The following is a 288,358-nucleotide window of genomic DNA, read 5'->3' as shown; positions in this document are numbered from 1 at the left end:
CGGGTCATTTTTGGATCTCATGGCATCTTACCTTACGAATCGCCTTCAGCGCGTCCGCTTGAATAACTGTCTGTCTGATACACTGTCCACTAATGCTGGTGTGCCCCAAGGTTCCATTTTAGGTCCATTGTTATTTCTCGTTTATGTAAATGATATTTCGGCTAATTTAACTTCAAATGTATCACTTTTTGCAGATGACACAGCTTTATACTATTCTTCTAAATGTCCGTTTATACTTCACAAAACTTTAACAACCGATCTCAAAGTTCTTGAGAAATGGGCGTCCATCTGGGCGGTAAATTTTAATCCAATTAAAACATCTGTGCTCACAATATCTAAAAATCAAACTCGCCATCCGAAAATAACTTTCAAAGGTTCCATATTACCTGAAGATGACAGTCACGACTACCTAGGTATTATATTTACTCCTTTGTTATCCTGGCATAAACATATCTTATATACTTGTCATAAAGCACGTACCCGCCTAAACATTCTACGTAAAATTTCCACAACTGATCCGCGCCACATACTCCTTGTCTTCTACAAAGCTCATATTCTTCCAATACTGGAATACGCGGACATCATTTATGACAATTGTAGTAAGTCCGACAGTGACCTACTTGAAAGTGTTCAATACGATTCAGCTAAGTTAATTCTAGGGTATATGAGAACCACATCGCACAGTAAAATTCTTATACTTGACCTTGGTCTGACTCCTCTTCATTTGAGACGAAATGTTCATGCTTTGTCACTATTCTTTAAGTTAATTCATCACATTGGACCATCGTACTTACAATCATACATACCTAAATTTATAAAAGATATTGCTACGAGTTTCGCTACCCATTAACAATGCCCGTAGTCCGCTCGAAAACCCAAATGATGCATAACTCGTTAGTTTGCAAGTCAATTCGACTCTGGAATAGTCTCCCGGCGAAATTGCGGGCTGTATCTTCGGTTTCAATATTTAAAAAAATATTAAACGTCATTTTTTTTATAAATCGACCAATACACACCACCTTTACGGAAAGAATCCTAAAATTACTGCTGTCCTTTGTATGTTGAGATTAGGCCACAGTCCACTGAATATAACATATACGTTTCGTACTTATTTTTGCGGAGCTTCTGAAACTCCAATACATTTGTTTTTTGAGTGTCCACTATTAACCGCCGAAAGGTCCGTTTTAATGAGCGCAATTTGTTCTCTGTTAGTCGATAATTCTGTAATGTCACCGACTGCGTTGTATTCCTTGTCTCATGCTACTTTGTTGAATTACATTCTGTTCGGACATCCTGATTTAATTTGCTCTGAATCTCTCCTTTTATTTAAAGCTGTACATGACTTTTTGTTAGCTTCTCGTAGATTTTGATGCAAATTCTTTCCAGTGTCCAGTATTAATTTATTACGTGTTGTTCCTTAAAATTGTTTGTTACTCGCTGTAATTGGTGTCGCGACAAAAGGTTTTCTTCAGTCGTAAGACTGCCACCTGATTGTCGTTAAATCAAAAAAAAAAGCGCAGGCTTTCGCATAGCGCGAAAAAAATATCTATAGGCAAACTAAACCCAGAATATAGTTTTTTTGGGGTAAATGACTATGTGCTCCCCTCAAGGATCAGCTTCTGAGTACAGTCTGCTTGCTATTGCGCGAGGCTAAAATTCCCGATTAAAATAATCTTACGTTTTGTTAGAACTCTATTGGTGAGAAAATTAACACCTAATCGGTTGTTAATCAAATTAATTTCTTTCGTTTTCCAAGTTTATCAGGCCTGCCACTCTCATATAATATTACTTCAAAAAAATTGGCAGAAATCTAAAATTCAATGGCATTCGCGTTCGCAATACTGTGGGACTATTTATATTTATCTTGCTTTTTGTTATTTGTGCTAAATATAAATCGAAACAAAACGCTCATAATAAACAAAACGGTCGTAAAAACGCATTGGCAAAAAAATATAGATTTGACAAAGCAAAGAAAATAGGATAAAACTAAAAAGAGGTACAAAACAATAAAAACAACCACCTGAAACTAAAATTGAAATGCAAACTGCATAAGTTGAAACGCAAAACCCTGTAACAAAAAAAGCAAATTGCAAAAGTTGAAACGCAAAATGCTGTAACAAGAAAGCAAATTAAATATGTTGAAACGCAAAATGCTGTAACCGAGACAGAAGATCTCATATAGGCCTACGTGCACCTTGAACAGCGAAAAATTCAAATGCAAAACCCTGGAACTAAAAAGCAAATTGCATAAATTGAAACACAAAACGCTGTAACTGAGACAAAATATTTCACATACGACCACCTTAACCAGCCGAAACCCGCGAAAAATTCAAACGCAAAACCCTGGAACTAAAAAGCAAATTGAATATGTTGAAACGCAAAATCCTGTAACAAAAAAAGCAAATTGATAATTTTGAAACGCAAAACCCTCTAACAGAAAAACAAATTGCATAACTTGAAACACAAAACGCTGTAACTGAGACAAATGATTTCACATACGACCACCTTAACCAGCCAAAACCCGCGAAAAATTTCAACGCAAAACCCTACAACCGGGAAAACGTTGACAATCATATAGAGCCGAAACCGGCTGTATCAGTTCCCGGGCTCACTGAAGGCCCAGCACTCGGCCAGGGCATCAGCTCTGCTGTCATCAGGCGTGGATGACGTCACTGGCCTGAAAATAAAGCGCTGAAACCCGCTCATCCCGATCCCGGCCCCTCCCGGTCGACACAACTTCTCAAACCCCCCTGCTTTTGCCTCTTCGCCCTGGCAGGCCAAGGGGGGTTCCGGGCCGTTTGGATCCGGCGGGCCCGGCGGCGTCGCGCTGACAAAGGAGAGCAGCGACGGCTCGACGTCATCCGGAAGCTCGTAAGACGTCATCATCCTACACACCTTGCTCGGCGGCGGGTTAGTGCTCTGTTGTGTGCGAAGTGTTTTGTTTTATTATTAATAGTTTTTGCTTTGTTACTTAAATATAACTATGTTAAGTGTTGTCAATGAAGAGAAATTCGAAACGTTCAAAATGCTATCTTCTTCTATTTGGGATTTGATATTGTTTACTTACGCTTTACTATACAGCCTCAAACCAAAATACAGTTTTGTTATATTGCATAATGTTAAAATCGTAACATAGCTAAAATACTTGTTTTAATTCAACGATTGAAAACAATCATATTAAGTTCCCCAAATGGCCATAACAGGTTATAAATGAGATATTAAGAAGCTTCATTCGGCCAAATAGGGTTTTCAAATCGATCTATGTTCCAGCGAAAAGCAAATGAGAAGCAAAATATGATGTAGAAAAAATAGATTGTAATTACAATAATGTACTATTTGGTTCGGTTCGCGTGAGTAGACAACTATAAAATTTTAACACATTATTTAGACTTTTCTGTCTTATTCAAATTCAGGCATTTATAAGTTCTCAAAAGAAATATATCTCGCCACAAAAAAGAAGGCTTCATCAGCCTTCATTCAAATCGATTGCATGAATTTCTTGTGATACAATTCCTTTTAAAAGAAGATCGAAATTCCAGTGGAATAAAATGAATCCTGTACATTGTAAAATTTGGAGGTTGTAATAATCCAACTTGGTGTGGAATTAAAAAAAATGGTGCTAAGTTCCACCATCATGTGAAAAAGGTGGAAATAAAACACCTAAGGGTGAAATTTTCCACAAACACAAATAGTTTGAGATTTTGAGCGTGGAAATTAAAATCCTTAATGCAGGTGAGGTATGAATGCAATGCATCAGTGGTGAGTATAGGCCAATAAAGAGTTGTATTGCCTCAAATAGTTTTTTTAGTTTGTCGTAAAAATAATTATTGGTAAACTAAAATCCATTTGACAATGTACCGCTCCATATAACTACAACTTGTGAAAGCGTGGTGAAAGTCACACTCACGATTTCGTCTGCAAAGACCTGGCACGCTTGGTCGGGTGAGTCGACCGTACCCGCTTGCTGATAGCATCCCATCAACTCGTCCAATAACGAGTCCACGGAGGCTATCTGCGGCGAACTTGATGAATCATTCGGAGGCGGCGAGTAACTCAGCCCGACGGCGCCCCCCTGCGGTGGCTGCGGATTGGGGTCAAAGGTCAAGTCGGGAGGGGAGCACAGTTTCAGCTCCAGAAAACCGTTCGGGTTGCCGGATGGCGACCTGAAATGAGAAGGAGCATAGGTTGAAGGATATTTAGATAATTAAGGAACTGATAACAATGTATTTAGTCATTGTTTTCAGATAAATTGACTTAAATTATGTCTTTTGGCAAATGAATGGACTCAAGATGAGATCATTGAGCATAAAAAATAAAAAACAACCAGAGTGTTGAAGAAAACCTGTACATTTCATTGTTGGAGATTTGCGTCGGAAGAAATGTATCTTCATTGCCGTCGATCGTCGTTGCGCCCACGTCATTGGGAAATGCGGCGTGGGTATACCACGAGTCCGGGTAGTCTGCCAACAACAGCAAATAATGGAGATAGGAACGTCTGAATTGAGCCGAAACCCGTTACTATATGGGTCGCAATATTAGCGGAAGTCATTCGACTGTGGTGTTGATTAGTGATATCCGATACTTGTCATTTTAATCCAATACGATACTCGATATTTTAAACAAAATGCATCGCGATCCGATCCGATATCAATGACGTCATAACTATGCTTAAACATACAAATAGTCTAAATTATTTGAGAGAAAATTTGCTTTAATTTTGAAAAGATTAAAAATAATTATACCTTTTGAAGTATAGATGTTCCTGCATTGGGTGACAAATCATTGCCTAAATACCTATATTAATGTAGTATCGGATCGGCACCGATACCACCTTGGTATCGGACGTGTATCGATACTACCATTTGGCATCGAGTATCGGCTCCGATCCGATATTATTGGACATCCTTATGGTCGATGCTGATTAAAGTGTGGTATCGTCTCTGATGCAGTAGTAGTATATAATATAGAATGACATTCAACGAAATAAAAATGTTGCATTGAAAAAAAAATACATTTTTGCATTAAGGTTTGTTTAAGTTTAAAAATATGTATACTGTGTAATAGCTGCCTATACTGCAGAATAACTGCCTATACTGCAGTATACAGTTAGCGTATAGGCAGTTACAGAGGCGGATTTGGGACTAGCAGGAGATTATTTAAATTATATACTACTCGTTTTGATGTTTAAAGGAAATTTTTCAGCTGCTTTTTTGGGGGCTGCAAATATAATTTATTCATGTGGTATAGTTGAATTAACTGTATGGTTGAACGATTATATAAACCGGATCATTGTAGAACAGAACGCTTATTAAGATTATTTAACTAGGACGTCATACTATTACCTAACTTGCAATGTCATGTGTGAAAAAAATTATGACCTCACCCCCAAACAAAATCCTAAATTCGCTCCTGGTGGTCAATGAAGTCATTTTTGAACACTCATTTCTCTGAGGCCTACATACATTCCCTACTTCTGAGCGATTTTCCTACTTGGGCTTTATAATTTTGCCTACAAATCAGGGTATAGCGCTGACTGATTAAACAAAATACGGAGTATTAGACAGCCCTAATCATCTCTAAAAATCATTTAGGCATAATAAACTTCATAAATATGCGTTATCAAGTCTGTTTGCTTTTTTGACAATGGTGAGCTGTACTTTACGATGCATCGCACACAAATATCCATCAACTTTTACATTAAACCGATAGCAAGTACCTTGCAGCACGTTTTCGAGCGATGTGTATTCCAATGGATGGTTGCTGTCATTGCTTGATGTTGCGTCGTGCTGGTTATCGAAAGTTTTCAGTAAAGACCTATATTAGTTTGTGAAAAACATGTGTAAATTAACATGGTATACAAGCGATAATGAGTGTACGTTTTTTTGGAAAGTCTTAACAGTAACAAACCTATGAGTTTTAAAATTATTGCACCCGAAATATACAGAGTGTAAAGGCAAACGTGATCATATTCGGAGATCGTACGATGAAAAGTAGGTTCTGATTATCAAAAAATAGCGCGATTATCAAAAAATTCATAACATGACGTCACGAGTGTTTTTATTCCGTGAAACACTGCCAACATAAGGACAACATAACGATTTTGAAAGAGAAACGATCCTTGTCAGATGATGTTTAACAAGTAGAATACCTTGTTAATCTCATTTGGGCAACGTTATTTATGAATAGGTCATTTTTTTCTTTGTGTCACTCAAAGGCTGCCAACCACAAGCTGCATGTTCAAAACGTCATCAGTATTTTAAATGTTCAGATTTGGCAATAGGTTTAATGCAGTGGATCTCGATTTTTTTAAATGGCGCACCAATTTTTCTTTTCTTAAGTAATGGCAGACCCTGAACCCTAAGTTTTGAAAAGAAAAAAATTGTTCACATTGCAACGATTACTCAAACATTTAAACCAATCATAATGGTTGAATATTGCGGTAGTAAGCTGTAGTAACAATGCCAAAGCCCATACAGAAGTAAGTTGCATTTTAAACGTTTCGAATAACCCTTCAGTCATTTTCAACTTTAATATTCTCACTACGATTTAAAACAATATTTCAAACAACAGTGCATGAAAGCTTTCAAATGGTTGATCATTACTATCAATAAAACTCATCAAATAATATATAAGTGAACGCATTGAAATTACGTTACACAGAACCCAGGAAACTTCCTTACGGGCCACAGTTTGAGGACAATTGGTTTAACAATTTAAAGCACTGCTAACCTTTCAAAATGCAAGTCCACCATGCGCTTAGGATGACCGGTGAAGTAGGTGTACAAGTAGCAACCAGGCCTAATGTACTCGACTTCAGGCTGTTCCAGGGAGTCGCATTCCTCCAAAGGACAATGGAAGCATTTGTCGTCTGTTTCTGTGACGTCATGTGGATACAAGTACCTCTCCCTGGAAGTTAAACTGGAAAGTTGAAAAAACGTCGGATCACAAATGGAGCAAACAGTTTAATTATTCTAGTAAAGTCTTTCTGCGAGAATGCGTGATGGGTGAATGAGTAAGTGCGTGAATGCGTGAGTGTGTAATCGCGTGTATGCGTGAGCGCGTGTGTGCGTGAGCGTTTGAGTGCGTCAGTGCGTGAGTGAGGGCGTGAGGGCGTGTGCTGAGTGCGTATGTGCGCGAGTTTGTGAATGCGTGAGTTCGTGAATGCGTGAGTTTGTAATCGCGTGTATACGTGAGCGCGTGAGTGTGTAATTGCGTGTGTGCGTGAGCGTGTGAGTACGTCAGTGCGTGAGTGAGTGTGTGAGGGCGTGAGGGCGTGTGCTGAGTGCGTATGTGCGCGAGTTTGTGAATGCGTGAGTTTGTGAATGCGTGAGTTCGTGAATGCGTGAGTTTGTAATCGCGTGTATACGTGAGCGCGTGAGTGTGTAATTGCGTGTGTGCGTGAGTGTGTAATGGCGTGTGTGCGTGATTATAGGTGAGTGCGTTGCCTCAAAGTACCGCTTGGAAATACCAATATATGTGTAACGCTTGGTTTAAGCTATACCTTTATGACGTATAACACTGTACACCACCGTATTTTGTTCGTATACTGTTAATAAATAACCCCCGGTATAGAGTGGCGATATTGTCCACCCTTCTCAGAACTGCAGCGCTCTTATGTAAATAATGGTCGCGTTTCACCTAGGACCAAGAGACGTGCATTGAACAAAGTATTTGCGGTGCTGTGAACTGAGCAGTGCAGAAAATATCCTTTTCAAATTTTAATTTAAAAATGGCCAAGCAAACGCAAAAAAGGGCTACTTCTCTGGCGTGCTGTCTTCAGCGTCGCGGGCCGACTCCGGCGACGAAATGGCCTCCTCATTGCATTCCAGTGAGTCGGCGTAGGGCGGGCTGGCAAGACTGGGCGAGGAGGGAATAAAGTTGTCGTGCAGATTGGCGCCGGCAGCAGTCGTTGCCTCGCTCTTTTCCTGCTCACCGTCCGAGCAAAGCGCTATGCTGAAGGCGGCACGGAGCACGTCATTTGATTCCTTGTTACCCTGATTTAGAAGTTAACTATTTACATTCATAGCAGGCTGAAGGCAGCGTGGTAAAATTTCGCTACTGTTGCTGCTATAGGTGTTGTTTTTACACAATTAGGTCAAGTTAACGTACACGGCTTCAGTTTGTTTTTCCCGTTTGTAATTTACCGCTGTGTTCATTAATAAAAGTTAGAAAGTGGTTCTTAACCTGTTTATTTTCGTTAGCACTAAGAAGAACTTAATGGGCTTAAAAATGTCCCTTTAAAAACTTAAAGGTAAATTAAGAAATTAAAGGTAAATTATGGAAAACAAGAATAAACTGAAATGACCCAAACACGCATTTAAATTAACATTAATATTTTAATCTAATTTTAGATATAACCAATGATACTATAATATTATAGTATTGTAGCGAACCTACCGATGTACATCCACATTTATCGAAGCGTGCAGATCGCCTTTTCCTATTTTGCCATTGTTCATTAATAAACGCATGTTTGTGCTGAGCTATCCCTTTACCTTGACTTAACCATGTCGCAGCTGAGCAATAAAGCATCAACCGCTTTAGTATCATTGATATAACTTTTGACACTCAGCGAGCAACGAAGCGCATAATATTATTGTTAAACAATTCTAGAATTACTTCTTTGTGCGTTATTGCCTACAGGTCGAGAATCATTTGTATAAAACAAATGGTTTACGGTTAACGAAAATATGTAGCTTTTTTGTTAAATACCTATGAGTGCATTTCTCGGGCCAAATGTTTAGATAGTTAAAAAATAATAAGACGGTAGACAAAAAAGTTATAAAAAACGAATTATTTATTAGGCTCCGTTAGAGGCATGGTCCGTTTTTTGAATGGAATCAATTTGCCTAAGGCTGGTTCTTTAAAAACGAACAGCAACTACAAACTAAAACTTTCACGCGAATATCTGTGCTACCGCAAACTAATACCTTAAAAATTATATAGCAAAAGTTACAAAACCAATACGATTTAGTCTGTAGAAACGGTAAACAAGGCTTTGTGCTTACCTTAAATTCCATTTAACTTCATCGCCTTGCAGCAAAACACCTTGATTACTGCTGCTTAACAAAGCAAATCAAAATTTTCGATGCGGCGTGTTGAACAGAGAGGTCGTACAAAGGTCAGGTAACTTTACTGATTAAAGCGAAAGGGGAAAATGTGAAAACTCTTTAATGTCAAGTGAGTGAGTCAAACTGTGTAAGCATCTGCTGCAAGAAGTTCGACAAGTTGATTTCACTGAAATCGCTCGGAAAAAAGCCGTTGAAATAAGATAACTTTTTTGAACGCTTTCTGTCGGTATTGAAATGTTATTAGGTTAAGATTTTTTTGAGAAGGATAAAATATTGTAAACATTTACCGATATACTGTAACAAGAGTGAATCTTATGTTTTGTTTTTAGAACTACTTAAATTTTTGTTTATGTTGTGAAAAACGCAATTTCTACCTAAAGTATTTAAAACTTTCATTGTGGAGTAAATTAGAGTCTAATCAACAAAATGGAAATATAGGCTAAAATAGTTTGAAGTGTATCTGGTAAGTAAAATTTGCTTATAAGCGACCAAAATGGTGTCATAGTTTAATTTTTGTTATATCTAATTCACTATATTTAATTTACGGTCTTTGTTCAACCTGTTTACCTGTGGCCACGTTTGGCCTGTGATAGATTTTCTCGCTCGGATGGTATTATTGTAATTTTTTTATATTTATAAAACAAACGTCGGCGGCCTAGGCGAATATAACTGAAAATTACTCAATAAACTGTAATTTTGTCATGGAACTACTAAGCTAAATAGTTTTACGGACAGTTAAAGTTTGGTCTGGCTTACAGCTGTTCGATTTATTTCTAAACAAAAACCAAACTGGTACACTTATCAGGTAGCCAATGTTAGTTTCAACATACACAGCTGTTTACACAATTGGAAGTGCAAAAAATTGATACTATTTATTAGCCTAGCGAAAGAACCGCAATAGTTTTCAAAAAAAAAGAAAATCAATTTGCAAGAATGGAACAAATGGTAAAGGCTGTTTTCGCATCCGAAACTTAAATTCCCGAAGCAATAGCGCGATGGATGAAACAACACCACGCAACACGCAAACTAAACCGATTTGACGGCTATTTTTAGCCGGTCTGAAACCGCGTGGTTCTCAACCGCCGGTCTGCGTCAACTTTCCTGACGGTCCGCTAGTTGCGTAATTTGCAGCATTGTGACGTAACATAGAGGCAATAGTCTACTTTGGACTTCATCGTATGTCACAATGCTGCAAGTGTTGTGCCCAACTGTGTAGACTACAACTCGTTGTCTTGAACTTTAAGACCCGAAAGCTAAGAAGACTTTTAATTTAGGTGCGTACTTTTGTCGATTTACATTTTGAGTTGATTTTAATTTTTAAAGGTCCACTGGTCTGCAAAATGTTTTGTAAAATTTTACCGGTCCGTGAGCTAAAAAGTTTGAGAACCACTGCTCTAAATTATTTTAATGCGCCTGCGTTACGCTTCCAAAACAAAAATCAATCGTTTTCGCCAGTTCCGGCATTCGACTCGCATTTCGTCGCCGATTCAGCGTCGTTTGCAGATTCCGAATTTTCGCTTGGTGGCTCCGCCTCTTTGTTGGGGGTTTCCCCTGCGGGTGGGTCTTTGGGTGAAGGGGCGTCTTGCGAATTCGCTTTAGGGTCGTTTTTTCCGTCGCCCCCCTTATCCAGGTAGTTTTCCCACTTTGCGATTCGCTGTTCGCGCTCTTTGTCCGTTTCTTCGATCTGCAACGAGAAAGAAAATCTGGTCGTTTTAACACCGCGCATAAATCGTTATGCGACTGTATCAGATAACATGCAAAGAAACAGCTCCGCTCTTGGTAATAGAGACAAATATATTTGGGAGTACAGCACTTTAAGCACAAACCTTTTTATAGAGCGTTCAAGAAATCATTCTGATTCAAATCGTTGCCAAAAACAAAACCAGTCTTTCGTAAAACAAGGCAAGTCCAAATCAATTAAACGTTAAATTGAACTATTACAATTGGTTAACTCGTCTGCAATACCTCGACTAAAAAAAACACGCGAAATATAGCATGCCTTCATTTCACGTGCACAAATAGGGATAAATTTCCCAATTGAAAAAAAGCTAAATGAAATTGAAAACACTTTATCAACCCAAGTTCTATGCCAAAAAGACTTCGATCAAGTCAGGTCATTCGTCCTAAACATTGAAGTCCAGTCAAGTCATTTTAAAACAGTGACTTGCACGAATCCTAACTTTCAGCAATCTAAGACAACTAAACTCGCGCCACTCGCAAACGACCGCTTCCGGTACGTCACCAGTGATGACATGAAAAATGAGAAAAAATACAAGTGTGACGTCACCTGATAGTTGGTGACGCCGTCCCAGATGATGGCGAGAACACTGCGCCCGGCGAACCATCGGCCGTTCAACGCCTTCCTACACTTAACCGCTGCTTCAGCTTCTTTGAATGCCACAGAACAAACTCCGTCAGGATGCCGCTGCAAAATAAACCGGATAAAGTATAACAAACTGGGGCAGTAGTTACATATTTTTCACCTAGAGCAGTTTTTCTTAACCTGCAAGGGGGTAAATGAGCTATCAATCAAATTATCCACATCAGTTGACGGTGCCAGCTGTAGGTATTGTATTGGTAGCCTACTTTCAGAACAGATATGATAAGATAAAATGCTAATTCGGAGCTAGCCTAATAGCATATTGATTCCTTATGGTCTAGTGTCGGTAAAGTCATGCTTCGCTAATTAATACTCTTTTTTAGTTTATTGACAACATCCTTATATCTTAGGTACTTCATTTGTCGTTGCCAAAAAGCAAGGGCAGCCGTCGCATTGACTATATAACTGGTGTAATTTGGACCTTTAGTTTTTTGTTAAATGAACACTATTTTATATATTAGGGGTAAATCTGATATGATCTTTGTTAAAAGGGTAAAACATACAAGAAAAGTTAAAGACCCCTAGCCTAGAGGAACCATTTTATGCTTTAATAACGGACCTCAGTTTGTACTTAACAACAATCTATAGATAAGCACGCGAAATGCAACAGTTTCTGGGAGTGCCGGTTAAACTTGTGGCGGAGCTCTTGCGATTTTTTCTAACCCCTTGCTTACCTAAACAAATTAATGATTTTAATGAACGGGATACTACAAGTAATCGCGGTGCAATGATTACTCCAAAATTCGAATCGGTACGAATTAGTTAATGTTTACAAAAAAATATTATCACTGAAAATCAATGGAAAGGTTGTACTCATACTGAAGTTATTGATCAGTTAATAAATTCGAATAATTTAGTCACCGTTTGGAAAAAAACTTGGCTTGAAAACAGAGCCTAATTTCGTCCGTAAACGTCATGTATACCGTTCTGAAGCAATGTCAAATAAAATTTATTGCGAGTTTGATATTACTTAAGGCGGTTTACCTAATGTTGGCGAAAAATGCACCATTTTGCGTTTTTGTGGGAAATATTAGGTTGAACAGCGGGACAGTCTGGTGGATTTTGGACGGATACTGTAAACAGCCAAATAGTTAGGGTAAATCTAAACTACTGCTTTGTTTTAAAACAAGGACTCACATCGAAAACAAGAACTTTTTTGACTGCGCCGAATTTCTCGCATTCCTTTTTTAGGTCGTCTCTTATGTCGGTGATAAGAACCGGGTCTTCCTGTGAATAAAAGCATTTCTTGCCGTAAAACCACGGTTTGGAGATTTTTTAAAGTGAAACTTTTTAAATAACAGTGCTGTTCAAATCCTGTTATTTCACAGCTGTGTGAGCTTTCTAGATCAAATGGCTTTAAAAGGCAACATTCTTTTTGTGGTAAACAAAAAATGAAATTTCGGTGCGGTAAAATGCTTTTTTAATTACAAAGCTGTTTCCGCAAACATCAAACATTGAATGATACAGGATTCGCACTTTAAATCCTAAAAAGTACCTCGAATTCGGCTGTGTCGAACATGTGCTTGAGTATGACAACGCGGTCGGTCTTCGTGACTGGGTCCTCGGCTCTGTTCAACTTCCAATCGAGCAGCCTGAAAATACTTTCATTACATTAGGTGCACTGAGGTGGTGAGGCACTTGACGGCAGTCCTATGTGGAATCGATTGTAAAACACTACGTTAACAGAAATTACAGCACTTCCTGGCAAGAAAAATTTAAAATATGTTTAGAGCGGCCTGAAAATATTTTTCGTTACAATTCGGTGCGTGCGTTAAGGTTTTTGAGCGCAGTCCTATGTGGCATCAATTGCAAAACACTACGGCACGAGAAATTACAGCACTTTCTGGCAAGAAAGTTTAAAATATTTTTCGAGGGGCCCTGGACAACGGGCACAACCATGGAAAGTACGATAAGTCTTTTTGAAGTTCACAGAAGGGCGAGAACAACTGGAAGGCCCTATTAAAACACTTCGAAGATTATAAACAGAAGCAAAAGTTTAAAAACACTCGGCTGGATTTTACATTTATTAAAAAAAACTTATTAAGAAAATACCGCAGCAACGAGATTCCAAAATAAATGACCAAAAATGTAGTGAACACAATCTTTTCTATTATTTCATTCCCTTTTTATCATAAACTATTCTGTTTACCTCGTCGTCGTTCTAAATTTTCGCCAAAATTAGAAAAAAAAGTGCTGCCGTTTTCCAAAAACTCGTACTTTTCCTGATCCTTTTGGAATTTTTTCTTCTCTTTTTTGCTCAACATTTTCGGCTTCTTGCTGGCGTCGTACTGGCCCTTGAGCTGAAACTCGGCCTCCTGAATGTGAACCTTGTGGCCGTTTCGCATTTCCATGTCGTCGAGAAGTTGCATGGCAAGCTCAACCGATTCTCTCTGTCCGAGAAAAAAAGAAGCAATTTTTATTCATTTTTTGTTTGTGATGACGTAGTAAGAATATCAAAGCGCATACAAAAGCAGGTATTATTTGAACGTTTCAAATGACTATTCAGTCTACATCAGTTTTTTTTTAAACTTTACCACAGACCCCTAAAAATATTTTTGCTTCGCGTTGACCAATGTAGGCAAGGAATTTTAAAGATGACGCCTAAAATAATGTCATAATACAAATAGGCTTCAAAAATCTGCTGTATTTCCTGTCCAAAAAAATATCAAAGCGAAATGGTATATACTGTGCACAAACGTTTTATTTTTAAGTTAAAACTTTTCTTTGAAAGAATCAAGTATACACTAATATTCTAATTAATGTTTCGTGGACAGTTCAAGAACCCCTGGTCTAAAATAGTCTATGTTGAAAATGAATTAAGAATTAGTCGAAACGTTCAAAATGATACCTACTTCTGTATGGACTTTAATATTTTTACTACTATAACCTCCAACAATTATGCTCCAAAATATTTGTGATGAGTTTTGGCATGCTTGTTACCCCGAGTCATGTAGAAGCAGTTGATTTAAATCGCAATTTATTCTAGTAAGTATGCGAATGATAAATATTTATGTGCTAATACATTTCAGCAAAGCCTATGTTTTTTGGACACTAAAAATCACCTACATGTAGTTCCGACCAAAAAATTATTCATTTCGACTTCCTGTTGGACAAAGTAGATTTTTGGTAAAATCCGAACTATATTTGAACTAGAATTAGAGCACACAAGCAATTAACAAATTAGATTGTTAGAAAAAAAAACTAGAATTATTTTTAGTTGTCCAAGTCTACCTACAAGCAACTACCTTGAGGTAGGAGCACAGGCCGTCGCCTTTCGGGTTGCCGATTTTGTCCAAGTAGAGTTTCAGCTTAGGTTCGCCGGTCTGTGGGTGAGGCATGATGATGCCGCATTTGCTCATCAGCTCTACAAACTCTTGCGGGGTGATGTCGGGCGGCAAGCCTGTTGATAACAAGACGAAAAGACTCGTAAACACATACTGGGCAAAAATTTCAATAAAGCGCCATTTTAATTTGAAACCTTTTTATATTGCACAGCATGGTGGTTGTTAGGAGGGTTTAAAATTAACTATACTTATTACTGTACTCACATTATCACATATACATAGATTTATGTTTATACTTCGTTTTGAATATTTATACACACATAAACCTGTAAAGCAATGAGAATTAAATCATTTAATTGGTTCTCATATGACTTAGTTAGACAACCGTTCTGTTTTATTTTGTGCACAGTACATATCAGAATATTTTAATGGACAAAACTATTTAAATTAATACAACCATATATAATTATATATACTTATACAAGTAAAATATCTTACCAGTTACATATACACTGGTGTTTTTCTCCTTATCCACGTCAAACCATTCTGAAATCAAAGCAGTCAAAATGTCAGTTGTTTGAACTTGATTAGGATTTTTTTAAATACATTATAGGCAAAAACTAAGACTTCTATGGACATCCCACGAAAGACCATACCTGATTTAGATGCAACACGCTTTTGTGGTGGCTTTGACTTCTGTTTCTTTTTGGTCTGCTTTTCAGTAGTTTCCTTCCAAGATTGTGAATCTTTGTCCCAAGTGAAGGTTTTTCCACTCTCCGGATCTGTGTATCTTGACAATAGTGCAATGGTCTGTTTAGGTAGGTTAAATTAAGGATGTAAGTGTTTTTTAATGTAACATTTTGCCGTTAGGTCCCGGCGTCAATACAACTCCTGACATAAAACATTACAAGTTATTTATAAAAACTATTAAATAGTGATAAATGAAAGAAAGCCATGTCATTTAGAACTTCTATTCTCAGCAACTATTGCCTATAAATTCCTATAATAAGGAAAAAAATACAATCAATATGGGATAGTACATCTATAAACATGTTTTTCATCAGAGTTTACTCAGGTTTGCAGGGTTAAACCTAAGCTAACTTAACCATGATAAGTACTTTGATAGTCAAGAGTACAGAAGGAACTTGGTTGGTTTTGCTTTGGTAAGATTTGTGAACCTAGTAACACTACGTAAAACTACCGGAGTCCGACATTCGCTTTAAATTTCGATTTTTAACCAAATTTCAAAACTGATAAGCCAGCAAACTGTAAATTGTAAAAGTGTAATAGCAAATGGTGTAATATTTTCCAACCAAGTATTGTGGGTGGATGAGTTATATGACACCCCAATAAGTGGATTGCTTATTATCCATGTTATTTTAGTTAAATGGTTAAAAAAATATTTACAGAAATGGGTGAAATGCTGGCTGTAGTGTCAGAGCCAGACACAGGACCTGGACTCCGGTTATTTTAAATAAACTACGCACTACGCAGCCCTGATTTAAAAAAGGCAAACTAGCTGTTGTTAGTTTGTAGAGATGCACAAAGCATTTAATTAGCAAACTATCATACGATTCTTGGCTGCTCCAGTCAGTAGCTGGCAGAAGAACTTCACCGTCGTCTGCTTTCCAAACTTGCTCCTTCTCATCCCAAGTGTACTTTACTTTCGTTTCGGTGTGCACATATGTAATCTTGCCTAGAATGCATATTAAGGCATGGTTACAAACTCAGTGAAAGTCGCCACAGGTTAATTTCATCTGTCCTAATTTACTGTCTGGGACATTTTTAATACAGCTTAAATTATAATTCTGAAATTCGTATTTTTGGATAAAATGTAAGTTGTCAAACAATGTACTACAAAAACAGAATACACTTTATTGAAGGGCAATTAATTCTTTAAGAAGTCCAGACATTTTTATTTCTCTGAATAACAAAGGTTGTCAACTGTAGTAGAGAAACAGAATGGAAAATTATTTTTCTGAGAAGGTGAGTTGTACTATTATTAAAAAATATTGTTTTTATCACTTGGTCTGTATAAAATAAATTAAAAAATTTGTTTAAAAGATTTAACCTGCATTTGGTTCACCATCTTCTTGGGTAGAGTTCATAACTTGGCCGTCAGATTGCCAACTCTTGGTCTTAGCCTCCCACCTGTAGACATTACCAGTACTAGGGTCTGTGTATTTAAAGTTGTCTGGGTAGTTATCGGAGTTTAAAGTGCTGTCAGGCTGCCACTGATTTGACTTTTCATCCCAAATGTACTTGGTCTTTGTTAGTGGGTCCATATATGAAGCAGGTGTCGAGCTGCTAGGCTTAGCTTCCTTGTCAGCGTCAGTGCTTTCGTCGTTGGCAGCACTGTAGTTTGATTGGTATTGCAGAATTTGATCCACAGAGAGCTAAAACCAATACATAAATTTGTTTTGGCTAAACAGTTTGTTGGTATGATAACAGTATACACATATCTGCAATGCACTCAATTCAGCTTTAAAATGACTGTTAAAACCAAAAAGGTTGAGTAAATCGACATCATTTCAATAAAGACATTTCAATATGTACTTGTGTCACTGTGTCAATAACTGAAATATATTCAAACCCCACTTAGGTGGAAGCAATTTTTTCGCATAAATTACCACCTTCATGTATTCAACAGGCCTTTTGTATGTAAGGTTTGTATATTTCGGTCACATTACTTAATGATGATACAACTGTGTATTGAAACGTTTTTATTAAGGAGGATGTCGATTTATTCCATTTATTTAGCTTTGACATTCATTTTGATGTTTGTTGCTGTTTTTATTTGTTTAAGTGTACACAAAATCTTTACACTTAAACAACAATGTCTACTGGTTTACCTTTGGAAACCATGCCTTTTTCTCAGCATCCCATTCATATTCCACACCATCTTCATCTTTCTTGGTCAAAGTTTCTGAAATAGATCAATTGTAATTTAGCCTTATATCTAATTACTTTGGGACTTTAAGAAGAAACATGCCTATTTAGTTCAGACTTTATTTTTTGCCAAAGTTGTGAAAAGTATAAGCCTAATTACCTGAATTGTAAGTTAAAACATCAATTATTTGTGATATCCTAGCAAACTTCCTGTCTAAAAAGTATGACAGATCTTGTGGGTGCGAGCTAAAAAACACAGGGTAGCTGGTTACAGTTAAGGTCAAATGTCTGTGCATCTCGCCACTATAATGCATGAGAAAATTACGTTTATATTCAATGTTTGCAGACATGGATCGTGATTATTTTTTCTTTTAAATCCTAAAGTGCATTTGACATACTTTCCATAGTGGCCAAACTTTATTATTTTGCTAACAAGTAGTGAGAAAACGATCATTAAGCAGGGTTGGGTGAAGTGATAAAACGTTTGATTTTGTCTAGTTTTGGCTGTTCATAAACTTTATGCTCCCAACTTGGAAGTCAGTCAATTTAAAATAACTAGTTTAAAACAATGTTATATGATAAATTTTTGTTTCTAGGTGCAATGCTTAGTGCATTTGTGAAGGTTATAGTTTTTACTTGGTTCGGGAGCTTGTTTTTGCAAATCCAGCTGTCTTTGGAATTCTTCATAGTCTTCCGGTTTCATAGACATTATTAACGTTTTTGTTAACTATGAGATCTATTTAACCGCATCTGCAACAGTCAGAATTAGCCAAAACCAATAAAGTAACTAACCTACAATATTAACTGAATGCGAAACAACAAACGCACACATTGCGATATGGTTTTGTTAGGCATGAGTGGCTAAGCATTCATTTCACGCAAAAATAAAGTTGTGTCGCTTTTAGTAAATACCCTAAGTCAATAAAAGTTATGTTTACGTATTTTTATAAACTCCAGTAGGCCTACTGTTTTATATAATTTGTAGGACAAGTATAGTTGCGGTTTTATCTACAATCCGCAAATAAAGAGACTCACTCAATTTTTTTATATTTATGTTTAATGTGTTTCGTCGAGCACCCACTAGCTTTGCGATACGTTTCAGTTTATTTCTACCTTTTGATCCTTTTTTGGGGTTATTTCTCTGTGAACCACGACTGCGGAGTCGAACTCTCGTGAAAACTACTAGAGTCTCGACTGCACGTGCGCACTGCTAAATTGCAAACCGATAATTAAAGCTTTAAATATTAAAAAGTGGGATATTTTCCGAAATTGTGGGCGAATAAGTGGAAATACACAATAATTCCAAAAGAGAAAAAAACTATAAACCAATAACGCCTGGAACTATAGGAGAGGTTATGGGACCATCGGAGCCATGGGTCTGGTGTCGATGTAAGGGCGCCGCTGTTTTGGCTCCGAATTTTTCGACCCTTCCTTGGGTTATTGATGGGTAGGCCAATGGGTTTGGGTTGAAATAGGGGAAATAGCGGGAGTCGAACCGTTTGACTTTTCCGGTTCAGGTTCGGTTCGGGTTCAAGGATTTTTTCGGAATCCAGTTCAGTTTCGGTTCGGAGGAATTTAAAAGTTCCGGTTCAGCTCCGGTTCAACTATCGTTATTTCAAAACCGGTTCAGATACAATATAATTTGGGTTAAATCTCAAAATGTGGGTCGATAAATGTAGAGAATAATCTTTAAATTGTAAGTCATTTAATCTAAGTTACCTAGGTGAGTTTTAAAAAAAACAGCAACTCATTATTGAAATATCTAAAAAATAAAAAATAAAACGATTTTTACATCAATATTCATATTTTTTTCGTAAAATTTCAAACATGGCGTAACTTGACTCTGTAAAATAGAAGATGAGACGTCACGCAGGAGCGAACCGCTTTTATTTACAGCAGGTTCGGGTTCGGTACTTTTAAATTATTCGGTTCAGTTCCGGTTCGGCTCCTTAAAAATCTTATAAAAACCGGTTCAGGTTCGGAAAAAATTGACACAAAACCTGTTCATAAAGTTCCGGTTCGACTCCCTAGGAATTAGTGATGTACTTAAGGGTGGGGGTTGGGACATCTAGGTCTTATTCCGATGGGTTTAGGAGTATACTTTTTAGATGGTACCGTACTACGACTATGAGGTATTAGTCTTATTCCGAACTGTGTGTTTTCCGACGTGACGTGTTCTTATTTCAGTCTGATGGCTGGAGTTCGGATAAGTTATATATCTCTTCTCACTATATATTAACCCTATATTAGTTAGGTGAATGAGTGGAGTACGATTTAAAATGGAGCCGGCAATTTTGTTCGGAATCGGACTCTAACTGAACAACCTGGTCACTTAAAACAACTAATATTTTCTCTTGAGGCGCTATTTAACGTTTGGTGACACAAAGAGCTTAACCGACTTTAAAACACGAGTCGATTATGTTTTTGTTACACATATGCACGCCTTAGATAAAAGGAAAAAATCAACCATTTTTTATTTGCGTTTAGCAATAGAAACTTTAATTACACAACTCCGGAGAAGACAACGAAACTTAGTAGGTCTTTCAAAAGCTGACGTGTTTGTGTTACAAATGTACACGCCTTAGAGAAAAGAAGATAATAAATCATTTTATTTGCCTTTAACAATATAAACTTTAAAAGTAGAAGTGCAATGGCACAACTCCGCAGCAAAGAATGAAACTTAATCGGCCTTTAAAAGCAAACTGCTTGGCAGGTGAACAGACATTACAGTTTTCTAAGTGAGACAAAAGTGTACTAGCGAATTTTGAAGAAACGAATGGCAACTTTTTCACATAAAGGACACCTTTTTGCGTGAGAAACACCTTCGAGGCATGTGTCGCATGTGGCAATATGGGCGCATGGGATTGAGACGTGGGTTGAGGCTTCTTGGTGGCAAATGGAACATTTGAGGCTTTCGAGATGGACACTTTGTTCTTCAGTTAATGTAGAGGCTGCAACATATTAAGAATAAATATTTAAACCAAATTCGTGAGATTTGATTTTTATGTGTTACTGTACGCTATATTAAAGGGAAAAGTACTCTTAAACCCCGATAAAACCCTAGTCGTCCCCAAGCCAGAGTCCAACTCTACGGTCCTGCATTCCACCCGTCCATATTGCATATAAGGTTATTTAGCAATTCACCTAAATGAGTGATCTGTACCTCACTCACCCACAATCTATTGGTGAAAAATAGTTTACTTTAGGTTATCCACTTTTGTGTTTTCATACGCAACTTATTGGTTTTGAACCTGCTAATGTGCAAGCACATCGGACTTGCAGTGTGAGGAGTCTTGTCTTTTCAGAATCTCTTAAATAGTCTTACCCAGCCAACTAAACCAACCACCAAGTGTGGCTCCGCAGCCCTTATAACATGTTCGTTAAAATTATAAAATTATTCCTTTAGGAATGATACTAGTTAGTTATGCCAATCAATCCATAACAACGTCTATTTAATATAAAATGCATTAAACTAGGTTCAATTTACATACCAATAGGTTCATTGTTGTTTGGAAGTCCAAGCAAAAAGTTACAATTTGGAGAATGCCAGTTTTTTAAGTTGGTGTTTCCTTGCATCCAATTCGCAACAACTACCTTGCAACTGTAATTAGGTAAAGATATCATAAAATAATTTGTTTTTTTAGGAAATTAAGGAACAAGTACCAAAAAGGTCACAAACACTTACCAAAAACATTGTAGTAAATTTTGATTTATAAGGTAAAATCCAGCATGGGCAATTGGTAAAACATTGAATGTTGCGTTGCAGAAAGGCAGAAACGAGGCTATCCGATAGCTTTCACGATGCGATTTCAAGTGGGCTAAAAAGATTTACATTTGGTAAAACAACAGATAAGATAACATAAATGATAAGGTCACAGGACATAACATCCTATGTAAAACATGTTTATTTAAAATAGCCGAAACTATTTTTGTAAAACGCCAAGGGAACATACTTTACAAAAACTAAGTGTTTGTAATAGAAAGAAAAAAGATAGGCCATAATTACCCTAAATAAGCTATATACCATAGGATTTTTACTGAGGAGCTAGTTTAGTAAGAAAAGTAGGCCTTACACATACACACCAAATGTAAAAATTACTTAAGCTTTTAATGTTATACATCAGCACTAACCAGGTTGGCCATCAATAATTTTGTGGCACCCAGATTCGTGTACTTGCGGAGATGTAGGACTTAAATCGAAAGTCCAGTCGTCAGTTTTACACTTGCAACTGTACATAATTTACACATTATAGCTTTTGTGAGGGGTAAGAATTATAATTACTAAGGATTGACTGGTATTTTATTTTTTTGTCAGTTTTTCTTTGCTTGACAAAGGCTTAATCTATTTGTTTTTAGATAGCACTACAAATATCGGCTGAACACATAGAACTCAACAACAAAAGTTCAATTACATACCTCATACATTGCACCTTGTCCTTATATCCTTGATATGTGAATCCATGCCTAATAAGCATATCTACATCTGCAGCAGAATCATTAGGAAAATGCAAGTAGCCCAATCGGATATGAAGTGGTATAGCAGGATTTCCAGTAGGGATCAGAATTGTATCAGGCTGAAAAAAAAAAACTTTATTATCGTAATTAAATAATTTTAATTGTTTTACATTTTATATATTAAATGTATTGGATAAACCATTAAACTTGGAATGCATATTCTGTAATGAAGTGGTTCTCAACCTTTTTATCTTACGGACCGGGATAATTTAAAAACAAGTTTTGCGGACCGGTAGACTTTCAAAACTCAAATTCAACCCAAAATTTAATAAAGAAACAGTATGCAACTAAAACACTTCTTAGCTTTCACATATAACTGGTCTTAAAGACTTAAACAAGTTATAGCCTACTTTTAAACAGTTGGCCAAAACACTTGCAGCATTGTAACATACAATGAAGTCCAAAGTACACAATTAACTCTATGTTATGTCACAATGCTGCAAATTATGGAGCTGGTGAAGTTCTAACTTTGATGGATAAGCCTTTGACATCTTGAATTTTGTGTCTGAGATATAAAATTGTAATATATTTGGCGGACCGGCAGAAAAGTTAACACGGATCAGCACCAGCCTGCGGACCGGCGGTTAAGAACCACTGGTCTAATGGATTATTGATTTTTTATAGTATTCTTGATAAATTCCACCTAATAATTACAGTGATGTGCAAAATAAAAGCAATTCACACAAGCATGCTAAACGCCTAAATCAGTGACTCAGGCTGGCAGAAACTTGCCAGCCTTCCTTCTGGTGACAAGCATTTTCGGCCTAAATTTCCCGTTTTTTGGTCGAGACAGTAAATGTAAATGATGTGTTCGCCTAGAAGTAATGTATCAACCTTGCCATGTTTTGGCAATGAAAAAGGCTACAAATAAGTAAATAAGATTACAAAAGGTTGCGTTCCGTAGGGCAAATTTTTGTCATGAACAAATACGTAAAAGTCATGAACAAATACGTAAGGAGCATGCGAAGGTACAGCCTGGGGGACTGGGGGCGCACATGTCTGCTTTTCTTACTCTAAAACTGTTAAATAGATAAGCTGTTTCTAGGCGAACTTGTGTAAAAACATGCAGCTCAAAACCAGATTAAAAAGCACGAAAAAATATTCTTTGGATAAATTTTTTAATCATATTGCTCTTAATTATATTTATAATGCAAATTGTCACCTTCACAGTGCAACATGCCAAATAGTAGACATATTACCTTTGGGATAGCTTTATTTAAAACAAAGACACTTAACCCTAGGAAAATCTGGTTAAAGTTTGCTCAAAGTGCGAAAATTTTTTGCAATTGCTTAAATGAAAAAAACAGCCCAAAATATACTTTAGGCCTTAGTAGGAGAAGCATAGCCTGGTAGATCCTTAATATGCCGATGCGAATGTTATACCTGTACATTTTACATACAGAAATTCTACTCGAGTATTTGCCAAATCAAAGTAAAACTGCAAACACATGACAATTCTATGATCAAAATTGTGCGCTTTTTACAATAATAAACATATACATATGCCTAACACTGGTAATATACGGTATATGTCTAACACTGGCTTTTTTCACTAAACAACATGCTTAACATTTCTGTAAAAAATTTTGAAAAAAAAATCCACTTAAATTTTTTTGTCACCAATTTCTTTGTTTTTTTGGCTCATTCTTTGGCAGACATAGGTTCGCCAAGTCATCAGCATTCTGCCATACTGATCAGTGTTCATTTTGTTTGGGGCGCCGACTGCAATACTTTTACATGATTACATTTATTCAAATAAGTGTTCAGTAGGGCGATTATTTTTTAACCTAAATATTAAGAAATTTTGACCTAAAAATAATTTATTTTGACCTGTTAGAAATACATTGATTTAAATAACCTAGATGTCAATATTCACACGTTTTTTATAACATATATTGGTCTAATGAAGATATAACACAATTGCAATGACTTAACTACATTTTTTTGATAAATTTTAACGATAAATTAAAAAAAAAAAACTATGACCAATTTAAAAAAGCTGACAACAGTTTTTTTTTTTTTTTGTAAACGGTTTATGTGCATTTTTATTTGATTTTTGATAAAAACAAATTTGACAAATTTTGACCTATTGTGTAAATTTTGACAATGTTTTGACTTTTTTTGACAAGCTAATTATCAGTAGGACTTTTCCAAAATTTTCGATAATTGCGGAAGCAATAGAAGACAGGGCCCAAATTTATTAAAATTGAATTTACTAATGCTAGAGTCTATTTGTTTTTTGTTCACTTTAAACTAACAAAAAGTTTAGCAAAGAGCATTGGGTGGGTGCGAAAAACGTTTGAAAAACACTGACCTAAGTTACTTCCTTTAAACATTATTTATTGGAATGTTTTTTTCATTCAGGACTTTTGTTTAGTTAGTAGTTATTACAGACCATTTTTCTATTGTATAATAAAAAAAAAAATTGAAACCTTCTTATCATGCAAACTGGTTTGCCGAAAAGAAAACAAAAACATGGCGAATGATGAATAATAGCCACACAACACCTGGCATTCCAAAGCTATTTTGCCATCACCCAGCAGGTCTATGTAATTTGATAGTTCCAAAATGTTTCCAGAACCGGTGCTTAAATGGCCTGAAACATAAAAAAGACAAACTTTTTACCAGCCCTTAACAAACCTGTGAAAACCAATAATTTATTTGTACTTTTTAGAGGTAGACTAATTTTTATCAACTGATATCAGATACGGATTTGTATACACCTAAATACAGTAACAGATCTCCCTATATAATTTTACTATTCTTAGTTTTGCATATTTCTATGATGTAAGTTTTAACCAAACACTGTGTTTATTTAGTCAGCCATGACAATTTTTTTCAAAAAAATAACTTGGAAACTTGTTTGTTTTTCAGGAGAAATTGTATACAATAGTTTTATAGTAAAATATCTGGCCTGTTAACGATTTATCGGTAAGAGTAGAATAATGGCTTAAGTAAAATTAAACTGATATATTGGGCTATTTCTACGTGGTATGTAGTCTTACTTTTTATCGCATCCTTTATACAGCTTGCCAGGATCTCTGCTTTTCCAGGTAACTCACGTATGTGCCACTTTTGTAATGGAAGCATAGACCTCAACAAGTCTTGATTGGTGTTGAGGAGAAAACAGCAAATTTCAAGCACCATATTACTATTGATTTGCACTTGATTGCCCAACATCAATGGTGACTCACTGAACTCTCTTAGAGTGAGATTAAAAACCATATGAAATGCAGCCAAAAACATTTGCTCAAACTCCGAGTTACCGCCATCGTTTTGCAACTGGTTGGTATATGCCATAAAAAGTTTGGTATAGAGACGCCGAAAAAATACTCGTTTGAAAATTTGCATTTTTGCATTGTTGCCAATTTCGTGTTCTGTTTCTTGTCCAGTGGTGTGCATTATTTTGTCGAAGATGGCAATCAATTTTACACTCATGTTACCATCAAAACAGGATTGCATAATTGGGATTATATAACAAAACTAATTTAAGAAAGGAAAGTAACAAACAGGATTAGAGGATAGCCTGTTTAAACCTAACCAACCAGAACCACTGTTGCTTCAAAATCCTAATTATAACAACCACAAAAAATTTACGTTAGTCACATTTGTTTACTATGCCTTTTATGCTTTGCCAAGTGGATCATAAATAGCACTACTTTTTGCTTTTTACAACTATTCCAAGGGCTCTAGTGCTGTAAGTCACTGTATGCTGGGGCTGTGGAGTTGTCAAAAACAGTCAGAGAAAGCAGGTCGGATATTCAGCAATCCTCTCATAGGGGTGTTATATAGTTTATCCACCCACAACATGTGGTTGGCAAATATTTTACCACATGCTAATTAATCTTTTACAATTTACATTTATTGGCCGTAAGTTTCGAATTTGTGTGCTGCGCATGCGCATGTTGGACTCTGGACATGAGTAGTCTTAGTCGAGTCCCGAGTACAACTCTAGTAAAATAAACTGACTTGGCAGCCCTTGAAAATGCAGGCAATTTTACTTCACTTAAGCCTAAAGGTTGTTGTGCAATATGATTTGAATTGGCTTCAGTTATTTTAATTTGACTTGGTTTGGGTTAATTTTCCAAATAACTTGACTGGGAGTTTGGACTCCAGTCAGTCCAATATAAATTGTCTAAGCAATAACTGTTCTTATCATATCTTTGCCTGCTAAAAATCCATACACCTTACGTAATTAAAGCGATATTTCAATATCAACTCGGCATTCAGTAATACCGAATCAATAACACACCCAACCGCGCCGTACCAGAGAGAATGATGCAGTTTGAATCAGCATTCTAATTATATAGTAACGAGACAACCACTCAACCGTTTAGTGTGGAACAGAAACGACCTATTGGCCACTGATATATGGGCGTGGATGCCATAGGGTTGTGTTGCAACACCCGATCCGACTCGTTTTTTTTTTTTTTTTATTACACAAAGGTAACGATTTCACCCGAGAATGATGCAAAGATGAACTACTTAAGTAATAACGAATAAAAACAGCAAAAATATATTTAGTTTACGAATAACTAGGAAATACGAAAATGTAGAATTTTTTTTAAAACTTATACTCTCGTATAAGGGGACTCCCCATTGTAGCGACCGTAACACTTAAAAACTTCAATTCAGCTTAAAAAGTTGTCTTTCTGTCAGCACGGTTTTAAAAATTATGAAAAAAGGCAAAAAGTAATTACCTGATCAGTTAACATTTCCTGTCAGCTATGTTTTAGTCATGATAAAGTGTATTATATTCGGCCCTGAGGGTGTCATGTAGCCTGCAGAGCCACTGCCTGTACAAGTATAGCTTTCCCTGTTGCAGCAATAATATATTGTTGAAAATGTTAGGCGCAATCTAACCTATAGAAGATGGTTGCTTACTAGTCTTTACTACCGTTTTGGACAGCCTAACGTATAGTAAAGGGCTTTGTTACTCAAATAACGCTATACCTGCAGAACGAGTCTGTGACCCGACTACCGCTAACATTCGGTCACATTTTTATTAGTATTTAACTGTTTTCACTAGTCTGCTATTATGCTATTATATTCATTTTCAAGGGTTGAAGGTCTAGTCCAGTGTTTCTTAACCTTTTGACTTGGTGGCACACCTAAAGACGTATGAAAACGTGGCGGCGCACCTTGTGAGCGAAGCGAGCGAGAATTTTTTTAGGTGTACCCGGTATTTCTCTTACTGCAATTTTTCAAATATTGTTTAATAGTTGCATATCTTTAAAAGGACTCCAGTGTTTAAGACTGAAAACGTTATTTTGTCCATTTAAGTCTTATTCCGATTAATTTTGGACTTATTTTGACATGTTTAGGTCTTATCTAGACTATTTTAGATCTTATTCTGTCGTGGTTATTACTGCGAATATGGCGTTATTTTTTCGGTGGTCTTAATAGGCCAACTATGAAAGCCTGTTATAGATTAATTATATGATTTAGATATTGCTGCTTTGTAGGCTTATTGAGTTTTCCACTTGAAAGCCTTGTGAAGTCAATGAGCTAAGTTAATTGGAAAGTAAAAAATATGTTTTATATAATAGGACCTACATTATTTTTTCTTTTTGTTTGCGGCGCACCTGGCAGCCTTCCATGGCGCACCGGTTGAGAAACGCTGGTCTAGTCTGTTAAAAATAATTGTGGGTGCACTTGTCATACTTTCCATGATGGACTCTTGTGCTATAATATAGTTTAACACGGCTACTGGAAATACACCCAACCATACACAACAATCATATTGCAATACTTGCGAGACATGTTCTTGCTGCACTGTGAACTGTATTTATTAAAAGCAGAGCTATGCTGAATTTTTTAAATTTACATATTTTCAAGAACCTGATTATCGCTACACTGACAATATGCACTTTAAAACACTGAGGCAGTTTCTTCCGTTTTGATCTTTTTTGTGTTGGCTCATGGACTGCCTCCTTAAACGACTCTTGATAACTTTCACATTCACTGTAATGTTTTAAAAAATGGTGTGCTTACACTGTAATGTTTTAAAAAATGGTGTGCTTGTAATGTTTTAAAAAATGGTGTGCTTAGGAGTATTTTTTTACTTTTGCTCATTGTAGCATCATAGTGCCACCGTGCTATACATCCCCCAAAATCTATACTGCATTAAACTGTTTATGCCCCAAATGCTGTGCATACTATCGTATGTTGAGCTGTGTGACTTATAAATGCTACAAAGTAAATTTTTATTAAATGAAACTATAAACTTTTTGCACTAAACGTCTAATTATTAGTATTAAGTGTTTTATGACAAAAACTCTGTGATATAATTCGCTTCATGTGCTGGGCCTTTAAAAGCTCTTAAAAGAGCATTTTGGGCAGCGACAAAAAAGTTTGTAGGCCACTGCTTAAAGAACATTGTACCCAAGTTGGAAAGTTTGCCTTATCTTATGCAGTTGCACTTTGTGCATTTTATGGAAATTTACTGTGGAATCAGATTAACTCCACAATCACAATATAAAACCCCTAGTACAGTTTTCAGTTGAACTTTATCTAAACTAGACAAATTGCATTTGTAAGGTTATTACAGCCTATTCTGTTCTCCAGGACAGGTGCACACCCAAATTAGTAAATTATAGAAAAAGATTTAGTTGTGATTGGATTCCAAACTATAATAAACATTAAACCAGGGGTGTCCAACTCAAACAAGCCGGAGTGCCAATTTTTATCTTATAACTTCTTCCCGTGCCAAAGTATCGTAACCGAACCAATTCTTTTTAATCATAAAAGCGTTTTTTTACCAATAATCAGAATGTTTATTTAAACTTGAAAAATAACTATCTAGTAGAAAGGCGCAGCCCTACATCAAAGTGTCTCTCGGTGAGCTGACTTTTGTTTCTTTACACCAAGCTATATAATATATGTGAATGCTAGCCTCCACACAGTATAATGTTACTATATCAAAAGTAATTGTTGGTTGTCGTGATTGCCGCGATTGTTTTATATTGTGAACAAACAATGGCAATTGGTTGTATAACAAACTTAATATTTTCTGAAAATTGGCTCTATAACAAATTGAGCTTTTTTGTCAATTGGCTAAATAACAATTTTAGTGTTTTTTGGGCAGGGCTTGCGTGTTTTTTTATTAGGTCGCGTGCCAAATGTGGCACCTTGTTGGACACCCCTGCATTAAACCTTGGCCCAACTGAAAATTTGATGCCACTCACCTGAGGTCTTGACCAAATGTGCCATGAAATGCTGACTGAAAACAACACATTTAACGGTTACTAATACTATTTTACCTTGCCAATCCTGTCTTCGACATGTAACTTGGTGTCATTACAATTTTATTTTAATCACATGTGATAACTATGCAGTGCAAAGCGATTTAGTAGAGTCAGAGCTTTATTATTCATGATATACTTTTAAAAAGGCAATACAGCAATCAACCGCAAAACTATTTGCTAACATTTATATTAATATCATGACATTAAAACAAATATTCACCATTATAAACAACTGACATTTCAAAAAGTTGTATAAATTGTAGACCATAACTACCAACAAAAAATATCATAACAGAAACACCTGGTTGTTGCCCAAACTTAATTTTTTGTTTATTTAATGAGTGCGGTGCAGCACAATGAGCTCTTTACAAAGGGGGGGAACTGTTGTATTGTATCTAAGTTTTGCTACAACTGATCTGGTTAATCAGCTGAATATGATTCTGAAAATAACATGTTACTATTTGCCATTAATATCTTATTATCACTACACTGTAAAGTAACCTTTGTTAACCTCGAGTAACCCCACGTAAATATTATTATTAGGCGAAGGTTAACAGCAAATAATTAGAAAAACGCTGGTGTCGCAGTACATGGCTACCTTTATAGCAAGTACAGTAATTGTTTCGCCACTGCTACAGACCTTTATTCAAACTTGCCACTTGCGTATGTACAATTAGGAGCAACTCTTTGCACTCCAAGCAAAAAAACTATATTGGTTCCAACCATCAAATACAGCAAAATTAGATACAATATAAGCTTAAAGATTCTCTATTAAATATTGAATATCCCTATGTTTAACCCACTCTTCAGCTAAGCATAATGGGTGCAACAAATTCAGTCTGCAATTTCATTAATATTTTAAATTGCGTATGTACAATTGAGGCAATTTTTTGCTGTAAAACTTGAACTATATTGGTTTCAACATCCAAAACAGAGAAATTAGATACAATATAAATTTGGATTTGAATCTTAAGACCCTTTATTAAATATTAAATATCCCTATGTTTAACCAACTGTTTAGATAATCGTAATAGGTGCAACAAATGTCCATCAACAATTTCATTAATATTTTAATTACTTTTTGATAAACTGTCCAATACAAATCAGTTATTTTTTCGGGTTTACAAATCTCTTTAATGCATAGGTGATATTTTAGTTATATCTAAATAACAAACAGCTATGAAAATGACTCAGAAAAACAAGACTCTGGTTATTTTAGAAAAATGTTGTTGGAAATATCTCTTATTGCAAGACAGAATCACAATTAGGTTTAATGTTACTTTATACCACTGGATTCTAAATAAAAAATTATATGTAATTTTTTGTACTGACATTATTTGAGACTACTAAATTATTTTCCCTGGATTTTTACACATTATCAGCAAAGATGTACAGTGTAATTTATACTTATGTCTTATCGATAGATAACTTTTAAGTATTTCAACCAGCACTTCTGCTAAACTATATATTGCCCTTCAAACTTCATGAGCATTTTAAGGCATTTTGCTAATAAAGTGTATCTGTACTGGTACAACATTCTCGATTACTAGATAATATTGGTATTTTGGAGTTCTAACAACCTGTTTATATTTGTGTCATTAATTGGAAAATACCAATCAAATTTTAACTACACTTCTGTTTTAATTTTTACATATTTTTAATAAACAAATCCTATTAGAATGTTGACTAAAAAAACAACATGACTAGGCATTTGTTTAAAGAATTGCTTTGCCTGTATTAAAATTGGGGTTTGAAGGCATAGATAGATTTAAACAAAAAAATCAGCTTCCAGACATTTTGTTAGATAACAGGAATCCTAGTTCCTTTTTTCAGCTTTAGGAAAAATTAATTACAAATTGGTCACTTGCTTAAATCCTATAGATGACATGTGGAACAGTTTAACATTAGTTTTTTAATCAGGATTGTTTTTCTTTAATTTGTTTTAATCAAAATGTAAAGTTGCTTTTCTCTGAAGAACTGATACCAAATGATAAACATGATATTATTATGCTACATGTTATGATAAACCAGATGAGATGAATATTGAGGATACATCATTGTAAAATAATTGATCAATCAATACAAACAGGTGTTTAAAATTAAAATGACTAAGTTTCATATTTCATAAAACTGTGAATTTCAGTGTTGAAATTATAATGCCTAAAATAAAGCTAATGATGTTTTTTAACTACCTATTCTGTTTATATATTTGCATATACATTCAATGGGTATCTTACAATCCTACAGTTTGTTGTAACTTAGAAATGGTAAGAGGGATTTTGCTACCAATAGCACTTTCACTATTTCTTTTTCAGTTTTAGTCAGATATTGACGTTAAAGGTTTGCCCACCATATACTTTAATATTTACTGCCAGATAATAACAACTTCTGTATATATGTATGTACAGAGCAACTTGAGGGATTCCAATGTCAGCTTAACAAAGACAACCGATTTCAAGTTAAGCACAACACGCTTTCTCGCAAACTAATGTTGCTTGATTAAAGATTTATTCAAGCGTTTCAAGAATGCTACATAATTCTCTATGGGCTTTGATTTTGTTTAAGCCAACTACAACCTCTAGTTTGTGTTCCAAGCTCGTAGACTAATTTGTTAAAAAACTAATATGTTTCAAAAAAGGAATAGTTTGTCACTCGCATTACAAGTGCATGTATGTTTAGTTTATGCGTTTATTTTTGTACATTATTTTTCATTTTTGCTACATGACGTTAATTAATTAATATTTTCAATAGTGCATGATGTTTTTAAGGGGTTAAATAGCAATTGTACGAATTCGTCAACGGTTTGTTAAGTTGAACAAAGCTTAACTACCACTTATTTACCCAAATTGACATCCCTATTCCAACCCTTAACCTAACCCTTATAATTTTATAAACAAACAGATCAGTGCCCAATCTTCCCATTGCTCTCTAAGCTAAATATTTTGATGTTTTGATTTCAACGTAAGGGTATTTTGGTTGGCCACGGTCTACTCCGTCTTTGGATTATATTTAGGCTTCATAAAAACTCTTTTTATTGCTATTTTTGGGCTAATGGTGCTTGTTCTTGCTTTTCTATTACGCTGTGGAATAAGCTTAACTGCCATATGTATTTCTTCTTCGATTTGTGTCTCTTACTCACTAATTGGCTCACACTTTTGTTAAGAATTGCAACTTTCTCATTGACAATTTAGAACAAACTACTATGCCATGTAAAAAGTATCTGTTTTGTGTTGCTTTTGGGTAATATTGTTTATTTTTTTCCGTATTAATCTGTTTTGTAACGTTCTACTCTGAAACGGTTATCAATTTGGGGCGGCCTTCATTTTAAACGTCATTTTGAATATGCTTCCGTGTAAAAAAACAAATACTTTTCAAGTTATTCACTAACTTGATCGATTAATATTGTCATAAATCGTCATCTCTTGTCGTATAACGTGCCAAGAGTAAAATTTGATTGTGCTTAATAATATGAAATAAACAAAACAGTTGTTAATGAAAGGCGATTTTAATGCTGTTAACAAGTCATTTAGAAATGTAGTCCCAGTCAAATCAAGAAAACCATTACGTGGTAAATAACGTGGTATTACAAAAAAATATTTCAAGAATGTTCTTAAATAAAAAAGTCTGGTATTTTTGACTAAAACGCTAAAATGTCAAGTCTTCAAAAACTAAAACTTGAGTGCATTTTATCATAGGAATACAATGTTGAGGAAAAAACAGCTGTTGTGTTATGTAGTAATCAAGTGACCTTGCGGGCAACAATTAAGTTTTGCGAGCCAAGTTTAAAAACGACTTGGATAACTTATTGTTATCTAATATACTTTTAAGAAAAGCAAAGAATTTAGTGTAAAGCAGGTTTAGTTACGTTATTTTGAAATATAAGGTAAAAATGTAACAAATCATCTATGCTTATTCCTTACATATTTGTGTTGGTGTTTTACCAATTTTTATTAAGAATGGTTTAATCTTGCTTTAAAATAAATCCGTCGTAAGCTTGGTCAGCTGTGTTGTAGTGTTTCAGTGCAGACGACGTTTAATACGCCCTCGCAAATTGTACAAACGACCTTGTTATTGCGGTGAATTCTATCGCTACCTTGCGGATTACATAATTCTGTGATTTTGTCAATTTATATAAAATGTTTAAATCGAATTTTATGCCTAAGCCTCGACAGATATAATTAAGACAGATGTACAACGTGCTAAAATATCAAAATTTTTATCGATTAGGCCTAAATTTTACCTCAGTAAATATTGTAAGGTTTTATAACAACAGGAGCCTAAAATGCATAGCTCTGCTGTATTACTTGGGTTATCTCGACATTTTTTTTAAATAAGATAATCTTAATGGTACAACAGTGAGAAAAATGATTGAGATGAACTTTCACAAGAGATACAAACATTTTGAGACCGAGATAAACACTTAATTAGTATTAACGTATTTGAAAATCGACGCATTATTTTTATGATCAAAATATAGATTCCGAGTTTAAATCATTTACTTCCGAAACAAGGTGAACATTTTAAGATCGACACTGATCAGAAAATAAGTTTGATATCCACCTACTATAACTTCATAATCGAAATACAGATTTCGAGTTTAAATCATTTACTTCACAAGCGAGATGAATATGTCAAGATCGACACTGATCGAAATATAAGTTTTGATGTTGACTTATTAACTCCACAAACGAGATGAATATTTCAAGATCGACACTGATCGAAATATAAGTTTTGATGTCGAATTATTACTTACTCCGCGATCGAAATATAGATTTCGAGTTTGACTTATTTACTTCACAAACGAGACGAATGCTTCAAGATCGTCACTGATCGAAATATAAGTTTTGATATCGACTTATTAACTCCACAAACGAGATGAATATTTCAAGATCGACACTGATCGAAATATAAGTTTTGATGTCGAATTATTATTTACTCCGCGATCGAAATATAGATTTCGAGTTTGACTTATTTACTTCACAAACAAGACGAATGTTTCAAGATCGTCACTGATCGAAATATAAGTTTTGATATCGACCTATTAGCTCCGCGATAGAAATACAGATTTCGTGTTTTACTCATTTACTTCACATACGAGACGAATGTTTCAAGATCGACACTGATCGAAATATAAGATTTGATATCGACTTATTAACGCCGCGATCGAAATACAGATTTCGTGTTTGACTCATTTACTTCACAAACGAGATGAATATTTCAAGATCGACACTTATCGAAATATCAGTTTTGATATCGGCTTATCAACGTTGCAATAGAAAAATATATTTCGAGTTTGCTTCATAATCGAGATAGCAATTTTGAGTTTGACTTATTAGCTCCACGATCGGGACCAACCTTCGAACGATTACATTAAGAATAAAATCAACATGTTTACTTTATGATCGAGATGTTTTAATATCGTCATACATACTGAGTAGCGGTAAATATTAAAGAACAATCTGTTTTTTTCCTGTAAAAATAGTTATATTTTTATAAAAAAATGAAATGTTTAAGATGATTGTTTTAGAAGATGGCACAAACTCGTAATCTGTATTTCGATTATGAAGTTAATAGGTGAATATCAAAACTTATATTCCGATCAGTGTCGATCTTGAAATGTCCATCTAGTTTCGGAAGTAAATAAGTCAAACCCGAAATCTGTATTTTGATCGCGAAGTTACTAAGTCGATATCGAAGCTTATATTCCGATCAGTGTCGATCTTGAAATATCCATCAAGTTTCTGAAGGAAATAAGTCAAACACGAAATCTGTATTTCGATTATGAAGTTAATAGGTGGATATCAAAACTTATATTCCGATCAGTGTCGATCTTGAAATGTTAGTCTCATTTCGGAGTAAATGAGTCAAACACGAAATCTGCATTTCGATCGCGAAGTTCTAAGTCGATATCGAAGCTTATATTCCGATCAGTGTCGATCTTGAAATATCCATCTACTTTCCAAAGGAAATGAGTCAAACACGAAATCTGTATTTTGATCGCGAAGTTACTAAGTCGATATCGAAGCTTATATTCCGATCAGTGTCGATCTTGAAATGTCTATCTAGTTTCTGAAGTAAATAAGTCAAACCCGAAATCTGTATTTTGATCGCGAAGTTACTAAGTCGATATCGAAGCTTATATTCCGATCAGTGTCGATCTTGAAATATCCATCTACTTTCCAAAGGAAATGAGTCAAACACGAAATCTGTTTTCCGATCAATGTCGATATTAAAATGTTCCTCTCGTTTCGGAAGTAAATGATTTAAACTCGGAATCTATATTTCGATCGTGAAAACAATGCGTCGATTTTTAAATGTTTGTCACGTTTGCGAAGTAAATATTCAACCCTTTAATAGTGAATCAAATGAAATGACCTTAATTGTTCGGGCCGTTTTTAATGCAATAAACTAAACTTACAATATGTATCACGATTCAAGAATTGGATATTGAGATTAAAATATTATATGTCCATTGTAAAGCGAACACGTTAATACTAATTAAGTGTTTATCTCGGTCTCAAAATGTTTGTATCTCTTGTGATAGTTCATCTCAATCATTTTTTCCACTAATGTAACACTTAGATTATCTTATTTAAAAAAAATGTCGAGATAAACCAAGCAATACAGCAGAGCTATACATTTTAGGCTCCTGTTGTTATAAAACCTTACAATATTTTTTGTTATAAAACGGAACCTTAGAATATTTTTGAGGTAAAAATAGGCCTAATCGATAAAAACTTCGATATTTTAGGACGTTGTACATCTGTCCTAATTATATCTGTCGGAGCTTAGGCATAAAATTCCACTAAAATATTTTATATAAATTGACGAAATCGCAGAACTATGTAATCCGCAAGGTGGCGATAGAATTCACCGCAATAACAAGGTCGTTTGTACAATTTGCAAAGGCGAATTAAACGTCGTCTGCACTGAAACACAACAACCCAGCTGACCGGATTTGTTTCAAAACAAGATTAAACCATTCTTAATAAAAATTGGTAAAACACCAGTGCAAATATCCAAATTAATAGGCATAGATGTAGAGTGATGAAATTTTTCCATCGTGTACGTTAAACAAAAGCGGAAAAAATATGTGATATGTTAAATTTTTAACACTATATTTTAAAAGAACGTGACTAAACCTGCTTTACACTGAATTCTTTGCTTTTATTAAAAGTGAATTAGATAACAATAAGTTATCGAAGTCGTTTTTAAACTTGCCTCGCACAACTTAATTGTTGCCCACAAGGTCGCAAGATCACTACACTACACAACATGGAGCTGTTTTTTCCTCAACAATGTATTTCTATGATAAAGTGCACTTAAATTTTAGTTTTTTTGTAATAACACGTTATTTAGTAATATTTTGTAATAACACGTTATTTACCACGTAATAGTTTTCTTGATTTAACTAGCACTACATTTCTAAATAACTTGGTAACAGCATTAAAATCGTATTTTATTAACAACTGTTTTGTTTATTTCATATTATTAGGCACAATCAAATTTTACTCTTGGCAAGTTATACTACGCAGGAGATGACGATTTATGACAATATTAATCGATCAAGTTAGTGACTACGGTCAAAAGTATTTGTTTTTTTGCACAGAAGCATATTCAAAACAATGTTAAAAAGAAGGCCGCCCTACATTGATAACTGTTTCTTACCATTTCAGAGTAGAACGTTAAAAACACAGACAAATACGGAAAAAATAAACAATATTACCCAAAAGCAACACAAAACAGATACTTTTTACATGGCATAGTAGTTTGTTCTAAATTGACGAAAAGAAAGTTGCAATTCTTAACAAAAGTGTGAGCCAATTAGTGAGTAAGAGTCACAAATACAAGTAGAAAAACATATACCAATGACAGATGAGCTTATTATTACACAGCGTAATAGAAAAGCGTAACGAGAATAAGCACCATTAGCGCAAAATAGCAATAAAATAACGTTTTTATGAAACCCAAATGTAATCCTACGACGGAGTAGACCGTGGCCAACCGGAATACCCTTACATTGAAATCAAAACATCAAAATATTTAGCTTAGAGAGCAATGGGACGATTGGGCACTGGTCTGTTTGTTTATCAAACTAAGGGTTAGGTTAAAGTGTCGTTTGGAATAGGGATATCGGGGTAAATAAGTGGTGGTTAACCTTTGTTCAACTTAACAAACCGTTAACGAATTCGTACAATTGCTATTTAACCCCTTAAAAACATCATGCACTATTGGAAATTTTAATTAATTAACGTCATGTAGCAAAAATGAAAAACAATGTATAAAAACAAACGCATAACTAAACATACTTGCACTTGTAATAGGAGTGACAAATTATGGAGGTCTTAAACAAATTAGTTTTTTTAACAAATTGGCCAATGAGTTTGGAACACAAACTAGAGGTTGTAGTTGGCTTTAAACAAAATCAAAGCCCATTAGAGAACTATGTAGCATTCTTGGAACGTTTGAGTAAATCTTTAATCAAGCAACATTAGTCTGTTGAAAATCCTGTTGTGTTTAACTTACAAGCAGTTGTCTTTGTGTAGTTGACTTTGGAAAGTAGCTCTGTGTATATATATACATAAGTTGTTAATATCTGACAGTAAATATCAAAGTATATAGTGTGCAAAGGTTTCAATATCTGACTAAAACTGTAAAATAAATAGTTCAAGTGCTAGTCGTAGCAAGATCCCTCTTACCGTTACTAAGTTACAACAAACTGTAGGACTGTAAGATACCCATTGAATGTATATGTAAATTTATAAACAGAATAGGTAGTTTGAAAATACCATTTGCTTTATTTTAGTCAACACTGAAATTCCCTGTTTTATGAAATATGAAATTTGTCATTTTAATTTTAAAATACCTGTTTATATTGATCAATCAATTCTTTTACAATGATGTATCCTCAATATTCATCTCATCTGTTTTTTTATAACATGTAGTATAATAATAGCATGTTCATCATTTGGTATCATTAATCTTTTCAGAGAAAAGCAACTGTACATTTTGATAGACTATTGCTGAAATCTAAAAAACAAATTAAAGAAAAACAATCCTGATTAAAAAACTAATGTTAAACTGTTCCACATGTCATCTATAGGATTTAAGCAAGTAACCAATTTGTAATTAATTTTTCCTAAAGCTAAAAAAATGAACTAGGATTCCTGTTATCTAACAAAATGTCTGGAAGCTGATTTTTTTGTTTAAATCTATGCCTTCAAACCCCAATTTTAATACAGGCAAAGCAATTCTTTAAACAAATGCCTAGTCATGTTGTTTTTTTTAGTCAACATTCTAATAGGATTTGTTTATTAAAAATATGTATAAATTAAAACAGAAGTGTAGTTAAAATTTGATTGGTATTTTCCAATTAATGACACAAATATAAACAGGTTGTTAGAACTCCAAAATACCTATATTATCTAGTAATCGAGAATGTTGTACCAGTACAGATACACTTTATTAGCAAAATGCCTCAAAATGCTCATGAAGTTTGAAGGACAATACATAGTTTAGCAGAAGTGCTGGTTGAAATACTTAAAGTTATCTATCGATAAGAAATAAGTATAAAGTACACTGTACATCTTTGCTGATAATGTGTAAAAATCCAGGGATAACATTTTCAACAATATATTATTGCTGCAATGCAATAACAGGGAAAGCTACTTGTACAGGCAGTGGCTCTGCAGGCTACATGACACCCTCAGGGCCGAATATAATACACTTTATCATGACTAAAACATAGCTGACAGGAAATGTTAACTGATCAGGTAATTACTTTTTGCCTTTTTTCATAATTTTTAAAACCGTGCTGACAGAAAGACAACTTTTTAAGCTGAATTGAAGTTTTTTAGTGTTACGGTCGCTACAATGGGGAGTCCCCTTATACGAGAGTATAAGTTTTAAAAAAAATATTAAAAATTCTACATTTTCGTATTTCCTAGTTATTCGTAAACTAAATATATTTTTGCTGTTTTTATTCGTTATTACTTAAGTAGTTCATCTTTGCATCATTCTCGGGTGAAATCGTTACCTTTGTGTAATAAAAAAGCAAAATATTGCGTTTCTCTATAGCCGCTTGCCAGTAAATCACATTCACGAAGATTCGTGAGTGCTATGAACCGAGTGGAATAAGCTGTTGGCATAAAGCAGGCAAGTTTACCCACCAGTGGGTCAGTGGACATCCACGGGACTGCTTTAAGGCCGAAGAAGTGAAATTATAAGACGGCTTGAAGCGACCCAAACGAGTCGGATCGGGTGGTTGCAAAGTATTGGTCGCGACCTAAAGTAAAAGTTTTTTGGGTCGCAAGTTAAGGTACAAAGAATTCCTTAAACATTGAACACGAAGTTATAAAAAAAAAAATTATTAGCAGTGATAAGAAATTGGTGGCGTCACGCTTGACATAAAGCATTATTATTTTTTATTTTATTATATAGCGACACAACAAAGCGAGTGCGAAAGAAAAAAAGAGGCGAGATAAAACACATGTCAGAAAGCGACGACTTAGCAGGAAGGCATTAAAATACAGTTGGGGATTCGGAGTAGCATGTAGTGAGCGTTAAAATAGCCCTTGCTACTTGCAAAGAAAGTCGTTAATCTTATAATTCCGAATGGCGATAAGATGTTCCGATTTCTGAACAGATTTAACCATATTTAGGAACATATTGAAATTCGGCACGGATTCGGCGTACTTACAGCGGTAAATTACAAAACGCGCACACAACAACAAACAATTCAAAAGGTTTTCAGATTGATCTGCCACAATACCAAACAACATATGAATCGCCGAGATCCAGGCAGTTACTTCTTCCCAGAAAGTTACTACTTTGGTACAAAAATAAAACACGTGCGCTACAGTTTCTAATGCATCGCAGCAGAAAACACATTTATCTGAGTCTTTAATTCAAATGAGCACAGGGCGTCATTGGTAACGATGGCCCTAAGGTTTAATTTTATCTGAAAACTTCTAAGTTTGTTTTCCACAGTACAGTCGTAGTTAATTTGGTAAAGTTTGTCCCAAGGGATTCGGTTTGGTAAAACTTGTAAGATCTGTTCCCACTTGATTTGCTGTTTGACTGGGGGGGACAAGCCAGCATCTTTAATATGTGAATTAGTTTCTTTAATTGTATCAAGTTTTAAGAGAAATTTGACAAGTCTGCAACTTGTTGCCAATCATGAATATGTTACTTGGTTTATTCAAGTCCCATTGTCCAGGGATAGCCGAAATTAGTTTTAGATGTTCTAAATAATCCTTATTGTTGGTGGAAAAGCTGTAATATTGGGCGAGGTTATCGTAAGACATGTAATGATCTGTATTGTCGATAAGATGCGCGTAATCCAATATGCCAGCATTAACCATAGACTTTATAAAAAAGGTTTTTTTACGGTATCGAACCTGGTCGTTAATCCACAACGGTCTACCGTTCCTTAAATTTGTAAACATTATGTTAATCAACTGTTTGCAGTCTGCAATTGTTTTTCTGATAGTTTGCAAAGGAATCAGTTTTCGGGCGTTTTGAGAGAGGGCAGACTGGCTTCCGCGAAGCCAACATTCTATTTCATTGTTGCTTATACTACTTCTTTCCAGTTTTTTCCAAGGCGCCTTATAACTGTCATCGAATAGTTTTGTTACCCATTTCATACTCAGCGCGAGGATGTAGGTATCCACATCGATCATGTTAGCGCCACCTTGAGCAACGCTAGCGCACAATTTTGTTCGTTTTATCCTCTCCCATTTAGAGCCCCAAATAAATTGAAAAAGTTTTGTTTTAAGTTTGCGCAGGAAGTTTTCTGGAAGGTTGATCGGGATCACGCTGACTTTATAAATTAGTGATGGGATAACCAGGCTTTTGAGAATACATATTCGCCCTAAAAGGGTGAGCCCTCGTGACGACCATACATTAAGTATTGTACCTATATTGCTTAAGAAGTTACCGAAATTTAGTTTAAAAAGATCATCTCGTGACATGATTGGAAATTCTATTCCTAAATACCTAAAAGATTCTGCAGGCCAGGCTAACCCTTTATCTAAAAAGGGTCGTTCCGTCCTTATCTGTCGCCCGGGCCCGACGTAAAACGCAAGTGATTTATTCATGTTAATTTTACAACCTGACATTAGGCCGTATTCGTCGAGAACATTGAAAACTCTGTCGAAATCTACCTGATCACCCTTAAGGAAAACCAAGGTGTCATCTGCAAGTAGAGATACTTTAAACTCATTATTAAAAAGCTAAATACCAACAAATTCATCAGCGCGTAGTGCTGAGGCCAGGCACTCTATGCACAGTACAAAAAGGATAGGAGAGAGTGGGTCGCCTTGCCTCACACCACGTTCGATTCCGAATGCCCGGGATAGAAAGTTATTGTTTGTGACTTTACATGATGGGTTGTTGTAGCAGCACCGCAGCCAGTGTAAAATGTTGTTTCCAAAACCAAAGCTTTGCATAGCTTCATATATAAAATCCCACTCTACAGTGTCAAACGCCTTATATATGTCTAGGGATAGCACGGCTCCCGGGATCTCGCAAGAGTCAGTTAGATCCATAATATCAAATAAAAGTCTGAGATTATCTCCTATAAACCTACCCGTGATAAAGCCGTTTTGGTCGTGACTTACAAGATGTTGTAAGTTTGCCTTAATGCGATTGTTAATTACCTTTGATACGATTTTATAGTCGGTATTCAGCAGCGTGATTGGTCTGTAGTTGTTTGTAAACAAATGGTCTTTTTTAGGTTTAGGAATCAACGTTACTACGCCCTGAGATTGCGTTGGGCTGAAACGACCCGTTTTTTCGGTATGCGACCAGGAGTCGAGGAATATATCTTTAATCTCAGGCCAAAATGCTTGATAAAACTCTGCCGGAAACCCATCCAGCCCCGGGGATTTGTTTTTTGGCATACAAAGGACCGCTGTATGTGCAGTTATAGGCAGTTCGCTTGCGGCAAACTGTTCCGTGTTTATAAGTTGCGGAAGATTTAATTTAGCTAACCGTGATTTAATCGCAGGCAGTGAGTATTTATTGTTGTTGGTCTTGTAAAGCTGTTCAAAATAACTTGTTAGCTCTTCCATTATCTGCGTTTGATCTGTGCATATTGTGTCTCCCACATTTAAGCGATTTATTGCCTTTTTAGCGGTGTGTCTTTTTTCGAGATTGAGGAAATATTTTGTATTTTTTTCTCCCATCTCTGCCCACTGTACTCTACTCCTTATAATAGCCCCCTTTGTTCTAGTTTCAACTAACATGTCAAGTTCGTTTTTAAGTTTTGTTAGTTCATCATTTTTGTTGAATAGGGGTTGAGTGGATGTCGTTATTTCATGTTCGAGATCTCCGATGGCTTTTTCTAGGTTATATTGTTTGGCCTTAATTTGTTTTTTAAACTCAGAGCTATATTTAATTGACACCCCACGTACAACTGCTTTTAGAGCGTCCCACCTAACATGCGGGTTGACATGACCTTTTGGATTGGTTATGTTATAATCTTTAATTGTTCTACGAATTACAGTAAGGTACTTTTTATCTCCTAATAAGTTATTGTTAAGCTTCCAATAACCAGTTCCGTGTAGGCTTGGAGCTAATTTAATAGAAATTGTCACTATTTTGTGGTCTGACATGATTCCCTGGACAATGTCGGTGGTCAAAACATCACACATAAATGTTTGGGAAACCAGAAAGAAATCTATACGCGTTGCTACCTTTGGATTAATTTGAATCCTGGAATATTTTTGGGTTGTTGGATGCAAGACACTGATCAGAATTGTAGATTTTCAATAGTAAAACTTTTTTAGCTTGAGTTGATCTTAACAAAAATCGAAACAACCTAAATCATTTTGTGCTGTTATATATAGACGAGATAGTTTTATCATATCATTAGACAAGGGTGAATGAAATCTGGAGATCGATGCTAGGGGTGAACAAAACTAAAAAAGTTTAAGAAGCATTGACTTACAGTATAACATAGGAATATTACGTCCAAGTTGAACCACAATTTACCTAAATGCTCGCTTTGGATTAAACCTAATTTCATAAAACTAGACAGCTGTTGCCGAAAATGCCAGACAACCAATTTTCCGAAACATGATCAATACGTCACGTGTCCTCTAAACATAAAGTAGACCTATGGTAGTTTTCATTTACACACGTGTTCGACAGAGGACGCGTATTTCTTAAGTTTACTTGTTTTATGAGTTGAATTTTGTGACGTCCTTTTTACCTCCCAATTAAAAAAATCTTGCATCCGCTACTTACCAGAAGAGCTAGGCTTAGGTGGCGATGATATTTAATGTTTTTTTTCCCTAATTTTGCGTCGCCTTGGGAAATGATCGAGAACTACTGGCATAGGGCGTGGCTCAAACAAACTCTGGCGCAAAAGCAGTTACAAAATGTACGATATATAGCGGTATGTTACAATATTTTAGGCCATTGCCAAAATCTTACAAACACAATAATTTCTATAACACACAAAATGCAAACTTATTATTTATATAGGCCAACATGCATTTATAATTAAGCAAATTTCAACGTAACCTACTGTGAATAGAAGAGCTTTCAGCCAGGGCTGCGGGGTCGGTTAAACGTGACAGTTAATAACCCGTGTCCGGTTGCGACTCTACAGGCTTAATTTCAGACATTTACGTAACCTAACTAAGGTGTAGATATTCAGAAATTCACTCATAGGATTGTCATATAATCCATTCCCCACAATACTTGGTTGGCGAAGATTTTGCCACGTGCTATTTTAGAAATACGAGTTTCAGTTTGCGAACTTATCAGTTTTAAAATTTAGTACTGCGCATTCGCACGTAGGATTCGATCGGGACTCGGTTAACCTTACGTGGTCCTACTCGAGTCCCGAGTCCGGCTTCATCAAAACAAACATACTCCTTCGAGTCCCGAGTCTCGACTCTTGCGATTATAGCCGCATAATAATATTAGGGATGTCTAATACTTTTGTTTATAATCTGATACCGATACTCGATATTTTAAACAAAAAGTATCGTGATCCGGTCCGATAACAAATGACGGTATTAAGCTCAAAAAAGCACAATAGATAAAATTAAAACTTTTAGGTTCATTTTTCCAGGGAGTCGAACCAAACCCGGACCGGAATATTATAAACCGGTTTTGGGCTGATTTTTCCGGAACCGTAAATGAACCAGAACCGTATATTGTAAGATTTCAAGCATTTGGACCGGAACTAAACTGCAAATTTTAAAGGAACCTGAAACCTTAACTGAACTCGTTAACCTGTTAAAGCAGCTGTTCACTTCAGCATGACGTCACAACTTATATTTCAAGTAGTCAATTTATACCACGTTAAAAGTTGGCGCCGTTTGCACAATATTTCTAAAAAATGTCTGGAATTCATGAATGATAAACTGCAGGATTCACTAATAGTGGTTATAGCCTAATCGAAAAATCGTAGTTTTCTGGTAACTGACAAAAAACAGTGAATTTTTTGTTATTTATCTCAATTTTCGCACATAAAACAGTTTGCTTGCTGGTTGCGTTTTTTTGTTTTGTTTAGTTATTGCCCACAATCAGCCAAGTTACCCATTAACTATTATACGTGGTTACAACGGCTAGACATGGGATTGACTTCCTACAAATATGAATTGATGGGAATTGCCTAAATAAAGGTGCGTCCTTTTTTAATATAGTGCGCATATATTGGTATAGGTAACGCGGGCATAGCTTTAACTCCAACTCAAAATGTGCGCCTAGTTTTAAATGCATTTCAAAATGTGCGCACATTTTTCAAGACTTCAAGTTGACCAAACTGGCCAAGACACTATATAGTCGCACAAAGATTGTCACCAGAAAACATACGGAAATATGACCAGGTTTTTTGACGTGGGACGTAGGTATACCTGTGTTTTGTTAAAATGAAGAATAAACCATTACATGTACAAACTTTAATTGAAACATATGGTATTGCAAATCTCTCCTAAGACGAAGTTATGCATACGAACAAGACCAACGGCGCAATGGTTGTTTATCGAATTAATCCCCTCTGAGTCTGTAGTCGTTAGGTAATAGAGCAACGGTCCGGATTTGGCCAAAACTTTATAGGAAATCCTTAACTGACGGCGCAATGGTTGTTTCTCGAATTACTCCCCTCTGAGTCTGTAGTCGTTAGGTAATACAGCAACGGTCCGGATTTGGCCGAAACTTTATAGGAAATCCTTAATTGACTAACTGATTTCAGCTGGCGCCTCTGAAGGTCCTGATAAACAAATTGCACTGTAGATTTGCTTCCAAAAGGAAACAAAACAAATGGTAAACAAGCAACGCAGGCTATCGATATTTACTTCACAGGGGTTTTACAGTCCACATCGTTACGTGTTAAAAATTAAAACGAAATTTATATCAACCAGCAAAATGAAGCCATCCCAAGGTTTCTGACAAGGTACCAAAGAGATCCGCTTTAAAACGCATGGCGAACGCTGCCGAACTAACAGTACAAAATAGCGATACAAAAAAGTTGCATAGATTACGGAGAGAGCGGAAAAGCGTAAGCCACAAAGGAAGGAACTTGGTTTGACTCATGGCCGGAAGTTAAATGTTCTGCTTGGCATATTTGGACGAATTTAGTTTTGCATAAGAGGGTGAAGAGGTTGGGTTCGAAAATATTTTTATGTACAACATGCAATATTTGTTATATATTTTTGTATGAAGGGATTACATTACTAACGAGAACATGCCTGACCAAAACAAGTAAATATTTAAACGGCCATGAAAGCACATTGACCAAACGAAAGACATAGAAGTAGTAAAAAGCACGTTGCTCATAATTGTGACAGATCATCGGCACATTTGTACACTTCTGCAGCCCTTGCGAGAAAATTATCACTGCACCATCGGGACTAGCTACCAAAAACGCGTGTGTGTATTTTCGATTGTGTATATGTGTGTCCACAAAGAAGAAAAAAAAACTTGTGAATTTTCTTGAGCTGGGGTGGCAACTTTAGCAATTCGGCAAAATTACCAATATAGAATGAAAAATAAGTAACATTAGATTGAGAAAGCAAGTTTTTTTGAACTTTTTTAAACGATAAAAGGCCTAACGTTGGTACTGGTTATGCGAGGCGATTTAACACTTAATATTTAAAATAAGAAGAAAAAAAAACAGGCGGTATGTCAAAGTGTTGTCACCCCTACATAAGATCTCATGCAATACGTTTATTACACCTTTACTAAATTTAAAGTGTCGATGATTGTTGAACTCTATGGAAAAACGATTACTGGCCATAAAGCCATTGCAGATCACACGTACAACAAACCTTGTAGCACCCAAATTTAAACGACAATCACCGCATACACATTCACACGATAGCACGTACAAACTATCTAATGTTAATAGGAAACTCTTTCAAATCCAATAACCTTCTGAATTGTTTCTAACATCTCGCACAGGCTCGCAGTGTAACTTAGTATTGTTATATATTTTGCCCAAACTGAAAATATTAAAATATATCTATCGCGCTATCACAGTGTTTAACCTCAAATTCACAGTTCAATATAGAGGAATAAAAAACATTCAATCAAAACTACAAAGCTTCCTCTATGACAAAACAACGCGTACTGGCACACTTGCACAAAAAACATACCCAAAAATTCACATAAACAAATACTTTCGCAGGCAACCTTCAAGATTTATACACATACTTTTTGCATTCCGTCCGTTCGTTCTGCATCACGATTGTCGAAGACGCTGGCGAGAATTTATCCCGCAAGTTATGGGCGCAAACTAGGTTAACAAACAGCAGCATTGTATGAAGTACATAAGATTGCTTTCGCACTGAGCTTTGGCAAGTAAAAAACAGTTATAGAATAGCAAGCAGCCTAGCACCACCGCCGATGGCACTGACGAAGCAGAAAAAATACACAAGAGAAAAAACATAAAATCGGTTCGGCAACATTCGCCAGCGTTTTTACTAGCGGTCCCAAACCTACGGAATATTTTATTGTTACCTCTGAGTACCGCCTCGTATCAAAATATCCGATTTTGACTAAACCCACAGCTAATATATAAAAAGTCGTTTACGGCGCTTGACGCTGAAAGCCAATTACCAGATCACACTGTGATCGATACGACGTTGCGAAATGATAAAACTTTTAACAGCTGATGTTTACACTTACAACTTTGTTCAAACTTAGCTCAAGAGCGGTAAGTGTACGTGTAATATAGGTTTAATTGAAATCAGTTTTGATAACCTGGTCGATTTACCCCTTCACGAAACAACCAAAGATTTGTTCGCGTATCTGTTCGGTCTTTGTCCACTTAGCTCAACGGTGGACAATATTTCCAATGTGTCACTGCCGGTGGACTGCTGGGGACTCCAACAAGAGACTCGCTATAAACTGTTGAATAAATAAGTTCGAAGAGAAGCACAGCGTTCGCAATAGCCCACAGGGACTATGGCTTGAAAGCAGGGCGGGAAACGGCGATTCCGCATCTGGGACATCTGGTCGGGATGTCTGGAGCACCAGCACATCGGGAACAGAAGCATAAGTGACCACAAGGCTGAAAGGCGACAGTGGCACGAAGCCTCAGACAACGTTGGCAGGGCCTTTGGGTCATCGGTCGACTTGGGCTCATGAAAGATTCTGTAGTGTTAAAATACACATAAAAAGACGTTAAAATACACATGAAAAACCATTAAAATATACATAGAAACTTTTAACTGGTGACGATGCAAGTACGGATGGAAATGTCTTTTTATAGAAGACGATGTAGACAAAATCGATCTATTTGAACTTGATTTTCATATTCGAGCTACGTTACAGGTCAGTGAATATAGTGTACCCAAGTAAGTTTTGACAGTTTTGAGAACAATTATTTAGTTGATTTTGGGCAGTTTCCAACAAAATCGCGAGACTTTTGCATTTTATAAGATAATTATTTACGGTATGGCAAAAGTGCATCTTTGTTTTACCGAAGTGTGCTGCTATATACGGGAAGCCCGAAAAACGCAAAAATTGGGTAACTAAAAAAACACCGAGAGTCCAACAAAAACTTAAATTTATAGTTACCAGATTTAAAATTGTATAGCTGATAATTGAAACTGTAAACAAAATTTCGATTTTCCCTACATTTTTGTAGTTTCTTAAAATAAAGGCACGTCCGTTTTTGGCGCCCCTAAAATCTAAACAAGCCCCTGGAAATATTTCAACAAAATGAAAAAAAAGGTTTACCAATGCTCCTGTTAGCGGTCGGCAAGTTCCGGTTGTGTAAGCAAGAAGCAAGATGCCATCGACTCAAACCCAGACGTGAGTTCTGCCAATCAGCAACGACCACGTGACAACTGTACGAGAAGCACTCCGGAATTAAGTAAAGTAATAATATTAAGGTGTCTCAAGTCACTGTATTTTTTGTTTAGTGGTTTATTTTGGACAACATCAAACTTATAACAAGGCCCGAATTACAAGACAGACTTACGTGTGATTGTTTCCGATTAACTATTAATTATCTCCTCGAGTGCAGTAAAATGAAATAAAAGTTTTGATAAATAATCACAGTCAGAAAAAGTCCTATAATTTGTTGTTAGGCAGCAGTGTGCTAAACTTAACATAGGGATTTCCGATCATTTGTGTTACATTTTGGAATGCGATACCTTATGTTTTTAGTTCTTTATTGTGTATCATTGCGTTTTATTGCCAACCCTATCAAATTGGTATTTAGTGTTTAAACTACTCTTTTCTTACAAGTATACCTATATTTATACTTGGTGTTCGGTATGTACTTTGCTCCTACAATATCGGACATTATAAATAATTTGAAAAACTTTTTAGCGTTCAAGGACGTTAAAATGAATACACAAAACAGTTGATCAGGACCACATTTAAACGACACATCAGGCATATTTGGCCAGAAAAGTAGAGAAATATGTTTTAATTTTAACGGTATACCGTTTAATTCGATTTTACCTAAAACAGCGGACTGCATCTGTAAATCCAAGATGGAAGAATCCAGACCTGGCAAGAGGGGCTGCGTTAAACTGAAACGGCTCGAAAGACGAAAGTCTGTAAGTCTCACGACGGGCGTTTTCGTCAACTGTGTAGAATCACCACGAAATAGCATTAGAGTTCAATCAACAAATAGTTAGCATTTCTTTCACAACCTAGTTGATCACGTCCTACAAAACGGCACGTAGGGAACACCGATATCATTAGGCTAAAAGTCAAGGTCGTTGGGATTAGAATTGGTTTAATAGAAATTAGTCAATTTCAGTTTACTGGGGGTTTGATAATGGCGTTAAAGTCCTGTATAATTTTATAGGATAAAACTTTTTCTCAGGATGGTTCGTTGTTTTGATTGAATTCAATTATGACAGAAACGCGGTTAGGCGAAGCGTTGTTATATTTAATTAAACTAAACATCCCTCCCCCTAAATAACAAAAAAAAGCCTCTAAAGATGATAACGAGTTTTATTTAAACAGTAGGTACGCGAAAACAACCCGACAGCTTCTACGATGGCGAAAACTTTTGTTGTATTTCTAACCTGACGTTTCAAAAGTGAGCACAGTGTGGGTTCGAGCGAAGAATAGAGAACTCCTGACAAACTCTGAGGGAACTCGAACGGCGGCACATCTGAAATAAGGAAAACCTTTACTTAGTACCGGGCCAAATTTAGGAAGGTCTTGTCTTTAGGAAGGGTCTTTGTCCCTAGTTTGATATGAAATGTGATCTCACAAGGCGTCATTGATTCGCGTTTTTAAATGTACGTTATTAAAATGCCAAAAAATGTGGGGAATGGCACTTTGCCCAGTTTGTGAAAATTTACCGGGCCGGTACTATACCGTTCCTCCAGTACTACATTTATCACCAGAACTTACATCAATTAATAACCCTTAGTAGATTAGATCATTAGAAGAAAGAGTCACGTATTTGCAACAAGATTCACTATAATGAATCCTTTGGAAATATCGCTAATATTTTAACTTGATAAAACCTACGAAAACATCTTTCTGTCGTCAATGTGGCGCGTTGGAACGCCATTTCGGCCAGTCGTAGAGCTTGCAGCTAAAGTTGAAGCAATATGGAACGAACGTGAAGAAATTGTGGCAACTCGAAAAGATTCTCCTCTGCCACGCCGATCTGTGAGTGATACTTAAGGTTTGTTTTCAAGTTTTATTGGAAAAACTAAAATAATACGAGTGTTTTAGTTACAGGTACGACAGTTAAATATTTTTAAGTAGCTTAAATGCAACTTGTTTTGGAATTTATAAAGTCATCCATTGTTTGCTATTTATTATTTTTTCTTTTTTGACAGTTCTCATAAAAGTTTTCGAAATTGTGACCCAAAGCTGTTCATTAAAATTTTATTAATTACCTAAGTTACACTATGCCTTCGCCTGAAAGTCTTATAAAGGCCCAGTGCGCCAATTCAGTAGCTTTGCAGTATAGTCTTATCTTTTTTGTTACGACGCATTTGGCACATAAAAGAGACTCGCTAAATGCTAGAAATAACGGCATTTATTCTAACTGCTAATGCACCTGGTCGATTTTATGACCATTATGCTTGTATATTTGCTTATAACTGACAAAAGCATGATACATTTTTTTAGTATTTTGTAAAATTGGTTGTTTATCACCCCTCCTGGATGCGCCCTTGCACAAAACAAATCTATCTGTTAGCGTTTAAAGTTACATTTCTTACAATTATATAGTGATGTTACCAAGTCAGTAATTGTTTTTGGCAATTACGCTTAGAGCTACTAGCATTAATGCTATGTATGACTTATGTTCTTCTTAAAACGGGAATATACATACCCGGGCCAAATGGCAAATCTGGGGAATCATGTTGATCACCTGACGAGCACCGACACGCATCGCTAAGTCCGTGGGACACAGTTCCGCATCTGTGGATTTAAAGTATGATGCTTAACTCCTTTGCTTTGAAACAAACATTTTAACAAAGCAGTAATAACTCAAGTTGTAAAAGGATTTAACCTGGCAAACTCATTATTCGTAGCACACAAGTAGTTTTTGTGTTTCACATTAGGTCGATTTGGTTTTACTTAAGTTAAAAGGCCAGCATTTTACGAATGCAGTATAGCAATCACATTCTTTGTTTCAAGGTGCTGAACCTTTTCTTTTAGTTTCTTTAAACAAAGGGCGTGAGCCTTGAAAAGCTAGAAAAGACGTATGCCCTTTTTACAGAGATACCTTTCGAAATTTAGGGTTTTCACCTTATGCAAACAAGGTTGTCATGAAACCGGGAGGGCGTATAGTTGCCAGCGGCGAAAGGTGGTCCGAACCGCATCCTGTTCACAGGTGCTTCTTGGCTTCGCTGAGTTTCGAAGTCTGCTCTGCGCGCCTACATCAGTTGACATACATACATACTCAATGTCGTTGTGCAAAGCAACGTCGTCTTAATATTTTTATCCTGTTGCCGTATAGATTACGGTGTCGGTCAGTTCGCAACTGAGAAACTATACATTTGACTTGTGGCACTTCCAAACACAACCGGAGGTAGTAATGAAAAATTGTCGAGACATTAATGTTTTACGAAAACCCAATAGTTTACTAACAGAACAAGATCGCCGCTAGAATGCAAATTATATAAAAAAGGTTCAGCAATTTTTAATTAGTTCGTCACCTTAAATGAGTGGGAATAATTACACCTTAAAAGTTCCATCAATTTATAGTTTAATATTTAACCTTAATTCTGCCTCTGCATCACAAAGCCGCAGGCATACTTTTAAATAATTTTTATCTGGCATTAAAAAATTACATTTACTTTTTGAAGCATATTTTCCAATTTTCATCTAATACTTGTTATTTTTATTTATTTTGGCTTAAATGAATATAGTAGTTATGCATCACTAATTGTAACGTCTATGTGTAAACATAAAAGTATCGTACTGTTTGGCCACGAGTTGTCCCAGATGCGATGCTTGGGAAACTTGAACCATTCCAGCTACTTGCTGGAAGATCTGTATTTAAAATGATTTTTGCCAAATAGATAAACGCCGACTACTAAGTATATAAACATCACTTGATAAACTTGTGTCTTTGGAGGGATTATTGCGCATTACCTACACAACCAAGGTATCACAAGGTAAAAATCATATTTTGGTCATGCTGCCGCAGCATTGACGGCCTCTGTGGCGAACTTAAGGGCTGAGCTTAGCGAATGTCGGTTTGTTGTCAAATCATTTGAAAAGTTGATCAACAGACGACTAAATGATCAAATGTTTCCTGGACATGTTGTATTTGTCTTTAGTTTCCGTATTGAACCGCTATGGCCGGATTTAGTAAATGTTCAACTTATGTTTCTGTACATTTACCAAACTAATTAAAACCACCATAGAAAGAAGGGTCATATTCACCAATACAACTTCAGTGTATGTTCAGAATTAAAAAGTAATGGGATATAGGACTTCTAAGCACACGTACGTAACAACATATGTTTTTGGGTCAACATGAACGCGGATTTTGCCGTGTAGTAAACGGTAATTTACACTGATAGGCAAAATACTAACCAGGAGAATACATCTGGTTTGGCCCAAAGCGGACGCCTTGCGAAGATTGGCACACATCACACGTCGAATGGTAGGACGCCACACCATATCTGCATATTTAATACAACACGATAACAGTTATTACTCCGCAAAACATTAAGTAGATGTATTTTTGTAACCTATAGGAACCAATACGATTACCCTAAAACCGATAACCTAGAATTTATACTCTCCATCGAACAATATTGTCAATATTGATTTGACAAGCGCTATACACGATTCTGTTACCGAACCAAGCTCAAGCGACCATACAAACTTATAAGCAAAGTTAATACAACTATCCGATCACACTTGGGCAACAAGACGATTCTAGTTGTCAAATTCGATAAATGGACAACAAGATACTTCTAGTTGTCAATTCGACGAGCAATATGAAACTCGTACTATTTTTAATCTAATTACCAGTTTCGAAAAATTTAACTTTGTCTAATGGCATTTTAAGTCTCTCTGTCGGAACAAATTCAGTAATTAGAATTATTTATCTTTTGCCGGTACAAATTGTCATGCAAGTGAATATTAAAGTCGGAAAAAGTAGAGTAAGTAAGAAGGTCAATGCTCAATACTATAAATTGCACTTTAATTTCTAGTTTTCAATATTTTGGTAATTATAATTCTTATATCTATAGTTAAAGAAATATTAAAAAAAAAACTTAATTTCAGTTCTAACCTCATTTTTAAACGCTAAAATTAATTTAGCTGTAAAAGTTTGTATTCGATCGATGAGCTACAAACAAAGCAAACCTTAAGCAAACGTAGCGAAGATTTATACCCTCAAGCATAATAACGGAGATGGTGTCGGCGAAAGGTCTGCTTCCGAGGACATCCTGTCGCCAGCCCGGCATGGACCTTTCATGAAGGAACTGAAATGTAAACGAAGTTAAAGATTTGGTCAGGGTCGATATTATGTTGATGCCGCCATACAGCGCGCATTGCAAAGCGTGTATCAGTAACAGATGCAGATTAGCAACACGCTAAAATATGTTGACAACTTCTAAAGTTTTACGATTTATCAAGAAGATTGATAACCTGAAATGTATAATAGTGATGACTTGATCTTTGCCAAGACTCTTCTCTTGCAAGCACTCCGTTGTAACCCTGGCATAAAATGATGCATCGACGGAGCACGTCGCTGTCACCGAAGTTAATTGCAAGGGTTGCCATTTGACGGAGATCAGCCGCCAATGCCCTTTGGTCAAATGACCGGCGAACAATTTGACGAAGTAAACCTGTTGACATTTTAAACGGAGAGATAAACGAAACGTTGCTTACTCAAAAAAACAAAAAAATATCCCACTATATACACAATCCAAACGCACTCCATCGTTTGGATCCAAAGGCGAATGCAGAATTTATACGGAGCATGAACGCTTGAGGTTATTTACCAAAGTTACGTTGCACGTTGCACGTGACGAAGCGAACTCGTGCACAATATGCAAATGAACTTTGAGAAAAAAATGCACTTGAAGTAAAACATTTTCTTTCTAAAACAGGCTGAAACATATAACCCACAAAAAAACTACAGAGATACGCGCGAGACGCAAATATTTTTGCATTTTAGCTAAACTTGGAAAAAAAATAAAGTTTTACGTTGCGCAAATCTACCATTTGAAAAACGTCTTTTAGGAATATAACAAAAGGTCAAGACTTGACATCCAATTTAGTTTGTACTTACCCTCAAAAAGCTCCGAAATGACTTGAGCCATCTTATCTCTCTTTCCCGGAAGCAACGTTTCCGTATGGTGATAGGTGAACCGTTGGTAGGACCTTAAATATGCCTCGTTTCGCGGATTGAGCAACACGGCGCAAAAGTGAAGCACTCCCCGAGGCTGCAAAGCGTAATTGCCGTTGACGACGAATGGCGAACGGTCGAATTCATGCAGTGATTGGATGAAGATCATATGCAGGGCAGCTGATATAGATTGATTCACGCTCAATGACAACGGATCGTCTAAGGCCAGTTGATAACCCTCGTTCATGTCGATAACAGTGGCAAAGCGGAGTTGCTCTAACACGCTATTTTCCATTGTGATTTTATCGAGTCAGAATAATTAAAAACAATCCTACATTGAATCTAAAACGAAACCTTAATTAAATCATTAAAATAATAAAGAAGATATTATCTCAATCAAAGTTACCACAAGGCAGAGGTATACAAACCAAACACGCATATTCTGGTTCGTATCTAAACTATATTGCGGCCTTAAAATGATTACCAAAAAAAAAAAAAAAAAATAGTAATATTTATATTGCTGGAATGTCACAAATCAATTTTTTCGCTGGAAAAAAATTAAAAACCACTGCTATAAGGTGAAGTAAAAAACATAAATCAAAGACATGTTATGGCTGTTAGCTTTTATGGTTCTTGGTTCCAGTACATAAACCTTTAGTAACCTTAACCACATAATAATATTAAAAAATATGTATTTATCTCATCAGATTAACGACTGTTATTTTTGAACACACTAGATAGCGAGTAGAGATGTCCGATACTTGACATTTTAATCCGATACCGATATCCGATATTTTTTTACCGATATCCGATATTTTAAAGTATCGCGATCTGATCCGATACCAATGACGTCATAACATGCTCAAACAAATAAAATAGCTTAAATTAAAACGTTCAACGATCATTTTTCCCAGGTTGTTAGGTCAAACTTTGTGTAGTTTTAGGAAATGTTATTACGGTCAATTTTTAACCCGACTATTTTGTAATAAATATGCCTTTTAAGGTAGCAATTCCTGCATTGTGTGACAAATCATGGCTAAAATACCTATATTAAATTAGTGGCGGATCGGCACCGATACCGCCCTAGTATCGCAAGAGTACGATACTACCACTTCGGGTTTCGGCGGATATTAGCGGACATCCCTATTAAGTTAAAAAAAGACAAAATTAAGTTCAACCTATTATAGTAAATAAAATATTGGTGCGAACTTGTAACTGGAAGATAACAACGACGAGCTGATGGGGCCAGCAATCGATATCACATATCCCTACTCGGACGCTCAAACAATACAAAAACGATCAAAGACTGATGACATCCACCACGAACCTATATAGTTGACTTGGGCCATAGCGCAAGCCCCCGTCTGATGTCAGATGGCCACCAGACCGAGGTGTGTAGAAAAAATTAGGCAAACGAAATTGTGAGGGGGGAATATTGCCAGATTTATTTATTCGTTATGTATGTGTTTACACCATTGCGCTTTCGTTTAATAAACTTTTCCTACCTATATTTTCAGTCTTGCGGCACCTTACATTTTACCTGTTTTATTCCTGATATTTTCACATTTTACACCGACACCTTTTTATTATTAGTCACCTTCGGCACTCACGCTTTTTTTCATCGCTTAGACTTTTGGGAATGATTGCGTAGTTAAAGACAGTCAGGTTTGGGAAGGCTGGTGAAACCTTTCAGAATTGCAACTACACGTGGACGCATACCGTTTTACGCCTTTATTATTTCGTATGCATGCCAAGCGTGGATCTAGGAATTCTGTTTGGCGGGGGGCGGGGGCATGGCCGAAAGTTTTGGGAACTTTAACCAAGAAATGCAATTTGATTGCTCTTCGCGCAAACGCTTTGCGGACTACTTCCTCAAAGGAACAATGCCCTGTTAAATTTCAAGTGCTGGGTAGTCCTATAGTTGTAAATGCTTACAAACTACACTTTTTATTTTGTAAAAAGTGGTATATAGTAGTTGTACTACAAATGGATTACAAACTCAGAATATACCGGTATTTGATGTCAAAACGACTTCAATAGCCTTACTTTCAATAGGCAGTTTTCGAAAGGTTGAACGTATCCATACCATATTGAGTCATTTGCGGAAGTAATGAAAGATTAACTTTGGTGGTGAACCATATGCCAGACGTTCACTAGGGTTATAACTGTAAGAATGTGGCATGCTCAGCGAACTTTGTAAACTCCAGAAAACATAAACCTGTATTGAGATTTGCGCAGCGCTTAGTAAGACGGGCTAAACTTAAAAGGGTGGTTAAACCAGCCTACAACAATTTTAATTTTTTAGGATCAGGTTACTTCGACGCTTGGCCATCGTAGAAAGACGAGACTCAGGAAATGCTATAATAATGCTGTTGATAGTGATTTGTTCGCAATGGGTAGACAACATAAAAGTCTAGACTTCTCTGCGGAACTGAAACAAGTAAAGGTTGCGAATTGCGTGAGAGGAACTGAAAATCAAATGCAGTTCGATTCAGCGCAAAACTTATGAATCTAGTCAAGTGACAGAAGATTCGTTCCTGTTTAAAAATGATTTCGGATTCCAGCCTACTTAGACATGTTGCCTAGTTCTATTTTGACAGAATTAAGTCAAGCGTGTAGGTATCCTCAAAGGACCTTTGATAAGGGCAAGGTTTTTGTAAAATAACGTCGTCTAGTTGCCTTACACTTTACAAGCTGCGTTGGCTATGTAAACACAAAATGGAATAGCCCAAACCGTTCTGCAACAAGTAACACGCGCGAATGTTTAGGGATAGGGTTATTGCATCTTTAAAACACAATGGGTGCACTTTCCACATTCAGCCTTCTTGTGTAGATTATAAGCAGACCTTTGACAAATACGTTATCTCTAGTCTGACACATGTTCAATGGTATGCCAACAGACTTTAACCATTTATTACAGCAATTGGCAGAAAATTGAAATTTTTTCCGTACGTACAATGCCCAGATAGGCTTGGGTACCGTATCAAATTAACTGGTTACTGTAAAAGTTGCTCAATGATTCAACAAGTGCAGGTCAGTTTTTTCGTTTTTAGTATATTTAAACCCATTTTATCGAAATGTATTCAACTTAACCAAGAGTGTTCACCGTGTGAATTCTATATGCAATTTTGGCCAAATTAAAGACCATTATATCGAGCAACTTACGAATGTATTTTATATACGAAAAACCTAACTTTTCATAATTCACATATTTTTCTTAATTTGTCTGAATTGATTTACAAAAATTAAGAAAAAAATCTTCACACACATAAAAAAGCACTGCCGTATAATTATTTTATTTCCTCGTAATTCCTACAATCGAATAACAACGTGTCATAAAGTCTTAAAATGTGTAACAAGCCACCTAGCTAGAACGACTTACAGTTGCTATAGTAACTTGATCAGTGTACTGTAGGTGTAGGTATAGTTTAGCTTTGTTGTGAGTTCAGGTTGTCTCGACTTTTCGTATTAACCTTGAAACCGAATAAAAACATTTATTTCGACCTTATTCAGTATTGTTTTACTTCGATGAAATGCACTACCTTTGTGATATGGGTCCACTACTTGTGATAATCGCATTTATATTAAAATACACTACCGGTAGTCCAAGTCAAAACCTTCAAGTCAGGTCATATCGGTTCAAAAAAGTCTAATCTAATCCGTTGCAGGATACTTATACTATACTTTATACCAAGTGCAGAAAATATTAATAACAATCCCTCAACATTGAACAAGAGAAAACTAATGATTTTTGGTTAATTCTAGCTTTGTATCTTATTTACGTGATCAATTAATGTAACTGGTACTTTTGCAGAAAAGCTCACTAGGACAATAACTAATCTGCGAATACCTAAATTAGCGTCGGTAAAAATTGCTTTCTAACGTGACACAGTAGCCCAAGTACATCGACTAGTAACTAGTTGGGTAATGTATAAACTCCTTGTATCATAAATTTATAGATTTTTTATCAGAATGGATATAGGCTAAGTTGTGGACCTAAATAGACGTATAGCTTTTCTTGCCAACACGATATTACAATATCACGTTATGCTATGGAACAAAGTTACCAAGACATTTTTTTAACGAATCAGCAAAACGCCCTTAAAGTATACCAAAATATTTATAGTCTTACACTACAGTATTACATGTAAGGAATATAACGTTAAGTTTAATCATTCTAACGCCTCTTTAACGGTGCCCTTTGCCATTATGAACCTAAAGCGTGGATTATTCCTATTTCTCTTTGTAAGTAGCTTAATATTGAGCAATTTGCATTATTTCACACACCTCTACGCACAGCATTGGCGATACACGCCAAAACATTACGTTTAGTAATCTTCTTTGTTAGTCTCCCAGATACCTGACCTTATAATACAAATGGTTTAGTCCTGTCTAGGTTTATTTATTACAAATTTGCAGTCTGTGACTAACTGAGCAACACCTTTTAAAATAATGTTTGTTTACTAGTATGTCCATCGATATCACACAGTCGTGTATTCAAGTCACTAAGGGTCAACCTTCGTGTTTCTAGGTATAAAATTAGGCTTGTAAAAGTTTGACAAACAGTCGTGTCAGTGGCAAACGGTACGTAGTTGGAGGCGAGGTTTTGTTTAATCAAGCCATAGAGTTGTCGCTGCAGGCATAAAGCGTGACGGTTCGCGCTATAATAAAATTTAAATTTAAAAGTGACGGTTTAATTCAGTAGTCAGTATGAGTGTAAATTTGCAAGCGTAGCCTACTGTTGGCTACATGCATTATATAAGAGTAGGCTAATACATGTCTAAGCATTTTTTTTGAAAAGATGCTTTTTGTGTAGACAATGTACTGAAAAATCGTGTTGGTCAGTTCTGAAGCGTGCTGCACAGCGAGGTTGGTTGTTACATTTGGTAGGAAAATGTAAATGTGAAACAATGTAAAGTCATTAGTTTTGTATTATAATAGGATTGGCACAAAAAATTCAAGCAGTTGCAAAATTTTAATTGGATTGGTAGTTAAAATGCGTTATGCTAAGACAGACACAGGTTTTTTGTGTGAATTTCCTGACAAATAAATTAAGTGTAAGGCAACTAAAAATGTTTAGTTGTTCATATGTTGCACAAGCAACATAACATAGCTTATCAGGATTTTCGTCATTTAGAGGTTTAAACCACGGTGAAATTCGTCCAGACAATTTACGACTGCTTTGCCAAACTGTTTCATAACAGTTCTTAAAAAAACGTGAAATGTTAAAGTTTCATTGGGTAGCTGATCCGGTTTAATAGATTTTTATATAAACATTCGGCATTTATGTAGGCCTATATGATCGTTGTTGTCAAGCCGATTGTAAGTTTGTTATAAGGAACACAAATGATTATACTGTAGGTTGCACATGACACAGTTACGCCAAAACGTGACATCACAAAGTTACATCTAAACGCGGCGTCAAAAATAAGTAACCTTCAGAACACCACACAATTTGTTTATTTTATTAGTTTTAGGCTTGGAGAGGTGAGACTTTCAATACTAAATCTAAATTACAATGAATTTATCTATTCACGCAAAACGCCAAAAAAAACGTCTTTATAATGTTAAAATTGGCAAAACTTTTTGTTGATGTGATGAGACGCACGACACTTTTGATCCTAAACGATTTTTTTCAAAAGTCAATTCTTTTGAAATACCTGTTGATTCCTGAGTCGGCACCGTTGTTGTATTGGTCCAGTGATTTGCAAAAAAATACTTTTCGCACGAAGGGCGTTCTTAAGCTATATAGGTAACACCTGAGCGGACTCCATGGATCACTAACTTTCGTTTAGGTGTCTTAAACAAAGTATTTCACCATATTCGCACCAACTCAGAATCAGTTAAAGTTGATGTTGTTTCTTTGCTCTGTTTTTGCCCTTTTTAGTGAAAAATTGGCATAGAGAGATAGTTTGTTTGTAAGGTTCTAATAAAGTTAGCAATTCGACGATTGTTTGATTTCTAAATTTGTGTCAGGGTCAAACTTAATTTTTAAACCCCCAGCTTTTCTCGCAAATCGAGCTTTATCGTTGTATGTTTATCCGTTTTGGTTGTTATATATAAATTTGTAAATTAGGACATTGCTTGACAATTTTGGAAAAACGTGAGATGTTTACCATTTTTTTATTTTATATATCTTCTGTCAACGGAACGTAAGAGAAAGAAAACACCTTACTAAACGGAGCAACTTGTACGTATGCATGAGTTAGGCGCTTATCGGCCTTATTTCGTAAGTCATTTTGTTAGAAGAAGGATAACCCATCGTTTTACGTTTGAATTAGAAGTTCACCTCAGGCTTGAATAAAGCTTTAACAGAAACATTGAACATATATTGGTAAACTGTTAAGCGGAACATATTCTTAAAAAAGCGAAATGATGACAAAAGCACCTACTATAACCAGCGTGTAATTCACTGCTAATCTGTCAAGTAAAAACAGGCTTGTAGAGTTTAAAATCGAATTCTTGCGCTGCACTTACCGAAATAAAATGTTACAACAAATGTTATATGAACTGTATGTATCGTATCACTACTAATATACCATCGGCAAAGTGAAAGGGAACTTTGCTTTGTTCTGCCAGACTCAAATTTAACAACGGAGTAGTATGCCTAAAACGTCTTCACTTTATTTGAGGGCATAAGAGTAGCAAAGAGGGGGGGGGACTGAGGGGCCATGCCCCCCCAAAAAAAATTTTAGAAATATTTCACTCTTAATAATTTTTTTTTGTGTTTATGAGCAGTATCGCAGCAGTCGATCAAAGGCACGCTACACCTTTAGTTGGCATGCACTGTTACGTCACAAACGATGTAGTTAATATTACGTTTGCTATACATTATTGTAGTTTTACTAATTTTAGACAGTTTTTGAACTTGTAATGGTTTTTGAGTTTTGCATTAACACTCAGTCCGTTGCTGCTCGAAACGATTTGCTAACATTGTTATTTGTGTTCGTTACGGCAGTTAATACAAAAGCTAATCCATAAAGTTCAAACTTTTTGCCCCCAAAACAAATTTTTGGCTGGCTACGCCACTGTTTGAGGGGGGCTTCAATACGTTGACAGCCGTTTTGTCGCTATCGCTCAGCGACACATCATATAGGGATAGGAAGATATCCCTTCTGTATAAGTATCACATTAAAATTCTGCCAATAAAGCCCGCCAATACATTTTGCTTGACGGAACTGACTCCACCTTAACACTTTAGCGAAACCAAACGTTGGCGTTTTCAATTACAGAAACGCGATACCAAGTGACGTTTGACAGATATTATTACATGACACACAATGGAAAATATCACGCAGAAAGGGTGTGCTTTATGGAATCTAAAACGATTGTCAGTACGTTTCTGCCTGTCGATCACTGCTCCGCTGACGCGTAAATAAGCAGAACCTAAATTAAAAAAAAAATTCCGAGTAAAGTCGATTTTTAAACGAGTGGCATGATTGTAGCGCTTACCTCCATATCAATATGATGCGATATAATTGCCTTATTCTTTTGCCGCTTAAATCATTCCTCTTTACTATCTTCGGGGCAGACTATTCTGTTCTCCCGTTATTTCTGGTCTCGTTCATTGCCAATTCCACAGCAGGTATGGATAATTATTATTAACAGGGGGCCGCACCAGGAGCACAAAATATTATCGACGACCGGGTCCAAGAGAGTTATGAGTACATAATATGGATTGTATTTTTTTTACCAAGCTGGTAAGAGTTATGGGCGGGTCGAGGATTTTTCATGATTTAAACAAACAGTTGTGATGGTTAAAATAATCGGTTACAATCGCAAAAAGTTTAATTAGGAACAGTGAGCGTTGATCAAGATAAGTACCAGTCAGGTCATTTGTAAAATAACTTAAGTCCAAGTCAAGTCTGTTTGAATAAACAACAAGTCAAGACCCAGTCCAAGTCATCAATTGCGCAAGTCAAGTCCCAGTCCAAGTCATAATTAGAGCAAGTCAACTTCAATGTCCCATTAAAATAAAACGTTAAACTATTAGAATTTTTAAACTCGCATGAATATGAAACATAACTGAACTAAAAAAATAAAAATTGAACAAATACTTAAAGAAATGCTTTATTTCAACCCAAGTCATTTGTTCAAAAATCTTAAGTCAAGTCAAGTCATTTGTCCGAAAGACTTAAGTCAAGTCAAGTCAAGTCATTTAAAAACAGTGACTTAAGTGCACTTAAGTCAATCATTGACTTAAGTCATTACAACACTGGTGTTCGGCACACCCCGTAAATACTTACCAACATTAATCATTTCAAACATTTGAAATTAATTATTAACCATTTTGGCGTGATTTGCAAAAATACTTTAATCGATGGTCACAAAACAGGCAATTAAAGTCATAAACGCAGCTTTGTAAATAGCGGAAGTTTTATAGCCTAATAGTTTTGGGTCATAAATGTACGTGATGCAAAAGTTCTCCAAAATATATGGCACAAGTTTGTAAAGGTATGGGTTAATAGGCAGACCAGCTCGCGACATGTCATAGGCAGATACAGATAAACCTTTAACAAGCTCACGAAATGAAATACATTACGTTGAATAAAAGGATATAAGCAAAAAAATTTCTGCACTTCCTGCACCTCTTTTAACTAATCGTTTGAAATCTATTCAGTCGAAATATTTGTTATTCTGGATGTCTATCGTGTATAACTATATTGTTTCCATAAACAATATAAATAATTTGGGAAAAGGTACGTTTTCTGTACGCTTATTTTCCTTTTATTATGTGAATACTCATTGATAGTTTTTGAGTTAAATTGCATATATGATAGCTATTTCAAACTAGGACAATATGTGTCCGTCCAGTAAAACTAACCACTTCAAGTTGAATTTAAATTTACATCTAACGATTACCTGCGTTACTGTCTAAACTTTATCAACACCACCTAATACCAATTGCTTTTCAGATAACCTATTTTGCTAAGCCTATTAACACAAATCAAACCATTGATAGATTTTCTTTTTCAAATGACAGTCAGCTTCGCGACTGAGTTTTTTTTAATTTTATAGAAACGAAAAGTTATCAACGTTATATCACTGCTTTCGTAACACTATACATATAACGACTGATAACGAGAGATTTAGAAAAAAAACTTGATGAAGTATTAGATGAGGTCCCATGGGAAATACCCTTTGGTACTGTAAGAAAACCGTGCGTCTATTTTGAAGTGACTCTCATATATATCTTTGGTAGTGGTTTAATTTAGTGTTTTTATTTCACGCATGGTGTTGTAAACAATATTTAAAATAACATATATATATATTCCATTTAATTTTTAGGCAAATAGATTAATAAATCTCTTACCTATGTTGGCTTGAAATTGGGATATTAATTTGTTAATAGATTATAAGTAACGTTTTGTCCATAAAGAAATTAACTCCAGTAAACTTAGGTCCTTTCGTCCAAAACACAAATTTATCAATCCAACATTTTAATTACTTACCCAGTCAATTAACAAATTGAATAATTTTTTACTGACAATAGTCAAGTATTAATTTTTGCACACGGAAATTCAACTAAATAAAGACCAAAATATGGTTTGTTCATTTCTACTAAATGCAAAGCGTCGCGTCACCTAATCATTTTAAGGCTAGTTTATGCATTTACTATAGATGTTACATACATATTTTGACAAGTGCAATGGAGTCATGCTCTAAGTCTAAAATCTAAAACATTTTAATTTTACATTATTATGTGTGAATGCCGATGTAATTCATCTGGCCCGCCGCCTCATGACAAATTAGACACGAGTCCATTTCACATGCTTGTTGGCTATTTTAACAAGTACAAAAAAGCTTCGCGCGAATTTTACCTATAGCTCAGCGCTTCATTGCAGTTGCGCCGTGGAAGGCCGCCAGATGCGCAACGGATATCCTGCTATAAATAATGCCCACATCTACATAAAGTGTGCTTGTGTCTCTAGTGACAATTTATAAACGTAATTCTTACTTTTCCAATGGGTTATTGGAATCTTTTGGCAAAAGCAATCTTGTTCGCAATTGAAAGCAGGTGATAATGGCAGGTGAACTGTTTCAGCCTAGTTCAGTCTATTTAATGCTTATCAGACAGCAGTTCACAAATTATGGAAGGGACGATTTAAATATGCCCAAAACATTCTCTCATTCAAGTTCGTTTTATTCTAACAAAGGCTGAATAATTCCATTCCATTATATGCATTTATTTTGCTTTATCTTGTTGAACTAAGTTTGTTCAAGCAGTTTTGCTGGTATCCACTTCTTTCATTAAATCACCTGAATGACACGGAGCGAACCTAGGTGGAAGAGCAGTGTTACAATGACTGACTGTTTTAAAATAAAGCCAATGAGTGTTTTAAAATAAATTGACTCGTAATTTGACTTTAGTCTTTGATACAAATTATTTGACCTGAATTTAAGTCATTGAGTAAAATAAATGTGTTTGAAATCAAGTGTTGTCATTTACCATTTTATTGTAAAACTTAACTTATGAATATCAAGTTTTTCACGTAAAACGATAATATTGGTACATGTTGTTTTTGCCATTTATTGTTGAATTTTTGCTCATAATTGGACGAGTTTTTTTAATAGTTTATCCTTTTATTTGCATGGCATATAGACTTGAATTGGAAGTGACTTGCTCTAATTATGACTTGACTGGGACTTGCTTTGCTATTTGTTGAAAAGACTTTTCTTGGAACTAATTTATTTCACAAATATAGTGACTTGTTTACAACACTAGTACTAGGTCATGCCTCAAAAAAACTATATTTTTGATAGCATCTATTGGGTAAATAAAATTTTTGCGCTTCGCGCAAATATCAGGTTTTTGTCACTACATTTATTTAGCCTTAAAGCCATAAACTCTTGATAAAAGCTAATTCCGTTTACCGGTAATTAAAAAAATGCCGTCATTTTAAGGAAAGTGTAATTGTCTTGAATATGTCTAAGCTTGGTATTGTTTTAACTTTTTACCTTTCAACTTTTTGTATTTTTTACCATGAGCGGATTTTTTCGCGCTTTGCAGGATTAAACCGCATTTCATATACATTTTGCGCATGAGTGAACTAGGTAACTATATAGTCAACGAAATCTCTGAACAGGTCAGTATAGCAAACGCCAATAAAGCATTTTATACTATTTGATCAGAATTAACGGCATTTTTTCGCATTTTTTTTATGACGTCACGCGTCGCTTAATGAAAAGTAAATAAAAACATGGAAAAGCGATATGGTGCTTAAATATGGAATCTCAACTCTTACAACTTTTTGTGTAACATTAGAGTTGAATAAATCGAATTAAAACTTCCTACGTTGTGTAGAGTTAATGTGTGTTGTTCCAGTTTCGTTTATTGTGATATTCTAGTGATTTACCTAGGTAAAAATATTTTAGGGGTGCCGCATTTTTTTTATAATTTCTCAGGGGTGCCCAAGCCATAAAAGGTTAAGAACCACTGCCTCAACTGAACGCGCGGATAAATCCCTTCACATGCCTAACTTTTCAACCTGTGGTATCAACAGAAAGTACACCAAGCGTAATGTGGCGTAATAATAGGGCAAGTCTACTCAGTGACTTTGTATGCCTACTCTAAGCAAACAAGTTTTTGCTTTGTGTACGACACAGATCATGTTTTGTATTTCAATTTGACTTTGCTGGTAACTTAACACAAATGTGCATATAGGGCAGATGTGGGGCACTAGTTTAGTTTGTTGAACTTAAAATAGTTTATTAAACAAAGAGCGTTCTAATTGACCCTTTCGTTTTGACTCCAATTTTAAATGTGCGTATCTAACTCGCGAGTCGCCACAAGACGTTCGGGTTATTAGAACTGTATTAGTTGATGAACGAACAACCAGTTTTAATTATAGAGCGGCAAAACACTCAACGCTGTAAGCAGCACCAGTCGATAACTAAGAACATAAGCGGATAGCGGTCTTAAGTAGCTACAGACAATCCCAATGCTGACCGCAGTGATAATGGCAAAACAAGCCATTTAGCATTTAACACTTTGGGGTGAGGTAGCGTTGCTTGGCATGGGCAATGATACTGTCACATGCAGAAATATCATAAAACATATACGGTAAACACAAAAGCTCTTAGTCGGTAATAATTCATGCCCCTACACAGGCACTTTGCTAACTTATCGAAACTGATCCCTTACATTCAGTTGAAATTTTCGTTTATATGAAAAACAAGTAGTTTGTTTCAAACCTTTTCAAATGGTGGGGGATGCCTACTTGCATGGCATAAGGGAAAAAAACAATAATGCCATTCCTCCAAAAACATACAATAATGCTATTTCCAGAAAAATCCCAATAACAATGGGCTAGAGGCCGGACGTGGTCTTATTCTGAGATATATAGAATCCGTTCGAAGAACATGCATTGTCACAGAAATCCTCTCACTGAGACTTGTATTCGAAGCATTAGATAGGTTACCTTTTTGGCGAAGCGAGGTCCATGATGTTAAACCTGTGTCGCAATGTTTTCATAGTGATCCTTTATCATCAGGTTTTGTGAGGTGCAATGGTGCCATCCAGCCTAGCTTTGGAATTGGGACGGGTTTCGGTGGAGCGAGACGTACTTTACCAAACAGTACAACATAGGCAAAGGTTATTTTTTCGACAACGATAACTATATTTATCTTATCCAATGTGTCACGTCTACTTGTTTTCCGAATAAACGGAAATTTTAACCGAATGTGAGGGGTAAGTTTCGATCAGTCAACACAGTGCCTATATGCACATTTGTGTTAAGTTACCAGCAAAGTCAAATTGAAATGAAGAACAGGTTACACAAACACACAAAGCAAACACTTGTTCGGATACAAAGCGACTAAGTAAACTTGCCCTATTATTACGCCACATTACGCTTGGTGTACTTTTTGTTTGTACCCCAGGTTGAAAAGTTAGGCGAAGAGATTTATCCGCGCATGCAGTTTTACACTCATCCGCTGCCGCCGTAGCCCCGCATTTCGTGGAAAAACGCCCTAAAATAGTTTAGCCGCGCAAAGTTGTCAGCAAACGCAAAAAAACTAACGCCGTGCTTAAAGAGTTTTAACTTAAAGCAGTAGTTTACTAAGAGGAGCCCCACAACTTTTAGTGTGGTGCGAAACTTGCGGCTGTGCGGCCGCCGGCCGTTAACTTTTGCCGCCGTGCAAGTGTTCAGGAAAATACAAGAATTGGCGGTAGTACGTTGATATAAACTTGAGTCGACCTAATTCGCAAATTGGAATTTTCAAACAGGTATAAAATTAAGCAGGAGAGTTTTACTTTTAGGAAGTTTTACTGCGTACAACTTGCATTTTTTACCGTAACTAATGCACTTTAATTAGCTGTAAGACAACTGACCAACCCATGCTATGTTAACATCAGTTATGATGAAAAGCCTTCTTCAACAACTAAGCTAACCCGACCGCCAAATTAGTTTTGGCCAGCAAACGATGACACTTTATTTTTCTAGGAAAAAGATAGACGGTCCTGAACCTTTTGTTTTGTCTTTTAGATGAGAACTTGGTTTAAATATTTTTACCTTTTCCAGATTTTTAATATGCATATAAAAATGTTGTAGAATATATGTTACTTAATTTTGTTTTTGCCTGTGCTGAAATCGCTGAATTACACTGACATTATCCTAACAAAAATGTAAGTATAATTTTCTTTAAATTGCAATTTACGTTTTTTTAAAAACATCAAATAATTCACAGGTACGTTTGTCAATGGAGTCAACTTTCTGTGATTATTATTGCGTTGATTTGGATAAACAGAGGTAAGAAATTGTCGAAGCTGTTAACTTCCATAACGCTGAATAACAAGTTTTAAGTAGCTTAATCTAAACCTTGTGTCTACCTCTTTATCGCCATCTGTTTGTGACTATACTTAACTTCTCTCGGCAAGAGAGACTGTGACGTTAGCGCGATGTCCTTTCTCCTTGGGCTGGTTTAAAATGTCTGCTCTCTCGTCAAAGTGTACTGTCACTCCAGGCACTTCTATAGTGGTCGATTTAGAATGCAGCACACCTTTACTTGTGCCAGGTTGTTAGGACAAAACATGCTCATGCGTCAAATAGTTTAATTACCTTCTGTTTATAAACTACTACATTGTAACAATATCTCTGCGTTTGATCTCAAATCATAGCTCAAATACCTGTTATAATTTCTTATTCGTTCACTGCCGATACCACCCTATAACATCGGATATTAAACGATACTTATTTTGGTATTGGGCCGTTGTTATCGGACTTCCAAGCTACATTGTTATCTATAATTGCCTATTGATGTGTAGCCTGTGACGGTTCGGAATGGAATCAAAAGCATGACGTGTATCAACCTTACAACGAGGACATTTCGCAAGAAAACCGTGAAGCGTTTTGTGTCAAAGTAAGGCAAACACGGTATCAGAGTTAGGCTAAAAACTATAAACAACAATAACGCTAGGGATTTTTTCCGAATAGTTTTTTTATAGGATTAGCAGAATCCTATAAATGACTTAAATCCACATGTTTAGTGCAATCCTACAAAATCTGGAAAAAGTACAACAACGACGGAATACATCGGTGATTTGGGATGGTTGCGCGTCAAATTTGTAAACAACACCATTATATTCCATACACCCGATACCCAGGTAAGGCAAAACATTTGTACTAACGGTAGAATGTTTCGATTTTGTCTCGTCCCAATTGGTTATAGCCGTAACTGACATATGGGCTTATGCATATTTTTTAATCAAAAACGCCCACAGAAAAAAAATTGCAAAGTGCGAACTTATAGGTATAATGGTTTAGTTTGTCAGTTTGGTTTGGATCGCTTATGATTTTTGGGTTCTAATGCTATAATGTTGTCACGGAAATGCTATTCGAAATGATCCTTAAAAGCGCTGCTACAATTAAGTTTTTCTTTCTCCCTCAAGACGGTAATAATTATGTATTCGGCTTCACCTTGCTACTACAATCACGTTTAAAAATACAAGAAAAAATTGATATCGCAAAAAACAGTGGATCTCCACCATTGCCTTGCCACGAAATAAACAACTTTAATTTACTCTCCTTAATAGGTTGCTTTGGGTATACTTCTTGTTTGCATTTTGTTTCACTACGCTGGCTGCCCCAACACACGTTGGCAAAATAACGCACTAAACAAACTCTTTTTATGTATATTGAGCACACCTAAACATATGACAAGCATACTCACTATTAAATAAAAGTAATTTCGGTAATCGTGCATTACGTGTTTAAAACTAAACCTTGCGAACAAGATGTAAACAAAACTTGACGGAAATGCAGACTTTTCAAGCTCAGACAATTCTTGCACAAAATTTTAGAACACTACACTAACTCATACATCCTGGCCAGCAATAGCGAAAAATGTAATTATCAAACAGCAAGAAAGGCGATTTCGGCTGCAACGCGCACTTTTCCCTGACTAACGCCTCTCTCTGACTCACGCCGCCTCTTATTACGGAGCCAGTGTGATATCAGTTACTGGTTCATCTTGCTTTTAAAGCAGCGCTCGGGCCCTTGTGACGTATCATAGTAACGTATGAAGCATAGAAGCGCTCCCGACGCCGTTTTGTGCGAGAGAGGGCGCAGGCGCAGACAGTCGAAAGTTCGCCGACTTTGGCGAGCAGGGCTAAATGACGCAAGTATGCCAGAACCACTATTAATGCACACGCGCTGAAATCAATGGTTAACTCGTACAGCGAAGGAAAAAAATGAGCGAGTGTTCCTACCCGGCGGTAATTCAATGTTAACCCGTTTTGTCTGTTACACCACTGCGTTGCCTTACTATTACGTCAATTAGTGCTGCCTTATTATTACGTCAATTAGTGAATGGCTAAAGAATACCTCAACAATGGCTTTAATAATGAAAAGGTTTCTTTCTCTTTTAAGTTTCTGAAAATACTGGGAAAACAAACAATATTTCTGTAAACATGAGCACAGTAGTTTCAAATAACTTTGTATAATTTCTAAAATTCAGGTCTAAAAAACTTTTTAACGATTCACATTTAAATATTTTAATGTCCAGTAATCATTGATGCAGAAACCGCGTTCAAATTTTTCTAAAACATAATTTTACTTTTGATGCGTACCTGTTATTGATTGCTTTCAACAAGTTACAAACGGTGATAACTAAACCTGTTTAGAGCATCATAGTTGAGGTTTTAGTTAAACGTTGTAAGAATATTAAAGCCCATACAGAAGTGCGTAACATTTTGAACGCTTCTAATATCTCTTTATTCATTTTTAACACGGTGAAAAATGCTACCGATTTCTATATGGGCTTTGATATTCTTTGTACGTTTAAACTTATTTACTTTTTGAACTGACTTCATTTGACTTTAGTCTTTCGAATTAATTACTTGACCCTGATTTAACAAAATTGATTAATCCAACATTTATTTTTATTTTGTTAACTTGACTTGGACTTAAAGACTATGAGTTGGATTGGGAATATGTTGTTGCAAAAACTTGTCTTGGGCTTTTATTTTAGTTATTTTACATATAGGACTTGACTAAAATTTAACTCGTTTTAAAACGACTTGTTTACAAAACTGCTATAACCACGTATGTAATGCAGGTGGATGAAAGCTACCATGAAACAAACGATACTACCACAGAAAGTGATATTTCAGATGATCAAGGGATATCTTTCGCGGTAAGTTGTCGAACTGGTTATAAAATATTATCATTTTTTTTTTAAATGAAGATCTGGTTTTCGTGGACTGACAATATGCTCTTTGTTTCAGAGTTTATGTTGCTGTTCGATTCTCTTTGTAGTTCCATGCGTTGTCTGTTTACCAGGTGACGAAACAAAAGGTCAGTTTTTTAGTTAATTAACGCATACTCTTGATAACTTACACCAGCCAATGTAGGGGACGCCTCGCAAGGGTAGTCTCACGGAAGGTGTCACCATTTTTTTAAATGAACTCTTAGACCTTCGGGGGCCGGATATATATATATCGTAAAATTTTATTAACTTTATTATCGTCAAACATAGAAAACACAAAAAAACTATGCAATAAAAACTGTAGTAGGACATTAGGCCCAAGCCTTATTAAATCTTCGTACAGCTTAATAATTTTATCAAAAGTTAGCTTTGAATTGCATGTGCCAACATTTTAACTGTATTTTATTCTCATTAAAGGAAATATGTCGCTGGCCGGATTAATTACACCGACGACTCGTATGTAGCCCGCGGGCCGTTTCGGGGCCCCTGGTCTAAGGGGTCGCCGTGTCCAATTTGCTCAAAAGAAATCTAAGCAAATAATATTAACTTAATTCTTAGCAACTAAACGAGCAAAACGCACACGTCTAACAATTGTGTTTATGCCATTTTCTATGTGCGGTACCCCTCGCTTCAACTAATTACTTAAATACATAGTTAATAGTCTTGTCTATAAAAAAACATTTGCCTCCATTAAGTATTTGTTTAATTAGGTTCAATTCACTTTAGTTAATTTAAAAAGATGTAGCCTAAAGCTCTAAATGACGCGAATGGATGCTTAAATTGCAGGATTCTGGCGTAAATCCTTACATAGTTGGCCAGTGCATGTGGAAACATTTTTTTGTAATTAACTTTATGTCAGTTATAGATTAAAGGTTGGAAACCACTGGCTTTTACAAAAGTGTTCCCACCATTGCACTAACTTAACGTTTCTTATTTTTGTGTATTTAGGTTGTAGCTGTCCACTCGGCGAGAAGGTAATGTATACTGTTTCGTTGACCATCGCTATTGGTAAAAAAGTTTTATGTGTAACCGATGAATATACAGTACGTTTTGGAATGAATCGCTTCTTTAATACTTATTCAGTGGTAGCGGTCTTCTGGACCTTATATATACGCCATGCTCATTGATGTATTTTTTTTTTGCAAATTAGACATTCGAAACGACAAAAAGAAACCAGGCATTAAAGCAAGAACAAATTCCACGTAAGTGTAAAATTCCCAGTTTTACAATTTATTTTTGTCGCAGTTCGCATTACTTTGTTTTCCCCAACAGGGCATACCGAAGCCTTATGGATCAATGATCAAACATCTGTCATCAAAGAAAAAGACATTATGATAGGTACGTCTTTCAATTCTCCCGTTGGTAAAAAAATGTCCAATTGTCTGATTTTATGCTTTTTTGAAAAGCATGTTTTTTAACTTTATTTCAAATTCTTGCTTCAAAATTGTATCTGAAAACTGCCTTTGGTTTTGGAATGGAATGCATATTTAAAGGTTTTGACTGAAATTGTTTGTGCAGAGAATTTCACGACTGAAAGTTATCCACACATATTGGACATCAAACCACCAGCCAACCAGAAATACCAGTTTTGCGAAACACAAAGTCGCAAAGGGTGCCGGACTTCGGTTGTGTACTTTAACAACGCAGCGGCGAAATGCGAAGAATGTGTGGACCGAACGGCTGCGTGTGGTATATAAGTTGCTGCTAACAGAAAGTCTAATTAACACGTTTTCATGTTTAAAATCAAAATCATCGACCATTTTTAAGGGGAAAATAGAACTTAGAAAACCTATAGTTTATTGACATATTTGTTTTTAGCCTTATCCTTAAGTTTTTCTCTGAGTTTAAAAAAGTAGACCGACACAATAACACAGCGGCCACAATGTTAAATTGCTTTTTCTTTTTGCAGTTTCACGTGCCTTTGTCAGTTACGGTCCACCCGCTTCGCTGATGAAGGATTTTAAGGACAACCACCAAACTACCCCAAAGGCAAGTTTATTTACATGTTTATAACAACAACAGAAGTCGTCAATATTACCGCCTTTCTCTGGGTTATTTGTATCTGTACTTAAGTGGGGCTTGAAGTGGTTACCCTACCCGAGTCCCGAGTCTCATGTGCGCATGCGCAGTACGAAATTTCGAAACTGATAGTGCCGCAATCTGTAAATTGTAAAGGTGGAATTGAATTTTTTTCAACCATGTTTTGTGTGTGGATAAATTATTTGACACCCCTATGAGTAGATTGTTGTGATTCACGTTAACGAAGTTACGTGAATAAGTAAAATACAGGCTGCAGATTTGGACTTGACAAAATCGCACATTTGCCGGAGTCGGACTCGGGGCTCGGGAGTTGGACTTGGGTTTATTTTTAACCAACTCCGCAGGCCTTGGGTATTTAAACACATAAATAAGACGGTCAGCTGTAACTTATTTACTAATGCAATATTGACTTTATCTAGAATAAAACAACGGGTAGTAGGCGCGCCACGTTCACAGAAGAAGGCAGGGAGGTTTGCCAACCGTTATCTGACGACGATGGAGACTGCAGAAAACGAAAAAATAAGTTGGCGGCCCCGGGAATTCATTTAAAACAGGTGAATAACTCCTTCATGTTTACGTTTTTGGGTTGAATAGCATCAAAATTCTTAGTTGGATTAACTTGCGTTTATTCTTAGTTTTGCATGTTAAAGCTTTTTAATAATACGAATAAGAATGTATAAGCTGGGATTTGAGATAATCTTCCGCCAGACCTATTTTGCTTTCATCAAATAACAAAGAAACCCAACAAATTTAAGAACAAGGAAAATAAAAACAAAATCACCGCACAAAGAAGCTATAGCCTACTTACTGCGCACAAACTGTTAAACAAGGTATTTATAATAATTATCAATGAAAAAAATATAAGGATGTGGTCCGGCTAAAACATGTGATTAGTCAATGATTTCTTAAGATGTCACGCAGACCCTTATAGAAACTTCTTCACGGACATTTGATTGGCCACCATTGTCTGAAGAATGTAATTATAGCTTTGGCTAAGAGGGACGAAAACAAATACTGTGCTAAAAAAACTTCTTTAGACGTCCTTTAAATTAATTTTTTCAGAAAGTCAACGATCAAATCAATTGGTGCTACAACAACCATCCAATGATGTCACACTCTGCTGGTAAACATGAAATCGTTTTTAATTATACGGGCCGTAAATTTATTTTCAGGACATATCTTGTGTTTGCTGCTGTTTTTTTATGATTTGCTTAGGTATGTCTCAGATCAATTTTTGTCCGAAGCTTTATAGAAAAGTAGATATCGTAGAATTAAAAAATTTCATTATATAGAGTTGTATGTACAGTAGGTGCGATTCAGAGGTTTAGGAGTTTGCCCATCTAGGGGAGTTTAATTTGGGGACAAAACACTAAAATAATGTGACGCCATCGTTTTAGTTCTTTATAGCTATTTTTACTTTTGCTGTAAATAAATGAGCTACGTTACTTAACCTCAACGTAAATTCATCCACCATCGCTAATGCTAAACAATATTTTTTACCACGCTGCTCTTAAAAGAGGGTTGCACTTTCTTGGTTACATTGTTTGCCATACCCAAGTAGATTGTAATGATAATTATGTTTAAAAAGGTGGAAGGTGTTTTGAGGAGCAAAGAGATGACAACAACACACAAGTAAAAGAATTCATTGAGGTTTGTTGGTTTTACTTGAAACAAAATTGAATTACGCCACGAAAATGTGAAACAGTCTAAAGATAGGGCCTAAGCAGATGAAGCTGGTAAATAAGCAAATGAAACTGGTAAAACGTTTGTGAGATGTCGACTTACATTGACAGTACATGCTTCACCAATCGATCCATTAATAAGAACTGTCTTTACGCTTACTTTGATCCGTTGAATCTTTTGAATTGCACATAACAGGACTTACGCCATCAGCTAAGATTTATTAACTAAAGATTCTTTGGGAATTATTTCAGAGTGAAACAACGGATAGTAAATGCGTCACGTTCACAAAAGGAGGTCTCCCGGTTTGCCAACTCTCGTCTGACCATCAGGACGAAAACAAAAAAACACAAAATTGCGATTTGGCGACCCAGGAGTTCTATTCTAAAAAGGTAATCGATTTTTAAACCCGTTTTCGTTTATGTCTATTGATTTATTAAAATTTTCGAGTTTTCATAAACAAATATGACGTCAGGGTAAATATATGAGAGTGATGTTGCCTAAGACAAGTACAAATCAATGTAAATGACATTTTGTTTAAATCAGCGGCGTATAGAGATATGGCATTGGCCGACGTGTTTTATTACATATATATTATTGTCTTAATCAAGCAATCGTTTGGGTCGTTTCGTTTTACCTAATATGGTGTGGCCGGTGTGCTTATCACAGCAACAATATTTTATAAACCTTGTAGCCAACAACAATTGTTATTGGCATATTTCAAGCGTCTTTGTACTCTGTATAAACTATTTGCGACGAACTACTAAAGTTTTACCAAGGAATATTACTGATGGCTAGTTCTAATTTAATGCGCTTTATGAATTTTTTTAACGTTCAGTTCATTACAATCACACAGACTCCATTACGCAAAAATGAATTTCGTGATCAAAGCAGTGACAAAAGCACATCTGTTGTTAAGGTAAGATGAAAATGTGCTTTTGATAGTGATTTTTACTGTACACTAAGTTTTATTGGCGGGTTCAAATTTTTTTGCAAATTGAATTTCAGATTCTATGTCAACTATTACCGGTACCTTGCATTTTAGTGATCCTACTTACATTTCAGCGCTCAATTAAACGTAAGTGCTACAGAGAAGAACTTAATAAAAACACAAGTGATTTATGTTAACCATGAATAAAATTATTTGATGGCATTTAATTGTATTTTTAGGCGTAAATATTTGTTAAAAAATTGTATTTAATCAGCTACAGTTTTTACATTTAAATTACGACCATGTTACATAAGTTTTCTTTTATCATTGTATTAACTGCCGCAACGAACACAAATAACAATGTTAGCAAAACGTTTCGAGCAGCAACTGACTGAACGCAATACTCAAAAAACAGTCAAAGAGCAAAAACTGTCTAAAAGTAGTAAAACTACATTATTCTATAACAAACGTTGTATCAACTTCATCGTTTGTGACGTAACAATGCATGACGATTGAAAGTGTGGCATGCCTGTGATCGACTGTTGTGGTACTTCTCATAAATGCGAAAAAACAAGTTATTAAGAGTAAACTATTTATACATTTTTTTGGGAGGGGCCATGGCCCCTCAGGTCCCCCCGACTACGCCTATGCTGTTAAAGCACCCGGGAACATCAGCAAGACTAACCAAATCATTCAATCAATTGTGAATATCTACGAAATAGTTTAAATTTGCTACAGTTTCAGAGGTAAAGCAGACTTTCACAACAAAGCACAACGTTATCGAAAGTAAAGCAAACCGCTTGATGCACTGTCCAGGCCACAAGGGCTGTGTCAGAGACGGAAAAAGCGACGTACTGGGCTTGATATGTAAGTTTAATTAAAAAATTGTATTGCAAATTCAGGAGCAACTTCAAATGGGTTGACAGTTAAAATACTTTTTAATCAATGGTAAACAAATACCTTCTCAATAGTTTTGATTTGAATTTTTGCAGTATGCGACGGGGTTCTGGAGTTGTCACCAAGGGAACTATCTCAAAATGAAGATGCGTAAGTATCCAAATGTTTTTTTAACTGATAGCAGGGGTGGCCAACCAGTTATATACCAAGAAACACGTTTCGTACTGCAAGGGCCACACACGGAAAGAAAAGAATAGTCTATCACTCGATTTCTTTCTCACTCCAACACAGCCATCGCTAAGCGATGCAAATGTGCCTTTATTTGGTTAAATAGACCAAATGTTTATTTCTCTGTTTTGCCGTCATCTTGTTTCAAACGTGTGTTACTAACTAAACAAGGGTCTGAATACAACGACGGTATCGTTCCACACAGCTTTGACTTCTGGACATCCTAAAAGCTCTCTTTTAGCTTCAAGCATTTTTTAAAATATAAAAACAACAAGAAAGAGCCACGTAAAACTGGTTAAAGTCGCATGCGTTTCGCGTGTTGGCCATATAGAATAGGACTTATAATATTAGGCCTATGTATTTCAACAGCTTTATTGCCAGAGGTGTTTCCTGGTGGACGTATACGTTTGGATTTTGTAAATGTAAAAAGAAACCAGTAGTACCGAATATAAGGCACTGTAGGCTATGACTAATGATAAACAGAAACTGGTTTATTAAGTGCGTGGACAGAATGACAGCCAGGTTATTTTGGTCCAGAACAGTCAAATGGTATAAAACCATATGGCATGTTAAACAGCTTGTAACATAATACGCAGAGACGATTTCCAGTAATTGATGTATAAGAGTCTTTAGTGTTATGTTTGCATCCGCGATAGCAGCAAGGAAGTCTTTTGACGTAAAACCAACGCTAAACAAGATGTAGGACTACAACAAAAAGTATTTTAAACAAACACGTTGCAAGTTTAAGGTAAATTTATAGATCATGAAAGAGTTTGACAATTTTGATACCCTTTATTATATTCCGCTAACAATAGCGAATGTCGCAAAAAACATAGGCTACCGTACATTTGCAAGTTTGGTTAGGGTTGGGGTTTGCGTTTGGGTTCGGGTAGTGTCAAGTTAAGTATTTTCCTATTTTTTTGTTTTCTAGATTAGTATTCTTTTATTGATTTATTCTCAAGAGCAGTGGTTCTCAACCTTTAATGTACCGTACTGTGGCGCTAAACTTTCAACTGTGCGGCTACCGTGTGCCATCTTTTAAGAGAATTTGTCCTGTTTTCTTAAGAAAATAAATGACGTTTCGAGCACACTAAAATTTCGCAAAAGTCGTTTTTTTGCAATAAGGCCTAAGTTACATCAACTGTCGTTTCAGAGAAACATGAGGTCACTTTTTTGACACTTTTCTGGCAAACTAATTTGCCCTGTTTTGTGCCATTTTTGTTGCTTTTGCTGATGCGTGTAGTTATTAAAAATATGTAGGCCTATAGTAAATTCTGCACACTTTACGTAAAATTGTATCTGCATTGTAGGCTACTTGCTTGGAAAGTTGTCCTCTTTTCGGGCGATGAAATTATGCTACTTTTTACACTTGTTCACATTTTTAGAAAAAATCCGTGTTCGCCTTTAAGAAAAAAACACATGAGTGAACGTCACCATAATGGTTTTTTACTGATTAACAATTAAATGATTTATGCTGACCACTAAAGAATACGCAGTGGCCGCCCACTGTTAAGAGATCTGACCTTTTGATTAACCGTGGCAGTATTTGGTCAGTTATTTTGATTCATTTATAGGTTAGTTCAGAGTCTCTCCTTGTGTCTTTTTGTGGCCCCCTTTTATAAAAAGACAAAAAACAATAAAAATGTCAAGGAAAAATAAAACGCACGTTGGTTATTTTAGAAACATTTTGTCGAATCAGGGATTAATCCGCAACCAAAGTCTCTATAGAATTCTATGAACTTTGTCCGCAACTATATGAGGAAAAAACGTTCGAAGGGAATTACCCAAAGTTTTTACAAACCATCACCAAAGGAACTAGAAAAAAAAAATAAAAAAGGGAACTAGATTGGCGGTAACTGACTGTATTTTTTATTTTGAAGCGCAATGTAAAGATGTACCATAAAGTGCAACTTACTTATCGGTTACCCGAACTGAAGTCCCATGACTTTACTAATTGTTCCATATATAGAAAATTCAACGTGTACCGTAGTGAGATATTCGAATTTCGATACCCGGTTGCCGGGCAAATAAGCTTTTTTAACAGTTCGACATTAAAAAATGAGGCCCTGGGCGCTGGTCTATAACCTACCACAAATAATAAATCAATATCAACGTACATAATTTGGATTAGGGTGCGAGTTTGGGTTCGATACTTGACCCACCCTCACCCAAAACGCTAACCTGCACCCTAACCCAATTAATGTGCGTTATGCGCTGGGCCCTGTTCTAGAATCCTACCACAACCAACATTGTTTGTGTTGGGGTGCGGGTTTGGATTTGGGTTTGGCTAGGTTAAGCAATATGGCGCTGGTCTAGAATCCTACCACAACGTTGAAATGATTATTAAGCAATGCATAATATGTGGGTTAGGGTGTCGGTTAGTGTTTGGGTGTGGGTAGGTCAAGTAATATTGTTTAAAACTATTACTGGACTCACCCAAACCCAAACGCTAACCGGCACCCTAACCCAAATAATGTTCGTTGTGGTAGGATTCTAGACGAGCGCCAGCAATATTATTATAAAAAATACTGATGCACCCTCACCCAAACACTAACCGACACCCTATCTCAGACATTGTGCGTTGCATTATTAATTGCTTCAACACTGTGGTGGATTTTAGAACAGCGCCAAAAAATCGTGTAACATAGTTTGTAGATGAAAGAGTGTTCACTGTTCACCGCACCTAACCAGCCCTTATGAATGCGTCAATTTGCACTTTTTTGACCTACAAAATAGCGACAAATAATCTAAAATATTTTTTAACGCTAAAGTGCTTGGTAAAATCTTTCTGTTCAGGGATTTCTATAAATAATTAAAACATTTTAGGCAATGCATTGAAGAAAAAAGTGATCAAGATTCAGGAAATATGGAACAGTCAAATCCAGGTGAATGTGTTTGCAGTCTGTGTCACCCATGTGGTCACTTTAAAGTATTGATCAATCCCCCCCAAAACAAAATTTTCATGTTTACAGAATTGTTAAAATTTTACAGTCAATAAATAACATTGACCTGTGTTAACCTAATAAAGATTAAAATGCTCAACACTACTATTTAACTATCATTTAATGTGTTTTGTGTAATATTTGACATACTATCCTATGGCAGATTAAAATTGGATTTTCTTATTGTTACTTAAACTGAAGATGTAAAGCCATTCTATTTTACTTTCAAAGAACCACTTAATATGCACTGTTTAGAACACTCAAACCAGTTTCCATAAAGCTATTTTTGCACATAGACCAATCCTCTTTGGTCTGATCAACAATTTTCATGTATAGTTACTGATTTGTGTCAATAGAGCAGTGGTTTTCCAAATTTGGGCCCATACAAGCAGTTTAGTCCAATGTCAAAAAATAAAACAACACTTATGAACTGAGTTCAATGCAGAAAATATTAAATTGTTTTACAGAACTAATCAACTATACACACAAATTTGTATGAAAAATTTTGTACAAAGCTAAAATGTAGTTTAAATTGCAATTGACTAATTCAGGTGTGTACACAATTTTTCATAAAACACCAGTTGTTAATCTGCCACAGAATGCAGACTGGTCATTTAACATTGTTGTCCACACCCCGGTTCAAAATCACTTCTCTAAAATACTAAATTCGAATATATATATATATATATATATATATATATATATATATACCTATTGGTAATTTTGTATTTACTTTATTTGTTAGCAGAAGACTCTTCAATACCACACACACCAACAGACAGCAATAAAAATGTAAGGCATAACAACACAAACAATGCAAAAGCTTGGATTGATCAGGTTTCTTCTAGTTCAGCTATGGAAGAAAAAGGTTTGAAAACTTTGTGATTTGTGTATGTAACACATGTATGACAAATGCCAGCTGCTTAACTGATGCCCTATATTACAAGCATCTAAATTTTGTTGCACATATATATACCACTTTTAATATAAAAGTAAAAGGGAGTGACTAATTTTTGTTTTCCTTCTCATTAGCTTTAAATTTTCTATTTGCCAAGTATGATTATATGAAACAAATTACGTGAACTACAAAATATAAACTATTCTGTTAAAAGTAAAAACTAAAAACATTTTATCATTAAAGATGACACTACGCTAATCTTTGAAACCTAGAGTTAATCAGTAAAAATTGAATCTTATGATTTGTTGCATTTGATTAAAAGTTATGATTTGTTCCATATGCATCACTTCTTAGGGTTGATCTTGAAATAAAAATTGCACTCTCCAGTCGAGCGAGTTCCTGCCAAATCAGCAACAACAAAAACACAAAAATCCTGGCACACCGTCTGCAAATTTCCTGCCTTAATATTTTAAACAATAATAGTTCCATATAACTGCATGCAGTTAAAAATCATACTCTGGTTTTTAAAATAGAAAGTAATAAAAGCGGATAGTTAAGAGAGCAATCGTGCTAACAATAAGTAAGCTAGAAACTGATCTTGGCATGTGACTGGTGTGTTTTTATCCACTTTAATCAGTCTTTGTAATTTCGTTATTGGTGAGCTTTTGTTATGTAATTTCCACAAGGCAAAATCTCGTGAAAAATATTATTAAAAAAAAAATAAAACAAATGAGATGCCCTGCAAAGTAATTTCATGCTCCACATGTCCGTTTCGATTGTTCACATAATTACTAGATATGCAAAGCACTTTTTACCATTTGTGATGCGCTTGGTCAATTTCTATTGTAGTTGTGCAAAAGTATACCGTAAAACTAGACAGGGGTGCGGTTGTTGTATATTTGTCAGGGGGTATATTTTCAGGGCTTGATGTTTTTTCTTTTATTTCAAATTTAAATTTTTTTTTTTATTTTATTAATTTTTTCTTATTTATTTTGTATTGTATATTTTATATTATATATTTGATTTTTTTCCCTAACTTGTTTCTGCAAGCAAAAACAGATATGGGCCGAAAACTTCCCCACTTAAAATATGCCTTTGATGCGAAAGGGGTTCAAATATGGCGTCATAGTATTGGGGAAATGATCGAAACATATATTTGATAATTAGAATTTATGTAGATAATGCGTACAAGCATGTTATTACACTTTGGCCAGCTAACATGTTTAAAAAGCAAATATTATCATTCTCTTAAAATGGTTTAATGTCCATGGTTTGCTATACTTTTTCCAACTTTTAATGAGGTAAATTTTTACCATGGCTTGGTCCGAGCAATTATAGATATAACAGACTTTAAATCTATACTTTCAAGCAATATATAAAACAAGTTTATGTGCCTAATAAACCACCTTTTAAATTAAAAGTTTTGCCAATTGAAATCCAATAAACGCAGTGTTCTTAATATTTATTTTAGTATGACGTCATATTATAACGTAGCTTTGTAAAGTCCTCCTTAATAATGCATTCAGCTTAATGTTTTGCTTGCTGCGCACTTGGATTATTTCAAATTGTTAAGGCCTGGTGTTGATATGTTTGATTGGAGTAACATGCGCAACAGGTGCAAATAGACAGGCGTACACTGCCGCCAGATTTCGCATTTATATTTGCGGCAGTAAAATATGCTATTTTGTAAGAGTAGTAGGTTATTTTACTAAGTGAAGCCTCTTTCTTAAATGCAAGTCGCACGTGCCCAGTTTTACTAAGGCAGCCACTTCGAACAATGCTCGTTGCACGCGCGGGACAATGAATCGCAGCATGATGCCAGCAGCCACATAGTCGCTTCACGAGCTGAACCAAGGAAGCGATATGAACGAATTCTGTATTGAATTTTTTCTGCCGCTAGGTAGGAGTAGATAGCTACAAAGAGCTAAAACGATGGCATCACAATATTTTAGGTTTTTTGCCCCCAGTCAGAGGCCCCGAGGGTAACAGCCCCATAAACCTCGGCATCGCACCTTCATACCACTCTACGCCATGTCTGAAAATTTGAAAGTTCTACCATGTCTACTTTTTCTATAAAGCTTCGGACAAAAATCGGTCTGAAACATGCCATAGGAAACCATAAAAGAATAGCGGCAAAAACAAGATATGTCCCGAAAATAAATTTTCGGCCCATATAATAAAAATAGGTCTAACAACAATAACCAATTGTTGCTCAAGGCCTCGCCAGTCTGGCGAGTGGATGTCGATTAGCACTCGCCTGGAGTGAAATGCACTTGAATTGGCAAGCGGGCAAGTGCAAAACACCCCAACCTTGATTGTTTTTTTGTTGTTTTAGCTACAGCTTCAGAAAATTGTGATCAATGCAATCCCAAATCACAACTAGAAGACGGTGTGTTGCCAATTATTGAGCATGATGTACAAAAAGATTTTCATGCACACATCTATCAAACGGTGAATGAATTGATGAAAGATTTTCAAAATGCTTTAGACGGACTGGATGTAGAAGAAATCCGTGAAGAAAGCACAAAGTTCCTGGGTACTATTGAGGAAATTTGCAGGAAGGCTTACCATACAAATTGCCGAAAGCCAGAGGAAATATTAGCATCTGCTTTGCATGTTGTAAATAGTTTATCGCTGTATCAATTTGAGTTGCTAACCACTGAAGAAGAGTTGCTGGAAAATGCTGACACAAGGTTAATTCTTGTGTACACCTGCTTTTTGCTGAAGAATCTGTTCATTCCTAAACTGGTATGCAAGCATAACAATGCTAACGACTGGTACATCACCAAACTTGACATCACAAGAAGCCTTTTACAAACCCAAATCGAAGGTACTGATAAATACATTGAATTAACTTAGTAGTTGATTTTTTCTTTATTGTATGCATTAGAGCAACTAGCACCACTAAAAATTTAATTGTTGTTTTGTGGAGTCAAAATCATTGCATAGTTTGCAAATATCCATTCTACATTTTAAAGGGCCATGGACTCCCCCTTTTTTAGACAAATTATGATACAGAGAATGCTGCCAAGGTTATTAATATTATACTTGTTAAACATATAGATATTTTATAGCAGAACTTTCTAATTTATTGTTTAATATATATAAATACAAATGTCTGTGTTAGTGTTTTAAAAAGTTATTTTAGATTAAATGCTATTAAAAACAATCAAGTGTTAAGTCTTGAGCAAAGATAAAATTTTCATGGTGTAAATATCATCGAATTCCAACCTCAGGGTAAAGCACCAATAGTAAGTAAACTCTTTTATGCGTATAACTAGAAATTTTAAGGTAAGTTCTACAATTTTTCAAAAATACATTTGACTAAAGTATTTGCCAAATTGACTTTTTAAGCCCAAACCACGTCAGGTGTTTATTAGACTTGGCCAAGCCATTTTGTGTGAATATAAGTATTTAAGTCATTACGACACTTACATAAGTTATATGCTAGCTGAGGAATGTTAAAGTTGACATTAAAAACATAAAATATGATTTTAAATTTAAAAATTAAATGTATCCACAAACTTTGTTCTTTTATGGGCTTATTTTAAATGAAAGGCTAAGTTTTAAATTCAACGAAGTAATTTAAGAAAATTATAATAAAGCGAATGCATTTTAGGAATAAGGCGTGGATACAAGCATGAGAAGTTGGATACACTCAAGCAGTGTGTTCAAGAGATTGATGATCCAATGCTGGAAAAATTGCTTTTGCGAAAGCAGCGTTTCTTTACCAGCAGCAGTGCTACAAACCTTGACCATTTAACTGCTACAGAGGTTGCTGCTTAGTATGAATAGTCTGCTGTGTGTTTGAAAATTTTAATGTCAACTAAACTGCCGTTAAATTGTGGCGTTTTTGTAGTTCTGTTTTTCAGCTCTAGTATTAAAGTTTGATTTGTAAAACGATTTGTTAAAATAGAAGAGATTATTTGTAATGTTGTTTGGGATCATTTTACCACCAAGCTAACACAGCCTTTTTGTTGTTCAGGTCACCGTCGCAGATGGAAGTATATATGACAGGTAAGGAAGTTACTTCTACGAATCACGTTTTGTGTTTATTACCAACAAAGACAGAAACAGAGCAGTCAACCTCAGCTTTTATCAAAAGGATTAAAATGATCACATTTTTACTGTTTTAAAATGGCATTTTATTAGGCGTTGGTACAAAATAATTCATACCGAGTGCAGCCCCAGTCATTCAGTCAACTTTAAATAACATTTCTTAGGTTGCGGAAAAACATAAAATAGAAGTGGTATACACGCACAACAACTGTGGAGCTGATACTTGTTCCTGCATTTCCACTTGCCAAAAAGCAAACATAAAACAACAAAGCTTTACTACACTGTGGTGTTAATGCATTTACGTATGCGGAAGGCGTTGGCAGCGCCTATAGCTAGACTCCCGGAAATGTTTTTTGCTGGCTGACTCAAATGTTATTTGGTTCTGCAAGTTGGTAAACAAATGTTTTATCATGCATCGCTAAACCTCGTCTGTCGAAGTTGTTTCTTTTCGTTTTAGCTCTCCTTTGTTTACCTAAGCATAACATTGTAGCAACACCTAAAAAACTACTGGCGCAAAATCAAATAAAAATGCAGTGCGTTGACAATGTTGAAACACGCGAAATTGTCTGTTCTGTGCGCTAACGCTATAACAGTGGGACGCAAACTTTAAAAAATAAAACCCCTCGCAATTCATTGATCATTGACAGTAGGGATGTCAAATACTTCGAACATTTGTCCGAAATTTGGGACAAAAAGTTTGGCGTTTCGATCCGACACCAAATGCGCCTTTAATTAGTCAATTAAGAAATATATGTCGCTAAAATTGTCACTTGTAAACGTGATGTTTTTTCGGCTATGAAGCCAAAATGTCCAGCGTCCCTAACTAAAAAACGTGTAGTTAGCTTCGATCGTTAAAACAACATTTTCCAAAAAATCTACGTTTTAAAAGTGAAAAATCGCCAACTATGACTGAAATGCACGAAATAATTCGAATACAGATTAGTACCGAACCAGATGTATTACTGGACATCTCTAGTTTACAAGGCCCCTATCACAATAAAAACAAATCTATAGCGACTATTAGTGTGATGCACACACTCCGCCTTATTTAATTTCTTTATTCTGTAAAGACAAAAATATTTTAGCTCGTAACTACTTACGGGACCCTACTTTGGGAACCGCTACCTTTAAACCAGGAGTTTCCAACCTTTTAACATATTGGGCCGCATTGTCACTGACGTAAATCACGTCTTATCGTGACATCATAAAACAACTAAAATGATGAACACCCGCTCTTCGTGAGTAAACTCGTGCGCAAACATGGAAATTAAATCTTAGGCTTACGAATTTGGTTTAAATTAAATCCTGTATCATGTCATGGTACGACACCTTTCGGCTGATATATTTTCCCTAATCGGTCCGCAAAAACACACCGTTAAAACTCTCGCTTAACTGTAGGTGCACAAGTGTACTATGGCTGTTGATATGCGGCAGTAGACTCGATTAGAAGCCCACAAGTGACAACCAAAAAGCAATAAAAAAACGTGGTATTTAATAACTGGACGATAAGCATAAAGTACAAAGACTAAATTGCTGACAACCTCTAAAACCAACAAGTTTTTCCGCAGTAGACTCGATTAGAAGCCCACAAGTGACAACCAAAAAGCAATAAAAAAACGTGGTATTTAATAACTGGACGATAAGCATAAAGTACAAAGACTAAATTGCTGACAACCTCTAAAACCAACAAGTTTTTCCGTGCGAGTACAACTTTAAACGGTGACTTGTAACTTTAAGCCAACAAACTCAGCCCGTTAACAAGTGATTCAAAAAACTGTAGGCACAATTAGGCAATATCACAATAAGAACTAGACGGGGTTGCGGTTGTTGTATATTTTTTCAAGGGGTATTTTTCAGGGCTTTATTTTTATGGGTGATTTAATAATTGGTTCATTATAAGTAGGGTTATTTACCAGGTTAATTATTGTAATATTATATACTACCCTTTAGTTTACTCGTTTTACGGTTTATATTAATTTGTACTTTCTTTTGACATGCTTATGCAAGCAAAAACAGATATAAGTCGAAAAATTTCTTGCCTTCACCTATGACTTTATAGATGCAAATAAACTTTTGATGGACATATACACATCTCAAAACTCTTCCTTGACTTGTTTCTGCATGCAAAATTCACTTCTAACTGCATTCACTTCTAACGTAGCAAATATTTTTTCCACAAAAAACGCTTATTGTTTTAACCCCCCCCCTCCCCCTTAAACCAAATATCAAAAACAATTCATTTTCTCCACATAAATAAAAAACATGTTTGATGGCTTCAAAACCATACATAAACGATAAACAAAAAAGCATTCTCCACGCGGGAGTAAATATTTCATTAGCAAAACAATATTTTAATTTTTTTTATTAAATCCCCTTTAAAAAATGCACCCCCATACTTGGGCCCAAACCACAAAAATCGAAAACATTCTTGATTATTTTTTTATCTAAATTCGTATTAAGTACAACCAACAGTTTTCTTATAAATCAACTATTTTCTTATTGTATTAATTTGCCATAAAACCACCCGATTTTGGGGTTGTTCATCCCTGAAAACAGTATCATTTTTATGGTTTACCAGCGATCCATTTACATCAATACGACATTGCCAAACACTCCAAAAGGGAGATATATTGCTAGATATTACTGTCGCTAGGTAGGCGTAGAGAGCTTCAAATAACTTAACGTCACACTATTTTATATCGAAAAAATAGGACCGGCTCATGATTTTCAACCTACAATCCAAATTAGCAGAATAAACATAAATTTTAAAGATGTAAACGGAATATGTTTTTAAGGCGCAATTAACAAAATCCAATTAAAAATACATTTTCGCGCTTTGCGCAAAAAAACTTAACTTTAGCTGCTTGCTCGCGTACTGTTTAGCGTGACAACAGCAAGTTTCTTAAAAATTTAAAAATGTTTTGACGTTTCCGGCCATTTTATTCCACTTAAACCATCATATTGTATATCAGAGATTATGTAAAAATATGGCTACCCTAGTAACTAGTATTTCGCGACAGATTTTGTTTTGTTTACCTAATAATATAAAATTATTTTATCAAAAAAAAAAAAAGTTATATTGACAAAAAACAGTCTGAAACGAACCAAAAAAACCCAGCCATAAAATAATTCGGGCAAAAACAAGATATGTCCCGAAAATAAATTTACGGCCCATATAATGAAACTAAATTTTGCACAAAAACTAAGAATTACTCAGAAAACGTAATTACTAGGGCGATTATTTCTGACCTTAAAAGGAATATTGTTGACCTAAATAATTAAAATGTAACCTAAACATAATTTATTTTGCCGTAATTTGACCTATTAGGAATACAATAGCACAGTATTTTTGCCTGACATTTTTTAATTTTTTTAAAACTATTATTTATATTGAGCGTAAGTGGTAGACCGCACGCAAACATCAGGCTGGCCGCGGTTTTTACATGCCATTAACCTTCCAACATTTGCAGGGCCAGGGATCCGCCTGGTCAAAGGAGTGTCTACATTCCACCGGGAGACCAAGCTCGCGAAACCTACCGTCTGAGCACATTCATCAAATACCCGCAGGAAATACCCGTTAACCCACGGCACCTGGCGTCTGCTGGATTCTTCTATACTGGCTACAAGGACCGTGTCAAATGCTTTAGGTAAGTGTTTGACAGACTTTCGCACAGACAGTATATAGTACCACAAAATACTACACAGATAAAAAAATTAGTTACAATAATTTATATAAAGTTAAAGTTAGTTTGGTTTGAGCTATAGGCAGTTAGGTCCTATTTTCATGCCGTGTAGTGGTAATATTCTATAAATGCAGCAGACTTCACTTGTAAATAATGCTAATTATGTTCTCAGCAGACAAACATTTATCTTAAAACGCAGTTCAAAATACAGTTGGCCCTAAGCATAGTTTTGCAACTATTCAAACAATTGTTGTTATAACTAAGCATGCTTATTTACACATATATTTCAAGTTTTACACCTGCATAGCAATAGCAGATATTTGTTCTTATTTTCCGCGTTGCTTTTTTGCTTGAATTTTAATTGAGTTTTTGTAACCGTAGCTATGTCACTAAGGGTGACATTTTTGTATGTTTCATGTATTACCATATTGTTAGGCCTATTTGCGTTGAATGTGCATCACATGAAAGCAAGAGTATGTTAATACAGTTAAGTTTATTTTTGAGCGAATAGTTTTTGGAAAGTTTGATAAATAGAGCAATCAGGCTGTGATCTATATTTGGCTCTTTGTTTAAGAAAGGTGTCTTGTGAAACGCAACTGTGACTTAAATCAAAACGCAGAAGAAGGATTCACTTTGACACAAAATATCAATTTCACTTCCCTGCTTTCCAGTGTAGTTGGTGAAAGTGGGTCTTGTATTTTGTAGAACGTAAAGTGTTGTGCTGTTCCCCCAGACGCGTTGGGTTGGGTTGGAAAAGCTTGTGCGAAATTTCCGAGATTCTGTGCAAAGCAATACGCGTATATATACAAAAAAAAATGTTTTTGTGTGTTTTTAAGAAAATGAGAATCGAAACATTATTTTCTAAACATCAAGGCAAAACGTAAGGTGTTCAGAAAGAATCCCAGGTTTACTTTCGGCGATTTCAACACAGTTACTGGTTATTTCATTATCTTTTACGCAATACACGTCAGGCGTTTGGAAGAGCATAAAACGCCATGCGACTTAAATGTTAAACGCACGAAAACCGCCTAAACATTAAGGGTGTATTTCATTGCACAACACATTGGTCGTCGTTAGTTTTCATTCCTTTCATCAGGCAAAAGTGAACTCGACCGCGACCAAGCCGGGGGATGGCGGAACAAAATTTATGAGCGTTTGCGTGAATCACTGTATGCACAGATATTGACGGTTTCGAATTAAGGTGACAGAAGTTTCTTTTTTAACAGACGAACGTTTTCTTAGCGGAGCTCATAGCGCTTTGATTAAACACGCACACCCAAAAAAGGATAGTGTCTTTTGACGCTATCGTTTCATGTACGAAAATTGAATGTTGCACCCTGGTAGCCCAAGTACCGGCTTTTCAATTAACTCGTGATACCAATGCTTATAGCGTCAAATAGGGTTCGGTCTCGTTTTTTTACCAGGACTACTAAACTACTTTTAGCAGATCTGTGCACACAAAAACTTTAGTAAAAGTTCCAACAAGCAATTTCACCTTGTTAAGACAGCAGCGTCGGTAATATCGTACATTTGCAATCGCTCGATTTGGAAGCTCAGGTCAGGAGTGACTAAACTTATTGTCTTGACAAGATCTGTCAACTTGCCCTGGTTTTCGCTTAGCATACGTATTTATTGAAAATAAGCCGCGGGCCGGATTAAACTACTTGGCGGGCCGTATGTTGCCCAGGTCTGGTCTAGAACAACTCTAGGCTAAAAAAACTTACCTTAATTTCCGCCCGCGTCTTCAACTCAACGCAAAGTATTGCACAGCCAGTTTCCCTGCTCGACCTGTCGGTAACGCGGTCCCGCCGCAATGTCAACAAAACCGAAGACGTTGCTCTCCTTTTGAAAAAAAGTATATTACGCGCTAGGGCCGCTATTCTCTTTCTCTTTTCAAGTTTTCGCGTTCGCTAACATCGCGCTGCTTTTGTGGTCGCAATGTCGTTGGGGAAGCATAGCAAAGTGTTTTGTCAGATGTCTTAATATGATTGCTGTTAACAAGCATCTGTCGCTGCTTGTCTCGTATTAAAATTGCGCAACGCAACGATGTGCAATGTGTCTGATGAAATCAAACAGATTATGTCCCAAGAACGACGCCGTATCCGCAAACTTGTTCTCTAAGCGAAGCGAAAAATCAGAGTAAGTGTTTTTGCATTTGGAGAAATGTTTGAACGAAACAAAGCGATTATACTAAAGGGTGTTTTCGCTTGGCTGCAATCAATTCCGCTTCACGACGTTACGTACCAACTCTCAAAAGCGCGCGGCTAAATATAGATTCATCGCAGTAGATCTGACACAATGCGTCGTAGATCTGACAAAGGTCCTATCGCCAACGCGGTTCGTCGATCTGTTGTGAAAAAAATGCCAGAACGCCTTATAAGTCAAGTCACATGTGATTAAAAAAAAGGGTGGCTGAAATGGAGCCATGAGTTGTAAGCTGTGAGTTGTTGTATGGTGTTACGGCGCATCAGTTTACTTTGAGCACAGGTGGTGGTTGGCTTACACAGGGTGCTTTTTTTTCCAAAAGGCTGTTTAATCTCGATACACTTACACCACGCGCATCGTTCAATCTCGCATTTTCGTGCCAACAAGCACCATTTGCTGGCTAGAGATGGCTTTTTGAACACAACAAAAAGTTATAATTATGTTTTGCACAATATGATACATTGTTTATTTAAATTACATGACATTGTTCGTTTTCAATTCCCTTAGAAAATATTCTCAACATTAAGCGGAAGCAAAACTCATTAAACTGTTTGCCAAGCAATGGGCGGCGGCGGCGGCAGCAATGGGCGGCGGCGGCTGCGGCAGCAATGGGCGGCGGCGGCGGCCTGTATTTATTGAGTGTTGGCGTGGGTTACTGCGGGCAAACACATCACGGGGTTTCGGGTAAATTCGGATAAAACAGCCAGATTCCCAGAGATTCTCAAATATCTCAAGGCACCCTTGAGCATTGGAAATGGCATCCCAGGGCACCGCGGCATCCCGGTTGAAAACCACTGAGTTAATCCTTAAGTTTCCTTCCCAGGGAGATTCGTTTCCCAGTCTTTCTGTGGCACGCGCAGCCTGTCAATCGTTACTCGACTGAACAGATGAAATTTCCACGCCCAAACGTGTGTCGGCACTATGCACTGTCGAAACCTGATATTTTGGCCCCCTTCCTTCGTTTACTGAAGCACATCGCATTACAAGTAAAAATAAGTTTTTCTTATACTAATTTGTTTCACCCGTCTGGATAGGTAGCCCAAACGTCGGACAAAACACATAAGCATCGGAAGAACGATTTTTATATTTTGTTATTATTTTTTGAGATGCCTGTTAGTAACAGCATATTTATCGCATTGCAATCTATGCTTTATCTAGTGACAGCAATAAATATATCAATACCATGCAGGTTAAGCATGGCGAAACGTATGCGGGCAAACTTTAGCTGTGAGTTGTATTTGTTTCGTCAATGTATTTCCTCACCAACACAAAGATTAAACATTAAAAACTTACTGAATCAAGTATCGCGTAATTTTGTATTGAGGTGTAACCGCACACGGGAGGGAGCTTGCACATGTTGTACAAAGTGTGCTCCCACAAAAATGCGACGTATTAACGAACGCTTGTTCCCTTTTTAATAGTACTTCAGTGGATCTATATGCGGTGCACAGATCTTTCCACTTGAGAATAAATATTGGCCGACATCACGTTTTTAACGCTACCCGTTGATACGAGGGCCTAACGTAATATTATCCTACTAAACTTGGGAGGTTTATCACTTAATGGACATACCACATCACTTAGACTTAGAGAACAATGACTTAACTGATTGTGCAAACAAAGCTATACATTTCTCGTATTTGGTGAGGTTGGAGGTTCGAACTAACGAACTCAACCAAACCGGTTTATGCTTCTGGTACATCAGTAGAACTAGTAATATTTAGTGCAAATTTGAAAAACACCGGGTATCCTCGAAACGCCGTTAAGGCATCCACAGCAACGAAAGACGTTTTATCTATTGCGTCACGGGTCCCTGCAAACTGGTTAACTAGGTGCAACGGAAGGCGAGCAAATATACAGAGGCGAGCAAATATACAGAGGCAGCATGGAATAATTTTTCTTGCCAATTTTGATTATGTACAATTTTACATGCTACTACTCCAATACATTTGGTCCAGTTTACTGAGGGCATTTCGGCCCTGTGTGTCAAGTATCAAGGTTCAATTGTTAGTGACAACGTTGTATTGAAAAGTGAGCGTCGATCTTGGTACAAAAGGCCATAGAATGTAATATTTCAGTGGTTCCCAACCAGGGGAAATTCTCCACTACTTTTTGTATGTGACTGTGCTACATGTTGTTATTGCTGCATTTGCCATATATAAGCTGAGCAAAAAGAAAGTTCTCGTATAGAGGCTATACAGCTTGTAATCTAGAGTTTAATATTTGTTCTAAGAATTACATTGAAATAGTAATGTAAACAATAGTTTAGCAAACTAAATTTGGAAGGGGAAAGATTTGAATATTGACCAAAAGGGTGCACAGGACAAAAATGTTGGGAAGCACTGCTAGAGTCTCAACGCCGCGACTCACTTTCAACAACAGCCTTTTTGTTTTTATTGAGCGGACAAAAATGTTTGACGAGAAACAGTTATAACAAATAACAAATGAATTTTAATTCTATTGCCAAACTGGCAGCGCTTGTGGAATACGAAAAAAAAGCGAAAAAAAATCATAGCAAAATTACCTAAACAAAATAAAATGTGCGTTCCAACAGGTTTATCAACATTGCATCAAAATTTAAATAGCTTAATAAAACAAATTACGACCTACTGGTTGAGAAACGCCGCTGGTATTCATATAACCCTCTTAAAACGTTACTTTTGTTCGCGAGTCCGACCTGTTAGTATGTCGCAACCCCCAGTTAACTGGACAAACAAGCTTTCTTGTACCAAGTGGCAAGCAAGCCTCCGCCCAATTGACCACAATAGCAAAATAATGCACATAGCCTCAAACATCTCGCACGATAAACCCTGCACTACTACTTTCCCAGAAAAGAACTCTACGTTTAGCTAAACAATTCAGCAAGACAAATATGAGTTTACGCTGAGCTTTGTCGACGGCACACAGATTAAGTCAGTTGGAATTCTTTAACAAAGATTACCGACTTATTACTGGAATTAACCTAAAGCTAACTTAACTCTCAGAAGCGCGCGGCTAACTATCGATTCATCACCGACAATGCGCAGTAGATCTCACAAAGGTATCGCCAACGCGGTTCGTCGGTCTGTTGTGAAAAAATGCCAAGTTGCGACGCCTAATAAGTCAAGTCACGTGTGATTTTGAAAAATTCGTATTTTCGTGCCAACAAACACCATTTGCTGGCTAGAGATGGCTTTTTTAACACAACAAAAAGTTATAATTATGTTTTGCACAATATGATACATTGTTTATTTAAATTACATGACATTGTTCGTTTTCAATTCCCTTAGAAAATATTCTCAACATTAAGCGGAAGCAAAACTCATTAAACTGTTTGCCAAGCAATGGGCGGCGGCGGCGGCCTGTATTTATTGAGTGTTGGCGTGGGTTACTGCGCAAACACATCACGGGGTTTCGGGTAAATTCGGATAAAACAGCTTCTACGCCTTTTCCTACCTGTACATCTGCGATTAGTTTTGCACTTAAGCTATAAGTTTTTCTTGTTACTGTTTGAAGTGCAGTGAAGCAAAGCAAATTAAACAAAGGAAACCAATAATAAATTAACAGTTACCACACACAAAAAAGTGCACACCAAGCTTACAATGCAAGTGAGTCAATATGACAACCTAAAATTAAAAATAAAAACCTAAAAAAACAGAAAATAAAAGGTATGCTGTTTAAAGCCCCCTCTTCCCAGGCAAATTTGAATCTGACTCCCATGTTATTAGCAGCCAAGTTACATCCGTGTATAGTTCCTATGGATTTGATGTTATCTTTAACCCTAACAAAGAGTTTCACGGTTTGCTGTAATTTAAGCTCATCCATTTGTGATTTAAACTCCAAAACAGCTCATCCATTTGCTATCGGGTTACCCATGAAAGCAGAAGGGCCAGCTTTCGAAATATTTGAGGGCGCCACCCTTCACGTGTCAACACTTGTTGCTTGTTGCCTTAGATCGGTTGCGGGTTCGGTTTCGACTTTACGATTTTGTTCCCACGCAGCATGAGTTTTGTGTACAGTCGTGCTTGTTTGTGGTTTGAAGTAAATCAACCAAGGCTTAACGACGTATGCCTTTCTTTCGCGCTGCAAGCTAAATAAACACGCGATTTTCTCTTAATAGCCCAGACTTCATGGGGACCTTGTATTTGGCCGTACTGCTTTCAAAAGTAACACAAAAATAAATAGGGAGTGTAACCCTTGTCCTGGACTACATATGTATTACAACAAAGCTACAGACATTGTAATTAGGCGTCGTATTTCGAATGAGCTTGCAAAATTCTGGATACGAGCAAAACACCGCCATACATCCGCATGGACGCCAGCTGATCTATTGCGTCATGCGGCACGACAATAATAACACGATAATAATAGTCTAGAGATGAATGCGCATCCCATATAAGGACTGCCCGGCATGCGGCCCTCGCAAACTTTTAATCCGTGGAATACCAGTTTTAAGTTTGTTGCTTGGTTTTACATAAATATGTACTTGCTGTTGCACTGCATGTCGCTACATTCGTTGTTGCTTATTTGACACATGATTATTTATACGTTTTTTTTTGTACAAGATATATTTGCACAAAGCGCATTGTTCAGTTGTACGCAAGCGCCATCTCCTGTCACCTTTTTTCAGTAAAGGAGGACTTAAGGTGCTTTTGGTGTAATGTACAAAGAATGACACTAAATAATCTATAATTTATCAAATCATGTTTATTGATCGAAAAAACACTGAGATATCCAGAGTCGACGTTAATTCATTCAATCAGCAAAACGTCGGTCAATTCCCTTTCAATTACACGCGGAAGTGCAACGCGTTAAACTTTCAACATAACGACGGGCGAGTGATTGTTTTTGTCTACCGAACCCAGGTTGGAAATCTAATAACTCAACCAACTCGCTCGCGTGACACCAACGCCATTGTTTAAAGATCTCAAATGAAAAAATGCTAGTCATCGTTTAAAAGGGATTCGCAAAACCCCGAAAGTCGCGCGAAATTATGCAAAATATATTGTGCCATGAAGCCACCGCAAGGATTATTGCATCACTGCAACAGACACAAGTAAATGAGCAGACAAGAGTCGGCAACGCCTGTAAAGTCCAACAAGGGCATCAGCTACACGAAATTGTTCCAAGTATTTCCAAAACAACACAACGCAAAACCGAAATGCGCCACTGTGAATAACAAAAACTTTGCGAACGGTTTATTTGGTGCATGTGAGCGCCCTTTTCCACCAGGTCGAGCCAACCGACCAGGCTAGCCTTCAGCTGCCACGTGGCACCCGTGACGTATGAGGCGCGCCAGACCATTGCCTGTAGAATATAACGCCTATCATAAGTCAAAGCCACACTAACAATTTAAAGCAGCTCTTACGACAACACCATCTTTGGCTTTCCTTTGAACTTGTTAAAAGAAATTCGTCGTAATATAAAAAAATCGCGTAAAACAAAATCTGGAATGAAATTTGTCCGAATGCAAAATCTCAATTCGCACAAACCTTTAGAATTCGGTGCTGCCGTGTCTGCAGATAAATTATACGGTCAATGTAACAAGAGAGGTTCTTATGAAAACAGCGTTGGGCGTGTACTGGTGTGTACCTTTATAACAAGCAAATTTTCACATTTTGAAGCAATTTAAGTAAAAACGCTTACGCACAAATGTCAGTCAAATCGTAATTTCCAGTGAAATTTTGCCGCCTGTAAATTTGCAATTAAAAGCGAGAAGGCGCGACAGGTTTTATGCAACGTTGCTCAATCCAAACGTAAATAAGGAAGCTTATTATTTTACAGGTCGGTCGATCAAACGACCCACCATAGATTAGTCACAAGTTGCATTTTGTCACAACATTTCTTGGGCTTAAAAATATGAGTTAGCTTCACCAGGCAACATATTAATAGACCAACCTGACATATCGGAAAGCTTGGCGGGAAAACCGAACGCGAGCCGCCGCCAAAAACATCGCGGCTTTTAGTTCCCTTGCTGCAACACGCTAACGACTTTTGGTAAATTTGCTTGGCGAGAAACTAAACTGGACAACTTTCAGCTCAAGCAAGCTTACCTTAATTTTTCTGCGGATGCGTTTCCATCTATACACAGTAGAATGCAGTGCTGCAGTTGCGGCTGTTTTCACTGAAGTCCTCGACTTTACAAAGCAAAAATCGGCGGTCCTTACGCTAACGCGCTTGTGACGAAATGCCGGGGTGCGACGTTCCGCAACTATATCCAGTAACGCGAACGCGTACGAGAAAAAGGTTATGACGCGTGCTGTGCTCGCCCGGTGTTCCCTTGTTTTGAAGTTTCGCGCGTTACTGAGTCACGTATAGTCTTGTTTGTGAATTCAATCACAAGTGAAAACCCTGACTAAGCACGTTAAGTCCAAAGTAAAACACCGATTAAACATGCAACAACACAAACCGATTGAAAAATGTCGATTTACCATTAAATTCGTTATAAAGTATTTAAAGATTCTGTTTGAGCTTCATAAAATAAAACAAAAATAAAGACGCGTTTTTCGGTAAACCACATACACCTAAAAGCTTTTCAGGATTCAGAGAAATAAACAGGATGTCTAAGTTTAAGTCGGATTTCGGAACAAGTCGTTTAACGCTTGTCAACCGGGATATAACAAATTAATCTATCAAATCATCCCGTATAAAAATCGCGTGTTCTGCTTTTAGAATCTATGCGGGGGTGGGGAAACCTTAGCCCCTGCAAACTTTGTAGTAAACTTGAGTATTCTGATGCCTAATACAAACGAAAAGGTTGCAGTGTTAAGCGTTTTTAAAGGGTAACGTTTGGTGAGCTTTTTGGATAAATTCCATAGCCAAGTGTTTTGATACTTGCGTGAGATATATCGATGAAGACAGTTAAAATTCGTCGGGCATACTACCCTTTGTTAGAATGCCACCACCGGGTCAACGCAACGGTAGGCAAATGCTGATTGTTTTCGGGCCTTTTTCTCATTTAAATCACAGCTATAAATCTACCAGAATGCCGCCACTTAGTTTTTTTATTACTGTAGACGTGTGGGGCCGCTATATTTGAGCATTGCTTTCAAACGGTAAGTTTATTTGCCCTATGCAAATATAGCCAGGGCATATATAACTGTTCCGCGTTCCGTTATTGCACAAAGCTACACATTACGCAAGGTTGTTATACCAGCGTTTGTCTTCAACGCCAAAGAGAGCATAAAAAGATTTGAAAGTGTTTTCAAAGGACCGTTGATGTGCCGTACCACGCGCCACATTGTTGAAGGTTAGGGTCAGAAACTCTAGCCTTGTGATTACCTTTTCTTTTGTCAGGCATGTTGCCGATTTAACTCATCCCTGAATGGACGCGGGCCTGATATAGTGGGCACCGATCGGTAATCTGACCCCAGTAAAGCTTTTTTCGGTACCGGTAGTTCCTGTTGTCAGCAGATTGTGTCAACTAGATTAAAATAGGGAAAGTTTCGGCACGTGTCCTTACACCTATCGATTTTCGTGATTTGACACATGGTATACTAAAAACACCAGGCGTATTCATTGCCTTCCGCGCGTAAAGTTAAATAAAACAAGGCGATCATGTATTGAGCGTAAGAAATTGAGTGGGCTACAGATAGCACGCTTTGTTCTGTCGACTTAACGCACTTGAAAATATAGCAATGTCCGTCGATCTCGACTTTACCTTTGCTCTCACGAACATTTGGTTTAGGCATCGTATGAGTACTGGCTTATGAAATACTGGATAACAAATGCAGACACATGCAAAAACAATCACGGTCAATACGTCTGCGTTGACGCCAGCTGATTTTCTCTAATCGCTTAGTTTTAAGGAAACTTATGGACCAGATATGTAAGCAGACAGTAGCATTGCCGACAGCGCAAGCTAAAAAGTTAAATTCCCAGCGCGGGCAATTCATATTATAATATTCCACTACTGTGAACGAAACCTCTTTATTTTTCACAAAGATTACAGGCTTCAACTAAAATTGGCAATAATCTGACTCCCGATTTATTTCAGTAAAATTTCTTTTGGGTTACAGTCTACACATGGCTCTGCAGAACACCGAGTTAGTAGCTTAAGTGGCGTGATTTTCAAGTCTTTCAGATATAAATAGTAATTTTCTCAATTCGCAGTGATAAAATTTTCATGCAATAAGAAACGGTTACCTTGAACTCACTGTTGGCTTTCGCTTTTTCTCCTAGCTTATTGCAACCTCGCAACTGGCTGCAGATAAAATCAAGCTTTTATGCTCGCCAAAAAACTCTTCAGCAATTTTGCCTTAATTTCACTTCGACTAGCTTTTCAGCTGTGCTGTTTGAACTAGTAAACGGCGTTCGGCTATATAATAATCCAGACGGTTCTATAAATAACGCAGCCACGACGAAATGCCGCCGACGCAGCGCTAGCCTCGCGCGCTGTCGTAAAAAGGAAGTTCTAGCTGTTATCTTTTGACATTATGCGCGTTACTAAATCACTTCTTAAGCGAATGCAAACAAACGTTAGAGACCTAACGAGAAAATGAAGTCATGAGTAAAATACCAGAAAATACAATTAAACAAGTGAATTGATTAAGACCACCGCTTGGTTTAGTAGTTTTGCTTGACGATTCCAATTATTGAGACTTGTTTTACTTTGCATTCTTTTCAAAATAAGAATAAAGTTGCGGTTTACACAGTAAAAAATATAATGATTTAGCGGTTTGAACAGGCGAGGCTACTTTCAGCAAAAGCGAAATTTCCCGCAAAATAGGGGCTGTTTGGTTTCGGAATCAAAAAGGAGGTTTGGGGGTATTTTGTGTCCCCTTTAGATGTTTTCATCACTGTAACGTCTGTACCTGAAGAAATGTTTAAACGAAACGTAGCTATAATACGAAATTGAGTCTTTAATTTGCTTCGCACACTAGACGATTAAAGCCCTTCAGTTTTACGAGAGGCTTATGCTTTAGGATATAATCCATTTCATACCTCTCGCTTTTCTTGTTAGAGGATTCAGATTCCAATTCCAGTTTTCTGTCTTCCATGCTTCGCTTATTATCCGGTCGGATGATGTTTAAACTGTTCTCGACATTGATCGAAGTTTGGTCCCATAACTGGCGACAAAACAGTTAATCAATTAGCGGCGATCGGCATTTCATCCCCATAAAAGGATTTTTGCGATTTCCGGTCGGTGCCGTTAGACACGTGCAGCGTGTGTGCGTTACTTTTAGACGCGCGCAGTTTTTAATCTTTACTAGATTATAAAAGGAGAATTATTACGCATGTCCGGACCATTCCCTATCTGTAATGTGATACAGATACACCAATTACCTCTCTTTATTTTTAGAAAAATACGTGTAATGCCACCAAGAAGATGTGTCCAGAGTATGAAAAACATCGTTTAGCAAATTCTGTGGGAGATTTAAACAAAAACAAAAAACGGTTTACTGACAAACTTTATAAGCTGTAAAGTCTATTCGTTTTTGTCAGTTTATTTTTTTAACTAAACTAAATGAAATTTATTTCTCAGCACATCTGCCTATTTTCGTAAGAGCTTGTTTAACTACGAGACACTTGCAATAATTGTTTATTCTGGTTGCTTAATCAAGTTTTCGCAAATAGCATATCGAGTATGCAGGTGCATTTTCAATTGTACAAAAAAGCTGTAGGTTTAATGCACTAACTTTACAGTGCATTAAACTTGTACGCTGTCGATTTTGGTCGTCGTTGATTACCTTACAGAGAAAAACCAATCCATCTTTATTTATAAAAGCAGACGTAAAACATATTAACCTGTTTGCTGCGAACAAGCCAACGGACGGAGGCGTATTTATTGAGGGATTGTGTGGATTACTGTGCACACATATTAAGGGTGTTGGGTTACGTTAAGTGGTATTTACGAGATAACACGCCTTTTCCTACTGGATTCTACTGCGCTTTATTTTCTCCAAAGTTATAACAACAAAGCAGCTTTTCTTTAAGTTATTATTTCTTAATTGTAAGATTTCAGCTTTTATACAAGACCCCCCCCTTTTCCCTGCGGAGTTTGTTAATCTTTATTTCGCCAAAGGATTAAATTAAGTTCGCCCTGCAGTGCTGGCAACAAAACCAATTTACTACACTATTCCAAATTTTTTTTAATTGTTAGTTACTGCACAATATAGTTGTGAAAAGGCAGACCAGACTGTGTACTTCCTCTAGAAACATCGCAAAAGGCGAGCTATTGTTTAGGCTTAACCTATAAAGTGTAAGGCGCCGATAGCATGCTTTAACCGTGCTGCTTTTAAAAATAACAGTAGAAAAATTAATTAGCGATTGCAACATGAATGTATGGTAGTAATAACCCTTACACTATCCTTAAAGCCTAAACTATTAATTATTTTGGCGAAGGTCTAGACCAGGCTTGGGCAAACTATGGCCCGCGGCTTACTTTTTATAGAACTCTATTAATAGAAACATGCCTGTACGTTATTTTTTTAATTTTGAAATATTTTATTGAATGAATTTTACATGCAAAGTATCCTCACTTGTTTCTGCTCACCATCTTGTCAAAACTAAAAAGTTTATAGCTATATCTTTGGATTCACACTCTAAGTTGTGTGCATTTCAAATCCCCTTTCTCTGGACGTGGCCCATTGTCAAAAAAATGTTGCCCACCCCCTGGTCTAGAATCTCGATCAAACCTGGGCAAAATAAGGCCCGCGAGCCGGATCTGGTCCGTCAAGCAATATAATCCGGATCACGGCTCTGAAACTTTTTAGGCAAACAAAGGGCTTAGCATTTTCAGAATATTTTATTGAATTGATTACTCTTGAAGGCATCCTCACCTGTTCCTACTCTTACCAGCTTGCCAAGACAAGGATATTTAAAAATTCTTAAAATAAATCACTCGTTGTATTACGTGTATTCGAGATCCCCTTTTTTACACGACACTCCAAGACATATTTTTTTATTTGGCCCGCTTTAAAAACAATTGCCCACCACTGCTCTAGATATTGGGATGTGAAATCTTTCGAACGGGATTAGAAAATACTCCTTGCGTCACCTATTTGCCAAATCCAAGTCGCTTAAATGTCTTCGCGTACTTTAAATTGTACATTGCTTCTCATTCGTTTATGGCTTGTGGCGCCCTTACGTAGGCTCTCAGCTAACTATAACATAGCAAATAAGCTTTAGGGTTGTTAAATTGAATAAGTATTGAGTCCAGAGAGTGTTTGAATCCTAATCAAGCGTTTGTATAGGATAATTTAAACCATTGAAATTTTGTTCGCATTATAACGTGCGAGGTGGGTGTTATAATTTTAGGATAAGTACTTACCTTACCCTTCAAACAACTATAGCGGCCTAATAAGCGAATTACCGTTCAGTGATGTGTGGTTTTGAATAGCGTTTTTTCTTAGATAGTCAAATACATGCCTTTAGAGCAGCGGTTCCCAAACTGTGGTACGCGTACCAAAAATATATTGTGCCATGAAGCCACCGCAAGGATTATTGCATCACTGCAACAGACACAAGTAAATGAGCAGACAAGAGTCGGCAACGCCTGTAAAGTCCAACAAGGGCATCAGCTACACGAAATTGTTCCAAGTATTTCCAAAACAACACAACGCAAAACCGAAATGCGCCACTGTGAATAACAAAAACTTTGCGAACGGTTTATTTGGTGCATGTGAGCGCCCTTTTCCACCAGGTCGAGCCAACCGACCAGGCTAGCCTTCAGCTGCCACGTGGCACCCGTGACGTATGAGGCGCGCCAGACCATTGCCTGTAGAATATAACGCCTATCTTAAGTCAAAGCCACACTAACAATTTAAAGCAGCTCTTACGACAACACCATCTTTGGCTTTCCTTTGAACTTGTTAAAAGAAATTCGTCGTAATATAAAAAAATCGCGTAAAACAAAATCTGGAATGAAATTTGTCCGAATGCAAAATCTCAATTCGCACAAACCTTTAGAATTCGGTGCTGCCGTGTCTGCAGATAAATTATACGGTCAATGTAACAAGAGAGGTTCTTATGAAAACAGCGTTGGGCGTGTACTGGTGTGTACCTTTATAACAAGCAAATTTTCACATTTTGAAGCAATTTAAGTAAAAACGCTTACGCACAAACGTCAGTCAAATCGTAATTTCCAGTGAAATTTTGCCGCCTGTAAATTTGCAATTAAAAGCGAGAAGGCGCGACAGGTTTTATGCAACGTTGCTCAATCCAAACGTAAATAAGGAAGCTTATTATTTTACAGGTCGGTCGATCAAACGACCCACCATAGATTAGTCACAAGTTGTATTTTGTCACAACATTTCTTGGGCTTAAAAATAGAGTTAGCTTCACCAGGCAACATATCAATAGACCAACGTGACATATCGGAAAGCTTGGCGGGAAAACCGAACGCGAGCCGCCGCCAAAAACATCGCGGCTTTCAGTTCCCTTGCTGCAACACGCTAACGACTTTCGGTGCGTTTGCTCGGCAAAGAACTCTATACTGGACAACTTTCAGCTCAAGCAAGCTTACCTTAATTTTTCTGCGGATGCGTTTCCATCTACACACAGCAGAATGCAGTGCTGCAGTTGCGGCTGTTTTCACTGAAGTCCTCGACTTTACAAAGCAAAAATCGGCGGTCCTTACGCTGAAGCGCTTGTGACGAAATGCCGGGATGCGACGTTCCGCAGCTATATATAGTAACGCGTACGAGAAAAAGGTTATGACGTGTTTTTTTTCGCGCGTTAGTGAGTCACGTATAGTCTTGTTTGTGAACTCAATCACAAGTGAAAACAATGACTAAGCACGTTAAGTCCAAAGTAAAACACCGATTAAACATGCAACAACACAAACCGATTGAAAAATGTCGATTTACCATTAAATTCGTTATAAAGTATTTAAAGATTCTGTTTGAGCTTCATAAAATAAAACAAAAATAAAGACGCGTTTTTCGATAAACCACATAAACCTAAAAGCTTTTCAGGATTCAGAGAAATAAACAGGATGTCTAAGTTTAAATCAGACTTCGGAACAAGTCGTTTAACGCTTGTCAACCGGGATATAACAAATTAATCTATCAAATCATCCCGTATAAAAATCGCGTGTTCTGCTTTTAGAATCTATGCGGGGGTTGGGAAACCTTAGCCCCTGCAAACTTTGTAGTAAACTTGAGTATTCTGATGCCTAATACAAACGAAAAGGTTGCAGTGTTAAGTGTTTTTAAAGGGTAACGTTTGGTGAGCTTTTTGGATAAATTCCATAACCAAGTGTTTTGATACTTGCGTGAGATATATCGATGAAGACAGTTAAAATTCGTCGGGCATACTACCCTTTGTTAGAATGCCACCACCGGGTCAACGCAACGGTAGGCAAATGCTGATTGTTTTCGGGCCGTTTTCTTATTTAAACCACAGCTATAAATCTACCAGAATGCCGCCACTTAGTTTTTTTATTACTGTAGACGTGTGGGGCCGCTATATTTGAGCATTGCTTTCAAACGGTAAGTTTATTAGCCCTATGCCGATATAGCCAGGGCATATATAACTGTTCCGCGTTCCGTTATTGCACAAAGCTACACATTACGCAAGGTTGTTATACCAGCGTTTGTCTTCAACGCCAAAGGGAGCATAAAACGGTTTTCAAAGGACCGTTGATGTGCCGTACCACGCGCCACATTGTTGAAGGTTTAGGGTCAGAAACTCTAGCCTTGTTATTACCATTTCTTTTGTCAGGCATGTTGCAGTTTAATTCATCCCTGAATTGACGCGGGCCTGATATAGTGGGCACCGATCGGGAATCTGACCCCAGTAAAGCTTTTTTCGGTACCGGTAGTTTCTGTTGTCAGCAGATTGTGCCAACTAGATTAAAATAGGGAAAGTTTCGGCACGTGTCCTTACACCTATCGATTTTCGTTGACACATGGTATACTAAAAACACCAGGCGTATTCATTGCCTTCCGCGCGTAAAGTAAGAAATTGAGTGGGCTACAGATAGCACGCTTTGTTCTGTCGATTTAACGCACTTGGAAATATAGCAATGTCCGTCGATCTCGACTTCACCTTTGCTCTCACAACCATTTGGTTTAGGCATCGTATGAGTGCTGGCTTATGAAATACTGGATAAAAAATGCAGACAAATGCAAAAACAATCACGGCCAATACGTCTTCGTTGACGCCAGCTGATTTTCTCTAATCGCTTAGTTTTAAGGAAACTTATGGACCAGATATGTAAGCAGACAGTAGCATTGCCGACAGCGCAAGCTAAAAAGTTAAATTCCCAGCGCGGGCAATTCATATTATAATATGCCACTACTGTGAACGAAACCTCTTTATTTTTCACAAAGATTACAGGCTTCAGCTAAAATTGGCAATAATCTGACTCCCGATTTATTTCAGTAAAATTTCTTTTGGGTTACAGTCTACACATGGCTCTGCAGAACACCGAGTTAGTAGCTAAAGTGGCGTGATTTTCAAGTCTTTGAAATATAAATAGTAATTTTCTCAATTCACAGTGATAAAATTTTTATGCAATAAGAAACGGTTACCTTGAACTCACTGTTGGCTTTCGCTTTTTCTCCTAGCTTATTGCAACCTCGCAACTGGCTGCAGATAAAATCAAGCTTTTATGCTCGCCAAAAAACTCTTCAGCAATTTTACCTTAATTTCACTTCGACTAGCTTTTCAGCTGTGCTGTTTGAACTAGTAAACGGCGTTCGGCTATATAATAATCCAGACGGTTCTATAAATAACGCAGCCACGACGAAATGCCGCCGACGCAGCGCTAGCCTCGCGCGCTGTCGTAAAAAGGAAGTTCTAGCTGTTATCTTTTGACATTATGCGCGTTACTCAATCACTTCTTAAGCGAATGCAAACAAACGTTAGAGACCTAACGAGAAAATGAAGTCATGAGTAAAATACCAGAAAATACAATTAAACAAGTAAATTGATTAAGACCACCGCTTGGTTTAGTAATTTTGCTTGACGATTCCAATTAAACAAAAAGCTTGTTTTACTTTGCATTCCTTTCAAAAAATAAGAATAAAGTTGCGGTTTACTCACTAAAAGAATATAATGATTTAGCGGTTTGAACAGGTGAGCCTACTTTCAGCAAAAGCAAATTTCCCGCAAAATAAGGGCTGTTTGGTTTCGGAATCAAAAAGAAGGAGGTTTGGGGGTATTTTGTCCCCTTTAGATGTTTTCATCACTGTAACGTCTGTACCTGAAGAAATGTTTAAACGAAACGTAGCTATAATACGAAATTGAGTCTTTAATTTGCTTCGCACACTAGACGATTAAAGCCCTTCAGTTTTACGAGAGGCTTATGCTTTAGGATATAATCCATTTCATACCTCTCGCTTTTCTTGTTAGAGGATTCAGATTCCAATTCCAGTTTTCTGTCTTCCATGCTTCGCTTATTATCCGGTCGGATGATGTTTAAACTGTTCTCGACATTGATCGAAGTTTGGTCCCATAACTGGCGACAAAACAGTTAATCAATTAGCGGCGATCGGCATTTCATCCCCATAAAAGGATTTTTGCGATTTCCGGTCGGTACCGTTAGACACGTGCAGCGTGTGTGCGTTACTTTTAGACGCGCGCAGTTTTTAATCTTTACTAGATTATAAAAGGAGAATTATTACGCATGTCTGTAATGTGATACAGATACACCAATTACCTCTCTTTATTTTTAGAAAAATACGTGTAATGCCACCAATAAGATGTGTCCAGAGTATGGAAAACATCGTTTAGCAAATTCTGTAGGAGATTTAAACAAAAACAAAAAACGGTTTACTGACAAACTTTATAAGCTGTAAAGTCTATTCGTTTTTGTCAGTTTATTTTTTTAACTAAACTAAATGAAATTTATTTCTCAGCACATCTGCCTATTTTCGTAAGAGCTTGTTTAACTACGAGACACTTGCAATAATTGTTTATTCTGGTTGCTTAATCAAGTTTTCGCAAATAGCATATCGAGCATGCAGGTGCATTTTCAATTGTACAAAAAAGCTGTAGGTTTAATGCACTAACTTTACAGTGCAGTAAACTTGTACACTATCGATTTTGGTCGTCGTTGATTACCTTACAGAGAAAAACCAATCCATTTTTATTGATAAAAGCAGACGTAAAACATATTAACCTGTTTGCTGCGAACAAGCCAACGGACGGAGGCGTATTTATTGAGGGATTGTGTGGATTACTGTGCACACATATTAAGGGTGTTGGGTTACGTTAAGTGGTATTTACGAGATAACACGCCTTTTCCTACCGGATTCTACTGCGCTTTATTTTCTCCAAAGTTATAACAACAAAGCAGCTTTTCTTTAAGTTATTATTTCTTAGTTGTAAGATTTCAGCTTTTGAACAAGAACCCCCCCCCCCCAACCCCGATGCTCTTTAAAAAAACAATTCATCAAAATGTAACCTTGTGTGTCGCAACCAATTAAGTAGGTACTGATAGCGAGCTTTCATCTAAATTCTAATTGCTTTATATTACATAAAACAAATCAGACTCAACCCTATTACTTAAAGTAAAAGCAATTTCTTTTCAATTTATATTGCTCAGCCGGACACTGTCGATATTTATAAGTCAACGTACTTTAAATCGTGTTTTACTTATTCGCACTGATACAGTTCGTTTTAAGAAAAAAAATGGTTAGATTTTTCAGTTTGTTTGCGCGTTTGACCTTCCCTTGTTCCAACACTGTAAACGACTGGTGCAGGATTTCTGAAACTCTATATCCTAAAACTTTAAGTTTAGCAACGTTACCTTAATTTTTCTGCGTCTGCTTTACCCTCAGTACGCAACTGGTTGCACGTCTGTAAGCGCCCTTACGATCCACGTCTTTTGCGCCCAAGTCCGTCATCCAGCAGTCAGCACGGTTGTATATCGACAGACCCTACCGCTAACGCGCGCGCTACAAACTGCCCGGCTTTTGCTGCCTGCACCCACGTTTCCTGCGTTCTGGGAAAAAGGGCACTTGTCCGTACACTGTACAGTCGTACACCGGCCGCTGTTCTCTCGTTTGTGACTTTCGCTCCTATCTTGGATCACGTAGCCTTTTTTAAATCCATTCAACGGTAAAAAGCTGACGGAACACGTGGAGTTCAGAGAAAAAAAACAACATAACAAACGCAAGCGAATACAGGGTTGCCAGTTAGGATTTTTTAAAGCCAACTTTTAAAATTTAGGCGTTTTTTTTAACCTCTTTGGATTTTTTTTTAAACCAAATCACTTACACCCAACCGCTTTTTTTGGTTTGACTTATGGAGCCGCTATATTTCGAGCATTGTTGACACACGGTGAGTTTATTTGCAAAACCAGGGCAAGTATGGCTTTACCGCGTACCACTGTCTGTCATCAAGATGAAGTGAAATTTAGAAAACTATTTGCCGCCGAGTGTGCGGAAGCGGCAATCTGTTTTATTGAGTGTTTGCTTGAATTATTACGCACACATATTAAAAGTTTTGGGTAGAGTTGACCGAAGGATGTTCACCAGATTACACGCCTTTTCCCTGCGGAGTTTGTTAATCTTTATTTCGCCAAAGGATTAAATTAAGTTCGCCCTGAAGTGTTGACAACAAAACCAATTTACTACACTATTCAAAAAAATTTTTTAATTGTTAGTTCTGCACAATGTAGCTGTGAAAAGGCAGACCAGACTGTGTACTTCCTCTAGAAACATCGCGAAAGGCGAGCTATTGTTTAGGCTTAACCTATAAAGTGTAAGGCGCCGATAGCGTGCTTTAACCGTGCTGCTTTTAGAAATAACATTAGAAAAATTAGTTAGCGATTGCAACATGAATGTATGGTAGTAATAACCCTTACACTATCCTTAAAGCCTAAACTATTAATTATTTTGGCGAAGGTCTAGACCAGGCTTGGGCAAACTATGGCCCGCGGCTTACTTTTTATAGAACTCTATTAATAGAAACATGCCTTTAGGTTATTTTTTTAATTTTGAAATATTTTATTGAATGAATTTTACATGCAAAGTATCCTCACTTGTTTCTGCTCTTACCATCTTGTCAAAACTAAAAAGTTTATAGCTATATCTTTGGATTCACACTCTAAGTTGTGTGCATTTCAAATCCCCTTTCTCTGGACGTGGCCCATTGTCAAAAACATGTTGCCCACCCCCTGGTCTAGAATCTCGATCAAACCTGGGCAAACTAAGGCCCGCGAGCTGGATCTGGTCCGCCAAGCAATATAATCCGGATCACGGCTCTGAAACTTCTTAGGCAAAAATAAGGCTCAGCATTTTCAGAATATTTTATTGAATAGATTACTCTTGAAGACATCCACACCTGTTCCTACTCTTACCAGCTTGCCAAGACAACGATATTTAAAAATTCTTAAAATAAATTACTCGTTGTATTACGTGTATTGGAGATCCCCTTTTTTACACGACACTCCAGGACATAGTTTTTTATTTGGCCCGCTTTTAAAACAATTGCCCACCACTGCTCTAGATATTGGGATGTGAAATCTTTCGAACGGGATTAGAAAATACTCGATCCGAGCAACCACCGCCAAAACATTCGCTGCGACGCCAGCTGATTTTTTTCTGCTGCGTCATGCGGCACGCAAAAACAATCACCAGGAAAACAGCTGGGGAGATGGATTGGCAGACAGAATGCAGCAGGCCCGCGCTAACTTTTAATGCGGCCGCCGTCCAATAACATTTTTTTGCTTTATCTTCAAATTTAAACTTGCTTTCGTTAGCAATTAAATATTCCTAGTATGCACTTCTTCGAACGTATAGGTTCCATTTACTCTTAAATCGGCGCAATCTCACTTTCGACTGCTGTAAACGAATCGTATACAAGACACAATAGTTGCGCAATGCTAGGATGCGGCCTGAGAAAAATCGTTCAAATTGTTTAGGCCTTTGAACCATCTTTGAGTGAGTTATACAGTGTATAACTGCTAAATGGCCCCCTAAACAGCCTTAGCCGCAGTGCCATCGTAAACACGACACACAGAGCGGAGGTTGTTTTCCAACCCAGCAAACAGGCTAGTCAAGGCAAGCCTGCCACGTGGCAATAAGCCGCCTCTAGGACTCTTTACATTGCATTGATGAAAGCAATATAGTGGCTCGTAGTAATATTCCGCAACTCAGAATTCACAGTTTAACCTATATTGTAATTAAAGATTTGGCGACAGTCATTGAATTACACTTTCAGTTTTATTTGTTAATATACGCGTCAGCGGAACAGTGATCGACAAGCAGAAACCTGTGCCAATGGTTTGGATTCCATAAAAATACGCCCTTTCATTAAATTACAATTGAAAAAAAAAAAATCTTTTCAATTAAAAAGATAGCTGTAATCATTTAATTACTTTGCATTATATATCGAGACACAGTCATTAGCACGATTTGTAATTTGCAGCTACTAAACATTGGCACTTAGTTCTAACATTTCTCAACTGGCCAAAGATAGAAGCACTCTGCAAAACTTGGCTGGACGAAACGCAGATTTGGCGTGGTAAAAAGTGTATAGAGGTATAAATGCCGGTGCATTACGAGAAATAACGAAATATTGCCTCTGAGAAAACTACATGCCTCGTAGAGGTTGCACTGAAATCAACCTGAATGTGTCTAGAATCGATTTGTTCCAGTAAATTTATTTCAGTTCAGAATACCTAGCACTCAATTACACCAAACGCTTAAAGTATTTTCTCAATTCGCACTGCTACAAATTTTCTCAATTCGAATTGCTACAAGTCGAAAAAAGAGAAAAATGTGGCCTTAAGCTAACTGTTTGAGTAATTTCTGTTCCCTTTTTACAATTCGTTTTACGGCTGTCGGCGAATTCACTCATTATGATTAGGCGAGAAACTTTATTTTAAAAATCGTTCAGCCCAAGCAATCTTACCTCAAATTTTTTCTTCGACTTCATAAACATCTCTACACAACGGGATGTGCAGTGCTGTCGGGCTAACTACTCGTCATTTCGCGAATGCAGGCGCGCCCAAATGCCGACAACGCCGGTCCAAACAATCAGCTTCGCGCGCTTGGGGAAAAAGGGGTATGACGCATGTTGGTTGTCAGGTTTCGCGCGTAACCGGCGTCACGTAATCTTTGGACTGCGGCAAAAGACACGGCGGCAATAATACCGCCATTTTGTTGTTGATTTATGCTCCTGTTGCGCAAAATTCGCGCAAAAGAAAATTGCGTTGTCACGCTTCCCAAGAAATATACTCACTGGAGGCCAATACTTAACCTTAACAATGTAAAAACAATTTCAATGCAATAACAAAAAATATAACGTGAGAGTCCAACAAAGCACGTTAAGTTAAGAGTAAAATGCGTTAAATGCAAAAACGGATTGATTCTTAATGCTTCATTAAATCGTGGAAGGCGCTTTAAGGTCCATTTTAACACAATGATTTTTTCCACTTTGATTGGCTTAAAAAATAAGCAATAGCGAAGCGTTTTTTGCACGTAGAACTCAATGCAAAAGTATAAAGTGTAAGGCTCGTAGAGCTCAAAGCAAAAGATAATTCAGCGTAATAAACAGGCCAGTTTGGATTGCAGGAAAACCCTTGTCAACCAGGCTGCGACTAATTAATCATTCCAAATCCTGCCCTTATTTGAATTGCTCTGTTTGCTTTAAATCTATGGAAGGGGAGATAGAATGGGGGTACCTTAGTCCCCTTTAGACGTATTTTTAATCTATGCATTTTGTTGGGCATTCCAAAGCCCCCGATGGACGTATATTCAATCTATACATTTTGCAGGGCATTCCAAAGCCCACTTTAGACGTATTTTTAATCTAGACATTCTGTTGGGCATTCCAAAACAGTTGAATCTCCCTATCGCTAAGTTTGCGAGATTTTGCGTATTTTTCCTCACTGCAGGTTTTTATTTACAAGTATATTTTGATGGGCGGCTAAGGTTAATTTAATTAACAAGGCGCGTCTATCCCAATGCTTTTGTGTTAGAATGTCGCCATCCTACGCAACTGTAAACAAATTCTGATTGCTTCCGGGCCTTTTCTTGTTAAATAAAAGGATTCTCCACCAGAGGTTAGTCGCCCCTTCGCACTGGAACTCCTACTGAACTGATTTGGGCATGTTGCCGGTTAGTGATTAATTTGCCCAAGCCAACAGCACTCGTTCCATTTGGCGCTTTTTTAACTCGTTTTCTTTAACATCATTTTAAGCGTTTGCGATCTTTACTTAAAAAAAAATATTGCGACTATAGACTATAAAATTATATAGGCTACGAATTTTCTTGGGCTTGTCTTGTTGTTGATTTTACTCTTGCAATATAGACTTAGAAGCGACGTTGCATAACCTAAGCGGCAATGAGTCACTCTCTTGGCAGCACAACTGCAATTAAATAATATTGTGTTGCGGCGGCCGAAATAGCGAAAAGGATTTCGCAGTAATGGGGTAATAGGCGTTAGGCATGTTGTAAGAAGGACTTTTCTGAACTTGGATCACTGGCCTTTTCGGCTGTACCGTCTGTATTTGACAACAGTGGTCGCTTTAATCTAGATAGTTTACATTTGTGGAAATTGGGAATACCTTTGATACTATGGATCACGATCAATAACTTATCGTAAAATTCTTCATAAAAGAATGGGTTCGCGCCGACTTCTAGTAAAAATAGAGCTTAAAACTGTTCACTTTTTAAGAATGGTTTGAACCGAATAGCTATATATTGGCGATTGGTTGCTTCGATCGTTGTTATTTTCGCTGTGTTTAACGTCTCAATACATTTGTTGTTCAGTGATGTTTGATGCATGTTCCGTTGCCAACTGTTCGTATTACATTTGCTAAGGCCTGCGAAATTAAGTACATATATTAGATCGAGTTACTGTGATGCAATCTATCAATCTAGATATAGCCTTATGCCTTCAACCAAATGATCATGCCTATACATTAAATCATGAAACCGCAAATAGTACCACAAGCTGTAAAAGTGTAGCTTTACCTATACCGGTTTAAGCAATTTGTCTTTCTTTACCATTCGATCTGCTACAATATTTCTTGCTTTTCAGGTGTTAGTTCCACCCCAATATGAAATAGGCGAATTACATGCCTTATGAGCTTGTTCGTACTTAAATAATAATTTTTATTACGCTTAAAATCTAGAGAATATGCCACTTATCATTCTTAGTGTGTTTTCCTAAAATCACATGCCGCACATTCACAATGTTTACGGTAAGGTTTATCACCCTCGAATTTGCACCGCATCTATTTGATTACGTTGTTGAGCGCAAACTAAAGCCGAATAAACGTCATTCGTGTTAATAGGTAATCGATGTTTTCTACCCAGGCGCAATGTTTCGGCATCTGTTTATAGTTTAAACATTTCTTACGCTGACTTGAGACACGACTGGCTAGAACATCAACTTAAGTGGAAGCATTAATGGCGTTTTATTGGTAACGGCTGGCGGTATGACCCCTTAATTGGCAAACTTAATGGCCCTATAAACGCAGAGGATTAAAATAGACCTAAACTTTAAAAAAGGAGTGACTTTTGAACCCTACTGCTTCCGCCCGGCAAACCGCTTTTTCCAGGTACTATATCAGTGGTTCACAACCATATTTGGCTTTCGGCACTCTACATAAAATACAAGTAGTTCGCGGCACCCTTACTTGTATTAAGTGGTAAAACTGTTATGCGTCACCAAAAACAAAATTAAAACTGCACACATCAGCTTTACACAATGAGAGAAAAACATTTGAGATTGTTGCGCCATCATCGTACACAAAATTGCCTCTAAAGCTTAAGAAAACAGTAAAAACTTGGAACTAAATGAATTTAAAATATGTCAAGGCGCCACAGTGTGCCGCAGCACTCCTGCATTTTTGCAAATAGGTTCACGACAATCACGACTATAAGATCGAAGTAGTATGTTGTTTAATTACCTCATCCCACGCAAGTTAGCCCATACCCTTCAGCTGCGCGTCATCACATTTTACGCCATCGTGTGTTTGTTGCTATAATCTACTACTGTGTATAACAAAACAACTTGGGCCTTTTTGCAAAGGGCTCTTAAAACTTCGCTGGCCGGTCCAATTCGGCGATTTATTTCGCCCTGGCGATTTTTAATGAAGACTACTTTTTAAGTCGGCTTTTGTTTTTGAAATACTGTGATACGTAGAAATCATCTTACACACACTAATAAGACTGGAAGTGCTATAAATCAAATGACCGCTTTTGAGATGCGTTTTAGCTTGGCACAGGAAAACACCCTGCGAACTATTGATTGCAATTCGGGCCAAATTTTAAAACTCGGCTTTCAGGTATGTGACAACAAATGACCGGGTAAACCCTTTTTTGGGGTTTCGAATAAAAGCATTTTTTCTCTCCCAATAATGGACTCGATATGTCCTATGAAAAACCTGCTTTATTAGAGAAACGGTTTGTTTCCAGCGCCGTGCCGACAGGTGCTAAAAGATAACCACTAAATTGTGCGTTGTTTTATCGCTTTCTATTTTGAACGTTGTTTTATCGCTTTCTATTTTGAACGTTGTCTTATCGCTTTCTATTTTGAACGTTGTTTTATCGCTTTGTATTTTGAACGCGTCTCGCACATTTTTATCTCCTTTTTTCTTTGTGTGATTTTACTTTGCGCCCTGTTGGCTTTGTGTGTTAGTCCCTGACGAAGGCTTGCCGGATAGTAAGCCGAAACGTTGATTAAAGAAATATATGCCAGAAGAACCTATTTTAAATATACTATGCCTGGTAGCAACAGAATATTTAATGAGCAGTATATATATAGCATTCCACCTCTTTTCAATGTCATGATAAGCACAAAAGGCTGTAATTGCCTTTCCCTATATTGTATGACTACAGATTTATCACGTGAGGCTGCCGCTGTACAACTAACGAAAAACACCTCGCAGTAAACCGAACAAGCCGAAAAAAAAACGAAAAAAGGCACCAACTATCTATAGGAAACCTTGACAAGGATATGAGCGTCTTCTTGCGCCTTGTCAAATTAAAACGAAATCGGCCCGTGCCGACGTTCTAATGACGTTCTCGCGTATTGTTCTTCAATGCGTGTCGAGATGTGTGCAATGCGAAATGGCGGATCGGCACCTTGGGGTTCTACTTTGATGAAGAGTTACGCGCGTCAAATGGTTTACATGACGACTCAAATTACACCTCGAGCATTACCTTATGCTTTTATTTCCTTGTTTGCCGTGGCATGTTACGTTACCAAGCCACTCCGGCCCAGATCATTGCTGTTTTTTTTGTTTTTTGGGCGGTTTTTCTGGTCTATCGAACGTTCTAGTCTGCAATAATTTTTGCATGTTTTCTCTCAGTTGCCTGGAAAATCCCTACAGGATTTATTGTAAACAGAAAGGTTGAATACATTATAGTAATTCATCAAAGTGTGGGCGCCGCCCTTTCAAAGTTATACCTTTCGTGTACAGTACACGAAATTAAGTCGAAGAGCGTTTTTTTTTTCTATAAAGTACAGTTATACAAGATCAATAAGGCTAAGGTGTCGCAGCAAAACTTGCGGAAAATGCGTCACAGTTATCCGAATCGAGCCGACCGACACACAACGACTTACAGCACCGGGCAAATGAATGATTTCCGATTCTGGCATTAACAAAGCGACAGCGAGCCGGGAGCGCTATTTTGTCACACGGTGTGACGATTTTAGCCTATTGAATGTTATCCTACTGTGCGTCTGCCTGGGCATTCGACGAACAATGCGCAGACAAGAACCGATTTGTAACCGCCTGTAAACGTTAAGAGCTTTCGTACTTTATCGTTAGAAAACACTGGCAGGACACCACCCCACGGGGATCCGGTTAAAGACCCCCGTCATGTGCAGGACGAAAAAGTTTTGTGTGTGCTGATTTTGTGGTCGCGAATTTTGCTGACTAGTGCCGAGTGCAAAGGCGCTGTGTTACTGACTCGCACATTCTTTCCGTTTAAATATACTCAACAATAAGTGAGGCTATATTGTAATCGTACACGACGCATTCTGCATTGGACACACAAGAAACGATTGCGACAACGCTTTGTTGTACGATACGCTCTGCACGCGGCACACAACACTTTCGCGGAATGCACACGGCACATGGGCGGCCGTACAACCTCTTAACCATGGCAACGCCGGCAGATGATTCGTTGTTTGGAATCCTTGGTGTGATTTACACACCACTGTCGGATACTCACCGTTCTTGTAGCGAAATACCCAGGTTTTTAGCAGCGCAACGAAAGAATTGCAAGTGACGCTATTCTTCTGGTTAGCTACACCAGTCTTTCTAAACCTTTTTACTCGGTGACCCAAATACTAAGCCTAAGTACAACAGTGAAGCTTTGGCGACCAAAAAATTTAAAAAATAATCTGAGAAGACGTCACAACGAAGTAACTTTCGAACAAGGGTTTCTTAACCACGGGTGCTGGGTATCGAGAACTGTGTCAAGGGTGCGCGGGAATGCTGAATCATACACAGAAATGTATTACTGTAATTTAAGGTAAATCTGACTCACATTTTGGTTTCGTGTTGCAGTGTTGTCAGTTACTTGTATAGAAATAAAATTACAATGGTTTTGTTGTTTAAGCAATTCTACAAACAGGGTGCGAGAATTGTTTGATGATTTGAAAGGGGTGCGGCATGGCAGAAAGTTTAAGAACCACTACATCAGGCATTCGTTTATTTTGTTAACGTTTATTACGTTGTAGGTTCGTTATAGGACCTTCAATACATATGCTACATCGATTCGCGCACCTTTGGACTGAAACGATTTTATCAAAACGTGCCAAGAAATGTATGAAACAGAAAACGCGGAGAACAAAACATTATTTCATTTTCGTAGGTAAAATAGGCAAAGAATGCAGCTTGGGGACAGTATGGCCACGTTGCCCCTGGATCCGCCCTGGATGCGCTAACACTATTTAACAGTCTCTCCGATTACTGTTAGCGTAAACAGTTTCATGAGGTTCAAAATCCGCGATCGTAAAAAAACACACTAGATACATTAAATTTTACAATATTCGTCAAGGAGCGAATCATCTGGTTGACGCAATTTTTCCGTAATTCGCAAGCCTGATTCGCAAGCCCTTTTAGCCTGATGTATCCGCCCCTTCTCTGGAAACACTATTTAACATGTCAACAGTCTCCTATCCGGTTACTGTTTACGGAAGCTATTTTATGGGGTTCAAATTCCGCAACCGTCAAAGCACACTTGCATTTCACGCCATTGTCCTTGATGCATTGTTTAGCCCAGTGTTTTTTTAGCCCACTGCCCACTGGCCCGCGAGTCAATTTGCGGACAATCAGTGTGTTTTTGTCGTAAAGTCATGGTTCCACTTTTCCGTAAGGCATTTAACTTTACGTTTCTTAGGAACGCATTTGCGTAAACGCAACCCGTGATTTTGCGACAACCCGCTTAAGTTGTTTGAGTTGGTAAAAAACAAATTCATTGCCTACAGAGTGCAACAAAGATCAAACAATGGGTTAAACGTTAATAGTTGTAGAAGCCGGTTACGTGCGCAAGACCGAACCTCAAAACCTACTAGTGATGTAATTGCAACAGTCAAACGCAATCGATAAATTTCCTAATTCCTACCCTAAACTATACCACATCTCGCATATAGGAACTACCGGTCATCAATAAATCTCCATTGTGGTCTTAACTAGTAAACGAACCCGGCAATTGTTTCCATCCGCAAATATAAATAAAAACATAAAAGACGAAATGTGTCCAATTTGTAAAAGCACCGGACTTTTCTTGTTTAAACGGGAACGGGGAAAACTTATAAGGAACCGTCTTGTTATTTTGCAACTAACGATTTTGATCATTTCGTTTTTTAGTTTACATAACTTTTATTGTTGCTGTTCTTTCGGCATTGAAGTCCGTCTGGAAATCATGTTTGTGGGCACTGAGGCGTTGACAATAATTTGGGCGTTGTTCATTACCTTGCACGCCGTGTAGATCAGGTTAAATACACCCCGCAAAAGTCCCGAACGGTTGCTTGCCCCGATAACAAGTCGATGCTGGGCTCCACTCATTTCTGGGCCGCTTTTAATTCTTCGGCTGTCATTTAATATGTGGCTTAGCTTGTTTGAAAACTTTGCTAAAGTAATTTCAATTCGTCAAGTTTAAATTCATTTGGAAAAGTTATGGTTCCATTGTTAAGCGATGCTGTCTATTCAAAGCCAAAATGTCCTAATCATATTATTGTTAAGATGGTAACTAAAAAATCAAAAGGTCATTCGAAATGTTTATGCACGACTAAGTAGCCAGCCTAGACAGGCGCGATCGTGCGGTATGAGTAATCTAATATGAAACAGTAGGACGAAGATTTTCGCGGCGCTCGTTGCATGTTTGTTTAAGAGTCGGGGCCAGAACTGGCAAGCCAAACCACATACAGCGAGGGCCTAAAACGTCGTTATTTCTGGATTGTACATTACTCCTTGCGTCACCTATTTGCCAAATCCAAGTCGCTTAAATGTCTTCGCGTACTTTAAATTGTACATTGCTTCTCATTCGTTTATGGCTTGTGGCGCCCTTACGTAGGCTCTCAGCTAACTATAACAAAGCAAATAAGCTTTGGGGTTGTTAAATTAAAAACGTATTGATTCCAGAGAGTGTTTAAATCCTAATCTGGCGTTTCTATAGGACAATTTGAACCATTCAAATATTGTCCAAATCGCATTATAACGTGCGAGGTGGTGTTCTAATTTTAGGATAAGTACTTACCTTACCCTTCAAACAACTATAGCGGCTTAATAAGCGAATTACCGTTCAGTGATGTGTGGTTTTGAATAGCGTTTTTTCTTAGATAGTCAATTGCATGCCTTTATAGGTTCGCTTCGCTTTAGGTTGATTAAATTATTGCAGTGTCAATACTGGACGTGTGATAACAGGTGCAAAATGTCGTAATTTGTAAGAGCTTTACATAGCAACCTTCCACTGTTAAGCGCATTGGTCTCGAAAGCAAAACGCTGTATCCGTGACTTTGCGGCAATACGCTTTCAGTTGATAAAACAACAAATCTATTACCAACAAAATACCGCAAATAACAAACAATGGACTGAACAAAGCAGTAAGGGGCCGTAAGCTTTGTTTAATAAGTCAGGGTGTGGCAGCGCCCGTATGGTTAGTTTTATTGCGTCGTTTGGCTAAAATTGTCATAACTAAATTCCGGAGAGGATTCCATTGTATTGACCACTTTTTCTGCTTAAGTTGTATCGGGGGTGTGCTTCGTATCTTCCCAAATTTCAAACGTAAATTGAAGTTTTTATTAAATTTTTTGTTGACCTAGACTGAGTATACAAAATAGAAGGAAAACCTAAAAGATCAAATCGAACTAAATTAAAACGACGCTTTCTTGGAGCGCTAACACCATTTTGTCGGACGAAGCAATTCAGTCTCCATGCTATTGAAACTGAATATACAATCCGGTCAGACCTCTTTATAAGCATCCCCGCTTGTTCAACTATTTAAGGAAATTGCTTAATCGCCGCACCTGGCATTTCACGTTGGTTCGTCAAATGTTGTCGCTCGCCCAACAACATTTGACGGAAACTTAAAAATTAGGCGAAGGGTATTGACAAGTAATTGGCTGCCGCCGCACCACTTCACTACATATAAAGCAACACAGTAATTGTTTCGCCACAGCGACAGGCCTTTATCCAAACCTGTCACTCGCGTAACACTTCGCGATAAAACGCAGTAAAAGGATACAATATTCTACGTTAAACTACTGGCCAAAAAATCAAAGAACGTGTCAGAAAAACGAGTTAAAATACGTTACAAGAAAGGTCATAATAAAATCACAAATTTAAATTAACAGGCAAATTTTATAAATAAAGACACTTGTGTAGTTGGGTTTTGCAATAGTACAATCTAGCTAAAGAGATATGCCCGTGGCCCCCCAATGACCTCTCCGTGGCCCCCCAGGGGGGCCAAGGGTCACGGTTGAGAACCCCTGCACAAGAACGATCCACTAAACCTGCGATTTGTCGCCGGCCAAAAAAGTCTTATTTGAACCGCCAATCTGAACTCTCGCAGCTAATTTTAACATTATACTGCTTTCCTTCTATGTCAGGCTTTTTTGTAGAGATGGTTTTGATTGAAAAAAATACGGGACTGTCGCATAATAGCAAAACAGGCAGTCAAACGCTTTTTAAGTACGGAATGAATATTTTGCAACGGATAGAAAGTGGATATTTTTTATAATTATTTTTTGACAAAACCTTAGAGTTATTCTCAGCAATATGACTTAATCAGATTAGCGGCATTTTCTTACTACCAGCTATTGGGGTGGTTCAATACAAATTAGGGTCGTTTAATTGAATGTCATTTTCAAAGTACTGGAATCCCGAAGTGTTTGTATCCTAATCTGCCCTTTGTATGGGCTGATTAGAACCATTATAATTCTGTTTCGCCTAATTGAAACACACCTAAAGGTCTATGAGCGGTTAGTTCTGTTCTATAGGATAACTAGTACTACCGATCAACTGTAGTGTTTGCTTACATCAATTACCGTTAAGAGCGAAGTGTTTGAATAGCGTTTTCTTAGGTGATCAATCACATGCCGATTACAATATGCTTGCACCTTAAAAAGATTGAATTTTGCAGTGTCAATAGTGGTGGTGTATTGACAAGATGTTTTCATAGAAACGTTCCACTTTTAATCGGGTTGGTCTTACGTTCTGAGGGACGAATTACGCTTTGAGGTTACTCAAGGTCAACCGTAGGTCAATGACACCAGATTCAGCGAAGTTACATAGTTTCAGACAATCCAAGTATTGGCTTTTTACCCTTTCAAGCGAACATTTTATCCACTTAGAAGAGCTTGTTTGTATCAGTTCCAAGTCCCACCAACACAAGGCAACATTACGCAAGACATTTAAAAATTGAACTAATGTTTGTTAAGTAACGAATCAACTGGTTGGGAGTAATTTTCCAACTCACATAGTTTACTAGATTTTTAGACGTTAACTTAACTCGACCTAATCGTTTTCTCGGATTTTTTTTACCAGTACAATTTTTTCAGAGATGAAGTCAGAAAGAATCATAACGTGACGTCATAAAACAATTATTCTTAAACATGCTTGTTGTTTTCTAAAGATCTCGCGTAAAAAAAAAACTGAAGTATAGTCTAATCGCGCTAAGCGCGAAAAAATGCGTTTATTGGGTTTTTAAATGTGACACGTGACGCAGCTGAGCGGCTGGTCGTCAAAACGGTGCGCATGCAGTTCCAGGATGGTACCCAGTTGGTTGACCTGGGACCCTGGGCCTACTGTCTGTGGTTTATGATTTAATCTTTTTTGGTTTTTGGTAATTACCGAATTTTTTTGTGTCTTGCCTTTTAATCCTCGATGTATTTTCTCTCAATTTGCTCAATAACAGTTTAAGAATTGCTTACACAATTCGATAATGTAAGGCTTTCTATAATAACCGCCCAACCTGTCGCATAGTTTTGCCTTAATCCCTTTCACAACTCGCATAAAACACGTCTTCATACTCTCAGTCGTTAATTATGCATCAATCACTAATTCCTATTTTATCTTTATGTGACATCACAATTCAGATTGTTACGCATCTTCTATACTGTTTTTGCATCAATCAATCAATGATATCAACTTGTTATAGTGCAGATTGATCTAATTAACTGCACTCCTTAAAGTCGTAAACATTTCTAATCTGCATTTAGCGTATCAACCATTAACGCATGCCAGCAAAGGCACGGCCGCCAACACATACTTGAAACGGTCGCATAATATTATTCATGGACGGCCGCAGGTTGGATACTGTTGACTTAGGTGATCAATCATGCCGATTGCGATATGTTTTAGCTTAGATTGATTGAATTTTACATTGTTGGTGTTTTGACTAGGACTAGGCGTTTCCATAGCAACATTCCACGGTGTTTTGACAAGACGTTTCTATAGCAACATTCCACTTTTAATTGGGTTGATCGTACTCTCTGAGGGACGAATTACGCATTGAGGTTACTCAAAGTCAACCGTAGGCCAATGACACCAGATCCAGGCAACCCAAGTCTAAGCAGTCCCAAGTCCCACCAACACAAAGCAACGTTTCACAAGACATTCAAAAACTTAGCATAATTTTTCAAGTAACATATCAACTAGTTGGAGGTAATTTTCCTACTTCTTAACTCGACCTAATCGTTTTCTCAGCTTTTTTCGACCATTCGGAACCATTTTCTTGCAATCCCAATAAAAAGGTTTAGAAAAAATTGATTCACGCAAAGTAGAACGACATCTAAACTAGGACTCGACCAAAAATATGTCATTTAACTGTGGGATCTTGGCAGATTGCCATTCGCTGTTTACAGTAGCTTTTGAAAAAGTCAGAAAGGGGCGTTTTTTTCGACAAGCCTGTTTTGATTAAATTCTGGTATTGCGTCATAGGCGGGGCCATTGGTCTATGAAGGTTAACAGTGGATCACATAATTATTTTCCCACGCCGCAGACAAACGGCTTGTTTTCGTCTGAATTTGAAATACTTAATCGATTTCAACTACTGCACTGGGGTGTTTCCAGCACACGATTTGTGAGTTTGTACAATGATTTTTAAATGTATAGACTAGAAAATATATATCTAGGGTTTTCCAAATACCCCTTCTTACACAAACAGCATTTCGAATCATAGCAAAACAAATAATTTAGAAATTTCAACTATTGATTTTTTTTTAATTTTGCTACTAAAACTTATTTACTGATTTCTACAGATATAGATTTTCGTCTGAGCAGTTTCACTTATACTGTATTTTGTGGATTAGAAATGTCGCATACGCGAATGTTGTTTGCAACCATAATTTGATTTGCTGCTCTGTTTGGTAAAAATTAGTCCTGAATCAGCTGGGTTATGCCAAGTTTTAGGAGCCTTTAATTTTTATACATAAACTTAAGCAATTTTTAACTGAAAAATAAAATGTGTTGTGACGGCGATGTTTGGACCGTTAATTTAAGAGCCTTTCAATTACCAAGGTGTGCTTTGTTTTCAACAATCAAAACACGTCAGTGGGTTTATACGATCATGCAAAGCCAACTTTAACGAGAACTGTTCATTGCTAAATTGCAACACATACCTTATTGACAAAACGCTTTTACTTTCAAATATAAAGTTGAAACCTGCCCAGGTGCAATTAGAGCTTTTGGAAGTCGTTTCGTTTTGTATCGAGTTACATTCGGTTGCGTTTCTCAGTCGAGTGCCGGGTGAAATTATCGTTAAGTTCTTTAAAAATGCCGCTGATTTTTCGACGACAGTACCGAGTGCATAACTTGGTGGTGGCCACACGTTTGCGCATTCCTGCTGGCTAAATATACTTCCAATACACGTTTCCATATTCTACCATTGTAATAGTACACGCCTGTACTGCAGTACAATGAGCGTCTGGGTCTATCGCGATGTAAACAATACGGAGTTTGATTTCGTCCAACGTTACAATATGCACTGGGCACGTGGCCCCTCGCTAAATGCACACGGCACATGCGCCTACAGGCCCGTAACCAGGACAACACTAGCAAAAGGGAGGTATATCTGTATCGCCGTTTGGCTACATTAATCTACTGTATATGTTGTAGAGCAGGGGTTCTTAAACTTTTTTACCTCGGACCCCTAAAATTTGTTTTTACTTCGTTTGTACCACAATAGGCAACGAAATTTAGGTATAACGTCATGATACAAATAAACTTTAGACATCTGCTGTTTTCGGTCCAAAAAATGTAAAATGTGAAATAGAGTTTAAATATACATTCAGTGGGAAAACGTTTTATTTTTAAATAAAATCTTTTCTTTGAAAAATAATAACTTTTTAATCCTACACTAATTTTTGGATTAGGCCTTAATGGACCTCCTAAAACTAGTTCACGTTCCCCCAAGGGGTCCATGAACCCCAGATAAAAAAAACGCATTGTAGGGCGTTTATTTATTGACGCGCAGCTACGGTGTCCAATTACCACTTGAGTTTGCGGGATGTTAAACCTTTGCTTAGTCGTTTTGGGGCTTTAATTTGTATTTTCCTGACATGTACTGTTATGCCCCTTTAGCGTTTTTTTTTGTTTCAGGCCAGTCGTTGGCAAATTATCCAAAGCCTAATGATATTTACATATCTTTGACATTTGTTATTTTTTGCCTAAAGATTTATAGGAAATTCTTTAAAAATTGTCAAATCGTTCAAGACATAGTTTTTAACGGAGGACTAAACTGGCTCAACAAATCTGTTCACGTTAATCGAAATGCGTATTTTTGCTTGAAAATTTACACTGATACCATTCAAGTATCGGAAGAGCAAGGTTACTACCACTCCACTTAATAGAAACATCAGTTTCGACTTGATAACATCGGGCATCCCTTGTTGATATATTTACCTCTGCGAATTGTTTCATATAATCGTTGTAAAGAACCCAATTTTTTGCCAGTCCAGTATATACCTTTAACGAGAATTGTTCGTTGCTAAATTGCAACACATAACTCATTGACAAAACGCTTTTACTTTCAAATATAAAGTTGAAACCTGCCCAGGTGCAATTACAGCTTTTGGCAGTCGTTTCGTTTTCTATCGAGTTACATTCGGTTGCGTTTCTCAGTCGAGTGCCGGGTGAAATTGTCGTTAAGTTCTTTACGGTTTTGACGACAGTACCGAGTGCATAACTTGGTGGTGGACAAACATTTGCGCATTCCTCTGGCTAAATATACTTCCAATACATGTTTCCATATTCTACCATTGTAATAGTACACGCCTGTAGTGCAGTACAATGGTCCCAATTCCGCGTAAACAATACGGAGTTTGATTTCGTCCAACATTACAATATGCACTGGGCACGTGTCGTGGCCCCCTTGCCAAATATGCGCACGGCACATGCGCCTACAACCCCATAACCAGGGTAACACTAGCATAAGGGAGTTGTATATCCTTATCGCCGTTTGGAAATCACCAATCTACTGTATGCTGCGTAGGGCAGGGGTTCTTAAACTTTTTTTACCTGGGAGCTGTAAAATTTGTTTTTTCTTTGCTTGGACCACGGTAGACGCCATAAATTTACATCATATTACAAATAGAACTTAGAAATCTGCTGATCTGCTGTTTCTTGTCCGAAAAATGTAAGTGAAATGGAGACTAAATCTACATTCAGGGAAAAACTTTTATTTTTAATTAAACTCTTTGAAAACTGATTATTTTGGAACTCCTACACTAATATTTGAATTAGGCCCTAATGCACCCCCTATAACTAGTTCACGTTTCCCCAAGGGGTCCATGGAACCCAGGTAAAGAACCCCTTCTGTAGGGTTTTTGTCTATTGACGCGCAGGCGCAGCTATACGGTGTCGAATTACCACTTAAGTTTCCGGGGATAAAAAAACATTTACTCGGTTGTTTTTAGGCTTGGGACATTTTCATTTGCCTTTTACGGCATGTGCGGTGTTGGTTATGCCATTTAAATAGTTTTCCTTTTCCAAGCCAGTCATTGTAGAATTATCAACAGCCAAATGGTATATACATATCTTGGACATTTGCTAATTTTTGTAATTTTTAAGATTTATTGGAAATTCTTTTAAAAACTTCGCAAATCGATGTTTATTTTATTTTGGACTAAACTGGCAAAACAAATCTGTTCATGTTTATCGAAATGCATATTTTTTGCTTGAAAATTCACACTGAAAACATCCAACTATCAATCGAGCAAAGGTAAATCAATACAATCGGACATCCCTGGTGGATATTGGATATATTTACCTGTGCTAATTGTTTGATATAATCGTTCTGACGGACCCAATTGTTTAGCCAGTCGCGCATATCACAATATCGGCAAAACCCTTTATTTTACTGACCTATAATCCTTTTGAGTCCCAGGTATTGAATTGACTTTTGCAGTTTCTGTCGTTGAGGATTTTATTTTCGAACTGAATGTAGAGAGAGATGTTTAAACAACACACGATTTCTGTATTCTGAACTTCATCTGAAACAAAACACTCTTTTGTAGAAAGGGTCGTCATTTTTCTTTGGTAGAAAGTGTCACCATTTCACCAAAGCGCCAAATTTAAATTGCCGATTTAATTCCTATAGCGGCTTTTTTGTGTAGGGCTAATTTGCAGAATAATTCGTGATTTTGTGGTCAAAGAAACGACCAGTTTAGTCATTTAGTATAACTTGATCCTGACATGTGATAAACCCATAGCTATAGCTATTTCCATTGGAGAACATCCATGATAGTTGTAACATCCATGATAGTTGTACAACATCCTGTTTTTGTTGTTCATTCCGCCCGCTTTGCACGCGATTTGCTTAGGCTAGCCTAGAACCTTCGGGTATATGTTTACGGAGAGTTGTGTGTTGCGCAAGAATCATTCAGGCACCTTGGCGTCATGATCCTCTGATCGCGTGAGAACGAATTGCCGTTATATGGCACATGACGTGTCGTTCGTGGTTTAACCCCAAATATCGGTTACTTTTTTTGACTCTATTAATTCCAACTCCATATAGGGAATAACGCATAGTATTCAACACTTTTTGGGTTGTTACTTAGATTTTTTGGGTTTGTTACTTAGATCCACGTTATACGTTTTGAATTCTTCTTTTTCCTGATTCAATTGTTATTTTCGTTACCGTTTTGCGTATTTCCTTCGTCCACTGCGATGTCGATTAACGTTATTACTGTGATGAAATTAGAAAAATAGATAACAAGTAAAACGTGCGAAGGAATTTTTTGCAAGATTGATAGGCCTTTTTAGCTTGAGCATGAGAATTTTTCCTTTGGTAAAAACGCTAAAATTAGATTGCCGACCAAGCTTGAAATTTTCATAATTTTCATATTTATTAATTATCGGATCGGGTATCGGCCATCTGCTCTGATCTGATATTATCGGTCATCCATTGACACAATGCCCGAGTTTTACTACATAACACAAATTTGTACTTTGTCCCTAATTTTTCGTGCAGTTTATGATTGTATATTTTCCAAAAAAACGCCTAAATTAATTGTCGGCATCGCCTGCGTTGGCTATCAAATCTGTGTATGAAGTTGATAACCTCGGGTATGTCACAGGCTCGTGGCCATATAAAACGGGTGAACCTTATATTAATGAACTGCATCTATATGATTGATAATTTCCTGCAAACTCCCTTTCTTTGCGCGTCGTAAATACATGCCTGTTTTTCCAAACACCCGTAATTAATTAGCTTTCCAAACACCCGTAAGGAAAGCTAATTAATTAAAAAGGCCAATTCAACCGGATACCTAAGTATAGTTTAAATCGAAATATACTCACTGTGCAAGCGTTAAAAAGCGATCAGAGCAATTAACCAATCGGCTCCTCCTGAGGCCATTTACCCAGCTAACGAAGTAATTTAGATCTAGTCCCGAAAAAAATATTAAAATTATGCCAAACTCGAAAATTTAAATGTAATACTACCACCACCCAAAGCCAATCCCAAACGCTAACCCCAACCCTAATCCAAATCAATCAACAGTCACGTATGGGTGCCCAAGCGTAAAAGAGCGATCCGGTCCAACAGTCGCTTCCAATTAATTAAAACACGCGAGTCATTTATAATAATGACACGATGATTCAACAGGTCACGCTTACTTGAAATTAGCAGTATTAAATGGTTATGCGAAAGTTTGGTCGATCGCACGTGATGCTTGTAGTTAAAAAAAATTATCGAGTAGGATTCCCTTGACATCTTCTGAAGTTACAAGACATTTACGTGGATTCCAGTTAGATTTTGAATCTAGTGGTTTAATAACGCGTCGTAACTTTGTTAACGCTTATGGTATTTGGACGCTTTTGAACAGCCTAAAGTATTTCGTCGAGTTTTAGAAAACTTCCAAAATCCCAAACTGTTGTGGATTTCAAAAGCTGTAGAAATCCCCCTAGTTTTTTCCCGTGCATCAACGGCATTACCCATGACTCACGATTAGCTTTGAATCAGTGTTCCCCATAATGTGCACAAGCCAGTTTTTTTGTGTATAAACGTTGCACAAAAACAAGCAGACGTTTTGTGAACAAAAATATTCAATTCCGGTCTCGGTCATTTTTTGTACTAAAGAACAAAGTTATTTTATTAGTTCAGTACTCGACTAACTTGGCTGTAATATATTATTACCCACAAAAACAATTATTTGCGCAGTACATTTTTTTCGAGGAAGTACGGTCCTCGATTAAAGGTGGTTCTACCATATGCAAAAAACGTGGTGCCAGCATAAAATAAAATAGTTGGTAGGTTAATCACTTTTTATCTCTCCTGCAGTAGATTCTACTATAACGAAATTCGTTGTTTAACCTTTAACCCTGTTTCTTGACAAATTAACAAAACAGTCATCGGCAAATTACTTTATAAAGTAAAGGTATGTTTTGCAAAACCGTTTGGTTAGGCCGTGGCTAAATGAATAACACTATACTTACGAAAAGGAAAGCCCCTGAAAATCAATGTATCCGAATGAATACCTCTCGTTGCTATTTTGGTAAACGACGTATTTGCTAAAATTAACATCCTTGTGTATAATGCCACGTTCAAACGGACCCACCACCCACACACTATTGGTGAAAATTTGTTTTAGATGCCAATAAAATCGTTTTGAGTACAGTAAACATTTTAAGTAATTTCGGTTTTACTCAACAGGTTGTTATTTTAAATAACGGCTTTCATACTTTTTTTTGCAGTTATTCAAATACAAACCGTAAGTTAATACAGAAGTATCGGCTAGCGAGCAGTTACGTACCTATATATTTACGTATTTGTTGTGACGGTAAAAATCTTGATTATGACGTAATACTAAACAGTCGAACACATTCGATAAAAATGTAACTGTGTACTGCAGGCAGCTTTTGAGGCATGTTTTGTAAAAACTGTGTAGTTATTAAGCAATGTGGTCGTGAGCCATGGCGGGTGAAAAATGTACAGCTCTTAATCAAATCTGATAGTGAGCAATGGCCGTAAAACTGTTTTATGTGTTAGGGTCAAGTTTAATATTGTAGAACTAGTTGATTGAACCCGAAATAAATCACATCGTAAGGAGCATTACTCACCTTTGTCGCGCTTTTCCACGAGTTCGGAATGCTTGGCATAACAGTCACGAGATAGCGAACCGGTAACGCGATCCAAACAGCATTACTCTCAATATTTTTCGACATTGTTGAAATATATTTGCATTCCTGCACTTTATTTTCATTCCGCTGTCTTAATTCGTGAAACTTAAAGTCGAAAAGAAATAGCAGAGTCGTGTAAGTCCAAATAACTCTCTCTTTTGCTGCATACAATACCTAAAAACCACTATGGGCAACAAACCACGTGGTACAGGCGATTTTTCGATGTAAGTTATAATTTACTCACTTGGCCTGTTTTGCAGCAGAAGTGCATTAAACTTTACCCTTGCCGCTTAAAGTTCGACAACCAAACAACAAGTCCGAAAGTAATCTACTCAAAACCATTCGCAAGTTTAACACCGCCTAAGATAAAGCCTATTTCCTGGCAACACAATATATGTGGCCGTAGATCAAATCAAATGCGACTTTTTTAACTAATTCTTTCGAGCTTCAGCAAGTCTGGTCCCTATTCGGGTATTCCGGTAAGGGACAGATTCCAGAAAGTTATGCGGTCACCGCTCTTAACAATTTTGTGAGTTAACGCTAAATATAACGCTCTTGTTATACCGTACCGCGATCGATGTTTATAATGAAGTCTAACATTTGCATTGTTAAATATGCCATTGTTACGTCATATAGTTTAGAATGCCGGGAGTTGCAGTGAAAGCGACACTTTACTCCAATAATAAAGAAAACTACTTCCCCCCTCTGAAATTTTAAAATGCGATTATTGTTATCTTTTTGAAGTGTAATAAGCTTACTTATGAAGGCTAAAAATAGTACTTCATATTTAGTAACCCAGTTTTACCAAGTTACTAATGGAATGATATTGATTTAAAGTTCTACTAATATAAAATCGTATGTAAATATGATTATTATTGGTACTGAAGTTAAACTATGTCTATCAATATTGCCCCCCATTTATTTTAGCTCTTTGTTCTTTGTACTCCCACTTGCATTTGGTTTTACAGAAAAAGCAAAAGCAAAAATCTGTGACGTAATCGTATACAGTCAAACACAAATGAAAATGAACATAATCATAACATCTGCAGTCGGCATGCAACCTTTTCAGCTTTTGGGTCGTGGGTTAAAAGACACTTGTTCAATAATAAGGCATATTGCAACATTTAGACGTACCTTGTTTAAGTCAGTTAAACTACAGGTTGCGCCTGTCCAGTCGGAAAAATACAGACTGTTTGGAGAATTGCTCTTTTTGTTTGTCATGCTCTTTAACATAGTTGTGAATAGTGCACATCACAGTCGCAAGATAACGAATCGTAAAAAAACGCATTAAGGTTTACCTTGCCTGTAAACGCTGCAACCACAAAAAACTATAACTGACCTTAATTTCGGCTTTATGTCATGTCAACAAAGCAAACTGCCATTGTATAAACAACTATTCGCTATTGTAAGCAGACCTTAAACCATTAACTTTTTACTAAAACACTAAATTATCGAATGGGTTAGATTAATCGTATTCATCCGCTTGGAACTATTTTCATTCCGCTGCCTAACTAATTTAAACTTCCCGTAGCCTCACCAGTAAAAAACAGCGGAGTCGGTTTAAAAGTTACTATTTGCTGCATACAACTTTAAAACCTCAAACACGACTAAACAATAGCTCTACAGCAAGAAAAATGAAATTTTAAGTTAAGACACACCCAAACCTGGCTTGTATTGCAACACAGGCTTACGCTTGGAGCCTAACAACTTCGGAACACCGACACCGCTTTTCTTATAGTTCACCTTTTAAATGCTGCTTCGAATAAAGACAAGTCTTGGTGGCGTCATCACATAATGTTGTGATAGATTGTTTGGTGGGTTCTGTCGCCCTGTTAGGTCCAATATATAGCGGAAAAGTACAGCCGATCAACAGTCAGGCGTTCAAAGGATGAAGCGCCCGCCGCCTTTCGCGTTGAACCCGCTATTGTTTTCTACCAATATTTACCTTGCACCGAATTGACTTACAAAGGAATTTGTCATTTTTGGTAAGGTCTTTACAGGCTATGACTCGGGGTATTTTTATGGTTTTATCAACTGGCTGTAAAAAAATTTCAATAATCAAGCCCTAACAGTTAAATTACACCACACAAAGGATAATGATATGTTTTTTTGACACAAGGCAAACGTGCCCTGCTTTCCGCTTTAAGCCCTGCTTTTCAAGTGACTGTGGAAATAGGGCTTTAATATACAAATAATTTCAACTTATGCTGTTAAGACAAAAACGGATTGTAGTCAGTTGCAATCTCGCTGTTTTCTAAACAACGTGTGTTTTGTGAAGTACACATTTTTTAGCCATTGTCGTATTTTTACGTTAAAACTGGTATCGAAACTCGAAAGGCCAACCTTTAAACACACGTTGGTTCAGTTGAAGTTGGATGAAGACCAGTTAATTCCAGATTGAACCAGTTGGATCGAGACCAAGCGGTTCCAGTTTAAACCAGTTTGTTCAAGACTAATAGCACAGCTTCATCGGTTTAACCTTGAAAAATGATTGGTTTTGTGTGGTTTAGAGAAGAGTGTTGCTGGGTTCCGCTTTGCCGCCGCTGTAAAGCATTGAAAGCATGGCCGTGTGTCAAGTCTCGAATCGTTACAGTTGTTTACATTCCAACTTACCATTGTGGTAACACAAACGGAAGAAAATAAACTGTTCAATAATAAATTTAAAACACCTGTTTTTGTCTATTCAACCGGGGAGCACGCCTTCTTAGTTATAGACGCCAATCAATTCGTTAGGTGCCCTACTACGATGCTTTCATTTTTTGTTGTGAATTTAATGTTTTATGCAATCCCATACTTCATATAAAACCAACCATGACACATTTCTACTCTTTTGTGTTTCGCTATGTATTGTGTCGTTTGTTGACCATATTCACGCTCACTTCAGCTGCACATATATTCAACTGAAATCGTCATTTCTTAGTTTGAAAATTGTAATTTTCTTAGTATATTTTACGGGCAACGAAACGAGTAGAAAATGAGCTTGCAGAAAACATAATAAATTGAAACAAGACTTCAATCATAATTGCATGTGCATAAAGCAACTACACTAAGAGGAAGATTAGAACGTAGAATACAGTGCAGTACAGTATGGTCGTTTCGAAGTAACGTACAGTACAGTACAACATACAGGTTTTTTGTAATGCGCGATTTGCCTTTGGACCACGCCATTCGCGAAGTCGCGCGATACGTATAGGAACGTGGCTGGCGGAGATTAGAAGAAGTTAACGTTGTTTGACCCCGGCGTACGGCGCTGTCCGACGCCTTAAATGGCGCAAGAAATAGACTGTATTTTCAAGTATTTTCATTTCAAAGTACGTTGTAAAATACGCTACAGTAGTCATCACTTAAGTTGCTGTTTCCAAACGTCTTTCGAACAAAATATTATTGACTTGATATTTGACTCTAATGAATTGGCTTGCGCTTAAATCAAAGATATGTTTACAAAACTGCCACATGCTTTAGGTGCCTACTATTATCAAAAGGCAAAATATATTTTTATTTTACAGCTGTGGTCTTTGTGTGGAGAACTGGGCGTTCGGTGACGATGTGAAAAGTAAGGGCTGGCATCGCAGCGACTGTGCTTTCATCCGTGGAGAAGACAGTGGAAATGTTCCCATCGGTAAATAAACCTTTGCAGTTAAGCATGAAACCTACCAAACAGTTATTCTGCTGATTGTGTTTATTGGGTGATTGACTTTGAACGCACTTAGTATAAACTACACGATAAACACACAATCTTTTGCGTTATATTGTGAGTGTTCTACGTAGGAGTATCATATGGCTAGATACGATCATATAGCTAGTTATAGGAAAATACTTCGTCCATAGCGTTAAGCCTATAGTTGAAAAAATATTTAGAATGACATTTAAAATAGCATTTTAATAATACCGTTAAACCGCGACATATATCGAATTTTTTTTTTACCCATGGTAAAAATGAATAAAGAAATATTCAAGACGTTCAAAATAACCCACCTTATACTTCTGTATAGGCTTTTATTTTCATTTTCTAAATACAACCGGGCATAAGTTTTTTGTTTGATTTTCAATATTTAAAGAGTTTAGGCACAGCTCTTTTCATTCCTTCTGTTCACAAAACAAGCAAAAGTAAGGAATAATTTTGCTTGGCACAAACCAGACCACTTTTTCACAGTTGCTTAAAAGAATTTATCACCGGTGTATCACAGGCTGCATGATTATAAGGTTTATTCCTGTTTACAGTAACGCATTGTATATATATATTGTAATACTTCAATTATGAAATTTAAAATTTTGTTTTCTCTGCCGCTCAGGCGGAGGAGGTTATGCCAGATTCATGATGACAAATCAAAGTGGAAGTTCAAGTTCAAATGCAATGGAAACGGCACCCGTGAGTTGGTGTACAGTTACATATGTTAAGTTATATACTGGAATATAAAAATGTTATCTTTACAATTGAGTGCGCGTTTTATCGCCACACTCGTAATGCGCACGGTTTTATTTGTTTTTTGTGTATTTGTTTACATAAAATGACGTATGGCAATGGTGGACAAACTGCGACTTTTTAGTGAGTCGACTATATATTAGGTCATTATAGTGTTGGTTCTTGTCGTTTAACGTTTTTTTATTTATTAATGTGCTTCATTGCAACAAAACCCGCTGTTTATAGTCCCATTTTCCCATGGCTACCCACTGTGATAAAACTTAGATGATATAACAACTATAAACAATCAAAATTAAAACGATTTTTTCCATGCTTTAAAGTGCGATTAATCAGTATGATACGTTAAGATTTTCGAAACAAAACTTAAAAAAATTATCAAAAACTTATCGATAAGTAGTAAGTTATTTACGAAAAACGCTTGGTTTACAGTAACTATGTACAGTATACATACACAGTATATGTATTCAATTAACACTACCGATTTGGCTGGCTAGTGTTTATAGCAGTGTTTTAATGACTCAATAATTTGAATTAAGTGCACTTTTTAATCATTAAACTTTTTTTTAAATGGGTAGATATCTTAATATTTGCACATAAAACAAATTGATCGCCATACGTTGCGTTTATGTTGTCTTTTACTTGAATTATTGCTCATAATCGGACGTGTTTATCAGTTTTATTTTATGACAAGGACTTGACTTGAAGTTGACTTGCTCTCATAATGACTTGACTGGGACTTGACTTGTTATTTATTCGAAAAGACTTGACTTGAACTTAAGTTATTTTACAAATGACTTGACTGGGACTTAAGTCATCTCAAAAGGACTTCTACAACACTGGTTTACAATTTTCCACAGGTGAATCTTTCGTTGAACAAGTTTTTCCACCCCTGGCATACCTGAATGATTTTTTACAATTAATGCCCAAGCCACAACATGCATGCGTTAAGCAAATAGAACATGCGACGACACATGTTTTTTGTGCTTAGCCTGAATCGTCAAACAACAATGCCGCTTCGACCAGCACAGCAACACAAGTAGGGCGCTCCAACCAAACTCCGTCAGCCGGTTCTGTTCTACTGCAACAATCCCAGCCTACACCAGGTAACCACTCTTGTAGATCTCAGTTTGCATTGGTTCAAACTAGTTTTGTCCGATACTTTATATTCTATTACGATAGCGATTCCCGATATTTCGCGTTGGACCGCAAATCATGACTGAAATTCCTATGTTGATTTGCTATCGGACGAGTAGCGATACTATCACATGACATTGGGTCCGATGTTATTAGACATCCCCAATCCAAACCCATTATTTAAGATCAAAGGTAGGTACGTGCGAAATGCAAGATGTTGAAAGCTTGTCCATGAAATGTGAAACTTCGCCAGTTCCGTAATTTGCTGCATTGTGACGTAACATATAGAGTTATTTTCACAATGGTGCAAGTGTTGTAGTAGGCTACAACTCGTTTTAAGTCTTAAGCTTTCAAACCAGTTGTAGGTAAAAAACTTTAATGAACTACGTAAAACACGAATGATATCAAAAAGACACAAGCAAATTGCTTATTAAATTGACGTTAAGTTTCATATACTTTTGTCGTAATTACATTTTGGGTTGATTTTGATTTTTGAAGGTCCACCGGTCCGCAGAACTTGTTTTGAAATTTTACTGGTCCGTAAGCTAAAAAGGTTGAGAACCACTGGTTTGAATTACAATTAAAGACTAAATTTTTGCCAGCTTATTTGGTCAGATTTTGTACTTTTGGTTACCATCAGTTGTTGACCTACTGTTTTTTGAGAATATCCCTTTTAAGGTAGATTGCTGCATTGGGTGATAAATTATAAAATACCTATAATAATTTAGTATCTGATCGGAAATGATACCACCCTAGTATCGGACAAGTAACGATACTACGATATTTTCGAACATGCGTAATGAAAGGCAATGCAAAAAACTAATTAAGAACTTTGCTTTGGGGGTATAAACATACTCACGTGTTTCACAATCATCAATAGGGAATTCTGCAATTTTTGTTTACGAACGGTAGAGCTGGGACTGGTATTTTAGTGACATATTCTTTTATTTTTATTTTGTTCAATAAAATCCGATATCTTTTTAAGGAAATTTAAATTATTATTAATATTAGATTCCGAAAAGCAAACGTTACAATAAATCTGGAACTTTTGATGATTTTGTGCATAATTTCCTTTTTTTATGACTCACAATTTGTGGCAAATTATTTTGATCAGTTTTAATACTTAAGTAAACTTCAGCTAAAACAATGACTCTGTTCACTAACACTGCACCTGAACATCTGTCTGTTCACACAAAGCGACATTTTAGCAGACAAAATACTTAAATGAGAGAAAAAAAATATTAATCCTGTATTTTTGAGAAGTTTTTGTTCTATCACAAGTGTTACTTTAGCTGTTTCATTTTGAATACTTAGTGTCCCACACTCACACTCCACACCAGACAGCAAGACCAATGCCAAGCCAAAATCGGAATGCACCGTTGTTTCAGGTATAATTTATACGAAAATGTGTTGGTTTGTTTATATTCAATAGAATCTTTAGTTATTATAAAAAAAAATACTAATTTTAAGATAAGTTCACTTTTAATTACATTATACACCACTTTGCTTTACTGCACTGTTTTTAACTTGCTGTATTGCACCGTTTTTAACTTACAGCCAATTGATCTACGTGAACGTTTAGTCGGTTTGTAAAGCAGTTCTGAAAAATATGATAACTCCAAATAAGGGAAATGTGTGTTTTCATTGGATGTTTGCTGTTGCTTTACAGACGGTTGAGTTTGCCACCATCGCGTCTGCCTATCACGAGAACTTTGTCAAAAACCTGGATTTGCGAAAAGAAACGGAACGGAAGTAAGTCGAACAGAAATCGTTCTTAAATTTCCTGAAACACTTTTTAGAGACTATTATTACCTTGATCTTATATAGACATACGATCATGGGCGGCGAGTTTAAGGGCCTTAGGCCCTTAGCGTAAACTTGACCACCCACCGCCCGATAAAACAATGACGAAACTTTCTGTAAAATACGAAATATTTCGGTTAATGCGTGCAATTTAGGACCCTATTTCCGCGTAATTCCGGGACCTTGTTTTCGCATCAACCATGCAGCTGTTTAGAGCATTGTTTTCCATGACTACGAATTCAGCAAATACCTGCCTAGTGCCTGGCAAATAAAATATTATCTCTAGCAGTTTGGGTTATTAATGACGAATGTTACAGTTATTTCAAAAATGCCGTATTTTTCATACGAAACCGTTTGCACCATGAATAAGCATTCCCTAAAATACATGTCGCAATTGTTTTTCCGTTTTTTTAGCAAAGGTTAATATATTTTACTCATATGAACTCATCTTTTCAGTGGGCATTTAGTGTCGTAATTTCTATGCATACGATTATATGTTAATTGCATACACTGTGAAATATGTTGTATTTTTAATTCTTATATAGCGGTGTATTCAAATGTTTTCTAAAGAAATATAACAGTTCTGAAATGTTTTCCAAAGAAATATCAATATTACCATTTTTTCGATCCGTATATTCGTATTTCAGGTATAGACGACATTTGCAGCATTTTAAATATTGCGATAGCGATTTGTACAGTTTCTGCATTTTTAACATCTATACTCGAGCTATTTTTGCCCGATGGCAGTAAAACTGCTCCCTATACTTCGTGTTTTGACTGTTTATCGAATAAATTTCCCAGTCGAACATACGAGCACTGGCCAACTGATCGGCTAACAGTGAGACCAAACGACCTCGCCAAGTCCGGGTTCTTCTACCTGGGAAACTTGGATCGCGTCCAGTGCTTTTCCTGCGGCGGCGTACTGAGGAACTGGAACTACGGCGACAGCGTGCAGTCCGAACACAGGAGGCACTTTCCCCATTGCAGGTTAATAAGGACAATTTTTTTGGATTAATTTTAACAACGGATTAAAATTTGTGACGGCATCGCAATTTTGTTGCGCCAAATTGAAGTCATGAAATCATCTTCTAAGAGATTTTTTTATAATATTATGTGCAAAAGAAAAGCCTTTTTTACAAAAAAAGAATAGAATTTTTTCAGAATAAATTAAAGTAGAAGGTAAGTAGAATTATTGGAAAGTAATAAGAATTATCGGAGCATAACGGTTTGATGTTTTAGTAAGACGTAATAAGAACTGGGTATACGTATCATTTGTTTACGTTTCGAATAACACTCTATTCATTTTCAACATAATGAGAAGGCACTGAGAAAGTAATCAGTTTAGGCTTTTTATCGCAAAACCTAGTTTAGCTCAACAACCAGAAGTAAGGGCCCAACGCTACACCGCCAAACGAAACATTTCCAATGTTCCGAAAATAGTTGGCCATTTCTAAACAACACCTTTATCCGCAACGCGAAAGTCGCATTAAAAGCAAGATCCTATGCTTCGCTCTTCTTTACAGGATGGTACAAGGCACGGAAAATCGCAACGTACCACTGACGCCCGAGCAAAGAGCAGCCAACCCCGGTCAACAACCTGTCTTTACCGAACCACCAGATCCGACTGAAGAAGAAACGGTAACTATCGTCGCTTTTTTTCTTTTTAGTTTTTAACCACCGGTTCTGTCCAATTTCGCGCCCTTGGTAAAAGAAACTGTACATTTGACCCTAAATCAACTATAAAATCGTTACGAAAAATCGGATCGGAGCCGATACCCGATACAAAGTGATAGATCTGTCTCGAAGGTGCTATATAGGCTCCGATTCCAAATTCATATAGGAATTTCAGCCCTATAATTTGCGATCTAACACAACGATTTTCCTTAAAACGTAAATTTATTAAACATTATTAGGTTAGCGACTAAAGGTAACAAAAACTTCTTAACACTAAAATAAACCTTGGAAAAAGCAAATCGCCTAACACCCTAGGCAAATTACCTTTAACGTTATCGTCTATTTTATGGTTCGAGCATTGTACTTGCGGCATTTATTATCGGTTCGGATTACGAAACTTTGTCCAAAATATCGGGTATCAGTATCGGGATAAATATAAAATATCGATCATTTACAGTCGGTATAGCATACTTAGCACACAATAGCATTATGCCATTTCAACCGCTTGCAAGCCAATATCGTTTAACACTACAACTTATAATGCAATTTCAAATATAAAGTCTTGCTTGTTTTACCTCCTCCAAATTGCTTCTTATGATTTGCTGGCACCAAATAAAAATAATATATGAAAAAACTTCCACAATAAATGGAATTGCGATGACCAATTGTATTCAGTTCGAACAAGCGGGCTGCAAATGTTGCATTACTCACTGTTGTGGACAGAAATCACTGCGAGCTTATTGCAAAATATGATTCATTAAGTTAGGCCTGTTGTTGAGTGTTACACCACCATGCTATCGTTGGCTTCCTGAACCAAATTACTTGAGAAAAAAGGATGTTGAACTTTCGCATTTTTCCAAGATAATAATTTTTTGAATGTTTTCTTTCCTTTGAAGACACAGAAACTGGCGGGGAAACAGCCCATTGTTAACTGTTTGTCAACAGCAACCAACACGCTCCGAATAAAAGAACAAACAATAGCATTTAATCTATAGCACAGTAGTTCGCAACCGTTAATGAGCGGTAGTGGTTCCCTCGCATGCCACGCCCCCTTCTGTTCACGTTTCGGAAAAATTAATCATTCAATATCATTTTTATAGCCTGGTTTGTTTTTAAATTGTGTACTTTATATGTTCAGCGCGACCTTCGCAACATGTTTCCGTGCCAATACCCAGTTAACCCTCACATGAGGAATGAAGAAACCAGGATGGAAACCTTCGATCACCGCTGGCCAGCAGCCCAAGTCAACGCCACACCTGGACAGATCTCCAAAGCCGGATTCTTCTTTCTCGGTATGGCACTTTCTTTTTGGTATACACCGAAATATCGGTTGATATTTCACTCTGTCTTTAGAAGTATAAAAAATGAATGTCAAAGCCAAGTAGGCCGGGTAAATCGCCTTATCTTAAAATACGTTGCGATATGCACCGGTATCATCATCAATTCAAAATGATGTCGATCTAGTCGACCTATTCCTTATTTTTTAAGTATTTTTTCCCAAAATCAGTGCACGCTTTTGAAAAAGCTTGCGGAATAAAGTCTTGTGTGGTAAAGTGTGCAAAAAGATTACAAGATTCTTCTATTTTATCCATAAAAATAGTCTGTCAATTTTTATGCATAGCTGATGTGTAGCTATCCCTAAGTGTAGCTATCTTATATGAAAAGAAAGCTTGAACATTTTATTTTTGGTTTTATTCATAAAATATATTACATTTTCTGACAATGTTACGCGTTGCTGGTGTGTAGCTATCCCTTTAAAATGGCGCGACGCTTTTCATGTTGATTCTATCACTCCAGTTGATTTTCAGAGATCCCTGGTAACCATCAGACCCAGTGAACTACCTTCAGGTCGTCTATACTCTATATGATGGACACCAGTGTGGACCTATACCCTGCACTATCCTGACCTGAAATATGTATTATTTACTCATATTTCTGCTGTACTTTTTGTTAAATTTTTTCAACCAATACCCCGTACAGTTTCTTTGCCTTAATACCCCGATCACTAAAAAGCCCTGTTTTACTTTTTTAAATGATTACATTCAAGTCATTTATAACTCTCTTATAAGATTTTAAACTTATTTTTAAAGTCGAAGAGGACATTTTCCCGGAATCAATTTAATCCCCAAAAAACTCTTTGCGACATAATCAAATCGCAAAACAGTTGTCAGCAGTTGTATCTTAACATTGTAGGGCTATTATTTCGTTATTTACTTATGAATCCGTTAAACCAGGCGATAGAGACCGGGTCAAGTGCTGGTATTGCAACGGAGGTTTGCAGAACTGGGACCCAGAGGACGAACCGTGGACAGAGCATGCCAAGTGGTTTCCAACGTGAGTTAGTAAAAACACATATAATGGATATTATCTCATGATATTTACAAGCCACTAATAAAAACAATTGCAAATTATTTTTATTGTAAACAGAGCACGCCAAGTGGTTTCCAACAGGAGTTTTTCCTCTAGGGTAATAAAAGCTGTTGTTCATGCGGTTTATAGAACAGGTTCTTAAACTGTGCGTCGTTTCAATTTTCCAATGTGTCGCACATTGATCCTCTGACATGTGCACTCGGATTTAATGTCACAAAAACTAGAGCGGTTTGTTGACTTTACAAACAAAGAAATATATAAAATTAGTAAAATTATAATCGATTGGTGCGTTGCAAGACCAAAAAACTTTTACAAAGGCGTCGCGGAACTATTGGTTTGTAGCGTTACATTTGCATCTTGATAAATTACCATTTTTGTATGAATTTAGGATTAACAGGGCTAGACTTCAATTTTTTTGTTACGCATTGATTTGATTGTTTCACAAACTTCTTCAAAGTTTCTTTAGTAATTTCAATAAAAATATCAAAGCCATAATATTCGATAAACGACATTTCGCAATTTACAGAGGTTTCAGCAACTCATTTAAAGTTGTTTGCGATACTTTCGTATGGCGTGCTTCGTGCGTATACAAGTGCCCTGATTCGATTGATATTGATTTAAGCCCATAGCGATACATTATCAGCGGCTTGCCCATTTAATTTATCACCAAATGCATTTCGTTATCTATGCATTGCATAGGCAGCATACAGAGAAGCGAGGGAAATACCCATTGGGGAATTACCTCAAGGTGCCATTGCTCTGACGCTGTTCAAAACAGTGCTAACACTGACACCAACTGGAGATTTTGATTTTGTAAAGCGTGCAAACTGAACAAATTAAAAGTTGTTCATCGCATCATAATGGTTAATAAGCCTGATTGGGCGTAGTTGAAGTTACAAAGGAAAATAAGTATGTCCTTGTTTTAAGCTTCCATTGTTAATCTTACTTAAATATTACACCTTAATCTTACAAGTCATATACTCCCAAGATATAAACACTCCCGCAAATGCAATGACTAGTATAATTGTTTGGGGTCTTTATGAGGTCTAAAAATAAAAACAATAAAATATCAACTTCGTACACTAAAAAAGTTTCCTCTTTTTCGTTTGAAGCAAAATGTACTCAAACAACAACATTTTGAAAATCCAGAAAGAACCATAAAATTAAAAAAAAAAGAGTTGACCCAGAGATGACTTGCTCTATCAGTGACTTGGCTTGTACTGAAGTTATTTAAAAAGTTTTTTCACAAATGACTTAAATGTAACTTAAGTTATTTCACAAATGACTTAAATGTAACTTAAGTTATTTCACAAATGACTTAAATGTAACTTAAGTTATTTCACGAATGACTTAAATGTAACTTAAGTTATTTCACAAATGACTCATATGTAACTTAAGTTATTTCACAAATGACTTAAATGTAACTTAAGTTATTTCACAATGACTTAAATGTTACTTAAGTTATTTCACAAATGACTTAAATGTAACTTAAGTTATTTCACAATGACTTAAATGTAACTTAAGTTATTTCACAAATGACTTAAATGTAACTTAAGTTATTTCACAAATGACTTAAATGTAACTTAAGTTATTTCACAATGACTTAAATGTAACTTAAGTTATTTCACAAATGACTTAAATGTAACTTAAGTTATTTCACAAATGACTTAAATGTAACTTAAGTTATTTTACAATGACTTAAATGTAACTTAAGTTATTTCACAAATGAATTAACTGTAACTTAAGTTATTTCACAAATGACCTAAATGTAACTTAAGTTATTTCACAATGACTTAAATGTAACTTAAGTTATTTCACAAATGACCTAAATGTAACTTAAGTTATTTCACAAATGACTTAAATGTAACTTAAGTTATTTCACAAATGACTTAAATGTAACTTAAGTTATTTCACAATGACTTAAATGTAACTTAAGGTATTTCACTTATTTCACAATGACTTAAATGTAACTTAAGTTATTTCACAATGTCTTAAATGCATCTTGAGTTATTTCACAATGACTTAAATGTAACTTAAGTTATTTCACAAATGACTTAAATGTAACTTAAGTTATTTCACAAATGACTTAAATCTAACTTAAGTTATTTCACAAATGACTTAGATGTAACTGAAGTTATTTCACAAATGACTTAAATGTAACTTAAGTTATTTCACAAAGTTATTTCACAAATGACTTGAATGTAACTTAAGTTATTTCACAAATGACCTAAATGTAACTTAAGTTATTTCACAAATGACCTAAATGTAACTTAAGTTATTTCACAAATGACTTAACTGTAACTTAAGTTATTTCACAAATGACTTAAATGTCACTTAAGTTATTTCACAATGACCTAAATGTAACTTAAGTTATTTCACAAATGACTTAACTATAACTTTAGTTATTTCACAAATGACTTAAATGTCACTTAAGTTATTTCACAAATGACTTGAATGTAACTTAAGTTATTTCACAAATGACTTGAATGTAACTTAAGTTATTTCACAAATGACTTAAAAAGTTATTTCACAATGACTTGAATGCAACTCAAGTTATTTCACAAATGACTTAAATGTAACTTAAGTTATTTCACAAATGACTTAAATGTAACTCAAATTATTTCACCAATGACTTAAATGTAACTTAAGTTATTTCACAAATGACTTAAATGTAACCTAAGTTATTTCACAAATGACTTAAATGTAACTTAAGTTATTTCACAAATGACTTAAATGTAACTTAAGTTATTTCACAAATGACTTAAATGTAACTCAAATTATTTCACAAATGACTTAAATGTAACTTAAGTTATTTCACAAATGACTTAAATGTAACTTAAGTTATTTCACAAATGACTTAACTATAACTTTAGTTATTTCACAAATGACTTAAATGTCACTTAAGTTATTTCGCAAATGACTTGAATGTAACTTAAGTTATTTCACAAATGACTTAAATGTCACTTAAGTTATTTCACAAATGACTTAAATGTAACTCAAATTATTTCACAAATGACTTAAATGTCACTTAAGTTATTTCACAAATGACTTGAATGTAACTTAAGTTATTTCACAAATGACTTAAATGTAACTTAAGTTATTTCACAAATGACTTGAATGTAACTTAAGTTATTTCACAAATGACTTGAATGTAACTTAAGTTATTTCACAAATGACCTAAATGTAACTTAAGTTATTTCACAAATGACTTAAAAAGTTATTTCACAATGACTTGAATGTAACTTAAGTTATTTCACAATGACTTAAATGTAACTTAAGTTATTTCACAAATGACTTAAATATAACTTAAGTTATTTCACAATGACTTGAATGTAACTTAAGTTATTTCACAATGACTTAAATGTAACTTAAGTTATTTCACAAATGACTTAAATGTAACTTAAGTTATTTCACAAATGACTTAAATGTAACTTAAGTTATTTCACAAATGACTTAAATGTAACTTAAAGTTATTTCACAAATGACAAATGTAACCTAAGTTATTTCACAAATGACTTAGATGTAACTTAAGTTATTTCACAAATGACTTGAATGTAACTTAAGTTATTTCACAAATGACTTAAAAAGTTATTTCACAATGACTTGAATGTAACTTAAGTTATTTCACGAATGACTTAAATGTAACTTAAGTTTTATCACAAATGACTTAAATGTAACTTAAGTTATTTTACAATGACTTAAATGTAATTTAAGTTATTTCACAAATGACAAATGTAACCTAAGTTATTTCACAAATGACTTAAATGTTACTTAAGTTATTTTACAATGACTTAAATGTAACTTAAGTTATTTCACAAATGACTTAATTATAACTTTAGTTATTTCACAAATGACTTAAATGTCACTTAAGTTATTTCACAAATGACTTGAATGTAACTTAAGTTATTTCACAAATGACTTGAATGTAACTTAAGTTATTTCACAAATGACTTAAAAAGTTATTTCACAATGACTTGAATGTAACTTAAGTTATTTCACATTGACTTGAATGTAACTTAAGTTATTTCACATTGACTTGTTTATAACACTGACAAGTAATACATATGAATCTAATAAGTACCATAGCTTGGTACTGAGTCAATACTGATAATAATAATTTCATAATAAAGCCAAAAAGGTTTAGTAAACCGACTTTTTTGTTTTTAAAATTCATTGCAAGCTATATTACAGATCCGTACATAGTGTAGCTCAGAGTTATTATGATAGTTTGTTGTAGCTGTGTTCTTGACGGCCTTATAGTACATTTTACAATTTGTAATGTCAATTTTATATTTATTCACAAACTAACCAAACCCACCAAAAAGTTTGATTACATTCCCACAATTACATATTTCCAAAAGTTGTTAGTTGCGTCGCGCTGCCCATTGTTATCGCCCAATGTTCGTTTGGGGATCCATTGTCCTGTCCCAATCGCGCAAATTTAGGTTGCTTTGGGTAATGTATGGAAATTTTTACACGATGCTTTTAATACTTGCAGAGATATAACACGGCAACTTTAAGAGCTCATCAGCATACTTACTTCCGTATGATTAATATTCCTTCGCTTGTTAAAACGAATGTGCTGCTATTAGTATAATAGGTATAGGACTCCGGTTTTTGTTATTTCAGTTTTTGTGGATTATAACACATGGGTTTTGACCCCATGCAATTTTCCTGTACTTACATTTTGTCTGCAAAGTGTTGTCATATCAGTCATCTTACAAGCTTCTGTTGTTGCGCAGGTGCGAGTTTCTGCTGCAACGAAAAGGACCCGACTTTGTCCACCGCATGGTCTCGATGTTCCCCAACTTACCCCGGCCCCTTCTGAGGGGGCCCTTCGACGTTCCACCCCCGGCCCCCGGACGCCGCATCGCCTTCGGCTCCAACTCGGCCCGGGCCCCCTCACCCCCTCCCCAGATTATTGACCCCCAGGCATGTGTCTTTATTTCTGTAAATAACTATATAAAGGGACTTTCTGTAAATAACTATATAAAGGGGTATTCAATCGCGCTGCGAGATGCAACATTTGACACTTATAGAGATTATTCCAGTTGCGTAATTTAAAGGAAAAGTTGTACTTTTTTCACGCCTGCGTGGAATATTCATAAATGCATTTAATCATCTAATCGTGCCGCCCACACGAAGAGTAAAGAAACCCACTCGCACGTGCTCGTCAAGATTTGCGTACACTTTAAATGACGTTGCAGTGTCCAAAGCATTTGGACTGAAACTGATGTGAGTCATTTACCATGGATTGCGCAAATCTGGCGTATTGTTACCTTTTAAACTGCCTGGTCGCTAATTTTATCACGTCTTTAACCTTTTCCTAACAGAATAACTTGTGCAATAATTGTGGTAAAAAATTTCTCCCTGCTGCGTTGAGCTTTTACAATACTTGTAACACCGCCTTTTGATATTTACTATGGTAAATATTTGGACTTTGGATGTTCATTTTAACTCCGCTATAGGCAACTAACAAAACAAATAGAACTGAAATTTTGCTTTAATAACATAACTAATCGCAGTATATAATCTTTATATGGCCCAATAAGTGTCATTGCTTTACCTTTTGCCACTTGTTTGTTTGTTTAACTTTAATGGTTTGTTGGTGCGGCAAGCAAATTTTAATGTTAAAATGGTCTCGTGGTTGTTGTTTTTTATTTTCGCATTCGACACCTTAGAGCAGTAGTGAGCAAGTAATTTTAAGGGGAGCCGAGAAACACATTGTTTTGGTGGCCTACTCGGTCAAAAAGAGGATCTAAAATAAACATATAATAATGTACGTTTTTTGTTGTTTTTTTAAAGCTATAAAAACCAGTTTTTTGGCTAACTGGTGATAAAATATTGGCCAACCAAATTAAAAGAATGTAAACGCTATGTTTTGCTTTAATAAAGTGAAAGCTAAGCTCTATGGGAAATCGCAGGCTCTATGGGAATCCTTTATGGAAAACGTGCCCTATCAAATTACCTGTCCGGCCGGACGCGGTATACTGGGCTGCAGTCTGCTCAGGTCTTCGAGGAAACACTTGCGAACCACAGCAGCGCGTTTTTCCACTATTACGTCAATGTTGCTTTCGTTCATCATTGCGACAACTATAGTTTCGTGGCAAACTGAATGTGTACAATATGAAAATATCTCCTCGTCCTTACATGTAAATGACGACAAGGGAGTTAATACTCTTTAGACTTTCCTGTCTTGGTCAAAGACGTTCAATAATAAGTTATTGTCGTTTAAAAGAGAAATATGTAGTTTCGTTTGTTGATTTGTTTGCAAAAATTAATTAAAATTTCGCTCTATTTCAGGCCGAACTACAACGAGAAAAGGAGAAAATACGCGCGGCGATGACATCCGAGATTGTCAAGGCAGCTTTGGAAATGGGATTTGAGCGACGGCTGATCAAGCGAATTGTTAGAAGGTAACCGAATACTTTGTTTTCTCTATCTATCGGCTCGCATGGAATTTCAACACCACAAAACGTCATAATACAAAGGCTGGGTTGCCCCAACCACCGAAACTGCGCCGTTTGTTTTTCACGAAACCAATTTGCTATAACGACGGGACGAGCGAAGAAATGATAAGCAAAGTATAAGCGTCTTTTAAAACTCAAGCGACCCCAATGTGTTTTGCAAGATGGAAGAAAAACAAGCACTGATGCATCCGTTTGTAACTCTAATTTAAATTGTGCTCTGGCACCCCGCCTATCACCTAACTACACTGCCACTGCCTATGAAAGCTAATGTGTGTGTTGTAAATGTCTTGATACGCCAGCGTTCGTTTAAAAAGGCGAATCTAAAGTGCGGTTAATAATAGTTTATTGACAAAAAAAATTAGGTATAATATGCGGCCCGGTATTATGAAGTTTCTTGACTCCTGACTTAAAATAACAAAAAAGAAGGACACAGTCGCATCCCAGGACGGTGCTTTTCTAATTGGATAGACTGACGTCTACCATTTCTGCTTAACGTACCTTGAACATGACATCTCCCTATAATGTGTGATTTACAGGGAAAATGGTGGTTGTAAAATTCGACAATTTCAAAGTGGCTTTAAGGCGCGCCTTCGTGATAACAAAATAGTAAAGCAACCTAGCGTATTTCGTGCGGCACAAAGCAATGTTAAAACTGCCTTCTCATATCGAGCCATCAGTAGAACTGCAGACAAATATGACAAACACGGGCGTAAAAAATGCGTTTATTGATTGGGTTAAAAGCGCCGGCGGAAACCAGGGTGGTCTGGGCGACTAAGCACATTGTTTCGCATTGTCCCGCCTTTGACCGCATTTTTATGTAAGTGCTTTATGACCGATTTAATTGTGTAATCATTCTATGACCTGCGGTCAAAGGTCACCGAGCACATGGTGCCTTGACATTGTAGAGTCCTTACTGCAGTTGGTGTTACTACCTTGTAGCGGTAGGAGCTCATATTGTTAGTTACTTGTAAGTGTTTGTCAATGATGTTTAACTTACTGATTCTGTTTCTGTTTTATTAACATTGTTTTGTATTGATTCATTCGAATTAAGGAATCCACTTGTTTAAGCCTTTGCGTGTTTTAATAAATTCCTGTACGTGCACACTGATAAAGACTTCAGTATCGGATCGGATCCATTAGTTTTCAATTTTTTCCAAACATATACGTTTGACTTGTTTACTTGTGCCTACAAACAACAAAATACGGAATAACTGCGTCTGGTTTTGCACTTACAGTAATACAGTCTTTTTTAGTTTTTTTTTTTTATTAACCGTTTATCGGCATATTTATCCTATTTCTACCCTTACCGACTTTTTCATTTTTTTTCTAATTTTTTAGCCTTGGGACACTAAATCAACCCTATGTTTTTCGCGTTTTTGTCAGCCTCTTTACATTCAAATCTCTTCAGCATTTCTTCAACCATCATTTTTTCTGGCATTGTTTAAACGGTCCAACACTTTTAAACCCTATTTTTCGAGCGTTTTTAGCAGTTTTATACTTACACTATTTTCATCATTGTTTTCCTACAGGTTTTCACACACTTACGCCCCCCGATTTTCATTGTTTTCAAACTAGACAACCCACTTTTTTAGCTAACTAAACCTTGTTTTCAGACTTTTGGCGTTATAACTTTCAAGGCTTTAGCGTTGTTAACATAAATAGTTTTTACTCATATGACATTCAAGCCTATTTTTGTCGAACTTAGGCGAATAAGACGAACCGAGATGTACACGACAGTTGCCGAACTAATCGAAGACGCGACCAGCGCCGGCAACAATGAAGACTCCGACGATAGCGACGAAGAAGCAGCGCCTTCTATGACGTCACAACCGCAAGCGACCGCCGTCAAGTCGCACGGAAGCGGTGAGTTAATGGAAACCAATCAGGCTGATTTTTTGCCATTTTTTTAACCGTCAAAAAGAACACTACGCTAATATTATTGATTAATAAAAAGCGTTATATGAAAAGATTGTTAGGTAACTTTTACTGCAGTGTTTAGATTGTTATAACGTGGTTTAAGTTCCTTCTAAACCTTAGCGGTATGTTATCTATGTGAAAAATTATGATATCGCTGGTTCGTTACGAGAAAAAAGTAACGGAAATTTCAACAATTGCAATTTTATTCCTATTTTTTATATGAAAAAACCTAAATGTTATACAACTCAATTTTAAAAAGAAGGCCCGTAGCCCCTGCAGCATTTTAACCTAAGCGTGTCTTGTGCATTTTTACGTACGTGTTCGCATTTGCCTTTTTCGTGTGCTTTTGTGTTTGCATGTCGCTCACGTGGCAACTGGTGACATTAATCAGAACACGCTGACAGAATACCCCTTTCTACAAACTATGCCAGAAGACATTCGTGTTGTTTTGGTAAAGAAAAGTTTCGAAGATCCTCGCTTTCTGGCTCAACGTGCTGACATGTAGTGGCATGCGCGAAATGATGATCAGCAGTTTACTGTCGCAAAAATCAAAAAAGCCTACAACGTTTTCAACGACAAAAATACAAAGGAACGAATCTGGCGGTTTGTGTTTCTTCGAGGAAATGTCAACCTTGGTCGTTTCAGGGAAACAACAACGCCGGCCGCTACTAAATTCTTCAGCGGCCGGCAGAAAAGGGAATTTGTTTTACGAAAGTGACAAAATATCCGCAAGAAATTTTTTGATCGACACAGGAGCGGAAATCAGCGTTTACCCTGCCTCATCTCTTCAAAATCGAAAGCAATCCAGCGGCCCCAAACTTATTACAGCCAACGGAAGTAACAAACTGGAACGAGAAACATATGTTTAGATCTGGCATCCGGTAAATTTTGCTGGCGTTTTACTTAAGTCGCTGTAGCAAAGCCTCTTTTATGCGCATATTTCTTGAGAGCGCATTCTCTCTTGGTAGATCTCAGGCACAATTGCAAATCATTTGCCAGCATTCCAATCAGCAATGCAAAGCAAAGCGCGCCGCAGTTGAACACGCTTGTTTCGCACAATAACGTGTACAGAAAGCTTTTGGAAAAGTTTCCAAACATCACAACCCCAACACTATTCAGCGTGGCTCCAAAGCACCAAGTGGAACACTTCATTCCAACAACAGGCCCGCCACTGCACGCAAGTACAAGACGGTTATCCCCGGAAAAGTTGCAAATAGCAAAGGACGAATTTCGCAAAATAATGGAATTAAGACTAATCAGGAGATTATCCAGTCCATGGTCGTCACCACTTCATATGGTACCAAAGTCATCTGGCAAATGGAGACCTTGCGGCGATTACAGGCGATTGAATGCAGCTACCCAACCTGACAGGTATGCTATACCGCACATTCAGGATTCCTCCGCACGTTTAGCGGGAGCAAAAGTATTTTCTAAATTGATTTGGTAAGAGGTACCGCTTGCCAAAGCAGTTATAGCAAAAACTTCAGTGATCACACCTTTTGGTTTGTTTAAATTTCTACGTATGCCGTTTGGGTGAAAAAACGCCGCACAAGCGTTCCAACGCTTTATGGATACAGTGTGTCAAACACTTGATTTTGCATTTCTTTATTTAGACGACATTCTAGTTGCCAGTAAGTCGATAAAGCAACACCTGGTACACCTCAAACAAATTTTTTAAAGACTTGCATATAACGGACTTGTTAATAACCTGAACAAGTACCTGTTTGGAAAGTCTACAATTGACTTCCTTGGTCATCGCGTCGACTCAAATGGAGCAAGACCACACCCAAACAAAGTTTTAACAATCCATCGCTTTCCTAAACCAACAACATTTAAAGCACTACATGAATTTGCAGGCAGGTATGGTCAATTTTTACCGCAGATTATTCCAGCTGACGCACGAATAATGGCCCCGATATACAAAGCATTGTCTTCCAAAAGCAAGACACTGGTTTGGAATGATGAACTTCAGAGTGCCTTCGACCAAGCAAAAGCAGATCTGGAACATGCAACTACGCTGGTTCATCCGCAGCATCAGGCCCCAATCGCCTTGACAGTCGACGCATCTGAAACACCAGTGGGGGCAGTGCTCGGACAATACATTAACAATACGTGGATGCCACTTGCATTTTTAGCAGGCATTTACGACCAGCCGAAACTCGATTCAGTGCCTTCGATCGCGAACTTCTTGCGCTGCACCTGTCCGTCAGACATTTTCGCTACTTTCCCGGAGGAAGAGCATTTGCAGCGTACACCGATCACAAGCCGCTCACCTTTGCTTTTAAAAAGTTGCTGATCCTTGGTCTGCGAAACAACAATGCCACCTAACTGCGATCTCCGAATATACTACAGACGTCAGACATGTAGAAGGTAAGCAAAATGTGACCACAGATGCACTTTCTCGTGTATTTCTGAATTCGGTTCAGCATTGGAGGGTCCAGTGTAACTATTTTGTGTGACATTTCCACAGGTAATCCACGGTCTATTATACCAAAAACTTGGCGAAAAAAAGTTTTTGACGCAGTTCACGGTCTAGCCCATCCGTCCATTCGTGCAACTCAAAAGCTCATATCATCTAAGTTTGTTTGGCGTGGTTTAAACAAACAAATACAGGAATGGAGCCGACAATGCATCAAGTGCCAAACAGCAAAAGTGCAACGCCAGTTCATTCACCATTGGAGACCTATCCCATTCCAACAGCTCGATTTCAACATATCAACTTGAATATCGTTGGACCTCTACCCATATCGAAAGGCAACAGGTTTTTGCTAACACATGTAGATCGATTTTCCAGGTGGCCGGAGGCAGTTCCAATGCCGGTCTTTACAACAGAAAGGTGTGCACGTGCGTTTGCGTTTCATTGGATTGCCCGCTTTGGCGTTCCTTCGGAAATGTCCTCCGATAGAGGGCCACAATTTACGTCGCAGCTGTGGGCTAAAGTCACTCAGCTTATTGGAATTAAGCATAGATGCACTACAGCTTACCATGCCCAAGCCAACGGTCTCGTCGAACGCTTTCACCGGCATTTAAAAAGCGTTTTAATGGCTCGACTGCACGCAGCAAACTGGACAGACGAATTGCCCTGGGTCCTGCTACCAATTCGGGCTACGCCAAAAGAAGATTTAAAAGCATCAAGCGCGGAGTTAGTCTATGAAACAACTATTTCCCTGCCTGGGGATTTTATTCCTCACGCAAATGACTTGAGTGAGCCAACATAGTTTCTTCAAACACTTCGAAACTCAATGGTAACTTTCTCCCTACGCCGATGTCAAAGCATCGTAATGTTACCGTTGATGTTCCGCGTGTCTTGTTAAGAAGTTGTGCATATGTTTTTGTTCGCAAAGATGGTTACCGCCCCCCTTTAAATCCTCCTTATGAGGACCCATATAAGGTTTATGAACGCCACGCTAAGTATTTTGTTGTAGACATTGCGGGACAGCGACAGACTATATCCGTTAATCGCCTTAAACCTGCATATGTAGAACCAACGCAACCAGTGCAACTGCACGATCCTAAAAAACGAGGTCGGCCACGTAAAAATTTTAAACCCGCTTCTGGGGGGGAGTAATGTAGCCCCTGCAGCATGTTACCTGAATCGTGTCTTGTGCATTTTTACGTACGTGTTCGCATTTGCCTTTTTCGTGTGCTTTTGTTATGTTTGCGTGTCGCTCACGTGGCAACTGGTATCATTCATCAGAACACGCTGACAGAATACAAGCTTGCCGCTACGGGCCTATTTTTATTGGGCCCACTGACCAATAGAACGCTTGGGCAATTTTTTACGACGTCTTCCATTGCATTAGTCCTTATTTTTATTTTAAACAGATTTACACGAATTTTTTCAACAGTGTAGCAATACGGTTAAAGCCAAAATAAATGCGTGTTTTTATAAAAGGGTTTTAAAGCTTTAAACGCTAACCTTGTTATTCACAATCAAATGACCGTTTCTTTGTTTTTTGCAGGTGAGGCAAGATCACTTGAGCACGAAATGCGAGGCCAGCCATTGCCATCAGGTTTGTAACTTTAAGGCTACCTAAAATCCCAAGCCAAAACAACCTAAACAATTAAAAAACAGAAAAAATCAAAACATATACGCATTACACACAAAAAAACAGCAAAAACAAACCAACAAGATATCTTCTTTTCTGTATTTCTTCCGGTTATTTTCCTTCTTCTGTTCTGCGGTTTGCGTCCTATTCGGTCTGGCAGGATAAGTAGTGAAATTTAACAAGAGGAAAATTAGTTTGGCAGCTAATTGAGAAGAATTACAGTTCAGTCTTGGAGTGGAGTTGAGTTTATTCAAAGAGCCTAAAATTAGTTGCCAGGAGTAATTTGAAAGATCAGATGTTGAGAGTGTCTTGACGTGAGCTGGCGTCTTTTTCAATTTTCAGTTTCTTTTCGGGACATAACACAACCCAAGCCAAAAAAACAAAATAAAAGCATACGACATTCAACCATTTATACATTTTTTCCCATATTTGAGTCCTTTCTCCCGAATAGGACCATTTTGTTTAATCTCTAATTTATGCAACTTGTAGCTTAACTTGTTTGTTTTTCGGGCATGGTGTTTAAAAAAATCAATATGAATATTTGCATGATAAATGATTTTGTTTGATTTAAACTTGACTAACGCCACACGAAGATTGGATGGAAATCAAGCCAAAAATACTAGATTTTCGTATAATCGTACATCGAAACTCAATTGTGTTTATTTCACAGATGGTGTATGCCGTTTTGTTTTAATCGTGTTTTAACATGCACTCAATAAATGATATTAAATGAAATAATATTTGAAGTGTTATATGATTTTTCTATTGTATGATTTTCACTATGTTCTTCTGGTTAACTTTTTGTTTTTTCAGTGATTTGAAAGCTTTTTCAAAACTAAAAAAGTAAAATCTTTTTTGATTAAATCCAATGTGGAGTACGTATCGGATGTTTTGCCCAAGACAACCACTTCAATCAAACGGCGCAGACTTTAATTTTTGGTTATTAAAAAAGAGGCATGAAAAAACAAGAAATAACGAAGAAAATCAGACAATATAAAACCGCAAGTCCCAAAGACATTTGTGATGAAAAACGTTCAATTTGAAAAAGCCCAACAGAAGAAATCCTTTAATGTATGAAAAATCTTCGATTCAAGCAGCAACGCAAATACAATTCTTCATTTGGTTCCATTAACCATTGCATTATTAGACAAACGAATTTTCCTAATAAACTCATTTTTGAAAAATTCACTACAATTTGAGCTGCGAAATCTAAATGGAAACTGTTTGTTGTAGCTTTTATTCCTTTGCTGCAGAGACTATTTTGCAGGTCAGCATAAAACTTGCTATTAACACTCGAATAGTTTCAACTGTAATTTAGTTTTTGATTTTTAAGATTGTTTTCTTTCATATGTAAGCAGGGCCGGATTTAGACCATGAGAGGCCCTAGGCTATTCTATTTGTGAGGCCCTTCCCTATTTTTGAGCTCAGAATTTCTCTCTAAACAACATCACATGTCATTGCTTAATGTTAAAAAATATGAGTGCATTAAACTCTTGGTTCTTTTTATTTTCCACATTCCTAATTAAACCCAATCTTAAGTTTTTTAATTGAAAGAATAAAAGTTTGGTTAAGGCCGTTTTGCTTTTAATTTCTTTGATGAAACAACCGTTACAATAATTTTAAAGTTTATTTACGAAGACATAAGAAATAGTTACAGCCACCAAATAAAGTAAGACTAGGCTACAGTTGTTATTTTTCTAGCTTTCCACAAAGCAAAATCATGCAAAAGTTCATCAAAATTTATCTTTTTAAGTTTAAGTGTGTCACTCACTCTCAATGCACAGAATGCTAAGTGCGGACAACCTTTCTTGAGACATTGTCGATCTCAGTGTATTTATGCTTTTGAGCCTTAAAGATCTCTCTCTCCTGAGCAGTTAGTGGCCATTAAGCTCAGAAACAGTCTGAATATTGCTTTTACATTAGGAAAGGCAGTGTTATTTTTTTCCTTTCACATAATTTCATAAAGGTCTAATTGCCTTTATTATGATGCAAATACGTATTAAGGACTGTTTACAACGTAGGTGAAACAAGTTATGTATAGAATTTTCTACTCTGAAAAGCTTGATATATATATACTTTAGGTAGGGTTTAAACTTGTCAAATTTCTAAAAGCATTACAAACTTCGAAACCGAATTTTGAGGCCCTAGGCTTCAGCCTGCCTAGCCTATTGGTAAATCCGGCCTGGTTTGTAATCATAGAAAACCAGTGATTTTGTTTTTTGTAACCAATAGCGAACTAACGGTTTGGGTTGAAAACCACAACCACGCTTCCCGTTTGTAATGTAGACTATTTTGTTTAGCGAATGCAGCCACGTCGCGTCAGCAGGAAATGGAAACATCAGAAGGTAGGAAGAACCTTGCGTTTGGTTTTATCGAACTTAAAACTATATTGACCTTAGAAATTTCGTGTTTACCCTAAGTGTCCAGAACAGTGCTCTGTAAGTAGGGATATGGTCATGCCCCCTTCCTCAAAACTGTATGTTTTGCCGATATAACTTCGTCAAAGCATTTTTTTGCTTTTTTTTTTTTTTTTTTTTTACTGTGTGGTGTTCTAAAGGTTATTTCTTTATGACGTCACGTTTATATGTAACTTTGTGATGTCATCTCTCAATTTTTGTCATGCCCGATTAAAGGCGCAAACATAATATTGACGTTTTCCATAAAGGTTTGGTAAATCGCATGCCGATACCGAGACATTCTAGGCGGACGGAGACCGACATCCTTTTGTGATATCTTAAGTAACTAAAGCGCGCGGCGGAACAAGTAGCATTTTGTGTGGTGTGAAACGCAATTGTTTTTAAGTCCGCGCGATTAAGAGTGGTTGCCGTTAAGCCCCTGTCTGAGGGCAGTACAGAAGTTACGTCGCATTTTGAACATTTCGAATAACTCATTTATTTCAACATCATGGGGCAAAAAAACTAATACAGTCGCATGTTTGCTCTATTGTTTTATCTATCGAGCTTATTCCAAGAAAAAAAATTGAAATAAAATTTAAAAATGGTTTTAAAAGAATACTTTTTTGAAATTTTCTCGCGCGCCAACTAAAGGTTTATTTGTTAGATTAGAATGTGTTAAAACAAGCATTACTCTTAAAAAACTCCACTTTGTACTAATTGCCCCTTTGTCTCTATCTTCCGAAATTCAAAATACAGGCCGATTTTATTTTAAAAACTTTTTTCAAATTCCCCACTTGCTAAGGCATTTCACACAGAAAGTTGGTGTCGTATTTTCTTTCCTTGGCCCTAGATTTAGCTTAAACGGCATTATCCAACACAGTTGTTCTCAGATCTGCGCGATTAAGAGTGGTTGCTGGTGAGCCCCTGTTTGGGGACAGTCGGCAAGGTTCCCCTTTGAGCATTTCACGCCAAACGTTGGTGCCGTGTTTTCCTTTAGCCCTAGACTTAGCTTAAGCCTTTAATCGCACACTTGATTAAAAAAATGCCGGCATTTCCCAACGTGGCTTAATTTCGCGCAGAGCAATCGCCGTCGATGCAGGCGCGGATCCGCGAGCTTCAGGAAGAAAGAAAGTGCAAGATCTGCTTGGACAAGGAAGCCGACATCGTGTTCGTTCCCTGCGGCCATCTCTGCAGTTGCGGCGATTGCGCACAAGCCCTGCGCAAATGCCCGATGTGCAGGAAGAAAATCGAGAAGGCAATTCGCACCTACATGTCGTAATTATTACTCTTTCACTCAAATATAAGATTTTTGGCTATAAATGCAAATTTGGGCGCAATCGACATTTTGTTTTTAAAGTCTTGAAAATTAAATTTTTCAAAGATTTAAAGCTGCAGCTTCCTGAAATTTGCGAATCCACGTGCCGTAAAGACAGAGCTAATATTTCTCTCTTAAACAAAAGGGTTTTGGCTAAAAAATACAAATTTTAAGTATGACCGGCCATTTTGTTTTAAACAACTTAAAAACTGAAAATTTTCAAAGATCTTCAACATAAATTAAATTAAAGCTCCAGCTTCCTCACAAAACGTGTCAATGTAAGTCTTTTCAAATTACACTTCTCCGTCGTTATTCTAAATGCAGGTTCTGATTCACTAAACGTTGTGATTCCAGTTTTCGGCGGGACTAGGGGCCTTGATTTTCCGCGCAAATATAATTTTACGTCGAGGTCCTGGACTGTCGCGAAAAACGGAATATTTATAGAACATTAAGGTACTATAAAAATTTGTAACCATCTCTCCTGCTTTAATAAAACCTTTAGTCAAGTGGTGTATGGTGCGCTTATAATTGTTCAAAAAACATTTTGGAAATCTTAATCTTAACAAAAATACTCTCTGGATTAGGGAAGGAATTTACTGTTTGTGCTGGGTTTTACGGTTTGGGAAAAGCGTCTTATATATTAAGAGCCCTGTAGCCTACTTCAAGTTGGTTGGTCGAAATGTTGCCGAATTTCGAGCTTTGTAACTTAGGGGCTTCATTTCTTGGTCGCCGGGGAATCAAAAAGAATCGCCCTTCAAGTCGTACCAATCGTAGGGCGGTTCTTTATACGTGGCAAACGATTCTTCTGGGCGGCCTAGAAGCGAGCCTTGTGTTACTCGAAACAGCAAAAAAAACATCTAATTTGCGCGCTCCACCGTACATCACAAACACCAACCAATCTAGAACTGTAGATCCACGGCTGCTTTTCTCAACTTGAATCGTGAACCATGCAAAATCACGCTTTATACACGTTCAACCATTTTTGCACTCGTTAATTAAAAAAAAACACGTAGGGACACTTCGCAATATTGAAAAATGTAAATGCTCAAACACATTAAATTAATGTGAAAACCAAATCAAGGAATTCACTGGCTTTTCGTCTTAACCCTTTCTCTTTGTATTAATACGAAACGCGTTTCTTCTCGACTTTTCTTTCTGTTTCATGATGCTGTTTTTTCCTTTAACTGAAACATACTTAAAGAGCACAGTGATTAAGTGAAGGCACTGGTTTTAGGAATTATCATTAAGCCTGATTATGTTGAATATGTGGGATTATTATTATATAATGTAAAATCAGATACCTAAATAGAAGTCACCAAATAAAACCATGTAACTTTTAATATCACGTTGTTAAAAGTCCACCTGGATTTTACTCGCACGTGGCGGAACCATTGTTTGAACATTACGGATAAAGTTTGATTGGTTTTGGTAACAACTTGATATTAAGATTGCAACGGGTATTTTATTTTAAACCCTTAAGGATAAGGATACCTATAATGTTGTATGTGCTGCTACTTGTGTATTTCATCTTTAAATAAGGGTTTTGAAGATAAGATTGTATTTAAGTATAACCTTAAACAACTTGTAAAATGGTGTTAAATATTGTATTTTTTTTTGTTTTGCTTGGTGATTCATTTTTTACAAGATTAAAAATCTTTGGTTTTGTGTAATCCGTAATTTGCCCTTGATACTTAATATCTACATTTTTTATTTAATTTTTACTATATTTTATTTTCGCACAAATTTTTGTAAACACCCTGTACAATACTATTACATTTACAGTAGAAACATAGTTTGCCTTTTATAGCTTTTCTTGCATTGGCTTGGTGACTGACAAAGATAAACATAGTGTACCAGAGTTTAGTTTATTAAAGATGAATAATATACTTGCATAATTTACTCTAAATTCGATGTTGTTTTCGTGTGTAAATAGTCTAATTCATTTATATTCTTATTGTAGACCTCCGTGCTTAAAAAATCTTGTGTTGTTAAAACACTTTTCATTCAACAATAATTTTTTTTTATAATTTTTTTCTCTGGTGTTCAAGGTTTATTTTGTTGTACTTCTATATAGAGGCACCCCATCTATGATCCTTCGTAAAAGCGCCATTGTCTAAAAGCCTTCTGGTGTGTTCTACATCGTACTGGTATTTTCTTTTTAATCAAAACATCGAAATGGATTTTGAATGCCATTTCAAATTGACATTTGTTTAATATTCAAGATGAACTTACCACTAAATGTAGTGTGCGTATTTCATAGCTGTAACCATTGTTGTATCATGTGCGTTTAAAATTAGAAGCTTCTTAAATATACATACTAATAAATTGATATTAAAAAATACCTTTTTTTTTTCAATTGAAGGTAAAGTATTTCATGGAGGCCCGTCCAATTAAACATTGCATTTGGAGCACGAGCTTGCTTTATGGACCGCCTGGTAGTAATGTAGAGCATCCAATAGACTAAGATCCACAATTGTGGTTATAGTTGGGTCGCTGAATGCAGTGGTTTGACATGGTAAGATATGTTAAGATCGGTACAGAGCAATACGAACGCATGGATCATATTAATTGAATTCCACCTTATTTAAAGCTAATGTTTTATGAACTGTTGACTTAAGAAACGTTCTGTGACGAAAATTGAGCACAAGACAACTATTTCGTGCTGGACAAAAATAGTTAAGTGGTTTTAAAACTTGTTTACCTTGCGGTATACTACGATTATTAAAACAAATCAACGCCATGTACAATTTCAATATTTTACTCACAAGACGTCAGCTTACACAATACAACAATTGGATATTAATATAATAGGCTGCATTCAACGTTCACTGCCAATATGTATTAAGAAAAGGGTGTTTACCACAATTACGATTATGCGGCACTAATTTGACACGACACACAGTTGGAGAGCCAATGACGTGACTGTATAGCCCGCAAGACAATTTAATAAGTCTACTTTTTTTTAACTAATAAGCTATACTACCCAAGTTAGGCTAAACATTGGCCGAGTAAAAGTTCCTTATGGTATGGAGATTGGCACCACCTCTAAATACATCGCCAAAGGTTTACTTTAATCTGAACTCCAGCCAAATAATCTGAATAAAAAAAACATTAACGTCGGAATAAAACACAGTTTGGAAAAAAACAAAAATAGGACTAATACCTAAACGGCCTCGTCGTAATACCATCTAAAATCAAAATAAGTCGGAATAAGACCTGAACGGTTAGAATCCGGCCTATACACCTTTACTCAACCTCATACCCCATCCCTAAGTGCATCACTATAACTCCTCCAATAATTTTAACCCAAGCCCACTTTCTAACCCTCGCCATTAGACCTACCCCCAATATGCCTAATCCCAAACAGGGGCAAAAATTCGTTGCCAAACAGCGTCGCCCTTATAGCGCCGGTCAGCTTAAGGCAGGGGCGGGCAACATACGGCCCACGGGCCGCGTCCGGCCCGCGACGGGATTTTGAGCGGCCCGCAGACAGTTTCGGGTTGTGGGACGCCGCCACAAATACTAGTTATTCTTTAGTTCTTTGTTTTGTGTTGACATTATATTTAGAATTTACAATAAATATTTTCCAATGGATTTACTAAGAAACGTAAGTTTGACGAAGAGTGTTGCGAATTTAACAAGGATTGGATGCAAAAATACTTTTTCACTCAAGTCGGCAATAATCAAAATTTTCTTTCGAATGACAAACTCTGCCTGAATTCGAATGGTGAAAACAATCAATTATGGTTGCACATCAATCACAAAGAATGTTCGGATGTTATAAGATGAATATATTTAATAGGCTACATGATTAGTATTGATGCTTTTAGTAGCGAAATATTGTTATTTTATAACATTCAAACCTATACTGATTTTTGGTTTACCAAGTTCTGTACTTAGTTCATTTTTTTACGTCGTGAAGAAAGCAGTATGTTTGATGTGCAATAAAAGTGTTGCCGTGTTTAAATAGTACAACTTTAGCCGCAATTATGCGCCAAAACATGCAAGCTTTGGCAGTACCTAATCCGGCCCGCCAAGTAGTTTATTTTCCCATATCTGGCCCGCCGACCGGAAAAGTTGCCCGCCCCTGGTCTAAGGCATCCAAACGTCGATACCAGCAGCCGATAACAAAACTAAGACCCCACATCGTCCCATACCCTCTCCCTACAGTTCTAGGTGTTATTTTGTCCATTTAACCATATTCCGATGAAATTGACACTTATTCCAATAGGTTTACTGTATGTCGTATTCAGGTGATTTAAATGGTATCTTGTCGTATATGCTACTGTGTATTTAGCTTTATTATGTGGCTGATCTTAATCCTATAGTATATTTGGTTATCCAAATTGTTTTGTTGTAGGACTTATTGTGTGTTCCCCTTAATCTCTCTATTGAACCGACAGACGGACAATACAACCTTTAGTAATTTAACCAGTTTTAACCAAAACTGACTGTGACTGCTCTTTTTGCCAAACAGGCTCTATGAGGCACGCACGCTAAAAATACATTATATACCAGTACTTACATTTTTTTTAACATTAACATTTTCTACCAGAGACCATAGCAGCTGGTAACGTTATTTTGTCAGCTTTTATCTTTTTTTTTTGTTTGTGGCGGGCAATTCATTTTTGAGACATGACGCCTATAAAACGTATTTTATATGTAGGCTACTGCAAACATTTTTTTACATATATGAAAGTGCTGTAGTAAGGCGCCAGTTTGAAACTAAAATCTTGTTTTAACGTAGGCCTATATCAGTGTTTCGCAACCTTTTATTGGTTGCGTCACCCTACAGAAATTATAAAAGGTTCGCGGCACCCTTGCTCATTTGCTGAGTGGTAAAATGTAACGTTACAATAAACAAGATTGAAACAGCACATTAACTGTGCATCAAGGATAAACAAAACTTTTTATTTTTGACACTTTTATCGTAGGCCAACACAAAAAAATGTATCAAGAATCTTAACAATAAAGCAAAATTGGAATCCTAAAGAATTTGAAATATCTCTCAGTACCCTTGAACGTTAAAAATGGGACCCCGGCTGAGAACCCACTGGCCTATATACAAGTATATTACCATTGTAGTATAGACCGAATTTAATGACTTGATATAAGTTTACTTAATTAACTGCTTTCAAAAGACTTTACTTGACTTAAGTCATTTGGAAAAATTACTTGACTTGGACTAGAGTCATTTCGGCAAATAACTAACATTAATAGCTAGTCGGGGTTTAACTAAAAACATGTTTCGTAAAAATAGATTATTTACCTAGTTTAAAAAGTGATTTGCTCACCATAAGATAGTTAACATTTACTTGGTGTCGTTGACTGGACTTGGAATTCATTTGCAATGGCAATGACTTGGACTTAATTTGTTGTTGATTGAAATTTACTAGACTTGGACTTGAGCTACTTTGAAAACGATTTATCTAAAACTTAATTAAGTCATTTGGAACTTGTATACGGCACTTTGGAACATATATTTCGAACAGCGACCGGTGTTAGTTTGGAGTGGCAATTTGTTATGCTTTTACCTAAGGCTACAACAAGTACAAATAATACTAAAACGTTGTTGCAATTGTAAACATTTGTCATATCACTAGGGTCCATAATCCACAGTCGTATCAATGACAAGAAGCATTCCCATTGGGTAATCATTAGCTTTACACCATTAGCCTATACGTTGTTCTGTTGATCAGCTATAGTTCCCTAAACCAACGATACGTTCGATGGAGTTGGACACTATTTAAAGCAGTTGGATAGAATGTTTGGGATAACCACCTCGAATACTGTTTTTTTATATGATAGAATAGTTGTTCTATGTGGAACTGAAAGACATTTTAAAGAAAGTAACGGTTTTCCGTATTTCTACCAACCCCTTAAAATTGCAAATTAGGAGCAAGGTGGACAAAATTAATATTGCACTGATCCAGTAGCAGGTCAATAATAAAGTAATGTATTTTAACGCTGGTGAAAATATGTTTTAAAGAAAAAAAACTTTAGTGTTGGCTAGACCGTTCTTGTGCGTTTGAAAAAAAATATAGAGAAGTACTATGGTCTAGGAGAAAATGGCAAACTTCGCGTCAACGGTAAGCAGAGCTGAAGCCTAGAGCAGAATATTAAAGCGTAACCTAACAATTTTTTTAAGAAATTTCTTTCGCATGTTAATATCGTTTAAAAGTAGCCTATAGACCTAACTTCGGAAAACCTTATATTTTTAATTTAGAAAATAAAACAATCATAATTTTTTGAAAAGCTAAAGCGAGTTTTTCTAAACGATATAAAGTGTTTGGTTAAGAGTAATATCACTTTACTTGCTCCAAGTAAATTACCCCCCCCCCTCCCTCCCCAACAAGTTACAAGGCCATATATTTGTATGATTTGCTGTGAAATTATTTGGTATTATTGCTATTGTAAGTTCCACTTTTTGTCTCTTTTTGATCCACGTTCTGAACTGTTTATTTTCTGTCAGTCGTATTGGGAACCTAATGACAATTCCGAAATCATCAAAAAAGTTGTTGAAATGGGTTTTGACAAGGACTTTGTCGAACATGTAGCAGCAAGGTAATTCAGATAAAACGAAAACGATTTTGAATAAAATTAGAATTATTTTATTTAACATGTACCGGTATTTATACAATTACATTTATTTTTGCTATTACTAAGAGGGCGTGTCTAAAATGCAGTGTTGTAATGACTTAAGTCAATTGACTTAAGTCAATACCTTGACTTAAGTCACTGTTTTCAAAATGACTTGACTTGACTTAAGTGTTTTGGACAAATGACTTGGATTGAAATGAAGTGTTTTTTCTAGAGATTTTATTTTGATAAAATTGAGCTATTTATCCACTATTTTATATATACACCTAAGGCGAATCGCTTGTTATATGTTGCGTTTTTCTTATTTCGTTGTTCATGTATTGTTCATATAGTAGCCTACTATAGTAGAAAAGTCAACAGTTTAACGTTTTATTTTTATGGTAAAGACGAGACTTAAAGTTAACTTGACTTGCGCAACTGATGACTTGTACTCGGGCTTGAATAAACCTTTTTTGCAAATGACTTGTTTACAACACTGCTAAAATGATCCTCACACTTGCCTTGAATTTGCGATTGCGGCACGAGCTAACCAAAATATCCAGTCATGTGATATACGCACAGCCTCTGACAATAAAATATTTCAAAAGTTTGGGAAACAACTGCTGTAGCAAGCAAATGATTAACAGCCCAAATTGTTAAATTATAATCTTCCGAACATAAACGCGTAAGGATATTTTTTAAACAGACGAATCTGTCAGGCAGGAACGCTTACCTCAGTTGACGAACTTATCGATGACGTCTTAAATTATAAAGAACCTGCAAATGATGACGTCATCGAAGTACCTGAGTTCTCGCAGACAGGTGCCACTTTGATTCTGATTTGAAAGTTTAGTAGCCTATTTTGAGCAGAGTTTTTAAAGATTCGAAAAAATATAGAAAAATAAGTAGTATCTGATTCGAAAGAAAGTCCCAAACTTTTGAACGACACAAATAGGCTTACATTGAAATAAACACTTTTCAACTGCGGTAAAACGAAAAATCATTATGGAAAATATATCGTAGATTTAAAAAACGGGATTTATTATCGGAAAATAACGCAGATTTTTTAGACGAAATTTATTATCGGAAAGTTAATGTAGATTTTACAACAGCTGTCAAATCTCTGTTCTTTAAAAAATCTGTCTTTAAAAAAGCAATAAATTTATTTGTTATTTTTATTAAAAAGTTTTTAATTTATAGGTGTGCCTGCTGAAGAAGTGTTGCCGATTACTGAGGAAACCGAAGGTGAGTGTCCAAATCCAACAAAAACGTTTTTTTAGTACGTACTTTAGATGTAATATTCGGACCATAATTTAGCTTAGTTTACCAATGTTTTCGCGAGATATATGAAGTGAGTATAGTCAATAAAATTACACCACAAAAAAAACTATTTACATTACAATAAGAGTGGTTGAAAAGAAAAGGGCAATTCACACCAAACACAGTTGCAATTGCATTTAACACAATCCTTTGTCGACATTATGGTCTCGTGACAGCCTATCATGTGGCTTGTTAATTGCGAATTATTGCAAACATAAAATTAACATACAAGACCACGACCAGCATCAGTTTTATGGTTGACGTAAGAACACCTAAGTCAACGCTTCCGCATTAATTGACAGAAGTTGTTTAGTTAAAAGGTATTTTTGTTGAAGGTTTATTTGCGAGACTTTTGGTGGTAGCCTACAGTAAATGTTTAATCTAGTTGCAGTTGTTTGCTATGCACACAATTGCTTGTCCGGGGCTTGACTTGTTGTTGGTGTCTGTGCGTTAAACCAGTAGTTGTCCGACTTATCTCCTGGCGACGCCTTAGCAAAGTTTGTTATGGACTTGCGACGTACCGAGCTATATGAAATGGTATTATGACTTTAAGTGCACTTAAGTCACTGTTTTCAAATGACTTGACTTGACTAATGACTTGACTTATGTCTTTTGGGCAAATGATTTGACACGGCTAGCCTTAAGTCATTTGGACGAAAGACGTGGATTAAAAAGAAGTGATTTTATTAAACAATTATATAATAATATTTATAAAATTGGCTCATTTATTTTAATTTTCGCATATAAAACAATTTGCTTGTCCATATGTTGATCTACTGTTATTTTTTACTTGAGTCATTGCTCATAATCGGACGAGTTTACCAGTTTTAATGGTTGAAGGTTTTATTTTTATAACAAGGACTTGACTTGAAGTTGACTTGTTCTAGTTTATATTTTGACTGGGACTTGACCTTGGCAACCGATGACTTGAACTGGGACTTGACTTTTTATTTGTTCGAAATTATTTGACTTGGACTTAAGGTATTTTACGAATGACTTGACTGAGACTTAGAAGTCATTTTAAAATAACTTGATTACAACACTGGCGATATGCAACTCACTATAGTTTTCCAAAACAAAAAACACCGCAGCCAATATATTTATTTGATTGTTTCCAAAAATCATAATTGCCCTTCAGTTTTATTAGTATCAATTAGTTGGAATACACATGCCGAAGGATAATGATATCTGTAACCATTTTGTTCAACGCAATTAATTTCAGGTTTGGAATTCGTGTGACGCCCTTGACAAAGCATGGGAATAATTAAACTATCGCATCAGGGCGTTGCGCAGTTGGAGAACCTCTGCGTAAAAGTATTAGGGTTCAATTGTAGCTCTTTCTGCAGAGCAGTCTCCGTTGATGGGCGACTGGATTCGCGATTTGCAGCAGGAGATTATTTTCGAGCAAGAAAACACCATTTTTGAGTTGCAAAAAGAGAAGGCTCGCGAACAAAGAGATAAGACCACCGAGAAGAATGAGAGTAAATGCAAAATCTGCTTGGATGGAAATGCCGACGTCGTTTTCGTTCCTTGCGGCCACATCTGCAGCTGCATGGATTGCGCTCGGCAAATGCGCAAGTGTCCGCTATGTAGAAAACACATTGAGAAGAAAGTTCGAACTTATTCGTCCTAAACATTTCGGTTTCGCGTCTGTCGTGATTGACAGTTGCTGAAGCTTGCTTTTTGCAAAAATTGTCAAATTCGGACTCCAGTGAAAATTAGAACAAATTCAAAGTCGAAATGAAACGCAGTTCGGAAAAAGACCAAAATAAGACTAATACCAATAGTCGTACTAACGTCAAAATCGGAATATAACCTAAACCGTCGGAATCAGGCCTGAATGGCCTAAACAAACATCTTCCTTACCTAGGCTAACTCCTCTAGTAATTTTAACCCTAACCAAATTTCCTACACGCATTGCCCCCAAACAGGGGCAAACAATCCGGTGCCTAAATAGCGGCACCCCAACGGCGCCGTTTAAACTAGGGAGCTCAATCGTCGACACCAAAGCTGTCGATGACAGACCCCCGATCGTTCCATACCCTCTCCCTACGGTTTTGAGCGTTATTATGCCCATGTAGGCCTTATTCCGATTATTTACAACTTATTCCATCAGGTTTAGCTTTCATTTAGACGATTTAGATTTTATTTTGCCATGGTTATTACTGCGAATTTGACTTTATAATTTTGTTAGTCTCAATACAACCATTTATAGATTGATTTGCTTAAAATATTGATGATTTACGTTTTATAGGTCTTATTGTGTGTTGTGTTAAATTAATATGTCGGTTATCATGTTTTGTAAAGAAACATCGTTCATGTTTTTACTTGTTTAAAGTTATAAGTTTAGGGAACACTTACTTAGGGTTTAAAAATGTAATGACTAATTCGAGATGATGTCATGTCATTTGCAAGAGGGATTCGAAACAGAAAAAAAAACGAAAAAACGATTTTCTTAACTCATTTTGTCGTAGTCATCTGATAGTTTGTGCGTCTTTCCCAAAGTGAAAACACTCATCTTACCCAATTTTGAACTCGATCTCATTTTAGTGATGTTTAAAAGTAAACGAAAAGCCCTATTTTATGATAAACCAACTAATCAAGTCCTCTAAAGTTTTCACAATTTGTCAAATATGTCAAAAAAGAGGCCTACGTTTATAAAACATCTGGAATTGGTTGAGTATAACCTTACACCAACGATAACAAAAATGATTAATTAGAATCCAACGCTTACAGTAGGCTAAGTATTGAAAAACTATATTTAAAAAAAGGTTAAATCTTGTTAAGTTATAATTATTATTAGGGTTAAAACATAAAATCAAGTCATAATGTTGCAAAGCTACCTGAATCTGGGTTGCGGGCCACAAATTCACCACTTAACGTCTGTTTACTTTTAAATCGTTTGTTCTCGTTTATTTTCTTACTACTTGATAGAACGCACAGAAAAAAAACAAGTGTAGGCTACCATGCAAGCCAGACCTTGAATAACGGTGACGGGCAAGCCTGTTAACAGCCATTTAAGATGCGGCGTGGTCTATGCCAGGCTCGCCAGGCCTGCTCAACTCAAAATGAAACCACACCTAGTTTAAACTAAAAAAGTAACTTGTTGATGAACATCCAAGACGTACAGTAGGTTAGACAGTTTTGCACAAAATTGCTTGTCAACTTCTTAACTAAGTGGTCTGCGATAACAATGTCTGCGATAAGTTGACGTAGTTTTTCTGTGATAGAAAAATGTCAGTTTTTCCAATACATTAGGTTATTACGATGCCACCCGCTTACAGTTGTTGCTTCCTTGGGCCCTATATCTATTCAATTATGGGTCTGTAATCATTAATCTGGAAATTTCGACTGTTTCCGTCATATGCCTTTTTTCATGTATGTTTTTGTTTGTTTTTGTACGCGTTTGTATGTTCCGTGTGATATGGCCACTATCAAACAATCACAATAAGAACTTGATAAACCACACAACACGAACCTGGTTTGTGGTATCTGGACAGCGCCAATGCAATGGTCAAAAGTTTCGTTGCGACATAGACCAAACATCGTTTGAAATAGGAGGAGTCCTGCTCGTCACCTTTGCTTCGAATGCTAGATTTGATGGTTCCACTAATTAGGTCAATCATTAACAGCTTAATCAATTAAATGCATTTACACAAACACGTAAGAACCATTCAGGAACACAGTATAGAGGCAATGGTGTGAATTTAACTGCTATGTTACTATGTGAACTGAAAGTCGAACTAAATTTGTTCAGGTTTGGTTCGGATTTTTTTTTAAATCGGTTCCGGGTTGGTTACGAAACATTGAAAGGTTCTGTTGTGCTATTTCGTCTTGGTTTGGGAAAATTGGTCAAGCACTATAGCCTATATTCTGTCAAATTGTTGGACTGAGTTCGCGATTTGTGTTTTAAACATTTTCAAACGGCACTCTTTTAGCGGTTTACTTTTAGGTTTAAACTGGACGAAATACCCCGGCCTTGGTTCACAACTGCAATATTTTGCGAAAACCTGCGAAGTCTACCAGAATTTTGCGTGGTGGAACAATCCATCAAGCTGTGGGTTGTTCATCACTAAATAAAATATTTTTTTCAAATGGCAAAACATTTGTACTTATTCCTAAACATTGCACTACGTAGCACCACACGTGGTGTAAGAAAAAGTTTCAAAAAATGTGATGTGTGTTTTTGTTTTTACATTTTCCGGTTATTGGAGAACTTGAAGCCTATAGGAAAGGCGCTGGTCGTCCATTGACTGTTTGACGCTGATTGTGCCTAAAATGAGTAAATGCTTCCTCACAGTACGAGTGTGGAAGCGGCAATTAATCGAAGACGTGTTATATATTATAGCATGTTTCTGCGCAAAAAAGATATTTTTTAGTGTTTTTCATAGATCTGACATTTTCCTCCCCAGGGTCGCTAGTCATTTTGTTCTGGAGTTCACCCTAGTTTTAAATATAAATGTGTATGTGAAGTTGGAGAAGAGGAAATCTCGAAAAAAGAATATGGAACAAACGGTTGAGTCGCCTATTATTGTTACCCCTTATTCAATGCCTAAACTATCCCTTACCTTAACACCTACCCTAAACCCTAATATAATCCCTAATCAAAATTCTTAACCCTCCAACTCAAATGTTTACCTAATTACTTACCCAAACCCTAACTCAGCGGTTCCCAAACTTTTCTAAAAATGTTACCTGATGGACCCGTTGCAATTATTTTGACATTTCGCGGACCTGTAAAAATACAAGGGTCAGTTGACCCATGTTTCTTGTGGTAGACTAGTGCAGTCACGACTCTTTCTAACTATAATGCAAACAATTCGCTGATAGCAGGTATAGTACGGCATGATATATGCTTTATTGTTTCACAAGAGACATGACTACCTTCGGAAGAAACTATCAGCTAAGGCGCCTGGCAATTAGATACACCAAAATTATTTAATCTTTCGCAACAAAATCCGTACTAACCTGACTTATATAGACAAATGCTTGAAAATTTTTAAATAAATGAATGCTTGAAAAAGTATAATGATTTTTAAGTTATTTGGTGATTGTGGTTTTCTTTTTTTTTTACAAAATCCAGCCGAAGAAGCCACATACACAAAACTCAGTTGACCAGAACGGCTCGAACTTCAATGAGCAACTAAATCAAGGACACCTGAAGACTAAGTTCGCTGGTGTAGTCAATGAGTTGGGAGCAATGTTTTCAAAAAGTCCACAGGTATGATTTGTTTTTCAAATAAAAAGGTATTTTAAGTTTTAACTGTGACAGTCCTGTTGAGTCCGTTAGAGCCACTCAACAACCATTAGTCTATAGGCCAAGCCTTAATCAAATACTTATCCTAATATAAAACCTCATGCTTAACTTGATCCTTAAACTAACTTATAATGAGGTAACCCGAGGGATTCAAATAAAAATTGCTTTGTAGAGTAAATGAAAACATGTAAATTATCTCAAAGTCGAAATACACTAGCAATACAGACTGGGTCAAGTCTTCGTTATAAAAAAAACATTTTTTCGTTTTAAATTAACAACCTGTTTTAACTTAGAATTTGGCCGAAAAGTAAAACCTACTAAAGATACATTTACAATGAAATCGTGAAGCATCTATTGATTGCTATTTGTTATGACAAGTTTGTTATTTCATAGGAAACGTTTTCAAGCAAGCAAGATAAGCTTCAAAACGCGGACCACCAAGTAAATTCACCATATAGCTTCCAAAGTTTAAAGAGTGAAGATTACTTTGATTCTTCAAATGACGGTGACATATCGGACCACACCATAACATCAACACTAGGTTTTTTTTAATTTTTATATTTTTACTGTTTTACAACTTTTTATATTTCACCATACAAACTATTTATCTATGTATACCTTGTGCGCTGCGATAAAAGCTAAATTTAAAGCATTAAACGAGCTTAAACTAATAAAAGTCATTTATAATTCCATACATTTTTATGGCTAATTTAAGTCAATAGTTGCGTCAATGATTACTAATGAAATTCCAAGGGTTCAGCTAAACGTGTTCCGAAAGTTTACTGACAGAACTATGCTTTTAAGTAAAGGCTAAGAGTATTTCGGTAGCATGCAATTGTATTGCGATTTCGCAGAAATAAATTTGCAACAAATCAATTTTTTCTCTTTTCGAATACAAAACGCGCACAATTATGAATATAGTCTTAAACACAAAAGGATTAACTTATGTTGATATTCTTCTTTTGGTGTTTTTGGTATTATTATCAGAAAGTGGTATTTTTTTTTCACTTTAGAAATGTCACAGTTGTGTGTACCCAATCAGTCTTAATCAGTTTCTTTTACTTTTCTCATTTCTGCTGTCCAGGTTTAATTTTCCGAATAGGTGCATATTGGTAGATTCATACGTGAACTGAAATACAATTATAAGGTTAATTAAATCAATTTTTAAATTGGAAAACATTATTGCTATTGCGTAGAATCACCATCAACCAGAACCCTTCCAGGTCCATCATCTCCACCATCTCATCCATCTCCACAATCTCTTCATTGCTTTCCGCGTGAACCCGAAGTAATACTTTACTGTAAACCCCTAACTTACCCCCTGATCTAACGCACAACCTATATAGTCTGCAACTTAGCCTCTGTACTAACCCCCAAACTAGTTCCCAGAATAGCACAAATTAATCCCCTCATCTAACCCTTATCCTAGCTGGCATGCTAGCCTCTGTCCTAATCCCCAAACTAGTTTCCAATTTAACTCCTAATCTAAGCCTTATCTTAGCTGGAAAGCTAGCCTCTATCCTGACCCCCAAACCAGTTCCCAGCCTAGCTCCTAAATTAATCCCTGATCTCACCTTATTCTAGCCTGCAAGCTAGCCTCCATTCCAGTCCCAAAACTAGCCCCGAGCCAACTCCCAAATTAACCCTTGATCTAACCCTTATCCTAACTTGGCCACCATCCTAGCCCTAAACTAGTCCCCATACTAACTCCGGAATTTAACCCCTAATCTAATCCCCAACCTTATCCCAAACCTAACCCCCAACCTTATTCCAAACCTAACCCCAAACCCTACCCCCAACCTAATGCCAAATTTGCCCAAAGCTAACCACAAAGACCGCCCCAGCCTACGTCCCAACCAAACCCACAACTTAACATCTACCTAACCTCCACCTGGCCTCCTACTTATCCACAAATCTACCCCCAGCGGTACCCTCAACCTTACCCCCACCATGCCCCGAAACTAACCTTTTTTAACAAGCAAACCCATAGCCTGAACCCCAAACTAGCTCTTTAAAATACCCCCCCCCCCCACACCTAATCACACCCTAAACATGCCCCCAACCTAGCATTAGCCTAACAAACAAACCCTTAACCTAACCCCCTACATAAAACCTACTTACCACGACCTAGCCTTCAAATAACCCCTAATCCAACATACACACATACCCCAAATCTAATCTAACAAACCGATCCTTACCTAACCAACCTAACCCCCAGCCTAAAAACTACATAGTCCTCAACTAAAAATCAACCTACCCACAAACCTAGCCCCAATCCGAACCCCAACCTAACCACCAACTTAATTCCTAGCCTAACCCCCAACCTAAACCCAAACGTTTTTTTGGTATCTTAAGCTGAATCTCAAGTGTTTTCAGAGCAGCCATACAACTGCTGTTCGGTAAAAATCGCATTATACTAAATTATGCACTTCTATCCGTAACCAAGAAATTCTATTTGGCGGCCGAATAAATTGTTTTTGCGGAGCTGAAGTTAAGAACCAGTGTTCTAAGACACTCTACACAAAAATAAGCTCAGATCTTAAAAAAATAGGTAATCATACCCAATATAGCGTCAATCGACAAGGTAACGATGTTGAAAGTTTTTGGTGATCCTTTCTCATCTGCATCCGCATTCGGAGCAACATATAAGCAGTTATGTAGCAAGACGATCCCTGTGGTAATTTTAGTCCATTTAAATCCTTACCTAAAACATTTATGTTATAGGTAAGCACCCATCAAGTCTTCGTCAATTCTTCAAACAACTGGGACATCACGATAAACATCAACCAAACGATAGCATTAACACCAGGTTTTTTTAATTTCTATATTTTTACTGTTTTAAAACTTTTTATATTTGACCATGCAAACTATTTATCTATATATACCTTAAGCGCTGCGATAAACAGCTAAATATAAAGCATTAAATCATCTTAAACTAAACAAAACGTATATAATTCTAATAAATTATTTATGGTTAATTCAGATCAATAGTTGCGTCAAGTGATTACTAATGAAATTCCAAGGGTTCAGTTAAACGTATACCGAAAGTTTACTGACAGAACTTTGCTTTTAAGTAAAGGCTAAGAGTATTTCGGAGCATGCAATTGTATTGCGATTTCACAGAAATAAATTTGCAACAAATCAATTTTTCCTCTTTTCGAATGCAAAACGCGCACCATTACGAATATAGTCTTAAACACAAAAGGGTTAACTTATTTTGGTATTCACCGTATCAAAAAATGTAACCCTGATATAGTTGCGGCTGTTTTACTATCAGGAAGTGGTACTTTTATCGATGTTTTTGCTTACAAGGCCGCTTACTTTAGAAATGTTACAGTTGTGTGTAAGCAACAAGTCTTAATTGTTTACTTTTACTTTTCTCATTCCTGCTGCCAGGTTTAATTTTCCCAATAGATACCTAATTGTTATAAGGTTAATTAAACCTTCCAATTATAAATTAAATCAATTTTTCAGTTGAAAATCATTATTGCTATTGCGCAGAACAATCGCCACCAACCAGATCCCTTCCAGCTCCACCATCTCCAGCACCTACACCAGCTTCACCATCTCTTAGTTGTTTTCCGCGTGAACTTGGAGTAATCTTTTATTGTAACTTAACCCCTAACTTGACCCCCTGATCTAACCCCCAACCTAGTCTGTAACTTAGTCTCCATCCAGATCCCGAACTAGACCCCAGCCTAACTAAACCCATAACCTAACAGACAAAAGCCCAAACCTAACCCACAACTTACCACCTAACTAAACCTCCAACCTAACCCTCAATCTAAACCCCAAACAACCCCCAACCTAACCCCAAACCTATCTACAAAACTAGCCTTCAAAATAAACCCTGAACACACTCCAAACATATTCCCAAAAATAACACTAACCTAACAAACAAACCCATAACCTAACCCCAAACCTAGACCTAAAAATAACCGCAAACCTAAAACTTAATTGAACCCCTAACTTAAAACCTAACTAACGCCTATAACGTAAACCCGAACCTAATTGCTAACCTTTTACCAAACTAAACCCCAACTAACCACAAACCTAGCCCCTAAACTATTCTCAAATTAATGAGAAAAGAAACAATGTATACACATGCAATCATAAAATCTGCATTTTTACTACTAGCGTACGTACTGAAATAGTGAATGAAATAGGTAACACAACACATCTAATTGTTACATATTTGTTACATTATTGCATAAATGTTACGTAATAATAATGCAATAATTTCTCGATCTGATAGAAATCGTTACATTTGGAAATGCTTCGCAAGCCACTGGTTGGTTAAACTAAAACCTAACTTAACATTCAGCCTAGACCAACGCAGCTTTAGCCCATTTACATCCCTATTTTAACGCATGGTATAGATAAGCATTATTCAAGTCTCTGTTTGAAAATTTATTTTTTTTTTATTTGAAATTACCAACATGTTTTAGTTTGGATTTCATCATGGCCGAAATATAAAACCCCCTGAATAAACGTTTATAATATAGAATCGTGGAACATTTATTGGTTACTTTTTTTAATGATAAGTTTGTTATTTCATAGGCAAGTGAAAAAGTTAAGCTTCAAATTGCCATGAATTCAGATATAGTCAGGAATGTTCTGGGAATGGGTTTCAGCAAAGCTTCTATCGAACAAACTGTTAAAAGGTAAACATCATCCATTTACTTTTACTAATGTTTTTTGTCACTTTAACACGACCTGACAATTTTCGAATTACGATATATTTTTGTATTTTTTGACAAATCTTAAGTGATTTAATTCTCCTCAAATTCAATAATAGCTTAAGTTTCAACAAAAGCAAGGGATTTAAAATTTGGAAAACATTTAAAATTGCAGAAGAATCGCCGATGCCGAAATGTTTACTTCAACGGAACAACTTATTGATGCACTACTTGACATGAATGACGACACGATAACATCAACACTCGGTTTTTAATGCTTATATTTTTACTGTTTAACAACATTTATACGTGCCCAATTAGCTAGGCCAGCGTGGTCCAACTTCTTTTCATCGCGATCAAAAAAAACTTTTTTTTTTATCTTGCGGGCCAATGTTTTTAAATAGAGATTCTAGGATTATTGCTAGCAAATTATACATAGCCCATGGCAGTGGTTCTTTTTTCAGCCGCGCCAACTTTGGTAATTTTCATATGCCTTTTCGCCCCCTACGAAAAGCAATTCGGTATTTTCAATAAATATCACTAAGACAACTTGAAAATAATAAAGCCCGTTGTTGATCGCGCGAAGCGCGAAAAAAATTGAGTTGAATTGGATGAATTGGCGCTAAACTGTAAATTTAGGGTCTTTTCGCATTGGGCACACAACGTATTGCTCGTGCTCGACACATAGATTTTAACAGTACGGTAACTTGTTTTAAAATATGTCACGACACACTATAACGGCCATATTGCAAAAACATTATAGATTCGCGCACAAAAGATTGCTTCCTGTTGCAAGCCTGTTGTCATATATAAAATATGGACAAAAAATAGTTTGAACGGGGGATGACTTTTATCGTTTATCTATAAGTTAGAAAAATTGTAGTTTTAATAGGGCCGTTATACATCCGATGATATGAAAACATGCAAAGGCGCTCAAAGAGACTTTGGGTTAAAACATAGTCAAGAAAAGTACCAAAAAGAAGATTCAATTTTGAGCAGTTTTAATGTTAAACATGGCAAAAACAGACTTTATAGCCTACAGCGCAGTAGGAGTGGTGTAAAACCCAAACGAAACCATTAAAATCATTGCCCTAGGGAGGCGCGCCCACCAGGTTAAGAACCGCTGGCCTATGGCATATATACTAACTTTAAAATCTACACCTTTGTTCAGCTACGGTAGTTATGAACTCACAAAAGATCAGTTACAAAGTTTTTTGTCCATTACAATAACAAAGAAACAAATATTGAAGTGATATTGCTACCGTACATTGAAGCAAAGCTGACTATCAGTTCGCGGGCCAAAAAAGCGGAACTGGCGGGCCAACTTTGGCCCGCGGGCCTGGAGTTGGACCACACTGAGCTAGGCAAACACATTTTCTCTATTAATCCTACTTTTGTTTATAACAATAGATATGAAAAACAACAACAGGTACATAGTATGTGGAAAAGGGTTGTCTATTAGGCTTTTTTTAAGCAGGATAGTCCCAGTTTAAAGCAATACCGGTACAGGCAATTAGAATTCCAATAAAATTTAGATGGTTAATTTAAGTCAAACGTTGCGTCCGAGGATTTCGTATAATATTAAGGGTTCAGCTAAACGTATTTCGTCAATTTAATGACAGAACTATGCTTGTGAGTAAAGGCTATTAATAATTAAATGAGCATTTAGATAGCATGTAACTTTATTGCGATTTTACAGACGTATAAGTTTGTTCAGCTTACGCAAGGTTCTTTTACACTAGTTTTTCGAATAGTTTTACAATAGTAACTATAGTCAATGTTTTTCTATTTGTTATGAAAAACTTACACACTCAAAAATATAACATTCACCTCTTGAAGCATCGACTGCTTTACCCATTTACCGTATAGGGGAAGATGTAATCCTGGTAGTTGTCGCTTCTTTAATATCTTGAAGCGGTACACTTTTATTAATTTTGTGCTTACAAGGTCACATTAGAAATGTTACATTGGTGTATGGGCAAAATTATTTACTTTTAGTTTTGTCATTCCCGTTGCCTAACTTTGATTTTCCGAATCGATACGTATGTGCGTGAATTGTAATTAAGGTTAATCCCGATGGTAAGACGAAGCAGAAGGTTTAGTTTTTAATTAAAACACTATTTGCTATTTTGCTATACAGACCAATCATCAACCAGTTATATTCCAGTTCGATCCATAATCAAAAAAAAAAGTCCCATAATCAAAAAAAAAGTTCGAATACAAGAAGTGAAGATTAGTGATCGACAAGAAGGGAAGGAATGCAAGATTTGCTTTGAAGGAATTGCAGAAATCGCCTTTGTTCCTTGCGGCCACCTCTGCAGTTGCGCAAACTGCGCACAGGTACTGCAAAAGTGTCCGGTGTGCAGAAAGATGATAGAAAAGCCGGTTCGCATCTACATGTCATAAAACTTGTAACTGCTGCCCGTGCATTGATAATGTATGTATTGTATATGCTCGTAAGTTTGACTTGTCATTGTCATCAATAGAGGGATTATTTTTTTACCTTTAAACTGAGAAACTATATTTTAATAAATTTTACATTGATTTAAAAAAAATGCATTGTTTTTAGAAAGTACCGCATTACTATTTTAGCGTAGTCAATCAATCGTTTTTGACGTCTTACCTTAAACTGAAAGGAGAATTTCAAAATGGGACTACATTTATTTTAATTTTCTAAAAAATTTTTGGTCATTTTTAATCCATTTTGACTTGAAATAGTTTTGACATTTGACCTAACGTGTGAGTTTCGAGAACATTTTTCTTTTTTTGACGTCCAAAAACAATCGCCGTAGTCATCATTCTACCAAGAAAAGCTGTTTCCATATTACTTTTTGTGATTTGTTTTGAAATAATATATTGTAATTGTATGATTTGAACGCTATAGTTTGCTGTCATTAGGCTGCAGTTTTGAAATAAAAGTAAAATTAAAAATTACCTAAGATATATTTTTATGTGCTTTTCCGGTGAAAAATCGTCTGCGATTAGCAATTAAATGCAAGCTAGCTTTTGGTGGAAGAAACCGAAACTTTGAAACTGACAACAAACGAGCCTATATCAAATTGTACAAACCATTTTTCAAACAAATTCTACACGGTTGCTTATATTCTATTTTGAAAACCATTTTCGGTTTATTACACAACTTATAAGGCTTGCTTGTATTTTGCGTGAACACACATAATTGCCATGATTTGTGAAACCAGCAAAGCGTAGTTTAGTCATGCGTATAACAGTTGAAGTTACAGTGAGCGTATGATAATTATTTTAACTTTTTTCCGACTTGAATACGTTTTTGCCTGTTTTAAGGAATATATTCCACCCAAAAGCGCTATGCGTAGTACTGTATGGCATGTTGCGTCGTGTTAAATGTATTTTATGTGCCTGATGCGTCACATACCCCTTTAAAGTAAAAGTTTTGCAAATTTGAACCAAATAAAGGCATTTTTTTAAGCCTCGCGCAATTTAACTTAATGCATCTGCAAATTTGCGCACAAAAAAAGCCAGCTTTGCCATAGTTATAGTAAATAGTGGATACTTCTACAAACCTTCGTGTTCAGCAATACTTAACACTAGCAAACTACCGTTGACAGTCATCTTCAACACAACTTGACATGATTAACTCCTTGGTTTAAGGTGATTGTTAATCTCCTTTGCTTTGTTCCGGTGACAAACTCATTCGCTGGATGCTCCTCTGGAAGTTTGCCGGCTTTACTCTCAATATTAAAATATTGTGTTTTTGTTGCAGGTTGAACACAAAATAGTTTAGCCTCACCTTCATGCTAATCAAACTTACTCGATACAAATGATTTAGATTTTCAGTGTAGAAGAATTTAAGCTGTTGTCTGAAACGCCTAAAAAACGATTTACTACACCAACTTTTATTCATATTGATGTTTTCTATTGTTAACTATTTTACCCACAACCCGTAAAAGAGAAGATTATAATTGTTCGTACAAGTCGGTTTTCAGTTTTCATAATTTTATCTATTAAACGTACTGTATAAGGTTAAATTTACACCTAGCCTAACAGTTATACTTACGTCTGTTAACTTATCCTACCTATATTTGCTTATTTGTGTACTAAAACTGACAGCTTTATTTCTAAAAACAGAAATTCTATTATGTTTGTACATCAGCGTTTCCAAAACCTAATCGCACTCAGCTGCCAAACACAACATGCAAAAGTTAGGTTTCAATTTTGATCAATTATACAGCACCAATTAATTTTTTACAGCACCAGCACGAGCTCATGTAAAGCCACTTTCATGCACCACAAAGATTCATGGTAAAAACAATATTCATCATTAAATCCCGCCAACCGATCGCATACTTGGGGCTACCACGATCGGTTGGCAGCAAAACAGGGATCGGGGTCGGGTTGAAATCCATCCGATTCTTCGTCTTCGACAAAACGATTCAAGACTGACTTGTCCAGCTGGAGTTTCTTCTCATTGTTGCGATGGCATGCGGAAGCCTGGACATGTTAAATATGGTTTAGAAGAGTATTCCAAATCAACTCTGTTTTCCTTTCCGCCCACTTGAAAAACATTATGTTCTCGTGGCCTAATTTTGCCTAACTTTTTTACCCATCGGTCAAAGGCGAATCAAGGTTTGCGGTTTTGGTGATTGGTAATAAAGTTTTACAGAGATGACGTTAAAAACTTATGAAGTGTCGACATAAAACAATTAATCTTATAGGAAACCTTATTCTCAAACGAAGCTGTTCTCATATGCAACTGGGGAGTCTGATAGGCAGAAGCGCTAACAAATCATTTAGTTGGTAAAAATGAGCAAACTTTTAATTTGGTGTATATGAGAATTGGGTTGAAAATGATAGCTTTAATTAAGGAAAATTATATTAAAAACAAAAAAGATTTGCGCGCTAAAAATGCAACCACATAGTGAAAGTTGCAAAATGTATAGTGTGTTACTATAGGGCAGGGGGCATGACCTGGTGCAAATTCCTGAAACCCCATGTTGGCGGCCAAATTTAACAGAGAGTTTATCTGGGTTTACAAAAATGTGTGTTGGCAACATAATGAAACAAAAGTACAATTTATGCCCCAATGCAAAATCAGTAGATTTTAACGTTACTAGTGTTCACGGAATGCAAAAGTTAGAGCTTCTATTTGCCACACTAAAATTAAAAAATTTAAGTGTAACTCGTTTAGACCATAACTTGAAAACGGTCCTGAATGGGGCCGCGCTACTTATTTTAAAGTCTCAAGTTGGCCTATATTAATTTAAAACGAAGTGTTACATATTCATATTATATATATAACGTAATTTAGGACTTTATACATCTAAACGCGAAATCCTAACGAAACACAGTACAGCTTCCGCGGGACGCAATATTTTAATTGCTACATCACGGTTGTAAGAGTTTTACAATATGATTATTCTTTAATACCATCTACTAAGAGGTATTTCGTTTTTTAGTTTTATTACAACTTAATGGCGAAGAAAAACAGCGCTGTCATATTCCAACATTTACCTCAAAAACCTGCTTTTGCATTCCAGAGGAGCCGACAGTCTCGGTGTGAACTTTCTGGGTGGTTTGAACTGGTTCCGGTATCTTTTCATTGGAAGGTTCTGTGGCCTTGGCGTTTGCCCTGACAAAATCGATGCCTTTGCGTTTCTTGAGAAAATCACAGCTATAAAAATATACAAGGAAAACAGTTACAAGGCGACATATTCCACAGTTTATACATTCGTTCATTTCTTACTGCGCAGACATCTCGGCATGCCTTATCCAAGGGTCATCAAACTTGTCCCAGACCTGCACTTGGCTAGAACAGTAGAAGCATTCGTGAAGCTCCTCTTTTTCTGAAAAACAGAATTAATTTATATAGAAAACCTGTTCGGTAGATGGTTGGAGGTTTTTGTTTAAAGAGAACAGTATATCTAGCAAAGCGTATTGGTGATAACTATAGGGATGTCTGATACTTTCTTTTTTCTATATTTCTATATTCTGGGGAAAGGTTCGGCCGTTTAAAGCCTGCCGAATAATATCATTGCTTTGACCGGCCATGTTGATAAAATTAAAACTTGCAAACCAATTGTGTTCTAAGTTGTTCAGCCAAAATTTGCCTTAGCGCTATTTGTAACGCATTGCGACTTGATTGTTAATTAGCGAACGCCACCCATGATCAAAGTGCACAAACAAAGTGCACAAAAGATCAAAGTGCACAGACTAATCGGTTTTGGATCGGCATTATACAGTCTGCTAAGTGTTTATTTTGATGTACCTGTTGAATCTTTTTTTTTAATAAAATAACAATATGAACTAAAGTTAAAGGAAGACTCTAGTTTAGAATTTGGTAATTCCAACTCTAATCAAAATTGAAAAAAATCTGAAAAGCTGTAAGTTTAATTCTAATCTAATTTTTTAAAATCCAGTTGTCTAAAGCGGGCCTATGGTTTTGCTATGACCACGAATCTGGAAAGTATAGTGTTCAACAAAATTCAATTTACCAATCTTAACTGCTTTTCTAGAAGTTTTCTTAAGCTTTTCTAGAAGTTTCCATCCAACTTTTGACGAGTACTAATACTATATCGAAAATATCGTCATATGGCTTAATCCGGCGTAAGTAATGTATATAGTTTTACAGTTTTTTGTAGAACATCACCAAAGGTGGTATACCGTTGTAGAAGTAACCCGAATCCACAAGCCGTTTAATAAAGTCCGGCGGCCATCCCGGGTTTTCACTGTAGCTTGCTTTTCTGGCGGTTTTCTCAACAAAGTTGTGCGATTTCGGCTCCTGGCAGGGAAACATGCGATGTTGCAGATCATCCTAATGAAAATTAGACGGAAATTTGTGAGCCGGCAACCAATGATTGTCTCGTCTGCGATTCATTTTTACCCGCCGTGCGCAGTCAAAGTTAACATAGCCATGCACGGCTCCACCGAAACAGCAGGACACACGGCAAACTACTGTAATGGTAAACCATATAATTCTTTAAAACGTGGAATATTCAGTAAAGTTCATATACGAGTGGTTCTTAAACTTTTTGAAATATATAAAAAATCGCGGCACATTTTCTACAAAAGAAAGTCGATTGGAAAAATTTATTCTACAAACTTGAATTTGATGTTGGCCATATTGCGAGTTAAAAGGTAAATGCCACATCATTACCAGGTGTCTAACAGACAACGTGCATTTAAGTCTCGCATGCTTTGTTTGTCGTTTTATAAAGTCAGGCTTCAATAGTTTTAGGGACACCTGAGAATCTCTCGAGGCTCACAAATGTAGCACAGCACACATAGTTAACGAACCACTGCCGTATGTAACAAAAACATGCAACAGTGCCGTTTACAGTGCGAACCCACAATTAACACGAAATATAGCCAAATCGGTGCTGTCGTGAAAATTATTTGCAAAACAATAGGTTTGTCACGACAGCTTTTAAATAGTGACGTAACATTTGAATTCCTCCATCCGCTTAAAAGAACGCTAAAAGACAAAACAAAATATAAGCAAAACTGAGTCCGACGGGCACTTGCAAAACAATAAAACATAAATATATTTTTCGTTGATTTAACAAATTGGTCAGAAACAGTTATAGTTTAAGACCCATAAAGATATCATTAACCAATAATTTTGTTATTACGCAAAACTAGGGTAAAGTTTAAAATATAAGATCAATTGAAAGAAAGTTTAACCTGGTCAATGTCTTCATCACTGCTTTGATCTTCTTCGTCCTGTAAGTTTTAATGGATTACCATTTTAAAAATATTCTTTTAAAGAAGTCTAATTTTGCCAAAGAAATTTATTGATTCGAGATTAAAACAATTACATGATTACATTTAATTGCAGTTCGCACTGAAATTAAAGCGTTTCAAAACGGTATTAAAAGTGTTAATAGCTTTATCAAAAATAAAATCAAAAACAACTTACTTTGTTTCAATATCTTATTACCTGTGTTTTTTTTTCGACGACTATGTGAAAACCCGACACAACTTTAACATTTAACCTTATCAATTTACAGGTCATTTCTAGCATAGCTGAAAAAGAAAACGTAAAAGTAAGGTTATTTCGTTCGTAAACACAGCATTTACGTTATAGTTTGTACGATGTGTTGGGATAGTAGTTACAAATGTGATTTACCAAAGTTTTTTTCTATTCTGTAGCATATATCGAACTTACCAAAATAACCTCCGAGCCGCTGGTATGACGCTCTTTTGATTCAGTCGCTTCTGAAGGTACTGTTGCATAAAAAAAAACAGATGGGAATTTTATTTGTATGTCATATTTGTGTTATCTTACAAATTTAACTGCAAGATAAGTATACGTTCTTAAAGCGTATAAATCAGGGGCGGGCAACTTCTCCGGTCGGCGGGCCAAATGGGAAAATAAACTACTTGGCGGGCCGGATTAGGTACTGTCAAAGCTGGAATGTTTTGGCGCATAATTGCGGCTAAAGTTGTACTATTTAAACACGGCAACACTTTTATTGCACATCAAACATACTGCTTTCTTCCCGAAGTAAAAAATGAACTAAGTACAGAACTTGGTAAACCAAAAATCATTATGTTTGAATGTTATAAAATAACAATATTTCGCTACTAAAAGCATCAATACTAATCATGTAGCCTATTAAATATATTCATCTTATAACATCCAAACATTCTTTCTGATTGATGTGCATCATAATTGTTTGATGAGATAGGGACTGATGATCCCCCAGTGTGACGTTGCTTGTACTAACAAAATGTGCAAGTATTGGCGCATGGTTGTTTCTCGACTCGCTCCTCTCTGAGCCTGCATAGCTCAGTTGGTAGAGCGATGGTCCCGGCTTGCCAGGAGGTCGAGAGTTCGAACCTCACTGCAGGCCAGTTGTTTTTCTGGCTTGCTGTGCTTGCATCATAGATCGACAGATTCGGCGAGTCTGCGATGACTTTTCGGTGCATAATTGTTTGAGTTTGTCATTTGAAACAAAATTTTGATTATTGCCGACTTGAGTGAAGAAGTATTTTTGCATCCAATCCTTGTTAAATTCGCGACACTCTTCGTCAAACTTACGTTTCTTGGTAAATCCATGGGAAAATATTTATTGTAAATTCTAAATATAATGTCAACACAAAACAAAGAACAAAGGAATAACTATTATTTGTGGCGGAATGTGGCCGCGGGCCACAACCCGAAACTGTCTGCGGGCCACTCAAAATCCCGTCGCGGGCCGGACGCGGCCCGTGGGTCGTATGTATGTTGGTATAAATAAACGAATCCCCGACGACAAAATAGGACGAAGTTAATAAAACAGTAATACAAAAATAAAATCAAGAAACTAAAGTTTTACCATTATAGCAAAGAGATATACACCTGACTGTTACAGTGCAAAATGTACCCAATATAGCTTATAGTTTTAAGCCGTGTTGCAGTCAAAAAGGTGCAACGAAAGTATTTATAAGAAAATACTGTGGACCCTAGGGATTCTAAATTAGCAGTTATGAAGTTCTGCCCTAGACAAACATTGTCAGACTCAAAAGATTGGTCGACGCATTTTGATTTTTTTTCAACTTACTAGTTTTCTCGATTGGTGGTCTACAGGGGTTACCGGGTTTATGCAAATCCTTGTCCGATGTAGCCTCGTTGTAGTTGGCTGTGTGTCCACATCTATGAGATACAAAAGATATTAGCAGATAACCAAAACCCGAATCTGCACAAGCAACGTGTTCTGATTAAGCTGAAAAAAAGAAATAGAAAACATTTTATATTTATCTCAATCAAAATAATGTTATTAAAGTAAAACGCTTCGAAGAAATCTATATTAAAAATAGAAATTATAAAAAAAAAGATTCTTTCCTAGCATGGGTTGAATTAAACTGTATAACACAGGCCTACAAAGCATGAATCGCTTCTTAAAATAAACAGAACTATATCTCTATACGATACAAAAAATCAAACATCTATACGAAAAACAAACAAGTAGTCAAAGGCCAAAATATTGTTTAAATCAGGGCATTCGATAAAGCCTAACCCTTTGTTTTTTTTCTTTTTGTGCTTTGGTCTTTTCCCGGTACCACTAAACGCGGTTGCGCTAATATGACCATATTTATTTAGTCTGTTACAATAGAGTCACAGTTCGACATACTTCGCACAGATGACCTCTGAACCCTGACCCGAGTAGTATACGGACTGCTTGACCAAAGACTCGACATCAACCCGACCAAGGTTAGGATGACCGTGAAAACTCAACCTCAGAAAATATTCGCTAAGGCGATCGACTCCCATGGGATGCAGGGACATTTGCTGTTAAATATATGGAAATTAACTTTTTTGTTTTTTGAAAAAAGGACAAAAGCAAAAAATAATGGCGTTTATACTAGAGGTCATAGACACCTTAAATAGAAGGACTAGTAACTCGCACTCTCGGTTTACGAAACTTGGGTCCCAATCATAGACAACTTAAATAGATATGGTCCCAATATTTTATGTTATTATCTCATCTGAACGTCGCTAATAACATGAACAGACTACTCGCATTATGCTGTTAAACGCACTTGCCTCCTGGAATTTCAAAATGCGATTATTAGTAATATTTGGAAGTGTGACATGTATTTATTATGAAGGTTAAAAATATTATACTTTATTATCCATTGCCCCCAGCGGCGTATCCAGGGGGGTTGGGGCTCTTGCCCCTTGCAGGTGGCGAAAGGCGTGCTTGTAATTTAGCGCTAGTTCCGTTCATGGAACTTAGGAAACTACGCTGCTGATAGTCGAATTATGTATGTTTCTACCACAATTAATCTCACATATTTCACGGTCTTCGTTTTTTTTTTCGCTTGAAGTTAACGATTGCACACTGTGATTTCGCAGCTGGCGCCTGACAGGATTGTCGACGACGCACGTGTTCGCTTTGCGTCTAAAGGTTCGCTTTTACTGGTCGTTCTTTGGCTGTTTCTGATTAGTTTTATTCATGAACGTCAGACGGAAGATAGGGGAATTCCCTAAGTTGAAAATTTGGGACCCCCCTTTTTGATTTTCTGGTACGACCCTGATAAAAAACTTAGTTCAGATCAACTCAAGAAAATCCTGGAAGCTCTAGTAGCGGAAAGTGGTAGTATAATTTTTTGTATAGGTGATAAATGTAATTCAAATGTTGCAGGTAATGGTAAATTACATGGCCCTGGTACAGTCTTCATTGACGCTATAACTTCTTATGCTTTCCTCGTTTTTGACTACGTTTATTCTTTTAAAAATATAAGAATTAACTTGATAACGGTGCATGTTAAGGAACTTTCTTTCACAAAAGATGGAAACACGTATATTGCACGATGGAAGGACATAGAAGCACTGTACAATGAAGCCCTCTACTAAAAACTGAACAAGTATCTTTAGAATGCCAACAAGTAGTTTGATTACTCATTTCTACAAATTTCATTATGCTGAGTCCCTTGAAATAACATTGTTCTAGCAATTTTTACCTAAAAATGTTAAATATATATTGTAGAAAAATTAACTTTGAATTGTGTTATTTCATAATTAACTAAGTTGTTCGTCTAAGATATATTTCTTTTGAACTATCCAGGCTAAACTGTCCATGTATAAATTTTAATTCAGTCACAGGGTAACATACTGTGTGTTTCAGTTGTTTAAAGGAGAAAATATGCAATAAGTTGAGTGATTTTGCGCTATTTTTATGTGATTTGACCTTTAAATGACCTTCAGATGACCTCGTAGAAGATTAAAAGTATGAAAAAGTAATTCCTCACCCTTCAAAAACCCGCAAGAGTCACCAGAATGAAGGTTCTACCATGTATTTGACACAAATTATGGTGGGACCCAAGTTACAACTTGGGACCCAAGTTTCAGATACCGAGCATAGAAGATACCAGTCCTTTTATTTAAGGTGTCTATGCTAGAGGTAGTAGGCCCTATATTTTTTTATTTTTTCGTTGACAAAGTATAGTTACAATAAGGACAATTAAAAAAAATACGTTTCACCGTGGTTGTTAACAGGTAATTTTGAAATAACTTAAGTCAACTCCAGCCATTTGAGATAAACTTATTTCCAAGTCAATTTTTAAATAAATACCAAGTCAAGTCTCAGACAAGTTGTAATTGGACTAAGTCAAACTGTGGGCCGCGAGTTACTTCTGAATAGCTTAGTGTTATCATGTAGTTGTGGGACGCGTGATAGCTGTCCAAAGTGTACATTCATTGCACTTTGTTTTAAAGATATATGTGGCTTAGAATTTTTAAATTGGCCAAGCGTGGGCCGCGACAAAAAAGTTTGCCGATCACTGGGCTAAGTCAATTTCAAGTCATTGACTTAAGTGACTATACAACACTGAATTTCTGCAACTAGTCTATTACCCTTTTGTCGATTGTTTTTGTTCTAATCATTATTCCGTCTCCTTCCATGATTTCTTGTATCGTCCTTAACGCTAAATCTTCATTATTGATTTTGCACTGGTGTTTAAATTTGTGGTAGAGGTATTCGTAGCCAAGCAGGCAAAGGCACTTTACTAAGCCATCTGCGTCGACCCTTGCTCGTTTGTCATCGTCGAGAAATTCTAAATAAAAAGAGAGTTCAGATTTTTAAAATAAAAGTTAAATAAAATTGTAGATGTTGTATACATGTCGGTGTTAAATAAGCTTGTATATGTGAAGCACAGCAGGGCCACGGTATTGCACTATAATTGGCTAGCCTTAAAATTTAGCGCGACACACAGGCTTCTGAAACGTCTTCTAAACTTATATACACTGAAATCAATCAAAAACAGATGGATAAAACTAAACCGAATGAGCATGAAAGAGAAATCGCCTCGCCCTTACAAGTATAAATGAACTTTTTTATTCAGTTGTTGAAACCCTGTTTTTATGTTTGCATTGTTCTTATTATTTTTAAAGGTTGATAAAGCAAGTTCGAGAAAATTAATTTATCCTCGATATCTTATCAAAATGTTTGACTTTAATTGAGTGTCAGAACAGTCTGGCTATAAATTTACAAATAGATAAGACATTCGCTTATTGTAATCATTAAACGCTAAGACCACCAAAATATTCGTTCGGGTTTCGGGCACATGCAAAACTTTTTTATATTTATTATTTTTTCTTTTATTAATATATTTTATTTATTTATTTTTATATAGAAGTATTTTTTTTTAAGCGTTACCTTGGCACTTCTCCCACAAGGATTTCCGTATTTGAAGGGTCAATTTTTCCAGCTTGTCGTGATCGAGGTAAGTCTTGAAGAGGGTCTCCAGAAACAGCAACTGGTGTTCGTTAAGAAGAAGACAAACCATCTGCCACACGGTGTCGCCCTCTGAAAATCTAGGCCCGACTTGAAACTCCTCCCAACCTGAAACGAACACCACTGGTTGTTGGCGAAATAATCATGCTAAACCGTATGTTTCAGACAACCAAAAAAGGCCCAGCCTTCATACGAAACAAGAAATAATTATAAGAAAAAAACATTAAATATGAAAGAGGTTTAACATTTTATCTGGTGGTCTCCTAATTACATTTTGAAATAACGAGGACGCCATTATTTGAGAAATCGCCGTACAATAATTACTTTTTAAATCCGTACTTATTGCGAAGTCGGTTAAAAACAACCCAAGCCCATGTCACAAAATTCGGATCCTGGTCGAGTCAGACTCTAAAACGTGTATTCAACCCAATTTTAGATATTCAGAAATCCACTCACACTAGGGATGACATGTAACTCACTCGCCCTCAATACGTTGTTGGAAAATATTCAACAATATGATAATCCACCTGTACAATTTACAGTTTGCGGCCTTTTATTTAAATTTTATACTGCGTAAGTACCCGCCATACTTCTTACTCAAGCCAAATAAACCGACTCTGTCGAGTACCGCGTCCCAAATCCGACTCGGACCCCGACTCCGCCACCCTGCTTTTTCTACATAGGCAGTCGAATGATTTACTGAGATGTATGTGCTTAAGCTGTTGTAATTTATAAGTGAATGAATTCAAAAGATGACGCGGACCCCATAAAACTTTTTCACGGACCGTAGATTGAGAAACACTGATCAATAGAACGTGATTTTCCTTACAAATAAGCGTTACTTAAACTAAACATCTTGTAATCGTTTCGCTTAAACTGATATTAAACACTATATATTCAATCTATTTTATGCTTTAACGTGATTTTAAACACCATTGAAAAATGTAATGAAGGTATCGCTTTATATAATACAACCTTGTCCAACTACTATGTGAACAGCCGCCGCAAACAAGTTGCCGGAAAAGCTGCTATTGTTTTCCCTTCTCGTGATTCGCTCGTAAGCCCTCCTGCATTTAGGGAAAAGCTCGGCTATAAATTGACGTCTTCGCTCGAGCGACCCCTGCTGGCCGCTATTATAGATGTTTGATGACGTCATCATGCTGCTGAACGATCTTAGCGTCAGTTTTTGAACTTCGCGGACGTATTTCTTGGTCTGTTGTCTTTGTTTCACGACCACGTTGGTTAGCACAGCTGACATTATTATTTAAAGAATCAAAAAACCTATGTGAAGACCCTGAAACAAAAGGTTTAAGTTAGAAAATAGTAAAACAAACGCACTACAAGTACATCAGCAATGAAAAGACTGCCTAAAAATACGAAAATAAAATGACTGTCTATATATTTGGCATACAAATGGCGTGGAAAGGATGTTTAACCGTGAAATTTGATGGGCATTACTTTTTTCAAAGTACGCCAATCTACATGAGGTAGCAGGTAACATATAAAATACACAAAAATAGAGAAAAATGTATAATGTTTATGTGAGTTCGCTTATCTACAAATGCAATAAAAAACTGAAGCACCTTAAGTAATGTAAAATAGAACAGTCAGGAAATACAAACATCACAGTGTTTAAGTGTGCGATATGCAATACGTTACGGTTGATGTTTTTTATTTGTTGAAGAATGGAATCTTTACAAGTATACCGTGCGCGATATGCTACTTCATACTGTAGAGGTGCACCAACTGCGACAACAAAGTCTTTTATGCAAATTTGCAATTATGCACCTCGGTGATTTTTATACATCAGGATACATTTGGCAAAAAATACGTTTTTTTCCTTTTAACGAAAGGCGCTTACGCGAAGAAAATCCGGAGGCATGCAACGCAACAACTCATCTCGGTTTCATAATAAGTGTGCAGCTTTGGCGTAGCAGGATGCGATGCATTTGTGCAAAACTTACGGTAAATAAATAGCGTAAAATCCGTCAGACGCCTTGTGTAAGGTAAGATGTCAATAAAGGCAACTCGCTATGGCAGGATCAAGGAGACTGATTAAACATAACGCTTGTGGGTCAAACCAAGGGCGTAACGCAATAACGATGTAATACACTGTTGCCGCACTGCGGGCATATCAGCTGCGCGATACCAACGTCAAACGAGTTGAGGCAAGGTACGCAAAACAGAATGTGACTGCAAGGCACGAACATGATGGTGGCCAAGCGCTGTCGACAGATGGTGCACTGCGAGTCGAAAATTCGTCGCATTTCGCCGTCCGAAATCCGCCGATCTAAAAGCAGACGAATGAGTGAAGCTAAAGACGCATTAGAACACAGTTCAAAACCAAGTCTTTCGGCTCTTTTTCGTGGTGCTACACAGCTGCTTTTCTATTTTGATAAATACATCCCTAGAGTGAAGGGGTGGTGAACCATTGACCTATCACAGAATTTCAGTGACCCGCATGTCTTTTAAATAAAGCCAACACATATTCAACTAGCTCAATATAGAATAAAGTTTTTAGTAAATACTTGTAGTGGGGTATTGTTGAAAAGCATACTACGAATTTATTTTTTACAGTGTGATACTCTTAAATTAGGTCAAAACCATCACAAAATATTTGCAGAAGCTTTGTAAACGATGTTTCGCTCGTTATATTCGTACATCAATTTCCACAATTTATTACCCGGAATCGCCTGGGCCAAATTTAAGTGCTGTATGTGTCAAGCTAAACCGCAATGACCGTTTGTGATTTTTTAAGGATTAATGTTCTTATGTGACCAATGCAATAAAAAGGTTTTGACATGCCTGGCATAGGGCCTTAGAACAAGCGCCGCATGACATTTATTATAACATAATTAATACGATTATTACGACTGCCTCATGGCCTTTTGCTCAATGAAAAAGTTGAAATAAGTTTTTTTAATTTATATTCAAGTTGCGCCCGCATAATACCGAGGGGTACGTTGAAAGCCCTTCCACTGCTAAACTCGCAGCCGTCCTGGTGAAACTTTGCCAGTCGATTGTTGTTTCCATAGTCATGAATCGACGATGACTTGCAGCAGCTATGTAACAAACAATATAGATCTAACTATATTACATGGTTGAAGTAAATTGTTGGAAATTACGGTTTTGTTACACATTTGGGCTAATCTATTATTTCCTTCCAATTTAAAGCTTTTGAGTTCGTATTGCAGTTCGTTTGTTATCACTGGTAGTAAATAAGAAACTCTATTGGGGATGGGGATTATTCTGAAATTGAAATGCGATTGTTCCGGGGAATTAATCTAAATTCAAGAAAAATTGTAGTTGTATTAGTTAGTATGGTTTAGTATGATTGGTCAATATTCACATATTATTTTATTCTACAAAAGTAACGAATTTCAATTTGCCAACTTAAGAATCATCGGCATTAAAGTAACTTGTCTCTGTACATTACTGGTCTTAGTACATTAAACTCACATGTAGCAAATGACCTGCTTTCCATCTTCACTGCTAAAAAGCCCGTTGTTAGCGCAAGTGGCAGCAATTCTCTGATTCGAAGGCGAAACATTCCGGAATGTTGTAATCCTGAACGATTCTCTCGATTCTGTAACAGACAATGTATCGTATAGCCACTATTCGATTGTTGGTGAAGGGTCATGGGTCACTTGCCCGAGCTTTTGTAAACAATTAACAGAATGAAACCACATCATTAGGTTGTAATTATTATTTTTTGTTGGGGCGTCCTTGTGTAGTCATAGGCGTAGCCAAGGGGGAGGGGAAATACAGGGGCCATGGCCTCTCCCAGATTAAATAAATATTGTACTCTTTATAACTTGTTTTGTAGCATTTATGTGCAGTACCAGTAGTACTGTATCACGTTAAAAACCATGAAGTTATTACGGTAGTACTGTATCACACCAGTCGATTACAGGCATGCCATACCTTCAATTGTTACGTTAAAAACGATGAAGTTATTACGTTTCCTATACTTATTAATACAGTTTTACTACTTTATAGGTAGTAATTTTTGTTTTGTATTTTAAATGTTTTTTGAGTATTGCGTTAAAACACTCAGTCAGTTGCTGCACAAAACGGTTTGCTGGCATACTTATATGTGTTCGATACGGCAGTTCATACAATGGCAAAACCTAAACAAGAAAAGTTCAAACTTTTTGCCACCCCCCCCCAAATTTTTGGGTGGCTACGCCACTGTGTGCAACAGTACATTGATCGAGTTTTATTCGGAAACATTTGGCATTGCTTTAATGTTAAGTAAGTCAAAGGTTTTCGTGATGTAAAGGCCGTGGTTTTTGTAGGCAGGGTGTTTATACATTTCAGAACCTTTTTTTGATGGCCTTGTATGAATCTATATTGTTTCTAACGTTAGGTCGAAGTGGCCTTAATACCTTGAACGCGCTGACATCCCCTTGCGTGAAACTTGTAACTCTGTGGGTTATCACGAAGCTGTAGATCACTAGATTGACGTCCACACCTAAAATAACATAGCAAACTTTCTCATAATTGTTTTAAAATGCGCTTTATGTTAACAGTGTCAAACATTTCAACTTCACATGGTGATGAAAAAATCCTTGTTTAATGACTTCTGTACTTTGATGAATGCTATTATGTGGTGATTAACCAGGGATTTATTTCTTAAAGAAAAAAGTAGTTTGCGTTCACAGCATACTTCGTAAACTATCTTCTTCAACTAAAATTTGTTTAAAAACGCACAGTTCGCAAAACTGGGTCAAACCAGTAATGGTAATCACTTTTAAACCTGTTAGCAAGTGTATTCTTTGTGAATACGCTTAACAGTCTTCTCACCTTGTGCAACCTATTTCGTCTTTAAAGCAGGTCGACACAAAGTTACTTAGCGCCAGCTCTTCGCCACACAACGCCGACTCTTTGGGGTACTTAAGAAACGTCAGAAGGCGAAATGTCAGTCGGGATGCGTTGTCGATGTGGTTTAAAGGGTGCATGTTCAGCTGTCAATACGACACGGTGAAATGTCAAACGATATAGTTTAAGCTCCGAAATTTGACTATGTGTACAAGTTCGTACTTATGTACATATTACTTCGAGTCTATTTCTGGTGGTTTTACTTTACCACACTGGTCTCATCGGACCAAAAAAACATTAACAAATGAACCGAGGGAGCAGTGTGAAAAAATTGTTTTCAAAAATTGACGCTTGTGGTATTTAGTTTTGGCGTGGTTATAACAATACTAACACATTTGAAGGCAGATACTAGTGCTAACTCAACTGAATGTAAAACCTTACCCGATAGTTTCGCTTCTTTCGTATCGTAAAGAAGAGATCAGCGAATCTTGCCAGTCGTGGCTGACCGGAAAGAATCTGGCGTATCTGCTCGACTAGTTCGTTGTCTTCAAGCAAAAGGCAGGTCATAGCAATGCACTGAAACCGATCTGCTGTGTAGGACTCGCCGCGTCGCAGGTCTGCAACAAATGAAACGTGAATGCCAGAATATTTTCTTGAAAATGTCATCATCACCAACCATAACGAATAAATAGTGCTTTTATCCAGATTTAGAAAACATTAAATTTTAGTCAAAAGGTTTCTAGTAGATTTTAAAGCTCTTCAAGCACTAAATTATTTAATTGAAAAGTGATCGGAAGGCTGCACAAAATTTTTAGTACGGTATCCACTGTTTCGCTGTTATTGTTGATTAAATTATAATACTGTTAATATAAATAATGACATTTTTGATTAAATTGGAATGTAATAAGGCGAAGAATCCACATGCGTATACTGTAAACTGGCCCTGCTAAAGTAGTATTGAACAACGATTAAGTTATAGTTATACTCATAACGTTATACCGATTAGTCCTTAGTTACCTTGCGACGCCACCTGTTGCAGCAAATGGGTTTTGACCACGTTCACTTTGAAGCTCCAATTGACCGACCCGTAAGCATCTGTGCGTTCGTACATGCCCTTGCCAAACAAGTAGCCACCCTCGCTCAAAAGAAAGCAGCAGAGCTGAAATTTGCCGAGATACTGGACACCGGTCGCGTGATATTGCATGTCCTCGTCAAATTCGCCGGTCGTGAGTTGGAAAACGGCGTGATACGCGGCCATGAGCCGATGATCGAACGACAGGTCGTTTCGTGAATTTTCGTGAGCCAGCTTCGTCATCTCCTTTGTGAGGCGAAAGTGATTCGCGCGAACGGAATCCAGCTTCCGGTCGTCTTTCAACTTGGCGGATATGACGTCAAAATGTGCGTTGTAAGCGCGATCAACCTTTGCCTCGATTTCCTTTGCATGACGCTTGATAATTGACTTGTTCTGTTCTCGGGCAGGCAAAAACATGGCGGTGTGATAACAGGGACTCACGCTTATCCCTACACCTGTACGCTCAACGGCAGTTAAAACAATAGTTAATAGTCGACCCGTTTTACATTCGCTTATAGTGTTGACCGGAAAAATCTTTCAGCAATCCTTTAACCTCGTTAATCGGCCGAAACAGATGAAGCGTTCAAATAAGAACAGCTAATAAAGATTACTGTTTTCTTATTCCATTTTTATCAAGTTGTGTTATGTTTGAGAGCTGCTTTTCATGTTAAATTTTTCTAACATAAACGATTTTCTAACGAGAACCTCTTCATCTCGTAAGAATACTTGAAAGCTAAAACAAAAATTAAAATCCAATCATTGCTGAAACAAATAGCGATTAGCAAAAGGTAACCTTTGGTACTAAAATATGTCTTTAAAAACAGTACTGACAATTTTGTGCGGAAATTATGTTTTGTTTTTCTTTATTGTACCACCACAAATAAAAATAGGTTTTCATGTTTTTAACAGAAAAAGCAACAGTGCTGAGGGTTGTTTTTATATGAGCTTCGTCGGATGGCAACCGACTTAATAGACTTGAGACTGTGGTTTCTGTTATTACACTATTTGTACACGTGATTCTATATTTAGAAAAACATTTAAATAAGTTTCCTAAACGCTAAAATGGAAATATAGGTTGTGTAAGGCCAATAAAATGATTTCTAATGTTTTACCAAGCGGTCGTCTTAATATTTAAAACAGGTTCCTCTGGCAATATATATTATTTTCTACCAACGTTTCGGCTTACTGAGTCTATTACGGTCGTCTTAATTTTAAATAAATTTTTCGGGGACAATATGATGGAATATGAGTAAACGTATTTTAATATAATATTCTGTTTTTGTTTTCTTAGTGCAATATTTGGTTTATATTAGTATTTCACAATCTACTCATACCAAACTCCATAAATAATATTTAAAAGCAAACCAATATGAGTTGAGACTTACAGAAAGATGAAAAACCAAGGCCAAGCTCGAAAATCACAACGTTGCCCAGGGCCTGTCAAATTCCCTTCAGTGTAAGTACCGATGTCACCATAAAGTGTATAGAGAGCTTACGACACTATTTCGATAGGGTGTTTCAAGATACAACAAGACAACGAAAGGCGTTGTGCAATTTCCCATTGGGTGTACTTTTATATGTTAGCTTATTTTACCGATAGGCAGTCAGTGATGTCAGTTACCTTTTGAATAAGTAGCCTTCAATAGCTAATATTCAGCTTAATTAGGCAAAACCTTACAACTTTTATCGTATCGTAGAACAGCTTCATATTAGCAAATCTTTATATTTTATCATTTGAAAATTGTTTGTTATATACGTAAATTTATTGGAAAATTGTTTGTCATACGTAAATTTATAAAAATAAAGGTGAGTGAGCTGTTTAGCTAGAAGATTTAAATTTTTACCAATTAAAACAGTATAGTCGCACTATATTTTTTTATTTGTTCCAATGTTGCAAACGAGTTAGTACTGTAGATCTGACTAAGCTTTGAATTTTAGGAGTTTTATATATTTCGAAAATCTGAATTTTGTTTGTATGAGTTTAGTTTTCATTTTTTTTATGAAAGTGTATTTAATAGCGAATGAATGTGCGTAGGAAATGTCTAATAATTCGTATGGAAATTTTAACCATAGAGATTTGTTTCGCTTAAAAGCTTAGGTGGCGAAATTAAATTAATTTTCAAATGTGCGAAATCAAAATAGCCCAAGTAACCTTAAAATATCAAAGTAAAAAAGGAACTGGAATAGTCAAACGGTACAGGGTTGTTCCTAAGCAAAAATTTACACTCGCCAGCCTGGCGAGCGGCTATCAATCAGCACAGGACGAAATAACACTCGCCAAATTTGTTGGCACGCCGTCTGCAAATTTACGTCCTAGCGCGGTCATTTCTTGGGTTATCGTTAACCTGTCTTATGGTTTCTAAACGTAAACATTAATTTTTATAAAAGTCTGGTCGTTTATTTCCAATGAAGCAGTGTACGCTTAAAACAATGTGTTTTTTTTGTTGCAATCTTTAGTGAAAAAATAACGCCATTTTTCTAAAAATGCTCGTGCTCGCGCTCTCGTTTTTCGTATTTTTATTTTCTGTGCTTGAAGGACGTTTCACCGCAGGTTGCTTCGCGCCACAAACAAAACGCCACATTTCACCTAATACCATAGTTACTGGTTGAACAGTAAATACTGACAAAATAGTCAAATTTACATCTAAACATTCATTCGAAAAGTTAACAACCACAAGCATCAGAGGTTCTTTGCTGCGACGCCCTATAGTGGGTCATTTCAATTGCCCAAGGGTGTCAGCAATGGTTCGGTTTGTATCTTAACATAATTCCCATAAAAAATAGTTTTATCCCATAAAAAATATTATTTTTTAAGCTTTGTCTTGGTTGACCGCTATTAACTTAAAAGATCGCAACACATGGTTACGTAGACTAATTGTTAATTCTCAGCTGTAGTTACACAAGTAGGCGACGAAAGATGACGTCTTTGATTGTTTGCCGGTAACGATTTTTGTTTTAAACGGGACAAAGAGTCTTTATTACGAGCTTCGAACGTGACTTCGATCAACCTTATTATTTGTGTAGTGTTGAATGTATTTGCGTCTTGGTGTTTAAGGAAATAACTGGCGCTAAGTAATATTTCGCTTAGTAATGGTGCTTAACACAAGTTGTCCTACACAAACGAATTAAATTTCTCGCCGAAGCCACTCGCCAGTCGGGCGAGTGAGTGTCAACCAGCACTCGCCAGGAGCGATTTGCACTCGCATTGGCGAGCGGGCAAGTGCTTAAGCCCAACCCTGCGGTATCATACTTTCAACGCGTTTGTTAAAATGCCTGCCGCGCTTCACAAAACGGATGTGCATGTGATATCAAAAGTGATGATTTTTCTCGATATAACCAAGATATTTGAAGGGAACTTAGTCTTTGTTCGCCGCTACGTCGCAATTTATAGATTGGTTTAGGTTTTAGTGGGACATACACAACAGTCGCTTTCATAGGGTCTGGACCGCTCGGTTATTCCCCGGAAAAAACAATCACCGAATTTTGTCGCAACACCTCACAAGCTTCGACTTATGATTTTACCAGCCTTTATATGAAATGTCGATTGGGATTAACCACCACATAAAGTTGGGCAAATGTTACTTTTGACCTGAATCAGCTAAACCCTGAATTTGCTGCAAGGGTTGTGCCAGTCATCATTTTAGATTAGACATTTCAAATAGACAAGTTTCCTAGTTTAAACGTTTTCTATCTGTCGTATTTCAAAGCTCATTTCTACCTGGCATTTCTAAATCACGTGACTGTGGCCAACTGCGATTGGTTGTTCTCAAGTGAAACGCTCGACTGACTTTGTCAATCTTGTAAAACTCGATATCTCCATACTTATAATTTCCTTTTATAAGATACGATGAAATACAATAAATACCCTTAAACTCTCTAGTGTAGGTAAAATTTACAAAATTATACAAGTGATATAAAATACTGTGCTAGGGGAAAAACCATAAGTTCTAACAAATAGTCGAGCATTCTCCATTATCGCTCGTTTTGAACAAACCTAACAACCAATAATACGGTAAATGCAATGGAGTAAACAAAACAAAAACAGTTCATTAATCCAAAATATCAAAGAATATATATCCGCACGTGGCGGTTCTGTTTTTTAACGTGATGTACCTGGCATGAGGGCAACATTAGGGGCTCACGGCTGTTACTTTTTGCAAGCCATTCGTTTTGCCTTAAAAGGCATATTTGTACTGTTTGTAAAAAATTGGACGTTGCTAACTTTTGTTAACGCTTTTCTTAGTACAAGGGTAACTGAATCTGCGCCAAATTTGTGACGTCTTCTTTTAAACTTGATGTTATTTCAATTTAAAAAAAAACTGTAATATTTTTGCGCTTGGTGCGACTAGACTTAGCTGCAGTTGTATATTGGCGGACAATTTCGCTCTAGAACAGCGGGTGTTTTATAAAATCATTTATTTTATGACGTTATTTCATGGCGCAACTTTGTGTCGTCCAGTCTAAAAATGTTATGCTACCCTGGTCCTTTTTATAGATTAAATGCAAATACGTTTTTAGTTATAAAGTTGCATTTGACGTACAAAAATAAAATTCATTGCGAATCCACTCAAAATCAAAACACCCAAGTGATGCTATTTTGCTCGTGGGGCTCACAATATAGCAACATTTCGTACTTCTAATTTGTAGACTGAGCCCAAATGGCAACTAGATAAGTTTTTAGCAAGAATATTCATCTGCCATTTATTTTAATACAATTTGCAATTGTTGCGTAACAAAGCAACATTAATATGCTATGGATGCTGATTTACATGATTTTATTCCCAATTAACATTTAAGAAAACCATACATATAAAACAACGTTCGGCATATTTTGCCAGTTTTAGATTTTACACAAGTGATTCTTTCAACTTCGACTCTTCGATGCAAAATACCATTTTGAAACCCGTACGGTAACTGGCAACGTTGTTGGCTATCGTACTGAGCAATAATTCGTATACCTACTGTTTCTAAAGCGCACATTTCCTAATTTCGCGTTGCAAATGTTTGATAATTGCTACCTTTTTTAATAGCTAACTATCTGTTGACTGCGAAGCGGTTAAATGAAACTATATAAGAACATCGTTCGAACATTTCAATGCTTAGCTATTTTATTACACACTGCAGAACTCTACATATTTGTTTTGAAGCTGTACTAGATTAAAATGAACTTATTCATGCAGTTCAACTATGAACCTTATAACCAAAGCATAAATTTAAACTAAACTATTTTAAAACGCCAGTAGGTGTGCTGACAACAAAGACACATGTACAACAAATTTGAAAACAAAACCTTTCCAAGGCATACAATAAAGAAAAATGTATTAGGGCAAAACTGTATGTACAACATTCGCTAAGAACGATCTTATGTCAATAGTTTTTTTTTTTCATTTCGAACACTGTGGTCGTTTACGTGGCAACGTAATTTCGTTCGCTGAGCTTTTCAGTTCTCGTTTTCTTAGCCTACAGGTTTTGGCTCGAGTAAGAAGCGTTTATATTAAGGGCACTATTCTGTAATTTTATCCATTAAAAAGAAGAATATGTTCTTGCAATGTAGTTTTAAAATAATTGCGGAGACTAGATAGGTATCAATGATAGAAATTAGTTTGTTAGTGACGTGATCTAGTGTTTTATAAAATTAGTAATGCCCTCGGATAGATGCTTGAAATCGTTTTGAGTTGTTTGGAATACAATGTAGTACATGTTTGTGTCAAAAATGATCAGTATGATAGAATATTTCGCATACAACGGTTTAATATTTAGAGCGTTTCACAGTCGCGAAGCTGCTATACGCGATTTCTGTCGAAATACGGGAGAGATTTTTAGGGGAATCACCGCGCGGTTCTCTCAAACGATTTCGGTTTTCCGTTTGAGACGCTTATCTTGCTCTAAAAACAATTCATTTTAAAAACCTCGTATTGGAAAAGTTTTTTTTTAATTATTTGCGCACCTGCATCGCTTGCATCAATTATAAGTTGACTATTTTTAGATGCCATTATAAAGAAACCTATAAAGACTATATACTGTAGACTGCGTAAATATAGTTTTGATTTTAGGAAAGCATTACATGCTGTAGCTTGACAATCGCTCACAAAACTCAAAACAAAGATGAGTATGTAAACTATAAACCGGCCGTCTGCTCGGGCCAAGAGCTCTTACCAAAAGCACCTAGGGTTAATTGCGCAACACTTGCCAAAATCAGTCAAGCGTTTTCATCTGGCGAGAACCAATCACAGTCGGTCTCACTTGAATGACGTAGGCGTGCTGGACAGAAATAAGAGTTCGATATGATGATACGTAACCTTTCTTGCCGCTGCCACGGGCGAGAGCCGTTTAACTTGCCACCTTTAATCGAGTCGCTATTTAAGCTAGGTTGCCCGAATATATACCTTTTGTCCTTTTCTCTCGATCTCCATCTCTCGCACAAAGTGTACCATCCAGCCGAAACTATCGTACGACATCTATCTGAATACTGTTACAAGCGATTACCCTTCGACAAACAAATTGCAATGGTTTACCACTTTGCATTAAACTATTAAGTTGAACACGTTTTTAACACAGGTGTTCGCCTATTTTGCAACAGCGGTGGGGCAACAGAACTCGTTTTGTAACATGATGCTATTGTTCAACTGTTCCGCTTTGGTATTTCGCCATTTAATGCCGTTGGTTTTAAAAGAGGGAAAGAAAACAGTTACTGCAACCCTAAAGGCCAAACTCACTGTATTTATCACGATTTTTCGCGGAAGAATGTTAGATAAACTAATTTTCCTGCCTAAAATTTGGTATATGTCGCAAGTTTAAGATGTCTGAAAATGATCGGGCTATCATAACCTTCAATTTAAGTTATTCGTCTTACATTTACGCAGTTTTAGGTGCAAGGGTTTGGACAGAAAATCGAATCAGTCAGCGACTCAACTTGAGCAAACGGCGACTCTATTGGATGGCGTTTAGAGGGTTGACAAACTTTCGTAAAGTTGAAATATTCGTTTTATGATGTCTGTAAATATTGTATGACGACGGAATTGTCAAAATCACATGGAGAAAGATTACAATTAAATACCGTTTTTTTAGTGCAGGATTACCTGGTGAGAAGTTCATAGAAATTGAGGTTTCTGTTAACTGCAAAAAAGAAATGACTGTTATTATCGCGCTTTTGAGCTGAAATAGAAAGTAATGTTTAAAAAAGGGGACGCAATGTTAATATGAAAAAGTCGGATTTTATTTGAACGAAGGAAAATGTCCAAATAATTACTTCTCTCTTAAGCCTGGCTACTTTGTCCGCGTGGCATGTTATATTCAAAATGTAAAACAGAATTGACTCATTGCGAGCTCTGTAAAACCATCTTTAAATATGCGACAATCTAGCAGCGCACCAACTGGGAAAGTACCCAAAAAACGTCCCCCCCGATTTGTGCGCTGTGTTTCGTATCCTTCGCTTGGTTTGCTTGCCTGGCTGTGCGTCAACGAAGTAACGCGCGAATAAAATGTTGCGCAATATTGTGCAATAATAACCTTAAATCAGTTTTCTATTTTACCTGAAAGATCACGAGTTATAGTTTGTATTGTTGACTTATTAGCTGTACGTGATGAATAACAACGTTTTACTGTTGTTTAGAGCGTTTCTTATTACGCTTTTCGAATGTACGATTTTGAAGTTTAGTTAGAATTGTAAAAAGCGGAACTCCATCGCCATTTTTAGTGACGTCAGCATTTTTGTTAGCCAATCACTGAGCTTAAGCCCTTAGCCAATCAGAATGCAAGAAATATGCTATTTTAGAAAACTTTGTGTTTGAGGCCTTTTAAGAAAAGTTGAAGAAAGATGGTTTTTAATACACTTTTTGGACCAAAAGGTTTATATACCGCGCGGTAGTTGTAAGCGATTTCGATTTCTGGTTAGCTTTCGAGATTTATCTTGCTTTGAAAACAATTCTTTTCAAAACCTCGTGTTGGAAAATTGATCTAATTTTCGGCGAACTTGTACATATAACCTCAACATCGCTTGCATAAATTATATTCCGACTATTTTTAGAAGCCATTATAAGGAAACGTATAAAGCCTATTTACTGTAAACTGCGTACATATAGTTTTGATTTTAGGAAACCATACCTTGCAATAGCTTGACAATCGCTCACAAAACTCAAAACAAAGATGAGTAAGTGAACTATATACCTGCGTCTGTTCAGCATAAACGCTCCCACCAAAAGCACCTAAGCGCAACACTTGCCAAAGTCAGTCAAGCGTTCACCCGGCGAGAACCAATCACATTCGGTCTCACTTGACTTACGTACAGGTATTGGACAGAAATGGACGTTGAATACATACGTTAATTGCAATTACCGAAATCCGTTTAAGATATTTATCTTGTTCGAACAATTTATAGCTCACTACAAGCATTTCTTACGAAATACAAAAATCCTGGCGTAAATAAAACTTTCTCAACATCAACCATTACCAATCATGTTCATAAACTGTCCGGTAATATTTTAATCATATTATTGTTATATCATTTAATCACATTAGGCCATTTGACTAGCTCACTAGCTGCTTGTAGTCGAATCGCTCCGAGTACAATAACATTTTTTCTCTTGCTCTCTCTCGCTTGCACCACGAAACATACGTAAGTGAGTATAGCTTTGAAGTTTTACGTTAAATATTTCCGGAGATATACAGGCCAGTAGAAATTATTGTATGTCGCGCTCAGCAAAATAATCTTCACAGCAATTACACTTTTTTCGAAAAATATCAATAAAACATTAATTAACACTTTGTGAATATTATACATTCAGTATTTTGCAAATAATAAGAGTTAGCCGGGATTTTAAAAAAAAAAATTTACATTGCATCTCGATGTTATCTCTTTAAAAAAAGTATTATTAGCTTTTTAACATATTTCTTAGCTTCGTTTTTATAATAGGAGTGTGTTAGCATTTTCTCGCCTTAGATTCGTAATTTTGACATAAAATTGACATCAATTGGTCGATAAATATGTCGATAATATTGTTTGGACATGGTATAGCGTCCTATTTGATCGAATTGATTAGGCGGTACAGGATAGCGCAGGTAACACTTTTTGCCAGTCGAGTCGAGCCGAGCCTGTCTGTTGTTAGATTGAATTCGGTGTTTGTTTTTTCGGGGAATTACCGAACGGTTCAGAACCTGACGAAGCTAGGATGGTTCAACTCAAAAATCGTATTTTTCGACGCAGCCTTAAGCGACGAACAGAATTCCATCAGAATGCTGTTACAAGCGACTACCCTTCGACAAACAAATTCCAATAGATTAACACATTGCACTAAGCTATTAAGTTGAACACATTTTTAACAAAGTTGTTCGCCAATTTGCGACAGCGGCGGGCAAACATGACTCTTTTGTAACATGATGCTATTGTTGAACAGTTCCGCTTTGGTGTTTCGCTCTTTATTGTCTTTGGTTTTGAAAACGGGAAATAAGACAGCTACAACAACCCTAAAGTGAAATTCTAGTTTGTGTTTCACCATCCCCAAAAGACTTATAAACTTACCTGTTGGCCAAACCAACTGTACTTGTCACATTTTTTGTAAAATAATGTTAGTTATTTTCCTACATAAATCTGTGTATTTGAGCACATGACTGAATGAGTGAATGTATATTTGTTACTAACGCAAGTTTACGATGGTTGAAAATGATCAAACTGACACAGCCTTCAATTTAACTTATTTGTCTTACATTTACGCAGTTTTAGTTGTAAGGGTTTGGACAGCCAATCGAATCACATAGCGACGTTTGCAGGGTTGACAAACTTTCGTAAAGTAGAAATATTCGGTCTGTATAGTATACGTAAAATATTTATTGTATGATGACGGGAATTGTCAATAGCTCATGGAGAAAGTTTAAATTGTTTAGCTTTTTTAAGGGCAGGATTGTCTGGTGAATTTTCGCAAAAGTCTAGGTTACTGTTAAGTGTAAACAAGAAGAGACTGCGACATTTTTATCGCAATTTATAGCTGAAACAGAAAGTAATATATTAAAAGGGGAAGCAACATAAGGAACAAAAAGTCGCATTTTACTTAAACAAAGGTCAGTTTCCAAATAATTAATTCTCTCTTGAGCCTATATAATTTGTGTGCGTCGTATGTTACACCAAATATATAAAACAGAAATAGCTCATTTTGAGCTTATGTAAAACGTCGTAATATTTTGTTTTTTTGTCCCCCAATCAAAGGTCCCTAGGGGCGCCAACTCATGAACTTCTTATGTGCACCTATACATACCACTCTACGTCATGTCTGAGAGTTGCAAATTTCTACGGTGTATACTTTTTATATAAAGCTTCGGACAATAATCGGTTTGAAACATACAATGACAACCAAAAAAGAATAACGGAAAAAACAAAATATGTCCCGAAAATAAATTTCGGCCCATATAATAAGCGACAATATACAGTACTCAGCGCGCTCATCACCTGGGAAAGTACCCAAAAAATAGTCCCATGGTTTATCCGTTGTGTTTCGTCTACTGCGCTTGGTTTATTTGCCTGACTGAATGTCGACAAAGTAACGCGCAAAAAAGATGTTGCGCAATATTGCGCAATAACCTAAATCCGTTTTACGTGAACGATAGCGAATAAGTTTGTGTTGTTAACTTATTAGTTATACGTGATAAATAAAAATGTTTACTGTTGTTTTGAGCATTTATTATTACGCGCTTTTCGAATGTACGATTTTGAAGTTTAGTTAGACTGGGAACGGCCGAACATCAAAAAGCGGAACTCCATCGCCATTTTTAGTGACGTCAGCATTTTTCTTAGCCAATCACTGAGCTTAAGCCCTTAGCCAATCAGAATGCCAGAAATATGCTATTTTAGAAAACTTTGTGTTTGAGGCCTTGTAAGAAAAGTGGAAGAAGGATCGTTTTCAATACACGTTTTGGACCAAAAGGTTTATATACTTTAAGGACAGCGACTTATCAGTATCAAACTGTATTATAGGTATTGCAACAATGTTGTTATAACAGAGGCGCAACATTTTCACATTTAGGCTTGATTATAAAAGCTTATAGCTTTAAGTTGTTTAAAATTCTGCGAATAGATTTTAAAAGGTTAAATAATGAACGCAAATGACAATTTATTTGCAGAAATTACAATGCATAACTATATAACCAATAAACAAAAATGCTAAAAATATATCAGGATTTTTCCGAAAAAAAAAACGTTTTAGCAGACATAATGAACGCAATGCAAAATAATCAGTTGTCTGATTTTCTCGTTTTTTCAAGCTGATTCTAAAAAAAGGTTAAAATTCAATTACTCGATAGAAACAGAAATTTTGCCCCTGTATTCGATTCACTAAAATTTCACATAATGTTTGAACAACACTTTCTTCATTGCTCGTGAACATCATGCACTTCTTTACCAAATAGTCTACTTTGATAATGAATTGCAAAGCCAAAAAGGTCAAGTAGATCGATTAGATCGACACCGCTGTACCTGCTTAACACCTGAAGATGCTAATTAATGCTCCGGCTATAAAAACTTAAAATCTTACAAATTGCGTCTCACGTTCGTATCGAATTGTCATATTCAATTTTGCTTTGCAATTCATTATCAAACTACATTACAGATCCGTGCATAATTCCCCAAAGTATTTTAGTTTTAACCGTTAAAACCGCAATTATATTTTTTGCCTTCCTGTTTAGTTTAAACCGCCATCTGGCTAACTCAACGAAATGTAATTGCTACAAAATACCAATCACTTTTGCGATACTTCTGATTTACCAGCTATGCGACCAAATGCTTGCTACCAAATAACTGGTCAAGTGACAGCTACAAAGGGTATAAGCTAAAACTAAGGGCCTAAATCCCTTGCACTCAACACTCTGGACGTATTTTGATTAGCCAATTCGAAAGTTGCTCAAGCGTTCACTCGCAGCGGGTGCCGACCAATAGGGACAGAGTTACGCCCCGCGAAATAAAATGACGCATGTTGTTTCGAAGTTGGCTGCTTATCTGTATTTAGCACAGTGTTGCAGCCATCTAACTGGCTTATTTTTAAAAACACAAGGCTCATACGATTATATTTGCAATTATATTTACAGTTGACATTCATTCTAGGACTGAATTAGTCGGTATAGATTGCTACTGTTCGCACTGGACATTTAAAAACTCACTTACGCTAATTTACAAAAACAACTTTTATTGCAATATAAAGCTCACTTCCATGTAGTTTATCTGTTTGCACCTGTATAGGTATCTATACATATTTATACAAGTCTTGGCGATAGTGGAAAGCAAAATAATTTGAAAATAATTTTATATCCGTCGATATTACGCGACAAGATCGCAAACTTTTTCTCTCGATTTCTCTTTTATAGGGGAACAGAAAGTGTGAAACGTCATAGCCGCGTCACACCACCTTAGCTTATTGACAAACGAACCTAGGATAGATGCCGGTACGACATACCTTGGCCTAGTCGTTCATTTAATTATTTTTTTTTTCGCGGTGTGTCTATGTGATTTTATGGAAATTCCTAAATCCAAATTTGAACAAAAATCTACTCTTCTAAAGATTAACAAACCTTCGGACAAAGCAGGCCGGCGTTGTCACAAGGAACATTATAGACACCAGGGGAAACACCGTTGGGTACAGCACAGTGTTTGCGCGCTGTGAGCACACGTATTGCGAAATCACTACACGCCTGACTTATACGGTTGGATATTAGGAGTGTTACACAGTTTGTAATTACAAACAACTCTTGCTTGTTTTTGTCGACTGATGTTGCACACTGTCTGAGGACGTTATTGTTCTCATCAATTTATTTCAGTGATTGGTCAAATGAAACAAATTATTTTTAGGGGCTTTGCGTGTTCTATCCTTTTTTTCTGAACAAATTTTGTTTGAAAAATTTTTGATCTTACGTAGCAATGGTGAATTTGCGATTTTTTTTTATTTTTACAAGTAGCCTATTCCTTTTATAACGGCTTAATAACAAAACCCTGTTTGCTTGCTTTTAAAATCAACGCGGTTAGCAACCAAGTTTTGAGACAAAAAAAATTAATTTAATTTTGATCAATTTCAGAGTTTGGTAAAAAACTTAACAATACGCTAGGCTGGGCAAATATAAATTTATTTGCCGAATCTGTAAACATTTTTGATAAAATTAATTTTCATTAAACTTTTTTAGGAACGGTATGAGTTCGACTGCGTTAATTCTAACTTCCAACCACATCGAATACAAAAAATTTATAGCTTTGCTTGCGCCACCATTTAATGATTATTCATTTGATTTTGCAATACGACACGTGAACCTTTGTCACATCAAGTAATAAAGCCCTCAATGAGTCATGAAGGAGAATAGTTACGCCAGGCCCAATATATAAAGGAGCTGATATTAACGGATAAGGTTGTCCTATGCCTGTGAGTTGTAAGGTAGATAGTAGTTCAAAGTTATATAGATTTTTCCACGAATTAAATTTAGGATATTCAGTTTAGGTTTTCGCCATTTCATTTGTTGCCATGTTTTCACAGTCGTATGCCGCCGCTAGCTTTTATGGTGCATTTTCATTAAATTTGTTAAATATCGAAACAGGATTTTAATGTTTAACTATACAATGCGTTTGATTTACAAACAGAATAACGTAAATGGCTGACAGTTTTCTGCAATTATGACATATTTAAACTAACAGTAACTTTAAGCTCTGATATCTATCATACCTCGACGACAAAAAACGAGAACAAATGGATTCCAATAAAAAGGAACTGATAGGAAACAAGGTAAAGTGCCTATTATGATATGACACATTGTAAACATTCTTGAATCATGAAACTTTAATTTAATTACTTGACATTTTTTTTAACAATATAAAATTTAAATATCCAATAGGCGCACCGGTAGAATTCTAAAAACGTGCTGGCGCAGCTGGTTAGCAAAGCGAGCGCGAAATTAGTTTGGTAGACCGGTTACATAGGTTTTGTATACACCCGATCCGTTAGAAATTAGTGCATTTTCTAAGCAATAAGGTCTAATAATAATATCTGACCCACCTTAGCCCAAACGCTAACCAGCACCCTAATCCAAATAATGTGGGTTGAATTAATAATTACATAAACGCTTTAGGCAACAATACCTCAATTTGTGACATAACAATCCTATACCATGGACGGGAAACTATCTTATGCCCACCGAGTTTGTTTTTTTCCCCAGGGTTTAAATAATTATTACATTAACGCATATTATTTGGGTTAGGGTTCGGGTTAGCATTTGGGTTAGGTTGGTCAAGTGTTATTAATTCTATTTCACACTTTTTGTAAAATTTCAGCGAATATTTTTAATTTATTTACGTCGGGAGTTTACCTAAAAGTCCAAATTAGTACATTGCCACGACCTCAAGGTCTAAAAGTCTAGACTTTTCTGCCATTGGATGCCCTAATTGTCGTAAACCTTTTTACTTAGAAATGCACTAATTTCTGGATCGGGTGCTTTGTAGTTCTTACTGTGGGGATCAATAAGCTAAGCCGAACAACAAAGTAAAAAAATGTGTTATATATATTTTAAAATATTTTTTCTTTTTACTCGAGGCAAACTTCCGTGGCGCACCAGACCCTGCTTTAGCCCACAAGTTAGGCCTACAAAAAAAAGCTTTATCAAAGCACAACTTCACGATTATATTTATTCACAGCGGTGCAGATGGAAGGCTGCGAAAATTATATTTTGTATAGATTAAAATTTAACTGCATTGTAAAAATACCTTCCCCAAGGTTTTCCAAGACTGTCAACACCTTAGGGTCTCGTGTATAAAAAAAATAGAATAATTTTGTGAATCTAAAATATTGGAAACACTTAACCGCCATCACGGTATTTAGTTTTTTAATTGATTTATATTTTTCCTTTTCCTTTTTTCTTTTCAGACAACAAACATCCATGTTTTTTCGTGCTCAGATTATCGAATAACTGTTGAAATTCAATTGAACCAGGTATTATCATGAGTATTACGTTCTATGTTCGAAATTTAAAATCGTAAAATCTAACCTTTTGTTTGGCTAAAATAAAAAAATCCTTTAAAAGAAAACTAGACTAGATATCTTTTTTTAATCCGATGCCAAATATTTTGGTAGAAACAAGCGACCGTCTAAACTGATGCCAAATGATATTTTTAATATGGCAAAAAGAAAATTAATTATGCTGTAATGTGCAAAGGCAATGATTAAGTTTAACATTCCAAAGGAAAGAAGGTTGTTTAGAACTAATTTGTCATGGAACCACTAAGACTTTGCGCCAGTCATTGGTTTCGATCTAACCAGATCGGACATGTTTAGTTTAAAATGTTCGCCAGTTAACACCATTTTAAACAATCAATTATTATTCGATAACAGGAAAAAGTGAAAATTGTTGGATCTGAGGAGACTGACTTTGACAGAATCAAATTGCAAATCAAAAACGATTGCTACGCAATTGAATCTGCTCACTGTTTCTCAGACATTTGGGATCGATTAAATGTATTATTCGCATGCTTGGCATGCCAGGTAACTCGAATGCTCATACTCTATGCGACTATTATCTTATACTAGTAAATCTAGTTTCACAATTTTAAAAAATCTAGTTTTACATTCTGTTTTGCAACTAAAGACATAAATAGCAATACAATGTTGAAATATTCAAACCTTAATAAAGCATTTTCTGTTTTATTGCATTTTAATAAAACGGCTTTTATATTTTTATTAAAATAAAAAAATGAATTTCAGGAGATCTTTATCATAGTATTTCACGGTTTTAACCCAATGGCCCGGTATCTTTGGCAATCGCTGTTCCACTGTCCCGGGAAAAAGGGTGAATTCAGGGGCTTGAAGTGTGTTCCGGAATCCAAAAGGGGTAAGAATGAAAAAGAACAAAAGTTAGGTTCTTGAACACTTTTTTATAACCTCGTCTTGCAGATCATGAGAGGACAGAATACCTTAAACTGTTTGTGAGGTTAATCGCAATTGAAAAGACTTCCTTTATTGAAAATTTGTTTCCGGACAGACCTTTGGCAACGGACGGGTTTCGGAAACTGGTGAGTGATTACAGAAACAAGGTTTATTTTCGACGTAAAACAACCAAAAGTTATTTTAGAAATATGAATCTATAAATCATTCATTTTCTGGCTATTTTGATACACCTTCTTTTACAGCATTACTTAAAATAGCATTCTTTACATTTTCCAGGTTACATGGTTTGATGCACGGAATTGTGTAAATGCACTAAAAACAATTTCCAAGTTAAAACAGCAATTTAAAAAACATCCGAACCCTGGCATGTTGCAACAATGTAGGTGTTTTATGTTCAATTAACAATTCATTCAAATAAATATTTTTTTCGTATTTAAGGGTCATCAACGAATATAGATAACAAAGCTAATTCTGTCGATGGGATTATGATTGACATCAGGGAGTTTATTTTGGTCAGTTATCAATTGTTTCCTAACTCACCGGGCCGCAATTGGATTGATAAAGTAGCATCGTTTTTTGGAACATTCCAAAACTATGCTGAAAATTCATTTTTTAAGAGATCAGCAAAAACAAAGTCAGAAATAATCGCTAGCGCTTATTACGTCGTCCATAAGATGTCGTTAGCAGATATGGACAGGTTTTCAAGCAATGTTGAACAACTTGACCTGGTTGCTTTTAACATTGTACGTTACGGTATTTTTCTTTTGGAAAATCCCGCGTTTGCTCGTTCTCTTTCCGAGGCGAAAATTTGGGATGAAACTTGGTACAATGAGAAATTGGAAATACTTAAAAGTCTTGCGAAGTCTTTTGAAGCTGGTAATTAACAACTTCTGTCCGTTTATTTGTATATTGTTTCTTGTATTTAACTATAATTAGAACTCACTTTGCCCTAAAAATTTTCAGAAAACTGTTCGATATTGGCTTTGGATGATAAACGTACGGACCAACAGCCTTTGGAAAGAACTTTGTCAACTTGTGCACAAGAATGTAATAGTTTTAGTGTAAATATCGCCACCAATTTTTCGCCTATTTTAATAGATCCCGATGGAAACATGTACGATGGGTAAGCCAGTCATAAATGAAGAAATTGTCATTAACCAGTATAGTTGAACATGTAATACTTCAATGTTGTAGCACGGCCAAATATGCTAGGTTTTAGCACAACGCTTAAGTATCAGTGATTGTTTTGCAGAAATCGTGACCCGCCAGGCCAAAGGAGCGTGTACATACCGCCAGGTGATCAGAACGCCGAAGCTTACAGGTTGAGCACCTTCATCAAATTTCCAGACGAAATTCCGGCAAATCCACGTCATTTAGCTTCCTCTGGTTTCTACTATACTGGCTACAGAGACCGCGTTAAATGCTTCAGGTATACATAGCTACAATGGTATTTATTCCTGCTGTCAGTAAAATTTTACAAGCCTATACGGAAGCATATTCTCTTTTAGACTGGTTTTATATTAAATTTGTGAAACTGGGTTTATCAAGAGTTTGTGAAACTGGGTTTATCATAAATTCGTGAAACTAAGTTTATCGTGAATTCGTGAAACTGGGTTTATCATAAATTTCTATAACAGGGTTTATCAAGAATTTGTTAAACAGGGTTTATAATGTATTCGTGAATCAGGGTTGATCATGAATTCGTGAAACTGAATTCGTGATAAATTCGTTCTCTTATTCATACTCTTGTAATTTTATTTAACCTAAACAACTTGGATCTCAACAGATATATGAAAAATGTATTTAGCTTTGAAAGCAGAATCGTGCGTTTTAATGTTCATTCAGTTTCACCTTTCTTCGCATTCTTTGTCGATTTGAACTTCTATAGCTTTGAAAAACTTGATTACCAGCATATTGTTCAATGATTGTTGTTTGAATGACTATGTAACATCTCAACTATATGATTCAGTTGCGGAATTTGCGTCGAAAATTGGGAATTCGGAGATGACGTGACGTTATCGAAATGGCACCGAAGCGAATGTGACTTGGCCAACAAGAGAGAATGCGGAAATATAGCGATACGTAAATTCCCAACTTTGTTTTTAAATTTGCCAACATTTCCATTTTGTACTAAAATCAGTTAATTTTAAGGTCGTTTTCCCGAAGCTGATGCCTTTAAACTAAGCAACTTCGAAACCGCGGTAAGACGTTCACGAAAATTTCCCTTTTTACCAATATTTCACTATATTTCGATTTGTTTTTATTTTGCTAGAATTTTTGTTGGATTGTACTCTGTTTTTTAATCAAGGTTTTTTTTAACCTTAAGCTAAACGGTTCGAAAATGGGCAGATTTTTTTCTAAAAGGTTCAATTAGATTACCCGAAGTACGTTTATATTTACTCTTCTTTTGTTGTTTTGAAACAGACAATGGAGAATAACATTGTGGTATCAAAGGAATGCGCCAAACTTAACGACGAGCGTGGTTCTGTGGCGACACCGCGTGGTACGTCGATTGACTAATTGGGGGATTTTGTAAATATTTTTTTTGCCCAAAAAACAATTTTTATATCTCAACGTTTGTACGTCGATTGACTAGTTGGGGAACATTGTAAAATTAAACGGAAAATAGATATTATTGCATTTTATTTTCGCCCACCAAACTCCATCTTTTTTATCTTGAATTTCGTGACAGGAAATTCGCCTCCGCAAACTGCACACGTGATGGAAACCAATCACACTTCGCCTCGCGTTCATGTGAGACAAACGGTTCTCGCACCACCAAACTATCACGTGACGCAAACTAATCACGTGAGACAAACGGCAAGGTCCGTTCCCCCACAAATGAGAAACTATCCTTTGTTTCAGGTGAGTTTTTCAGGCAAGTTTAAACAAAAAGTTATGAAAAATGTAACTCGTTTCATGACATGAAAATTGTAATTTGTTCCAAGCTTTAATTGGTTTTTGATGAAAAACTTTATTTACATTAGTATTTCACCGCTATTGATATAATGCTGTTTCACTGGAGTAGCCTTAATGGATTAACTAGCGCCCTTGGCTTCTTGAACAGTTTACAAGTCTTATTCGTGTTAGTTGATTGCATAGCACCTGTAATAAAGAATCAACAGTTGTAAACATTTTCTTAGAACATTGAGCTTGCTACGATTGGGTCGGCATACCATGAAAATTTCCTCCGCAATCTGGATCTCAGGAAAGAAAGCGAGAGAATGTAAGTAAAATCTAAGTGTGGCAATATCCATGTTGTAGAACTTCACCGGAAAATAGAACTATCAATTTTCACAATCATTTTTTTAAGCTTTGGCTTTAGCGACAAAGAAATTTCAAGATAACAAACACTTTTAAGTATGTAAAACAACCATACCCTATGGAACCTATAGACGGTTTGAGACATTTGAGAGAACATTCCGGTAACTAAAATACACTGGTCACAATCATATTTATAAATTGTTTTTATTACCAGGTATCATGTTGAACGTTTTGAATAACTTTATTTTATTTATTTTTGACGTTCAAAATAATACCTATACATATACATTTTTTCTTACTACGTCTTACTACAACCTCCAACAATTTCGCTCCAACAATGACATTGTTTTTAAACTAACTTTGTTAGGCTACCTCAGCTGTGTGACTGTTTCACCAAACTTATAACGTTGCACGTTTGTTGCGCTACAGTCGAACATACGAGCACTGGCCAACTGATCGGCTCACAGTAAGACCAAACGACCTTGCCAAGTCCGGGTTCTTCTACCTGGGAAACTTGGATCGCGTCCAGTGCTTTTCCTGTGGCGGCGTACTGAGGAACTGGAACTACGGCGACAGCGTGCAGTCCGAACACAGGAGACATTTCTCGAATTGCATGTAATAAAAAGAAGCACCCTAATCATTGAATTATAAAACCATTATTAAGAATAACGTTGAAAACGTTCAAAATGATTAAAGAGTTATTCGAAACGTTCAAAACGCTACCTAACATTTGTATGGGCGTCTTACTAGAACCTCCATTATGGTCATAAACGGTTATTGATGATGGACGGATATTTTTAATATTGCATGTGGATATTTTTAATATTGCATTGCACATATTAGTTTTACTTAATAATCAGCCTATTTTTTTCTAATTTATTCCCCCAACAATCAATAAATAATATAACTTACAAAGCCGATAATATCGAATTGAAGCTCTACTACCCACTACCAAACAATAGTTTTTAATCGTCGTTAATTTCTGATACAAAGTTCGACAATACTTTATATCTAAACAAGCATCTATTTTCAAAATAGTTTTATAAACAAAATTTCTTTAGGATGGTTAACGGCACCGAAAACAGAAACGTCCCGTTGACAGAAGCTGAAAGATCTGCTGAAGAAAGATCAAGACCAACGTTCACTGAACCACCCGATCCATCTGAGGAAGAAGCTGTAAGCTTAACCTATTAATGTTGTTTTATTAAGTTTGTGTGGTTAGTGCTTGTTAAGCTTTTTCAAGTGGTGGGGCACTTTTACCAACGTTTTTATTTTGCGATGACTTCTAATTAGAACTTACTTTTAATTAGAACACAAAAAAACAAATGTAATTCGTCCCAAAGCGAAACCTCTGTACGTCTTTAATATTATAGCAGTGCTGCTGGTATGCAAAGCAGTGATTTATACCAAAATGCATGAGATAAAATAAATTGCATACGGTCGAACAGCTTCAATTTTCTATTTGCTCTATCCTTATATCTCACTAAAAAGATATAAGGATAGAGCAAATAGAAAATAGAAGCTGTTCGACTGATATCTGTTCGAAAATATCTCACTAAAAAGTGGCTAACCTGAAAGAGGTTCGACTGGTTGAGAAGCGCTGACTAAATAAGTTTTCGTTTTCCTGCAACTACTTGCATTAAATTCGGGTTTTAGCAACCTTTTTAGCAGACACGTTGATTTCCACATATTGTATAAAAGTGCATATCTTTATGGAATCCAAAACCACTGGCTGCAGGTTTCATCTTGTCGATATATTAACAATAAAAAAAGTCTGAAAAGCTGAGTAAAACAAGGGAAAGACATTTTTATAATATATATTAATTATAGTTAAACATATATTCCTTGAAAAATGTCTGATTCTGTTTTAATCGGATTTTAAAACTTTCAGTTTTATTGTTTCTAAATATAGTGTGCTTTACATGTTTAGCGCGACCTTCGCAACATGTTTCCGTGCCAATACCCAGTTAACCCTCACATGAGGAACGAGGAAACCAGGATGGAAACCTTCGATCACCGCTGGCCAGCAGCCCAAGTCAACGCCACGCCTGGACAGATCTCCAAAGCCGGATTCTTTTCTCTAGGTTTGTATAAAGGCTGTAAATATTGTTCCCGCGACAGCTGGCATACTGTTAGCTTCGATAAAACAAGAATTTTGTTGGCGACAAATTGCTTTAAACGTTAGTATATAGAATGAGAAGCGACAACATAAAATGTATGTTTTTTACTGTAAAAAGTAACGCTACGTAAAAAAGCAAAATAATCATTTAAAAAAAACATTTCAAAATAATTAATAAAACCCTAGATTTGTGTAAACCACAACAATTTACACCAAAATATTCTTCGAATTTATCCCTACAATGCTTTTGGAACTGGATATTGTGTAGCAACAGTACTATTGGTTATATATACATAATGTTCTACGAAGGCATTGTTTATTAACCCTTTTCGGGTGGGTACAAACCTGTCCGCAGTTGTACCTTAACATTGAAGGGCTATTATTTCGTACTTTACTTATAAATCCCCTTTAAACCAGGCGATAGAGACCGGGTCAAGTGCTGGTATTGCAACGGAGGTTTGCAGAACTGGGACCCAGAGGACGAACCGTGGACAGAGCACGCCAAGTGGTTTCCAACGTAAGTTATGTTTAAAAACACACATAATGCATATTATCTTATGATATTTAAAAGCCACCTAAAACAATTGCAAATGATTTGCGACATACGAGAAGGTTAAAAGTTATTCTTGCATTTTGTCAGATGTGAATTTTTGCTGCAACGCAAAGGCCCCGACTTTGTTCACCGCATGGTTTCGATGTTTCCGAACCTGCCCAGGCCCCTCTTGAGGGGACCCTTCGACGTCCCACCTCCAGCCCCAGGGGCCAGGATCGCCTTCGGATCAAGCTCATCAAGGGCCCCATCCCCCCCACCGACCATTATTGACCCACAGGTTGTTTCTTTTATTAAGTTAGGAGGGTTAGAATACCCCGCTTGTTCTCGCTTGTATATTTAGTTGTAAGAGTTAGAGCAGTGTTTCGCAACCTTTTGTGGCTTGCAGCACCCTACAGAAATTATCAATGGTTCGCGGCACCCTGGCTCGAATTTTTGCTGAGTGTTTAACTGTAACGTTGCAAAAACGAGAATAAAACAGCACATTAACTGTGCAACAATGCACAAAAATTGTTTTAAGAAACTCATAGAGCAAAAATTGGAATCCTAAAGACCTTGAAATTTCTTGGCACCATTGAGCGTTAAAAATGGCACCCTAGGCCTAGAGTTCCGCGGCACCCCGGTTGAGAACCACTGAGTTAGAGTTTAAATAATGACAGGTTGCACTTATATTACACCAGGCATCATTTACTTAATGGAACCCTCCGACTTCCTTTTTCATTGGCGTAATGATATATTGAGAGAATTAAGGCTGATGTCTTATTAGTTGCAACTGTGTTATAAGGTAAAATAATAAATATGCCGTTTCACACTGATGAAATAATTGTTCCGTTACTTGCCGGCAGCTGGCAAAACGCGAAAAAAGCGATAACTTGCTTATCTAAAGTAAACGATTTTATTTCAGGCGGATTTGCGAAGGGAACGAGAAAAGTTAAGAAAAGCTTTGAATTCTGAGATCGTCAAAAATGCTTTGGACATGGGTTTTGACAGAAAAGTTGTTACGCGAGTGGTTAAAAGGTAACTTAAATGTAAACAACTGGAATGAGGATAAAACACTACATGAAACAAAATATTATTATTTGTGAACATATTTAAGCTGAGGCATATAATGTAATGCACACGCTTGTACCCAAGTTAATTTGAATTAGTAAAATTCTCTTTCAGGTCGTTTGGAAAAATAGAAAGTTAGGTCTCAATCCAAATCTTTGAAATATCAAGCCAAGTATTCAAATAGAAAAACAAAATAAGAAAATAAAAAACTAGCAAACTCGTACGATAATTTAATGAGTGATATTTTAATAAGAATAACAACATATAGCATATACGAATTGTTTTACGTGTTAAAAGTGCATTATAGGGTAATTATTTAGATTTTGTGGAGAAGTTATTTATTAAAAACACTCTAGTCGAAATTAAATAATTTTGCCCAAAAGACTTAAATAAGGAATACTAAATAATGAGTTAAGTGCACTTAATTCAAGTTATTGACTTGACTCATTACAACAGTATGTACTCTTTTATTGTAGAAGAATAAGCCATGCTGAAATGTACACGTCAGTCACCGATTTGGTTGATGCCGTCATCAATGACGAAGTTGTTGATGACGACGAAGAAGATGAAGATGAAATTATGACGTCACAAACAAACGTCACTAAAATGCCAGGTTTGCGGTCACTTGAAGTACTTTATATACTAAAATTTAAGACCTGACTTGGTGGCACCCTTTAGATTAGAGGATGTAATATGTTTTGTACGTAAAGGTCGTAGTAAAATAAACAACAAGAGTTGGCCATCCTTTACAACCTGACCTGGTGGCCGTGATTTGTTTTGTAGGCTATATATGATGCTTATCTAATAATTTTTGCAGGGACGTCTTCAAACGAACTTCAGTCGATTGCAATGGAAACGGAAGGTTAGTGGTTCAAATATAACTAAACTAATGTTGTTCGACAATATAACTTGCGGGTCAGTAGAATTTGTGCCTACTTGAATATTTTGCCTACGTAAAACTTCTATTCTTGTTACACCCAAAAATAAGAGTTAAAATCAGTTTGCAAAATTGTTTTATTTTATTAAAGAAACATGGTTTCGACCACCTATTCGGGCAATCTTCTTCAGGGAAATATATTATTTTTACACAGAATTAAAATTTATCTAGAATGAAATAAACCTGCCTAAATAAAATTGGTAGAAAACAAATGATTCTAAATGCACATCAACGGATAAAGGAGATTTGTCTTAACATCTAAACAAATTTATTTTCGTCTGCCGTTCGTCCTCATTTTCGTTAGCTCGATATTATCTAGCCCAGGGATTATTACACAGGTGCCCATCGACCCCTTGGGGTACGTGAACTAGTTTTATAGGGTTCGCGAAGGCCTAATTGAACTATTAGTGTATATATAAGCAATTTATTTTTCAACAAAATAGTATAGGCTATAGTTAAAAATAAACCGTTTTTGCACTAAATATACTTAGACTTCATTACATTTCAAATTTCTTAGACCGGAAACATCTCATTTTTAAAGTCTGTTTGAATTATGACGAAAATTTATGACGACTTCCCTAAAATTTCTTGCCTACACTGGTTCATACGAAGCAAAATAAAATTTAGGGGTCCGCGGTAAAAAAAAGTTTAGAATCCCTGCTCTAGCCCCTTTAGTAGTGCGTTCTGCTAACAAAAAATGTTCTTCCTGCGCAGAGCAATCGCCGTCGATGCAGGCGCGGATCCGCGAGCTCCAGGAAGAAAGAAAGTGCAAGATCTGCTTGGACAAGGATGCCGACATCGTGTTCGTTCCCTGCGGCCACCTCTGCAGTTGCGGAGATTGCGCCCAAGCGCTGCGCAAATGCCCGATGTGCCGCAAAAAAATCGAGAAGGGAATCCGCACCTACATGTCCTGAACGACGTAAATTAAACTGGGGTCGCAGACCTAAAGATAAATGCATGCGTTGTATGCCTTTAATGTTGTGCTGATTTTGTGATATTCATCTAACCGTAATTACTAGATACTGCTGTTGATTGCCTTTGCATGTAAATATACTGTCCGTATAGTTTTTGTGATAGGAAGTAATTAATTGTGACAAATACCCCTACTCTACGTCAGCCTTTCGGACGGCATCTTTAGTGTATAGCTTTATTATTACCATATTTTACTGACTATCACCACTTCAAATGACAATCGCTTAAACGCTAGCATGTGTCTATAACTGCTTTTCTATATACGTTAAATGATTATATATTTGTGATGAAAGATATTTAATCAATACTAGCAAACGTCGAGCTTCTTAAATGATCAAACGAAACCCGGTTTAGCATTATTCGAAAGTATGTCGCCACCGTCTTCAAAATGCCCATATCAAGGAATCAAGGATACAAGCAGGATGTAATCCATAGCCCGATTCTCTATAGGCTACCTGAACGCATTGCAACGTTAATTTTGCGATTATTTTATTATTGTGTGTATTTGGTGATCAGAGTTTGCAAAAATTAACGAATGGTTAAGTATGTGTTTGAGAATACAACGATTTTGCTGATTTTTTTGTCACTGGTTTAAAAGTTTAGCCCCACAGCGTGGTTGAAAAATACCTTGTAAATGTGTTTGAAAGAATAAAATGTAAAGCACTTATAGGCTGTGTCTTGCTTTGTATCCAGAACTTGGTGCAATATTTAAGGAGGACAGTAAAGCTACAAAACTTCAAAGATTAAGAAATGTAATAAGTCAATTTTTCGCGCCTTCAACGCATTGAATCGTAAAGTACTTGTTTGGCTAAAGGCTGTATTGAATATTCTATCATGTGTCTGTTGTCGATTGACATATATTTTGTGGGTTCGCGCCGATTTTTTTTTAGCTCTGTTACTGTGCCGCCTGTGAAAAAAGGTTGTGGAGCACTAATTGGACAGAGGCAGCTATTGGCGCAATAAATCTTATAAAAAAATTATTAGTTGACCTGTATTTCAAACATGGAAAAATTGGAACACTATAACCATGATGTTTGCTGTTATATTGGCTGTACTATTCACGATCCTTAGGGGCCATGATTGGTTTGGGGTAATAATAAAGCCAGATTGGTAAATTTTGACTGTTTACTGTCCTTACTCTGTCTTCACAAAAGCACACGTTTATCTATGGAGGCGATTTTTACCAACACCAAAAAACAGGCAATATTGCAAAAAAGAATGAATGTAACTGGTTTGCACTGCTTAATGCAAACAATTGGCCGACATCCCTATAAATTACTGAAGCCTAGTTACGCCTGAAACCGGAATGTCAGTAAACATGGAATTAGATTAAACTTAAATTAAGATATTAATGCGATTCCCAAAGTTCAAAGTATTCTTGCAAAAATATTTCAGCTGCCCTACTGCCTAGAAAAATCCCAATACCACACTGTACCTTAAAATGCACATTGTTACATCACAAAGTCACAATGGCAGGTTTGGCCTCAATTTTTTAGTCAAGTTTGAGAACTTTTAAGAGGAGAGATAGAAAGACGTGTTTTAGAGAGTTGTTGCAAAAGCGATTATTGTCAGATTGAAAGCGATTTTGAAGATTCTGCTGTATTACAGTGCCATCTGGTTCGACAAAAATGAATTCACAGGTAAAGGAGTTTCTTCTTCACAAAGAGAGAAGAATTTGTGCGGATCATGGGTACAAAGTGGATAATAAATACTTAGGAGGTGGAGCCACAGGTAGAGTATTTTTGGCCCGTCCTACTAAGAAGAAGATCAAATCCTCCGAGAAGTTGATGTTGGTCAAGAAGAGAAATGAGCAACTTAAGGTTAGCAAATGTTTATTGTGTATTTTCACTAGTTACCGTCCACAGTGGAAAGTATGGCAAGTGCAACCGTGATTTTTTTTCAACCTTTTAAAAGTGCACCCTGAAAAAATTCTGAACTGCACCCCAAATATGTAAAACGCATGTGCGTCAGACGTTTACAGTGCAATAAAGGAATCGGAAAATCATAAAGTGCACCAGGAAAATCGAAAATGCACCCGAGGTGTACTTTTTTGACCTTTGTTACACCCGGTCACCTGGATTTTTTCGGCCGTGCACCCGCGAGATCTCGTCGAAATCTGCCATATTTTCCAGACTGGGTTACCGTACATGATTTAAACAGCTGTATTTTTTTTAAGAATAATACAGGCAAATTAGGTAAGCAAATACCTAATATTTTCATATATTTTCCGGGCGAAATAGGAAATTGCAACAAGTGCTTTGGACTTCCAAACGTTGTATGTATAACATATGTGTGAAAACAATTAGTGGTAACTTACGCGAAACTGCATTGAAAATTTCACTCGCCATTCGGCGAGTGTATAGAATCTCCAGACAGGACTTACTGGACGAAATATCACTCCCGTTAAATGTTAGGCGGTCATGTGTAAATTTACGTCCTATCTAACTGTTTTCACCATATTGAATGCTTAGCACCTTTTACCACGTTTGGTTTGCTTTTGCAATCTTTCACATGCGAGTATCGTTAGCAATTGACGCAAGAATTGGCCTTTAATTTTTGGCGTTTGAGATAATTGTCGCAGAACATCAGAATTAGGTCAAAAAGCTTGATTTATCCATTAATTGGCTTTTTGTGTTTTTCTCAAAAAGCCTGATTACAACGACCGATTTTTGCCTAAGGCACCCGCCAGTCTGGCAAATAAAGTCAATCAGCACTTGGCCAAAAGTAAATTTCTCAACCTTTGCTAGTTAAGTCACTTACTAAACAAGTCGCATTGGCTTTCAGGTGAATCTGTTGGATGTGTTCGTTGCAAGCAAGCGAATATTTATGGTGATGGAGTTCGCGGCCAGAGGCGACCTTCGGCAAACTTTCAAGGAGCACATTTGCAGAAATCCAAAGAGAAGGAGATATTTAGAAGAACAACTTGCCGCTCGATATTTCATGGAAATTGCGAAAGGCGTCCAACAACTGCACACGAATAACATTGCACACAGGTAAAACACTTTGTACGACTGATTTATTTGTGTTGTTAGTAAATAAATATTTATTTTGAATTTAAAATATGCTACCTACACTTTTGTTTGGGCTTTAATATTGATTCTACACGCCAAACTAGAACTGCCATTCACTATGCTCCAAATGTAGCAATTCGTTTTACACCGAAAGCGCATATTCGTTTGCAAACAAAATAATGTGTCTGATTAATAATACAATATAACTAAAAATTGTATAGTATATAGTAAACTGAAACACTTTTTATTGTTGAAACATTTTAGTAGCTATATAACAAATATCCCATCAACAAAAAGCTTATAAAAAGACTCGTGTTTTTGATTCAGTGTAGTCTACTAGCAAACAGATATAAAAAAAAACATAACTCTACGGTTGTTTATAATTTTACAGATTATTTCATCTATTTTATATTTTAGCTATATAATTTTGAGCTTATATTCGCGTTTGTTTTAGCACAGAATCTGGGAATGCTTTTTTTATACGGCAACACTTTATTGAGTTGTTCTCAAGTTTAGGAAATCGACTTCATTGCTGTTTTACTAACATGCGATTTATTTTTGTTATCGTTTTTTTTAATTTAGAAACGCTTGATACTGTTGTTTGTTACCTACCGTTCCCTTGTATTATTTATAGGGATTTGAAACTGGACAACATACTTGTGACAGGCGACGGACAAGTAAAAATATGCGATCTTGGGTTTTCCGTCGCTGCCCCGAACAAACCTAATAGTCGACAAAGCCTACTTTCCACTACGAATTGCGGCACCCGTGGTTACGTGGCTCCCGAGGTTTCGAAAAGACATGAAAAGCCTTACAACCCATTCCATGCTGATGTGTGGAGCATGTACGTATTAAAAACACCTAATAGTTTTAGAAAATTTCAAAATTAACATCACAAAATTCAGATATATTGATCAATAATGTTTTGAATGTTTTAAGAACAAGATATCAATTATGGTATTCACCTTTGTTGATATTTTTAGGGGAGTTATTCTTTTTTTAATGACAAATGGGTATCTGCCATTTGACGGAAATACTACAGACGTAATCTATCAGAAGATTTCAGATTCCGAGGGTCAACCGCTGCCTTTTCGTAAACGTCTTTCACTTGGTAAGCAAGTTTGATAAAACCAACATTTCTACTTTATTTGGCATTTAACAGGATTTTTAAACAGGCTGTAGAGAGTTACTGAATCGCTTGCTGGAAAGAAATTCAGAAGACAGGCCGACAGTTGACGAAATTGTACGAGATCCGTGGTTAGCGCAACACACACTTTCCAGGGTAAGTTTGTTTGTGAACTAGATTTGATTAACCGTGGAGAATTTCTTACACAATAACATTGCGTTCCAGGAATCTCCGCCGAATACGGAGCACCTGACTGCTGTTTCTGGCAATTCAGGTTCGTGTTAAATATTCAACGTGATTTAAATATATGCATTTTGTTTGCGAATTAAGAATCCTCTCTCGCTTTCTCAGTTTACAAGTTTCAGTCGACCTACGTCAGCCACTACCTGTGGCAACGCATGATGCTGCTGGACGAGCGTCGTAAGTTTCTCCTCGGAGCGGGAAACAGTCCGGAGGACCTTCGGGATGCCGGAATCCTGGTCGCGCTTCCGTTGGAAGACACGGGTGGAATGCGCGTCACCGAAGTCTGGAGGTTGGAAGAAAACGAGCTGCGCAAGTCTGACGTCATCCCCGATCCTTTCAAGAGGAAACAGGATCGGAAGAGCGAAGTCCTCCAGGATCCCTGGACTTGGTCTCCGGATGTTGAAGAGCCGACCCTCGGCATTCGCTGCGTGGAGCGAGTTGTTACGGAGTCGCCGTCGTATGGCGGGAATTCATGGAAAAAGGAATAACACCTAAAGGCTACTTGGCGAACTGCATGGTACATTGCAACACAGTTGATCTCGCCGAAAAGCCTCGGAGCCCAAAGGAGCCTTTTCCTAAACGCGATAAAGCTGCCGAGAGGAAAGCCAAGTTTGCCGCTGTTCGCCAAAGCTTGCTCGGTTTTCGTCCTAGGAATAGCAGTGACGAAGCTGATTCTTTAACAAACGGAAGCGGCAAAATAAATTTGGAAAAGTCAGCGGTTTCTTACGATGCTTCTGCAGCACATACTCCCATAAAGAATACATATAAGGTGCCATTGATTGTTTATTTTATCATTTTTCAGTATTTTTATTTTTTACTTTATGTTGGTTTTTAAATAATATACATTTTTCGATTGTAAACAAACCTGAAGCCATAGACAACTTGAAAGAACAAATCGACAATCGTAAAAAAGGAAAGAAGAATCAAAATTCTGAAATAGTTCAAGTTGATGAAAAGCTATACTCTAAAGGTATATGCGTTGTATGTTGGTTAAAAGTATTCTAAATAAGCATCAATTTTTTTGTGTTTTTAAGCTTTTAAAGATCTTGAATTTAACAACGTTATCGCTAAATGCTATATAATTAACACATTTTTAACGTCTATTATATGTTTTGTCAAGGCTTACCTTTCTGTTATATGTTGACACGTCTCGTCGTTTTCTGTTGAGTGGCAGGTTTCAGTCAAATCGGCAGACTGCAATTCACTCATTTGTTCTGTCTTGTCTGTTTGTCTCATATTGTCTTGTGGTTATCACCTAACCTCTTCGATCAGCTAAGTATCCCAAATCTGCAAGAGGCGAACAGACCTAACATGCGTTTTATTGCAGATAGAGCCGAGAAACTACAAAAACAAAATGAGGGAGAAAAAGCACTTCGGTCACCGACGTTACATGACTCAAAGGAGCAGATTAAGATTTCAGATGGACAAAAATCTGAGGTTTCCACCATCAAGATGAATAGCGGCCAAAGCGTTAGAGATAATCAAGGTTCCCAATTTAAAGATAAACCTGAGAAAAAAGTTCGCAGCAAAACTTCCAAAGTAAGAAATGAAGTAGCAAAATACACCGAAGCAGGAAAGCGAAATAGAGTTGATGTGCAAGTTTGTGAGACGTTTCCAGAAGGTAAATATATTATACTTTAGGATATATCGTTAACCCTGAGTTTTAACATCAAACAAACATTAAGTTGAATGAATTTAAAAATCTTCTAACAAACAATTTCAGAAAATCCTTCTGTCAAATTTTCGAGGCAGAAAATAAAAGAAGACCTTACAATGAAGCCAGTTAATTCGTATGTACATCAGGCCGTGTTGGAGCAGTTAAGCAAATCTGGCTCTGATGATTCCAAATTAACAAAGGTAAAACAGCGATTTGTATTTATTATTTCTTGGATTTGTAACGCTAATTTAAATCGGCAAGAATTTTGACTAAAAAAATTGGAGAAGGATTTGTTTATCTTATCTGTAGAGTTAACTATCCATGTCTTGATTATAAAAAACGTTTTACTTTTTCAGTGCCGGCCACATTTATTTCAGCTAGCGAGAAGAAATAATCCCCTTTTAACTGACGCACTACAAAAGGTAAATAAGGTAAAATTTGCAAATTGAGTTTGTTATAGTGTTGCAAAGAAACGAATTTTTGTTTGAATAATAAAGCAACCCAAATTAAACGAACGATATTTTATTTGTTTTTTTCAATATGACAACAAGCTTATATGCATTAACAGCACTTTGAACGGAACGAATTGCAAAAGCTTGAAAAAAGTGTTGAGAAAGCCGAACAACCTTTCCAAGTCAAAAACATAAAGGTCGAAAACAACTCGAACCAAATGAAGTACAGCCAAGCAAAACTGCTTAAGGTGCATTTTATTTCTTCCTTTTGTTATCAAGTTTTCAGTTGACGTAAAAATTCGTACTTATTTTACAGATGTTGAAACGAGTTGATTTGCAGAAGCTTGAGTGTGTGACGAAAATCTCGAATACTTTCATCGTCGTGGGTAAGTTACAAAGTCATTCTTCTTGTTATAAAGAAATGCTAATTGGTATGTAGTAAAATATATTATTCTTTATTAAAGAACGACAAGACCCTGCAAAGCCATCCCGAGTGTACGCCAAGTTAAAAGAAAGGCTTCTGAAAGCTAGAGCACGTATCCGAAGTTTGGTCGGTAAGTTTCTCTCTCATTTTCTGCACGTTATAAGCCCATAATAGATTTTTTTAAACTGCTTAGTAAAACATGGAAAAGTATAAACTTTTTTCTTGAAATACAAGAAATATATATTTCGTCATACAAACAGGCATTATTATTTTCTGTAGAAAAAACAAACTTGTTGTAAAATCATTGTGACGTGCTTGTAACAACTCAATATAAACTATAGATATTGTTACGTCACAGATGGGACAATCGGTGCCCCGTTCACCCTGGTGTCGTTGATCCCTCGTTAAAGAAACAATTTTGCGACCCATCAAAAACAACTCAACAAACGTTATCGGTAGGTTCCCTTAAATATCAATGTTTTCACGAAGCCAACTTTAAAACAAATACATATTTCTGTGTGATCTTTAAAAATGTATCTCTGGGTTAAATTATCTTTTGTCAATAAAGTATAATTCCTTTTTTAATTATTTAGAAAATACGAGTACATCTTCACTAAACCATGTATCTTGTTATTCTGCCCTTCATTTTTGTCTTTTTCACAATGTGTAATAGTTAACACAACGTATAATGGTATACTTCACCTTTTTTTACATTCCCACAGAACAACCAACTCCAGTCGCCGAAACCATGTCCATCTGTAATCCGACGTCCATTTGTCGCTGCAATGGCAAATAATAAGCAAAGGGTCAAAAAGAAAGGACAAAGCGTTGCTGAACCCGACTTAGCGCGACCAAGAGCGCCAGAGCAGCCAAGACAGAATACAAATATATCAACAGCGCGCAAAACAAGGATTCTTCGCGAAGGTCGCCACAAAAACGCAACTCAGAGAACGAAGCTCGGATTGCACAAAGAACGTGTTTTCATCCACAGATATGGCTGAAAAAATTTACGCCCCTCGCCCGCCAGAGAAAGACAATAGTGCATCAGCGCAAATGAATCGACGAAAAAGCAAGTCGCTAGCGGTGAACACTTGCGACAAGGAGGTCAAATATCGAGCAACTTTAACTCACAGTGGAAACTTCACGCCTCAAATGCCGAAGAGGGTCGCAACACTGAAAACATTTCGCACAGCAAGATTACAACACGAAATAGCAAGCAAACATCTAACGGGGACAAATCTCAAGCAACGTCAACTTACGACGGACAACAGCCTTCTCTATCGTGCCTGTGTTAGTTGTTCATTTAGTTTTTTGGCTGTTGTATCGTCCCCGCTCCATTCCGTTGCATTGTTATATTTTTGTTTCTGTTTGTTATACCCTTGTTCGTGTTTTATTGTATTGTTATCATTGTATTGTATTTAGTTATCATTGTAATTATTGTATTGTATGGCAAAGGTGCCATTCACAAATTGTGCCCCTTCTGTCGCTTGTTTTGCACCGTTGCCCTTTTGTTTTTTGCTGTTTGTTTGTACCTCTTTTTGTTTTGTTTTTCTACAAAGGTTGTTCACTGTTATAGCAGCCACTAATGTGGCCAAAATTATGTTGTTTCATTGTATTTAAATTTGTTTTTTAATGATTTAAATTGCCGTATACCTGTACATGTATTCTGATTATATTGCGGTCAGGGAGCGGCTGACTTTGATGACCTAACGGTCTTTCGCTGCTCCCTGGGAATCTACTTCCCTAACAATAAACATATCTATCTATCTATATATCTATCTATCTAGCTAACCTCGAATGCCAACGAAGGTTGCAACACTGGAAACATTTCGCACAACAAGTGCGGCCACGAACAGGACCAAGCCTTGTTCAGTTTCAAATCCACCTGAAGAAACCCCATGTAAACTAGAGCCACCGCAAGCTGGGAATTCGCCCGGAGTGAGAAGGGCCTTCGGCCCGTGCGTCCGCAGAGAACGAAGCCCGACCAATTCCGCAAAGCTCGTGTTGTCAAATCGAGCGAAACGGAGCGACCCGAGCTAAACGATTTGAAGGCCAGGGTCGAGGTTGTGAAAGGCAAGCCGCCCGCTGACCCAAAGCACAGGAGGTCGGCCATCTTGCAGCGAAGATCCAAGTGACGTTCTACTACTCTTTTTCCACTCTTAACGACTCATGGACGACGTATTTGATTAAATGAACAAACCACTTGACGGATTGGCCAGATAACATTCTAAACCCGCGTTTATGCAATATTTATCGCCCTTTTATCCTGTTGTAACTTTTTATTTTACTGCACTATTGTTTTCATTCTTCCGGTTTAAAATGACGTATTACTTTTTAATGACCTATTTCCTATTTTTTCTTATTTTTCAAAAACAACCAATAAAAATTATTAGTTATATCTTTGTGCGGTTCATTTTCAAAATGGCAGCTATGTGCACAAATGCCTCAGCGCATACGAATAGGTAGACTTGTTTCAGACCAAAACTTTTGGTTGCTTTAAAAGTATAGAAGGTGACTTAATTGCAAAAAGAAAATCAATAGGTATACAAGGCTTTTATTGAAAGCTAACATTTACATTGCCAAAACAGACACACGTTAAAAAAATCACTCAAAATCATAATTTGCAACATCAAAACAGTACCACAATTTATGCGGCCAGCGTGCGCTAAGCTCATAAAGTCAACCCAAAAGAAAATCCTTTAACGTACGTACTAATACTGAACTTTTGAAAAGTAAGTGTTAATTTAGAGCAGGAGTCGGCAACTTTTTTCTAGTCGCGGGCTAAAACCAAACTGAGAAAGGTCTTTGCGGGCCGCACAACATATGTTAACTGAGATTTCGTGTTGTTACAATTTTAAAACAACTGTAAATTAGGCGAGCCGCGGATTTGATTGCATTTTAAAAAACGTGCTTAATTACATTTAGGGAGGTACAGTGTTGGCACAAAGCGCAAAAAAGCGTTTGCTTGGTTTAAAATTCGACTCCATACGTCGTCATCCAAACTATTAATGCAAAAATGTAATAAAATTACTTTGAAAAAACGCGATAATTTAACAGTTAATCTATTTTGGTGTTTGTTATGCATTGAAATCCGGGAACACCTAGTGAGCGAAACGAGTGCGATTTTTTTTTTTGGTATAACTTTTCTTTTAAATTTCTTTGGAGTTTTTATTACATTTTCACAAAAATAAAAGTTAAAAAATTTATGTCCAATATTTTTAATACGTTTTCTGATTGTCCGCGACGCACTTGGCAGCCTTCCACGGCGCAACGGTAAAGAAGCGCTGGTCTAGTTAAAAAACAGCATCAGAACGTGAATAAAAACGGACGTGGAAAGAACATTCGCCGAAAATTTTTCGCATTTATGTAGTTAAAATAGTCAAAAAATATTAGAAATGGACTCGTGTCCAGTTTGTCCAAGAGGCGGCGGGCCGGATCCGTCCCGCAGGCCGTAGGTTGCCGACCCCTGATTTAAAGTGATGCGAAAAATCACCTGCGGATTCTTGCCTTTTCATGTATATTCAGTGAAGTGGGAACAGGCGTCTGCCATTTTTGCCTAAAACACGACAGGATCATTTAGAATTTAATCGGAATTAAGGTTTTACTTCTTTTGCTATAAAAACCCTTTTTTGTACCCGTTTTTACCATATTTTTGTTCTTTTGAAGAAATCTATTCAACAGAATATAGCGCTATAAATATCTACTATAACAGCGCCGTGTGCCAAGTACACTCACGGTGAGTAATTTCATTTAAATTAGACCAGCGTAGATAACGACAAACCCGCGGCTCTTCAGCGACACACATACACACCTCAAATGACGATAAGAAACATGGGAATATGTATCTACGACAGCCAAGGACAACGTTTACCACGTTTTATATCAACTGTTTACAACTCAGGACAAGAATTTGCATTATTTTTACAATGGTATTGTATGGGTTTTTGATCCAAGATGATTTTAAAAGTACATAACAACAAAGTAAAATATGTTTAAAAGTTTAAAATTTCACTTTGATCATTGCATACGTTGACAAAAATTGCCTTGCCGCTCGTTTCTCGTGGCAATACTATATTTAGGCCTAATATTATAATTTTTTAGTCAACCCCGTCTGTCTGAAAGAGAAAAAAATCGATTTGCAACCCTTGCTGAAACGCGTTATATATGAACTAGGTGGCGTAAGCGCTTAACTGTACAAAATAGGCGAAATACATTTTCGGAGAACATGCCTTGTGTTCGCACTACTAGGTCCGCCCGCAAATTGTCAATGAGAACTGCAGAGTCAAGATAATTTTAACTTGTGCCCACCATTAGTGATCTACAGACCTCACTCACTTTTGATTCCCGAAATTGTCGCCGACACGGCAAGCTGTTTTTGAGTAATGTCAGTTGCCTGCTCCCTTTCTCTATGAATTTTAGTATCAACGGCGCATTGCACTAATGTAAGTGGCGCACAATATCCCTGAAATACCACAAAAAATCATGCGAAGTTTTAATGACCATTTTTTTAGTAAAATCCACTACAAGAATTATTGCAACTTTTAGCCACAAGTAACTCTATTGAGCTTAATCCTTTTTAATAACATGGATAAATTTTATTGATTTTGATGTTCGTGTGCATTTATATTAGTCGTCTTTATTTCATTTTAATATAACATAGTTAATGTAGGGAATTTCCGTGGGTTAAATTAATGAATTTGTTTAGCATAAGAAGACGAAGTGTCATTGTGGGTGCGTATATAGCAAAAAGTGGTTGGCAACCCCTGAAAAAAATAGATTGCAGCTAATTTATATTTTGGAAACCTGACACTTATACTACCTCTTGAGTCTGGCCACTGCGGGCTCTTGTACTTCACAGTTTAAACGTTCTGCATAATTTCCTACCAAAAACAAATTTAATTTAGTTTTTTTTATAATAATGGGAGTAATTAATTAGGAAGGGTATTACATAAATCATAAGTACGTTATCTAGAAACCCAGCCACTATTGGCTGCTTTACCTAATGAAATGTCAATAAGTAATAAGTTTATTAGCATGGTAAAAACTGAAATGACTAATAACTTTCCACATTAGCATTATAGTTATAAATATTGAATGGTATATATATGTACATTTGGAAATCGCCAGCCTTGTGTTACTGGGAGAACTCTTAAAGCCATAAAACTACCATATATTTTCAAGATAACCCCACTGATGTTCGAGAGGCACCTCAGTAAAATCATCTGCTTGAAAGCGTCGAAATGGGCCTTGTTAAACGACCGGTGTGGCATTGGAGTATCAATACCTCATGGCTATAGACAGCATTGCACACTTCACCGAACTCTCCCACCTCAATGCACGTCGTTTTTGTGTAGGAATCCACTCCACCTTTAGCACTAGAATTCCCGGTGAGGTCATTTTAGTCGTTTATTTTTATATCTACCTTTAGGTACGGTAACTGTTAAAATATTGAAATTTATGACTTCTCTCAAGTCTAGGTCACCTTTTAGCATGTAAATCTTTAGTTTCATTAAAATAACCACAGTATGAGGTAGGAAGCGATTTACCATAAAATAGCGTTTGTTGTGTTTCAAAACAACCAGGCAACAAAGGCATCAGTAGCTAGTAGCAGTTCTAGTTCCTAATTTTCAGTCAACCATTCATCAAAATTCGATGGTTGTCGGAAGCAGAAAGCGGAAGTAATTGCAAACGACAGTGAACTATAAACAAGTCAATGTATGCTTTTGAATTGCTACTTTTGGTCCATGTAACAAGCAGCATAATAAAACGGCCATTGGTTTTTGCTTATTTAAATATTAATTTGTGTTTTTAATGTATTTCAATGTTCATGTTAGTTAGTTGTTAGTTAAATACACACAAAAAAGTCAAATTTCCATTACGCAGCTAAAAATTTGGTTGGGGGCCTACAATGCAATTCGTAGTTATAGTCAATGAAGTATATTCCAGAACATGATATTATAATGGAGCCTACAACGTATTAATCTCAAACCTACTAAGATTCCAGTCTCCTAATAGTTAAAATAAACTTAAAGAAGAAAATAAAGCTAAGCTATTCGGCATTTTTGTATTAGACAAACGGTCATTTTGACCACTCGCGGTAATTTTAGGTATAACGCGGTAATTCTAGTGTTAGAAGCAGCATAGAAAGAACAATGTTTTAATCCCAGCCATGCTGGTCGGTGATGTTAACGATGTTTACGTTTGCTGGATTTTGGTCCTCAGCAAGCATGAGCCGCTGGAACAATTCTCTCCTAGAAATAAAGACACCCTTAAGGTTGACGTTCAAATAAGTTTGAATTAATCCATGGTTGTGTCAACGATCGACCGCACCGCTTATGACAGCAGCATGATTGACCAGAACATTGTAATTCTGTCTAAGGTGGTTGCCTCTAAAGTCGCATTCTTTCATCTAAATTGCATTGATTCATCGCCACGTTTTCTTATTATGCACTTAGATTTTCGTAAGTTGGTCTCACATTTTCCTGATCCCGACCCAGCATTCTAATTTTGCGTTCTTCGGCAGAAAGCAAATGGTTTCCCGATGCCCCCTGCGGCTCCAATGACATTGGTCGCTTCACGGTGTAACCTATATTGACTTGCGTCATTATAAAACTGAAACACAAAAGCGGTATTACCAAATGAAATATACAGAGTAAAACTGCGAGCTTATCTCGGTAAATCTGTTTCCACTGGATTTCATCTATTGTCGTCTATTGTTATCACTGACATATTCCAAAACCGATAAATTTAGACTATTTTACCAATTCAATGTTTAGGAATAAGATTTCAAAGCTGTTTGCCGTAACAATACTTTTCAAATCAGACCTTGTAGCCTAATCAAGTGCGTGCTGCGTCATTTTAAATTGAAAGTTCAACATTTAACGCAGTAAATTACCACGACTAGTCATATGGCTACATATTTAATTGGTAGCCTATTAGTCATCTCCAAATGTCACTTGTAGACTTTTCTCGCCGTAACGCGCTTCAATTGCCGCAATTTTTGTTAACAACAGCCTAAGAAATTAAAAAAAGTATTTCTACATACATGGGCTAACATACACGGTTAATTTCGATGATGGGGTTTTAAACAGTAAAGAGTTTAGTCTTTACGTTTTTTTATTTGGTTCGTTGCAAATAGAACTGATATAGACTGTAAACAAAACTGATTTTTAATGCTGTCCAATATTTCCTTTACAGCAGCTCTAGTCACAATACAGTTTATTGAACTGGAGATCAAGGTAATTTTCCATTTGGTGGCAAAAATAATTCGAGTCGGAATTAAAAACAAGCTTTTATCAGCGACATATTTTTCGTCGTAATAATGATGCCCGAAATATTCTGAGGCCTGAAAGATCTAAGAACCGTATATTAAGGGGGGGGGGGTGGAAGATCACGATACCAAGGCTCAAAACAATGTTTTTTTGCCTATTTTTTGCAGACATGACTACAAGATAGATTTCGCGTTTACATGAATTTTGTATGGATTTCCGATACCATTCAGCTGCATAGTGAAACTTTCAACTGTCGCTTTGCGCTAATGCTTGCTCGTATAATGAAATCATGTTATGGGTTAACTTTGGCGCATGAAATATTTATGTTTTATGGCTTATCGTCACAAAAAATCCGATTTATTCAAATATCTAGTTTTAGGAGGCATTTCACTTACTTCAAACAAATTTGTGGAATAGTTATGTGTCACCCAGAATAGGCTACTTTGCGTTCATGAGCAACGTTAAAAGGTCAAGTACAACCAAATGATATGTTTGTGTTATTGTTTTTATATTCACTTAGATCCGGGCTTCTCAACCGTGGCCCTCGGCCCCCCTGGGACGGGCACGGAGTGGTCATTGGGGGGCCACGGGCATAACTCTCTAGCTATAGGTATTGCAAAACCAAAGTGTCAAGTTTTTTTTTAAATATGCCAGTTAACTTAAATTTGTGCTTTATATTATGACAGTAAAACCTTCTTGCAACGTTATATAACACATTTTTGGCACCTGCCTTGGCTCGTCAGTAGGGATGTTTAAAGTAGAATGTTGAATCATTTTTATTCGTTTTATCACAAAAAGTTACGTCACCTAATTGAACGTACGCGAGTGACAAGATTGGTAAAGCAAAAAACTTCGCCTAATCATTAAGTGTATGGCAAATGCTATTGGGTGAGCAACTATCGTGTAATGCCAGGTGCAACGATTTTGCATTTCCCTAAAGGGCGTTTAGTTGCAAACGAAACATTCCAAAGTATGACACAGGTTTTATATAATAACTGTATTAAACATTTGTTGAGTTACTAATGCGTTTACACATGTTTTCGATAAAGCTATATAAAATAAACGAAATAATTCTTCTTGTTAAAATGCTGCTAGGATGGTGGAAATAAACGCATAAGTATGATAGAGGGTTACTCATAAATAAACGAAATAATTCTTCTTGTTAAAATGCTGCTAGGATGGTGGAAATAAAACGCAGAAGTACGCTACAGGGTTGCTCAAGGTCAATTTTAGGCGAATATTCAGTGAGTTTATGCACGGCTTATTTGTCAAGTAATAGTAGAGCATTAATATAACGAAAATTAAGAAATTGCCTTAACGAATGTAGTGGCATCGCTTGGCTCAGTACAAAACGGAGCCAAATATAACAAAATAATTTGAATTAGTGCAAGAATAAGCTTTCTAATGATTAACCGAGTTAATTTAAATCAAAATGACTTATTTGTTAAATCTGTTTAAATTGCATTTATTCGTTGATTAATGGTTATTAACGTGAAGAAGCAAAACACGCGAAAAGACGTTCAACACAATGCTTTGTATTTTTATAAGCAGGGGGGGCACGAGAGTCGAGAGCCTTTCAAAGGGGGCCACGAAGCACAGAAGGTTGAGAATCACTGACTTAGATTTTTACACTGATGTTGGCATAAGATATTGCCGAAGCGTTTGTAAACAACAAAATGACGATTTTATCGAAAATAATGGCTCAATATTTTTTAATAAAATGTATTGTTTACTAAACTGTATTGTGTTCCAATTCCAAATAACGTTTTATATAATAACTGTATTAAACATTTGTTGAGTTACTAATGCGTTTACTATATAAAATAAACGAAATAGTTCTTCTTAATAAAATGCTGCTAGGATGGTGGAAATACAAGAGTATAAATCGTAGTATATTAGGAAGCAGTAACTTATTTAACCGTCGCAATTTTTAGGCCGTGATTCCACCAGCCACTTTCAATGTCGCTCCATTGACGTAAGAGCTTTCGTCGCTTGCCAGGAACAAACATGCATTAGCAACTTCGAAGGGCTTTCCAAAGCGCCCCATTGGAACCGATGGCTTTGCAGTTTCTGGAAATTCACGTATACATGCGCCCAGCATTGGAGTGTCAATCGGACCTGGCAAAAGCACATTGCACCTGACACCGAAACTTGCCACCTCAAGGCACGTCGTCTTTGTGAAAGCAATCACTCCGGCTTTAGAAGCAGTATAGACAGAGGCATGTTTCAAACCCCGAACTGCTGCAATACCGGAAACATTTATTATACTTGCTCCTGTTGCATCCTCGTTCTCGCCAAGTTTAAGTCGCAAAAGAAACTCCTTTGTAAATGTAAAGACGCCAAACAGATTGACGTCCAATATATGTTTGAAAGCAGATGCTGTTGTTTCGACGATGGGAGACAAAGGCAAGACAGCAGCATTGTTCACCAGAACATTGCAATTCATTCCGAATTGATTGCTAACGGCAGTAAACACTTCTGACGCCGAATTTTCGACAGCTACATCACGTTGAATCATTGCTACATTGCCTTTATATTTGGCATTGAGTTTATCGTAGGCAGCTTTTAAGTTTTCTTGATTTCGACCCACCATCATTACTTTGGAACCTTCGATCAGAAAGCGTTCGCAAATTGCTTCCCCGATTCCCCCTGCGGCTCCAGTGACAATGGCCACTTTACCATTTAATTTACCAAGTTGAGCCATTTTAAACTTGAAACAAAAGATTTCTGCCTAAAAATATTCACAATTAAGGCGGCAGTCATTTTTAGATATAACTCGTTGCGCTTGTTACCTTAGATTTATTATTTGTTGCTAGCAAAGATTTAACACTTCAGCTTTACCGTCAACACAAAGTCTAATTGCTCTGATTTACACGATGTTTGTAGCTTACATTTCTAAAATCAGAGCTTGTAACCAGATCAGCTGCATGCAGCTTTATGTGTGTAATTAACTTTTTGTCACGATGAATGGGATCGTGCATGATATTAGTAGGAAACACGGCAAAACGTTTAGTTGCTAATTAATCATCCTAATGACAGCGTGCCTGTTTGCGGCAAAAAAGGAATGTTAACGCCTTATAACTGTCATGGAAGATAGATTTAAGTTTTAAAACATGTCTTTAACGGTTGATATTTACCAAAGTGCTTTAAAATATTCATCACTTCACGCATTAAGTATTCCAGAAATGCTAGATTTGGCCTGAAATTTAACCGAATGTTGACAACGTTACCATTTTTAAAGAATTTTAAGGCAAGTCACCTTACTGTACTTAGTTCTAGACCAGAGGTGGGCAATGGTCATATCGCAAACACGATATAAATGGGTAAAACACGGAATAATAAGAGTATATTTACCACTCAACTTGGTTAAAGTAAGGTGAATCGGGGTGTGTTATAGAATTGGCAAATTAAAATAACCAAAAAATAAGGAATAATCTCCCGCCCAGTTCATAAAAGAGATGGCGACTTGGATGATTTACATTGGCGGGCCGGATCTACGAACAGGTAAGAAACTCGCGGACTGGTTTTATGCAGTGCAGTTTTCTATACAGCTCTGCAATATGTCCAATTTAATGTGAGAAACATCTATAATACTTTCAAAACACGATAAGAGTAATGTATGGATTTATTTTTCGCTTCTTTTCAAAATCGATTTCGGTTTAGTCATTTAGGTGTGGAAGTAATATAGGCTAGAGCAGAGGTTCCCAACGTGGGCGGTACCGCCCCCTTGTGGGCGTTGGCGAGTTACTAGGGGGCGTTTTGGGCCTGTTTCTAATTTGGGGGGCGCTGAATGCACATAAGGGGGCGTTACATAAAATAAATTTCATAAAAGTAGTAACAAACAGGACTGTAGGTAACTTTTAACTTTAAATGGCAACTTTCGTACTGCGAACTTACACTAGTTTTTCCGACCATTGCTACGTAATAATTGGCTTTCTTATGTAAAGTTGTTGGTTGCTGCGTTTCACAGTTTTATACGCAGAAAAATATTTGGATATTTAAAGCAGGGGTCGTCAACTTACGGCCCGCCACCTCATTGACAACTAGACACGAGTCCATTTTAAATACTTTTTGACTATTTTAACTGAGTACGGGCAAAAATGTTTCGCGCTTCGCGCGAATGATCTTACTAATCTTTACTACGTTTTTTATGTTTTGATGCTGTCTTTGGAATAGATTTTAACGCTTTTTTACCGTTGCGGACAAACGGAAAACCTATTCAAAAATATTATACATATACTTTTTAACATTTTTTGATTTTTTTAGGCAATGTAATGAAGCGCGAAATTTAAAAGAAATGTTGGTATACCCAAAAAAAATCGCGCTCGCTTCGCTCGCCAGGGCTTAAACAGCTTTCCAATAACATAATTCTTAGGTTAAAATTTTGTGCGGCCCACAGAGACCTTTCTGAGTTTGATTGGTGCCCGTGACAAGAAAATGTTGCCGACCCCTGATTTAAAGTATTGGTGCAGAAAGTTGAATTTTTCCTGGTAATGACATAACCTGGTGAATTAATTAATCCATAAATTCCCATAGTGAATGTATGTTAGACAACCTAAAATAAGACTGACAGCATATCGAAACGAAAGTGAAGACAATATGATGTTAGACAACGATTAATATAATACTTTACTGTAAAGCAAGGTGAAGGGGGCGATATGAAATAATATTAAGCCCAAGGGGGCAGTAGTGTCAAAAAGGTTGGGAAACACTGGGCTAGAGTTATCGGTTTATGCGTTAATCATGTATATATCTAAATGTTTTGGCGAAACACGACAAAAATGCATTTTTTAATACATTCTCTACTATACAGAAAATATTATGTTCTGAATGGTCATTGAAATGCATTTTAATTTGTACAAAAACCCACTTTTTTTCTTTTTTTTCAATAAGTGAAACTTGAATAACTATTATTTTTTTGTTCGCTTTTATACAACATTCTCTAAGAAACTCCGATTAAACAAACGTTAAAACCTAGCCTGTCATGACACCCGGTCCTTTCTACAACATTTGTGGGGCGCAGCCACAATGAAATAACATTTATTGCCAACAAACGACTAACAAACAACAGTACTTACAGGTAGGCTACTTGCGATATACGTAGGCACAATACTTAACCTCCGTAACGTAGGCGATCTGACTATAGTATACACTGAGACTGCTCGTTTTTGGTATAAAATCATAGTTGCCATTTTTTTCTCACAGTAATCATCTAGATTTACCAAAAAAATAATCTAAAAACATCTAGATTTTTATGGAGAAATCTAAAAATAATCTAAAAATGATTTTTGAAAATATTCAATACTTTTGGACAAAAAATCAACATTAAATGCTTAATGCCCTATAAAGTTGCATAAAGGGACTTGCTTGATGCTTTAGATTTAAGATTTCTGCTTTATAAAGATTTTTCTGAACATGACGAGTTACTGAAATTTCGATTTTGTATCTCATCTTTTTTTTTCAATTTGCAAAAAAAAAAAAATTTGAAATTACTGAAATATTTATCGTCAATAGCGAATCTGTCACTTATTTAGATTATACAATATTTTTTTATAATAATCTAAAAAAACATCTAACATCTAGATTGTATATTCCTACATCTAGATTCAAACCAAAACATCTAAATCTAGATTAAAATAATCTAGAATGGCAACTATGTATAAAATGAAATCCCTTATACTTTATGCCAGATGGCGTTAATTAAATTTCATAACAATGCGGTTCTGCCTCGCAACATAAACAGGAAATTCTAAGCAATGTACGAAACACGAGTATAGCAATATGTCGACAGTTTGATGAATTCACACAGGCTGGTGTGACAACGTCGCAACCAACAGACTGTTTCAACTGAATGACCGAAGTTTCAACCCGGGAACAATATGGAGCGCAAACCGCTACACATTCAAATGTTGGTTTACATTTGTATCTGAACTCCTGTCAGTGTTTTTTACCAACAAGTCAAGAGCATAGGCGGTTGATAAACTGGTAAAATACTCCAAAATAGTTGATTTCTGTTAAAAAGTTTTGCCAGTTTTAATATCGTACAATGTTGTACTGTTTAAATTATGATTTTGAGGGTAGGAGATTTTTTTGTGCCTATTTTGAAAAAAATGTGAACTTTGGCTTTTAGTTCTAATAAAAGCCTTTTATATGTTATTTTACTTCTTGAAATTCGGTCAATTTTTACTTTTAAAGCAATGAAATGTTTTGGTACGTTTTGACCGAGGCCATACCTATTTGTATAAGCCGAGGCCGTTATGTTCATAGTTGCCATGTTGGAAATGAACCACACAAAGTAACAACATACATTCCTTTATCAATTTTTTTATTTTTATTTTTTATCTTTAAAATGAAGATACAACTTCGAATACCTTATTGCAAAGTAACACGCCATTTTTAACCGGAAAAAATAAACCAGTTATAGGGCGTACCACGCTGAAATTTCTAAACTGCTGAATGCTGCGTTGCCCTGTGCACCTGGCTTAAAACTAACCAGTTCGTGCGGCGTCATTCTGCATTTTAATACTTATCGTCAAACGAAGTCGTGAACGACATTCCGCCAAAACGTGAAAGGTTTTGCCAGCAATTTATCAAGTCAAAACGTCACTGACCTATCTCATTGCACTTTTGACATGATAACTTGCCATGAATCTTCTGACCGATAACGTTCATTACGACAAAATGTGTATCCTGTCTAGGACATTATGAACTTCCGTAACCTAAAAAAATGTTATCACGGAGCGGCTTTCAGAAAATAATAAATGTAGTTATGAAAATTTATTACACATTTAATGCTAAAAAAGGTCGTTTTTCACAACAAGTTATTAAAATAGGTAATTATAAGACAACATAATTATTGGAACGTCATTAAAAACCTTAGAACGAAAATATGAAGAAGTACAAATGACAGGCTGCTGATAAAAATAAACCGTGGAGTGGGCAACCATTTCCGCTAGAATTTTTTTCTGGGGCAAGTTTGGTGTTTTATGGCTATGGGCGAGGAATAAAAAATGTCTGCGCTTATTAATTTTCAAGGCGGAGTGCTCGCCTATACAAAGACCAAATGCATTGAGGTAGGAAGGTTCGGTGTCAGATGCAATGCCGTCTCGCCTGTTGCAATTGAAACTCAAATGTTGGATGCATTTGGCAATATCTAAAAGCTGCAAAGCCAATGATACCGAACGCGCGCTTTGGAAAGCCCGTCAAAGTTGCCAATGCTTGTTTGTTCCTGGCAAGCGATAAAAGCTTTTACATTAATGGAGTTACACTGGAAGTATCTGGCGGCGTGATGGCATAACAGTGAAAGGTACGGGGCCGATGCTCTATCAGGCTTAAGGCTGTGCATTCCTTGATTCTGTCAGACCAGTGATTCCGATGGGTCGCTTCAGAGAGCCTTTACCAAAATGGATTGCAATTGGATTGCCAAAATGATAACTTATTATGCCAATTCAATTACTATTTGATAATATTAACTGGCGTAGTGTGCCCAGAAATCCTTATGTGTAGGCTTTTATTAGGCTATTGTGTATACGATAAATCAGCGCTTCTCAACCGGTGCGCCGCGGCTTATAAATAAATAAAAACATATGTATATTTTTCACTATCGTATTAGGCTTAGCTCATCGATTTCACAGTACTTAAAGTAGAAGACATAATAAGAATTACAAAGCAGCAATATCTAAATCAGATAATCTATGATACCATAGTAATAAGACCACCGACATAAACGCCAAATTTGCAATAATAACCACGACAGAATAAGATCAAAAATAGTCTAGATAAGATCTGAACATGCCGAAATAAGTCCAAAATTATTCTGAATAAGACTTAAATAAATAAAATAACGCCTGTTATAGGGAAAGGGTATAGGATGATTGGGGACAACCTGTCTGGCATTGGCAGTTTGCTGTCGACATTTGGGCGCCGCTATTTTGGCCACGGATTTTTTGCACCTGTTTTGGCTTATGGGTGATGTTGGCAATTTGGTTAAGGTAGAAAATATTAGGAGAGTTAGTAATAGTTATAGGTTGGATTTGGGAATAAACAAAAGGTTGTATAGGCCTTATTTGGGCCATTTAGGTCTGATTCCGATTTCGTCATTATTACGACTATTAGCTATTAGTCCTATTTACGTCTTATTCCTAACTGTCTTTTATTCCGAAGTTGATGTTGTTCCAAGATTGCAACTAAAACGCCTATATAATGAAAAATTGCAAGAAATTTAAAACAAATACCGGTACACCTCAATAATTTCGCACTTGCTTTGCTCGCAAGGTGCGCCGCCACGTTTTCATATGTCTCTATAGTTGCGCCCCCAAGTAAAAAAGGTTGAGAAACACTGCGAAAAATAGTAAAAATAGAAAAAAAATAAATTATGTTGTAATTTTTCCCCGAATACTAGGCAACTGTAATGATATACAGCGTGCAAAACAACAGCAGCATTCTAAAATGCGCCATAGATAGATTGTGGCGTTCTTTTACAGCAGTGGTCGGCAACCGCCGGTCCGCGAAAACTTTGCTACCGGTCCGTAGAACGGTTTTTAGATTATAATGTTAATTTAACCCGAACTGAACGTTAAAAGAAAAGATTGAATGTCTTTTTACGTTCAAACACACTCGCTTTCTTTCAAATATACTCCGTATAGTTGATTGGTATGATAAAAAAACGCAATTAGCATTAAGCTCTCGTGAGGTTCAAAACAACTAGTGTGCTGTGGCCATATGAGTTACTTAACACGTTCGCAACATCCCAAAAAGCTTATTTTCATCGCAAAATCTGACTCCCAGTACTTAAAATATATCCACAAATAGGCTAAAATGTAATTTTTATTTGTTAAGGCGTGCTAACTCTAAAGTGTAATAGAAGAAATTCTTGTGTTTATAACATTGTCACATAATGAAATGATTTATTATTTTGATATTCATAGTAAGCAGAAAAGGTTTCGTTAAAGCGTATGCTTATTAACTAGTTTTACCAAGTCTCTATAAAATAACAGAAACAAGCCAAAAAGCCTAATTAATGACATTTACCACGTTAACAAAAATTCCAGATTTTTCCTATTTGTTGTAAAAAGCCAATCTGGCAAGCCTTCTACGTAGCCTATGTCTATATTCTATACTTTTGAGGTGTCGGTCCGTGTTTCGTACTTTAACTATTCCAAAGTTACAAATGCGCCTGTTGTGTGTTTACCATTTGATATAGCTAACGAAAACTATCTATCTGAAAAAAATCATATCATAGTTACAACCAGGGCTGGGGAGCCACCGTAAAATAGTATTAGCTCCGGCTCCAGCTCCGGAGCCATCAGGCAATTATTAAATAGCTCCGGCTCCAGCTCCGGAGTCGTAAAACTCAATCCTTTGGCTCCGGCTCCAGCTCCGGAGTAGTAAAACTCATACCCTTTGGCTCCGGCTCCAGCTCCGGAGCCATCAAACACACACCCAATGATTCCGGCTCCAGCTCCGGTGCCACCAGTCACTTATTCAATGGCAAGTTTTAAAAATTGCTTTTGGCAAACTAACGTTGGAGATGGAATAAAATATAATTTCTTAGCTTTCGCACCACAAATTGAAAAATGGCTCCAGCTCCACAAAAATAATAAAAATGGCTCCGGCTCCGGCTCCAGCTCCAGCTCCACAAAAATAATAACAATGGCACCGGCTCCGGCTCCGGCTCCGGCTCCCCAGCCCTGGTTACAACAGACCATACAAAGGTGTACAAACGCAAAAAACGTGTACGACCTCAAACAAACATGCACTTAGAACGGTGAATGTGCCTTCATGACGCTAGCTTTTAGCCACACAGAAAGGTGTAGCGACTCTATGCACGCAGTCTCCCTCAACAGCATGCTAAAACGGCTTTAACGGTCGACGCTCCGGAAAGTTCAATCGGTGGGATACTCGAGCAGTTCATTGGTGGCGTTTTTCAGTGAACAATTAAAAACCACCCAAATTTAAATACAGCGCTTTCGACCGTGAGCTGTTAGCTTTGCATTTAGCTATCAGACATTTTTGGCATTTCCTTGAAGGTCGTATCTTTACCGCGTACACGGATGATATATCTTTAACTTTTGCATTCGCAAAGATTTCAGATCCATGGTCCAGTCGTCAACAACGCCATCTTACAACTATTCAGAGTTTGCGACCGACGTTCAACACATCAAAGGAAAGTACAACCATGTTGCAGATGCACTTTCGCGCGCTACAATCACCAATGTAAACAGTGCCTCTGTTGACCTGGACTACAGCGAGCTTGCGAAGGCGCAACAGGTGCAAGAGGTTCAGGTTTATCGAACCGCAGTTTTCAACCTAAAACTAGAAGATGTCGCCATCGGGCCAAATGGCACAACGTTTCTTTTTTTGCGACACCTCAATGGGCAACCCACGACCAATAGTGCCACTATCTTGGCGCCGTAAGGTTTTCTACGTCATCCACGGATTGTCTCACCCCTCAATCCGGACAACCCGGACTCGTGGCTTCCAAATTTGTATGGCACGGTCTCAATAAAGATGTCGGCTTGTGGAACAAGTAATGCATATTTTGCCAAAAGGTTCACCAACATGTGCGCGCACCCTTACAGCATTACCCGTTGTCCAACGTCCAGTTTGCCGATGTGAATATCGCCTTAGTCGTCCCGCTTCCACCTTCTCAAGGTAATGTTTATCTTTTAACTATGGTTTAGGTAACAAGGTGACCTGAAGCGATTCCGATGAAAGATGCAACAACTATCACATGCGCGAGGGCAGGTTTTTTTTTAAGGTTTGGTTTGGGTGACCGCTAAGTAGTTTTAAGAGACCGCAAGTGTTTCATTTAAATACCAAAAGTTGCAAGTCCAAAATTTGGGAAACCGCTGGAGAAATTTGAAAAAAAAAAACACTGCGCGAGGGGCATTTGTTTGCCACTTGGTGGCACGATTTGGCATCACGACAAATGTTGCATCAGATCACGGACCGCAGAATACATCGGAGCTATGGTCATCGGTAAACAAACTGCTCGGCATTAACCTGCACCGAACCACCGCCTTTTACTCACAAGCCAACGGCCTCGCAGAAAGGTTTCATCGTTATTTAAAAAGCTCCTTCCCAGTCGGAAATTTTACCCCATCTATCCCCGGGCCATCACGGAAATTATTTATATCTTGCTAAAGGTATATAACCCTGACAATAATCAGTGATATATGACATATTTTTCTGGGTTATTTCTGTCGAAGCTTCATAATCATCGGCGCTTCCCAGAATTTTGGTGATAAATGTTATCGATCGTAACTTAGACGGCGATTACCATATTTTCTTGGAAAAATCGGACCTAACCACAAAGTTGTTTTTTTACTTTGTAGGCTCGACTATTTTAACAGTTTCTTTCCTAAATTAAAATTTTAACCTATATCATACACATATTTAATACTGTTTTGGGGGGTTACTATTTTTACTTGGGTATAGGTTAGCTGTTATAATATTTATAGTTTTCTTGTTTAAGCAACATATTTAGCAAACTTAAGTATATTTAGATATGCTGAAAATAAAGATGTTAATTGATAAAATGTATTACAGTAGTAAAGGTTAAGTTGCCTGAACGCAAATCGCTTGGAAAAGTACTATTCGTACCAACGCTATGCACATGGTTTCCTACTGAAGGACCAAAGGGAAGTTTGCAGCTCGAAATTCTTTGCGTAATATCTCCGGAAGTAAACAAGATATCGATTAGAAATTTTTACACATTACTCAAAGCAACCTAAGCTAGCCAGCAATTAGACTTTTTTTTTAAAAAAACATAAAAATATTAATATTCATATTTATGAATATTAATATTCAGTAATATTCGGCCCTTAAATTAAAATGTGCCCTAAGTGACTTACATAGGGTGATAGCTACGAGTCTACTCTTCAAAATGAGATATGACTCGGCCGCCAATTATTCGGGGATAAGTTATTAATATTCCTTCAAAAATTCATAAACGTCGATAATTTCAAATCGGACAAAAAAGCGTTAGACTTTTCGTTAGTGGTTTTTTTTTTTGCCTTGAGCCCCAAAGATCAGGTGATCAGGTAGCTATCAAACATATGTTTAGGATAGTGTAGGCCAGGGGCGTGCAACCTTCCATACTGCCGGGCCAAATGTGTGTATTCGGATTAGTCCACGGGCCACTTGCGTATCTCGTCGTCTACCTGTTAGTGCAGTGGTCGGCAAACTTCTCTGTTGCGGCCCAAAGTACTCTTTTCGGAGCTATTGATGGCCCACTACGTAAAACCTCTACGAAAACAGTGGCGGATTCAGGGGGATATTTGGTTTTAAAGTGGACTATTCTACGGCGCCCTAATGGCCAAAACACTGACATGCTATAATACAAAACCTTATATAAAAGAAGAATATACGCGCGAAGCGCGAAAAATTTGCGTTTACGTAAAGTTAATGTTAGCAAAAAGTATAGTTTACAGGCTCACAAGACTACATTTGACACGTGGGCCTTTCCAAGCTGAGCCAAACTTTTCCAAGCTAAACCTAAAAAATTATATGCCACACCATTTGTTAAAATAAAGTGCAATGAATGTACGATACGGCTATCATTCGGCCATCAATAACACAATGCTATTTAAAAATAACTCGCGGCCCACTGCTTGCCTATCAACTGTGTTGGTGACTACCACAAAAGGAAACACGTTTCCGTTTTAGTTTTATTGCGAATCAACGGAAAATATTTTAAAATCCTTTAAATGTGAGCTTTAAAGTTGGCTTGCTTTCCCAACCACCCTATCCAGGGTTCACTTGAATTTAAGTGCTGGTAACCCGAATTTAAGTGCTGGTAACAAGTCCATTCTCCAATTGTACATTAGGCAGTCCTGAGCGATCAAGGGATTATGGAACCCAGTTTGAAAAAAATTTCCCACACGCAATGTAACTGAAAATACGCGACTTTATGGCTTTTACCGCCGTAAGCAACCAATTCGAACAGGATTACAACGTTCTGGTCAGTCATGCTGCTGTCATATAGGTATCGCCGATCGTTGACACAACCATGGATTCATTCAACATGTATTTGACATCAACCTGAAAGGTGTCTTTGTTTTTACGAGAGTTTCTCCGGCGTTTTAAACTTGCTGAGGACCAAAATGCAGAAGGAGCAAACATCGTTAACATTACCGACCAGCATGCCGGTAGGCTGGAATTAAACGATTGCTCTTTCTATACTGATTCTGTGGCGCCATTTCTTATTCACTGCTTTGACGGCCTGTCACCGACCGCATGTCGCACTCGAGTTATATTTATTATCCAGTATGGCCGTCTGGCGCGAAGCGCAAACTGTAGCACAGCGGCTGGCGGGTACGCTAGCTCGCTTGCTAAAAAAATGAATAGAGTGCACCACACCACGCTTAACACGAGACTGCCGGGGTTCTTTAGGTTTAGCCACTGCTGAAACGAAAAAATTGCCCTTCAAAAGGCGGGGAAAATTAGTGGTCATTAGTGAAAAACACAAAGGTAGAAAGGCAACAAAACATACCAAGTGAGTTGAAGTGAACAGTTAAATAAAGCGAACGAAAATATAATTTGTTATTACACTTCTAACATTAGAAATACCGCGTTGTGGACCTACCTAAAACTACCGCGAACGATCAAAATGACCGTTTGTCCAATAAAAAAATGCAGAATAATTTAGCTTTACTTATTTCTATAAGTTTATTTAACTATTGAAAGACTTGAATCTTAGTGGGTTTGAGATTATTACGTTGTATAGGCTCCATTATAATATTATGTTCTTAAATATACTTTATTGGCCATAACTATAGGAATTGCATTGCAGCCCCCTACTTACTTTTTAGCTGCGTAATGGCTATTTGATTTTTCCCCCAGGAAAATTTTCTGCGGGCGCCCCTGTATACATATTGTTTTTCTTCTGAGAATTCAGTCACTTCTACTTTTAAAGCGGTCGAAAGTTTGCTCTGTTTAACCAAGTCTACCTATGCGCATACGCCGAGGCTTCTTGTACATAGCTGTTTGAAATGAACCACACAAAATAACAACAAATAACGTTTTATTGTTTGTTTTTGAAAAATAAGATACACCTAGGAAAAACGTCATTGCAAAGTATTACGCCATTCTGAAGTGGAAAAAAAAGAAAACAATATTGCACAAAATCAAATAAAAAAACAGAAAAACGGCGCTAAAAATTGCATAAACGCGGTGTTAGAATGTTATCAGGCCAAAAAGTGATTTTTTCATTTCTTCGAATACAAGTTGCTCATCATCCATAGAGTTATGACGTCACTTGGATCTTCGCTGCAAGATGGCCGACCTCCTGTGCTTTGGGTCAGCGGGCGGCTTGCCTTTCACAACCTCGACCTTTGCCCTCTCTTCTATTAGCTCGGGTCGCCTTGTTTCGCTCGATTGGACAACACGAGCTTTGCGGAGTTTGTCGGGCTTCATTCCCTGCGGACGCACGGGCCTTAAGTCTGCTTTCTCGACTTCGCACGGTTCGCCTTCCTCCGGGATTCTTTGACGCACAATTCTGCCGAATCGTCGCGAACCGACCTCGAAGGCCCTTCTCACTCCGGGGGAATTCCCAGCTTGTGGTGGCCCTGGTTTAGGTTGGACATCTTCCGGTGGATTTGACACTGAACGAGGCTTGGCGTGATTTGACGTCCTGTTCACATCCTGTACTTGCTGATCCCCTTGGCTTTTGTCGTAACCGGACTTGCTGTGCGAGATGTTTCCAGTGTTGCGACCTTCTTCGTCATTTGAGGCGTGAAGTTTTCCACTGTGAATTAAGGTTGCTCGAGATTTGACTTCCTTGTCGCACGTGTGCACTGATAGTGACTTGCCTTTTTGTCTTTTAATTCGCGCTGTTGTACTATTGTCTTTCTCTGGCGGGCGAGGGGCGTAAATTTTTTCAGCCATATCTGTGGATGGAAACACGTCCTTTGCCACCCGGGCCACGTTTTCTGAGTTGCGTTTTTGTGGCGACTTTTCGTTAGGAATCCTTTTTTTGATTCCTGTTGATATATTTGTATTCTGTCTTGGCTTCTCTGGCGCTCTTGGTTGCGCTAAGTCGGGTTCAGGAACGCTTAGTCCTTTCTTTTCGACCCTTTGGTTAATATTTGCCATTGCAGCGACAATTGGACGTCGAATTACAGATGGACATACTTTCGGTGACTTCTGGTCAGCTTTAGGTGGTGATGGCACTTTTGGACAACGTTCGGGGGCAAATTCCAAAAGTTGGTCATTTTTCGGATGTGGTCTGACCCTTTGTAATGGTCTTCTGATTAACGGTCTGCACCTTTCTTGTGGTTTATTAACGCCATCTTTTGCGTTGAACGAAGTGTTGGTGTTGGATTGCCTGGATTCGGTGCTGGGAACGACAAGGTTTCCTTCAGTGCTTATTGCTGCAACTTCCGTCAGACTTGAAGACTTTGAGGAGTTCTTATGGATGGCTGGAGGTGGTTGTTCTGTGGGGTGTAAAGAGGATAAAACAATTAAAGAAAGTAAAATATTAAAACAAGGTAACTACAGTTATACATTTCATTTATCACAAAAAATAAAAAATAAAAATTGCAACTGAAGGGCAAGAATACCATGTAGGCTTACTCGATTGTGTAAAGAAACTACGCTTTATCGACAGAACAGCCATTAACTGACATTTTTAAAAGGTGATCTTACAAAAATTTTCAACTGTTTTAAAGTTGGCTTTATGAAATCTTTGATATTTAAGGGAACCTACCGATAACGTTTGTTGAGTTGTTTTTGATGGGTCGCGAATCTTGTTTCTTCAACGAGGAGTCAGCGACACTAGGGTGAACGGGGGCACCGATTGTCCCATCTGTGACGTAACAATGTCTATAGTTTATATTGAGTGGTTACTTGACAATGATTTTACAACAAGTTTGTTTTTTCTACAGAAAATAAGGATGCCTGTTTCTATAGCAAAATATATATTTCTGGTATTTTAAGAAAAAATTGATGCTTAATACGTGTTTTACTTAACAGTTTAAAAATTACGACTCCATAAATACTGTTAAGGGGTTACAACGTATAGAAAATGCAAGAGAAACTTACCGACCAAACTTCGGCTTCGTGCCCTAGCTTTCAAAAGCTCTTCTTTTAACTTGGCGTAAACTCGGGATGGCTTTGAAGGGTCGTGTCGTTCTTTAATAAAGAAAATAATTTTTTATTACATCTTACTTAGCAATTTAGCATTATATAAAAACAAGTGTGCTTTGTAACTTACCGACGACGCTGAAAGTATTCGAGATTTTCGCAACACTATTAAGCTTTTGCAAATCAACTCGTTTCAACATCTGTAAATTAAGTACGAATTAATAAAAAGTTCAACTGAAGTAACAAAAGAAAGAAATAAAATGCACCTTAAGCAGTTTTGCTTGGCTGTACTTCATTTGGTTCGAGTTGTTTTCGACCTTTATGTTTTTGACTTGGAAAGGTTGTTCGTCTTTCGCAACACTTTTTTCAAGCTTTTGCAATTCGTTCCGTTTTAAGTGCTGTTAATGCATATAAGCTTGTTGTCATATTGAAAAAAGTAAATAAAATATCGTTCGTTTAGTTTGGGTTGCTTTATTATAAAACCAAAAAAAACTCGTTTCTTTACATTTTACAACACTGATATAAAACAAACTCATTTTTCAAATTTCAGTTTATTCACCTTTTGTAGTGCATCAGTTAAAAGGGGATTATTTCTTCTGGCAAGCTGCAATAAATGTGGCCGGCACTGAAAAAGTGAAAGGTATTTTGTATCAAGACATGCATATTTAACTCAACAGATAAGATGAACCAATCTCCTATTTTTTTAATCAAAATTCTTGCCGATTTACATTAGCGTTACAAATCCAAGAAATAGTAAATACAAATCGCGGTTTTACCTTTGCTGACTTGAAATCATCAGAGCCAGATTCGTCTAACTGCTCCAGCACGGCCTGATGTACATACGGATTAACTGGCTTTATTATAAGGTCTTCTTTAATTTTCTGCTTCGAAAATTTGACAGAAGAATTTTCTGAAATTGTTAGTTAGAAGATTTTTAAATTTATTCAACTTAATGCTTTGTTTGATGTTAGAACTAACTGTTGACAAAATATCAAAATGTTTGATATATTTACCTTCTGGAAGAGTCTCACAAATTTGAACATCAACTCTATTTTGCTTTTCTGCTTCGCTATATTTTCGTACTTCATTTCTTGCTTTGGAAATTTTGCTGCAAAGGTTTTTCTCAAGTTTCTCTTTCGAACAGGAATCTGGCTCGTCTCTAACGCTTTGGCCGCTTTGCATCTTGATGGTGGAATTAGGGTTCTTTTTCAAATGCGACCGTCCCTCAGATTTTAGTCCATCTAAAGTCTTAATGTGCTCCTTTGAGTCATGTAACGTCGGTGAACAACCTGATTTTTCGCTATCCTCTCGAATTTGTATTCTCTCGGCTCCAGCTGCAATGAAACGCATGTTAGGTCTGTTCACCTCTTGCAGATTTGGGATACTTAGCTGATCGAAGAGGTTAGGAGATAACCACAAGACAACATGAGACAAACAGACAAGACAGAACAAATGAGTGAATTGCAGTCTGCCAATTTGACTGAAATCTGCCACTCAACAGAAAACGACGAGACGTGTCAACATATAACAGAAAGGTAAGCCTTGACAAAACATATAATAGACGTTAAAAATGTGTTAATTCTATAGCATTTAGCAATAACGTTGTTAAATTCAAGATCTTTAAAACTTTAAACGCACACAAAAAAATTAATGCTTATTTAGAATACTTTTAACCAACATACAATGCATATACCTTTAGAGTATAGCTTTTCATCAGCTTGAGCTATTTTCGATTTTTGAGTCTTCTTTCCTTTTTTACGATTGTCGATTTGTTCTTTCAAGTTGCCATTAGGTTCAGGTTTGTTTACAATCTAAAAATGTATATTATCAAATAAACAATTGTAAAGTCAGAAAATAAAAATAGTGAACAATGTTAAATTAAACAATCATTGGCACCTCATATCCATTCTTTGTACGAGATATTGCTGTAGAAACATCGTGAGAAACAACTGATTTTTCCGAACTTCTTTTGTCGCTTCCATTTTTTAAAGAAACAGCTTCGTCACTGCTATTCCTAGGACGATAACCGAGCAAGCTTTGGCGAACAGCGGCAAATTTGGCTTTCCTCTCGGCAGCTTTATCGCGTTTAGGAAAAGGCTCCTTTGGGCTCCGAGGCTTTTCGGCGAGATCAACTGTGTTGCAATGCACCATGCAATTCGCCAAGTAGCCTTTAGGAGTTATTCCTTTTTCCATGAATTCCCGCCATTCGTCAAGCAACGGCGACTCCGTAACAACTCGCTCCACGCAGCGAATGCCGAGGGTCGGCTCTTCAACATCCGGAGACCAGGTCCAGGGATCCTGTAGGACTTCGCTCCTCCGATCCTGCTTCCTCTTGAAAGGGTCGGGGATGACGTCAGACTTGCGCAGCTCGTTTTCTTCCAACCTCCAGACTTCGGTGACGCGCATTCCGCCCGTGTCTTCCAGCGGAAGCGCGATCAGGATTCCGGCGTCCCGAAGGTCCTCCGGACTGTTTCCCGCTCCGAGGAGAAACTTACGACGCTCGTCCAGCAGCATCATGCGTTGCCACAGGTAGTGGCTGACGTAGGTCGACTGAAACTTGTAAACTGAGAAAGCGAGAGAGAATTCTTAATTCGCAAACAAAATGCATATGTTTAAATAACGTTGAATATTTAACACGAACCTGAATTGCGAGAAACAGCAGTCAGGTGCTCCGTATTCGGCGGAGATTCCTGGAACGCAAAGTTATTGTGTAATAAATTCACCAGAGTTAATCAAATCTAGTTCACAAACAAACTTACTCTGGAAAGTGTGTGTTGCGCTAACCACGGATCTTGTACAATTTCGTCAACTGTCGGTCTGTCTTCTGAATTTCTTTCCAGCAAGCGATTCAGTAACTCTCTACAACCTGTTTAAAACTCATGTAAAATGCCAAATAAAGAAGAAATGTTCATTTTGTCATATTTGCTCACCAAGTGAGAGACGTTTACGAAAAGGCAGCGGTTGACCCTCGGAATCTGAAATCTTCTGGTAGATTTCGTCTGTAGTATTTCCGTCAAATGGCAAATGCCCATTCGTCATTAGAAAAAGAATAACTCCCCTAAAAAAACAAATAGAGGTGAATAAAATAATTGATATCTTGTTATTAACATTTTAAAACATTATATATTCATATATCTGTATTAGTTTAATGAATTTTTAAATTAACTAAACTTAAAACTACGTTTAGTACGTACATGCTCCACACATCAGCGTGAAATGGGTTGTAAGGTGTTTCGTGTCTTTTCGAAACCTCGGGAGCCACATAACCACGAGTGCCGCAATTCGTAGTACAAAGTAAGTTTTGTCGACCATTAGGTTTGCTCGAGGCAGCAACGGAAAATCCAAGATCGCATATTTTCACTTGTCCGTCGCCTGTCACTAGTGTGTTGTCCAGTTTCAAATCCCTATAAATAATTCAACCAAACGGTAGAAAACAAACCACACAAACCAGGGTTTTTAAATTCAAAAAACAAAAAAAAATAATAACTTTTATGTCAAAAAAACAGCAATGAAATCCTGGAATAATTTCTTAAATTAAGAAAAAAATAATTACGTGTTGCTGTATAAAAAAAGCATTCCCATGTGTTTATGTGCGGAAATAAAAATGAAGAAAATGCACAAATGATATATATATAGCTAAACTGATAAAATAGCCTATAAAATTATAAACACCTGCAGGGTAATGAAATGGCGTTATGCTTTCTATCGGTTTTTACTAACAGTCTATAACTGGTTCGAAAGCAGAAGTCTTTCAATACGTTTTCTGTATGTGAGTTATTTCATATGTACAAAAGTGTTCTAATTTTAAAAAACGTTTCGTTTTGGCATCACAGGTATTATATTATTAATAATATGCATTATTTCGCCTGTAAACGAATTTGCACTTTCGGTGTAAAAGTGCAACATTTGGCGCATAATAATAGTTAGAGGTTCTAGTTTGGCGTAGAATCATTATCAAAGCGTAGAATCAATATCAAACCAAACAGAAGTGTAGGTAGCATATTTTACACCATTCGAATAAATACTAAATTATTATCAACATGAAAGTGTTACCTGTGTGCGATGTTATTCGTGTGCAGTTGTTGGACGCCTTTTGCAATTTCCATGAAATAGCGAGCGGCAAGTTGTTCGTCTAAATATCTCTTTCTCTTTAGATTTGTGCAAATGTGCTCCTTGAAAGTTTGCCGAAGGTCGCCTCTGGCCGCGAACTCCATCACCATAAATATTCGCTTGCTTGCAACGAACACGTCCAACATATTCACCTGAAAACCAATGGGACATGTTTAGTAAGTGACTTAACTATGACTAAGGGTTTTGAAATTTTCGAAATGATGACAAAAGAGATAATTGACTGGCGAGTGCCTTAAGCAAAAATTGGTTATTGTTTTCAGGCTTTTTGGACTTAATCTGTTGTTGTGCGACAATAAACTCAAACGCCAAAGATTAAAGGCCCATTATTAGGTTAATCGCTAACGATACGAGCTTGCGCAATTCCAAAAAATCAGGGTAAAAAGTGCTAAGTATAGAGCGGTAAAGTATCTATGTCAAATAAGGCAGAATAATTTATTGGCTAGAATAACGAGATAGGACAGAAATTTACAGACGGCAACCTAACATATTAGGGGAGTGATATTACGACCGGGCAACTACTGGATATATCCGCCCTAATGGCGAGTGCAAATTTCAGTTTAGTATTAAGTCTGCTACCACTAATTGTTTTACATGTAGGTTATACGTACAACGTTTGGAAGTCCAAAACACTTGTTGCAATTTCCTATTTCCCCCGGTAAGCATCTCCATAAAGCTGATATACAGTCGGCTCCGTTGTCCGCATAGCAGATCTTAATTGCAACCTGTGAAAAATAAACATTTAATTTTATATAACTTTTTACACATCATAGCAAATCACATATATTTTATTCATTGTAAAGTTTGGTGGAACTTCAAATCTTCATGCTTTCTTAATGTCACAATTGAACTTCTTGTTTCGTGTGTTTTTTTTAGATTAATTTTTTTCCTAATGTGCGACTAATTATCTCAAAAGTGGTGATAACATTATAAGTAAAACTCCATTTGCAATGTACTTTGGGCCTAACGATCGTTAATTTGCGTTAAATACAATTGTAAATCACAAACTCGCCAATAAAAGGTGTATTTCAGCTTTTTTGTACAGTTTTTTCAATGGATGTCAACCCTAACAATAGTAAGTAATGCCTGACAAGTTAAAAATTAGCAAAGTTTCAGGATTACGTCATAATGGCTGAAATGCATTTCACGCTTGGCTTAAAGAAAATCACGTGATCGTTACCATGGCAATAAAAAGTGAAGTGCCAAAAAATGGAAGTTACTGAGAAAATTGTGATTCGTCCAAAAAACTGAATAGGTCTATCAAATTTTATTTAAAAACGTGGCCTTTAACTATTTGGCGTTAGAAAGGTTGCTCTAAAATGAAACTATTAACTATTTGCTTACCTAATTTACCTGTATTATTCCTATTTAAAAATATACTTGTTTAAATGTGTAACTATGGTCAAAATACAAAATAAACATTTGCTAACCTTAAGTTGCTCATTTCTCTTTTTGACTAACATCAACTTCTCGGAGGATTTGATCTTCTTCTTAGTAGGACGGGCCAAAAATACTCTACCTGTGGCTCCACCTCCCAAGTATTTATCATCCACTTTGTACCCATGATCTGCACAAATTATTCTCTCTTTGTGAAGAAGAAACTCCTTTACCTGTAAATTCATTTTTATCGAACCAGGTGGCACTGAAATACAGCAGAATCCTCAAAATCGCTTTCAATCTGATAATAATCGCTTTTGCAACAACTCTGTGAAACACGTCTTTCTATCTCTCCTCTCAAAAGTTCTCATTCTTAACTTAAAAAATCAGCCAAAACCAGCCATTGTGACTCTGTGATGTAACAAGCGGCATTTTGAAGTACAGTTTGGTATTAGGATTTTCCTAGCACTCAAATATATAAAGACATCTCAAATATTTTTACCACAATACTTTGAACTTTGGAATTACATTTATATCTTAATTTAATTTTTGTCCAATTTCATGCTATACTGACAGTTCAGCCTTTTTCAAGTGTATTTGGTCTTTCAGTCCACCTATATGTCCAAGCGGTGAAACCAATGAATTTCAGACTTTTTGCAAAAGTTGGACATTTTTTAAACGTATATTGATCAAAATCGCCTCCAAAAAACGTGTGCTTTCTATACTAGGAAATTTAAACGGTGAATGACAATTAACATACAGAGCTTAAACACTTTGAAAGTTGTATAATTGAAAGTCACATTAAACTAAAACTAGAGAATCGCATTAATTGGTTCACAATGTTAAAGTTCAACAAAACACATTACTTACAACGCATTACTTTTATACAGTGTTAGCTAATATGTCTTGTATCCTATTATTTTCATAGGAAAAAAATTCCTTAAATGTTATCCTTGTATGATTTTATAGACTGTCAAATATGGCTAATACATAGGGTCCACTCACCTACTCCCAGTTCCTCTGTATTGTATCACATTCTAAATGAGTGGTCGACAAACTGTGGGCCGCTGCCCAAATGTGGACCGCAGAGCCATTTTTAGTGGGCCCTGAGGTATTTTAATTAGTTTAGTGTCATCATGTAGTTGTTGCTTGTGGGCCGCAAAAAAGTTGGACATTTTTTAAACGTATATTGGTCAAAATCGCCTCCAAAAAAATGTGTACTTTCTATAGGCTACTAGCAAAATTGAAACGATGAGTGACAATTAACATACAGAGCGTAATCACTTGGAAAGGTGTATAATTGAAGGTCACATTAAACTAAAACTAGAGAATCCCATTAAAGGTTCACAATGTTAAAGTTCAACAAAAAACATTCATTACTTACAACGCATTACTTTTATACAGTGTTAGCTAATATGTCTTGTATACGACTGCGACATAAAAAAGTAAGTGTATTCTCTCAATAAACTCACCCAAACAAACAGAAAATGTTTTCTGAAACGGGCATTGCACTGTATAGTTTGCCCATATACATCTAAACATTACGGTTCTAATATATGCGCTTCAAAGCTAACACTTATGAAGGTAACTAACTCTTACGATAGTTTTGTTTGTTTTTACAAGATTCCTCTAAAAACTTTAAGCGATCAACCATCTGTAAGCATTTTTACGACATTTCAAATGCAGTATTTGGTTTGCATTTGTTTTCCAATGTCTCGTCACCGTTTATTACAGTACACTTTCACTAAAGTGCACCCCTTCGACAAAAATTAAAACTAAATTTACAACAGAGCAAGCGCTTCATAAAATGTTTAAAATACTAAAAAATAAATATGGTTTTACGCAAGTTACGCAATTTTAGCGTGAAGCGTTTAATATTTTTCATATTAAAAGCCTACAGATGATTTCTTTAACGTGCGACAATTTTTGCAATACTAATATTAGTTTTCGGCAGTGCTCTAAACAAGTCATTTTCAAAAGGTTCAAGTCAAGTAATTTGTAAAACAATTAAGTCCCAAATCACATATTTTTGAATAAACAGAAAATCAAGTCCCAGGTAGCAAATCGCTAACCCCACCAACCATGAGGTTACTGAAAACAATAAAAGAAAAAATTACGATAGACTTTTCAATTTGGCTCGCCAGATGTTGGAATGATTTGTTTTTTAAAGTTTGTCTCGACCAAATATCCTTATTGCAGTCTGGTCTGTTGTTTCGTAATCACGGCTTGCAACGCATTCGGACACTTTATAATGACCGCTTCTAAATTGGCCGGCTCCATTATTTCGGCCGCGTTTTCCTGCGTAATATGAAGACCTCATGAAAAGGGAACCGGTTGTTTTGAAAGCGGCCATTTAAACCGGCTGATTTATGTTGAGCACAACGATTGAAGGCGCCGAGGCAAACGCAATCAGTTTGGTGCAGAATAAGCCGCAAGCAATCACACCAGAAACTCAGTTGAGCTTGTTGTCTTGTGGAATGGCTGACCTGTGTGATAAAGTTTGCTGATGATTAATGCTACAAGTCTGCTTTGATAAGGTAAGAGTGTTGTGTTTTGTTTGTTTAACACTTCTAGCTTAATTTTAGACTAAAGTCCAACCGAACTAATTACCAACTATACTGCACTAAATAAAAAAATAACTTCGTCTGAAGTTAATTTGGTGTCTGTTATTTTAGTTAAATATATTAAACCGATTTTGATTTAATTTTTGTAAGTCATCGACCATCGTACGAGTGGGCAATAGGACTATTGGGTCATTTAGTCAAATCAAGTTTATTATCGTTTAAGATAGCATCTGCTTTTCCGCCAGCTGTTAAGGATGTTTTTTATTTTTATAGGAAACATTTATTTTCATAGGGAAAAATTTTCTTAAATGTTATCCTTGTATGATTTTATAGACTGTCAAATATGGCTAATACATAGGGTCCACAGCTCCTACTCCCAGTTCCTGTGTATTATATCACATTAAATATGAGTGGTCGATAAACTGTGGGCCGCAGAGCCATTTTTAGTGAGCCCTGAGGTATTTTAATTAGTTTAGTGTCATCATGTAGTTTTTGCTTTGTGGGCCGCGTGATAGATTTACATTCATTGCATTTTATTTTAAAATTTGGCGTTGCAACGAATTTTTAAATTGGCTTTGCTTGAAAAGGCACACGTGCCAAATGTGGGAGCCTGTCGCTTGTGTCGAACTATATTTTTTGCTAACTTCATCTAAACGCAAAAATTTTCGAATATTCTTCGTTTTATACTATGTTTTACATTATGATATGGCAGTGTTTTGGGAATAAACGCGCAGTGCAATATTTCACCTTAAAATCAAATATCCTGAATCCGCCCCTGTTTTCGTAGTGGTTTTACGTAATGGGCCTTTAATAGCTCTAAAAAGAGTACTTTGGGCCGCGACAAAGAAAATTTGCCGACCGCTGATCTAAATAAACCACTCAAGTGAAATTGAATATATGCTTTGTTGCATAAATGTTGGAGGTTTTAGTTAGAAGCATAGTAGCAATAGCAACGTCCATACAGAAGTGGGTAAAAAATGTCGATTATTTGTACTTGAGTGGGCATTCTCATCATTTAATGGTTTTGGTGCAAAATTTTAATCTTGACGAGTTAACAAAATAATAATATTTTTGCGAGTTAATTTGCTCTTCATGCTTTTTAAACTTTAAACCCTAAACAACATTTAAAAAAATATAAAAACATAAATGCTTTTATTACTGCGGAACATCCTATGTTTAAAATTGGTTTATTCATTACAATGATGTAAATTCTAGGGTTAAATTTTTATTTCAAAACAATAGAACAGACCATTTAAAAAATATATTTGTTTCAAGATAAATCCTTTTTACAGTTTTGGTAGAAAATAGTTGCCTAATGTTTTTATTAAACTAAATAGGTACAAGAGAATAGCAGTGTAGATAAACATTTTATTAAGAGTTTGTTATGTGCAATTACCGTTGCAAGTTTGAACGTTTGCCACGGCGGCAAATTATACCATATACAGTTAATTGTTAATTCTAATAATGTTTTTGTATTCGTAGAAGGTTTTTTGCTCATGGCCGTAGAAGTAAAGTAGTATGAAAGAACGAAAAACACGCACGGTTATATAGGGCGCGGAATGCAATCACCATTCCAACGTAAACCAATAGTTACTGCGCCATTGGGACGCTAGCGAAATACTAACGCGAGAAACGCGTCCACAAGGCGCGCACACTGCAGTGCAGTATGCTTATAGAGTGCCACAAAAAAAAACAGGGTACGAAATTATTATAATGGTCAAACTCCATGACAATGTTGTTTCTATACAAGAACCAAAAATATCGCAACAGCCTTTCACTGTTATGCCATCACGCCGCCAGATACTTGCAGTGTTGCTCCATTAATGTAAGAGCTTTCATCGCTTGCCAGGAACAAACAAGCATTAGCAACTTCGAACGGTTTTCCAAAGCGCCTCATTGGAATCATTGGCTTTGCAGCTTCGAGATATGTACTGCCAAATGCGTCCAACATTGGAGTTTCAATTGGACCTAGCGAGAGAGCATTGCACCTGACACCAAACCTTGCCACCTCAATGCACGTCGCCTTTGTAAAAGCGAACACCCCGGCTTTAGAAGCAGCATAGGCGCAGCCGCTATCCAAACCGTGAATTCCTGCTATGCTGGACACGTTGACGATACTTGCTCCTGATGCATCCTTGTTTCCACTAAGATCCAGTCGCAAAATAAACTCCTTCGTAAATGCGAAGACACCCTTCAGGTTGATGTCCAATACCTGATTAAACGAAGTCAGGGTTGTTTCGACGATCGGTAGCAAACGCATGACACCGGCATTATTTATTAGAACATTGCAATTCTGTCCGAACTGTTTTTTAACCGCTGAAAAAACTTTTGACGCGGCATTTTCTTCAGCTACATCGCATCGAATTATCGCCACATTGCCTTTATATTTGGCATTGAGTTTATCGTAGACAGCTTTTAAGTTTTCTTGATTTCGACCCACCATCATTACTTTGGAGCCTTCGACCAGAAAGCCTTCGCAAATTGCTTGCCCGATTCCCCCTGCGGCTCCAGTGACAATGGCCACTTTACCGTTTAACCTGCCAACTTGCGCCATTTTCAACCTGAAACATAAACTCCTATTGCCAAGAAATATACAGACGAAATATTTTTTTTCTTTGCCCTAACTAAACTGTTTTCGTTCCAGATCCTTGGCCAAGCGAAAAATGCTGACTGAGGTAAGTCATGGGTGAGGCATTTCTTGAGAGAGAACGCGCAATGCCTGAAAGCACAAACTTTACACATATAGCAAATATGCTGGCCTTTGGCGCAGTTTACGCTAACCCGACTTATGTTAATTGCAAATTTGCTATAAGTCAATAATACCCAATTAACAAATTATATTTTTTCAAGCGTCCACACAGAAAAAAAAATTAGCCTGGCGCATTGCGCTTGCGTTTGCGCTGTGTGGATAGGCCCTTAGGTTTTCTCTGGCAAAATGTTTGTCACCAACATTTACCAATATTTCCCATTTTATTGTTTTGCTTGTGTTTTATGGCTATGGCATTACGTGACGTAATGTAGAAATTACGACTTTACAACACTATACACAACGCCACAGCCCTACAATATTATCTTCTTTTGTATAGGTCAGAGGTCGGCAACCCCTGGCACGCGTTCCAAAACTGGCACGCGAGATGATTTTTCAGGGCACGCCAAATGATTTAACGCGCACGTTAGACCAACTTAAGAAAGAAACCATTACACCACTATCACATCAATAACATTATTATTACATCACTAACACTAGCGCTAACTAAATGGTTGCACACATTTCTACTTCGATCTGCAGTGTTCCTGTCACAATTTAGTCAAGTGTCTTAACTGTTGTAATTAACATTTTTTGTGGGCGTTAAACCATAGAATACTAATTACATAGAAGGCTCACTGGGTCTCGTCACGCATGAGTGACACTGACACGATTTGTTAAAATCACGAATCACGGGTTTCGGCGGCAATTACAGGTAGAGTATTTATGTCGTTTGTTGACCTGCGTATTATTTTCGCGTTTTTGCGTATTTTATTCAGCGTTTCGGTTAATGCACGAACTTTTCTAATTCTATCCATGTTTATTTTGTCAGTTTAATAACTTTAACATGTCACCAAGAAGTGGAATTACAACCACTAATCAAGCCAACACCAGAAGCAACTATCAGTTTAGTGTCCCTGCCGGGAGAGATTCAGCTTCCCTTCTAGCCTATGAAGTAATAACGGATGGGTTGCAGCTGGGTTGTATAATATCACAAACCCGAAATTTTGCTGTAACGCTGACAAGTTATTTTTAAATTTACCATAATTGAAAGCTGCAAAGCAACTTTTACATTTAATCAATGAAATTTTCAAAAACAAAGAGGAAGATACAGTTTTACAATCCTATTCAATAAATAAAGCTGAAAGTGAAATGTTAGTATATGTTGCTGGATACTGTATACACAAGGTCTCCAAAAAGTACAAAGACTTGCATCCAATTATTCAAGTGTTATGTGCACCTGAAAATGAAAGAACATTGGATTCAGCCTTCTTTTCAGGTTGGAAAAAGAAAATTGCCATCTTAAGATGCCTGCTGAGTGGTGCTCATATTGTTTAATGTATTTTACTTTTCGCATAGAATGCAACAAAAAAGCTGATAAAATTAATTTTGATAAAGCAATAGTTGACATACTTTCAAGCAGTCGTTTTAGCAAGTTTAACAAAACTCTGAGTGAAATGGCTAAATGTGATTATGAACATAGCGAAACGATGACTGTTTTTTATGGCTATGCTGTTTACAAGGGTTTTGAGACACAGTTTTAGTAAAAAGTTTTTTAAAAATGTTTTTAAAAAGGTTAATAAGCAATCTGCAGGTTTACAAGTAACATGAAAACAAAATAAGAAAGAGGCATGTAAAATAATATACATGAAAAAAACAACCATATATTTAAATCTTTATTATAACAGTTTATTTCAATGTTGTCTCAACTTGAAGTTAAACCCCTGTATTTTATTTATTTATGAAATATGTCTTGACTCTTGATTGTTGTTTTATCGTTGATGCATTATTAGCAATTTGTTAATTGGCCAAGTAGGGATCATTATAATAGTTATATTATTTAATTTCGGCCCATTATCAGAAATTAATTTCTTATTTGTTACTTCAAGTGATAAAAGAACACCAAATTATTATTCAATTTACACCATATGACACCTGGTGAATATCCGGATTTCCTGCCCGGTATCCAAGTTGCCTCTAAATAAAAAACAATTTGATATTTGCTCTCTGGTGGATATACTTTTAAAGCTTGGTAATAATTCTTACAATGTTTCCATTAGTATTCTATGGTTAAACTTGCTGTTTACGACTAAGTGTTCGTATTACGTCACAATGCCCTAAAATCGGCGTAATGTTCACTGCGTTAAAGCAGGGCATTTTACGCAAACTGTAAATTTTTAAGGTGGAATAGCATGTGATGGCATATTTTCTATGACCCTTATGAGTGGATTGCTGAATATCCATCTTTTAGTTACGTAAATCGGTGAAATACAGGTTTGCAGAGTCTGACTCGGACTCGAGTTGTTGTTAACCGACTCCGCAGCCCTGGTTGCCATTGCAAAACCAAACATAGAAAAATGCTTGGCCATAAGTTGTTGATATTTTAAAATTATTCATAAACTGGCACACTGTATACGAAAGTTTGCCGACCCCTGGTATAGATAGCCGACTTGTTATAGCTATAAATTGGCCATTTTCTTGATGTTTTTTAACCGATTGCAGCTAAAAAAAACGCTTGGTTTAACGTCTAGATGTAAAAACTAAAAACGCCGAACAGAAAAATATCACGGCTCTGAACTTTTCATCTGTTTTGTTTAGTAGTCGCCTACATTTAAGGTATAGGTTTTTTTCTCTGGCCAATGATTTTAGTAGCTGCCTTCAAAACGCTTCTGCCAACATACAACTGACGAAAATTCATCGTTTAAGGCTTTTAACGCTGTTTACAACCAATTCGGAAAGAATTGCAATGTTCTGGTCCAGGGTTTCTCAACCGTGGCCCTCGGCCCCCTGGTGGGCGGTGGAACTGCCTTTGGGGGGCCACGAGCATAAGTCTGTAACAATGTCGTGGTATTGCAAAACCGTGGCACTATTTTCAATTTTGTCTGTTAAACTCAAACTTGTAGTACCCTCTTTGGCCTATTGTCCTGCTGTTCGTGAGAAGTTTTGCAACAGTCGACATCAAGCTTGCAATTCTTGGTCTGTCGCCTAATTGCCAAACATTGTTACGTCACTTAAAGCCAACACTTGTGTTTTTCTCGTTTACTCCGTTTTTCTTTGGAACGTTTGACCAGCATTTCAATTAGTTTGTAAATGGCAAGTTAGAATGATAGCAAAACTAATACAAGCAAGTTGAACATTTTTTTCACAAAACGTCAAATTACGATATTACCAGTCTGGCTCGTTGAGATAGATTTGTTGTTGTTGTTCATTGATAAATTTTGTTGCAAAATTAAGTATGTTAAGTGGTCAAAACAAGCTTAAAAGAACGAAGAATAGTTGAATTGCACATGCTTTCAGATGTTTACTCTTGAAAATACGTTTTTAAACAAAGCTTTAAAAGGTTCAATGTCAAAAAAAATCAAATATCGAAAAAAAATCGCAAATGATGCGAGAGTTACGTCTGTTTGGCTTCACAAAATTAGACTAGACGGCCATGATTGTGCGCAGTGTCTTCACTGCTCGGTGGTGATGTCAATTGCGTCATTACGACCAACAAAACTTAAAAATCACCGCGATGAAAAGCATTCCCCAAGAAAGAATGATGCCGCCACAAGTTCTAGCTATTTTTTTACAATCGAGGGCCACGAGGATTAAAAGCCTCTCAAAGGGGGGCACGAGGCATAAAAGGTTGACAACCACTGTTCTGATCAATAATGCTGCTGTCATGCCGGTGTAGTTGATCGTTGACATAACTATCGATTCATTCAACAATGTTTTGGACGTCAACCTGAAAGGATGTATTTGTTACGAAAGAATTTCTCAAGCGACTTAAGCTCGATTAGGACCAAAATCCAGCAGACGAACATCGCTGACCAGAATGGCGAGTAGACTGAGGTTTGCGTTCTCACCTATTCTGCTTCTAAAGGTGGAGATGATGACGACGTGCATTGAGGTGGCAAGGTTCGGTGTGAGGTGCAATGCTGTCTCGCCATGTGTTATTCATACTCCACTGCCACGCCGCTCGTTTTACAAGGCCAATTTCGAATCTGTTAAGTATAGATCAGGGGCGTGCAACCTGCGGCCCGCGGAACCAAAATATGTGGCCCGCGGTGTGCTTAGGTTTTTGGCCCGCACCACTAAACATTCAGGTAACTGTATATAGCATGTCAATTTTTAGTTTATTAGAATTAGAATAGAATGTGGCCTGCTAACATATTAGAATAGAATGTGACCTGCTAACAAAATAAAACTACAAAATGTGTTTTGGATGCTGTTGCGCAAAGTGTACAACTTTGTGTGAAAATGAATTTCACTGAGGGCTGCAATTTTTTTGATCTTGAAATGCTTTCGAATAGCTACTTATGGCCATGTAAAGAAAGCATATTAAAAATGTCCGTTTGATCTTTTTCGCTCATTTGAAATGAAATTGTTTTATTTTCAATTTCAATGTTCATGTGAGTTGTAAGAAAAAGAAACAAATTTCTCTCTTCGCAGCTTAAAAGTAGTTTTTTACCGCGAACATCTCAAACTAAATAAGTTTCCACAGCTGAGAAAATTTGTCGCTTTTAGGTGGAATTGTTCGGTTCAGCGTACGTGTGTGAGCACTTTTTTTGTGGTAGTTATAACACAGTCGTAGGCCAACTGGGGACCGCGAGTTATTTTTTTAATAGCTTGGTGTTATCATGTACCGTAGTTGTTTGCCGCATAATAGCCGTACATTCATTGCACTTTATTATAACAGTTGGTGTGGCATATAATGTATTAAATTGGCTCAGCTTGGAAAGACTCGCGAAATGTGGTATTGGGAGCCTGTAAAACTATATTTTTTGCCAACTTTAACTCTATGTAAACGCAAATTTTTCGCGCTTCGCGAGTCTATTCTTTTTTTATATAATGTTTTATATTACAGCCTGAATGCGCCACTGTTTTCGTAGTGGTTTTATATTGATGGCCTTTAAGTAGCTCTACAAAGAGTAAGAATTTAGGCCGCAACAAAAAGTTTACCGACCACCCTGCACTAACAGGTAGACGACGAGACATGCAAGTGGCCCGTGGTCTAATCCGAATACACATATTTGGCCCGTCAGTATAAAAGGTTGCACGCCCCTGGTATAGATGATTCCACTGGGGGCCTCGGAAAGCCGGCCGAGGTTACCAATGCTTAAATAATGACTGGGTTTTTAGATAACAAGCTAACGGTCGTTTTTATTCATGTTATACCCTTCCTAATTAATTACTTCCAATATATTATAAAAAAGAACTAAATTAAATGTATGTTTTGGTAGAAAATTATTCGGAACGTTTAAACTGTGAAGCACAGTAGTATAAATATAAGACTTTTAAAATTTAAGTTAACTAAAATCTAGTTTTAGGGGTGGCCCATCAGTTTTTGTTATACATGCTTCAACAATGACACTTCGTCTTCTTATGCTACAAAAATTTATTAATTTAACCCACGAAAAAAACTCCCTTTAACTATGTTATTTTAAAACGAGACGAAGACGACCAATATAGATGCACACCGAACAAAAAAATCAATAAAATTTATCAATGTTATTAAACGAGGTTTATGCTGATTAAACTTACTTCTGGCTAAAAGTTGTAACAATTCCTGTTGCACTTTTTACTAGAAAGTGAATATTAAAACTTTGTACGACTTTTTGTTGTATTTCTGGGATATAGTGCGCCACTTACATTAATTCAATGCACCGTATTTACAAAAAATACTTACTAAAAAGTTGGTAAGCCACTGACATTACCAAAAAACAGCTTGCCGTGTCGGCGACAATTTCGGGCATTAAAACAAAGTGAGAATGTAGATTATTAATAGTGGGCACAAGTTCGAATAGTGCGACCACAACAAAGTCATGTTCTCGGAAAATGTATTTCGCCTAGTTTTTTTGACTTAAGCGCTAACGCCACTCACATATAACGCGTTGCCAGCAAGGGTTACAAAGGGAACTAGATTTTTTCTTTTCAATGAATTAAGACAGAACAAATTCGACTTTGTATGAGTACGTGTGCCGCTGAATATTTGAAATTTTTTTAGTGTGCTGAAAATAACAAATAGTTAACTTAGCCCGGAATAAATTTAACCACATTAAACATTTTTAGTAATTTAAGAAACATTACACGGAACAGTGCTATAGGGTAACCGAAAATTAGTACCTGACCAAACATTTTTTAAAGACCAAAGATGTTTTAATCGTTTTTTTTAATGACCAAAGATGTAGCATTTTTAAACGCGTCGAATAATCCTTGAAGAAAATTTCTCTTTGTTTCAATTGTAACTAAAAAATACGAAATTTTTATTTTTTTGGTTTGAACAGATTTGGAAGGCTCACAGCAGCAAAGTAACAGTAGAGCAAATACAGCAATGTTTGACATTAGTCGCAGAATAATCCATGAAAAATCACCTCTTAAAAGTTAGATCGAGGTCCAATAAAAAGTGCCCGCGGCCCCGTTGTTATCCACGCTGGCTTAATTAACTAAAATTACACTCTTTGAGCTTACATGTCACATGGCGCAAGCTATCATAGTAGGTATTTCTAGCGCCCTTGTGTCATATAAATTCCTTCAAACGGACAAGAATGTGTTATAAACGGCCTAAACTGCGCATAAAGCGCGAAAAATGTGTTTTATAGCCTATTGATCGACAGTTGTACTTAATTGTTTTACTCTTAAATACCAAAACGACATAAGTTCTTGTATGCGCAAAACTGCCACGAGCGACCAACATAAGTAAAACGAGAAGTTGACGTCCTGTAAACGTCCACGTCCTGTTTTTAGGCAAAAATGACGGACACCTACTCTTTTAGGCAAAAATGACGGACACCTACTGAACACTCCTAAAAACACACGTTAAATTCGCTAGATAATTTGCTCGTCACTCTAACACGTAATTTTGAACTCCAGCCATAAGACTGAAATAAGAACAACATAATGTCGGAATACAATGCAGTTCAAAGTAAGACCTAAATAGCTAGAATCAGACCTATACAACATTTACCTAACCCTAACCTGTAAGTACATCATTAATACATACTCCCTAATATTTTCAACCATAACCCATTTTCTAGTGTACTCAAATTCGATGTGTGTTTTAATGCAAATTGTGCAATTTTATTGTGTGCTATTTTGATATTACAAACAATGATTTTGAGGGTTGATTTTTTAACGTGTGTCTATTTTTGCAATGTAAATGTTAGTGTTCGATTTTAACAAAAGCCTTATATACATAATGTTTTTCTTCTGACAATTCAGTCACTTCTACTTTTAAAGCGGTCTAAAGTTTGCTCTGTTTAACCAAGTCTACCTATACCAATACGCCGAGGCCTTGTGCACATAGCTGTTGAAAATGAACCACACAAAATAACAACAAATAACGTTTTATTGTTTGTTTTTGAAAAATAAGATACACCTAGGAAATACGTCATTGCAAAGTATTACGCCATTCTGAAGCGGAAAAAAAGAAAACAATATTGCACAAAATCAAATAGAAAAATAGGAAAACGGCGCAAAAAATTGCATAAACGCGGGTTTAGAATGTTATCTGGCTAATCAATCAAGTGGTTTGTTCATTCCATCAAACACGAGTTACTCGTCGTCCATGAGTAGTTGAAGAGGGGAGAAAGAGTAGTATGACGTCACTTGGATTTTCGCTGCAAGATGGCCGACCTCTTTCGCTTTGGGTCAGCCGGCGGCTTGCCTTTCACAACCTCGACCTTTACCTTCTCTTCTATTAGCTCGGGTCGCCTTGTTTCGCTTGATTTGACAACACGAGCTTTGCGGAGTTTGTCGGGCTTCGTTCCCTGCGGACGCACGGGCCTTAAGTCCGCTCTCTCGACTTCGCGCGGTTCGCTTTCATTCGGGATTCTTTGACGCAGAATTCTGCCGAATCGTCGCGAACCGACTTCGAAGGCCCTTCTCACTACGGGGGAATTCCCAGCTTGCGGTGGCTCTAGTTTACTTGGGACTTCTTTTGGTGGATTTGACTCTGAACGAGGCTTGGCGTGATTTGACGGCGTGTTCACACACTTTACTTGCTGATCCCCTTGGCTTTTGTCGTAACCGCACTTGCTGTGGTTTCCAGTGTTTCGACCATCTTCGGCATTCGAGGCGGGAGGTTTTCCGATGTGAATTAAAGTTGCTCGGCATTTGTCTTTCTTGTCGCACGTGTGCACAGATAGTGGCTTGCCTTTTGGTCTTTTAATTCGCGCTGATGTTTTTTTTGTCTTTCTCTGGCGGGCGAGGGGCGTAGATTTTTTCAGCCATATCTGTGGATGAAAACACGTCCTTTGAAACCCGGGCCTCGTTTTCTGAGTTGCGTTTTTCTGGCGACTTTTCGTTAAGAATCCTTTTTTTGATTCCTGTTGATATATTTGTATTCTGTCTTGGCTGCTCTGGCGCTCTTGGTTGCGCTAAGTCGGGTTCAGGAACGCTTTGTCCTTTCTTTTCAACCCTTTGGTTAATATGTGCCATTGCAGCGACAATTGGACGTCGAATTACAGATGGACATACTTTCGGTGACTTCTGGTCAGCTTTAGGTGGTTTTGGCACTTTTGGACAACGTTTGGGGGCAAATTCCAAAAGTTGGTCATTTTTCGGATGTGGTCTGACCCTTTGTAATGGTCTTCTGATCAACGGTCTGCTGCTTTCTTGTGGTTTATTAGCGCCATCTTTTGCGTTGAACGAAGTGTTGGTGTTGGATTGCCTGGATTCGGTGCTGGGAACGACACGGTCTACTTCAGTGCTTATTGCTGCAACCTCCGTCAGACTTGAAGACTTTGAGCAGTTCTTATGGATGGCTGGAGGTGGTTGTTCTGTGGGGTGTAAAGAGGATAAAACAATTAAAGAGAGTAAAATATTAAAACAAGGTAACTACAGTTATACATTTCATTTATCACAAAAAATAAAAAATAAAAATTGAAGGGCAAGAATACCATGGAAAAAAAATACAACGCAAGAATACAACTGAAGGGCAAGAATACCATGCAGGCCTACTCGATTGTGTAAAGAAACTACGCTTTATCGACAGAACAGCCATTAACTGACATTTTTAAAAGGTGATCTTACAAAAATTTTCAACTGTTTTAAAGTTGGCTTTATGAAATCTTTGATATTTAAGGGAACCTACCGATAACGTTTGTTGAGTTGTTTTTGATGGGTCGCAAATGTTGTTTCTTCAACGAGGAGTCAGCGACACTAGGGTGAACGGGGGCACCGATTGTCCCATCTGTGACGTAACAATATATATAGTTTATATTGAGTGGTTACTTGACAATGATTTTACAACAAGTTTGTTTTTTCTACAGAAAATAAGGATGCCTGTTTCTATAGCAAAATATATATGTCTGGTATTTTAAGAAAAAATTGATGCTTAATACGTTTTTTACTTAACAGTTTAAAAATTACGACTCCATAAATACTGTTAAGGGGTTACAACGTATAGAAAATGCAAGAGAAACTTACCGACCAAACTTCGGCTTCGTGCCCTAGCTTTCAAAAGCTCTTCTTTTAACTTGGCGTGAACTCGGGATGGCTTTGAAGGGTCGTGTCGTTCTTTAATGAAGAAAATAATTTTTTATTACATCTTACTTAGCAATTTAGCATTATATAAAAACAAGTGTACTTTGTAACTTACCGACGACGCTGAAAGTATTTGAGATTTTCGCAACATTATTAAGCTTTTGCAAATCAACTCGTTTCAACATCTGTAAATTAAGTACGAATTAATAAAAAGTTCAACTGAAAACTTGATAACAAAAGGAAGAAATAAAATGCACCTTAAGAAGTTTTGCTTGGCTGTACTTCATTTGGTTCGAGTTGTTTTCGACCTTTATGTTTTTGACTTGAAAAGGATGTTCGTCTTTCGCAACACTTTTTTCAAGCTTTTGCAATTCGTTCCGTTTTAAGTGCTGTTAATGCATATAAGCTTGTTGTCATATTGAAAAAAGCAAATAAAATATCGTTCGTTTAATTTGGGTTGCTTTAATATATAACAAAAATTCGTTTCTTTAAAACACTATAAACAAACTCAATTTGCAAATTTCAGTTTATTCACCTTTTGTAGTGCGTCAATTAAAAGGGGATTATTTATTCTGGCAAGCTGCATTAAATGTGGCCTGCACTGAAAAAGTAAAAGGTTTTTTGTATCATGACATGGATATTTAACTCTACAGATAAAATAAACCAAGCCTTCTCCTATTTTTTTAATCAAAATTCTTGCCGATTTACATTAGCGTTACAAATCCAAGAAATAGTAAATACAAATCGCGGTTTTACCTTTGCTGACTTGAAATCATCAGAGCCAGATTCGTCTAACTGCTCCAGCACGGCCTGATGTACATACGGATTAACTGGCTTTATTATAAGGTCTTCTTTAATTTTCTGCTTCGAAAATTTGACAGAAGGATTTTCTGAAATTGTTAGTTAAAAGATTTTTAAATTTATTCAACTTAATGTTTTGTTTGATGTTAGAACTAACTGTTGACAAAACATCAAAATGTTTGATATATTTACCTTCTGGAAGAGTCTCACAAATTTGAACATCAAATCTATTTTGCTTTTCTGCTTCGCTATATTTTCGTACTTCATTTCTTGGTTTGGAAATTTTGCTGCAAAGGTTTTTCTCACGTTTATCTTTCGAACAGGAATGTGGCTCGTCTCTAACGCTTTGGCTGCTTTGCATCTTGATGGTGGAATTAGGGTTCTTTTTCAAATGCGACAGTCCCCCAGATTTTAGTCCATCTAAAGTCTTAACCTGCTCCTTTGAGTCATGTAACGTCGGTGAACAAACTGATTTTTCGCTATCTTCTCGAAGTTGTAGTTTCTCGGCTCCAGCTGCAATGAAACGCATGTTAGGTCTGTTCGCCTCTTGCAGACTTGGGATACTTAGCTGATCGAAGAGGTTAGGGGATAACCACAAGACAACATGAGACAAACAGACAAGACAGAACAAATGAGTGAATTGCAGTCTGCCAATTTGACTGAAACCTGCCACTCAACAGAAAACGACGAGACGTGTCAACATATAACAGAAAGGTAAGCCTTGACAAAACATATAATAGACGTTAAAAAATGTGTTAATTATATAGCATTTAGCAATAACGTTGTTAAATTCAAGATCTTTAAAACTGTAAACACACACAAAAAAATTAATGCTTATATCATGTACTTTTAACCAACATACAATGCATATACCTTTAGAGTATAGCTTTTCATCAGCTTGAGCTATTTTCGATTTTTGAGTCTTCTTTCCTTTTTTACGATTGTCGATTTGTTCTTTCAAGTTTCCATTAGGTTCAGGTTTGTTTACAATCTAAAAATGTATATTATCAAAAAAACAATTGTAAAGTCAAAAAATAAAAATAGTGAACGATGTTAAATTAAACAATTATTGGCACCTTATCTGCATTCTTTGTGCGATATATTGCTGCAGAATCATCGTGAGAAACCGCTGATTTTCCCGAACTTCTTTTGTCGCTTCCATTTTTTAAAGAAACAGCTTCGTCACTGCTATTCCTAGGACGATAACCGAGCAAGCTTTGGCGAACAGCGGCAAACTTGACTTTCCTCTCGGCAGCTTTATCGCGTTTACGAAAAGGCTCCTTTGGGCTCCGAGGCTTTTCGGCGAGATCAACTGTGTTGCAATGCACCATGCAATTCGCCAAGTAGCCTTTCGGTGTTATTCCTTTTTCCATGAATTCCCGCCATTCGTCAAGCAACGGCGACTCCGTAACAACTCGCTCCACGCAGCGAATGCCGAGGGTCGGCTCTTCAACATCCGGAGACCAAGTCCAGGGATCCTGGAGGACTTCGGTCTTCCGATCCTGCTTCCTCTTGAAAGGATCGGGGATGACGTCAGACTTGCGCAGCTCGTTTTCTTCCAACCTCCAGACTTCGGTGACGCGCATTCCGCCCGTGTCTTCCAGCGGAAGCGCGATCAGGATTCCGGCGTCCAGAAGGTCCTCCGGACTGTTTCCCGCTCCGAGGAGAAACTTACGACGCTCGTCCAGCAGCATCATGCGTTGCCACAGGTAGTGGCTGACGTAGGTCGACTGAAACTTGTAAACTGCAAAAGAGAGGAAGAATTCTTAATTCGCAAACAAAATGCATATGTTTGAATAACGTTGAAGGTTTAACACGAACCTGAATTGCCAGAAACAGCAGTCAGGTGCTCCGTATTTGGCGGAGATTCCTGGAACGCAAAGTTATTGTGTAAGAAATTCACCACGGTTAATCAAATCTAGTTCACAAACAAACTTACCCTGGAAAGTGTGTGTTGCGCTAACCACGGATCTTGTACAATTTCGTCAACTGTCGGCCTTTCTTCTGAATTTCTTTCCAGCAAGCGATTTAGTAACTCTCTACAACCTGTTTGAAAATCATGTTAAATGGCAAATAAAGAAGAAATGTTCATTTTGTCATATTTTCTTACCAAGTGAGAGACGTTTACGAAAAGGCAGCGGTTGACCCTCGAAATCTGAAATCTTCTGGTAGATTTCGTCTGTAGTATTTCCGTCAAATGGCAAATACCCATTTGTCATTAAAAAAAGAATAACTCCCCTAAAAAAACAAATAGAGGTGAATAAAATAAATAATATCTTGTTCTTAACGTTTTCAAAACATTATATATTCATGTATCTGTATTAATTTAATGAATTTTTAAATTATCTAAACTTAAAACTACGTTTAGTACGTACATGCTCCACACATCAGCGTGAAATGGATTGTAAGGCGTTTCGTGTCTATTCGAAACCTCGGGAGCCACATAACCACGAGTACCGCAATTCGTAGTACAAAGTAAGTTTTGTCGACCACTAGGTTTGCTCGAGGCAGCAACGGAAAATCCAAGATCGCATATTTTCACTTGTCCGTCGCCTGTCACTAGTATGTTGTCCAGTTTCAAATCCCTATAAATAATACAACCAAACGGTACAAAACGAACCACACAAACCAGCGTTTTTAAATTCAAAAAACCAAAAAAAAATAATAACTTTTATGTCAAAAAAACAGCAGTGAAATCCTGAAATAATTTCTTAAATTAAGAAAAAAATAATTACGTGTTGCTGTATAAAAAAAGCATTCCCATGTGTTTATGTGCGGAAACAAAAATGAAGAAAATGCACAAATTATATATATATAGCTAAACTGATGAAATAGCCTATAAAATTATAAACACCTGCAGGGTAATGAAATAGCGTTATGCTTTATATCGGTTTTTACTAACAGTCTATAACTGTAAAAAAGTGCAACATTTGGCGCATAATAATAGTTAGAGGTTCTAGTTTGGCGTAGAATCAACGTCAAAGCGTAGAATCAATATCAAACCAAACAGAAGTGTAGGTTGCATATTTTACATTATTCGAATAAATATTAAATTATTATCAACATGGTGAAAGTGTTTTACCTGTGTGCGATGTTATTCGTGTGCAGTTGTTGGACGCCTTTGGCAATTTCCATGAAATATCGAGCGGCAAGTTGTTCGTCTAAATATCTCCTTCTCTTTGGATTTGTGCAAATGTGCTCCTTAAAAGTTTGCCGAAGGTCGCCTCTGGCCGCGAACTCCATCACCATAAATATTCGCTTGCTTGCAACGAACACATCCAACAGGTTCACCTGAAAACCAATGGGTTAGTTACAAACTACCAAAGTGTTGAGAAATTTGCTTTGGACTAAGTGCTGATTCAGACTGCTGAGTGCCTTAAGCAAATAATTAATTGTTCTGCGTCAATATCTGAAACCCCAAAGATTACAGGCCAAATATTGCGTAAATCGCTGGTGATACGCCCTTGCGCAATTCCAAAAGCGAATTAAACATAAACATGATTAAAAGTGCTAAGCATTCGGTAGAGCAGTCAACAATCTATGTCAAATAAGGCAGGGTAACTAATCGCTGAAAATGCTCAGAAAAAATGAACAGACGGCAACCTAACATTTTAGGAAGTGATATTTCCTCAAGCATGATCTGTCTGGATGATTCGACACACCCGCCGACTGGCGAGTGTAACTTTTAATTTATTTATCAACCCTTTTACCACAAAATTTTACGTGTAGGTTATACAGTTATACATACAATGTTTGGAAGTCCAAAACACTTGTTGCAGTTTCCTATTTCGCCCGGTAAGCATCTCCATAAAGCTGATATACAGTCGGCTCCGTTGTCCGCATAGCAGATCTTGATTGCAACCTGTGAAAAATAAACATTTAATTTTATATAGCTTTTTAGACAACATAGCAAATCCCAACATATTTTATTCATTCTAAAGTTTGGCGGAACACCAAATCTTCATGCTTTCTTAAAGTCACAATTAAGCTTCTTGTTTCGTGTGTTTTTTTCTAAAACTTTTGCCTAAAGGATGCGAGTAATTAACTAAATAAAGTCGATAAGTACTATAACTTCATTTGCATTGTACTTTTGGCCTAATAAACGTTAATTTCCGTTGAATACAACTGCAAATCGCAAACGCGCCAATGAAAGTAGCAGTTCAGGTTTTCTGATGTAATATTTAAATTATTTCAACGGATATTAACCCTAACTTATAGTAAGTAATGGCAAACAAGTTAAAAAAAATCAGCCCAGTTTTAAGGTTACGTCATAATGACTGGAATGCATTTCACGCTTGGCTTGAAGAAAATCACGTGATCGTTACCACGGCAATAAAAAGTTAAGTGCCAAAAAATGGAAGTTACTGAAAAAATTGTGATTTGTCAAAAAAAATGAATAGGTCTATAAAACTTTGTTTAAAAATCTGGTCTTTAAATCTTTGGCGTTAGGTTCCTCTAAAATGAAAATATTAACTATTTGCTTTCCTATTTTACTTATCTTATTTTGAAAGTACACCTATTTAAATTGAGTAGCCTAACCAGTCAAACTTACAAACTACACAATTAACATTTGCTAACCTTAAGTTGCTCATTTTTCTTCTTGACTAACATCAACTTCTCGGAGGATTTGATCTTCTTCTTAGTAGGACGGGCCAAAAATACTCTACCTGTGGCTCCACCTCCTAAGTATTTATCATCCACTTTGTACCCATGATCCGCACAAATTCTTCTTTCTTTGTGAAGAAGATACTCCTTTACCTGTAAATTCATTTTTATCGAACCAGATGCCACTGAAATACAGCAGAATCCTCAAAATCGCTTTCAATCTGATAATAATCGCTTTTGCAACAACTCTGTAAAACACGTCTTTCTATCTCCTCTCAAAGTTCTCATTCTAAACTTAAAAAAATCAGCCAAAACCAGCCATTGTGACTCTGTGATGTAACAAGCGGCATTTTGAAGTACAGTTTGGTATTAGGATTTTCCTAGCACTCAAATATATAAAGACATCTCAAATATTTTTACCTAAATACTTTGAACTTTGAAGTCGCATTTATATTTTAATTAATTTGTGTCTAATTTCACGTTATACTGACAGTTCAGCCTTTTTCAAGTGTATTTAGTGTTTCAGTCGGAAGTACAGGGATATCGGCCAATTGTTTGCACTAACCAATGAATTTCAGACTTCTGTTTTTAAAAATTGCACAGTTTTTTAAACGTATTAGTCAAAATCGCCTCCATAAAAAACGTGTGCTTTCTACTAGCAAATTTTAACGGTAAATACCAAGTGATTTTTGGCAATTAGCATACAGAGCTCGGATACACGGAAAGTTGCATAATTGAAGGATATGACACATTAAACTAAAACTAGAGAATGGCATTGGTTCAGAATGTTAAAGTTCCACAAAAAACATCCATTACCTACAACGCTTTACTCGCAACGTTGAAGCAGTGCAACACAAAGAAGGCATTGTGTATTCTTACAATAAATTCAGCCAAATAAACAGAAAATGTTTCCTAAAATGAAGGCTATTTCACTTAAAACGTTGTATTTGAATTAAGTGTCGTCTACTATACGCAATTCAATTGGCTTTATATGGGCAATAGGCATTGCAATGCATTACAGCAGGGGTGGGCAAACTGCGGCTCGCGAGCCGCATGCGGCTCTCCGGCATGTTTTTTGTGGCTCTTCTAGTTGAATCGTAATATTTCAAAAAATAAAGGTTACCAAGAGTACCGTTTGTAAACGTTTCTCAATTTTACTTTTCTTTATTTAGGCCAGCATTTCGTTTATGACGTACCACTAAACATAGAGTCCGACGAGTTAGTTAACAAAAGACTGATAGTAATAAATATTGTGCGTGTTATTTTGCTATTACTGTTTTTATAATGTTGGTTATTACCGTTTTGTTAGATTACAATTCTGTTATTATTGCGGCTGGCCTTTTTATTTGTGTTGAAATAATTTTGAGGCTCTTGACTGCTTGTATTTTCTGCAAATGGCTCTTCCATTGAATACATTTGCCCACGCCTGCATTACAGTATATAGTTTGCCAAAATACACTACGGATATAATATATGCGCTTCAAATTAACACAAGAAGGCAACTAACTCCCAATATAGTTTTGTTGTTTTTATAAAATTCCTCAAAAAAATTATAAAAACTTTAACCGATTAATCAACTGTAACTTGCCTTACCGCCAATTTTACGACATTTCAAATGCAGTGTTTATTTCGCTTACATTTGTTTTACGATGTCCCGTCAGCGTTCATTACAAAACACTTTATTTTCTACAGTGCACCCCTTTGCCAAAAATTCTAAAATTTACAACAGAGCAAGCGCTTTATAAAATGTTTAAAATACTAAAAAATAAAAATGGTTTTACGCAAGTTACGCTATTTTAGCGCGTAGCGTTGTAATATTTTGAAAGGTAGGTGATTTTTTTTCTCGGGGTGGGCCTATAGGTAATTTTTTAACGTGTGACAATTTTTGCAATGTAAATTTTACTGCTCGACAGTGTTCTAAACGAGTCATTTTTAAAAGGTTTCAGCCAAGTGATTTGAAAACAGCTTAGGTCTAAGTCATGTTGTTGGTGAAATAACTCAAGTTAAAGTCAAATATTTTTGAATAAACAGGTCAAGTCAATTTTAAGTCAAGTTCTTGTCAAATATTAAAATAAGTTAACTTGATCAATTACTAGAAACAATAACTCAACTACAAAATAACAAAAAAGCCCGAAATACTAGTTTAGTGAAGTCATTTAAAAACAGTGACTTAATTAAGTCATTACAACGTTGTTTTTCGATTCCAATAAAAGCGGTTAAAAAACAACTTTTAGCTGTCAAAGTCATGGTCGAAGCCACTCATGTTGAGGCCTGACTGCTCTTTTTAGCCCCAATTGATCACAACTGCATTTTTCCGTACATTTCTTTACAGCGTGGCGGGCTGGCAGTGTACCTTTTCGGGATTCCCCTTTTGCCTTTGTATTTACAACGTACTGCTTGGGTTACATCGGTCGTTCAACAATATTGCTTGTTCCTCTTTTTGACGTCGATAGCGTTCTGGCATATAGCTTCGTTACGCGTAGTGCAGTGTCGTTTGGGTTTAATATGGTGAAACACAGGTTCTGTTGAATTGTAGTTTAGATGTAAAGGTTGTGCTGGTCAGGAATATGGCAGTTAGACTCACTCGATAGCTTAACTCACTGTTTCCTAACCCATAAGTCGCCACCCAAACTTGGGTGGCCGTTTTGCTTGGTTGGGTGGCCGACTGCTGTAGTTCGCATGGTTTTTTTTTTATGGAGATTGGTTCTGAGAAATAAGCTCTCCAAAACCTGAGACACTTGCGGAAGCAATACCAAGACATGGATCATAATTATTAAATTTAAATTTATTAGTGCTAATTAAACTTATTGGTGTTTTGTTTACGGTTTACAAAAACTTCAATGCAGGATACTGTATAGTTGGCCAAAAAATTTGTTTTTGTCTGTGCTCAGCCAATAGTCTGTATCAGTGCTTTTCAACCTGTGGGATGGTACGCACTTGTGCGAATAAAAAAAATGTAATGCGGATGACTAACGTCGTGCGGATGAATGTACGGATGAGAATGGTGCATGTTATTATTTTTTAACAGTAATCAAATAAGCTGGTGCGCCCACTTATGCGTTACAGCTACAGTGATATAGTCTCGTAGTGGGTTATTGCAGCTTACGCTATCTAGTTGATATCGGTCAAGACTTAGGCACACGGTTTTGATACACAAACCCTTTCATTGTTATTTCACAAATAAAGCTAAAGGTTGCAAACTTACTGTGCTTGTTTCGTACGGATGGAAATTTTCCGAAATTAAAAAGTGCGGATGGAAATTTTAAAGGTTGAAAAGCACTGGTCTGTATGATTAAAGATAACCCAAGCAGTAAGACCACTTATCAAATTTGATTCACTCAGGGTTCACTAGGTTTTCTGTCTAGCCAGATTTTCTGAGTTTTTGTTAGGCTACTTTAATCAAGCCAAGAGTGGGACACAGCCTTAAAAAAATATTGATAAAATACAATAGTAGAAAACGTACTTTTTTGGATTTTTAACTATTTATTTGTAACTGAAGTCTATGCATCGACATTTATTTTGTAGAACCTAATTTTGGTGTAATTAAGGGCATACGGAAAGGAATGCTTACCAAAGGGTTAGCACCTCGGTTAGGAATGTCTTAGCAACAAATTAACGTCTGAAGTCTTGTCACTGTACATTCTTGTACAAAATTATAAATTTTTTCAACCCAGCACAAAGCTTGATATACAAGTAGTTGATGGTTTTACATTTGAATTTAAAGTTTTATAAAAATTAAAAACTTTTTTGATCCGAAAACCGGCAACACAATTTGATATATCTAAAAAAAAAATTTTCGAACCATTTAAAGCTATTTTGGGTTGTATTATGCTAACCAAACACACAAGCGAACATTGAATGCCAACATTGTCTGGACTGTACACCTATTCGATATGCAAATAATCTGATATAAAACATGTGACTGCAGACACTTTATGAAAAAAAATCGTACTAATTTTGAGTCACTTAACTAAAACTCATGTGACGCCACTACAATTGACATGGATAAAAAACAACTAAGAAGAAGTTCGAGAAACAAAGGTAACTTATTAGTTAGAAATTAGCAATTATAGCGTAATTGTAATACGGACAGGGTCAGTAGAATATAAGACGCTTAAGGCCTCCATTCGTGGCTTCCAATAGTTTTTTTTTAAATAGCTTAGAAAATCAAAGATCTTGGTTTGCCGCCTCACCAGACAATGACCCGTTTCACTTGAGAACAACAGTTCTTTTAAAAATTAAGTGTTTCATGACGTCACGTTATATCTATTTGATGCCGTCCCTCGAAAATTACCTCGCCTTTAAACTAAAATCATGGAAACGCACCTGGCAACATAAAAGTTACTTTATGTGTATTTATATCATAATCTTGGGATTTATTAGGATGTTGTTAAATTTTGTTGTTTTTTAAGCTAAAGTCGTTTTTGCAAATTGTTAATAAACAACTTTAAAGATGGCGATATTGTTCGAATTCATAGAAATCATTGATTTATTTTAAACATAGGACAAACTCAAACACTGGCTAAATCATAGTTAATCATTAACCTTCACGAAAACGATATTTTACAGCCAGCAGCTCGACTACAAAGAAGGTCAAAATTCCAAGCAGAAAATCAAAATGCGGCAATATAAATAGTGAGTTGAGTAGACAGCAGTTCAAAATTTGTTCAACAATGAAACTGTGTTTGATTGCGGTTTGGTTGCTATGTACCTGTTTTTGGTATTCCTTGGTAACACCCGGTCTCGCAATTGCTGAAATAATGTGACAACTGTAAATGGAGATTGTAAACTTCGATAATACTGTGCATGGCTATTTGCAGAACGCGTGAACGGTGATAGCTGTCAACAACATGTCGTCATTAAAAACAGCAACATATTAAATTCTACTATTGGAAGACAAGGTAAGGCTGTATACTACAAGTTACGCCTCATTTTCGAGCGGCTGTTGGTTGTATGATGTAGACTGTAACATCACTAGCTAATAGACACGAGAAACTTCGTCCTTTATAAACCAAAGTTTAATAGTTTACAAACTAGTGATACCAAGATTAGAATTAAATTTGATTTAAATTGAAAATTATCAGCATTTAAAGTTGAAATTTAGGCTGGCATTTTAACCATCTAAGTTTGCACTACAATCTTAACTTGGGTACACTATTCATGTATCTGTAATGTAGCTTAAAAATGAATTTGAAAGCTAAAAGGATTGAGTATATAGACATCTAAACATCAACTGATGATAATACAAGTGATTATGGTAATATGATGTCGATACTCGACCCTTTTGACTTTGACATTCATTTTGAACGTTCAAATTACAGAAAAACACCCAAAATATAGTTTCACTATAAAAACAAATTGAGACGGTTAGAGACTGCGTTTTAGCAGTTATGATTTAACTTCATATCACAATTTATAGATATCCAGACCACAACAGTGCAGCTTGATATTCCTATGCGATTGTAAAAGCGAAACATATACTGCGTATTTAGTGTTATGTCTTTAAAGTTTAAACCGTAACATATTTGTCCATACGCCAAAAGAATGTATTTAGAATACAAATGTCTGCAACTCAACTTTTTTTCTCTTAGGAATCATGGAAGGACCAGATGCCAAAAAGCCCAAACTCGATCCGCGTCCAGTCGACAACACGTTGACAGCCAGACCAAACTTTATTTCGACTGTTAAATACAAAGAAATAGCGGACGTGGCAAGGAAAGAAACGGTATGCATACTACACGTGCACGGTTTTCCCGGGACTGGCAAATCGGAAATAATCAGAACGGTCGCCTCCGAATTCCCTTACACAAGTGCTGGTAGCAGTGCCGGTCTTTATGCCAAATGGCACGTGCAGTGCGACGACAACAACCACGACATCGAAACCGAGCTGGTAAACATGTTGATTGCCCTAAAAGAAAACAATATTCTACTTTGTGATTACCGCAGCGTCGAAAACGAGCTGAAACGTGGAAAAACCAAGCCGTTAATGACTATGTTGAGTGGTCTCGCCATCCCAATCCTGATACTTATAGAGGATCCGCAAAAGTCGGTACGGCAAGAGATGTTGAGTGACTTGTTGACTCAAGTCAACGGCCTCAATGTTGGCGAGCCTTCTTGCAAGTTTCACCTTTATCTTACCTCAAGGAAAAACTCGGTGTCAATGCCGAGCGCCCAACTCAAACAGGGACTTCGTTGCTACAAAAGCTTTCAAGTGGACGGATTCACAGACGAAGAAGGACTTGAGATGCTCTTCGGAGGCGACAACGAACCGGAAAGAGAGGAGCGGGAAGCTGGACTGAAGATAATAGAGCTGAACAGCCGCTCGCCTCTCGGCTTGGTTGCAGTAAAGGCAAACTGCGTCAACTCGCGCAGCACCTACACCGAATACTTGGAGTTTCTGCGCGACAATCGGCTCGAAGCTGAGGTGCAGGAGATGGAGGCGCATCACTTAAGAGAGGAATACGGCGGCAACTTCATGCATCTCTTCCGATCGATCGTCCTTCTGCTGCAATCAAAGCCGGAAGACGACGAGATTTACCAGCAGATCTGGCGCGTTGTAAACGTGTTGAGCTTCTTTCACCACGGCCAGCTGCCCCAGCTGTTGGTTGCTAGGGTCGCCCAACAACAGCGCACCAAGTTCAGGGATGACGTCAGGCGAACGGCTACGCTAAACAAGGCGTCGTCGGGCAACGTCATCACACACCTGGAAAACTATGGAATATGTAAGATCGACGGATCGGGATACTTGCGCACCACAGTCACTTTCCACGAGGTTGTGTTCCGCGCTGTCCGCGTTATGCTCAAACTCAACGACAAAGAGCAAAGTGACCATTACACAGAACAGCTGAAAACGGCGCTTTATTCCCTCAGCGGCATCGTACACAAGGACCTTAGGAAATCACAAGACAACATTTTCATGAATAAGATCTCCAGCCAGATTGAAACGTTGCTGCCGCACCTGAAAAAGAGCTTCGATCTTTCTGGCACCCACGGAACCCTGTCTTCCGAGCAGTTTGTCATACAAATGTGCACGTGCCATCTGCTCGAGGTGTTAGGAATCGTGAAGAGCCTCGGCGTCTTTTCATCGAAATCTTTCGCGGAAGAGTGCCTTACCTCGGCGGCGACGCTCATTTTGGACATGGTCAACTCTCTGGTGAAAGATAAGGGCATCGAAGCCGCAAAAGTCTTCACTCCAAGCGATAACCCGGACGAAACAGCACGGGACATCGTCAGTAATTGCACCAAAGCGGGCGAAACCTTATTTCGCGAGCTTCCCGAAGGAACGATAGACAACTACATGGCGCTGGTGCTGCAAATGAAGTCGACCGAAATCGATTTCCTCCAATCGCGGGCCGCCAACAGCGACCACGCCCTTTTCTCGAGTGCCAAAGAGGCGAGCGAAACCCGCGTGGGCCTTACTTCGTCGCTTATGTGCGGATTCAGGGGGTGTCAGGGCGCTTTCCTGGATCGCAAGTCTCACTGTAGCATGTTCTTCGCTGAGCGCCTCTCGTCCATCCTACACACGTTCGGGCGCGTGCTGCTCTACTACAACGTACCTGTGACCGCCGCAATGCGCCGCAAGTACGAGTGGTACTCTAAGTTGGCGCACGCCGTCGCCCTGGAGTCAGGCAAGAACACCGAGCTGAGAATCCTGTTTGAGCGTTTGACCACCATCAGCTTGGTACCGATCATGCTGAAGGCGCTCAACGGTCGCCCGAGCGAGGAAAAGAAGGCGACTCTAACCGAGGCCAAATCCTTGCTGCAGCGACTGATGGAGTCAGGCGAAGACGAGAAGGTCGATTTCTACGAACACGGCCATGTCAAGGAGACAGAGGGCGCCGTCTATGACCGAATGATCCTCCGCCGCTTTCTGATCCGCGTGAACACTAAGCTTATGGCTTTGGAGGGGCGGCCAGACCCGGAGTCCGTCGCTCAGGGGGACAAAGTGCACGACCAACTCTATCGACTTGCCAGCGACAATATTGCTTGGATTATGGCGCCCAAGTGCCTTGTGTATTGTGGCAAGTATCTGGCCTGCAAGGGCAAGTACCAAGACGCCGCGAAATGTTTCGTTGAAGCCCTGGAGGCTGGAATTGCCCAGTCGACCAACTTGTACGCCTGGGCTTGCTACAACTACACCAGAGCGGTGGTGAGTGGGAATCTGGATGAACACTTTGGGGCGGCAAAGAGTCGTTGCAAAGAAGTTCTTGAAAAAGAAGAAGAAACTGATGCTGACCTCGTCGAGAAAATTAAAGTTTGTTTACGCCAGCTGCCGGAACGTTAGTAGTTTAGCAAGTCTTAAATCAAAAATGATACACATCATGAACTTTAACTATGAAGCGTAATGTTTTTCGTCTTTTTAGTAAATTAGGCTGTTTCTAATTTACTTACTTCAAAAAAATCACATATAATATATTATGTAATTTCTTTCTCGCTTGGCCACCTGTATTTTGTTAAGTGCTGGATAATTTTCCCTAACTTTGGACTCTCAAAATTACTCATGTAAAAAATGCCGATGTATCTTCACATGTAAAAATATGTACAAAAAATTAAATCGAATTGGAGCCTATGTCCTATGCCAATTGTTTGTAACGGTACTCGTCCCATACTCGAGTGGCATCCCATTTTCTTCGTTACATTTCACACAAGCGCACCGCTAGTAAAAGAACACGACAACCACGCGTGAACGCGCGCGCGCACACACACACACACACACACACGCACGCCGCGCGCGCATATGCAAGCCCTTTATTGGACGACGATTTGAAGTACAGAAGAGCGCCAAGCGTAAACCACAAATCAGTTCATCTTTCTGTGGGCATATTTAGGCTGCTCTTAGCTTTTAGCCAACCTAATGAAAATATATGTTTTTTAGACTGAGACATTTAATCATTTGTGTGCTGTTGTTACCAGATCATTGATTTGCATTCAATCGATTGTGAGTTCTAGGTTATCTTTTTTGAAGAAAATAAATTTGTGCTGGTTTTGGCAGGGATGAGTCGTGACGAGGTAAGTGATTGCAGTGTGGCCCTGGGGCCTGATTGATATTTCGCGCAAAAAGACGAGACCGAATTTTGTTTTTGCGTTTGCAGTCCAATTCACTGCATTCTGACGCTTAGACTGCCTGTAAGTAGTTCACACAGAGACCGTTTATTGCATGTAAACTGAGTTTGCAAATAGCACATTGTTTATACATGAAGTGTTGACATTGTGTTTTAATGTTTTAATCACTGTTATGCAGTTACACAGTGCTATTTGCAAACTCAAAAAAAAAAGTTTGTTGTGATGTGTTTTACAGAGAGTCTGTAAAGTTTTAAACATCCGTCTTTATATAACCTGTTGCTACCTGGTATAGTATTAGTCAAGAAATAGCTCTTCTGGTAAATTTCTTACTACCAGTTCGATGTCATACACCATGAAAAAAGCGACTTGAAAAGATCGCGCAATAAGTTGGTTAACAATTAAAATTACCAGAAGAGCTATTGTATTACCAACTTTTTTAGAGATTGGTGTTGCTAGGGCAAGTCAGGCTCCTGGGAGACGTGGACAGGTGGTTGCTTAAGTCTTCCCACACGCTCCTAATTCTAACTCCATAAGATCGAGCCTGTAATAATAATTAATCCGCCATTATACAACTTCTTGAATTTTAAACAAAGTCACCTCACTAAGGTGATATTGCTCGGGAAAAGAGCTTTTTGAACTCACAGAAGATCAAAAATCTCTTCGCGTGCTACTTTGAAAGCCCTCGTTCACCACTAGTGCGCCACACATTGGGAGTCACTGTTTTTAAGCCACCAGCTGGCCCGACCTGGTTTTTGCCAACAACATGACAGGTCTGATACCAAAAACCGTAAAGAACTAGGTGTTTTGTTTTAAACTCTTAAAGAGTCTCACATGGTCTGCATTTCCAATAAAACTAGCTGGACTAAAGACGACTTTGAATAACTTCCGACAGCTGGGACAAGCAGGGTTGCCAGTTAGGATTTTTTAAAGCCAAATTTGAAAATTTAGGCTTTTTTCAACCTTTTTGGATTTCATTTAAAAAAACAAAAATCCAAATTCAATTTGGCTTTTGTAGGCCTTTTGTTTTAAAAAATGTCATGAGTGTTATGTTTAGAAGAGATCAAACTTTAAAAAAAGAAAAAAAAAACATTTCCAAAAAAAATCACAAAAAGAGAAAAATTGCCAATAAAAATTTACAAAAAGAGAAAAAAGCTGCCAAAAAAAATTTACAAAAAGAGAAAAAATTGAGAAAATTTGCCACAAAAAGAGAAATTCAATGTACCAGCATGACCAATTATTGCATCTTTAATTTATTTAGGGAAAAACTTAGGCTTGTTAGAGTTTATAGCAGATTTGACTTTGCATGCGATGACGTTTGAACTCACAACTTTGGCTTTTGCCATTAAAGTTAGGTGAGTATTTTGGTTGTATTTTCAAGATTTGACAAGAAGCTCCAATTGACCGACCTCCATAGTTTGGAACTTTGGACTGTCATGACATTTCGCAATATTGACAACATCGTTTTTTTTTTATTGTATAGTGCTGTTCGTGTTGCAGAAATCTCAAAAAGTTTGCCATTTTTGTTCGCTTAAAACTTTTTAATTGTAGATCGTATGTATATAAACAAAACTTTCTCATTTCTTACCTGGGTATCGTGCGTAATTTACCATTTCTTTATGGAACAGGCTGCTAAAATATATATACAGTTTAATACACTAAAATATCTTCACAAGTTTTGTAAATTCTTTCAAAATATAGCAGGTATTTGTCTCTTGCAATATAAAACCAATCACAAAACAGCCTGATATTTTAATGTTTTCGTTCTAAAAAACGTTTTGCGACTACACCTTTTACGATTTGTATGTTGTTCAAAATAGGTTTTAATAGAATGTCACAATGTATAAAGTAAAAAATACAAACTTAAATAATCGCCTTATTTGTCATAATTCAAAAGCTATAAATCAGTCGGCATTATTTATACACCGATTATAATTTCATAACAAAAATGATTTGCACAACCGGGATAGCCAAAGCTAAGAAACACTAATATCGCCACTTCGCAGTAACGCTAAAACACGTTTTTGTGTATTTCAAATTTCAATAAATTCAGTTAACAGCGGACGAGTAATAAGTCGAACACTTTGTGTTTATGCCACAAAAAAAACAATAAAACATTGCAAGGCCCATGCCAGATCAGTTAACAGGATCACGTGGTTTTCGAATATATTTTTTTCGATATGCGTTATACGATACGTTGGGCAAAACAATACCAATACCAAACTATGCCATTAGTAAAAATACGGAAAAGTCAAGAAGACGTAATATATTGCAGGTAATTATATAGAAAAATTTGCTTTTGCAGTCGAAGGCTTGTGAACATTTGTTTTTTAATACAATGTTTCGTGAGAAATTTTCCTTTCGGTATGGAAACCTATACGTTGAATAGCAAAAAAAAACTGAAGTATACATATTAATTTTGTATCGGTTCAACGACGATACACCTGGAGTGTCAAACTAGAGCCGAATATATTTACTTAATGTCGGTTATCGGCTCCGATATTCGATATTCTCAATATATTTGGAAGAGTAGAAAAGTGACTCTTTCAAAAACAATCAATCAGTCAGATTAAACAGAACATTTAATACTAATCTATACGATGTCTAATAAACACATTTTTTGTTTTGTATGGGCCACGGAGTATGGAAAGACTTAACAAACAAATCAGACTGATAAAGCAAAAAATATATGTCACCCATTTTATGCATTCCGGTCTTCCTAACTTGTTTTGAATCTAGCTTGTCAATTAACAGTGTCGGTTATCGGCTCCGATATTCGATATCATCCCTAATTTCAGTAAGCCGCAACGACAGCTGGATTTTCGCCACTAGTGGGTACATTTCTAGATTTGCTGTAATCCACGCATTCGGCAAAAAAATTCTCAACGTATTTCGTGTATTCTTCGGGGTAATGACGGAAGTGCTGCACGTGTGGTGAATCCCCGAAGTCGTGAACACGCACCATGGGCGCCCCCGAGCTTCGACGTTTCTCGGCCATTTCGGCCACGCCGCAAGGTGGCGCTACCTTGTCTACGGCAGAGTGCAAAAAGAGATGTGGCCAGCGCTGGTCCGGCGATTCCGAAATGACCTAAATAATGAAGAGTATAATTTTTGGCCCACTACGTTTCTTGAACAACTAGATGAATTTAGCTTTTAACAACTAGGTGAGTTCAGCAGCACTTCTTATCCTTATTTGGTTCGTGTCCCGCCCCTTTCAGATTACTAGGGGCGCGAAAACTGTTCCAAGGGGGTCAGGGATGCTAAACAATGCACAAAAAATGTGTTACTGTATTTTATTTCTTAAATGTAAAACTAACTCACATTTTGATATTGCGTTACTGTGTTATCAGTTAATTGTACAAAAATAAATTTACAATGATTTTGCTATTTAAGCGATTCTAGAAGGGGGTGCGCGAATAGGTTGGTGATTTAAAAGGGGTGTAGGAAAAAAGGTAAAAAGGACTGCCTTAAATACTGAAGGCTGCCTGCTCATTAGTACTAAATTGGATTCGTTTATTATTATTATTAGGTTTCGATTGTCTAGCAATATGAAACCAGACAAAAATGACCAGGTATTTTTAATCTTTGTACCCAGGGTTTTTTTAAGGTTTGGTTTGGGTGACCGCTAAGTAGTTTTAAGAGACTGCAAGTGTTTCATTTAAATACCAAAAAGTTGCAAGTCCAAAATTTGAGAAACCGCTGGAGAAATTTGACACCTTTAAAAAAACAGTGTTTGTACCCACCATAAACAAAATAAGCTTAAAAAAATATTTCATTTGAAAAAACTCGCAAATTAAAATTTTCACTTTAAAATGGTGGAAGTACATTAAAGAGATGCATATTGCTCGAAATTGCCAGTTTTTATAGTTTAATTGAACAAAATTATTTTATGGAGTTTATGAGTTCACACGGCGTACCGTGCCACGATATGCTTGGCGTCTTTGGCAAATAATTTGAAGACAAAAAGTTACATTGTGTAATTGGCAAAAATAAAGTTTTTTGGGGGCATAGCCTGATGTTTGCCCATCTACAATATATACGTAGATAAGCGTATTTAAAAATCAATATTTACCCTAAAGCCCTTGTTGAGTTCTTGAAGGCCACTGTAGTGTTGGAACGTGGCTTTGGCGTAGAGCAGGGTATACAACGTCACCCCCAATCCCTTGAGTACCGGGTTACGGAACATAGGTAGGTCGATCAATGCTGAGTAGCCCATCATGTAAGAGTTTTTTGCCGGGCTACTGTCGAACACAGTGCCGAGAACATGAACGTCACGTTTCTGTGAAGATAGCAATGTTTTGTTTGACTTAGATCGGTGTTTCTCAAGCCCGAAAGTATTACAAAGACATGGCTCATGTCACCAGACTTGGACAACTAGATAATTCTAGTTTTCTAATTCATTTAGAGCAAAATGCGGCTAATTCTAATTTTAATCTAATTTGTGAATTGCTTGTCGGCTCTAATTCTAGTTCTAATCTAATTCGGATATTTCCAAAACTGCTACTTTGTCCAACGGCATTTTTAGTCACTCAGTTGAAACACAGAATTTCAATTCAAACTCTTTGGTTGGAACGAGTTGTATGTAATTTTCACAAGCTAAAAAGCATAAAAAGGCATACAAATTAGCACACAGATATTTACCATTCACATTCTTACAAAAATACTTTGCGATTAAATTAAATTGGTTGTATGTGATTCTAGTTCAAATTCTAGTTGAAATTTGTTTTTTTAGGAATTCGGTAATTCCAATTCGAATCTAATTTAAAAAAAAAAACTTAAAACAATCTAATTTTAATTCTAATCTAATTTAGAAAAATTAAAATGCTCTAATTTTAGTTCTAATCTAATTTTAAAAAGCTAAAATAAATCTAGTTGTCCAAGTCTGCATGTCACCCTAATTTCTTATTTATCCCTATGACTCATGTTGTGTTCGCCTAAAAAAGTTTATTGAGAGAATCGAGCTTTATGCGTATAGCATCTGCATGGGTCCTCGGGGGGGAAATTAAGCAACACAAAAATCCGACAAACTTGGTATCACTTCAGGTTGGGTGTAAAAAATAAAGTTTAAAATTCAGCTTTGGAGAACTGAAAATGATGTGGCACTATTTTAAAAACTATATTGTAACTGTTTGAAAAACTGCATTGTAAACTGTTTGAAAAACTGTATTGTAAACTGTTTGAAAAACTGTATTGTAA

The 288,358-nt window shown here is 36.8% G+C and overlaps 11 protein-coding genes and 1 long non-coding RNA gene across 15 annotated transcripts in view; 6 read left to right on the top strand and 6 right to left on the bottom strand.

Annotated features, from left to right (window-relative positions):
• Positions 1-9,864: 9,864 nt before the first annotated feature.
• On the bottom strand, positions 9,865-18,428 carry LOC146137606 (uncharacterized). The gene is made up of 12 exons (XM_083393673.1): positions 18,261-18,428; positions 17,588-17,661; positions 16,807-17,131; positions 16,308-16,431; positions 15,392-15,525; positions 15,234-15,281; positions 14,697-14,851; positions 13,669-13,841; positions 12,947-13,043; positions 12,589-12,678; positions 11,359-11,496; positions 9,865-10,755 (listed from the first exon to the last, which is right to left on the bottom strand). Exons 1-12 carry the CDS (start codon positions 18,331-18,333, stop codon positions 10,510-10,512), a joined length of 1,677 nt encoding a protein of 558 aa, XP_083249799.1. The 5' UTR covers positions 18,334-18,428; the 3' UTR covers positions 9,865-10,509.
• Positions 18,429-20,142: 1,714 nt separating this feature from the next.
• LOC146137605 (baculoviral IAP repeat-containing protein 7-B-like) lies at positions 20,143-25,286 on the bottom strand. Its single transcript, XM_083394394.1, has 7 exons — positions 25,145-25,286; positions 24,647-24,735; positions 22,041-22,198; positions 21,756-21,853; positions 21,310-21,442; positions 21,116-21,225; positions 20,143-20,575 (listed from the first exon to the last, which is right to left on the bottom strand). The coding sequence occupies exons 1-7, from the start codon at positions 25,284-25,286 to the stop codon at positions 20,379-20,381; spliced, it is 927 nt and encodes a 308-aa protein (XP_083250520.1). The 3' UTR covers positions 20,143-20,378.
• A 22,122-nt stretch (positions 25,287-47,408) lies between these two features.
• LOC146137604 (uncharacterized) lies at positions 47,409-54,983 on the bottom strand. 2 transcript variants are annotated; one of them, XM_083393759.1, is made up of 7 exons: positions 51,584-51,790; positions 51,165-51,253; positions 50,348-50,489; positions 49,894-49,982; positions 49,319-49,445; positions 48,587-48,696; positions 47,409-47,998 (listed from the first exon to the last, which is right to left on the bottom strand). In XM_083393759.1, the coding sequence occupies exons 1-7, from the start codon at positions 51,655-51,657 to the stop codon at positions 47,808-47,810; spliced, it is 822 nt and encodes a 273-aa protein (XP_083249885.1). In that variant the 5' UTR covers positions 51,658-51,790; the 3' UTR covers positions 47,409-47,807. The 2 variants fall into 2 exon arrangements, with proteins under 2 accessions (XP_083249885.1, XP_083249884.1); XM_083393758.1 differs by lacking the exons at positions 47,409-47,998; positions 48,587-48,696; positions 49,319-49,445; positions 51,584-51,790 and adding exons at positions 52,880-52,968; positions 53,660-53,778; positions 53,945-54,144; positions 54,591-54,983 and having other exon boundaries at positions 49,897-49,982.
• A 13,353-nt stretch (positions 54,984-68,336) lies between these two features.
• LOC146137603 (uncharacterized) lies at positions 68,337-72,328 on the top strand. The gene is made up of 6 exons (XR_014501442.1): positions 68,337-68,398; positions 68,914-69,008; positions 69,136-69,252; positions 71,205-71,282; positions 71,374-71,443; positions 72,303-72,328. It is a non-coding gene; the product is annotated as an uncharacterized LOC146137603 (long non-coding RNA).
• An 11,105-nt stretch (positions 72,329-83,433) lies between these two features.
• Positions 83,434-218,718, top strand: LOC146137598 (uncharacterized). The gene is made up of 24 exons (XM_083394393.1): positions 83,434-83,800; positions 84,590-84,755; positions 84,940-84,987; positions 88,500-88,676; positions 132,387-132,499; positions 133,173-133,249; positions 134,292-134,406; positions 135,752-135,825; positions 136,107-136,189; positions 137,042-137,227; positions 137,764-137,878; positions 139,053-139,206; positions 140,149-140,248; positions 145,027-145,138; positions 196,273-196,287; positions 212,395-212,477; positions 212,945-213,130; positions 213,577-213,691; positions 214,446-214,599; positions 215,052-215,151; positions 215,275-215,464; positions 216,089-216,201; positions 216,711-216,847; positions 217,799-218,718. Exons 1-24 carry the CDS (start codon positions 83,434-83,436, stop codon positions 218,083-218,085), a joined length of 3,267 nt encoding a protein of 1,088 aa, XP_083250519.1. The 3' UTR covers positions 218,086-218,718.
• Positions 152,691-157,909, top strand: LOC146137602 (putative inhibitor of apoptosis). The gene is made up of 3 exons (XM_083394262.1): positions 152,691-153,987; positions 155,021-155,065; positions 156,196-157,909. The coding sequence occupies exons 2-3, from the start codon at positions 155,050-155,052 to the stop codon at positions 156,393-156,395; spliced, it is 216 nt and encodes a 71-aa protein (XP_083250388.1). The 5' UTR covers positions 152,691-153,987; positions 155,021-155,049; the 3' UTR covers positions 156,396-157,909.
• LOC146137601 (uncharacterized) lies at positions 178,573-188,757 on the bottom strand. The gene is made up of 11 exons (XM_083394258.1): positions 188,438-188,757; positions 187,385-187,570; positions 186,583-186,782; positions 184,358-184,515; positions 183,788-183,879; positions 182,410-182,468; positions 181,926-181,964; positions 180,906-181,056; positions 179,989-180,088; positions 179,757-179,916; positions 178,573-178,736 (listed from the first exon to the last, which is right to left on the bottom strand). Exons 1-11 carry the CDS (start codon positions 188,718-188,720, stop codon positions 178,599-178,601), a joined length of 1,566 nt encoding a protein of 521 aa, XP_083250384.1. The 5' UTR covers positions 188,721-188,757; the 3' UTR covers positions 178,573-178,598.
• LOC146137600 (uncharacterized) lies at positions 188,757-204,520 on the bottom strand. Of its 3 annotated transcripts, XM_083394260.1 has the most exons (8): positions 201,459-201,513; positions 193,301-200,471; positions 192,725-192,900; positions 192,269-192,429; positions 191,851-191,936; positions 190,922-191,048; positions 190,415-190,524; positions 188,757-189,752 (listed from the first exon to the last, which is right to left on the bottom strand). In XM_083394260.1, exons 2-8 carry the CDS (start codon positions 193,770-193,772, stop codon positions 189,538-189,540), a joined length of 1,347 nt encoding a protein of 448 aa, XP_083250386.1. In that variant the 5' UTR covers positions 193,773-200,471; positions 201,459-201,513; the 3' UTR covers positions 188,757-189,537. The 3 variants fall into 3 exon arrangements, with proteins under 3 accessions (XP_083250386.1, XP_083250385.1, XP_083250387.1); XM_083394259.1 differs by having other exon boundaries at positions 193,301-204,520; XM_083394261.1 differs by lacking the exon at positions 190,415-190,524 and having other exon boundaries at positions 193,301-204,520.
• On the top strand, positions 206,710-212,055 carry LOC146137599 (uncharacterized). Its single transcript, XM_083393704.1, has 11 exons — positions 206,710-207,100; positions 208,235-208,300; positions 208,700-208,849; positions 209,069-209,195; positions 209,258-209,376; positions 209,528-209,630; positions 209,690-210,127; positions 210,215-210,374; positions 210,504-210,680; positions 211,221-211,349; positions 211,944-212,055. The coding sequence occupies exons 1-11, from the start codon at positions 207,065-207,067 to the stop codon at positions 212,053-212,055; spliced, it is 1,617 nt and encodes a 538-aa protein (XP_083249830.1). The 5' UTR covers positions 206,710-207,064.
• Positions 218,719-223,248: 4,530 nt separating the features above from the next.
• On the top strand, positions 223,249-225,186 carry LOC146137597 (uncharacterized). The gene is made up of 6 exons (XM_083394302.1): positions 223,249-223,493; positions 223,644-224,144; positions 224,247-224,380; positions 224,537-224,611; positions 224,749-225,018; positions 225,097-225,186. The coding sequence occupies exons 2-5, from the start codon at positions 223,835-223,837 to the stop codon at positions 224,920-224,922; spliced, it is 693 nt and encodes a 230-aa protein (XP_083250428.1). The 5' UTR covers positions 223,249-223,493; positions 223,644-223,834; the 3' UTR covers positions 224,923-225,018; positions 225,097-225,186.
• A 52,583-nt stretch (positions 225,187-277,769) lies between these two features.
• LOC146137596 (uncharacterized) lies at positions 277,770-283,093 on the top strand. Its single transcript, XM_083393599.1, has 4 exons — positions 277,770-278,143; positions 278,672-278,737; positions 278,923-279,003; positions 279,694-283,093. The coding sequence occupies exons 1-4, from the start codon at positions 278,104-278,106 to the stop codon at positions 282,384-282,386; spliced, it is 2,880 nt and encodes a 959-aa protein (XP_083249725.1). The 5' UTR covers positions 277,770-278,103; the 3' UTR covers positions 282,387-283,093.
• A 2,863-nt stretch (positions 283,094-285,956) lies between these two features.
• The window catches only part of LOC146137595 (transmembrane protein 53-like), a 5,229-nt gene continuing 2,827 nt past the window's right edge, over positions 285,957-288,358 (bottom strand). Inside the window, exons 4-5 of the mRNA XM_083394392.1 lie at positions 287,235-287,441; positions 285,957-286,250 (exon numbers count right to left, since the gene is read on the bottom strand). Coding sequence (XP_083250518.1) covers positions 285,957-286,250; positions 287,235-287,441 — 501 coding nt within the window. The remainder of the gene's footprint in view (positions 286,251-287,234; positions 287,442-288,358) is intronic.

Source organism: Ascidiella aspersa, chromosome 7, assembly GCF_963924565.1.
Source record: "Ascidiella aspersa chromosome 7, kaAscAspe10.2, whole genome shotgun sequence".
Taxonomy (NCBI): Eukaryota; Metazoa; Chordata; class Ascidiacea; order Phlebobranchia; family Ascidiidae; genus Ascidiella; species Ascidiella aspersa.
This window is presented reverse-complemented; position numbering and strand designations above follow the sequence as displayed.

Excerpts from the sequence above, each read along its gene's own strand:
- LOC146137606 (XM_083393673.1), bottom strand. The coding sequence starts at position 18,333 with ATGTCTATGAAACCGGAAGACTATGAAGAATTCCAAAGACAGCTGGAT. Across the intron at positions 16,432-16,806 it reads AGATGGTGAACCAAATGCAG|GCAAGATTACATATGTGCAC; the intron begins GTTAAATCTTTT and ends TATGCATTCTAG. Across the intron at positions 15,526-16,307 it reads GACTGGAGCAGCCAAGAATC|ATACACAGATCCGGAGAGTG; the intron begins GTATGATAGTTT and ends ACTATTGTCAAG.
- LOC146137605 (XM_083394394.1), bottom strand. The coding sequence starts at position 25,286 with ATGGTGCTTGAAATTTGCTGTTTTCTCCTCAACACCAATCAAGACTTG. Across the intron at positions 24,736-25,144 it reads TATAAAGGATGCGATAAAAA|GCCATTTAAGCACCGGTTCT; the intron begins GTAAGACTACAT and ends TTTATGTTTCAG. Across the intron at positions 21,226-21,309 it reads AATTTACTACAATGTTTTTG|TTGCAAGGTAGTTGTTGCGA; the intron begins GTAAGTGTTTGT and ends ACCTAATTACAG.
- LOC146137604 (XM_083393758.1), bottom strand. The coding sequence starts at position 54,942 with ATGGAAAATAGCGTGTTAGAGCAACTCCGCTTTGCCACTGTTATCGAC. Across the intron at positions 54,145-54,590 it reads CATTTCGGAGCTTTTTGAGG|GTTTACTTCGTCAAATTGTT; the intron begins GTAAGTACAAAC and ends AAATGTCAACAG. Across the intron at positions 53,779-53,944 it reads ATCACTATTATACATTTCAG|TTCCTTCATGAAAGGTCCAT; the intron begins GTTATCAATCTT and ends TTTACATTTCAG.
- LOC146137598 (XM_083394393.1), top strand. The coding sequence starts at position 83,434 with ATGAAAGATTTTCAAAATGCTTTAGACGGACTGGATGTAGAAGAAATC. Across the intron at positions 133,250-134,291 it reads ATGCAATGGAAACGGCACCC|CCTGAATCGTCAAACAACAA; the intron begins GTGAGTTGGTGT and ends TTTTGTGCTTAG. Across the intron at positions 213,131-213,576 it reads AGACATTTCTCGAATTGCAT|GATGGTTAACGGCACCGAAA; the intron begins GTAATAAAAAGA and ends AAATTTCTTTAG.
- LOC146137601 (XM_083394258.1), bottom strand. The coding sequence starts at position 188,720 with ATGTCAGCTGTGCTAACCAACGTGGTCGTGAAACAAAGACAACAGACC. Across the intron at positions 181,965-182,409 it reads GCGGCTCGGAGGTTATTTTG|GACGAAGAAGATCAAAGCAG; the intron begins GTAAGTTCGATA and ends TAAAACTTACAG. Across the intron at positions 178,737-179,756 it reads TGCAAAAGCAGGTTTTTGAG|GCTTCCGCATGCCATCGCAA; the intron begins GTAAATGTTGGA and ends TAACATGTCCAG.
- LOC146137600 (XM_083394259.1), bottom strand. The coding sequence starts at position 193,772 with ATGTTTTTGCCTGCCCGAGAACAGAACAAGTCAATTATCAAGCGTCAT. Across the intron at positions 191,049-191,850 it reads GGGATGTCAGCGCGTTCAAG|AATCGAGAGAATCGTTCAGG; the intron begins GTATTAAGGCCA and ends TGTCTGTTACAG. Across the intron at positions 190,525-190,921 it reads AAGCAGGTCATTTGCTACAT|CTGCTGCAAGTCATCGTCGA; the intron begins GTGAGTTTAATG and ends TTTGTTACATAG.
- LOC146137599 (XM_083393704.1), top strand. The coding sequence starts at position 207,065 with ATGGATTCCAATAAAAAGGAACTGATAGGAAACAAG. Across the intron at positions 207,101-208,234 it reads AGGAACTGATAGGAAACAAG|ACAACAAACATCCATGTTTT; the intron begins GTAAAGTGCCTA and ends TTTTCTTTTCAG. Across the intron at positions 211,350-211,943 it reads ATACGTAAATTCCCAACTTT|GAAATTCGCCTCCGCAAACT; the intron begins GTTTTTAAATTT and ends ATTTCGTGACAG.
- LOC146137597 (XM_083394302.1), top strand. The coding sequence starts at position 223,835 with ATGCGTTTTATTGCAGATAGAGCCGAGAAACTACAAAAACAAAATGAG. Across the intron at positions 224,145-224,246 it reads TTGTGAGACGTTTCCAGAAG|AAAATCCTTCTGTCAAATTT; the intron begins GTAAATATATTA and ends AAACAATTTCAG. Across the intron at positions 224,612-224,748 it reads CACTACAAAAGGTAAATAAG|CACTTTGAACGGAACGAATT; the intron begins GTAAAATTTGCA and ends ATGCATTAACAG.
- LOC146137596 (XM_083393599.1), top strand. The coding sequence starts at position 278,104 with ATGGATAAAAAACAACTAAGAAGAAGTTCGAGAAACAAAG. Across the intron at positions 278,738-278,922 it reads AAAATGCGGCAATATAAATA|AACGCGTGAACGGTGATAGC; the intron begins GTGAGTTGAGTA and ends GGCTATTTGCAG. Across the intron at positions 279,004-279,693 it reads TTCTACTATTGGAAGACAAG|GAATCATGGAAGGACCAGAT; the intron begins GTAAGGCTGTAT and ends TTTTTCTCTTAG.